Raw genomic sequence first — 288,358 nt, 5'->3', positions numbered from 1 at the left:
TAAGAATTCTATTGCTTCATTATACAATTTACAAAGGGACTAAGTTTTACCTGCAACTTACTATCTGCTTTCAAAGTAAAACTCCCAAACTTGGCTGCCCTTTTATTAGACACCAGTGGGATCACCTGACTATAGCTGGGAGGGGTGGGAGCTACAACATGGAGCTGGTCACTGCTCCCTTGTTCTGGCCTACTGCCTGCCTACAAAAAGGGACTGACGATGGGGCAAACTCTCAACTCTCTCCCAGTCCTGGTATGGAAGGAACAAGAATTACAGCCCCTCATATGGTGACACCTTTAGTAAAATCACTTTGGAATCTGTTTGTTATTCCTGCCATGGAGCTTTCTTCTCAGAGTCTGATACTCAGTGAGTTCCACTAACGAAACAACTCCGACCCATCAGCTTAACAAGCAGAGCGCCACAATCTGACTGATAAGAAAAATCCATTATTAAAAGTGAAGAAAAACCTACGAAATGGGGATTTTTTGCTAACATGGCACGTATGAAGTTATTTCAGTGGAGTGGAGTGAGTCTTGCACGGCAATGAATATTTCACATAAAAATAATGTCGATGTGTAGGGAGAGGTCATTAAAATAATATTAATTAATTATGGGTTTCCAACAGGCTTTTAAGCTTCAGATGTGATATATCACTGGGAAATATCACTGACATTGCAAAGAGAATCTCCTATATCCATGCCATGTAATAAATCCTCTCCCTCTCCTGGTGATTAGTGTCTGGCCTTGTGAGCCTGAACTTCCCTTCAGATCCAGCCCAGGATATATTGAATCTGGGTATGAAAACACTGAAATATTATCTGACTCTTCCATTTCCTCAGCTGCTCCATTTGGCAGCACTAAACCCTAGTGTTCTGGTTCGTCACGATGCTCTGCTTGAACCTATAGAAGGGTCATTTACTTTACTGCAAGTGCAAAATGCCATTTTGGACAAAAGTTATGTTTTTTGAACCAGAATGCAGTATTTGGTTGCACAATTGTCACACTATTTAATCTGTTCATTTTGTGACGTCCCCAAGCAGGCGATATACCGAAGGTGGGTGATATCATTTTTAAAACAATCATTGGCCCTAGGGCCAAACAATCGGATTACAATGGTGGGAATATGAGCCATCGAAACAAGGACTGCATCAACTAGCTGATCCAATGCCAGAATCAAATCTGCCCATTGGCCAATTTTTGGGTGGGTGGTCCCAAAATCTGCCCAAAGCTGCAGAATAAATCTACCTTTGTATAGCCACCTTAAAAACATTTGCAGACTTCATTTTGGAACCAGCAACAGGCACCTTTGGACACAAGTACCTTTAATGAATGGGTCAATACATGCAACAACTGCGCCCAAGTCTGCCCCACCGCAACCGCAGTTTTGGTCATAAATGAGCCCTTCCAACTTGTGTTCCTGGTGTGTTTAGCTCTCATATTCTGGGGGTCATGCAATGTCTCTCAGGAAATTCTTGTGTCTTCTGCCCCCCCCCAGAAGTTAATTTACTCCACCCATCTCATTCCTTTATGCACCATGCAGGGGAATTGATACTGTATCCATCCATGAAACAAAACCAAAAAGAACTCATGTGAGCTCAGCGGGAGATTTAGCCTATTTACTGGAATGCAGGCAGAGGAATATTGTGTTTCTTGATGGCCTGTAGCCTCTCTCCATCAGGCATGAAGCTCCACCTCAATTGCACCCATCTGCTTCCCAGTAAACCCCCCATGCTATGCAGCTTGAGTCTTTTGGGTTCTCTATAAAGAATAGTCTAGCATGGTTCCGTACCTGACAAAGGACATACTGGAGTCTCATTGTGCTGCAGTCCAGCCCAACCAGAATCTTTATAGTACTGACTAGCAGTGGAATGAGTTAATGTGATTATTAAGTGTCTGCCGAAGTCAAGGGTGTCGACCCCCATCTCTTCTCTAGAGGGTGTTGAGATTCCCCATTCCACCAACATTACTCAGGTATCAGGGGCATTGCTTAATACCCAGGGGTTACTTTTTGAGGGTAAGAAGTAGTCTGGTAAGATGGTCTGAGTAGGGACTTTGACTAGAAGAGACATTAGTACAAAAGCTTTGTTTTTACCTAAATTAGCATTCTCCATTAACACAGTAAATCACTACTTAAAATGACACCAATAGGAACATTTCAGCAGAAAACTATCTAAGAAGTATTAAATCTGTGCTTAGCTGTGTCTCAGTTTATCAAGGGGATTAAGCCAAGTGAATTGTTGCCCCTGAGTCATAATTAAATAATACCTACACTAGGAAAGATGAACCCACAGAGTTCCCCTTGGCGGTTCTTGCCAATTACCAGGCAGGCCGTGGCATTCTCGGGTCATGGTACAGGGGCATGAAATGGTATCATCCAGTATGTGAGCATGGGGTTGGCTGGAGTCTGGAGCAGCACTAAAGGGATTTATCAGCATTTAAACTCCAGATGGTCAGAGGGAAAGTCTATTAAGCAACATTAGTTCCATTCTGATCTCCCCTTCTCTTTGTCTTCCCACTTATAGATTAGTTTGTAATTAACAGGGACTTGACATTTTCCTAATAGGGAAAAACTCCGCCGAGAATTGGGAAAGATGGAGGCGTAAAGGGAAGGAGGGGGGGCTAGGGTCAAAGGATGACATGAAGTGGACTGATTATAGAGAGAGAATATAGCTCCCGGTCCCGGTGGGACCCAACATATAAACGCTTGTGGAAGAATCGGCGCAGTAGCACGGACATTCATTTACACTGTACAAATTTCTCAGTGACCACTTGTCAATACCCATTAGTTCAACTCAATGGAGCCTTAACAGCATCCAGCCCATGTCCTTATCTACATCCCAGGGGGCTCGTGCCTCCAAGGGGTCTAATAACCTCCATTGATAGAGAGAAGGCAATTGCTTCCTACTTCTCCTGGGCTGGGGCTCAGCTAATAGAGACATAAATATTTAATCTGCTGAGCGATGGAATCTTCAAGACTGGTAATTTGGGGAGTCCAGTGATTATTGAGCAGAGGGAATAAACGTATCACATGTGACAGCGGGGAACCCCAGATAGTGCCAGATAGGAATGCAGAACACTAACCACAGTAGCGTAACTAGAGGGGGGCAGGCCTTGGTGCGTGACGCGCAGCCGGGCCCCCGCCCCCTCCATACGGCCCACATTTTCAGTGGCGCACGGGCTGCCGGGGGGCCCCTCAGGGCCCTGGCCCGCTTGCACCCCCTGCTCCCCCGGTTGTTCCGCCACTGACTAACCAAAGTTTGTTGGCACAGAGTTAGAGGTCTGGTACTTAAGGTGGCCATACAGATAAAGCTGCTGATATCGGTCCTTTATACCAATTCGGCAATTTATCTATCCATGTATGGGGCTTCCAATGGGTCTTCCTGATCGATATCTTGCCATTGACCCATCTGAGCCCATTGCTCCTCATTGTAATCAGGCAGATCCCTAGGGCCGAATGTTTGGATTACCCCAATATAGTGGTGCCGTTGGTGGGCATATCGGGGAAAGATCTGCTCGTTTGGCGATGTCGCCAGACAAGCGGATCTCTTCATGCATGGTCAGCTTTACTAGAGGGGAAGTCATTATTACTGTAATTGGAAGAATTTGAAATCCTTACTGTGCAGCAATGTAACACGTGGGGAAACAGTAACAATCAAGGTGCCAGTGCCCTGCTGTTTCCTTCCATGGTTGGTTGTGCTCACACTATTCATAGTGGATTGGGCTGCTGGCCACTAAAGAGGAATTGTATTCAGCACTAATATATAAAATGCACAGAATTGTGGGTCACCTGAGGAGCAAGTTAATATACAATTGCTACTAGCCGGGGTCAGACATCGATTTCTGCGGGTCTCATAGTTGCAGTAACATACACGTCCATATAGTTGCCTCCTTGTTCTAAATCGAGCCAGAGGAACCCTGGAGCTACAGCCACCTCTTGACTGCCTTCCTTGAAAAAATAGGGTGCACGTGTCATTTGCACCCCTGAAAATGATTATATTGAGGGGTCCATCATTCTGACACATCTGGGGTTGTTCAAATTTGAGTTGACTTTTAGTATGATGTAGAGCAGGGATCCCCAACCTTTTGAACCCGTGAGCAACATTCAGAAGAAAAAGGAGTTGGGGAGCAACATAAGCATGAAAAATGTTCTTGGGCTGCCAAATAAGGGCTGTGGTTGGCTTTTTGCTAGCCAAATGTGGATTGTCAGCCTACATCGAGACTCTGTTTGGCAGTGCACCTGGTTTTTATACAACCAAAACTTGCCCGGAATTTAAAAAATAATCATCTGCTTTGAGGCCACTGGGAGCAACATCCAAGGGATTGGAGAGCAACATCAGGGGCGTAACTATAGAGGAAGCAGACCCTGCGGCTGCAGGGGGGCCCAGGAGGTATAGGGGCCCCATGAGGCCCTAATTCATATACAATTTCAATAAATATTGGAGAAACAAGTCAACCTCTAAACATTTTGGGGGCCTGAAAAATAATTTGCTGTGGGGCCCAGTAATATCTAGTTACGCCACTGAGCAACATGTTGCTCACGAGCTACTGGTTGGGGATTACTGATGTAGAGAGTGATATTCTGAGACAATCTGAAGCTCTCTAGTCTAAAGGAGCCTAGCAACCATGCACTGATTTGAATAAGAGACTGGAATATGAGCAGGAGAGGACCTGAATAGAAAAATGAGTAATAAAAAGTAGTAATAACAATAAATGTGTAGCCTTACAGAGCTTTTGTTTTTATATTGGGCCAGTGACCCCCGATTTGAAAGATGGAAAGGACAGAAAAAGAAGGCAAAAAAAAATGAAGACCAATTGAAAAGTTGCTTAGAATTGGCCAGTCTAAAGCATACTAAACAACCTAAACGTGAACCACCCCTTTAATTGTATCTTGTGTCAGCTGCAACTCCCCCTTAACACTACAACGAAGATGGAATTTTGGGGGGGAAAATGCTGCATTATGGGAAAAAAACGCAGTGATTGCACTGGAAATTGTAGTTTGCTCACTGCACTTGCACAAGTAAATGAGCCCTTATACTGTATGTGCAAGGACTGTGTATTATGTAATAGAATTATGTAATGCTCAGCCAAAACAGCACAAATTAACTGACACAGACGTTCAGTGTTTTGTACAACTTGCCTTGCAGCCCTGGTGTGATGAGTTTGATTCCAGACAGGGCTCGATCTGCAAGGAGTTTGTATGTTCTCCCCTTGTCTGCATGGGTTTTCTCTTGGTACCCCAAATTAATATCTGTAATGCAAAGGTTCACCTCCATGATCTGCACTATAAGACTGGATTGTTTGATATGCGCTCAGAAGTGTGACTTTTGTAAGTGCAATAAGTTTTAAAACCTTTTAAAAAATAAAGGCAAATTGCACTATGGGCGCAGTCCCTGCTTTTTAATGTGTTTACAGAAAAAGGAATATCCTGGAGTTGATATTGATATGCTGTTTTGAAATCTTTTAAGTTGCCAATCCCACCAGAGAGTGGAGAAGCCAAATGCTGATTTTTACTGATTGAAGAAAACACCATTGTACCTTATTTTAATTAATTTTACCTTTTGAAGCAAGCACTAAACGCACATGGTTTGACTTAATTATAATTTTATTTTGGAGATAGAACCTTGTAGAAATCACTATAGCACTTTAAAACACAGACAAAAAATCTGTGCATAGACTTTCTATGGTTCAAGATACACACAGATTAGTGTTGCAACACTTTGGTGATTGATTCAGTTAATGCCTTTAAGAATGACTTAGATAATATTTTGGACAGCCATAATATCAAAGGCTATTGTGATACTAAACTCTATAGTTAATATAGGTATGGGTATATAGAATTTATGTGAAAGTAGAGAGGGGTGTGTGTATGGATGCTGGGTTATCATTTGGAGGGGTTGAACTTGATGGACTTTGTCTTTTTTCAACCCGATTTAACTATGCAACTATGTAACTATGTAATTGCACTGAATATTAACAATATTGCACTAGGTTCTGTTATTTGTTTTATTCCATAGCCTGTGGCGCTAATTTTTATTGTAACTTGATTCGATGATCCATTGAAGGAACTATGAAAAAGATCGGCAAAGGAAAAAAGAGGATTTACTTTTCTTTTAAAACGTGCAAATATTTGTTTTGTTTTTTTGCAATTTTAACTCTGTGATACGCCCTAGTAAGTGTGATAGGGACATTAGCAGGTGCGCTCCGCCAATGAGGCGAGCTGAGGCGCTCGCCTCAGGCGGCAGCGCCAGATAAGTTTCCAGGGGCGGCAAAAAGCCGCTCCTGTCACTTTAAAGAGCCGAATTTCCGGTTTTGAAACCGGAAATTCGGCTTTACTAGTGCGAGAGAGCGCAGTTGCGCTCTCCGCACTAGTGTTTCTGCGAGGGGAGGGGCAGCATTTAAGGAGCCGCCTCAGGCGGCGTCTTCATTAGAATCGGCGCTGGACATTAGATTGTAAGCTCCACTGACCACAAGGTTTATGTAAATCATGAACTGTCTCTTTAAAGCATTATGTAATATGTCGGTGCTCTTTAGATGTATACAGGATAATATTAATTTTATCCATTGAACATTCGTATATAGTTGGGGGCCGCGCCATGGAAAGCTTTTACTGTTTACTACGGGGAACAGGATAACAATAACTTCACTGTGGCACCTTCTGCCACTCATTTTTACAGTATTTACAATACTGCCTGAACTCTGACTGGCTAAACTTAGAGAGTGTGCCAAAAGAAACTATCCTCCTCATAGGATGTTTGGTCTATGCTAACAACACCCATAAATATGCCTCTCCCCCCCTCAGTATCTTGATCAAAGGCCCAAAATATGTCATATACAATTGTGCAAAGTCTAATTTTGGACGCAAGTCGCCATGTTTTTTATAGGGATGCACCGACACCAGGATTCAGTTCGGGATTTGGACAGGATTCTGCCTTTTTCAGCAGGATTCAGATTCGGCTGAAACCTTCTGCCCGGGCCAACCGAACCCTAATTTGCATATGCAAATTAGGGGCGGGAAATCACGTGACTTTTTGGCACAAAACAAGAACGTACATTTTTTCCCCTTCCCACCCCTAATTTGAATATGCAAATTAGGATTCAGATTCGGTTCGGTATCATCCCGAATTCGGGTTTTCGAATGAATCCAAAATAGTGGATTCAGTGCATCGCTAGTTTTTTACCCACAATGCAGAGGTTTTTTACTGCAATTTAATGTTTACTGTGCGCAATTGTGCTTGCACTTTGACGTGCATTGAACGTAATTGAGCTGAATATTGTTGCGCTGGATATTCATACGATGCCTGTGAGAGGTTCTTTATGTGCATCTATTGACGTTCGCTCCTGCACGGCGCCATCAATCCAACACGAATGTGCCAAACCTAAGGGTTAATTTATTCCCAACAGGAGAGAGAAAAGAGTCTGGGTTTCAAGGCACGGAGATTACTAAGCAAATCCTGCCTGGCGACTCTATTACCGTATTATTAACCGCCATCGTACAGTCAGGGCAGAGGGAATTAAATTGCCTGGGATGGTTCCTTATGTCTCTCCTCTGGATTTGCATTTAGACTGGCACCCACCTGCTCATACAGAGCCCCGGGCATGTATCTGAGTGACATTTATATCAGGTTATAACAACGGGTTCATACTCCGGGGCCAGAGGGTTCAGCTCCTAGGGAAATCAGTTACTGCTCAGTAAGGGGCCGTCTGTCAGATCTGCTCAGTCCATTGGCCCCTTCCAATTGGCCCCACACTGATACACAGACAGAACCAAAACACTGAGTTATATATTTACTGAGGGATGTGCAAGCCATATGAACTGGTAAATTAGATAAAACTAAATTACAAGCAATTAAAGGAGATCTAAACAGTGGCTCAACCACACTTTACTCAATTGCTGGACTACAAATCCCAGCATGCTTTAACATATTATTAAAGGGATTCTCTGTCTTGATTTTTATGATGTCGTTTTTATTTCTAAATTACACTGCAAATAATTCACTCTACCATATAAAATTTCATTCCTGAACCAGCAAGTGTATTTTTTAGTTGTAATATTGGTGTGTAGGTGCATCTCAGGTCATTTTGCCTGGTCATGTGTTTTCAGGAAGAGCCAGCACTTTAGGATGGAACTGCTTTCTGGCAGGCTGTTGTTTCTCCTACTCAATGTAACTGAATGTGTTGCAATGGGACCTGGATTTTATTATTGAGTGCTGTTCTAGATCTACCAGGCAGATGTTATCTGGTTACCTTCCCATTGTTCTGTTGTTAGACTACTGGGGGGGGGGAAAGGGAGGGCCAACTTGCAGTACAACAGTAAAGCTCCCCACAGACGTGATGATTCTTCTTGCCGAACGACCGATTTTTGGGAAGTCCGACCAATCCTTTGAAATTATAGTGCGGTTAGTGGGATTCGAACGATCGTACATGTTACGATTTTTCGGCCGACATCTGTCAGGAAATTGATCGGCCAGGTCAAAAAATCTTTGTCGGTCCCAGTGCAATCTATCTATGTTTGCAGGGCCAAGCAGGCAGCTCCCCTTTGTTTTCCTGGCAAATTGGTCTTTTTAGTTGATGGTTAATTCGTATGATCGTACGATTGTTCTGAGAAGATTGTGGTCTCACGATCAGGATCTGATCTTTTAAAAATCTCAACATCTATGGCCAGCTTTAGGGTGAGGGCACACAAGCAGATTCAGGGAGATTAGTCACAAGGCGAAAAATATCCTCTTCTTTGGGGTGACTAAACCCCCCCCGAACTGCCTCCCCCGCCGGCTAAAATGTAAGGAGCGCGAAGTTGCCTGACGGGAAACTTCGGGCAACTAATCCCCCTGAATCTGCCTGAAGTTTATCAGAGCACAAGTCACATGACTGGGGGCAGCTAGGAAACTGACAATGTATCTAGCCCCATGTCAGATTTCAAAATTAAATATAAAAATATCTGTTTGCTCTTTTGAGAAATGGATTTCAGTGCAGAATTCTGCTGGGGCAGCACTATTAAATATTGCATTTCGAAAAAAAAAAAATTCCCCATGACAGTATCCCTTTGAGGTTTACAACATGCTGGGAGCTGTAGTCCAACCATACATGGGTTACAATGTTTAAAGCAAAATCAGCATTAACATAATGCTAGAGCACAAAGGGGGCTAAAGTCATACCTCCGACATATCATGTACTCAGAGACCCAAACAGAGCCCCAATTAAATAGTAATTGTCTATGGCATCTTACAGCAGCCCCTGTGCTATTTGCCAGAATCTACAGATTGCCAGTCCGGCCTGTCCCTTCATTAGGCACTTGTGCCCAGGGAACACCCGCTGGTTAAAGGAATATCCGTTCCATCCAGAAATAGGAATTTATTAAGGAGAGTGAATGGCGTCGAGAAGGTCACCTCACTAGAAATGGATTCTGAATTTGCTTGTGTTCATCTAAGTGCCGCCGCCGCTGCTCTCCGGAGATGTGACGATCTAATTAATAGCATAATGGCATCATCATAATTGTTGCATCATTGGTCAGAAATATTCCCTTTAAGTGCCACTTAGCGAGGTATATTGGCAATGCAATAAAACGCGGGCAGTCACCCATTCAGCTCCGCCGTCTTCTTTTATAGCCAATGATCGTTTAGTAGACTTTACTGCCCGATACATGGTAAGTGCAAGTAGCAGGGATTTCCAAGCGGGAAGCCTGCGGGGAGTAGAAGCTGATCTATAAGGGAGGCTTAACCATTTGCCAATGAATGGAAGGGCAGGGACCAGTAATAAAGGGGTAGGGTGCAAGGGTTAATTTCAACTACCCCCTTAGTTTAGACATGTCCTGCGGCAGTACCAGATCATGTCACACCAATGATAGGAACAAGGGGCAACAACGAAAAGGAAGGTGCAAGGCTTTTAGCTACATTTATTGTAGAAAAGGGAAAGTGGTACCATATCTTGTACCTCATGGGACCTGGACAGCAATTTTGCACCGGGTCCTCCATTCACATGAATTTTTCTTCATTGCAGCTGAGTCTATGGGGCAGATTGATCAAGGGTCGAATTTGTTTCTATGGTCAAAACTGTCAAATTCGACTAGGGGTTTATTCAAATTTGATTCGAGTTTTTTTAAAAAAAGTATGAATTCGAGATTTATCATACTCTGGCCCTTTAAGAATTCGAATTCGACTATTCGCCAGGCTAAAACTTGCCGAATTGCTGTATACTGTAAGTCAACGGGACAGGTCCAGGAATCTATTTGGAGACGTTTGAAGACTTCCTGATATTCAAGTTTTTTTCAGAGAAAAAAACTTGAATCGAGTTTGATCCAATTAGAATTTTCGGGTCGTTTCAATTCGTCCGAGTTTTCAAAATGTGATTTTAATAATAAATTTCAATTGGTCGAATTTCGAATTTATGGGAGTATAGGGGAGTTTTAAACTCACATGAATTCGAAGTGTGTGTGAGTGGTAAATTGGCACCCCCTGTCCTCATGGTAGTTATACCAGTGCCTATTAGGAGGAACAAACTCCATACTGGCTCATAAAAATGTATTTATGAAATCATGGGTGTTGCAGTTCAAGTTCAGTGTTATCATTAAGTAGCACAAGTTCATCCTCTTTACCTTTTTTCAAAACCATTGTGACATCACTCATGTACCATAAAGAATAACATGCCCATAACTAAGGACACTGGATCCTGGTCTAGAGCCTACAGTCCTCCAACTAATGCAGTAGTACAAATTTAGTACATTTAGGAGGCTTTCAATTCAGTCAAGTCACCATTGTGACATCGATCATGCATTGAGGAACAATACACTGCAAATATTCCAACTACAAAGGTGACTAAACTTCAAGTCCCATCATCATCAGCCCCAATGTACAATATATATATTAATTTAAGGTTGGGATGTCCAGCCTGTAGTCATTCAGCTGCTGTTGATTACAGTTGAGGTTGGGTTATTTATCTAGTGTAGAGAAATGCAGAAATCTAAGGATCGGGGAGATTGCGTAGCTAGAGCAGACTCCACAGCTGCAGGGGGTCTAAAGGAACAGGGGGTCCAGTAAGGTTCTGCAATTCCCCCACTCCCTCCCATCTGTATCTGTAGGTCTGACCCAGTATTATGCCCCTGCTCCATGTTCAGTATGAGTCCAATAAAGAGGAACCCATATGTCCAGTTCTGCAGGGGACTTTACTATTGGTCTCTTTAGACTGCAGGGACTTTCATTAACCCACACCAGACTGAATTCTGCAGCACTGGCCAATAAGTCTTATTTACAAAGGGAGAGGTATAAGTACTGGTGGGCTATGGTGGTGCTTATACCTATCCCTGTGAATGTCCAAAGTGAAGCATATTCCTTGCACTGGTCGGCCCAACCCTCTTTATTATCCTGGGTTACTACTCATTATCAGCCGGGCGAGTGCTCAGTCCCAGGATTACACAAAAACACTTCACTCAGTTGAACGGACCCAACCTTTGACTGACAATATGTGGATTATGGCAAATGCCAGAGGGGCTGTTGTAAAATGCCATATACAATCAGACCTGCCCAAACCCCAATCCCAGGAGCCAAGCTGCAATCCAATCCAGAGCTGCTATTCAGTATCATCTTCAGACTCGTTGTGCCCCGATGCCAACCCCCCCCCCACGTGCTCATTTATTTATTGATTTGTGCTTGGTTGACGCCACTGCCCCAAGCGACATACAGCGACACAGTTTCTTGCAGGCACGGCCGCCTCTCCTTATTTTAACATTCTGTAACCGTTTCAGGCAAGATAAAAAGATGTGAAAAGAGGGAAATGGAGTGTAACCAGCAATGGCATGTCCAGCCCATTCACCTACTGGACTCATTCCAGGCTCCTTGTTTCAATCTCATACCAAATCTGTACCGTACAGGCCACTCCTGCCTACCTAAATACTACACATTCAGTGGAACCCAAGGGTGACAATTAGGGGTAAAAGCCCCTATTATGGACAATTCAGCAGGAACATCCCTCCTAAGTTTGCTCATAGCCTGTACAGAGAGATCCCATAAAATTATGTCAGCATAGGTATTCCCCTGTACTAAGCACAATTCAGCAGGAACAGTCTCCTAAATTTACTCATAGCCTATACAGAGAGATATCATAAAACTATGCTAGTGCAGGTATCCTCCTCTGCTATGCAGGAAACATTGAGCATCTTGACTCCTTACAGCAATATTCCAAAGCTTGTTCTAATTGTCAAGTTTTAAAATACACCTGAAAGGGTTAAAGTGCCTGTGAGAGCTGTAGCCAGGGGTGGGGGTGGGGGCACTATGGCACACAGACACACAGTAGGCACCAGCTCTGGAATATAATTGAACAGTAATTGAAAGAGCTCAGGAGGTTCCCATGAGTTTATTCTCCAATTTTAATTCTCCTGACCCCGTGTGACCCGGGGCCCCCAGCGGCCTGGAAACCAGTAAGAGCTTGTGGAACAACGTCAGGGAGGCAGCGGATCTTATACAATGAGAATTAACTTGTCAGTCACAGCTGAACTTAAATAATCACATGGGTGGGGGGAAGGTTCTTAATTATTCTAAATAAATTTCTGCAATGACGGGAGAATTCTCATTTTGTGAAACCAAAATAACATTTGAATGATTTTAAGACGTTCTTATTGAGCTGCAGAGTGAGACAAGAATCCTAAAGCTTATCCAGAGGCTGCCTCTGCATGAAGAATTGGGGTTCCTGCAACTCCTTTCAATCCATGGCATCATTTCTACTCATCCAGGCCCAGACTTGCAATCTGTGGGTTCTGGCAAATGCCAGAGGGGCTGCTTTAAGGTGCCATAGAAATTATTATTTATTGGGCTGTTTACAGTGGTGTAACTATAGAGGAAGCAGACCCCACAGTACAGGGGGGCCTGGAATGTAGAGTCTGCTTTCTCTATAGCTAATAAAATAAAACCCTCCTCCCCAGCCGCTCTCTTGCCTGGGCTGCAAGTTGGGTAGAAGTGGGTGGAGTCAGGGCAGGGAGTGGGTGGAGTCAGTGCAGGGAGTGGGTGGAGTCAGGGCAGGGAGTGGGTGGGGTAGAGGCGGCATAGGAACTGGGTGGGAGGATGGGGATAGGAGTGCGCCGGGCCCTTCTGAAGATTTTTTTGCAGGGTGGCCCTGTGCATTCTGTGTACTTGAAATACCAGGTCCTATTTTGACTTCCAGTCCCGATCTGTAGTCATCCCTGTAACTGTTAATCAAAGTGAATCAACAGCCAATCGATTTCTACTTTTAAGGGAAACAAAAGCCAAAAAAATGTTTTGCCTGATGAAAAAAAATCTAATTCGATGGGTTCTTACACACAGTCGTTTTTTTTCCTGTGCTCCCCTGCGTTTGCGCTTACTTCCGTTCAGTCGTAGGGGAGCGCAGGAGTAGACACACTCAATTGTTGTGAAGGGGGCTGTACTCACACAGACACATGTATGCGCCGAACGCAGGTGAAATGTAACATGCTGCGTCCCACCTCCGTTTGGCGCTTCCCAATAATTCAGTGCGTCTACTCCTGCGATCCCCTGCGGCTGAATGGAAAAAAGCATAACGGAGGGGAGAGCAAGAAAACTGCCCGTGTATAAGAGCCCTTAGCAACTTCCCAATATCTGTTCATTTCTCATTCTGCCACTGTTTTTGCTCCTGCCCCCACCCCAGAACTTGCTGATTCCGTCACCTCCTCTGCTCCTGAAGGTGAGAACATTTCCCAATTTCTTCAAAGTGACTCTGCAAACAAAGCAAAGGAACATGGATTCCTGCAACTGCTAATCAGGGAAAGGCTGATTAACAAATTACTGCAATCAAGTGTCCAGAATACATTAAATATTTATTGAATCTTTTCCCCAGCTTTTCCCTTTCCTCCTGATACACAATGTGCAGTCACACAGCTCTCACCCCCCTCATTGCACAAAGACTAGAGAAACCCAAGGCAACGTAACGCTAAGAATGAACTTGCAGATTGAATGTCTTATACATGTGTTTGAATTAATTGTCTTTCTGTTCTTTTTGGATATGCAGGTATTGGATCCATTATACAGAAACCCGTTATCCAGAATGCTCCAAATCATGGGAAGGCCGCCTGGCATAGGGGCAGATTCACTAAGCACTGAATTTGCGCTAGTGTCCACTTCGCTCACATCACAACATTTCGCCAGGAGTAAATTCGCCAGGACAACGCTAATTCACTAAAATCCAAAGTTGCGTCCAGGGCGCTGAACGCTGGCAAAGTAGCGCTAGTGTTACTGCCGCAAGCAAAGCGAAGTTGCGCTAGCGTTGGCTAATTTGCATACAGCGGGAAATTAAAGTTGAATGGACGTATATGTTGCAGCAAATACATTACATTACACAAGCCCAGGGAACCTTAATAAAATAAAATAGAGTTGCTATATTGGGCTACACATGAGCCCAGTGTATAGTTTATGTGCCATATGTTAGCAAATGTAGGGGGGAAGCTGGGTACCTCAAAAAAAAATTACGATCTTTTGCAGCCTATCACCCTGAAAAATGAAAAGTCGCCAACGTTTTTTAGGACTTGTGTAGGAAATGTTCAACTATTTATTGAGGAACTCCTATCTACTCTATTGCACTTCGCCTGGTCTGAGGTGGCGAAGGCAAGTCTGGCGCAAGAGGTAACGTTTAGTAATATCTGCATCTTAGTGAATTTGCGTAGTTACGTCCATTCCTCAGAGCGCAACTTTGCCAGGCGTAAAGGACTGAATTACTGCTAGAGTCTATCACCTTTGCAAGCGAAGTTACGCCTGCGCACGTTAGTAAATCGGCGAAGTAACGAAATGACGTCACGCTGGCGAGTTTTCGCTACCGTTAGTCTCTTTGCCCTTTAGTAAATCTGCCCCATAGACTCCATTTTATCCAAATAATTCTGATTTAAAAAAAAAAAAGATTTTCTCTATAATATTAAAACAGTCCCTTGTATTTGATCCCAACTAAAATATGATAAATACTTATTGGAGGCAAACCAAGCCTTCGGGGTATTAAATGTTTTTTAGTTGATTAAAGATATAAAGATCCAAATTGCAGAAAGATCTGTTATGCAAAAACCCCAAGTCCTGAGCATTCTGGATAACTGATCCCGTGCCTGTATATAGTATTGAAAATCGAATCATTTACATTGTCAGCATTGTCAACAGTTTAACATTCTCTATCTCAAATTGTTTTCAACATCCTTATGTGTCAACTGTTCTCTCATCCTTTAGATTGGGGGCTTTTGTGAACAGGGCCCGTTCTTATTTTTATTCTGTAGACCCCTGTTTGTTATAGATTAAGCACTCTTGTAACTTGCTGGCGACATATAAATATATAAACATGATGATCCAGGTGCGGGACCTATTATCCAGAATGCTCGTGGGGTTTCCTAGATAAGGAGTGTACATATTTGTGGGCAATATCTTGGCTGCTACTGGCACAGGTACAGGGGGCAATATGACTGGTAAGGTGGGAAATGGTAATGCAGGACCGGGTGGGGGGCACTGATTGAAGCCCTTGCCTAGGGTGCCAAAATACCTTGACCCGGCCCTGTGTAGACACAACATACTTACAGAACTGAGAGTTAGAAATATTAGAAAATAGAAGAAAGATTATGAAAAGGTGCAAAACTATAGATCCAGACATATAGGGGGGGACAATAGTAGCGCAAAATGTGTCGATTGGGGTACACCTGACATGGGGTAACTTAATCTTATAATGGACCCCTAAATGTAGAAAGCATCAAATATTTTAAATATGGAGACAGCCCCGCCCAGCTGAGACCCAAGTGAAGGCAAATGGCAAATTCATTTAAATCGATTTAAAGGGGTGATTCACCTTTAAGTTGACTTTTAGTATGTAATAGAATGGCTAATTCCAAGCAACTTTTCAACTGACCTTCATTTTTTCTTTTTTTTATAGTTTTTATAGACTCACTGACCCCATCTAAGAAACAAATGCTCTGTAAGGCTACAAATGTATTGTTATTGCTTCTTTCTATTACTCATCTTTCTACTCAGACTATCTCCTATTCATATTCCAGTCTCTCATTCAAATCAGTGCATGGTTGCTAGGCTAATTTGGACCCTAGCAACCGAATTGCTGAACTGTCCAACTATAGAACCGCTGAATAAAAAGCGAAATAATCCCAAAAACAAAAATAATAAAACAAGAAAACCAATTGTAAACGATCTCAGAATATCACTCTCTAAAAGTTAATTTAAAGGTGAACAGCCCCATAATCGCACTTAATATAACCTGTTAATGGGCAATTGGGGATTTTATTCAGTTAACCTGGATTTCTTCAATGGACTGATACAATACAAGGGATGTGACTATTGGCAGGGAAACTATCCAAAGCAGATTCCCATTTTGACTTTAAATGAAGTTTTGATTTGGGCAGGTGCAAATAACCCAAGCAAATTTCTATTGTGTGGGTTTTTTTGATTCGTGTTTTTATTCTGGCGGCCGGATACAGACTCTCTCTTCTATTCATCCTTTATTCTGACAGTCAAACAGATTCCTGCTTCCTTGCGGACTAATAGCAGTTGTGAGAAGCAGAAAAATAGGCTGCAAATGCCTTTGAATATTATTGTGACTCTGAAAGTTCATTGTAAGGTTTAGACGAAGAATTTCAACTGTATATTCTGTTATAGCCTTATTAAAAAAGTTATGTAGGTAATCCTGAGGTCTGTCTGGAAAATATATATTTTTGTATAGTGATGGGAAAAAATTCACAGGAAATTCGCGATACGGCTAAAAAATCGCTAAAAATCGGTGAAACTCTAAAATTAATGCCGGCGTCAATTTTGACGCCGGCATTAAAGTCAATGGGCTTTCAAATAGTGTTTGCGCACTGTGATTTTGACGTGAGCGACTTTTCGGACGTGCGTCCAAAATTTTTCAATTTTCGCTGACGTTTCGTTAATTTATTCAGAATTTGCACCAGGCGAATTTATTCGCCCATCACTGTTTTTGTACATTAATACACTCCATACCCTGCGAGGGAAGGCTGGCTAAACCTAGACCAATAACCATCGACGGGGCAAAGTTGGCAACTCTTTTAAAGGCAATATTAGAGAAGATTCCATAGTGTTACTGAGAGGTACAGCCTGACACAGTGTTACCATTGCATCCCTAAAGATGCACAAAAATCACATGTCTGCCTCACAGCAAATGATTGACATCTCTTTCTTTTTCCCTTTTTAATTTTTAACTTGGCAAAACAATCACAGTCAATGACGTCAACATTCTGCCGCAGAGAATACCCCGTGGGCACCACTTACACCTATACAATTCCTTCTTTACAATTCATTGTGTAGAATTTTGAGTATCGAGTAGAAAACTGGTGGAAAATCTACCAGAAATAACCCTCGATAGGTCCAAGTGAAAGTGGCTCCTTCTATTCCCTCCTGAGTAGAACAGAATAACATAAAGAAGGAAAAAAAATAATGGGAGAGCAGAAGATACAGAAAGGGAAAGGAGGAAAGAAAAGGTGTGTGTTTGTTCTCACCAAGACTGTTTTGGTTTCCTTCTACACCCCAAATAAATATAGGTAGCTTTATTGGCTCCTGATAAAACTGGCCCTGAATGTGTGCAAGTTTGATAGGGATCTTAAATTGTAAGCTCACTGGAACAGAACAGGGACTGATGTGAATGTGATAGGGTCCTTAGATTGTAAGCTCACTGGGTCAAGGACTGATAGGAATGTGATAGGGACATTAGACTGTAATCTCACTGGGACAGGGACTGATGGAAATGTCATAAGAATATTAATTGTAAACTCACTGAGACAGGGACTGATAGGAGTTTGATAGGGACCTTAGATTGTAAGCTCCATTGGGGCAGGAACTGATGGGAATGTGATAGAGGCATTAGAATGTAAACTCACTGTGGCAATGACTGTAGGGAGTGTGATAGGGACCTTAGATTGTAAACTCACTGGGGTAGAGACTGATAGGAATGTGATAGGGACATTAGATTGTAAGCACACAGGGGCAGGGGATGATGAGAATGTCACAGTGACCTTAGATTGTAAGCTCACTGGGCATGAACTGATGGGAATGATGTATAAGTCATGTAAATGTACTGGACAATAGGCAAGGCAATACCTCAAATAGTAACCTGAGAAATAACAGAAAGTAGATGGGTCAGTACAAGCTGTGGAATTAAGGTGTGCTTTGGCAGTGAGTTTTAGGGGTTAAAATACAACTTTGATGACATTAAGTGGCTATTTCATTCCCACATGTACATAATATCATGGCATTGGCTTCAGGAGGATCAGTGTATATGGCAGGAACATGGGCCGGTTCTGCTCCTCCTGACAGTGAGACTTTATAAACACGGTGACCTTTTATATTTCTTCAATAATTTCCATTCCGGCTCTTCCCCTGGTGCTAATCAAGGCATTTAGCAAGTGTGGGGCAGAACAGCAGGGCTGAGTGACGGGGGAGAAAAACTCCTCACAATCCTTCATCTACTCGGAAGAGAAAAAATGGAAATGAAGGATTAATGCATTTAAATTTATGGACAAGTCAATAATTTTACATTGAGCGCTTATTTAGGCATTTCATTAGTGCCCCGGCTTATCAACAGCTGTCCCGGCCTGTACCAAGCTTCTTAGTGGGGTGAACAAGTGTTATTAATCAATGGAAAGTGCAATTCAAACAGGTGATAAGGTCAGTAGCTCCTAGGGCTGATTCCGGCCATGTATCTTGTCCCAAAGCTGTCACTTTCCTTCCCCAGAGCCGCTCACCCCAATTATTCCTGACAGTGAAACATGAAACTGGACTGAAACACAGATCTGGAATGGGTCACAGTAAATTTGGTTCTCTCTAAAGGCTTGTGTATGTGCTGAACGTTGCCTGCAAGATCTGACTGCCGTTATGAGAAGGAGTAAGTTACACCATCCTAGCTTTGTTCTAAAGGTTGTTCCTCTGCAATAGGTTATGCCCTGTCCAACTGCAATGGCCTACTATTAACAGTTCCTCAGTGCAACGTGGAGCCTAGTACTATCGGCTACAGAAGGATCCTGGGATAGAAGAAACAGCAGTTTAGAATGAAGTTCTAAATAAATGGGCAAATTCATATTTATGTGTGGAGTATGGCTACAATTCAGCTCTACAGATTCACTTCAAGTTGGGCAGACCAATGAATTTCATGTGCCACATACCACCCTATAGAATCTATTACTTACCCTGTGCTTTCCTATCCTCTCGTTATTAGGGGTTCTGATGCAACCCTACTTTCTTCATCTAAAGCAAAAATGTTTGATCCTTAAAATGATATGTACTGTATTGGAGTATAAACTCTTTTCAAGTTGGTAATACCCGTTGTGATGTCACCTAATGGGGAGGACCACCCCTGGGAGTCATTGGTACTTTGTTCAACCCAGTTTGGATTGGAGGCTCTGACATGAATGTATTTCAATTTTATTTCCAATAATGACTGGATAACAACCTGTCAAATAACCCTGATGCCTCACACTGGCAGTCAAATCATGGATGCACACCTTAAAGGAGTAGGAAAGTTACAGAGGCAGTTTATTAGCAGTAGATTAGCCACAAAAGTGCAAGCTAGAAGGCCATATTTATACTGTAGAATGCTTTATCAATGCATATCTGAGTAAACAGTTCTAGAAGCTCTCTCTGTTTGTTTTGGATAGCAGCTGCCATATTAGCTTGGTGTGACATCACTTCCTGCCAGAGTCTCTCCCTGCTCAGTCATAGCTCTGGGCTCAGATTACAACAGGGAGGGAAGGAGATGAGAGGAGCAAACAGAGCATGCTCAAGCCCTAACCCTGGAGGTTTATTCTGAAAACAGAAAGTCTGATATAGAAGCCCATGTGTACACAAAAGGAAATAAATATGGTGTTTCTTTTGACAGAGAACTCAGAGCAGCATTCATTTGAGGGTTTATTGGTGTGTTTATGTAGACCTTTCTGATAAAGCTTTTAACCTTTCATTCTCCTTTAAGCTTGAAAACACTGTAGAGAAACCCAATGAAGCCATGGCTGATTTCTGATTGGATAAATTCTGTTGAAGTTATGGGCAAAAAGAGACAGAAGAATTCTCCACAGTTGGAAAACGTGGACCTCATGATGACGATTTCTTTCATATTAATATAACTTTTGATGCAACTGTCCATATACTTGAAGTATGTGTCTGTATCCACCGCCAACTTGTAATTGAAGGCCATGAAAGCGGATCCTGTTTTACAAGACCTTGTTATTCCATAGAAATAATGGTAGGGGGACCTAACTGTGGGATCATTCCTATAAAAGAAACTTTGGTTGGGATGGATACCCTTTCCTTTAGACAAGTAGTTGTTAGATTCTAACTTGGATGACTACTTTGAAGTTGGGTATCTAGTAAAGCAAATAGACATTCTCCTCAAATCTCTCCCTAACATGGGGATTAGGCTGAGTCCCCTCCCAACTGCCACTGTTCCAGCCTCACAGTTTGGGAACCACTGCTATAGATGATGCAGGACAAGGTAGACAATGACATATAGCCTAGATCAGTGCTGTCCAACTTCTGTGGAAACGAGGGATGGAATTTTTCTGGCCTACATGGTGGAGGGCAGCTAGTGAAAGCCTGTGTTGACCACTTCATTTTTTAAACCACACCCACTTTAAACCACATCCAAGTTACAAAAAGACCATGTCCAAACCCAGGGAGCCTAGGGCAAGAAGAGTATGGCACACAAAGGGAGCATGGGGCAGGCAGAGTATGGCACACACAGGGAGCATAGGGCAGGCAGAGTAGGGCACACACAGAGCACGTGGGGCAGGTTGAGTATGGCACACACAGGCATATTAGGACAGGCAAAGTATGGCACACACAGGAAGCATAGGGCAGGCAGAGTATGACACACCCAGGGAGCATAGGGTTGGCAGAGTATGGCACACACAGGGAGCATCGGGCAGGCAGAGTATGGCACACACAGGGAGCATAGGGCATGCAGAGTATGGCACACACAGGGAGCATAGGGCAGGCAGAGTATGGCGCACACACAGTGAGCATAGGGCAGGCAGAGTATGGCACACACAGGGAGCATAGTGCATGCAGAGTATGGCACACACAGGGAGCATAGGGCAGGCAGAGTATGGCGCACACAGGGAGCATAGGGCAGGCAGAGTATGGTACACAGGGAGCAAAGGGCCCAGCAGGCAGAAAATGGCACACATGGAGCATAGGACAGGCAGAAGAGAGAAGGAGACAGGGCATAGGCTGCCAGCACTGGTCTAGGTATAGACTAGAATGGGCTGATAAGTACGGATACTATTGGCGTTGTAGGTAACTAATATATGTAAATCCTTATTGTTCAATAGCATTACAGCTATGGGATCTGGAAACCCATTATTTGGAAACTCGTTACCAAGAAAGCTCTGAATTTACAGACTCCATTTTATCTAAATATTCCAATTTTTTTAAAATTATTTCCTTTTTCTCTGTAATAATAAAACAGCACCTTGTGCGTGTTCCAAACTAATATATAATTAATCTTTATTGGAATAAAAATCAGCCGATTGGATTTATTTAATGTTTAAATGATTGAAGATCAAAATTATGGAAAAATCCAGAAAACCCCAGGTTCTGAGTATTCTGGATAACAGGTCCCATACCTGCACTATATTATGATACAGTTTTGTGAATAAACTACTATTGAAAATTACCACTTTTGTTGGTGTCTGCTTGGAGGAGGTAAGTTTATTACTACCTCCTCTGAATTACCCATTGGGTTTTTAAGTGCTTTTAGCTATTTTTATCCTTTTGGCGCCTCTGTTTTGTTTTACTACCATATCGAGTCCACCCCGAGTGGAGGGGTATCATCCCCACTTTCTTCTTTTACAGAGAGCGACTTCTTATTCCTGAGTGGGGTCAGGATAATTTCCCCATCTGCCTATACAGTGGTTGCCTAGCGGTAACCCTGGTTTGTGAGTATTAACTTGTTTACTCTACCATTACTCCTTGTTAAAACATATTACACTATTGGGGCTCTTGGTGTTCCTTTTTGTCTCCTATATTATGATCAAATTTCTTCTATTTCTCCATTACCTGATTTTTAATCCTTATCCAGTGGCATTATGGGAAATATGGCATCCCATCAAGACACTTTGCATTCCCCCTATCACTGAATTGCAGACAAATGATTGACAGGCCATCAGACACATCAATCATTCCCTCCTGCCGAGCCAATCAAAGCTCGCTTCACGTCAATATGTATATATTTCACTTTATATTAAGTCTCTTGATCTCCGAGGTCCCTCGCACTGGGACTGAGCAGCGTGAGATCTTTTCCAGACTGGGCTCGGATCTGGGATATTATTAGCCGCCAGAATGGTTCTTGTTCCATTTCTTGGTGAGTCACATAATCTGAATGTAACAAAATCAATATTATATTTCTGGAATTAAAATCTAATGTATATTTACAGCGTTTCTTGCAGCAGGCGTGCGGCTTCACTCGAGTTTAACTGAGCTCTTCAGCAAAGTGTAAATAATGTCACAGCAGAAGCCACATTAATATATTTTCCTTTATCAGTGAGTAATGATATTGCGGTTTCAAGTCTGCTCTGAATTCTTCTTGGTTTGATTTCTCCTTATGTTCCTGCTGAATCGAGGCATATGCAGAGAAATGCCGATGGTACCGTGATTAAACGTAACTCTCTCTGTCCAGGCAATGAGCAAATTTAAGAGCCACTCTTGCTAAATTGAGCTTAGTACTTGGGAATAGCTACGCAGTCTTTGTACTCCTTTTGGGCACATACAAACCTATTAGTTTATTGGTGAACCCCAAGTTAAATTGCAAATTCATCAGTACATCAGTGCATCAAATATATATTGCATAGCCCACCGTGGCATATCAGTACAAGTACATTGGATAGGACATATCATAACATACCCAAGCATGCCTTGCACACAGGCCTGGATGTGTTAGAAGGTCTGGGCCTATGGTGGCAGAATTTTAGGAGTGGCATGTTGCCCAGCTGCCTCACAATGGGTTCAGAAGCACTGGAGACGTTGGAGATTTCTTTAAAAGTCTACACCAATCCGCATGCTCCTGACCCAGCGAGATAAGACTTGCGTAATTGTGCATGCACAAATGAAGGGGGAAAGAGGGCGACGAGCGGTTCCGGCCCAGAACCAAATCCGCCCCTGCTTGCACAGTCTAGAGATTGTCATCAGTGGTCCAACAGCTGTGGCTCCCAAACTGTGGGGCTGGCCCCAATAGGGGGGCAGAGATCTTTGGCTGGGGGAGCCCAGTATGAAGGATAATTAAGGAAAATTCATCCTAGATACTCCTGGAAGCCCAGTTTGATGGTCAGTAGAGCAATATTTGGAACTGTAGACACATTTGAATTTCTATTCCTGCGGACTCCACTGAGACAGGAGCTATCCAATCTCTGTTTCAGGCTCAGTTCCCCTTTAATCCTGAGTTACAAAGAGGGCCGAGTACTCACAGATAACAGATGAAGCGTATCATCAGATCCATTTCATTTTCATCCCTAAATAAACACTCATGGGATATCAAACGGGCCACGGGGCTGTAATTATGAGAATCTGACTGTTCCGCAGTGTGACCCGCTGTTCATTCCCAGACGTTGTGTCTTTTATTGGAACTAGATCTGACTCAACATCTCTCTCCCGCCAACATCTGCTTGGAATGTGCAGCCCGGGTGGTATCAAAGGTCCAGCTGCGCACGGCTCTTTCATGCCCATAGTCCCTGCTGACTCTAGTGAGCTCCTGGCACGGGGGGAGCACCAATGGATAACGGGGAAACAGATATTAAATAGGATAAATAGAGAAAAGTCTATTATTGATATAGAAGTGCACATAGATGGGCCTCAGATACAGTTGGAACTTTGTGCTGAATTGACGCAGTTGGCGTGGTACAGCCCTGGCACATACTGGCCCAACGTGGCCCGGGAGGTTTGATGATGGTGGAACATTTCAGCCAATCGTCTAGATAACTTTTCTCTATCTCAACCTCCTAGTCTCTGTTCACTTAACCCTTTATTAACTGCCTGGAGTATGCTTGCTGCCTGGAGTATGCTCCTATAATGATTGTTTTTTTTATGTGCCCAACATGTACATTATAAACATCTGTTTAAAGAATACACCTGCAGACTTCCACCCCCCCTCCAGACTGAGTTGGCCCAATCCAAAGGCCTGTCCATATCTGGCTGAAAGTTGGACAGGTTTGAGAGTCCTTAGTTAGGCGAGGATTGACCCAGTCTTTCATGACTGTCCTACATAGGGGGCCAAACAAGCAGATCAGTGCAATTTGGGTCTACACATGGGTGGCAAATATCTGCTTGTTGGCAATCTATTTATCTATAGCCAGCTTTAGTCTTCCTTTTGCTACCTCTTTTCTGCCTACCTTCCATACAGTAAAAGTGACCATATATTGGCTGATAAAAGCTGTCGAACCAATCCCTTCAGATCCTCCCGATAGCCGGGCCAATCAATATCTGTCTGAAAACAAACCGTGTTGATACAATCAGACAAGCAGCTCATTGGTGCGTTGATGCTTTCCTCATCCAACAGACCCCAGTGCATGATCCAACTGTTGGCCAGCAATATAGAGTTTTGGAACTTTCATAGGTCTAATCCTGGTCCAGCCTGAGATTCAAAACAGGTCCTGCCATTTGAAATGCACAAAGACCAAAATATTTCCCCACGGACAATAGTGACTGTCTATGCTCCTCTGGCATTTACCAGAACGTTCAGATGTCTTCTAAACCACAAAACAACCAGAGGATTAGAATATTCACCATTCAGTATATTGAACCAACCCTCCCTTCAACTTGCTCTGGTTAATACCCTTGGATTTTGATTTGCCCCAGCTTGCCTCGGAGCTCAGCAATGGAGAAACCACATTGATACTGAGATACTGGTTTGGATACAACCAACTCTAGCTTTGCACACTTCCCAGTAACAACTAATACAACACATCTAGTCACTAATAAGACTGAGTCCCTGTGACTGTTTAGAGCAGTGTTTGTGTTCCCAATACTGTAGAAAATGCTGATAATAATAATAATAATTGTCATTCTGACATCATAGCCGGGACATTTGCCCTTTTGTGACTTGAGAGTGGGTATCTGATGATGGAGAGGTTTCTGCAGTCTGTACCATGTCGGCTGCCAAACACTCAGCGAGATGAATCTGTTTGTCCAATAAATGTTATTTTCATTTATAAAGAAGTGTGTTGGCTCTGGCCCAGCTGCCTCTCTCTACTCCAACCCATTTACAGGGGGGTGTATAGGTACAACGTGCTCACTGTGCTGCTCATTGTGCTACTTGGGACCAACCCCAGCCACTTTGCATTATACTTTCATTATTCTTAATCTACCAATGTCATAATCAGCTTCTCTCCCACCGGTTCAGACCATAAAGGTTCTCTAATCCCCAGAGAGACGGCCCAGTTCTTTGTATAATGTACCATTTCCAATCAATCGCACTGTAGCCTCTTACAGTGTAACATATAAAATCAAGTGTTACTGTTACCATGTTGAACTACTATCCCCCAACCCAACTCTACCACCAATTGCTCTACAAGACCCCACCATGTGCAGGGGCCCAGGCAGTCACCCTTTTGAACTTTCTAAAGACAACTCTGTAACTGCCATTACCTTTCCTAAAAGTACTGCCTGGACCCTGTTATTAATGAAAATTCAGTATATTGTTTTAAGCAAGAGGGAAATAATTCTGTGCCCCTATCTTAAAGGGGGTGTTTACCTTTCAACACTTTTTTCAGTTCAGTTAGTTTGAGATTGTTCATCAGAAAGAAAGACTTTTTCCAATGACTTTCTATTTTCTATGTGTGAGTGATTTTCTAATATTCAATCGTAAAGTATCATTTTTCACCTTCTAAAGCAGCTCCGGGAGAGGGGTGGCCGACCCTGTAAACTGTTCTAAATTGATACATTTAGTTGGTACATTTCTTATCTTTGCCCCTGCTGAGCAGAATCCCTTTATTTCATTACAGCCAGTTGTTAGAATTGATACAACAATTGCTGATACTCCAGAGATGCTGCTGCTGGCTGATGTATCAACTAAGGGGCAGATTTATCAAAGGATGAAGTGAAAATTCAAATTTAAAAAATTCGAATTTCGAGCTAATTTTTGTGTGCTTCGACTAGGGAATAGTCCAAATTTGAAATAAAATTCAAAAATGTGAATTTGAAATGTATCATGTACTTCGACCAACCAGCCAAATTGCTGTTTAAGTCTATGGGGGACCTCCTAGAACCTATTTGGAGTCATTTGGTGGACTTTGGAAAATCTAAATTTTTTGGGGCAAATCCTCCGGGCCGGATTTACATAGCTGGCGCCCCTAGGCCCACTGACGTTCGTCGCCCTTGTCCCCCCCTTTATTCGTGCAAATTTTCATCATCAATGGGGATTGACACATGGGAAATTTAAAAAATGATCGTATCTCCAGCGCATTCCCAGTGTTTATGAACCAATGTGGGTGTGGCCTGGGCCTAGGTGGTCTTTCCACAAATCCGGGCTTGCAAATCCTTCGATTCGAATTCGATCTAATACGTTAAGACTTCGATTCGAACGATTCTAATACAGCCTATTCACAGGAAGTTAAAAACTTAGGTTTTTTTTAAAAATACATTTAGATTGGTCTTTGTTTATTCGTATTTCGAAGCTATGGGAGTTCAAAAAAACTCCTATTACTTCGAAACTCAACCCTTGATAAATCTGCCCCTTAGTTGATACATTTCTTATTTTTGTCCTTGCAGAATCCCTGATTTTCATTAAAGGTGTTAGAATTGATACAATAGTTGCTAATAGTGATGGGCGAATTTGTCCCATTTTGCTTTGCCGCGAATTGGCGAATTTGGCGAAAAATTAGAGAAACAGCAATTTTGACGCCTGCTACAACTCGCAGGGTGCTGGCACCAAAGTCAATGGGCGTCCGTTTATCGTCGTCGGCGTCAAAAATTTTTTGGCACCGGCAAATTTTCACCATCGAATTTTTGCAGCAAATTCGCAAATTTATTAGCCAGTGGCGGAACGGCCAAATTCACTGCGAATTCGCGCCTGCCGCCTACCCATCACTGCTGCTTTGAAATGTATCAACTAAATTTTGCAAAATTTTAGACACGAACATTAAATTAAATTTCGATTTTGGGAAAATGGTAAAAAAATTCCAAATGGAAAGTAATTGGAAAAAATCTTGACTTCTGGTGAACAATCTGAAACCAACTGAAATGAAAAAAAAACAGATTTGGAAGGTGAACAAGCCCTTTAAAGTGGATGTTCACCTTTGGGTTAACTCGTTGACAATTTTCAATTGGTTTTCATTTTTTATTTGTGGTTTTTGAGTGATTTTGATTTTTATTCAGCGGCTTTCCAGTTTCAGCCATCTGGTTGCTAGGGTCCAAATGATCAATTTGGAATATGAATATGAGGGCTTGGATAGAACAATGAGTAATAAAAGGTAGCAATAACAATATATCTGTTGCCTTAGAAAGGATTTGTTTTTTTAGATGGGGTCGGTGACGTCCGTTTGAAAGCTGGAAAAAAGAAATAATGAAGACCAATTGAAAAATTGCTTAGAATTGGCCTTTTCTATAACATATTAAAAGTTCATTGAAAAGTGAATCACCTCTGTAATATGAAGGTGTTGTGGCCCTTGAACAAAGCCATCGAAAAGCCTCAGTGCTGGGGTACTTACTTTACAAAGGAACGGGTTAAAGTCTGACATTTAGAAGCTAAAACTGCGTCTCTGTGTATTTGGCCGAGGGCCATAGGGGATGAGTTGGTGGCTGAGGGTTATAATGACGATACACTGAGCTCTTTTCTCTTAACACTGTTTGCAAGTGTCAGTTTGGCTATTGAAGGGGACGGGCTCCTGGGGAACAGTGTGCCAGCCGTACAGGACGGGATTGGTCCTCGACACTGTGTTTAATGTTCCACAGACGTTTCTTTCACTGGGATTTGTTACTATGTATCATAGGGACAATGAAATGATTGATCTCCCCTGCAAGGTCTATGAGAAACCCAAAGGGGCCTCCGACCATCGAAATCACTGCCATTCCAACAGTCTGGCACGGTAACACAGAAAGGCTGGAAAAGGGAAACAATGACAAGAGCTTCACCCCCTCAATTTTATATATTGATTTTTTTCTATTAATTAAATAAATGCTTTTGATTTTTTTCTTTACTGAATAAAAACAATGTGACCAGCAGAGGGCGCTATGGATAATGGCACCTCATCCGAGCAACTAATGCCGTCCCCAGGCAATAAAGATAAAATTTCCCATTGCAATTTACATTGACGGGTTCTATAAATGCACGATTGCCTTATTCATCCCCCCAGGATCGCGCATAGCGTGATCAGTTCCGGAAGGGTCAGTAGCTCCCTTTAGTATAATGTAGAGAGTGGTATTCTGAGACAGTTTGCAACTGGTTTTCAATTTTTATTATTTGTGATTTTTGAGCTTTTTATTTAGCAGCTCTTCAGTTTGCAATTTCAGCAATATGGTTGCTAGGATCTAAATTACCCTAGCAACCATGCACTCATTTGAAAAACAATAATATGAATAGTATGAATAGGAGAGGGCCTGAATAGAAAGACGAGGAATAGAAAGTAGAAATAACAATAAACTTGTAGCCTTACAGAGCATTTGTTTTTCAGATGGGGTCAGCGACCCCCTCCCATTTAAAAGCTGGAAAGAGTCAGAAGAAAAAGGCAAATAATTGAAAAGCTATAAAAAAAATAAATAATGAATACTAATTGAAAAGTTACTTAGAATGGGCAATTCTATAACATATTAAAAGTTAATATAAAATCCTTTAACAATTAATTCATTTAATTTTCCTTCTCTTGTGTTTTTTCAGTAGCCCTGTATGTGACTTCCTTAAATAATGATGGGCGAATTTATTCGCTAGGCGCGAATTTGCAGCGAATTTATGCGTTTCACCCCGGCGAATAAATTCGCAAAATTCCAGTGGAAGTTGTTTGACGCTGGCGACAATTCCGACGCCAGGGTCTGAAACGTTGCCAGCATCAAGTTTGTACGAATTTTTTGCTCGTTTCTCTAATTTAGTGGCGAAGCAAAACGGGACAAATTCACCCATCACTATTCCTGAACTGTAACAGTTTGACACATTTCCATCCCTACTGAGTATTCTCCCTGAGCTTAACTAACAGCTCAGAGCAACTGCTACAATTGATACATTAGTTGCTGGGATTTCTCTGATAATGCAGAGAAATGTAGCAATGTATGTATCAAATGCAGTGATGGGCGAATTTCTCCCGCAAAATTAGTGAAACGCCGAAAAATCGTCCGAATAATGGTGACGCGCAGCGATTTTGACGTGAATGACTTTTCAGACGTGTGTCCAAAATTTTTGGACACAGGCAAATTTTCGTCAATAAATTTACGCGGGAGATTTGAAAATTTATTCGCTTCCGGAAATTCGCAGTGAATTTGTGACAGTCGAATTTTTTGCTGATCACTAATCAAATGTGAATGAAAGCCTTTGCTTTGTGCTGTATTTTTAGTAAGAGGCATTTCACCTGGGGTTGTCGCCTTTGAGTTAACTTTTAGCATGAGAAAATTTGCAATTGGTTTTAATTGTTTTATCACTTGTGTGAGTTATTTAGCGTTTTATTCTAATTTGGTTGCTAGGTTCCTAATTACCATAGCAACCATGCATTAATTTGGATTAGAGCAGCGGTCCCCAACCTTTTTTGACCCAGGAACCGGTGTAAAGGAAAGGACCGGGGGAAGAGGTCGGGGGTTGGGAGGGTCGGGATGAGCTCAGGAGGGGGTCGGAAGGGGTCGGGGGGTCAGCGGCAACTGCACCTCCAATTCAGGTGTGCCAGTGTTAATTGCGTGCTAGGCTCTGCGGCCCAGTTCAGGACTGTCCGGTGGTTGGGGACCCCTGGATTAGAGAATGGAATATGAATAGGAGAGGCCTGAATAGAAAGATGAGCAATAAAAAGTAGCAATAACAATACATTTGTAGTCTCACAGAGCATTTGATTAGATGGGGACAGCGACCCTATTTGAAAGTCGAAAAGAGTCAGAAAAAGAAGGTAAAAAATTGTAAAAATAATTAAAAAACTATTGAAAAAAATGAAGACCAATTGAACAGTCATTTAAAATTGGTCAATCTATAACATACTAAAAGTTAACAAAAAGGTGAAGCACCCCTTTAACAAACTTGTTCGTGACGGAATGACCCATTTTAGTTTCCTTGCGGGAGGATCCAATGACGTTAAGAGCAATAGAATCACCACTTTAACCTGGACAGCCGGGTCTTTTGGCATCAAATCAGGCATTTTTGGGGTGCAGATGTCTGTCCCTTAACACTTGATATCTGATATTTGTCACATTTCAGTGAATACTCACACTGGCACTGAGCCAACTGCCCTATATTTGACATGTTTCTGGAACAGGGTATTATTAGGACTATTTGGTGCTAATGTCCCAGCTTTTAGGTTGCAGTCGCTAGAGTTCTGCATCGGGTCGGGTACCCGCGCGTTATACGCAAAAAGCTGCAGTACCCTGTTACGGGTAGAAGTTCCAGGTGCGGGTATAGACGCAGGTCCGCTGTTCTGCGTGCTTGCGAGTCACAGGTCGGGCCGCGGGTCTTCTCAATAGCAATATTTACTCTTTTTTTTACTCTTTTTTCTGATCACGTCTACTTCCGAAAATGTTCCTTCCAGTTTACAATGACAGCACTTCATGATTCTTGATGGGTTGCAGGTCCGGGTTGCAGATAAGGTACTTGCGGGTCGGGTAGCGGGTCCAAGCGGGTAAGAATGCGGGTCCGGGTTGCTGATTGCAGGTTGCAGGTACGGGTCAGGTATGGGTCCCAAAAAATGGATCCGCGCAGGACTCTAGCAGTCGCCCCTTTCCTTTTACCCAGAGGCTGAAATGATTTCAAACCATCCCAGTTAGAGGCATTGGCAGGCGGTTGGTTCCTATTGATCTCTAACACTTGACTTTATTTGTACGGCTAAATTATTCATGCTCCCAAATAAAATCAGCTCAGCTCTGCTCGTTAGATCTCCTGCCCGTCCCCTCAATCCCTGTTTAACTTAAAGGTAGCCGTTATGTAATTTCATCTTTCTTTTCAATTATTCATGCTATTTTTTTGCATAAAATATTTACAGATTTTCTCGGGGGTCCCCGAGCGAATGTCTCTGCGCCGGAATCATTATTGTGAAGCTGGTTATCCGCGAATCTTCTGGCTGCACCGAGGCGCGATGACAGACAGGCGCAACAATATCCCACTTTAATTGGCTTGAAATAACAGATTTTTTTTTTTTAAAGGTTCTCTCAGTCGGAAAGTCTCGAAAAAATAATCTTATTATTCTTGTTTTGAGATTCTCAGCGCTGCGAGGCTCGGCGACTTATTTCTCACGCGGGAGCAGACAAGTCAGTTTGGGATTACATAACCCATCAGGGAAGATGTGGCTTATTTATTGGAGACGAAACATAACTGTGGGCTAAACCATCCAACTCCCCTTTATAGAAAACACAAGGAACATGAAGAGTTTGGATCTCTTTAAAGGGACTTTAGTCTGGCCAATTAGAGATTCTTAAAGAATAACAAAGTAGACTAGAAATGTACCCACAATATAAACTATAAATACAATATACTGTACCAGTCACAATATACAGTATATACACAATATAACAGTCACAATATAACGCCTTATTGGTAATGAATCCAAATTCACATTACATGGCAGCATACTGTAAAATTCAGTGCAGTTTACACCAGAATTGATTCATAATCAGCCCTGTAGCATCAACTTCTATGACAAACCTCACTTTCTGCTTGATGATTTCCCCCGACCCCTAAGCTTAGCTTCTCCCCAGAAGCCCAGAGCTCACTGAGCATGTGCAGTGTCACTGACACAAACAAGATGCCTAATAAGATCCAACATGGATCTTTCATTTGAAAGCCTGATCCTTTTGCTGTTATACGGCTGCAGAGCTTCTGGGCTGGTACTGTAATTACAGTATATAAAATACAGAATTTCCAGATTATTTTTTATGCTTTCGTTTTTCATTAAATTAACACATATTTTGTGCGTCTATATACATTGAGTTTAATAAGGATTAGGGTACCACCCTATTGGAAAGATACAGGTTTTTAATTTTTTTACATAGGTAAATCAAAATCCAACTAATTCCAAGCACATCCGGGGCATCGTTGGCCCGTTTCATTCTATAGACGGTGGAGCTTTTTACCTTGGAAGAGCCAGAAAGGTATTGAAAGCATTAAAGGCACAGATGCAAATAATATATCAACAGGGAGGCCACTGATATAACAATGTACTAATAATGTGAGCCTGCTTTCCTCAAATGAACAAGGATAGAGGGAATGTCAACCCAAAAAATTGTTTTTTTGCCTAATACAGCAATATACATTCATTACAGTTTCTCTCTATTAATTAAGCTATATGTATTGTTGTTTAAAAAGTAACAACCAGAAGTACTGCTTTCAATGCAAATGATTTTAAATTGTTTTAAAAGCACTGAATTGTTTTAATACATGTATAATGGAAAGTTGCTTAGAATGGTGTTTTCTTTTATTAGACAAATATTAGGGTTGAATTGCCCTTTAATCACCACTACACATGGAGCAAGAGAAGCTGGACAAAGTAACCCTTTAATTGCACCTATAAAATTACTTTGAAAGCTAAACTGAGGGACTGGAATAGGAATAGGAGAGACCTGAATAGAAAGATGAGTAATAAAAAGTAGCCATAACAATACATTTGTAGCCTTGCAGAGCATCTGTTTTTTAGATGGGGTCAGTGACCCCTAATTTGAAAGCTAGAAAGAATCAGAAAAACAAGGCAAATAATTAAAAAACTATATATAAAAAATGAAGGCCTGATGAAAAGTTGCTTAGAATTAGCAATTCTATAACATACTAAAAGTTAACATAAAGGTTAACCACAAACTTGTACTGCCTGTAACAAGAATTAATTCAGGGAAAAATAGGGACTGCCATACCTATAATAGAATGGGTGCACCATATTTTTGAAGCAATCATTGACATTTTCCCTTAGGGCACACAGACGCATGTATGCAGCGAACGTAGGTGAAATGCAACATGCAGCGTCCCATCTGTGTCTGGCGCTTACATGCGTCTGTGTATAGCCCCCTTCACAATAACTGAGTGCGTCTACTCCTGAGCTCCCCTCCGGCTGAACGGAAGAAAGCGCAACACAGGGGAGCGCAGGAAAAAACGCCCGTGTGTAAGAGCCCTAAATCAGAACTGCCATCAGTAATCATGGGGTCCCATCCTACTAAGTTGGCATGGCCTCACAATTATTGGACTATTGGTCACATGGCTCCCCTGGACTGTGGAAAAAAAATCCATTATCTTCCCAGGTTTCCCTTAATTATGTTAAAACTAGGTGGCCATACACGGGCATATAAAGCTGCCGATATCAGACGTTTGGACCAATTTGACAGCTTATCTGCCCGTGTATGGGTGCTATCTGGCCACGATATAGATCGGGAAGGTTTGATTTTTAACCGACTGACCCGTCGGAGCCCCTTGGTGTATCGTAATTCGATCGTTCAAATTACCCCCGATATAGCCATGCAGTTAGTGGCATATCGGGGAAAGGTCCGCTCGTTTGGCGATGTCGCCAAACGAGCGAATCTTTGAGTCTATGGCCAGCTTAAGCTGCCAGCATCCCTTTAGTATCTCAGGAAGGGAAGAGACAGGCTGATTTACATAATGATGTTCTGTAGATGAGACCTGAAGCTTCTTGCACAGCTTGGGGGGCCCCGATTCTGTTACACTGGTCCTGTTTGATAGACTCTTTACTTATAAATAAAATAATAACTGGTGCTTTGTAAGAAAATGCTAAGAAACAGAAAAGAGCAGATTTGTTCATCCTGAGCAATAAATCTTAATAAAAGTGCAGGGAAAGAGCATTTTACTGGGAGGCCTGTGTGTGAGTCCGTGTGTCGCTGGCTCAGCTTCCCAGGCACCTGCATTGGAACAGATTTTTCTGCAAAAAAGCAATAATTAAGAATAAAACTTTGTGAACAAAATGAATAAACCCACATTCTTAAACTTCTTACGAGTCAGTGGCAAAGGGAAGGGGAATCTGGTTGGTATTTATTGGCATCAGATCTATCTGTGTATGGTTCCCAAGCCAATCAGAACAGAACCAGTTGTTCAATATTGTTGGACTCAGGCTGGGATAGAGCTCACACTTAGGGGCAGATATATTAAGGGTCGAATATCGAGGGTTAATTAACCCTTGATATTCGACTGGCGAATTAAAATACTTTGAATATCGAAGTCGAAGGATTTTGCGCAATTCGTTCGATCGAACGATCAAAGGAATAATCGTTCAATCGAACAATTAAATCCTTCGAATGGAACGATTCGAAGGATTTTAATCCATCGATCGAAGGATTATCCTTCGATCAGAAAAAACTTGCAAAGCCTATGGGGACCTTCCCCATAGGCTAACATGGACTTCGGTAGCTTTTAGGTGGCAAACTAGGGGGTCGAAGTTTTTTCTTAAAGAGACAGTACTTCGACTATCGAATGGTCGAATAGTTGAACGATTTTTAGTTCGAATCGTTCGATTCGAAGTCGAAGTCATAGTCGAAGGTCAAAGTAGCCCATTCCATGGTCGTAGTAGCCAAAAAAACACTTCGAAATTCAATGTTTTTTTCCCTCTATTCCTTCATTTGAACTTAGTGAATGGGCCCCTTATGTGCTGAGTGATCTGACCCATGCTGGGAGTCCCAGTTCTGCACCAACAAAACAGGCTGAGGGCAGAACCACCATCACAGTAGCAGAGGGGGCCCCAAGAGACATAAAGGTGCAATTCGTGGATTGCAAAGGGTGTGGGGTTTGCAGGGAAATGAGTAGGGTTTTGGAGGATCGTGGGCTGGGTTTTAACATAATTGGCGACGCCAGGGCAGACCATTGCGTTTTTTCCTTTGGGGCCCCATTCTATTTGTTGGCAGGGTCCACTGCCCTGGGGGCCATGTGACCAGTAGTCTATTAATTGGGGCCCCTGGAGAAGGCCATGACAACTTAGTAGGATGAGACCCCATGATTACTGATGGTAGTCCTGATTACATGATTACATTAAAACATGGCGCACTCTTGGCACCCATTCTGTTATAGGTATGGCAGCCCTTATTGTTCCCTGAATGAATTTGTCTTACAGGCAGTTGTTTTATATTCAGGCCCTCTCCTATTCCTACTCCAATCTCTCATTGAAAACCATGCATGGTTGCTAGGGTAATTTGGATCCTAGCAACCAGATTGCTGAAATTGCAAACTGGAGAGCTGCTGAATAAAAAGCTAAATAACTCAAAAACCACAAATACTAAAAAAATGAAAACCAATTGCAAATTGTCTCAGAATATCAATCTCTACATCATACTAAAAGGTTAATTTAAAGGTGAACAACCCCTTAAAGGCAATGACAATAAGAAAATCCCAGCAAAGGGAAGTGACTGTGACTTTAACTGGAATCACAAGTACAATTTTATAATCATTTCATAGGCACCCGGAGACTTTCCCTGTGCCAACTCCCTAACAATAAAGCCTCTCCGTTGTTCTGTGCAATTCACTTGAATTAATGCGCCTGTTGCATTTCCCTTTGATATGGTCTTGTGTCTATTTTAGGGAATGCTAAGCACATTGGCAACACCATATAAATTAAAATAATGCACCAGTGTACGTGAGATAAATCTCATATTGTGTGCCGCGCGTCTATCACTGACTGGATGACTGGCACAAGCAAATGACTCTTTGCTCCTCACTCCCACCTTCATTTATATAATGAAATCATCTTCCCTTCCCGACTGTCATCCCAAATATCTGCCCCTGAGAATTTATGTGCGAGATCAGCCTGTGGTTTGGGACTCTGTACCTGTTATCACTTACAGTTCTTTATTTATTGTACTTAAAATGGCAGCATCCCAGGCAGTAAATCCTCTCAGGCTCCTTGTAATGATTTCTAAATGGGTTAGTAAGAGAGGGGCCAGGGACCCGCCTGATCTTGTTTTGGCAGCGGTTTGGTGAAACTTAGGAATGGCTAATGATCTCATGGCTAAGCCTTGATAGTCTGTAAGTAAAGAAGATTTAATAGACTGGGGATTCCCTACCAAGAGAGGGGAATGAGTGATTCAGTTTTGGGGAGTAAAGGAGATTACATCATCAGCATAGGAAGGGTTTCTTTACTGTAAGGACAATCAGGTTATGGGATTCCCTCCTAAGAGAGGGGGAATGAGTGATTTATTAATGGGGATGAAAGGCGATCTCACATAAGCATAGGAAGGGTTTCTTTACTGTAAGGACAGTCAGGTTTTGGGATTTCCTACCAAGAGGGGGAATAAGTGATTATTGGTTGGGAGGAAAGGGGATTTAACTTTCAGCATAGGAAGGGTTCCTTTACTGTAAGGGTAGTCAGGTTATAGGATTCCCTCCAAAGAGAGGGGGAATGAGTGATTCATTGGTGGGGAGGAAAAAGATCTCACATCAGCATAGGAAGGGTTTCTTTACTGTAAGGACAGTCAGGTTTTGGGATTGCCTACCAAGAGAGGGGGAATGAGTGATTCATTGTTGGGAAGGAAAGGAGATAACATGTCAGCATAGGAAGGGTTTCTTTATTCTAAGGGCAGTCAGGTTATTGGATTCCCTCCCAAGAGCAGGAATGAGTGATTCATTGGTGGGGACGAAAAGGGATCTCACATCAGCATAGGAAGGTTTTCTTTACTGTAAGGACAGTCAGGTTTTGGGATTTCCTACAAAGTGGAAATGCTTGATTCATTGGTGGGGAGGAAAGGAGATTTCACTATCAGCATGGGAAGGGGTTCTTTATTGTAAGGGTAGTCAGGTTATGGGATTCCCTCCCAAGAGAAGGGGAATGAGTGATTCATTGGTGGGAAGGAAAGGTGATCTTACCATCAGCATAAGAAGGGTTTATTTACTGTAAGGGCAGTCAGGTTATGGGATTCCCTACCAAGAGGGGGTGAGTGATTCATTGGTGGGGAGGAAAGGAGATTTAACCTTGAACATATGAAGTCATTGTTTAATGTAAGGACCCCATAAATCGGATGGATGCTTTGCTAGCGAGATAATACATGTATAGTTATATGTAAAAAAAAATCATTAACAATTGATTCAAATTTAGGGAGAGAAAGCAGTTTCCCCTTAGTGGGGCTATAGCTTAAGTATCCGGTTTAGGAGGCGTTTGCCTTTCTCTTTGGTACAAGTATTTGATTGAGTTTAACCTGATGGAGGTTCTGTTCTTTTAACCAGTTTTACTATATTATATTAAGTAATTAGTGTTAATGACTAGCACAAAGCTCTCTGTGCTCAGAGGAATAATGATGATTATTGCTTGGGATGATGAAACTCCTGAGACTAAATACACTATTGGAAATGTTGAATTCAAGTGAAAAATCAAATTTTGCTGACTTTACCTTTTTTGAAAATAAAAATAACTTCCATAATTCATAATGACATTAGCGATAAATTACCTCCCCCCCCCAAGTGTGTGAGAGGAGCCATAAATATACATATTCTTTGTATTAACCATTACCCACTCTAATCACCACAAACCATCATGCCTATTCTCTTGATAGCTGGTCTGATAATCATCACATTGGCATCCAAATTGACCAGAGCCCTGGCAAGACCTTTCTCACTACAATATAAACTTTTCCCACCCAAAGACACACTGACCACACATCCTGCCTCCATCTTGTCATACTGTCTCCATCTTGTCATACTGTCTCCATCTTGTCCTACTGTCCCCATCTTGTCTTACTGTCTCCATCTTGCTCAACTGTCTCCATTTTGCCCTACTCTCTCAATCTTGTCCCACTGTCTTTATCTTGTCCTAATGTCTCCATCTTGTCCTACTGTCTTTATCTTGTCCTACTGTCTCCATCTTGCCCTACTGTCTGCATCTTGCTCAACTGTCTCTATTTGCCCTACAGTCTCCATTTTGCTCTACAGTCTCCATCTTGTCCTACTGTCTCCATCTTGCCCTACTGTCTACGTCTTGTCTGTCTCCATCTTGTCCCACTATCTCCATTTTGTCCTACTGTCGTCTTTATGTGCTGTCTTAATTTTTTTCCCTATGATACTTACTCTCACCGACCTCTTCTACTTACATTTGCAGCTGTATGGGGCCTTTGGCATCTTGCCCTATTTGGATCCCCTAAATTCATCTCTGTTATTTTGTGTGTACAACAGAGAATGTATATGAACATGTTAGATGGAGGCAGATGAAATGGAATAAATATTCAGGATTTGGCTGTGAAACACTGAACCCTTTAGTCCCTCATGGGCTCATTAAAGTTAACTGACTGTGACATTAAACCAAGGAGAGAAATCAAAAGAAGTCTTGGCATTTGAAGAATAACCTTTGTCTCTTTCCTTTTAACCCTTGTTTCAACCATTCTGTACCCCCTTAATATCTGCCTTTTATGAGTTTAACACTGGGGCTTCTACTTGACCAAAATTGTGCCTAAGTGTACTTTTTGAGCTAAGCTAATGCCTTTCTGCCCTGACAAGCAATAACAGATTCTTTGAGTAGATGCAATGGAGGACCAACCCAGCCTTACATTCTACTTTGTTCTATTTTTTATATAATCTTATAATATAATTGTATGATGGAGTCAATCTTTTATTATTACTAATTATGATTATTTCTACTAACTTTATGTCTAAAAAGTCAAACTAAGTGAATGACCAAATCTACTTCCACGTTCCTTGTTGGCTCTGAGCTGAAATCATGTCCATGCATGGAAAGCACCATCCACAGCCTACAGTAAGATCATTATAAGCCCCAGCAAAGCAACTTTTCTTGTCTCCACAAAACCTTCTTCTAGACATTCTTCTCTTCATAATGACACCTTGAGAAAAAGCACAGTCTACCCTACCCTCCTTTGTAACTGCCCCTGTACTCAGTTGACTATTCATATGGAACATAAATATTTGAAGACAAAATCAAGGCTAGACCTAAGCAACTTATGGATGTTATAGGGGACTTAAATATAAAAACAACATTTGACATGGTCACTAAAACTGTACTGTTTGTTTGTTCTTGGTGCCAGGTGGTTGATTAGGTGGACAAATTATTGGGTGGGTCTGATGGTGCCCCAGTTGGTGTTTATTGGCAAAAATTGATAACTAGTGCTCTAGAAGTTGAAGGAGCTAAAAAAAAAAGGTCTTCCAAGTTTAAGAGCTTATGAGCAAATAAAGTGTCGGTGTAGGAAAGAAGGGCACCTGGAGTACTGGCTTGGGGTACTATCTCCAGGATGGACTACAATTCAGTGGAATCTGCTGGTCTAGGGGAATAGATGGCAATGAGGCTTGAGGAGTATTCAAACTACAAGTTGTATATAATAGATTGGAGGATGAGTTAGCGTAATATGGGCCTGCAAATGTGGATATGGACATGGAAAAGGGAGGGCATCATCTGAACTTTTAGTAAACAGAGGCCAAAAAAGTGATCAGGCAAAAAAAAAATTTAAATAGAAAAGGAAAAAAGAGAAAAATATGACATAGCTGAATTTTTTAATTTTAATTAACCAGTTAATGTGGTCTCCTTCATATTTTATGTCCAGCAGCCATTTTCTGACTGACACATCAAATGCAAACAGCACACGTGCTCTTAAAAGTTCACGTAATCAATAAAGCAGGCTTACACAGGTACAACTAACTTTGATAAATGGATTAAGCAGTGTAATGGTTAAGCTGAGCTCCTTGGGGAAGAAAAATGTTTTTCTCCAGCAGAGTGCACAGTTATAGCAGAGTTTCTATGGAAACCAGCAATGCCATCTCTCCATTGGCTGATAAACTGGAGGGCTTGTTTAGTAACCTGAGTTGAGAAGAACTGAGCATGCTCAGTAGCCAACAGCCACAGTAAATTCCTGAGGAAGGAGGCTAAGTGGGTTAGAGGAGAAGAAGGAATCCTGAGTGATTAGTGGATAGAATCCTGAGTTCCTGAGTGGATAGTGCAGCCTTTGTAGTAACCTTTGAATAACCAGAGTAGTAGCTATTTCAATATTTCAAAGAGGCTGTTTTAAGGGGGGGGGAATGTCCTAAGAAGGACAAATTCCGAAAACAAAATTGTTCATCTCTATTCATATAAGGACCTTCATTTATTTCCAGGCTTCCTATTGGCACCCAACTAAATGTCCCCCCACTTTTTCCTCTCTTTCTGCCTCCTTTGCACAAATGACAGATATTTCCGATGATTATCACAAAAAAAAGTGGTTTAATTAACTCTCAGGAACTGCAGCCACCGGCGCTCGCTCCATTTGGTCACATCCCAGTACCGTGCCGAGGAGCACACTGTGGCAACAAGCATGCACCAGCAATAACAATCGTATTAATTAATGGCAATTAATTATTAATACTAGAAAAACCTAATTATCTTTTATCTGCAGGTGTTGGCTCTCCCCACCGCAGGCGAGGCGTTAAATACGACTGCGAGAGACTCCCCGTAGCATTATTGTTTTGCTTAGTTGCTGCTACATATCTAATTAGTCCTCTCTCACCCATATGGCGCTCGCTCTGCTAGAATATCTGAGCGGCGAGAGTCAGCAATGACATTCATATTAATGAGAAGTCTGAGAGCCTTATTCAGCCACAAACTGTCTCCCGTTGGCTCTTCCTCTTCACTGATCAGAGACACAGAAGCAGCCGAGAGTTTTTAGAGTCACCGACTTCAAATCCACTGATGTCAGTGACGTGTCGGAGTCAATTACATGACAGAAGGAAGATCTGATCTTCCATATTTAAATCTGTCCTTAACCGGAGTCATTAGCCGTACAAATCTCTGTTTGCCTTCCTAAGGAGAGAGATGTCACGGTGGAAATATGAGTTGCCTGCTGGTTGTAAAGACGTTCTAGAAACTTGAGAAGAGACACCTACACAGTTACCTTAATACCCCCACCCAAATATTCAATTGTTGAAGAGTAATTTTATTGGATGGATAAACAATATCAGTGATCTCCAACCAGTGCCTTCTGAGTAACATGTTGCTCACCAACCCCTTAGATGTTTCCCAGGGCCTCAAACAGGTGCTTATTTTTAAATTCCAGGCTTGAAGGCAAGTTTTGGTTGCAAAATTATCAGGTGTACAGGATCTCTTGTGGGCTGCCAGTTCACATAGGGGCTACCAGCACTTATCTGACACCCCCAAGAACATTTTTCATGCTTGTGTTGCTCCCTGAATCCTTTTAGATCTGAATGTTGTTCATGGGTAAAAAAAGTTGGAGACTCCTGCACTATATTGTACACAGTCACTCATACAGTATCTCCTATGTGTTGTACATGGATTAATATAGTAATAGGAAAAGCTAGGGACTGGTAACAACTGATAGACTGATAGGGATTTGGTACCCTTTATGTGCAAGGTGTTGCCATTCCCCAATATCCTTCACTAAACCCCTTTTTTCATAATTTCTTAATTATCCTCAGTTATCATGTTATCTTCTCTCCTCTTTTTTATTTCACATATGTCCAAAGCCTTTGGTCCTTACTGTCCACCATCCCAAATGTTCTGCCCCTTTCTATATTTCTTATCTCTTTTACATTTGTGTCTTTCCTTTTCTTCTTCTTCTCCTCTTCCTTTTCTGCATAAATCATCCCTGGGGCTCAAAAGAAGGAATTTTTAGAAATGCATAGTAAGTCATGGAGCCCCTTAATGTACTGATTGTGCAGATCCCTAGATCCCTGATTAGAAATTCTGGTCGACCTGGTTCTCTTCTAACATCTGGAGCCCATTTGGTATAGCAGTGAGTAAAGGGGTTGCCCCACTGTGTGTTGAGGATAGAGTAGATACGGGACACTAGTCATTTTTGGTCTGGTGTCCTTAGCACTACCGAGATATTAGGAGAGTGGAAAGCTGACTATTGGCTGCATGCCCGAGCTGAAGATACCTGCACTACATAGTCCTGTGGAGGTTGTATTTTACTGTCAAGATTGTAAAGGAAGACCTTCATTTTCAAATCATTGGCTGACATACTTTGACTTTGAATTTCAGGAGGTGACTCAGTTGGGGGTTACACCATATAGATGTATAGACAGCATTCTGTAATGTTTTGTCATACCCTATGGCCTTTGCCCACAGCAAGGGTAGCATTTTTAAAGCAGAAAGAGGGCAAACCCTTTGGGTGACCCTGTGAATGAGAGTGAATGAGAGTGTCCGTAAACCCTTCAACCGACCCTGCCGATTACACTAAGATGGGAAGGGTGCCATTTTCCGCTGCAGAGAACATAAGGCCACATAGACTTGCTGGGCCTCTACGTCTGGTTCTCTTCTAAAATCCTCTACGCCTATTCAGCTCTACCCATAAGCTCAACTAGACACATGAGGGAGATATAATGGCAGATATAAAGGAGGGAAAGATAAGAGAGACAGAGAGGAGTGATATATAATAATGATGAAATGTCAGAGAGAGAAGACTGGGACCAATTGGATAGATGGAGAAAGGGATTTAACAGAAAGGGGAGACATTAAATTGAATATGGTGAATGTAGTAGGTGAGGAAGGGAAGAGATTGTAAAACAGATGGAAAAGGGAACAAGATAGGAAGGGAAGAGATTGGAAGATTGATAGAAAAGGGGATAGGAGAAGTAGAAAATTGATGGAAACAAAGGTAGACAAGTAATAAGAGAAGGAGGGGGAGAGACTGGAGATTGTATGTGTAAAGCCAAGGAAATAGATATATTTTATGTATTTCAAATCTTGAATCATAATGGGTCCCATATGGAGCAGGGCCCAAATCCATTGTCTCTATTGTCTGAGCTATTATACCTTGTCTTAAGCAATTTGTCTGTTCATACACATTAGTACAGCTGGACACTGGAGGGCACAACCTTAAAGGAAAAGTAGCTATTATTGGTGGAAAGGGGCATGAAAACAAGGAAAGTATAGAAGCCATCCTGCTCAACTGTTAAGGTGGCCATACACGGGCAGATAAAGCTGCCGATATCGGTCGTTTGGACCGATTTGACAGCTTATCTGCCAGTGTATGGGGGCTTCCGACGGGTCTTCCCGATCGATATCTGGCCACGATATCGATCGGGAAGGTTGGATTTTTACCTGACCGACCCGTCGGAGCCGCTTAGCGCATCGTAATTCGATCGTTCGGCCGTATGGCCGAACGTTCGAATTACCCCCGATATAGCCATGCAGTTTAGTGGCATATCGGGGAAAGATCCGCTCGTTTGGCGATGTCGCCAAACGAGCGGATCTTGGAGTCTATGGCCACCTTTATACACGTCATACAGGAAATTTTTTACAAGCTTAGATTCTGATAGCAAGGTGGTCAGTTTTTTAGGGTTTCTAAGCAAATGGACCAGGCTTTGTGTAGCACCCCAATATTGCTTTAGCCACTGATTAGGAAAAAGGGAATTACAAGCAGGCTGGGGTCTGTTACACCTTATGGTTAAGGATTGGTGTTAGGTGAAATGGCAGGCAGGTGGATATTCACCATTGTTACATGAGAATTTATACACTATGCAGAGTCTTTGTCTCTATGCAGATATACAGATAGATTTAGTTGATAAATTAGACTTCTTCCTACAGCCCCACCGATTTATTCTGAGTTTCCCAGAACTCATGTATGAATGGCCAAGGTAGCGCCAGTTCAGCTCTTTTGTCCATTTCCCTTCTCGGTTTGCCCGTCCTGAGAACATAAATAGCTTCCCGGTGATTGAACTGTCACTGCCACGCTGTGTACCCTGCGGTTATCAGGCACTTCACAGAGGACAAGCACTAAACCTGAGCGCCCGTTGTTTATTATCAAATAAATCACAGGGAATCATTTCTCTCCTTACTCTTTCTTGATGCCTTTATGAAGTTGCCTTTGTATGAGGGACTATCATCATCTCAAGCCCAGCGGGAGATCGGGGCCCCTCTATGGAGAGTCTCAGAGGTCTTTGTGCTTCTCTTTGCAGAGAACTCAGGTGATAGGAAAGCAAGTTCCCCCCTTTTAATATATAGATATTATAGCTGTGATTTTTACAGAGTCAAGGGCACATTTAGAGCGGATGCTGGGAGTTATAGTAAAAGAGCATCTGGTGTGCCCTAGTCTGAACATCTCTATGCTCTTGTTTATGGGTGCAGCACTAGGTGCAAAGATTTACAGTTATGCAAAGCATAGAGGCATCAGCAATTTGGAACAATCACATTGGTGCAGGACATTTACAGATTTTTTTGCATTGAGCCCCAGGTGTGCAATATACTTTACTGAGGGTACAGTATTTTCTAGCTAAGTGGCCCCTTGGAAATGTAAATGCCCTCTCTGCACCCATACAACCCCAGAGAGAGAGAGAGAGAGAGAGAGAGAGAGAGACTGCTTGATAGTTCTCGGTACTCATCCAAGGAGCAGGATTTCAGGGGTTAATCTGGGAAACTGTGAATCCCATCTCTCCGCTTTCATCTCCAGCAGAACTAGCTGCACCTATAGATCCAGAACAAATCTCCCCGGCAGCCTCCTCTCTCCACAGGCAGAAACATGAAACAGAATGAGTGCCGGCTGCCCAGGGGGCCCTCCTGTCACATGGACCTTTCCACTTTGAGGGCAGCACAAGAGCATCTTTATCCGCCGCCACCTGCTTCTCAGAGGCCACAACACACAATTTTCCTTTTGTTGCTCAATTAAAATCCTGCCCTGGGTTCCTCTCCTCGTGGCTCAGTCCCAGAACGGCTCCTTTTCACTTGAATTTAACAAGAAAAAGCTGAAAATCTCTACAGTTTTATTTATTTATTTCCCAGAGGAGCTGAATTTACTCAGCACTTTGACTTGCCGCCAATTTGTATGGATGTTAAGTGTCTGCCATGCGCATGGTATGCATTATTGAGGGGCCCCTGCTGCACTTTGCTTAGTGGCCCCTGCTACAAATTGATGAGTGGCCCCTGAATACTAGAAAAGACCCAGGTTGCATTGCTGGACAGAACCCTGCTACATTTTGCTTAAAGGGTTCCCCTGGTACACATTAATAGAAGGGTCTCTGCTAAACATAGAAGGGCGTATTTACTAACACATGTGCTATTTGCAAAGCACTAAATGGGCATACAATTCGTTGAAAGTCTTAGAAACTTGCAGCAGGAGCCCCTCAGCTTGCTATGATGCATTACATGCAATTGCCCTGAACAGTATAGCCTATACCTGGTGGTAATTCCAGGGCCCACATGTCAGCTTGTGTCTATATCAACTTCTTCCAAGAGCAGCTTTCCTCTATTTACTGTGAATATTCTCAATCTCTGATTGGCTACAGATTGGTCTAGCCCTGCAGATATTCTAATGTTTTGATTGGCAACAGGTTGGTGTAGCCCTGCAGATATTGTAATGTTTTGATTGGCTACAGGTTGGTCAAGCCTTGCAGATATTGTAATGTTTTGATTGGTTACAGGTTGGTCAAGCCTTGCAGATATTCTAATGTTTGTAAATGATCCCCCGAGTCAACACCTGTTTAAGGGCACTTTATTAGCTTTACAGGCCACTGCCTGACCCTGCCTAGAGTTGCGCAGTCTGTTATCCATATATATATATATATATATATATATATATATATATAGCGCTAAAAAAAGATTTTAGCATTTATATATTTATGAAACATAAATTAAAATAGATGCAGAAAAGCTCATTAATATTAATGGTCCAATTTAGCCTTTCAATCACTAACATGTAATTAATGCATTATTAATAAGAGCTATTAATAATTCATACATTACAACAGAACTATTATTTAAAAAGATAAGAAAGTTGAAATGAATTATTTTATTCTAACAAATTGCAACTTCCAAAGGCTGTACACGTGACTTTAATAATTTATCTGCAGAGCCAAACCATAGAATTCACATTGATTAGATTTGTTTGATGTCTGTTATCTTAATGTTTCCTGAATATCTGTATGGAGTGTTTACAAAATATCTTCATACCCCATAGCGAGGAGGGGAGAAGAAAGGTGAAAAGCTGCAAATTTGAATAGATAGTCATGGGCAGCAATGGAAATGAGGGAGAGGATTTTCCCCAAAAATAAGATCTGTAATTGTGGGAATGTGTGTGTTTGTGTGTGTGTATCATCAACACATATTTACTTCTTCAGTTCCAATATTGTACCCTGTAGTTATTCACCCTGCACCCAATGGGATTCCAACAGATCATTTTACTTAGTTATACCAAGTGAGAACTAGTAGAACTAGAGTTATACCTAGTGAGAACATTTATTGTTAGTATTAAGGATAATAGTAACTGCCAAAACCGTGTATCCCTCATCACAGACCATAAAGTAGATGAGGGACAGAGAATGAGGAGAAGTTAAAGTTCATTTGCTGTCTAGGGCAGAAACTCCAACTGCTCCCTACTGTTCTGCTCTTTCAAATTTTCCATCTTACATTGAAGCTGAAAACTAAAATGGATGAGCAGGACATGGGGACACAAGGGCAGAGAAAAGGTGAACATCAAAAAGAAAAATCCAGCCGTGTAGGAAATAGAAAAGGAAAATAGAATGAAAGTAAATAAAACAGGAAAGGTGTGTGTGTGGGGGGGGATAAAAAGGAGGTTAAGAGACGAAAATGGCAATTAATGAAAGAGAAAAGAAGAGGAAAGGAGGGAAAAACTAAAAAAAATGATATGGCAAGAAGAAAGGTAAAGACAGAGAAGTCAGAAATGAGAATATTGAACAGAGAAAATCATGGATGGGATAAGGAAAGAACATATATGGTTAGAAGGGAGTTGAAATGAGAAGAAGGAATAAAAAAGGAAGACAAATAAAGGAGAAGGAGCAGAAGCTGAAGGAAGTGAAAGACAAAGAGACAGGAGGGAAGAAAAAGAAGCAATGAGAGGGAAAGAGGAGAAGGGATGGTAGAGAAGAGAAAATGAGGTATGAAGCAGAAGGGTAAGTGATTGAGAGGACTTGGAGAGAATATGGGGCACAGAGGAGAGAAAATAAGAGAAAGTGGTATACAAGAAGAAAGATTACTATAAAGAATTAAATAGGGACAAGACAAGGTGAGATGGAAGAGAAACTCCAATGAGACTCTGTTTCCTATTTCATCCCTTTTATCCGTGTTTTGGCCACAAACTCATCCAATAATGGAACTTTGCGTCTGTGCAACTAAATCCCTTCATCAACTTCAACTGCCAACCTGTGGCCACTTTAGGCAGCTGGGAGTTTTCATTCACCCACAATTCACATATTTGACATGCAATATCACACAAAAACATTATTCTAAGGGGAAAAAAAAATCTTCCCATCTCAGTTGCCTCAGTAGCTGCAGTGGCTCCTCTACAAAGTTCATCCATAAGTGGTTAACGTGCCGCTCCACTCTCCCTCCTGCCTGGCCCTATTAATGTATCGTCTGAGCAATAAGCAATTAATAGACAGAGATTGTAATTATTAATCAGCTATTTCTGTTGCAGACAGCTTTGTACCGGGAATAATGAGTCTCAATGTCACGAGCGGCTGAAGGACAAGTTACCCATGTGGAGTTATAAGTGTCAGTGCCATTCTGTGCCACAATCTCTCATGCCATCTTCCTACATGGTGGAGCTGCTGTGTGTCCAAAGCCCATAGTTAGGCACCTCAGCTTAGTTTTCAGGGACCCTTTAATTGTAATGCTGCTTCAGCCAATTAAAACTAAAGCTCTGTTGTTCCCGGGGGATTTTATTTTAAATTGGGATTTGTTATGAGTAAGCCGGTTATCCAGAAACCTCTGTATTACCGAAAGGCTGTCTTCCATAGACTCCATTTATTCAAATAATCCACATTTTTAAAAATGATTTATTTTTTTCTCTGTAATAATAAAACAGTAGCTTGTACTTGATCCCAACTAAGATATAATTAATCCTTATTGGAAACAAAACCAGCCTATTGGGTCTATTTAATGTTTACATGATTTTCTAGTAGGCTTAAAGGGGTTGTTTACCTTTAAATCAACTTTTAGTATGATGTAGAGAGTGATATTCTGAGACAATTTGCAATTGTTTTTCATTTTTTACTATGAGAGGTTTTTGAGTTATTTAGCTTTTTATTCAACAGCTCTCTAGTTTGCTATTTCAGCAATCTGGTTGCTAGTGTCCACATTACCCTAGCAACCTTGTACTGATTTGAATATGAGACTGGAATATGAATAGGAGAGGGCGTGAATATAAAGATGAGTAATAAAAAGTAGCAATAACAATAAATGTGTAGCCTTACACAGTGACGTAAGTAGAGTGCGCCAGGTAAATCTTGCCTGGCGCATTCCACTCCCCATCCTCCAGCCGACTTCCTGTCCTGCCCTGCCATGTCCCGCCTCCACCTACGTCCCGCTCCGACTCCACCCACTCCTGCCCAACTTACTACCCCCTTCCTTGCCAGTAAGAGGGAGAAAGTTTTTTTTATTAACTATAGGGGAAGCCAACCTCACAGTCCAGGCCCCCCTGTAACCTGGGCCCCCCTGCAACTGCATGGTCTGCGTCCTCTATAGTTACACCACTGTCCTTACAGAGTATTTGTTTTCTTACATGGGGTCAGTGACCCCCATTTAAAAGCTGGAAAGAGTCTAACGAAAAAGGCAAATAATTAAAAAAATAAAAAATAAACAATCAGGATGAATTGAAAAGTTGATTAGTATTGGCCATTCTATAACATACTAAAAGTTAACTGAAAGTTGAACCACCCCTTTAAGGTATGAAGAACTAAATTACGGAAAGATCCGTTATCCGGAAAAACCCAGGACCCGAGCATTCTGTATAGGGATGCACCGAATCCACTATTTTGGATTCGGCTGAACCCCCGAATCCTTTGCGAAAGATACCGAACCGAATACGAATCCTAAATCATGCGATTTCCCTCCAGCCCCTAATTTGCATATGCAAATTAGGATTTGGATTTGGTTCGGCCAAGCAGAAGGATTCGGCGGAATCCTGCTGAAAAAGGCTGAATACTGCCCGAATCTCAAACCGAATCCTGGATTCGGTGCATCCCTAATTCTGGATAACAGGTCCCATACCTGTAAATAGTTGCATTATTACTTCTCACCAGTATCAGCCTAGGAGCCATGCTTCCCATAGGGCTGTAGCAGAACAGAGCCACCATCTCATTTTCTCTGCAATTTAAACACCTTTTTACTTTCCTGCACCACTAAACCAATGGATTTGGCTGAAACCTCTGGCCAAAACTCAGTTTGCAGAATGACTTACAGACTTTCTCGCTGTTCACAGATCTAGAGAAGAGCTGAGCACTGCTGCATTGCTTCAATGTTACATGTAGTCAGGACCAGCAGTACAGAGCCAGACAGAGCCTGCTTTCTTACAAATAACTTAAATAAATCATTGAAATGTGTAATTTAAATACATTGGGGAAAACCTCATTTTAAAAAGAGATAAACCTGCTCTATTTGGGATCATAAAGACCTGCCCTAAACAGCACAAGGACCCAGTTCTTGGGTTAAGAATCACTGATTTAGGCCATTTCTATTTTTACCAAGGACATTTGTTACCCCCCTCGGAGGCCAGAGGCCCAGGGAAAAATCATGGTTTAATGAAGAGAAATCAGAATAAGTTACTCTGTCCCATCATGTTAAGCAGTCGAGTTGGGCTGATTACATTATGTCTCAGCATTATACAGATTATTGCTGAATTATAAATATGGAAACTGTTGTATTCTCACTGATTAGTGATTAGTAACCTGACCGGGGAAGGTCATTAATATGCTTCTAATTTCTAACCCCTTTGCAGGAATATTTCCCCTTTGTTACAGGTTGAGTTTCCCATGGGCTCTCTTAGTTTGAGGTAAGTGCCTAGGGTTCAAGTGCCCCCCACTGCCGTGCCGTAGGTATGTGCCTCTTCTCCCTAAATCTAGTTCTGGCCCTGAGTTCAGGGGCCACTGCAGTCAGGGGATCTGTTCCAGAAGGCGGCCCTGAGATGGAGAAACACGATTTATGGGTCATGAAAGGGGTGGGACTTGTGGGGAAAGAAAGGGGTTATTGAAAGGGGTATTTTTTTTATTGAGGCTTCATTTTACCCGTTGGCAGGGTCCACCGCCCAGGGAGGCCAGGGTCCAGTGAATTAATAATTGGAGCCCCTTAGGGGCTACTAACTTAATAGTATGAGGCCTTGTCATTGTACTTAGTGCCTGCTTCTATTGCCCCCTTCTATAAAGTGTAATGTCAAGAGGGCCAAGAAGAATTTGCACCCCAGGCAACCTCATGTACCCCCACAACTGCCAAAACAGACCACTACCCCAACCCTCCTACTTGACCCCAACCCTCCACCACTTGCTCAGCAGAACAAGGTTGTTTCCCCAATAGCAGGTAATCCCTGTAAATAACCTGAAGACTAAACTCCAAGATTATATTATACATTTACTTTCTGATTCTGTGAATCCAATTTTACCCAGAACCCTTCCTGCCAAGTAAAAGCTGAATTTGGGCTTTATGATGCCTGTGTAATTAGAGTCTATTGAAAGCTGGGAGTGTGTATGGCAGCGCCACTCTATGCCTCGCAAGGATCCTGACAGCATATTAAGCAGCGCAGGACACATACAAGTTTCCATTAAGGCCGGGGGGAGTGGAGCAGTGATCTGTGAGAGATAAGGTGACGCTCGCTGGTATTTCATATAAGGGATATGGAAAATGATATTCCTTACTCTCCGGATCATTTTCCACTGCAAAGGAACAAATTGACTCCAGCCCCCTCCAATACTGCAGCGACGGAATAGAAAGAATTCGATTTTTACATTTTGTTTTGGAAATAGAGAAATTACAAATCAGACAATTTCTCACTTTAAATGCAAAGCAGGGCCGGCAGAATTGTTAGGGTTTTTCCCTATTATTCCAGAGACAGTTCTTTGTACAGCACCAAATATAAATTAAAAATGCCTTTATTGATAATTACATGGCAAAACAACCTGATCCTGGTCTGCAACGTTTCAGGCCCCTTACAGCCTTTTATCAAGCTCAAGAAAAGCACCCCCTATGCCCTTTGTTTTTTACTTATTCTTGGTTTGGGCAATTTCTCTCCCTTAAAAGCCCCAAATGCTACCGGCAGGGGAGGCTTTAGCCTTTTTATTTGAAACCTACACCCGTGAGACACTCATTATATCTGTTGCACTAGGTAACACTTCTGCACTAATTCACATACACTACACCTATTACACTCCTCATTCAGCTTTTCCTTTTTTATATTCTCTTTACATCTATACCCACACCTGTACTTATACCTATACTCACACACATACACACACACGTGTGCACCTATACAAGTTTACTTTGCCTTTATTATAGTCTCTTCACAATCAAATTTTTAAAAAAAATGGGCGTTGGTTTGGGCAGTCTCTCTTACAAAAGCCACATATGCAGGTGGGGGGGGGATCTAGTCCACAGATTGAAGCTTCAGGAGATTGTTACTCCAAGTAATACTGTTAAGCAGAGAGGTATATGACCTTTTATATTTTGATCACAGGTAAACAAGTTAGGGACCGCCGTATGGGGTTTACCTTGACGTGGTATGGCGGCTTTTCAACTTTATGATCATAACTTTGTAACAAAAAACCCTTTTTTTTAAATACATGCACTTGCATATTCATTGAATCATTTAAACAGGGGATTATTGTACTTAAATATGTTTTTATATGGCCCTAGGAGTGCAGCCACAACCCTCCTTTTTTGTACCAAAAGGTTGTGGCCCTCGTGAGCCTTATTACATAAGTCCTACTTCTTGCTCAGGCAGTGGCAGCAGCAGAAGGAGTTTTGCAGTAAGGTGGTGTCCTGGGATGAGCCTTTGACACAGGCAAAAGTGTCTAATCAGGATAGAGATTTCATTGCTCCATGCACTTTACCTTTTTATCGGGAGTTGTAGTCCAACAACAGTTTGGCTGAGAAGCCGTATGTAGCTCCTCTTTAATATCCCATCATGCAGAGTAAATTGGCCTCTCCATGTAACTATGGGAAAACCGAGCATTCCCCCACACACAAAATGTTTTTTGTGGAGTTTCTGCTTTAGGAATTCATAGTTTAAGTAAAAAAAAAGTCCCTTTTCATTAAAGGAGACTTGTTGTGTAAAAAATAAGAATGTACCAGTGCATTATACTCATTTAGATATAGAAGAATTGTGCTTAAAAAAGTAGTGTTTCAGGCTGATTTATTGAATATTTCTGCAAAAACCCTAATAATCCCTCCCTTCTCTTCCACTTCCTGCTCCCTGAATTCCCAGGCTGTGCAGGGGAGCCGGCAGCTCTCATTTCAGCTCACTGCACTGTAGGACAGGAACCAATCAGCAGCTAGCAGGACCTGATGGGGAACTGAAGCCTGTCTGTGCTTGTGTGACTGCAGGGCTGTGATTGGCTGTCCCCTCCTACTGTGCTTCTAGCAGGGACTGTTAGGACACGCCCACCGCTCATTTGAAACAGGGACAGGGACCAGAGAACATCAATAGGGAGCTCCAATAAAGGGGCTTATTTTAAAGCTAATATTAATTTTTAGTACCATGTAAAAGCAACACAAATCTCCTCTTCTTTTAAAAAATACTGCCAATGTTTTGCACTCTAGGGACACACGGTTAGATTCGGGAAATTAGTCGCTTCTCTTCTTCGGGGGTAACTAATCTCCCCGAACTGCTTCCCCTGCCTTCCCACCGGCTAGAATGTAAATTGCCAGCGGGATGTCATTCGGAGCCGTTTGTTTTCTGAAGTCGCCCGAAGTTGCCTCACAAGGAAACTTCAGGTGACTTCAGAAAATGAAGTGCAGACGGGAAGGCAGGGGAAGGAAGTTCGGCGAGATTAGTTACCCCCGAAGAAGAGAAGCGACTAATTTCCCTGAATCTGACCGTGTGTCCCCAGATTGCAAAACATTGGCAGTATTTTTTACTATTATTGGACAGTTTTCCCCCAGATCTCTAGCAAACAAATTTTGGTGTTGGCTGTTGCTACAGGTACCCAGGTGACATGATTTCCAACGCACCATGTAAGACAATTGTTGCAGAACCACCCGCTGTAACTGCAATTCTGGACTTTGTTCTACACTTATTCTTGTATTTTTATTAGCGGTTTCATGTGACATCATTGCTATTTATACGACTGAACATTCCTTTGGCCTAACTGGTACCAAGGTCCGCCTGTCACTGTGCCCATAGGGTGCATCTCATTCACTAGTATTAAGAGCGATGACAAGGAGGGAGAGGGAAAGCAATTAGTTTTGGAAGGTCTGTCTGTCCCTTTTAATATGAACAATCACTGCTGAATCAGTCAGTGCTATTTAAAAAAAGAAGATCAAAAGGTTTTATAGAAATAACTAAGATTAGGGTTCAGTTTTAGCCCAAATCATAGTGCCATTGATGCTCAAATACTCCCTCAGTATTAGGCTCGTTTCCTCAGCCCCCTGGGATATTGGGTAACACCAGGTACATACATGACCCCCAGCGGAACAAGCCACACATCACATTAGCGCTAGATAATTTAATCACTGCAGTAATAATTAATAGCATGTTTTACACAGAGCCAGCCCAATGCTCACATGAGACGCTCGCTCCATACGGAATCAGTTAGACCTCATCGGGAGATAATTATCTGATGTCAAGTTTGAAATAATTAACAATTAACACAACATCATCCAGACATCTCTGCCTCGTCAGCTGATTCCTGCGTGATGGCGCTCCCCATAGCTCCGTGTGTCTTTCTGCAGCCTCATTCATACACCCAAATCCTGCCGAATTCCATGCCCTCGCCCGTATTAACCATTTCACTCAGGGGACAACAGTTCCAAATGATGTTGCTTTTGTCCTTTATTGTTCAAAGGAAAACTAAAACCTTAAAAAGAATCTACTTATAAATGCTGTATTTTATATACTGTACTTTCTGTACCAGCCCAAAATTTCAGCAGCCCTATAACAGTAATGATTCAGGCTTTTAAATTTGTCCCCAGCAGCTCATTTGCCCCCATCTTAGAACTTATTAGGCATCTTTTGTGTGTCAGTGGCACTGCACATGCTCAGTGGGCTCTGGGCCGCTGGGGAGGAGCCAAACTTTGGGGTCAAGGGAAATCATCAAGCAGAAAGCGAGATTCATCTGTCATAGAAGCTGATGCTACAGGGCTGATTATGAATCAATTCTGAATCAGACTGTTCTACAGTCTATGCTGCCATGTAATGTGAATCTGAATTCAATTAATTAATTAAGTAATGAATTAATTAATCAGCCTTGTACTGTGACTGTTTTATTGTATATTTATATATACTGTATATTGTTAATTAATTAATCAGCCTTGTACTGTGACTGTTTTATTGTCTATTTATATATACTGTATATGGTGTTATATGGTTGATATACTGTATATTGTGTGTGGGTCCCTAAGCTCAGGTAAGTGACAGTAACACAGAGAGAGTATGTGCATGGAATCAGCAGAAAAAAAAGATGGGTCTAATCTTTTAATGAATTATGAGTTAAGAGAGAAGAGAAGATTTTCTTGGAGCAGTTGGACCACTGGCCCTGGAGGACATTTTTTAAAAATCCATCATCTATGGTTGATGCACTACAGCTCCCATCATGCTTTATGCCTTAATATTATACCGGTGTTGTCCAGCAATATTTAGGAGGGAGAAATGCTGCTTCATAAGGTTGTTTCCCCTTTAATTATTTTACCTTTTGTTTTTCAGTCTGAATGTCAGAATGAAGGATCAATGGGGAAAAGGAAGAAGAAAAAGATAAATGATAAAAAAAATACTATATTGAATAATATAATCTGAATATTCATCTGATGTCAGTGTAGGAGGGAGACAGAACAGAACAGCAAATAAATTAGAATTTGATCACATAATGTAAAAGTTATAGACCAATCACAAACTTGCTTAGATTAATTCCATCTTCATGCTATTTATCAAAGTAAGAAACATCTTTTTTAATCTTCCTTTTCATAACTTTCCTCCTGTTTCCATATCCTATACTCTGATTATTCACCGTGTACCCATAGCAACCAGTCAGGTCTATGTCATCATTTTATAACTTGTAGTAGTAGTAATTTTAATCATATGATACTAAATAACCTCCCTGTGCTTAAGCAGTCTTGAAAACATGTGAGAATCTTCCCACAGAAATCACACATTATACCAGCTTACATGTATTTTAAGGGATAATATACCCCCATTATAAAGTTTAAGGATATTAGAAGTCACTGAGAGATCTCTGACATATAAAGGTACAAGGCTGAGTAATACAGGGAACTCTGAGTATCATTCATGTATTATAAGGGATAATGTACCCCCCACTGTAAATGATAAGGATATTAGAAGTCATTGAGGGGTTATATGACCATATAAAGGCACAAGGCTGCAGGCTGAGTTATACAGGGACTCTGAGTATCGCTCATGTATTATAAGGGATAATGTACCCCCTACTGTAAATGATAAGGATATTAGAAGTGACTGAGGGGTTCTGTGACCATATAAAGGCACAAGGCTGCAGGCTGAGTTATACAGGGAACTCTGAGTATCACTCTTGTATTATAAGGGATAATGTACCCCCCTACTGTAAATGATAAGGATATTAGAAGTCATTGAGGGGTTATGTGACCATATAAAGGCACAAGGCTGCAGGGTGAGTTATACAGGTAACTCTGAGTATCACTCATGTATTATAAGGGATAATGTACCCCTACTGTAAATTATAAGGATATTAGAAGTCATTGGGGGTTATGTGACCATATAAAGGCACAAGGCTGCAGGCTGAGGTATACAGGGAACTCTGAGTATCACTCATGTATTATAAGGGATAATGTACCCCCTGTTATTTCTCATAATAAAGTATAGAACTTTCAATGAGTCACGTGACAAGTGACGTCCCTAGGTGCTGTATAGAAATATATTATACAGCTTAATCATAGTTATTGTGCATTATATACACAGTACATGTAGATACAAGTGAAATATTTTTGATGTGGCCTTTGCTGGAGGCTGATGACTAGAGCAATATACGTCATCACTGTCATCAAAAAAAAAAAACAATTTCAGCCACATTATTAGGGGCAGCAATGTGTAAATGTAGAGGCACAAACAGCTTTATAATAATCACATATTTTCTGCACATATTTTTCTCAGACACATTGCTTATTCCAGTTTAATAACCATATGCAGAGTAGCTAATTTCTCCTCGTTACTTCTCGTTGACAAACCATCCATCATATTCCCCGGCTAAGCATTCCAAGGGGATCCGGACACTGTATCCCTTCCTGCAACTGGAACAGCAAAATACATTGGCAGGAACCAGGCATGGGGTAATGGGTTTAGATAGAAAGGCAAAAGGGGCAAGAGAGGAGAAGGATCTGATGCTTTACTCTGAGAAAAGGAGGATTAATATGGAAGGATAGACGAGAGATAAAAGAATGACAGAAAGAGAGAAGAAAAATAGTCGAGAAACAGGAATAGTTCACAGGAATAGCAGTAATAGCGCCTTTATAGCAAAAGGGAACTTTCTGCACCAGGAATAACCCAAAAGTCCCATTAGACTTACACCATAGATTTCACTTATTTTGGACCTGATGGTGGGAATACCAAACAGCAGTACCAAGTCAGTGGAAAAATAAATAATTATTATTTTCTCTCCTGTTTAACTGTATACCATAAGCAGCGACCAAGCTCTCCCTCCCAATCCACTGCCTCTTTTCCAGGTAGGTCTGGCTTGGATAGAACAATATTTTTAACAATAACCTGGCTCTATGGTAAAACTTTTGTTACCAGGCACGTCTCTCCTTGAACTGAAGGGGTTACTAGCATGTATATGGTTCCTTAAGATAGGGTCCAAAACTCTAATTATTGGGGTTTTCTGTGCCTGCTTCTGCTTGCCCCAAGGTAAAGTATGACTGCCATGTAAGGGGGCAAACGAACAGGACATGGGTGTTAATAATAAAGAAGAGTGAGTGCCTATAGGTGCACCATGCAGTGGAAACCATGTATTTAATGGCTCCTCATTTCGACTCCCTTGCTCTATGTGCAGCACCATTTGCCTGAAGCTCTAGTAGGGGAGTGCCCATAATTTACTAATGTAAGGTCTTCTTTTAGTGATATTGTCCCATTATGAACATCCATAAAATCATTTTTAGCATTCTGTTTCATGGAAAATATTACTTAAATATCATATTGATTTATGGGAAAATGTATATGGCTATATTTAACAAACGACTATTTCTTACATAACGTTAACATAAATATCTGAATGAAAAGCATGAAATAGGAGGTTAATTTAGACAAGCTGTTTGCAAAGCCAGATTTAGTGGGCGGGCGCCCTGAGGCCATTCGGTCCTAGTGCCCACCAGTATACCCAGAGCACTGGGGAGCTGCTGGGGAGCTGGGCTACATGCCGCCGCATTGCCGCCCCTAATATTTTGCTGCCCTAGGCCCGGGCCTTTGTGGCCTTGCCACAAATCCGGGCCTGGCTGTTTGATGACAGTCTCTTGAGATCTACTGTTCACCAGATAAAGGTCTACTGGTAAATCCCAATCTACATTTTTGGTTCCCATATTTTGGGGCTAGTCCCCCAGTAGGGTCCATTGTAGCGGCCCATTGCAGTAGCTGAGGGCCCTGCCTCTAGAACAGTGTATGGGAAATTTCTATTTGGGTACTCATTTGGAAGTTCAACATATACCAAAACACATTTTCTGTGCATTCAACTCCTCCAGCTACTTCCATACAAGAATTCGCATACGGAGGAAGCACACCAGACACTTGGCTTTGCCTTTTAGAACATTTTATTCCAGCAGAGTTCTGCTGGAATAACATTTTCTAAAAGGCAAAGCCAAGTGTCTGGTGTGCTTCCTCCCTATGGGAATTCTTGTACTCAAGGAAGTTCACATTAAAGGTCAGTTAATGGTGAGATTTAGGGTCAACACCTATTTGCTGACTATGGCCATGACCTTGTTCTAAGCTGAAGGGCCAACAGTGTCGGACTGGCAAACCAGGATACCAGGAAAACTTCCTTCCGGTGGGCCCAGGTGTCAGTGGGACCTCATGTTTCTAGACATTTGGCAAATTTCATGGTCATTCCCTATTTCTTTATGGTGAAAAATGCTTAATAATGGGAGAATATTGTAAGTATTTATAAAAGACTAGGATAGTAAAGAGGTTACATAGTTACATAGTTAAATTGGGTTGAAAAAAGACAAAGTCCATCAAGTTCACCCCTCCCCACTTTTAATTAAAATTCTATATACCCATACCTATACTAACTATAGAGTTTAGTATCACAATAGCCTTTGATATTATGTCTGTCCAAAAAATCATCCAAGCCATTCTTAAAGGCATTAACTGAATCAGCCATCACAACATCACCCGGCAGTGCATTCCACAACCTCACTGTCCTGACTGTGACGAACCCCCTACGTTGCTTCAAATGAAAGTTCTTTTCTTCTAGTCTAAAGGGGAGGCCTCTGGTACGGTGATCCACTTTATGGGTAAAAAGGTCCCCTGCTATTTGTCTATAATGTCCTCTAATGTACTTGTAAAGTGTAATCATGTCCCCTCGCAAGCGCCTTTTTTCCAGAGAAAACAACCCCAACCTTGACAGTCTACCCTCATAATTTAAGTCTTCCGTCCCTCTAACCAATTTAGTTGCACGTCTCTGCATTCTCTCCAGCTCATTTATATCCCTCTTAAGGACTGGAGTCCAAAACTTCACTGCATACTCCAGATGAGGCCTCACCAGGGACCTATAAAGAGGCATAATTATGTTTTCATCCCTTGAGTTAATGCCCTTTTTTATGCAAGACAGAACTTTATTTGCTTTAGTAGCCACAGAATGACACTGCCCAGAATTAGACAACGTGTTATCTACAAAGACCCCTAGATCCTTTTCATTTAAGGAAACTCCCAACACATTGCCATTTAGTGTATAACTTGCATTTATATTATTTTTGCCAAAGTGCATAACCTGCATTTATCAACATTGAACCTTATTTTCCAGTTTGCTGCCCAGTTTTCCAGTTTAGACAAATCACTCTGCAAAGTGGCAGCATCCTGCATGGAACCTATAGTTCTGCACAATTTAGTATCATCTGCAAAAATAGAAACAGTACTTTCAATGCCCACCTCCAGGTCATTAATAAACAAGTTGAAAAGCAAGGGACCTAGTACAGAGCCCTGCGGTACTCCACTAACAACACTGGTCCAATTAGAAAATGTTCCATTTACCACCGCTCTTTGTAGTCTATCTTTTAGCCAGTTCTCTATCCAGGTACAAATACCATGTTCCAGGCCAACATTCCTTAATTTAACCAGTAACCTTTTGTGTAGCACTGTATCAAATGCTTTAGCAAAGTCTAAGTAAATCACATCCACTGCCATCCCAGAATCGAGGTCTCTACTTACATTCTCGTAAAAAGAAATTAAGTTAGTCTGGCAAGATCTATTACGCATAAAACCATGCTGGCACAAACTCATAGTATTATGATTTGCTATGAAGTCCAGTATCTTATCCTTTATTAACCCTTCGAAAAGCTTTCCTACTACTGACGTCAGTCTAACTGGCCTATAGTTTTGAGGCTGAGAACGGGATCCTTTTTTGAATAGAGGCACCACATTAGCAATTCGCCAGTCTCTCGGCACTATGCCAGATCTCAATGAATCCTGAAAAATTAAGTAAAGAGGTTTGGCAATCACAGAGCTAAGCTCGATAATTACCCTGGGATGAATACCATCTGGCCCTGGACCTTTGTTAATCTTAACATGTTCAAGTCTCTTTTGAATTTCTTCATGTGTGAACGATGCATCATTAGTTGTATTACTAGAATTGGGACTGTTAAGAAGGAAACCTTCACTTAATGGTTCCTCATTTGTGTAGACAGAGGAAAAATATGAGTTCAGAATCTGCACTAAGTGAGTAGTTGAGTGAGTAGAGGAGGAATAATAGTTTGGAAAGGTCCACTGTCTAAGGTTTTCTTGTGGGCTCACAGTTTTAGGTTTTCTGGTGGGCCCAAGGTCTAATGGTGGCCATAGACGGAAAGATCCGCTCGTTTGGCGACATCGCCAAACGAGACGATCTTTCCCCGATATGCCACTAATGGGCATGGCTATATCGAGGTAATCTGAACGTTGGGTCCTATGGCCCTATGGCCGAACGATCAGATTACCATGAGAGCGCAATGGGCTCTAAACCTGTCAAACCTGTCCGTTCGACCAAATGACCGATCTCCGCCGGACGAAAAATGTCGGGACTCTCCACACACGGTCCGAAAATCGTACGAATCCTCGATTCGTACGATAGGATCTTTGCGTCTATGGCCACCTTAAGGCTTTTTGGTGGGCCCCTGGCATCCCAGTCCAACACTAAGGGCCAACAGCAAAAAACAAGGGGCATCCAGGCACTCAAAAACCCCACATGTGCAGCAAAAATAGTATAAAAGTATATTTTATTACATTAAAAAAGCATGATCTCCAATGACCCTATGCGTTTCTTGCCTCCGACGGTACTTAGTCCATGACTAAGCCCTGTCTTGCTTTATGCCAACAGTTCTCGGGATCAGTGCAATAGTCTCAGGAGACACAGGGCAGAATTCATTACTCTGTACCTGGCAGGCTCCTGTACAGTTGCAGCACTGCTGGCTGGAGGGGCCTGTGATTGATTTAACAAGGAGAGCAATACATGTGATGTCTCTGTACCTCCTATCTGTCAGTTAATCGGAGGAGAGATAGACAGTTGCTCTGGGTGGATGATTCATGCCAGGGAGGAACTGAGACATAACAAGGGCAGATCACACACCATTAGCTCTATGTTTTTCTACCCCGCTGGGTTTCGCTGCTCCGTGCATTCAATGAGCAGATTTACTCTTGAATTACCCACGAATGAGAGCAAATTTGTGTGGCGAAGGAAACGGCGTCTTGTTCCTGGTAGCCAGGTGCCATGCGTCAGAGAGCTCTCGGGATTACAGAACACTCGAGAGGGTTTAAATGGAAGCGATCATCACATTAGTGTTCATGAGCCGGTAATCCTATTAGTGCCTTGTTGCCTTCTGATCCTCAGCAATTCCGCTTGCCATGAAATTAGGCGTTCTGAAGTGGCGCTGCCTTGTTTGCGTTACATTCACTCCCTTTCCTTGATCTGCAGCTCAGCTGAGGCCTCTCCTCACACCCGTGCTGCACACACGTCCCAACTGAACTACAACACTTAGGGGCAGATTTATCAAAGGTCGAGGTGAATTTTCGATTGAAAAAAAAAAATCGAATTTCGAGCTGTTTTTTGTGTACTTCGACTAGGGAATAGTCCAAATTCGATTCGAATTTGAAAAAAGCTTATTGAAATTTATCATGTACTGTCTCTTTAAAAATTCGACTTCGACCATTCGCCATCTAAAACCTGCCGAATTGCTATATTTTAGCCTATAGGGAACTTTGAAAAATCTAAGTTTTTTTTGGGAAAAACTTTGAATCGAATTCAATCGAAAGCAATATTCCTTCGAATAGCGCTTCGGCTGAATACGGACCTATTTGATTGAAAATGGATATATTTCTCCAAAAAAAACTTTGACTTAATTTCGGTTGGTCTTTTTGAATTCGAATTTCAAGATTTTGTGAAATGAAACAAATCCGAACCAATTTGGATCTCTGCTTTTGTTTTCAAACTGTCAAAATCGAATTGCTGATTGGTTTCTCTGGGGAACATCACCGGTAATGCTTCACTTCACTTTTTACATAGTATGATAAATAGGCCTCTAATTAATGGAATAAAAGTTCTTAAAGGGGTTGTTCACCTTTGAATTATGGGAAATAGCCTTCCTGTAGTTTGGAGCTTTCTGGATAATGGGTTTCTGGATAACGGATCTTAATTTAATGAGCACTGTCCGAAAATGCACCATCACCCTAGATATTCAGTCTAGTAAAATGTATGGTCCCTGAAAGGGGATATCAACTTTTTAAAGGGGTTGTTCACCTTTGAGTTAACTTTTAGTATGATGTAGAGAGTGATATTCTGAGACAATTTGCAACTGGTTTTAATTTTTTATTATTTGTGGATTTTGAGTTATTTAGCTTTTTATTCATCAGGTCTCCCGTTTGCAATTTCAGCGATTTGGTTGCTAATATCCAAATTAGCCTAGCAACCATGCACTGATTTGAATAAGAGACTGGAATATGAATAGGAGAGAGTCTGAATAGAAAGATGTAGTAAAAAGTAGCAATAACAATACGTTTGAAGCCTTACAGAGATTTTGGTTTTTAGATGGGGTCAGTGACCCCGGTTTAAAAGCTAGAAAGGGTCAGAAAAAGGAGGAAAATAACTCAAAAACTATAAAAAATGAAACCAATTGAAAAGTTAACATACAAAAAGTTAATTTAAAAGTGAAGCGCCCCTTTAAGTTTGCTACTTGTCTAGTATCTCATAGCAGCCAATCAGGAGGTCGAATTTACAGGTCAGCTGTTTTGATTGGTTGCTGTGGGTTATTAGATATGGTCATATACCCGACCGGCCAAGCTCCTCTTCTGTGCTCCCCTTGGGGAGAACGGTACCATACTTTGGGAAGCATATTCTTAGACTAGAGGTTTTCAGTATTTTTGATGGTGTTAAAGCCCCTTTAAAGGGGTTGTTCATCTTTAAATTAACTGTATTACTGTATGTAGAGAGAGTGATATTCTGAGATAATATTCAATAGGTCGTCCTTTTTTATTATTTGTAGTTTTTTTTAAATTATTTAGCTCTTTGTTCAGCAGCTCTTGAGTTTAGAATTTCAGCAGCTATCCAGTTGCTAGAGTCCAAATTACCCTAGCAACCAGGCAGTGGTTTGAATGCGAGACTGGAAGATGAATATTAGAGGCCTGAATAGAAAGAAGTTATAAACGGTAACAAGAACAATACAATGTGACCTCACAGAGTAATAGTTTATGGGCTGCCCATTTTAAAGCTAAAAAATCAGAAGAAAGTAAATAATTTCAAAAACAATAAAAAACTAAGACCAATCGAAAAGTTGCTAGAATTAGCTAAGAATTAGCAACTCTATAACATGCTTGCAGTGAACTAACCCTTTTGGGGTCCATTTGGTGTGGCCCTCTTAGTTGACAAATCTATTGAAAAATAATTTTATCATTCAGTTATGGCTCTAAGAATATTAAGGAGAATAAATATGTGTCTACCTATATGTCAACTTTCAAGCTGGGAATATAGGGGAGCAATTTGGCATTCACAGAATAACTTAAGAGCAGTCTATTCCCCCCACCTGATGTTTGATTCCATTGCCACATTTCGGCATCGATATGGCACAATATTCTCTCTGAGCTCATTGGTGAACTCTTTTGCATCTGGTCATCTACTAGAACTATTAGTGCTTCACTGAGGGCTTATATCCCCTTTAATCTCCTTGCCATGTAATGAATTGCTCTCGATGCGCCCAGGATCAGTTAAAGAAGTGCATGCTGGGAAAAACCGCTAATTAACATCTTTATAAATGATTGGATTATTTTCTCCTGATGGTAATAAGAAAAGGGCAACTAATATGAGTTCTTTAATGCACTATAAATAGTAAATAGCTCTCAGAATTCCCATTTAAAGGTCAATTCAACCTTCTTTTATTTTCTTTTGTATTAGTAAATGTAAAGAAGAGAATATGTAATGGGTTTTTATGCATAATTGTTTCCCTCCTGATCTTTTGTCATCTTTTATGTTTGCAAGTTCAGCCTTATACAAGACTCCATTCTTCTTTCTGACTTACCCCTTATCTATCCTTGCAGTTTTGAGTGCCTATGTAGAAGAGATGCACAAATCCACTGTTTTGGATTCGGCCGAACCCCTGAATCCTTGCGAATTCGGGCGAATACGGAACCGAATCCGAATTTGCATATGCAAATGAATATGCAAATTAGGGGTGGGAAGGTGTAACATTTTTTTCTTCTTTGTTTTGTGACAAAAAGTTACGCAATTTCCCTCCCGTCCCTAATTGCATATGCCAATTAGGATTCAGATTCGATTCATCCGGACAGAAGAATTCGGCCGAATCCTGCTGAAAAAGGCTGAATCCTGGCTGAATCCCGAACCAAATCCGGGATTATTCCCCAAATGATTCTCAGTTCCTCAGACTTCAGTCATTTCCCTCATTACCCTTCCCTTTATTTTGTCTCTCTTCACATTTTTTTCCCTTTTTCCACTTTATTTACTCTCCAACCAATGGATCAGTGAATTCACACAGCACAGACAGACACACACACACGGTGGGACAACGAGTAGCATTACTGCCAATGCCTTTCCACACTAGTATGATGATAAGTATGTTTGCAGACAGGGCTCTATATGTAAGGGATGTGGATGTTCTCCCTGTGTGGAGAGGAATCTCCTCTGGATTCTCTGGTTTCCTCTCTCTCTATATATATAGGGTTAATTATAAACATTTTTGGATGGGGAATTTATGGGTGGCTTCATTTTGGGACAGTCCCTTCTAAATAAAAAATGTTATGAACAAATAAATATCTGTCTCTTTTAATGCCCCAATACCCAGAGAAACAATGTCAGACAGACCCATATACCCTCTTAGGAACTCATTCTTCACCCTCCACTATACATATCCAATACTGCCCATACCCAACACTGCTCATACCCAACACTGCCCATACCCAACAATGCTCATACCCTACACTGCCCATACCAACACTGCCCATACCCAATACTACCCATACTCAATACTGCCCATACCCAACACTGCTCATACCCAACACTGCCCATACCTAATACAGCCCATACCCAATACTGCTCATACCCAACACTGCTCATACCCAATACTGCTCATACCAAACACTGCCCATACCCAATACTGCTCATACCCAACACTGTCCATACCCAATACTGCTCATACCCAACACTGCTCATACCCAACACTGCTCATACCCAACACTGCTCATACCCAATACAGCCCATACCCAATACTGCTCATACCCAATACTGCTCATACCCAATACTGCTCATACCCAACACTGCTCATACCCAACACTGCTCATACCCAACACTGCTCATACCCAATACTGCTCATACCCAATACTGCTCATACCCAACACTGCTCATACCCAATACTGCTCATACCCAACACTGCTCATACCCAACACTGCTCATACCCAACACTGCTCATACCCAACACTGCTCATACCCAACACTGCTCATACCCAATACTGCTCATACCCAACACTGCTCATACCCAACACTGCTCATACCCAACACTGCTCATACCCAATACTGCTCATACCCAACACTGCCCATACCCAACACTGCCCATACCCAATACTGCTCATACCCAACACTGCTCATACCCAATACAGCCCATACCAAACACTGCTCATACCCAATACTGCTCATACCCAACACTGTCCATACCCAATACTGCCCAGACCCTACACAATTTATACCCTGATGTTACACCTGAGAAAGATTGTACCAGGCACATAGATAAATGTGCAGCCTGATGTTCCACTAGGAGCCGTAAAGGCAAAGGAAGAATCATCACGTTCTCTGTCCCACTGGATTTGTTGCAATGTTGCAGCCGGGTCTGTTGGGGGGGCATTAACTGCTACAGCTCAGACTCACACACCATACTGACATGAACACATTCACATAGTCTGGAACAGACACACACAATCACACAGTGACAGACACACATGTAACCTGTGTCACATACAAGTTCGTTGCCTTATAGTATTATAGACACACAGAATCATAATCACAAAAAAGTCAACAATCTTCTTAACCACACACACACACACACAATATACTGTACATGGTTACAGACAAAAAAAACTCACAGTGCAGACAACACAGCCAGCCAGACATATGCACTCACCCACCCAAACAGATACACACCCAAATATAAAAACAGTCATACACACTCCTATACTGATACACACATAGGTTTATACAAAATCTGCCCCCCCCCACACACACACAGATATAGATTCACACACTTACCCCCACACAGATATTCAGACAAATAAATAAATACACACATACACAGAAACAGATGGAACCAGACACATCGCTAATACAGTATATGTAGACACCACCTCTCTCTCTTATTCTCCCTCTAACACTCACACAGACACATACAGACACACACAGACACACTCACACAGACACACACATACTGACACACACACAGACAGGCATTTTCAGTAGCAGTATGCACAAATGTCTCAATGTCTTAAAAATATTGATAATGGGTTGAGTGCAGAGGACTCTTGTATTTGTCTCACACACAGACTGACACACACACAGACACACACATACTGAGACTCACACACAAACACACACATACTGACACTCACACAAACACACACATACTGACACTCACACAGACACACACATACTGACACTCACATACAGACACACACATACTGACACTCACATACAGACACACACATACTGACACTCAGACACACACACTCTGACACAGACACAGACAAACACATAGTGGAACAGACACACATTCACCTACACAGACACACACATTCTATGTATATAAAAATATACAAATGTACACACACATTACACACAACACAGTTATAGGCAGGCTGAGCACATAAGACACACAAACATTTACACATAAAACTCCCACAGCACAACTGCACATACAAAAAGAACTTACCCACACACTCAGCTGCCCACCTCTTCCCCGACACACACACAGCATTATCCTCCCTTAGCCATCACCCACCTTGCCTGGACAACAATTGCATCAAGGACTGGGAAATTTAGGAATAATGAGTGTCAGCACATGGGCACTTAAGCAAAGTGAGTGGTCGCTTTTCCACTAGGGTCTCTCCCCTGATCATCCAGTATGAGACAAATTCCATCCTCTCCCCGGGTGACTCTGCACTTCTCTACCCTCTGCCATCAGACACATCAGAGGTGCCAAACGCCTCCCCCCATTGGGTGACTGTCCCTGGTGCTGCCAGCAGTCAAGCGGTGCCACCCATCCCTCTATCCGACCTTGCGCCCAGTGTCCTGAGGATGGATGTATCTGTGACTGTCACATCTCCCCGCAGCTGTCACATAATAAGGGGAAGGGAGATGCAAAGCATGGGAAAGGGGAGGAGAGAAGGCAAAGAGCCGCTTCTCTTCCAATGCCAGTCTTGGAATCTTTCTAATTGGTCCTGGGGGAGGCAGGGGATTTGGGCAGGAGGCTGGGTCCTCCCTCAGCTGAGATCATTTAATTGGTTCTCTGCATTTTCATATAAACTGGAGGGGAATGAAACGGGAGAGGGAGAGCAGGGAGAAGGGAAGGAGACTGCACAAGTTACTGAGCCTCTGGAGCGCAGCGAAGGCAATAGCTCTTGTTACTCCACTTTGTTACCCACTTTGTTACCCCAGCCCAGAAAGGAGGAGACAACAGGTGGCAGAGCATTAGGAAGGCTGAGAAAACTGCCACCCGAAAGCATCTGTTAAGAAGAAGAAAATGAGAGATAACTCTTGCTACCCGACCCCTGAGCGTCTGAAGGGAAGGGAATAACACGTGCTGCCCCCCAGCTCCCCAAAAACAAGGAAATTGGACGTGCCCCCACCGAGACATCCATAAAGAAGGAAAGGGGGTTCATCCTGTTAGCCAAGTGCACCCCAACTCCTGAGCATCGTAACTCCTGCCGCCCCCGACCCCTCTGCATCGCTGGGAGGAGAATTTATCTCTGGCTGCCAAGGGACTCTGCACAATCGGCTCTTCAACCGGGAATTTGGAGAAAAGGGCACAACTGAGCCACTGCGGGACCCGTAGAGATCGTGCGATCAGATTGGAAGAGTCGCCCCCGACTGCACAACTTGTTCAGCGGAACATCTGGAGTAGAGTGTGGGCTCAGGGGGCGGGAGTCGCCTCGTTTAACCCTTTCAGCTCTCGCTACTTGGAGTTGAGCGAAGTCTCCAGTCGGGAGGGACATTTAGTGCATTGGGGCTGGGAAGGGTCCCTGGGAGTTGTTACTGCAGTCGGGAGGAACCATTAAGGATTATTTGGGGGGTCTGGATTGTAATGAAGCTTCTCCCCATGTCTGGAAGTGTCGTGCTGCTGTAGAGGAGTGAAGAGTTGGGAGGGAGGGAGGGAATCAGCAGCCCCCACCCATTCCCCCCACACACTCAGGCTGCAGCCCCCCGGCTCATTAGACGCGAGGAGAGAACAAGTTGCCGTCACTTCGGCCGATCGCTGTGTCTGAGTCAGCGCTGGGAGCAGAGGAGCAGAGTGAGGGGACAGGAGAAGCTTTATAGTGGGCGAGATCAAGTGCAACCGCTGCCAAGGGGGAGACCGATCCTGGTACCCCTTTCCCTGAATTTAGCGGACGGATCAACATCAGCGCAACCCCGTCTCGGAGATAAATTCGGCGCTTCCCCTTCTCTGGAGCTAAACTCAGGGGGACCCGCCGCCGCGCACCCTTTTTAGTGGAACTGATTTCTGGGGGAGGGAAGACGCGCCCATTCCTTGGAGCTGGTTTGGGTGGGGGGGAACCGGCGCACCCCATTTCTCCGGTGAAGCTGAGGAAGGAGCTGCGGGTCTAATAAGCCTCTAACACCCCGGGCTTTGGGGCTGGATCCAGGCCGGACTGGGGATGCAGGAGCGGAGCTGAAGGATGGAGATTTTGTGGCTTTTCCTCCTCTCTCTGATCCCAAGGAGCAGCCGGGGACAAGGAGTGTATGGTAAGAGCACGGGTCCTGGGTCTGGGGGGCTGAATGAACTGAGGGTCCAAATAATTAAAGATGTCACATGAGATCCCTCATTACCTCCCTCTGAATTCCAATCCCCATAGACTCTCCATTTACTTCTGTGCACCCCAGAATATGCCATATGCCCAAACCATAGGGACATAACCTCAATTTCATGGATCAATTGGAAGACCCCAAATGAATGAGAACCCCTATAACGGATCCCACAATATAATTGATCACATCCCATTCCTTATCAGCTATAATGTTATAAAGACCCGCTAATAAGACTCCCTCTCCAGAGACCCTCGACATATATCCCATGTTAGAGGAAATAGATGGGAATTTACATCGCTGCATTTGTACATAGAACTTTACAGACACAGTGGCCACAGCAAAGAAAGGTGGCAGTTAAACAGTTAACCCACTGTTCTCACTCTTTCTCTTTATATATATATATATATAGATATATAGATATATAGAGATATATATATATATATATATATATATATATATATATATATAAAGAGAGAGAAATTGATAATTAGTTAAGACATTTTTTCTAAGAAGGAACATCCCTGGCCCTAAGAGCTTACAATCTAATTCAATTAAACCCCCTCCACACTTGTTTCATTATAATCTTGATAGGTAATTCATACATTCCGCAATGGGTGATCATATGCAATCCAGTCTGCAGCCGTACAGTTTCGAATGAAGCACAACTTCCAGCAAAACCCAATACAGCTGAGATGCTGGGAGTTTTATTATAATAAAAGTTGGACGTGGCATGTTGCTACTGATATCCATATTTCCAGATCTGCAGCACCCCATCAATCCACGCGGTGCAAGAGCGTTGACATTCTTTATAGACAGGTCAAGCTTCCTTCTAAGGGGTTGGCTCCAGGCAAGGGAGGGGTTAATGTACTAACCCCGCAGTTACTAAACTGTTTTCCTTGCTAGTTCAGCTACTACCCATGTGTTTCAGTACATCTGGGAGTACAGGGGGGTATTAGGCTGGATTCAGCGACTCAGGCAATAAAGAGTTAACCCCACAGGTGGAGAAAAGTAACGTTGGAGTAAGGAAGGTTAATAGAATAACCTTTTTTTTTTTAAAAAAAATAATTTTCACAGGGTCACTGCAGTTTCTTGAATGTGGCATTTTTGCTCTCTTTGTAATTCCATTGTCGTTCCGCAGGCACCTTGTGTGATTTGCCGTATTGTTTGGAAATCACCCCAATCTGACACTGGGGCAAGTGGATTGGTAAATGAAGGGTAACTGGAGTATCGGTGTTAAGTGAAGATATTTGGTGTAGGTTATGGTTACTCCAGTGCAGCTCTAGTTTGAGGCTAACAAAACTTTTATGGTCCGTCCCTGTTGCCTGTGTTATGGACCTTCTTGTGTCTGGCAGAGGGTCCCAGTAGGTACCTTGAGGGAACCTCATTCCATAAAACACACTCATAAACAATCTATATGCAACTAAATATGTGCTACATCCAAGCTGCAGGCCAAGGGTGTTAAAGTTCAGGGCCCTGCTGTTGTTATTCAAACCTGCAGCTTCTTTCAATTCCTTTAGGGGGCTGCTGGGAAGTGTAGTTTAAAATAAATAGCTGGGATGTCCCTTCTGCAGACAGTTTGGCAGGGGAGAATATACTATGCTGGGTTCACAATGTCCCCCTCAGACTAATCTATTTATAAACCTCCCTTTTCCTACAAGCGCCATATGTTGAATGCAGCGGCAGTGAAATGGTTAAATCGCCCCTCAGGAGTCACTTTGTCCGCTGTACAGGGGCAATTACTCATTACTGGGAAATATACGTTCCCCTCGGCGCAGAACATAGAAAGAAACTCTTTTTATTTATTTAAATTCCAAATATAAAACCCAAAAATATTGTAATCATCTTAAGCTGTGCGGGGGCGGATCTGTGCAACCTACGGAATTCTGCTTATTATATATAAATATATGAATCTAATGGATAAATGAAAAGCTGAATTGCTGCTGAAAGCTGCATGTGTCTTTGATCAGTGAATAACCTGTTCCCTTTCTCGCTGCTCAGTCCGTGAAGCACAACGCAGCTACATGTATAATAACTGACACTTTGTGCTGCTCTCAGACACAGCACATGGCTCATATCTCATATGTAATATACTGTATAGCCTGAAGTGCAATGTGCAGCATCCTATGAGAGGATAATGGGAATTGTAGTTCAGTTACTCCTGACATTAATATGTTTGTCTATAACTTGTGGGAAGGCATTGTAAGTATTGTATCAGTGACAATCAATTCCACCCACAATGTGGCATCCTTGCAGGGCAATCTGGGCAGCTAAGTGGCAGATGATATTCATTGTTGATGCACAGAATCCCGAGCTGTTTCCCAATAGTAATTTGAATATGCAAGCACCAAAAACAACTGTGTGTGTGGGGAAAAATGCCAGTCAGAAGCACCAGGTTTTGAGCTGTATTAAAAGGGGCATAGATTCACGGCAGGAGAGGGCCATTCTTCCCCACCTTACTAATATCCCATCTAGAATAAGCCGTGCACTTTTGGGCTCCAGTGCTCAAATGGGATATTAATGATACAGAGAAAGTACAGAGAAGAGCCACTAAGGGGGATGAATGGGGATATGGGCAGTAATGAAATAAAGTACAGAGAAGAGTGACTAAGTTGGTAAAGGGAATGGAAGGGATCAGTTATGGGGAAAGACTGGCCGAGTCGGGATTGGTTACACTGGAGAAGAGACAGTTAAGGGGGATATGATGAATATATATAAATAAATAAGGGGCAGTATTGAAATAGAGAAAGTACAGAGAAGAGCGACTTAGTTGATAAAGGGGATGGAAGGGCTTGGTTATGGGGAAAGACCAGCCAAGTTGGGATTGGTTACACTGGAGTAGAGGCAGTTAAGGGGGATATGATCACTATTTATAAATATATAAGGGACAGTAATGAAATAGAGAAAGTACAGAGAAGAGCAACGAAGCTGATAAAGGGAATGGAAGGGCTCAGTTATGGGGAAAGACTGGCTAAGATGGGATTGGTTACACTGGAGAACAGACAGTTAAGGGGGATATGATGAATATATATGAATAAATAAATATATATAAGGGACAGTAATGATATAGAGAAAGTACAGAGAAGAGCAACTAAACTGATAAAGGGAATGGAAGGGATCAGTTATGGGGAAAGGCTGGCCAAGTTGGGATTGGGTACACGTGAGAAGTTAAGGGGGATATGATCACTATATAAAGGCTTTACATGGGATTTTTCAGCCAGGGATGGTGCCCCGCACAGGGCAGTGGGCTCTTCCACCTGGAAAGAGCAGAGCAGCTTCCCTCCAGCATCTAAGACCCTACAACCTCCCCCCCCCCCCACAATATTTTGCATTGGGCCATATAGACAGTCAGACGGTTAGCGCAGCTGCAGATCCCATTTCTTGAATTTTTCAGGGGAAGCAAAACTGCACAGATTTGCCCATCCCTAATCAGGGCCCCTTAGTTATAAATAAAAACTAAATTAAAAAAAAAATTGCTAGAAAAATTGCTAGAACTGCCAAAGCAATTTTTGCAATTCTCTATAAGGCTTTTAGGCAGGGCCCACCAACCACTTGCTCTGGGTCCCCCATTAGGGCCAAACCAACAGATTATAAAACACTGCTCTAGACACACCAGCCTTTTACCTTGGACCATTGGCAGCCCCCGTGTCCCCAGATAAATGGAAGAGATAAGGGACCTCTTATTTTCACCTTTAACAGTTTCTGTGCTGCTGAGGAGAAAAGAAAGGGGTATGAGGCACCATCTAAGCACCCACTGAGCACAAGTATCCTTTTACAATATAATCAAGAATCGGTGCATTCTGGGAGTTGTAGTTTCTCTGCATCTGGGGACCCAAGATTAAGAAGACCGGGTAAGGACTGTCACACTATGGGGATTCGATATTCCCATGGAGCAGACAGGTACATTTTTAAAGTAAGGGGAGAGAATTTGTAAAGGGTCCCCAACATCACTGGCACGTGGGGTAGAAAGGAGATTTTGTATTTTTTTAACAGTTGGTAGATAATTTCCGTACATACCTCAGACTGCATTGATTGTAATGCTTTAAGCTGTCGTTTAGCAACTGGAGTGTTGGCAGTGGTATTTGCTTGTGCTGATGGTAGTTGGTATCAGTGAGGGCGCAAAGGAGAAGAAGCCACATGGGTGGTCTATGGAGTTCAGGGGTTGTTACCAGGACGTGTTCTTTAGAAATCTCTATTTTGGCAGAGAGGGCACTGAACTGAATGGAAACAAAGCTGAGTGGGATACAAGCTTTGCCCTCGCCTGTCCGGAAACTCGCAGCTAAGCCCCCCGGGATTCTCCCTTTATCCTACAGACACTGGGCACAAAGGCACCATTTGTATTAGGGGTCAAAGGGAAAATATCCCCCCTTTCTTAATTGGAGTGGCCTTGAACTTCTTGCACAGTAAATAGAGAAAAACATAAGAACATTCCTGCTCTGTGTGTCTGTATTTACATACGGTCCCTTGCCCCCCCACCTTCGGTGTTCCCCCCTCCATCTTCCAGGCCCTCTTAATAGTGTTTTGCCCCAGACAAAACATTGATTTTCATTTGCCTACAGATTACTTACTGTAAGGAGGTGCAGCCTGAACTGGGGTACATCATTAATCCAGAACTACCCCCCCGCCTCCTGCAAAATTGCAAGGCGTAGGTAAATTCAGTTGGTTGTAGTTACCTGTGGCAGTGAGCGGGTTAAAGTGAATCTAATGAAAATGCAATTCTGAGCAACTTCCCAATATACATTGATTCCATTTATTCCTAGTTATTATTTTTGCACTTCTGGCTATGACTTTGTTAACAAAGTACAAAAAAAAGCTACTTCATGATCAGAGAAAAGAACATTATATCAAGAGTCAGACCCAGACGGCAGAAAGAAACAGACAAAATAACAATAATAGAGAACTATAAACCCAGTGAGAATGAGGAATAAATAGTATTGGAAACCCGACATATTCTTACCTGCCAAAGATCAGCCTATAGAGAAATGGCCTACTGAGTGTAGCTAATGCAACATCTATTTTATTATGCGCTCCATGTCCATCCCTCCAGCCTACAAGAACTGGCCTATTGAGTGTAGCTAATGCAACATCTATTTTATTTAGGGATGCACCGAATCCAGGATTCGGTTCGGGATTCGTCAGGATTTGGCCTTTTTCAGCAGGATTCTGATTCAGCCGAATCTATCTGCCCGCCCGAACCGAATCCGAATCCTAATTTGCATATACAAATTAGGGATGGGGAGAGAAATCACGTGAATTTTTGTCACAAAACAAGGAAGTAAAAAATGTTTCCCCTTCCCATCCTTAATTTGCATATACAAATTTGGATTTGGATTCGGTTCCGTATTCGGCCGAATCTTTCTCGAAGGATTCAGAGGTTTGGCCGAATCCAAAATAGTGGATTCGGTGCATCCCTAATTTCATTATGCATTCCATGTACATCCCTTCAGCCTACAAGAACTGGCCTATTGAGTGTAGCTGCTGGCTATTACAGCTGATGTGGAATATTGACTATTTTACCAGCTTTTTTACTCCCATGGTTGGGGCAATTTCAGCCCCCCCCCTCCAACCAACCACTGCTGATATTCCAGTTGCTCTGCGCATATCATTATATTTCATTGTTGATGTAAAAAAGCCAATTTTCCTCCAGTCGTATAAATCCTTTCTTTATTGGCAGCAGCTCAATTCCAGGCAGTAAGATAAGAAGAGATTCCAAGTGCTGAGTCTGACACTGCTGATTCTGACTAACGCTGCCCTACCCCAAAAATGTTTTAATTTTACTTTATGGTTAATAGAGAGAAAGACCATTTTTCCATTGGCAGCGTCAGCAGCGAGTGTCCAACCCCATCTCAAAATCACTGTCATTTCTGACTTCTAACCAACACCCATATAGTGAAATAGCAGCTGTGGCTGAAATAAGACTCATGTCCTACAAGTAAATTCTAACTTCTCCTCCATCCAAAGGAATTAGAAACCCCTCTACATGAAGCCGCCTCAGGAGAAGAAAAAATCCCAAATGATATTGTAGGCATATGAGCCCTAATATATGTCCTTACATTCCATTTACATACACAGTCATTCATTTACAAGATTACCCCTGCATGCATTTCTCAGGCTGTACCTCTAGAGGGAGCTAGTATTAACGGACATGCATAAACGATGGACTGATTTTCAAGCTGAAGTCACATAATAGAAGGGTCAATATCAGCTCATTCCTCCTGCACCAGTGATCAATAGCCCTTGTAAGAGACCCAGTGATGTAAACGTTTTTCCCAAGGCAGACCACAAAGCATTTAAATACTTAACAGGGATCATTTTTATGAGAAATGGAAATAATTTCAGTGGAATATTCAAATAGATATAATTTAAGTGTATGGCACTGGCACTATTGTCTTTTTTTTATTCAGGCACTTTAGCTCTAGTGCTACCAATCCCTATTTCTGTAGGGCAGGAGGGCCCATACTTTACTAATAGGAGGTCTACTTTTAGTCATGTTGTTGTCCCATTATGATCTACATCCATAAAAGCATTGTTAGCATTCTGTTTCATGGAAAATATTACTTAAATATTGATTTATGATAAAATGTGTATTGCTTTATTTAAAGGGACATGGGGCTAGACATATTGTCAATTTCCCAGCTGCCCCAAGTCATGTGACTTGTGCTCTGATAAACTTCAATCACTCTTTACTGCTGTACTGCAAGTTGGAGTGATATCACCCCCTCCCTTTCCCCCCAGCAGCCAAACAACAGAACAATGGGAAGGTAACCAGATAGCAGCTCCCTAACACAAGATAACAGCTGCCTGGTAGATCTAAGAACAACACTCAATAGTAAAAACCCATGTCCGACTGAGACACATTCAGTTACATTGAGAAGGAAAAACAGCAGCCTGCCAGAAAGCATTTGTCTCCTAAAGTGCAGGCACAAGTCGCATGACCAGGGGCAGCTGGGAAATTGACAAAATGTCTAGCCCCATGTCAGATTTCAAAATTGAATATAAAAAAATCTGTTTGCTCTTTTGAGAAATGGATTTCAGTGCAGAATTCTGCTGGAGTAGCACTATTAACTGATGCGTTTTGAAAAAAACATGTTTTCTGATGACAGGATCCCTTTAACAACACTATTAACATAATAAATATCTGAATGAAAAACATGAAACAGGAGGGTGATTGATCACCAGCTAAAGGTCTACTGGTAGATCCTGATGTACCTTTTGGGCACCGCTGATGTAGGGAAATGAGAGCAGAGAAGACAGTAACCCTTCCAAACCTTCCACTTTTCTGCGTCTTTATATATTAGGTATCTATCTAATGCTACCAATCCCTATTTCTGTAGGGAAATGAGAGCAGAGCAGGCAGTAACCCTTCCAACACTTTCCCCTTGTTTCTGTCCCTATATATTTGGCCAGTGGATTGGGGGGGAGGGTTTGGTTCTGTATGAGTGTAATGTTATTGTAATGTTAGTCTAAATTACGTTCATATCTTGTTGTAAAGTTTTTAAAGGAGACAAATAGGATAAATGAAAAAAACCCTAATTTTGTAGGCAATTATAAGTAATATATGGTGTTGCTTTGAGACGGTGCTAAAAATTAATATTATCTTTAAAAATAGCCCCTTTATTAGAGCTCCCTATAGATGTTCTCTGGTCCCTGTTTCAAATGAGGGGTGGGCGTGTCCTAACGGTTCCTGCCAGAGACACAGTAGGAGGACGACAGCCAATCACAGCCATGCAGGCACAAATGCAAAGGCAGGCTTCAGTTCCCTATCAGGTCCTGCTAGCTGCTGATTGGTTCCTGTCCTACAGTGCAGTGAGCTGAGTGCCGCCGGCTCCCCTGCACAGCCTGGGAATTCAGGGAGCAGGAAGTGGAAGAGAAGGGAGGGAGTATTAGGGTTTTTGCAGAAATATTTAATAAATCAGCCTGAAACATGACTTTTTTAAGCACAATTCTTCTATATCTAAATGAGTATAATGCACTGTTACATTCTTATTTTTTACACAAAATGTCTCCTTTAATAAAAAAACATAAATACCCTATATATTAGACACGTATCTAGTATCTAGCAGAGCAGACAGTAACCCTTCCAACACTTTCCCTTATCTAATGCTTCCAATGCAATGAATTTCTGTAGCAGTACATTTATGGGGATGGGTGGGCCAACCATAAATCACCTGCATTTGTAGAATTGTGACACTTGCAAACCATTTTGCTTGCTGTACTCATGATTATTATGGTGGTGTCACATTGCAGCTTCGGTACAGTCTGCAGCAGGCTTTTGTATGATCATTGCCTTCAGCATATCAGGGTGGGTTCCCATTTGCTCTGCGTGCGTTATGCTGATAGTAAATCACGCGCATTGAGACACCATATGGGATATATGATGTTGATGTTGTTTACGGCTCGGGAGGAATTATGTGCAACTCATTTCAATGTGATTTACTGCCGCCCAGATTTCAGCTCATTTAATAATATGCTTTGGGCTGAGTTCATCATCATTACATGGAAAAACAACAAATGGTAGAGATGAGATTTACAGAAACATTGACATTTGTTTGGTACCAGCACTCTCCAAACCAGTCCTGTTCCCTTCTTGTACCCACACCGCAGTGATAACAGGCTTAAAGGAAAACTTAACCCTAAAAATGAACATGACTAGAAATGCCATATTTTATATACTGAACATATTAAACCAACCTAAAGGTACAGCATCTCTATAGTAGTAATTATTCAGTACATTAAAATTAGGAGTTTAAAATCAGAGTTTCTCATATTGGATTTTGCATACCTCCCAACTGTCCCGTTTTTAGAGTTACAGTCCCTCTTTTGACAGCTCAACCCACAGCCCGCGTTTGTACTGGAAAGTCCCTGAACAGGCAGAAAAAGAAACAATGTTACTAACTTAATTGGCTTTTGGCAGAGAGCCCAGAACAGCCACAGCAGCAGACAAGATACTCTTGTAACAATTTTGAGATGAGCAAATAAGTAATTGTAACAATATAAGATAACAGGTCCCTTGGGAAAAGTTAGACTCACAGCTTAAAGGGCAATTCACCTTCATTAGCAAAACTGTAATAACTAAAAAAAACACAAATATGTTCAAACTTTCATAACCTGCCAAATTTTGTAAACTGAACATGGTAATTAGGGGGTGTGGTCACAAAAATAGCCCCACCCCTGATGTAACATCCCTTCCCCTCCATGTCTGGGCCCCGTCCCTTATGCATTACAGCCTGCCCCTCCATGTCACAGCCCTGCCCCCTGCCCGGTGGAGACCGGGCTAAAAGTGGCATCCCTATATGATATATATTCAGTATCTTCCCTAAGCTCAGTAAGTGACAGCAGCACAGAGTATGTACAGTGATTCAGTTGGAAAGAAGATGGGGAGCTACTGGGGCATCTTTGGGGACAGAGATCTTTACTGGTAAAGGGCTGTGGTTGCCTTGGGCTGGTACAGAAACCCAAAACATAATGTACAACATTTCTAGCCTATTGCCTTAATTCTCCTTTTATTAAGGACTTAGGTCATTATCTTTAGCACCACACCAAATCTCTGCTTGGGTAAGCAAAGCCAAAGTCTCCTCCAGTACTTACAGTGAACAGAGCTCTGATTTTCTGTACTTTCTGATCCCAGGCTGCTCTCTGTCCCATGTGAAACAACACCGCCCCCCCAGAATTAGGTATCCCAGTCTCCTCCCAGAAGTAGAACTGGCCTATTGAGTGTAGATTCTCTTTACTCCCCCCTAGTAAAGTGAATAAGTTTATCCAGTCTCCCCAGTACTTACCTAGAAACAGAGCTCTTATTCTCTGTACTTCTTGCTCCTGGGCTGCTCTCCTTCCCATGGTCAAACAGGATCCCCCAGAATTAGCGAATCCAATTTCTGTCCAGGAACAGAGATCTGATTCTCTGTACGTCCTCCTGCTCCTGGGCTGCTTCTCTTCCTCATGTCAAACAGGACCCCCCCCAGAATTATTGGATCCAATCACCTCCCAGAAGTAGAATTCTGAATCTTCACTTATCTAGGAACAGAGTGCTGATTCTCTGTAGTTCCTGTTCCTGGGTTGCTCTCTTTCCCATGGCTGGAAAGGATATGTGAATCCAATCCACCCTGTTACAGAGCTCTAATACTCTGTTCTTCCAGATTGTGAGCTGCTCTCTTTCCCACAGTAGGAAAAGGTTGAGTGAATCCAGTCACCTTGAGTACTTATCAATAGTGATGAGCGAATCTGTCCCAAAAAATTTGTGAAACGCATTGAAGTCAATGGGTGTCAACATTTTTGGCATGCAACAATTTTTCTGGCTCCAAATGCATTAAAGTCAATGGGCGTTTTTTCTTATGGTGACTTTTTTGTGCCAATGCATTAAAGTCAATTGGCCTTTTTTTCTTATGGCCGTTTTTTCTGATGGCGACTTTACATCCTCCTGGGCTGCTCTCTTTCCCATGGCCAGGAAGGGATAGGGAAATTGGCCAATACCATTGTAAAGGGTGTTTATTCATATTTCCTAACCCTTTTACCTGCTCTCATAAACCCCTTCCATATTAGAGGAATTAGAGGAAATCTACTATCTCTTATTGTTATGTTTCTAATGTTTCTTCCTCTTGTTGTTCATAAGGTTCTTCTTGCAAAAAAAGAGGGTTGTGGGAGCATTTCAAGGCTAAGTGAAAATATATTTAAATACAATGGAAGTGCTACTGATCTGGCCACATTAACTACAAACATACAGAAAAAAGGGGGGATTGATCAATGCACATTCCCTGGTCCCCTGTCTCATAAGTAATATAATAATTACAGCTCTTTGGCATTAGATGTGAATAAAAGTACAAAGAAATATATGTGTGTATACACTTGATATATGTGGATGTGTGTATACATGACTGTGTACATTGCACTGATGGTTCTGGCACATGAACTGCAGGACATCAAACCACAACAGATTGTGAATAAACAAGGCTGGTGTATTACAGGACCTTTATTCTCTTTCATTACCTTTTGGCTGATAGAATTGCCTGGGAGAATATAAATAGCTGAGGAGCAGCCGCAGATACAGATCATATTTCTCTCTCTTAGCTGGGTCTCGTCTCTGTTTCTTGCTTTGCAGCAATGCTGTTAAGTACATTCCAGAGTGTTCAAGCAGTAGCGTCACTAGAGGGGGGCGGGCCCTGGTGCGTGACGCGCAGCCGGGCCCCGCCCCCTCTGTTCGGCCGCATTTGTCAGTGGTGCGTGAGCTGCCGGGGGGCCCTGAGGGGGTGCGGGCCCTGGCCAGCTCGCACCCCCTGCTCCCCCAGTAGTTCCGCCACTGTGTTCAAGTTAGAAGGGAGCGGAGGAGAAGCTCTGAAAGGCACACTAGCATTCTTGCCCAATGAATGAGGAGATAGATGGGTTGAGGTCGCAATGCTAGCGATGCCCCTGAACATCGGAGTACTAAAGAAGGCCTGTGTTTACAATGTATTTTAATTTAAAAAATTACACATTTGCCCTATTGTCTGCCCTTATAAAGCACTAATGGAAAAAATGGAAAAAGGGACATTTGTTTAAAGTGGACCTGTCATCCAGACACACAAATCTGTATAATAAAAGTCCTTTTTGAATTAAACATGAAATCCAATTTCTTTTTTTTTTATTAAAGCCTTCATAGCTGTTGTAAACGCCCATTACTTTCACTTTCCATTCAGCAATTACTGTCTTACTAGATGTCACTGCTCTCCCCACATTCCCCAGTTCTCATAACCATTTAATTGTGTAGCCAGGGCATGGGGATGGACATCAGGTCCCCCATTCTGATGCACAAACAAGATTCTGAGATGATACAAGGCTTGTCTTAATTACAGTGTCCACAAAATGGCTGTTGCCTGCTTGTTATAATTATGAATTCCCAGACTGAAGGAAACAAGATTCAAATAATTGATATAGTGTAATTAAAGTTAATTTTGCTTGACTTATGTGATAAAATAGAATTTTGAATATTTTTTTGGGGTGACGGGTCCCCTTTAATGAGCTCTGTATAAACAAAGCCCTTCCCTACGGTGCAGCCATTGGGATCAGGAGCAGCGCATTATACAGAGGGCTTATTCTTGGACTGACAATTTCTTTATTTATTGATTTATCAGAAACAGGCAGCAAAGTGAAGCCAGGGGCGCTCCGCCAATGAGGTGAGTTGAGAAACTTGCCCTACGTAAAGTACGATTAGTAAATAATTCAGATTCACATTACATGGCAGCATAGAAACCAGTGCACATCAGAATTGATTCATAATCAGCCCTGTAGCATCAGCTTCTATAGCTGAATCTCACTTTCTGCTTGATGATTTCCCCCTGAGCCCTAAGCTTAGCTTCTCCCCAGCAGCCCAGAGCTCACTGAGCATGTGCAGTGTCACTGACACACAAAGGATGCCTAACAAGATCCAAGATGTTGCAGGCCTGCAGCATTACTGTTATTACATTAGAGCTGCGAAACCTCTGGGCTGGGAGTACATTAAAAAGAGTTTTTCTTACTGTTTTGTTCCCCTTTAATTTGAATCTTTTATTCAGAGAATTTTGATGCAACATAAAATCTCAATCATGTCCCATGTAATTGTATATAAATAAACAGCAGTGCATTGACCGGTGCCAGGAAACACTGATGTCGGGCAATTAGCCTCCTCCTCTTCACTACTTGCTCCGTTGGTTTCATGGGAAACAGCCTCCTCCATCTAAAACCCCTAAAACCTGCTCCCCCCTGAAATGATTAAGCACAGTCCATTTAGCAGACACCTCAGGAAGGTTGTTGGGTGCCTCCTGCGCTCAATAGATCAGCACAGATGTCACCGTTACTTCTCTTTCTCTCCATGACGGGAGTAATTCAGCTCCGATGGCAACAAGACTTTTCTTGGAAAATCTATTTTAGGGAGCGAGTTTGGCTCTATGGCTCTTGATGTGCTGTGTGTCAGCCTGACCTCCCTGTGCTTCATAAACCCTGTCCCATCTGAAGATACAAGAGATCCCCACAGGGTTTGTGTGGGACCCCCCAGCTTTCCCATTCTAGTCCTGAAGCTCCAACCCTATCTTCCCAGTCTCTATTCAGCGTAGGCCCTTTATTTGTGGCCTGACGTGGAAATATTTAGAATGATCTACTGATCAGCGGCTGATGGAAAGTACAGTGCAGAGCAGATGGTGCGACGGAGGGAACAGAATCGTCCGTAGAATAAATATTCTGATAGCAAATCATCTGTTTATCCCTAATGAGTTCTGTATCACACAGGAGTGCGTGCCGCTGTGCATCGGTGCTGGCGTCCATATGTCTGTTTATGTGTTTGTCTGAGGAAGATGAGTTGGGCGCCCCCTGGTTTAAATCAAATTAGTGACCAGTTATTGTCCATTTTACAAAATTTGGCAGGTTCTGGAAAGTCTGAATACATTTCTGAGGTTTTAGGGCCATGTTTTATTTGTTATACATAAAGGTGAACTGCAAATGAAAAAAGAGAATGCTGCTCAGTCTTAGAAATAAAAGAGAACTGATTACGATGAGCCCGGGTGTATAAACCCCAAACTGTCACTTTGGGAAAAGAAACACTCACTGGAGTATGTTGATGGTCCGGGTGCATCACCCCAAACTCGTAGCTTGGGGTGAGAGGTGACCTCTATCCAAAAATATATGCCAGCACACCACCAAACCACCTTAGTTTTTTAAGATGTAAAATTAAAGACCTGCTTTTAAACTTCAGCTGAGGTGGTTCTCGCCTATGTTTTTGGATAGAAATAAAAGTGAATTGCCCTTTAAACTGTAAGTCTCTGTTCTCCCGAGAGACTTGCTTATCTTAAATAGTTACAATTGTATCTTTGTATCTTTAGGGCTAGTCCACACGGGGAGATAGCGACGCGTTTGCGGTCGCGGCGACAAAGCGCCGCGACAGTCGCCGCGACCGGCGCAGGCGACAGTTTTGTATGGGCGCCTATGTAAAAACGCCTGTGCAAACCACACGAGGCGATGCGCTTTTCAACAGTCGCCTGAAAAAGCCTGGCGAGGCATTTTCAGGCGACTGTTGAAAAGCGCATCGCCTCGTGTGGTTAGCACAGGCGTTTTTACATAGGCGCCCATACAAAACTGTCGCCTGCGCCGGTCGCGGCGACTGTCGCGGCGCTTTGTCGCCGCGACCGCAAACGCGTCGCTATCTCCCCGTGTGGAATAGCCCTTAGCTTGTGTTTGTATCTTATCTTATTAGTTACACATGTATATAAATGCAGGTGCTAAATATTCTGTCCTTTCTGCCAAAATGCCTCTTGTTTCAGAAACTTTGTATCTTTTTTTCTGGCCTCAGTGCAGGAGATCAAACAGAAACTCAGGTCAAAATCGAGGCTGTCCAGCGAAAAATGGGAAAATTGGGAGGTAGGTCTCCTGCAGTTACACCACATGGGCTTGAATGGAATCATAAATCCATCAAGTTCAACTGTGGCTTCTGGTGGTTCCCAAACTGTCAGGCTGACCCCTCTATGGGGATTAAATAGTGTGTTCGGGGTCTAAGTTTGGGGTGAGTGCTTATTTGTGCCCTGGGTACCCCTGGAACTATAGCAGGGTGACTGTTACCCCATTGTTTCTATATATCTGTAACCTTGTTATGAGCTAAGGGGGCCCAGCCTGAAGGCCAGTTAGGGGGAGATTTGGGGTGAGTGCTTATTTGTGCCCTGGGTACCCCTGGAACTATAGCAGGATGACTGTTACCCCAATGTTTCTATATCTCTGTAACCTTGTTATGAGCTAAGGGGGCCCAGAGTGAAGGCCAGTTAGGGTGAGATTTGGGGTGAGTACTTATTTGTACCCTGGGTACCCCTGGAAATATAGCATGGTGACTGTTACCCCAATGTTTCTATATATCTGTAACCTTGTTATTAGCTAAGTGGGCCCAGCCTGAAGGCCAGTAAGGGGTAGATTTGGGGTGAGTGCTTATTTGTGCCCTGGGTACCCCTGGAACTATAGCAGGGTGACTGTTACCCCAATGTTTCTATATCTCTGTAACCTTGTTATGAGCTAATGGGGCCCAGCCTGATAACCAATTAGATTAGTGAGATTTGGGGTGAGCTAAACAGCGCTATAAAGTAATTTTAAAACCCAAAAAATGTGAAACCCACTGTTCCACATCATTCAGAAAAAGGCTTGAGCCACCTGTGCCCTAGTGAAAATAAAACAAGGCCATTAAATGAAGAGTGATATGATGACAGGTATAATAGCTCGCAGGGAAAAGATAAAAGTATATTCCCTGTGACTCTCACGTGTGCAGGAGAAGGAACAGACTCACGCGGGCACGTTACATTGCACATCACTAATGCTCAGTAATGTGCCGTTGATAAACAACATATGGTACTGTGGGAGTGGGAGATAAAATTATATTAACTGCTGAGAAACTGGGAGAAAATGATTCAAAATCGGCAGTGTTAGAACCTGGAATCCTTTAGCTGATATAGAACAACAATCCCCAGTAGCTTTCAGTTGGGAGGGTATGCTGGGAGTTGTAGTACTGCAGCAGATACTGAGACTGTTTGGATAGGTGGAACCTGTAGTTTAAACTAAACTAAAACTAAAGGGGCAGGGGCTATGAGCTTCTTTGTACTCTCTATATCTCCAGTTCATAGATTGTAAACTCTTCAGAAAACCTATGTTATGAATTATGTTATGTGCATTTAAATCCATTGCATTTGTGGAGCTCCCTTTGCTTGGTGTGACCTCTACCTGCAGCACTGTAACTTATAAATGTGCCAAAAACTGCATCTGTCTGTCCCTTTCTGTCCTGGTTCTGACTTTTAAAACAATGTAGTCCATTCTCCTTTAGGTTTGTGAATCTGCTACATAGTTACAGGAGTCACAACCAGAGAATATTAACAGTCAGCTTGGAATGTTGCTTAGAACTACAATTTATTTCATTATTCAAACAACAGTGACGTTCTGCTTAAAGGCACATAAAAAACATCATTCTTAGATTATCATTAAAAACCCATGTCATGTGACAAAAGCAGCTGCAATTTGGAAAATACTCTGCAGATGTTTCTAGAGACAAATCAGGTGGTGCACAAAGATCTCTTCCTTGGCCCAAACACTGCTCCTGCTCAAATCAATTTATATTTATCACAAAGTCACAGCTGCTTCTTCCCTTTAGTAAATCTAGGGACAATTTCTCCTTTTAACTTGTGCGATGGCGGAAGACGTAAGAAGGATCGGGCAGAACTCGGAGCGGCTCCCAATGATTCAACCTGTTACGCTGTATCATTTCATTTCTAATTCATCTTGTTTCCAGGCTTCCACCTTTTCCATGAAATATTCCTCTATTGGTTCTGCTTCTTCCCCATTAATAACGTTCCCATCAAATTTCAGCTGGACAAGTAATATACCGTGTGAATGTGAGCCAATACGGAGGGTCCCTGCGTTTCTTGGGTTCATGGAAATCTATTCTGTAGACCAGGGATCCCCAACCTTTTTCACCCGTGAGCAACATTTAGATGTTAAAAGACTTGGGGAGCAACACAACCATGTAAAATGCTCCTGGATGGAGCCAAATTAGGGCTGTGATTGGCTATTGGTAGCCCCTATATAAACTGGCAGCCTACATGAGGCTCTGTTTAGTGGTACATCTGTTTTTCACGCAATCAAAATTTGCCTGGAATTAAAAAATAAGCACCTTCTTGGAGGCCACTGGGAGCAACATCCAAGGGTTTGGGGAGCAACATGTTGCTCACGAGCTTCTGGTTGGGGATCACTGCTGTAGACTGTTCTGTATCCCCAGGAAGTAAGATAATATCAAGATTAATGTGAAATTACTGCCTTTTTTTTTATATGACTGAGGAAGCGATCACCTGTTGCAGCTAATCCCAATCCGTTGGGAAAGGACCCCTGATGCTGTGGTTGCTATGGTCCCACTTACCCTAGTAACCAGTTAGCAAGAGGATTAACAGACTGGGAGATAAATAGAAAGAGAATCCATTAATGATAACAATCATCTAACCTCAGGATAAATCTCCATTCTCAGGTCAGGGGACTGAGCACCAGGTTGGATTCTGTTCATATTATCGCAATATTTAAAAAATATATACTTTGTTTTTTTGATCTCAGGCCCTTGCACCACCCACCCCCACATTGTGCTTTGCAGGCCTGGTTCTTGAATGATCTGAATTCAGTGAGTCACATTATCGAGCTGAGCATCTGAACAAATATCATGATCACTGAGGGATTCCAGCTACAAATGGCAATCCTCTGTCTTGTAGGATTGTGCCATTATCAAGCACGAGGCAGAGCCGGAGAATGGTGATGGGGGGTAACAGGCTGGGAGTTAGTAACCTGCTCCCCTCTATTGCCACATCCTAGGTACATCCTAGGGCCCCTTGTTAAGGGCTTATTGTATTTTAGAATGATTGTGATATATGGATCAGTAATGCTGGAGGACCTCACAGTAAAACTCAAGGCAGGGTGAAAAGTGCAGAAAGTGTCATGTTTTCCCACCCTGCCCTGTGGTTTGTGCCCAAAGGTGCTCCCAGAAAAGAACTTAAGGATCCGCACCTTCCTATGAATAAACAGTGTGCCTTAGTGCTGTATAGCATCCCCTACAATTCTCATCATTCAGATATGCAGGGGTACCAGCAAGATGCAGGGGTTATGTACAGGGTCACCTTGTACCAACAGCACTGCCTTCTGCACCTTAGAGCCCAAAGAGCAACCTGTACCAAAATCTCATGGGTGCAAGTGCTTCAGGTATAGGTCCTATATTGGGGGTCTTTTTTCTTTATTCTAATGCTCTGTCCCTGTGCACTTACTCATACACAAAGCGATAAAACCCTTTGACATAAGGGTTCACACCCTACAAAACCCCTTAAACTGCCAACCTATTATCCTGAATGGTACACAATAAATCAGTATGAGTATGAGAGAGGGCTGTATAGTTTTTCTCACAAGTAATGATATACTGGGGAGTGCCGATACCTCTGTCCAAGCAGGAGTATGAGTATGTACCCCAGGGCCGCCATCAGGGGGGCACTTGGGGTACATGTGTATGGGGCCTGGGACTGAAGGGGGGCCTGGCAGTGCTGAACTTTTTAAAAGAGTCGGGCCCCCCTTGACAGTGCCAAAGCCGTGCCGCCTCCGTCCAAAGTCCCGAACAGCAGAAATATGGAAGTGCTAAAAAAGCCGAACAGCCGAATGCCTGAAACTTCGAAAAGACCCAAAGCCACAAGAGGAGGCGAAGTTGAAGATTATTTTTTTTTAATCCCCTGGCCACCAATGTATTATTTTAATATTCTATAGGCCCCTGCCACCAATGTTTTTTTTAATTATATTCTCTGGGGCCCCAATTTTTTTTTTAACTTGTAAGGTGGGCCTTGGTCACCAATTATTTTTTTTAACTTATAGGGGGGCCCTGACCACCAAGTTTTTTTTTAAAAAAAAACTTTTATGGGGGGCCCTGGCACAACAGTTTTTTTTCCAGGGGTCCCTGATTAACAATAGCTTTTTATAACTTGTGTGTGTGTGTGGGGGGGGGTTACTTTGATTTGCGCTGATGTCTGTGTGGTCTTTTTACTGTGGTGTGGAGTGGGTGGGATCTGGAGTGGGGCCCCAAAAATTGTTGTATGGGGCCCCGTGATTTATAATGGCGGCCCTGTGTATCCCCCATCCATACTGATAGGCTGCTCTCATTGGCCCGTGTAGCGCAATCATTACTGCACTGTTATACAAGGGGCCACATATTCATTTAGATGAGAGGGAAAGAACATTCCTGTGGGAAGGAAATGTGTTTCACACTCCGACATTGATTTAATCTGAAGGGGAGACTGACTAGTACAGAGAGGACAGAGATGGGGGACACATGTAGGAAACTCTGTGCCAGCAGCTGCCTATGAAATCCGGGCCTGGTGTCATCTCCCTCAGAGCAGGACTGGCAATCTGTGGGTTCTGGCAAATACCAGAGGGGGCTGCTTTAAGATGCCATAAAAAAATCCCTATTTAGTGGGCTGGTGGAAAGCTGTTTGGGCCTCTGTGTGCTTTGAATGCCAGGGCCTATTTGTTATATCTCAGTAATGCAGACAGGCTGTTATCAGTTCACCATCTTTATTTCACACACACAGAGAGACTAGCTTTCCAATCTCCTTCCACTATTCCCAAGGCTGCAGCCTTCTAACATCCTTCAAAGGTAATTAACTTTATAAAACTTGACACAGCTTATGCAACTACACAACACTATTATGACTCCCAGTTAGGGTTGCCACCATTTATAAAAAAAACCCCACTTACCGGCCAGTGGGGGGCGGTGACAAAAAGAGGGCGTGGCAGTGTCATAACAGGTTGTGGTTATGATGTAGAGCGGGCACGGCACGGCACGCAATGGCCTGAGGATGGGTTATGGAGCGATCCTTGAAGAAAAAAGATAAGTGTCCAGGGCCAGATTTACATAGCAGGCCAGGGTCAGAAAAAACCCGGTGGGCCCCTGGCTCTAGTGGGCCCCGCCAGCCCAGATCCGCAACCTGGATTTATTCTGTCTCAGGACCCCACCTCCGAAACCCTTAAGGGGTTCTGCCTCAGGGCCTCCCTTCCATCAACCTCCCGTTGCTCGTGTGCGCAAGTGCAATAGCGCACATAGTTTTTTTGCCGAATCCGTGCGTGCGCACACGGAGAGGAAGGGGAGGAGAGGAATGTTACCGAAATTGGAGGCCCTGAGGCAGCAGCCCTCAGGGTTTCGGAGGTGGGGCCCCCCAGTCCGACACTGTAGCAGGCGCCCCTAGGACCGCTGTCGTTCATCGCCCAGTCCCCTCCCTCAAATTTTCATCATTGGGACCAGAGCAATGGGTATCGGCGTACAGGAAATTTTAAAAACTGTTGTATCTCCCGTGGCCCCCTCCAGGTTTTCTGAGGGGGCAGATGTTTTACCGGCTGGGCCTGTAAAATACTGGCCAGGTGGCAACTTTACTCCCAGTCCAGGCCTGATCTCCCCATAGTGTCAGATTTGTGAGCAGGCCAGAAAGGGTCCGGTCTAGGGAGGCAAGAGTCTGAGGGTTTCATGTTGCCCACTGGCTGCAGCTGCACTGGGGACTGGGCTGAAGATTTGGATGGACATTTAGATCTCCCACCTGCCCAGTCCCCAGTGAAGAAGATCGTGTAGGAGCAGGTGTGGTTGGAGGGTGGTGCGAGAAGTGGTGGTAAGTGAGGGCTGGTGGGGGTGCAAACAGCTGTGCAGAGTTGAGGCCGCAATTTTTAAATCAGCCCCTGGATGTTACTTTGTGGCTTTTAGGAAGCAATTTGTATATTTCTATATGAATTTCCCCTTTATTTTGTTATAATTCTAATACTCTGGGCAGCGCTAGGTGGGAGGGCAGATTTCCATTAAATTCTTGGCAAAAAAATCGCGGACGCTCATGGATTTCACAGTAATTATTTATGAGCGAGTTGGCCGGCGTGATGGCGAGTCTGGGCTTGTGCCTCTCACAAAATTCATTCCTTCCCACTCGGGCATTCTGGGCTCGTGTGATTTGTACAGAAAAAGAAGAAGAATAAAAGTCAGCGCACGGTTTCTGCCAGTAAAAAAGAATTGTTACAAAAATGAGGTGTTATTCTTTTTTCTTGCTTTTTATCATTTCTAGCAGCTGGACAATTCCAGAATGTAGGTTAGACTGAGTGCTGGCGGAATTTCTTACTGTGTTTCGTGTACAAATAGTAGCCTAAGATGCCCGTGACCCTCAGTACGATATAAGGGCACAATTAGGAACATAGGGAAACTTTACAAAATGATAAACTCAGCCACAAATCAGCATGTTTTTACCCCCAATGAGTTCCAATGTGATAGCGAGCACCCACTAGGTAGAATATGCTAACCTAAAGGCTGACAATCAATTTCCATTCATGTCCATGGGGGATGCTGGGAGCCCGGGTACCATTGCCCCAAGATTCTGGGACAATGTGGCATTTAATTAATTCAGCCTGGTCACGTTTACCCTTTATCCATCTGTACGACACACACACGCAGAGGAGCTGCTGCTTTTCTTCCCTGTCCAATTCCGGTGAGAGCCATAAGATTTCCAGCTTGAAAGCAGAGCCGGATTTTATGAGGGTTTAGCGCAGTCAAGCGGAGGTCCCCGCAGGAGTCGGTGGGAGGCGATTGTTTTGTAAAGACTAATATTGGTTTTGCTGCCTTGTATTTAACAGTGCGGGGACTGGGAATTAAAGGGCCACAGCATATTAACTCAAGCAAAGGCAGCCAGCGTCTCCTTAGAAGTGTGGCCCCAGAGGAACCCCAGCAATCTGTATTCCTGACAGTGAAAGCAATGTTCATGAATTACACTAGCTAAAGAGTGTGTCTGTATGTGTTTGTGTTAGCATATGTGACTGTGAATGTGTGCTTGTGTGTTAAATTGGGCATACAATGTAAGATCAGCTCTTTTGGCAACCAATACACTGGACCTAATTGGGATGCTCCAATTATTTTGCGCCTGGACCAATGTTTGAGCCATAATGAAGGCCTAGGACCTGTCAAAAGAACAACTTTGCCCCTGACAACCGGGTTCTCTGGGTTCCACACCCCTAATACATACAGACTGGTTAAATGACTCCTGAAGTAATTAGCCCTAGATGCCAGGGACAGGAACTAGGGGTAGGCAGGGTAGGCGACCGCCTAGGGCGCAATCATGTGGGGGGCGCACATTTTAAGGGTATTTTTTTTTAAACACTGGTTTGTGTGGCCTTTAATAGTTTTCAATTTTATAAACTGCTTGTTTCAACCCCCACCTCCCCCTTGGCAGCTTCTAGCAGAGGTAAACAGATAATTAGTGGCAATATGATGGATTTTTGGCTGCTGCTGCTGCTAGCACAGGTACATATTTGGGGGAAATAAGATGGATTTTTGGCTGCTGCTGGCACAGGTACAAAGGGGGGCACTATGATAGGTGCTGGCACAGGTACATGGGGCAACATGATGGCTGCTGGCAGGTACAGGGTACAATATGAATGGTAATGCAGGACCACCGGGTGGGGGGCACTAATTCAAGCTCTTGCCTAGGGTGCCAAAATACCTTGGCCCGGCCCTGCTAGATGCAAATGTGAAAGGGACCTTAGATGGTAAGCTCACTAGGGCAGGGGCAGATGCAAATGTGATAGGGACCATAGATGGTAAAGGTGGCCATAGACACAAAGATCTGCTCATTTGGTGACATCGGCAAATGAGCAGATCTTTCCCCGATATGCCATTAACGAGCATGGCTATATCGGGGGTAATCTGAACGTTCCGATCCGATTACGATGCGCATTGGGCTACAGCGGGGTATCGGTCGGGTCAAAATCAAACCTGTCTGATCGACCAAACGGCTGATCTCCGCCAGACGAAAGATGTCGGCACTCGCCACACACGATCCGAAAATCTTACGAATCGAGGATTCGTACGATAGGATCTGTGCGTCTATGGCCACCTTAAACTCACTGGGGCAGGGGCAGATGCAAATGTGATAGGGACCTAAGATTGTAAATTCACTGGGACAGGGGCAGATAGGAATGTGATAGGGACCTTAGATTGTAAGTTTAACGGGTGAAGGAATTGATGGGAATAGGATATGGACCTTAGATTGTAAGCTCCACTTGGCAGGGACTGATGGGAAATTAAAATGTACCTTAGTTTGTAAGCTCCATTGTGGCAGGGACTGATGGGAATGTGACAGGGACATAGGATTATAAGCTCCACTGGGGCAGGGACTGATGGGAATGTGATAGGGCTCTTATAGTGTAAGCTCCTCTAAGGCAAGGACTGATGGGAATTTAAAATGTACCTTAGTTTTTAAGCTCCATTGTGGCAGGGACTGCTGGGAATGTGACAGGGACATTGTATTGCAAGCTCCACTGGGGTAGGGACAGATGGGATTGATGTAAGATCTCTGTACAGTGCTGGGGAATATGTTGGTGCTATATAAATACAGGATAATAATACCAACAAACCTTGGTTCCCATGGAATGATAAAGGCAGGATGTATCCAACTCAGGGAAAGATGACAAGTTTGAGTTAAAATAAAACAGAAAACTCTCGGCAGAGATATTCCCACGTGAGCCAAGCTGACACTTTACAGTCATCACTGCTGGCAGGTAATAAAATTATGCTGTTTGTGTGTAGTAGGTCGCCTGAATAATGTAATCTGCTCGCCGAAAAAACAATGCATCACAGGTGCCCTCAGGGGCCGGAGATATTGACTTACTGTTAGTCAGACGAGAAATGGACATTGAACAGCAAGGAATAATATTCACCAGGCGTCCCCCAGAGAGACGGGTGCATAAATTCCAAGCGAGGAGAAAATACGCCATTATGCACCCTTTCTGCTCCCTAACCCAGGCTAATTATGGCCTCTGTGGTTTCTCGGGGGCTACAGGAATAGCAAATTATTTGGGAAGGGGAGAAAAATGCCACGTGTTCCTGCCACTATAGTATTGTGTCTGATGCACCAAATCCACAGCACCTACTATTGTGATTTAAGTGTAAAGCGCATAGGTCTACCCAACACTGCACCCATTGAATGAGTGACTCCCCCATGGCTTTTTTTGCCAACTGGACGTGGTCAGAGGGTAAACAACAACCCACTTGATGCCCATATTATCAAATGGGGCACTTTATCAGCCACATTTTGAAACAGTGCTTAGTAAACAGACTCAATTCAATTAAAACAGACCCTGCAATGCCCCATGTGGAAACCTACTCCAAAATGTGGAGATTGACCCATCCTTCATAAATCCATGCTAAATCTTTCTTCCTAATGTCATTCTCGAGAATATAATACTGAATGTGATATTTTATCAAAGTATGAATAACCTCCCCACATTGTCAGACTTACAGGCCTATAATAGCCTGACCTCAGGAGACTGAAACAATTAGAAATAGCAGCCTGGCTAAAGATGAACTAAGCTTCCCAAGTAATCGAGTATGTATTTAATTATGCCATTGAGCTATAGTCACTTTTACCTGAAATTTTTATATTTGACAATTTTTTTAAACAAAGCCTTCTGTACTATTACAGTATGAGCCCTGCAACGCTGGCATTAATGGTGCTAATACAGAGGCAAATAATTAAAGTAAACACTGACACTCGACCTCACTTTAATACAATGTGCAAGAGAATCCTTCAATGGGAATCTTTGGTGTTAAATTATTGTTTAAAGAACATCCTTACTCCATACATATATTTTGTATACTTTGTTGTGAAACCATCTTTAGGTGCAGCACTGTTATGAATGTGGAATTGATGATATAAACAATAAAATTCTTAAAGCTGGAGTTAAAAAAAAACAATTTAGGGTAGGGTGGTATAAAAAATGGTAATTTGCAATGCCCCAAATCCATCAACTTCACAAAAATACATTTACACACCCCTTTGCACAATACCGAACTTAATACAAATGCTATGTTACATATTTGAATCGAAATGGGTAGATCACCTTTAAAATAGCTGTTAAATGGTTATGCTGCAGATAATGATATGCTGAGACACTTTGCAGTTGGTCTTCATTTATGGTGTTCTTTTGTTTAATCATTTCGCTTTTTGTTCAGCAGCTCTCCAGTTTGGGATTTCGGCAGGTGTCTAGTTGCTAGGGGAAAATTTACACGTGGAGCAATAGTTTTTGGTTGCAGAGATCAGTGACCCCCCTTGCAAGGCTGGAAAGAGGAAAAAAAGAAGACAAACTATAAAAAGGAAGACCAATTGCAAAGTTTGTAGGAATAGGCCATTCTGTAACATGATAACTGCCAAGTCTTTGCACAAGAATTAGTCCCCTGTAGATGCCCAGGGCTTTATGGTCACATGGAGAGAAATTTGACTATGGCCCGAGCTCTAAAACTTATCTTGAAACGATCGTTTAAATGTACGATTTGTCCATCAACTAAAAAGATAGATTTCACTGTGACCGATCAATTTTCTCACCGATGTCGGACGAAAAATCGTAAGCTGTATGGACGTTCGATTCCCACTAACTTCACGATAATGTGACGGATTGGTTGGATTGCACTAAAATCAGTCGCTCACCAAAGAAAAATCTATGGGGACATTAACTATACGATTTTCTTTAAACCTTGGAAACAATGTTGCGATTTGGTGCATCTCATTGATCACCGTTGTTGTTTTGTATTCAGTGACTAAATCTGTTCTCCCATGAGGTGATACGGGGAAAAGCGATGGTCTCTGTGGCCCTGTAGCAGGAAGAAATACAGATGGGGAATGAGCAGAAAGAAATAAATTCCCCCCTGTACAGCCCAAATTACACATTTACTAGAGTTACACCAAATCCACTATTTTAGGTTTCGATCACATCCCGAATCCTTTGTGAATACTGAACTGAACCCAAACCCGTATTTGCATATGACGGCGAAAGAGAAATGCGTACACAGCACGCGGTTAAAAAAAATTTACTTCCCTGTTTGTGTGATGAAAAGTCATGTATTTTATTTTGATTCAGAATCAGTTTGGCCAGGCACTTGGATTTGGCCGAATACAAATCCTGCTGAAAAAGGACGAATCTTGCCCAAATCCCGAGCCGAATCCTAGATCCGGTGCATCCCTAACATTTACTAAACTAACAGAAATCAATCGTTTCCAACATTATGGGGCCGATTCACTAACTTCGAGTGAAGGATTCGAAGTTAAAAAACTACGAATTTCGAAGTTTTTTTTGGGCTACTTCGACCATCGAATGGGCTACTTCGACCTTCGACTACGACTTCGAATCGAAGGATTCAAAGTAAAAATCGTTCGACCATTCGATAGTCGAAGTACTGTCTCTTTAAAAAAAACTTCGACCCCCCTAGCCATCTAAAAGCTACCAAAGTCAATGTTAGCCTATGGGGAAGGTCCGCATAGGCTTGGCTAACTTTTTTTGATCGAAGGATATTCCTTCGATCGTTGGATTTAAATCCTTCGAATCGTTCAATTCGAAGGATTTAATCGTTCGATCGAAGGAATTATCCTTCGATCGTTCGATCAAACTATCTGCGCTATTTTAATTCCTAGTCGAATATCGAGGGTTAATTAACCCTCGATATTCGACCCTTAGTGAATCGGCCCCTATGTTAAACTTATATTTTATTTTCTATTGAAACGAGTTTGGGGTTTATTTCAATATCTTTAATTTATTTCCCGACTTTGCACAAAAAATCACTGGCAATTGCTTTTTGTTCCCATTCTTATTATAATGAGGCGCTGTTGGCGGCAGCAATGTGCTGGGGAGGGTGCAGGTGGAAACAAAGGTTAAATTATCATATTGTTCCATCGCAGACCTGGGAACTGATCCCACCTCTGCTGCCGCTACAGGAAAGGACTCAAATCATCAGTGAAATCACACAGAGAAATGTCACTGAGAAGGGAATGCATTTGGGAGGACAGAGAACACGGACCAAATATAATAAGGAATAGAAATGAATCTCCCCCCAACCAGGCAGGAATCATATAACCCTGTAACTGCAGTCAGAAACGTATGACAGAACCAAGAGGTAAAACACCTGGTAATTTTAGGGTTTACTTGCATCTATGCATGTAAAGTTGGCCATAGACGTAGAGATCTGCTCGTTTCGCCAATCGAGCGGATCTCTCCCCGATATGCCCACAATGAAGTGGGCGATATCTGGCCGACAATCGGATCAAAATGCATCCAATACGGGCGGTTGGATCGCACAGATGCGGCCGTGATCCAATGGGGGGGGGGATGGCCCCACACACACTTGGTCTGTCGGCAGCTTTTATCGGCCCGTGTATGGGGGCCTTTACTCATCAGAAAAGGTTGAGCTGTCAACCAAAAACAAGTACAGTTACCAATGATGTAATTTTGGGGACCTGCTCTCCCCACAAACTTTTTTCCAGACTCCTACCCCATGGCCACATTATGGGTCACCCGCACTGCTAAAATATTGTAGTTAACCCACGGCACAATGGCACATGCAGCTTCTAGTGACTTTGTATGGAAGGAGCACACCTATGGCCAATGCTTTTTCAAAAGAAAGCAAGTACAATGGCACACAAGGCTGTTGTTGCAGGTAACCCCATGCAATATTTTTTAATGCGGAGCTTTTACGCATTAAAAAATATTGCATGAGGTTACCTGCAACAACAGCCTTGTGTGCCAGTGTACTTGCTTTCTACAGATTACCGGAGGCTGCCGTTGCCTCTATCACTGAGCACCAAGCTACTTGTTAATTAATTACCCAGCACGGGTGTGCTAGAGCTCTTCCTTCTACAATGCCTTTTCAATCCATTTATTGCATCAGAAAAAACAGCACAAGCTTTCGGGGGATACCCCCTACCTCAGGTGAAAGGGGGTATCCCCCAAAGTTTGTGCTGTTTTTTCTGCTGCAATAAATGGATTGAAAAGGAATTGGCCATAGGTGTGCTCCTTCCATACAAGTCACTGGATACTATTTGGTTTCTGAAGCAGCCAGGAAGTGTATATACCCTTGAAAATCAAGTAAGTGGTGGGCTGAGGAATTTTGTCTGCAACATTCAGCTTCTACCCAATGAAGCAGACCCAGGTCCCGTCCATGGCTATGGGGTCTGCTTCTTCTGTAGTTAGCTTTCAGTAGCCGCATCAGTGGGTGTCTATGTGCAACTGCACTGGTGCTATTTTACACCTATATTAGTATATTAGCCCAATTATAGGGGGATTAAGATACATAAGGCTAATGGGCGTGTGTCTATGTAGTACAGTAAAATGCATCTGATTTTAGTTAGTTTCCCCCTCTTCCCAGCATTCTCTTTAGCTGAGCCCCCCAGGGAACCATGTGATAGGTGAGCGGATTGGGTGCTGCTGCCTGGGGCTGATGATGTGCTGATACAAAGCACCTAATGACTGAAGAGCTGTGGCAAGTCGATAGTGGGGGGCTGCCCTGCGCCAGGCGGAGAGCCCGCACTTTGTCAATGTTTATCTAATTAAGTCTCAGAGTGAGATATAACGATGCGGGCAGGTTGGACACAATCAATAGGCTTCTCAGAAAGGATTTCCACTAACAACCAGCAAAGCAAAGGGGCGGTTTATTCCTTCTCACTGGGCGCAAGTAACACTTTGCTTTCCGGAACCACCGGGGAGGCATGATCTATGAATAGAGTGTGTGCTGGCTCAAAGGTGCCCCCCTTAATTCAAATGAGCTGCCCATCACCTTCCGCCACCACTTACCCCTTTTTACTATAACAAACCTGCCTTCCTGTTATATCCCAGCTGCTATTGTTGAACTACAATCTCCTGCAGAGATTTGGCATTCAGCAGCTGGAAGAACTGAAAATGGATCTGAGCTTTTTTTCTCAAGATGCCCCCCAGTTTTGCTGTCCTTTCTGGGGTCTCCTCCTCTCTATAGCTGTTCCCCACTCTTGATCAGATGACTTTTCTGTGCTGGTATCTGTATAGGGGTAATGATTTATTGCTGTTAGTATATAGCGGAGCCTGGAGAGCCCATTACTGCTTGCACAATGACAGCCCATTAGGGGGCAAGGGAGGCAAATAAATAGATTGTTTTATAATTAAATATTCCTCTGCATTTTCACATTGGGGGAAGTAATGCTGATCCAGTGCTAGTGCTGTACTGACCCACCACCCTGTGCTGCCATTGTTACTTAGGATGAAAAAAGAAACTTTATTTAATGTGAAGACAAGAGATCATCTGTATTACAATATAAGATGGTCAGTTGCATCGCAGTCACCCTTGGTCTCTCCAATCCAGTCCGACTCTAACTTGAACCTGCTATTTTTCCCCCTGTGAGGGGGGGGGAGTGCGGCCTGATTCAGTCACCCCCTCCCCATGTCCCCTAGAGCTGATTATATTTCAGGTTATTTGTACACTTGGAATCATGCTTTGCATTATCTTATTATTTCCCTGAACTATTCTACCCCCATGTTTTCCCTTCACAGGAAGAGGCGGTACTGTACTAGTGGCCCTAGAAAGAGTAAAGGAGCATTGGTCCTACAGGAGATATTGCACTGATGCTGTAACCTGTATTAACCAATGAGACTTCAATCCCTTAAATGAATTAAAATTTCTGATTGGTTGCCAACACTTTATCTTAGTCAACAATCTGTTTCTTGATTGCACCAGGTTGGCTCTAGAGGTACAATTTGGCTCTGTTCAGACTTTTCCTTTCCCTTTTAAATTTTCCCTTTTTGCTATTATTCAAACTAATGGTGTACATGTTGAAATTTGGGTGACAATTGCAGGTTTTGGTTTGTTGCAGCACAAACAACACTTCTCCTCTTCTCCTGGAGATTCCCTTTCTAGGAACGAACCGCTTACATAAATGTACGGAGCAGGAAGACGCAGGTACAGGTTGGGTCTGGGTTCAAACACTTTGCAGGTTGGGGTAGGCTATAGTTTTGTTGTTTTGAGATTTAGAATAGGGGTGCAGATTATGGTTGTGTGGAAGAGGATCGGGTGCAGAATATGGTTTTACGGTTTAGGATCGGGTGCAGGTTCTGGTTTTGTGGGTTAGGACTGGGTTTAAATTATGGTTCTACGGATTAGGATTGGGGTTCTGGTATTTCAGGTTAGGACAGGTGCAGGTTCTGGTTTTGCAGATTACAATCGGGTGCATGTAATGGTTTTGCAGGTTAGGACAGGTGCAAGTTATGGTCCTATGGATTAGGATTGGGTGCAGGTTATGGTTTTGCAGGTTAGGATTGGGTGCAGGTTATGGTTTTGCAGGTTAGGATTGGGTGCAGGTTATGGTTTTGCAGATTACAATCGGGTGCATGTAATGGTTTTGCAGGTTAGGACAGGTGCAAATTATGGTCCTACGGATTAGGATTGGGTGCAGGTTATGGTTTTGCAGGTTAGGATTGGGTGCAGGTTATGGTTTTGCAGGTTACGATTGGGTGCAGGTTATGGTTTTGCAGGTTAGGATTGGGTTCAAGCTACGGTTTTGCAGGTTAGGATTGGGTGCAGGTTATGGTTTTGCAGGTTAGGATTGGGTGCAGGTTATGGTTTTGCAGGTTAGGATTGGGTGCAGGTTATGGTTTTGCAGATTACATTCGGGTGTAGGTTATGGAGTTTGCAGGTTAGGATTGGGAGCAGGCTTGAGTTTTTCCTGTCCCGCACATAACTCAATTATGCCCTTGCAATGGAAGGGCATATTTATATACAATTATTTCCCCTACCAGTGATAAAAGCCATCATATCCAGAGAGGGCTACTATGAGGGGACTACAGGGGGTGCTGCAAGCTAAGTGACTAAGAGGGGTTCCCAAGAAGGAATGGTGTGATTTGGGGCATGCCTTGCCATGAAAGGGGCAGGATTTGCATTGATCATGGGCAGAACCAGGGCATTGCCCAGGCAGATTAGGGGTGTGATTGTGTGTGCATTGAGCTCTGATTACTTATTAGCATAATGCCCCTTGATTACAGATTGCAGAACTATAACCAGGTGTGGTAGAGCTGTTTAGCTGACCTGGGCCTTTGCTATTAATGGAATGTAACCACAGAAACCATTAAGTACTGCCGCATCTCTATTAAAGGCTCCAACTGAATAAACAGTACCACCGGGCCAGATCACAATCAGAGACTCCACCTCCCGCCCATTAGCCGCCATGATGGATTATGTATCTCTGCTGTGGGGAATAATTAGTTTGCAATTGGTTAGATGAGACTGCGTTTTTTTTATATCTAATTATAGAACTTCCCCTACGTTATCCTCTTTATTTAATACAGAATTGACAATATTCCTCGTAGTATTTGCTCAGAATGAAAGAACAAGTAAAAAAAAAATGCTGAATTAGAGGGGAAAAAGGGGCTTTGGGTGGGAGACACCAGAACCTGTTTGAGCGGTGGATTGTGGGTAAGCAGCTGATGCAGGACTCATTAAAGCATGAGATACATGGCTAATCCAGTTTCCCTGCGGAGTGCTGACAGCACAAACAAGTCTAAGTGATGGTTGGATCCATTACATACAGCAACAGATGATTATACACAATGCTGCTCTCCTCCCGTGCACTGTGCTGCTCTCATCAGCTTTGCACGTCTCTTTAATGCAACTGTTTCTCTCTTTGCTTTGTTTAACCTGAGCTGGGGGGTGACTAGTGCATGGAATATTTTGTCATATTCCCATATACACATGATATATTTTTTAATAATAGTTATTATTCAGTGGTATTATGCAGCACTGGGGTCCTAGTTTCAGCTACAGCCAGGAGACAATCTGTAAGAGTGTGTATGTTCTCTGTCAGGTACCCCCGGTGTTATCCTACACCCAGAGAATAGACAGGCAAGTTAATTGGCTCCTGATACAATTGGACTTGAGAATGTTAGCTCAGCTGGAGCAGGAACTGAATGGGAATGTGATAGGGACATTAGATTGTAAGCCTACTGGGACAGGGGCTGATGGGAATGTGATAGGGACCTTAAATTGTAAGCTCACTGGGGCAGAGACTGATGGGAATGTGATAGGGGCATTCGATTGCAAGCTCACTGGGGCAGGGACTGATGGGAATGTGATATGGAACTGAGATTTTAAGCTCCCCTGGAGCAGGGACTGATGGGAATGTGATAGAAATATTAGACTGTAAGCTCACTGGGGCAGGGACTGATGGGAATTTGATAGAAATATTAGACTGTAAGCTCACTGGGACAGGCACTGATGGGAATGTGATAGAAATATTAGACTGTAAGCTCACTGGGGCATGGACTGATGGGAATGTGATAGAAATATTAGACTGTAAGCTCGCTGGGGCAAGGAATGATGGGAAAGTGAGAGGGGCCTTAGATTGTAAGCTTACGGTGGCAGGGACTGATTGGAATGTGTATTGTTCTGTTCTATATAATATATATAGTATATAGTATATTCTGTACTCTGCACTATATATAAATAAAGTGTAATCATAGATATATATATATGTCCCTACAGTGGCTCATATGCTGTTACCATTCTTGGGGTTATATTCGCCTCTCTTTCTGTAACAACTTCATGTGCTCATCCGACCAGCAGGGGGCAGAGCAGTTGTCAACCGTCAGATTTCTGTTTAGAGAACATTTTCCAGCTACTGGTGTGAGAACTGGACAGTACAATACACAGCTCCATCTATTGTTAGGCACGTGGCATTGCAGGTCACAACCCTCCCCGGAGAGACAGAAATAACAGGATAATCGTATTCATAGAAAAACCTATTTCTATTCATATATTAATAAATATATAATCACCACCCACTTTACTTTTCCTTTATAGATGTGTTGGGTCCCTGCTGAGTGTATCTATTTAACCCCTTGGGCCTGGGAGGATTAATAAGGAGCAATAATTATTATATAATATTCAACCACTGCACATATCAATAATATCGATGTCCATTCTAATCAGGGCTCAAACAAAATCAACACAATCGGTGACAGGTTCATATTTAAGTGAGGTTGCTATTGATCCCAGGGAGTAAAATTACCCATAATTAATGTTTCTGGTAATAAAAAGATCTTTAACTTCTGCTTAATGTTATTAATGCGCCGGGCGAGTGGCTGCTAATCACTTTATTATACAGGCTCCAGTTTGGCTCAGACCCTTCTGTTACAGGAATTCTGTCATCCTATAATTATCCCTTTAATAATTACATTGTTATTTTTATATACAGCCTTAAATAGGGCTGTGCCATTGTGTGTCACATATAAGTAGGGATGCACCGAATCCACTATTTTGGATTCAGCCGAACCCCCGAATCCTTTGTGAAAGATTCGGCTGAATACTGAACCGAATCCGAACCCTAATTTGCATATGCAAATTAAGGGTGGGAAGGGGAAAAAATGTTACTTCCTTGTTTTGTGACAAAAAGTCACGCGATTTCCCTCCCCACCCTTAATTTGCATATGCAAATTAGGGTTCGGATTTGGTTCGGCCGGTCAGAAGGATTCGGCCGAATCCGAATCTTGCTGAAAAAGGCCGAATCCTGGCCGAATCCTGAACCGAATCCTGGATTCGGTGCAACCCTACATATAAGGCTCATATCAATCTATGTACCTGTCTTAACGTTTCTTTTGACCCTATAATGTACCCTAAGGCACCTGTGCTGCCATTTTATTATTTGTGTTTTTTTGTTATTTAGCTTTTTATTCAGCAACTCCCAAGTTTTCAATTTCAGCAATCTAGTTGCCAGGGTCCAAATTACCCTAGCAACTGTGCACTGATTTGAATAGGAGACTAGAATATAAATAGAAGAGGCCCTGACTAGAAAGATAATAAAAAGATAATAAAAAGTAGCAATAACAATAAATATGTAGCCTTACAGAGCAGTTGTTTTTTTAGATGGGGTCATGGACGCCCATTTAAAAAGCTGTGAAGAGTCCGAAGAAGAAGAAGGCAAATAATTAGAAAACGATACAAATAAATACATGAAGACTAATTTAACAGTTGCTTAGAATAAGTAATTCTATAACATACTAAAATTTATCTTAAAGGTGAACCATCCCTTTGTGATGTGAAATGACCCTTTAAGAAATGTGAATATCAGTGCACAATTAAAGCTACAAAGTTATTTCACTGTGATTCTGCTGTCGGTGTAAATGTATAAGTATAAGTGTATGCGGGGGAAACAAACAGGCAGGTAAGGGTTACTGGACCCCTCTGATTTTTTTTTTGCTGGGGGACCCTGGTGCTGTGAATTTATGCCACTGATTTTTCCCAGCTAAGGCTTCTCTTATATAAGCAAATTCAAGAGATCCTCTGCACTGAACACATTATCAATATATTTAGGACAATGAGACATTTTGTGCCTTAAGCTGCTAATAAAAATGCCTTACCCTTTAAACAAAACAGATTGTTTGTCCAGATATTGCAATATATTAAAGCTGGCCAACTATGCTGGGAAGACTGTGACGTAGTTGGCCAGCTTAAATATATTGCAATATGTGGACAAACAATCCCTGTTTTGTTTAAGGGCTATTCCACACGGGGAGATAGCGACGCGTTTGCGGTCGCGGCGACAAAGCGCCGCGACCGGCGCAGGCGACAGTTTTGTATGGGCGCCTATGTAAAAACGCCTGTGCTAACCACACGAGGCGATGCGCTTTTCAACAGTCGCCTGAAAATGCCTCGCCAGGCTTTTTCAGGCGACTGTTGAAAAGCGCATCGCCTCGTGTGGTTAGCACAGGCGTTTTTACATAGGCGCCCATACAAAACTGTCGCCTGCGCCGGTCGCGGCGACTGTCGCGGCGACTGTCGCGGCGCTTTGTCGCCGCGACCGCAAACGCGTCGCTATCTCCCCGTGTGGACTAGCCCTAAAGGGTAAGCATTTTTATTAGCAGCTTAAGGCACAAAATGTCTTATTGTCCTAAATATATTGATAATGGGTTGAGTGCAGAGGAGTCTTGTATTTGTCTATATGTATTTTGTGGTCACAGCCTCATTGCACCCCCGCCTAATGGTTTTAAAAATTAGTGGTGAGCACTTTTCCTTTTTTGTTCTCTTATCTAAGAACATAGCTAATTTCTCAGATCTTTCCTTTTCAAGTTGGATCTAATCCTTCATTCTTTTCATTAAATGCCTGTAGTAAACAATAGAAGTTTGCCAAATACACACCCCCTTACTAAACTTGGAGCCTGACCTAAAACAGATCTATCCCCTCTTTGCATTAAGTACATATAAAAGTCACTGCTGATCACATAAAATAAAAGTGGAGTGCTTTTATAAAAGTTATGGAACTCCAACATTACTTCTAATATCCTCATATTTTACAATAGGATATAAAGGATTTAAATGACTGTATTTTTCAAAGGCGTGCATTGTAAGAAATAATGCACTCTCTACTTATTACACAATACCTTGGAGTTCCATGCCCTGTATGACTCATCCTGCAGCCTTGTGCCTTTATATGGTCACATAACCCCTCAATGACTTGTAATATCCTTATAATTTACAGTAGGGGGTACATTATCCCTTATAATACATGAGTGATACTCAGAGTTCCCTGTATAACTCAGCCTGCAGCCTTGTGCCTTTATATGGTCACAGAACCCCTCAGTGACTTCAAATATCCTTATAATTTACAGTAGGGGGTACATTATTCCTTATAATACATGAGTGATACTCAGAGTTCCCTGTATAACTCAGCCTGCAGCCTTGTGCCTTTATATAGTCGCAGAACCCCTCAGTGACTTCTAATATCCTTACAATTTACAGTAGGGGGTATATTATCCCTTATAATACACAAGTGATACTCAAAGTTCCCTGTATAACTCAGCCTGCAGTCTTGTGCCTTTATATGGTCACAGAACCCCTCAGTGACTTCTAATATCCTTATCATTTACAGTAGGGGGTACATTATCCCTTATAATACATGAGTGATACTCAGAGTTCCCTGTATAAATCAGCCTGCAGCCTTGTGCCTTTATATGGTCACACAACCCCTCAGTGACTTCTAATATTCTTATCATTTACAGTAGGGGGTACATTATCCCTTATAATACATGAGTGATACTCAGAGTTATCTGTATAACTCAGCCTGCAGCCTTGTGCCTTTATATGGTCACACAACCCCTCAGTGACTTCTAATATCCTTATAATTTACAGTAGGGGGTACATTATTCCTTATAATACATGAGTGATACTCAGAGTTCCCTGTATAACTCAGCCTGCAGCCTTGTGCCTTTATATGGTCGCAGAACCCCTCAGTGACTTCTAATATCCTTATAATTTACAGTAGGGGGTATATTATCCCTTATAATACACAAGAGATACTCAAAGTTCCCTGTATAACTCAGCCTGCAGTCTTGTGCCTTTATATGGTCACAGAACCCCTCAGTGACTTCTAATTTCCTTATCATTTACAGTAGGGGGTATATTATCCCTTATAATACACGAGTGATACTCAGAGTTCACTGTATAACTCAGCCTGCAGCCTTGTGCCTTTATATGGTCACAGAACCCCTCAGTGACTTCTAATATCCTTATAATTTACAGTAGGGGGTACATTATTCCTTATAATACATGAGTGATACCAGTGAACCAGTGAGCCAGTGATGTGGCTCATCATTTCTCCCATTCACCGGAGCAGCTTAATATCAATGACTTGCCTGTAAATTGAGCTGTAAGCGTTGCTTTCTGTCCTAGGGACTCTCCATAGATTCAGGAAGCAGTCTGTCACTTCAGCACTCTCTAAGTCTGTGACTTGATGACACTTGATGGTGGGTCAGGCCTCCGTGTCATTGTTCGGTATTGATGATAACAGGAGCCGTGTGTTTATGGGATAATGGAGAGTAAATAACTGCTACTGGAGATGTGTTGCTGCAAGTGCAACTGGAGAAACAATCCCGTTCCTCAGACAATTCAGAGAAATGACCAATTGCTGAAAATGACTCTCTTTTATGATCTTTATTGGAATTGCTGGTACGTGTATCAGCACTTAATGTGGGCTTAATGGAGATCTTGCTATTTCTTATGGTATGCAGGGAACATATAAAACTTAGTTGGAGCTTCATGGACAACCCACCTTCTTTGTATAGTCATTAACAAGATTCTTGTCCTCTTTTTCCATCACCTCTTTCTACAGACAACCTTGTAATGTAACATCATGGACAGCCTAGTTTTCCACTTTTCTGTTCTCCTCTCTAGATACATTGTATCATCCTGGAAAACCTGGTTCATCATTTTTTTCTTCATCTTCTTATGGGAAGCCATGAATTGAAGAGTCATGGACAAAATACCTTGCCATTTTTCCCTATTAAATACTTTTTAGTGTAGCATTATGTACAGTCTCCTACTTCCAGTTTCTCTTTACCTTTTTATGGACAACCTTGTTTTGGCACATCATTGGAGAGCCTACTTTTGCAATTTTATCTTCATCCTCCATGAGCAACGGTGAAATTGTAGCATCATGCACAACCTGCTTGCCCAGATGTTCAATTTATCCCTCTGGGCAAACCTTTGTATTGTACCATCATGGAAACCCTACTTTCCCAAGGACCAGCTTGTATTGAAAAACTGACTGACTTTATCCGTATATAATGTGTTTGGTGCTCTTTTAAAGTCATGTTGCAACATTGCACTTGTGTTTCCATCTTTGGTGTGCCCCTGGTGTTTTTGCAGTGTTACACTGTTATCTGGAACCGCTTCTGGCCAAAAGCTCAGAATTCTGCTCTTGTAGAGTTACTGGTTCAAGAGAAAGCTTGGGATAGGCAGGTCAGATGGGCCAAGGACCACAGATACAGAAAGCCTGGGATGGACACAATGCTCCACTGAGAATAAGAATAAATATAAGTAGTCCGAATTTTGGGTATTAAGGAAATGGGCAGCTGAGATAGTTACATAGTTAAATTGGGTTGAAAAAAGGCATCAAGTTCAACCCCTCCAAATGAAAACCCAGCATCCATACACACACCCCTTCCTACTCTAACATAAATTCTATAAACCCATACCTATACTAACTATAGAGCTTAGTATCACAATAGCCTTTGATATTATGTCTGTCCAAAAAATCATCCAAGCCATTCTTAAAGGCATTAACTGAATCAGCCATCACAGATAGGATGATAACCATAGAAATATGGAACCCAGTAGGGAGGAAGTCAGGAATAGATACACGACTTCCCTGAGCATGAAGTAAGATAGGCCTTGCCAGACTAATCCCAGAAAGTTGGATAATGGGCAGCTGAGATGAGTCAGTTCCTAATTACATTCATACTCTTATGTTTTCATGTGTTTTCGGACTTTGTGTTCAGAACTTAGTCTACAACTTCAAAGATCCCTGCTTGCAAAATAGCACATGCTGTACCAGAGAATAAAACAAAGGCAATACAAAGTTAAGCAGGGAGTCCAATTACTGCCTATAAAGGCTAATTCGGAGCCATGGGAAACCAGCCTTACACTGGTAGTTGAGGTCTTGCGTGTGGAGCGATTGAAATTTAGCCATAAGAACAGTCGGTACTTATTATATTTTGTCCTGTTCTTTTCTTAGCAAGTTCATTCCATCTTTCCCAATCGACTGATAAAGGATCCTTATAAATAGGGCTCCGACATCTGAGTCATCTAAATCTAAGTAGAAATATCTCCTACTGAAAGTCTTTGTACAAGCACTTTGTTGGTTATGAAGTTAAATGAGCAAAATTTGCCCCAGTGTAAACCTTTTGTCACCTGAAGAAATAAAATTCTAGCTTTCAAAATTCTGCCTCCATTAGTCAAGGAAATTTTGTTTCATTTGATACTAATGGTTAGTAGAGACCAGAGTATATATACAGTATGGGGCATATAAACCCAAAGATGTTATCTTATTCATTATATAGTTAGACCAATAGGTAGTGATGGGCAAATAAATTCACCAGACACGAGTTTGTGGTGAATTTCTGCATTTCATTTGCGAAACTGTGACAATTCATCTGCGAAAAATCCGGAGTATCTAAAAAAATTGTTGTGCGTCAAAATTATTCGAACGCCCATTGACTTTAATGCATTTGGACCAAATAGTCACACTTAAAAAATAAAAATTGTCACGCATGTCAAAATGATTTTGATGCCCATTGACTTCAATGCGTTTGGCAAATTTTTCGTTGTTTCGCAAATTTCGTGGTAAGCGGCACCAATTTGCCCATCATTACCAATAGGTTCCAAACCATAACATGGCTGCTATAAGGGGCAGAAGACCATTAAGGGTAAAACGTCGGAAAATGTCTGTCTGCTCTACTAGATGCTCTTGAAAACCCAACTTAAAGGCCAGTTCTTTGACCGCATATCTGTTACAACAATGTTTTCATGTGTATATATGCATCGCCTCATCAGCTAAAGACCAAATGTTGGGTTTTATAGAGACGTTTTAACGGAATAAGCCAGAAAACTATTAAAGCCTATATGTTCTTATGGGACGAACTGTGAACTAAGGGGGCTAGAATTTCATTTTGAGATATTTGGTATCATGATTCCTATAATTAAGGAATACATGTACTTGATTTGTTAAAATCAGTCAGCCACTTTGATTTTATCCTAATACTAAAGACCATTGTTAATTTCTGTTGCATTCACTGGAGTTGGGTTGAGATTGCACTGAAATGAATCAGGGGGGGTTTCATATACTGTTTTAGCCCTACACCCAATCCTAGAAATTTAAAACTCTCCTCCACAATAGGGTGCAGCTTCATCAACAGTGTGACCAACTGAAAATAAGCTACTGTGCTTAGTTTGCCCTGAACACCCAGATCCTCCTCTTATTATAAGCAGCAGAAACAGAATAAACAGGATTAATGTCACCCATATCCAATCTATGTCCAGTGATTGTTCCTTGAACACCTTCCTTTCCTCTGTAGACAAATTACCCACAACCTAAGTCGCCTTGATAGAAGCTAATGATATTCATATATATGCAGCACCAAGCTGAGCACCCGGAATACCTTACAGAAGGCATTTCTTAAAGCAAAAGGGAAAAAAATGTACAAATAGAAAGAAATATGGAATACATCAACATAATATTGTGGAAATATGTTGAAATAACCAGAGGAGTAATATCCGCAGGGAATGTAATGGAAAGCACTGTCACATTAATGCAGAAACAATGCACTTTGATGCTCTCTTTATTCTGCAAAGTGATTGTTTTGGGTATGGCAATATGGATCTCCAGCAACGAGAACCTTATTTTATATTTAAATGGAATTTCCAGTCACCACAGAACAAAGATATGCAGCGAGTCCTTTCTTTTCTTCGTGTTACTCTGCTGGGAACTTCTCCCTACACTTTATATTGTATATTGATTGGCATGGAAGATAGGCAAACTGGTCATCAGTTTCAGCATGGTCTGAATACATATACAGAACATTGTGTCTAGACTGAATACTGAAGCCTATTGTATAGTTGAAAACTGAAAGTTGATTCTTGAACACATGTGGATGGGGTGAATATTTCAATGAAAGTTGCAACATTTGGTTCACCAGAACCACTGTCTTTACAACTGAGAATTGTAAAAATATAATGGCACTCCACAATGTCTGAATAACTATGATATCATATAGGTAATTCATCTTTCAGGGCTGACAATTCTATGTCACATAAAGATAATATGATTTTATTTCCATGTATTACTCTTTAAATATGTAAGTAGTAAAATAAATTAAGCAAGAAGGGATGGGACCCTTATTATCAGAGTAAGGTCAATTGATTGATGAGAGCAGGGAAAAAGCAGAGATTCTGAATAGTGATGGGCGAATTTATTCGCCAGGCGCGAATTCGCGGCGAATTTGCGCGATTCGCCGCCAGCGAATAAATTCGAATTTTTTTTTTCGAAAAAACGGACGCCGGCGTCAAAAACGGACGCCGGCGTCAAAAACGAGACGCCACGGCGTTTCGCGAATTTTTCGCCGTTTCGCGGATTTTTCGCCGTTTCGCGAATTTTTCAGCGAGGTGAAACGGCGCAAATTCGCCCATCACTAATTCTGAACTGTTATTTTTCATCAGTCTAGAAAAACGAGGCACAAGCTTATCCCAGGATACTAAACAAGTTCAGCACCATGATTGGCAATCCTCTTTACATAATTGTTCAGGAATCCTTGAGGTCTGACATGGTGCCAAACCATTGCAAATGGATAATGTGGAGCCAACTTTTTTTAAAAAAAAGATCCAGTTCTCAGCCTGTCAGTGATAGGGAAGTTTTTGGAAGGTGTAATAAGGAATAAGGTACTTCAATACATTGAAAATCTCAATACTGTGACTTTTTGCCAGTGTGGTTTTATGCATCTTGCCAAACAAATTTGAATGTCTTATATGAGGAGGTGAGCAGGAACCTAGACCCTGGGATGACAGTGGATGTGATCTATTAAAGAGGTGGTTAACTTTTAGTATGTTCTGGGATGACCAATTCTAAGCTACTTTTCATTTGGTCTTCATTATTTATTTTGTATAGTTTTTTAAATTATTTGCCTTCTTCTTCTTCTGACTCTTTCTAACTTTTCAAATGGGGGTCACTGACCCCATCTAAAAAACAAATGCTCTGTAAAGCTACACATTTATTATTACTGCTTCTTTTGATTACTCATTTTTCTATTTGGGCCTCTCCTATACATATTTCAGTCGCTTATTCAAATCAGTGCAAGGTTGCTAGGGTAATTTGGACCCTAGCAACCAGATTGCTAAAATTCCAAACTCAAGAGCTGCTGAATAAAAAGCTAAATAACTCAAAATACCACAAATATTAGAAAATGAAAACTAGTTGCAAATTGTCTCAGAATGTCACTCTCTATGTCATACTAAGTTAATTTAAAGGGGGAACAACCCCTTTAAGACTTTTCTAAAGCATTTGATAGAGTACGATACCGAAGGTTACTGGTTATATTAAGGAATATTGGCCTGAAACATAGAATTTGTACTTGGTTAGAGAACTGGCTGAAAGATAAATTACAAAGAGTTGTGGTAAATCGAGCATTTTCTAACCAAACCAGTGGTGTTGTTATTGGAGTACCACAGGGGAATTTCCTTGCATCTCTCCTTTACAATTAGCAAATTATCTGAATTTTGTTTCCTCAATCTTTTGGAATCTATTCAAAGTCTAAAAATAATTACTTTAGTTCTTTGGAATTATATCTGGTAATTCATCTCAATTTAGTCACTTTGAATATTCAGAATTATTTTAAAGTCTAGAAATTAATCTGAATTTGGTTTACCTTCCCTCTTTTGCTCAACATATCCAGCTCTGACTTTACACCAGTTAAACTCTAGTCCCACTTTTATACAATACACAATACTCACTTGTCAAATTCACTCCCACTGCCATAAGGCCTTTACCATCATGAACTCAAATCATACAGGCAAATTATATTGAAGCAGAGGTTACTGGTTATGTCATTCAGAGATCTGAATAATCTTAAAAGATTTGTTCAATGTAGGGTCTGATTATTCAGTGCTTTGGAAGTAAACCCGCATTTTATATTAGCAAGTGCTCCTATATTGCAGATACAATAACAGGGGATGGGGATGGCTACACTGTAAAAGAGTCTGAAGGACAATGCAATCTCCCTATGAAATGATGAGATAAATTAATCATTCCGCCCCATGTCTCTTATCATAATGGTTCAGCATATATTTATTTATTTGTATCCTATAATTGCATCTATATGTTGTATACATAATGTTTCAATTCATCTGATATCATCTAGGTTTTAGCTGTTGTCAGTAAGTCTTTGAAAATTGGATGACTGAATAGAGAAAAAGATGGATAAACAGGAAAATATAAGGAGAAAGGCAGAAGAAGGCAAGGTGGGATATTAGGAGGATACATAGAGCTAACAATGCATAGCTAAATAGACATTATAAATACAGATAGAAATTGAGGTAAACACATTGATGATAATAAGATGATAGATAGTTAGATAGACGATAGATAGACAGATAGATAGATAGATAGATAGATAGTTAGATAGATAGATAGATAGATAGATAGATAGATAGATGATAGTATTATAGTAAATAGATGCACACTGGGCATTTAAGATAAAGTGGAAAACATCTAAATGTATTTATTATTGATTATTATTTATTATAAGGAGAAAGGCAGAAGAAGGCAAGGTGGGATATTAGGAGGATAAATAGAGCTAACAATGCATAGCTAAATAGACATTATAAATACAGATAGAAATTGAGGTAAACACATTGATGATAATAAGATGATAGATAGATAGATAGATAGATAGATAGATAGATGATAGTATTATAGTAAATAGATGCACACTGAGCCTTTAAGATAAAGTGGAAAACATCTAAATGTATTTATTATTAACAAATACAGTACATTTTGATGTTTTCACTTTTTTCAGATAGATAGATGATAGAGTTAGATAGATAGATAGATAGATAGATAGATGAAGTTAGTGATAGAGTGAGTAGATAGATAGACAGACAGATATCATTATAGAAAATAGATGCCCACTGGGACTTTAAGATAAAGTAAAGTCATAATTGGAGACAAATGGAAATCAGAATCCAAGATCCCAGTTGATCCCGGTCAATAAAACAGCACCATGACCATCACAGTTTTGCCTGAATAGTAAGGATTTGTCTCAAGAATAATCTTTCATGTACTGCTCCAATAATAAAGATAAATCAGTAGGCAATTTTGTGTGTGCACATGACCCTCTATAATTGCTGCTCATACAGCAGGCTGGCACATTATACTTTCTCACCTAGAATAGAAGGAATGCAAGGCAATATTGTTGAGGTTACAGCCTTGTGATGCAGCAACAAGTCCAGACATCGCTCCTTTGGAGCAGCGAAGCTTATTAATAATATATATGGCACGGCTGCATGAAAATCATTGTTGGAGAAAGTATTTCTATATACACGGCAACAGCAGATATGATGTGAGAGTAATACAAATCCCTATGCATTAGGAATATTATATGAAAGCCATTGCTATTGTACCAATCCAAGGATGAACTAATGAGTCTGAGAATTTCAATGGTACCGAAAGTAGTCAGACTAGGACCACAGTCACGTTGAGAAACTGTGTGCTTTAATTCTCAGTGAGGCTTGATGTACTCAAAACAGTTCCATGAATCCACTGCAATAAACGCCTGTATAAGTCTTCCTTCTGAATGGACTATTTATATTGCTTGGGTATAGTGAATACCCTTTTCATACCGGCACCTGTGCAAAGGTATGTACAGATAATAGTATATGAATTCATTAGGGCTATGGCACCCACCTCCTTTTGATGAACGTCCCATGGGTTTATCCCCCCTAAATTAAGCAATAAGCCACCGCTCACTTTTTGTTGGTGATCACATAGGGTGATCCATATAACACTGGGGGTGCATAGCTGTCAGTCATAGGAAGGGGGGGAAAAGTATTGTCATCAAAAGATATAAGCCCCTATATAGTTGGATATGGAAAGTGTATATCAGTAAAGGTGGCCATAGGCATCCAGATAATATCCTACGAAACAAATTTTCATACGATATTCAGTGCGTGTATGTTGGGAAAAGAGCCGACCGATATCGGTAGAAGACTTGGATATCGGTTGGCTCTTCGGCCGAACTTCGCCCATTGTTAGTGCTGAATCGTCAGATACAGGTCAAATTCTATTGTTTCTACCTGTATATCTGACTATTCAGCTCTACACGTGTGTATTGAAACAAACGATCTTTCTTGGAAAGATCTTTTCCATGAAAGATCGTAATTGTTACGTCTATGGCCACCTTAATTTGCCGGCAAAGGATGACCTTCCCATCCCATGGGCTACCATTTAAGGGGGCTGCTCAACTTAAAAATAGGGTCTCTGCATGTCTCCGTATGGGGGTGCGGTGTGCTTGCAATGTTTCCCCTGTTCTATCACATATTGTACAAGTCAAGTATCAGTCAGAACAGCTGGTGCACAAGGAGTGCATGAAGGTCTTTCTCAAGGCATCACCTTCTGAGCTGATTCCAGATATGAATAATATCAACTGTTTTCTCCTGCTTCAACTGCATGCTGGTCTCCAACCTCTACTGTTTTTTAGTCATGTCATCTTCCATCTGATATGTGATCCATCCTTGGGCTGTAAGAGGCAGACATGCAGGTCAAGGGAGAGGTGTGAGGCAGTGATAAGACCTATTCAGCACACAATCAATCACAGCGTCCCCACAGAGGAAAAAAGCTAAACATCACTATCTCTATCAATTTCATCTAAATTCAAATGGACCTACAAACCTGGCTTAATAGCTCACAATGCATTGGTATTCCGCGCATCAATATGGCTTTATTCCCTCTGTGTCTGCCTGTTCAAGCAGCTCCTTGTTACATTGTGGCCTTTGAATATTAGAGGGGCAATTACCTTTGCTTAAAATATTATTGTAATTGAACAGTGTTCCTTGAGAAAAAGAAAATAGTGCCATATTCTTTTATGTCTCAGGCTAATAAGTGCTATTGTGTTTATCATTTTTAGGGACTGCGCTATATGCTTTACGGTAGAGTTGGCATTATGATTTTTACCTGTTACAGTACTACAACCAGTTTTGGCCAATGGAAATTGCCCAATAGAACAGAGCTACATTTTTAGAACCCCTTTTGCCTGATTACTTGCAGGCACAACATTTTTAAAGGAATGTCAGCCATTGAGCCACTTTATCGGCTCTATCAAGGGCTCCACTATGTCCCCCATCCCATGAAGCTGTACATTTATGTCATTTAAGAGGTTTTATTGGCCACAAGAGAGACCCAGCCCAGGTTCTGATCTCTGATTGGTGTACTTATTTCTCCTGGTAACTAAAGTTGTTGAGGAAATGTTTGGCATGGAGATGTGCCATTCTGGAACCTGTTATTTTTTTCAGTTGCATTTTTATACAACTGTGACAATCACACCATGAAATGATATGCAGAACCTGAGTTGTTAATTGGCCGTGTCTAGCGTTTCAAGCTGATGAGGGCGTTAACCACCATTAGATGCAAAAATGTGTTAACAAGCAGGTGGTTTGGATGGAAAAGGAACTTAACCCATGTGGTGCTGAGCAAATCCTCTAGTCTAGTCTTGAGATCATTCTGTGCTATGATTGGCATCAGATACATGTATGGGATCTGTTATACAGAATGCTCGGGACCTGGGTCTTTCTGTAATTTGGAGCTTCATACCTTAAGTCTACTAGAGAATCTTATAAACATTAAATAAACTCAATAGACTGGTTTTGCTTCCAACAAGAATTAATTATATCTTAAGTTGGATCAAGTACAAGGTACTGTTTTATTATTACAGGGAAAAAAGAAATCGTTTATAAAAATTTGGATTATTTGGATAAAATGGAGTCTATGGGAGACAGGTAGTGATGGGCTAATTGGTCCCGTTTCGCTTCACCACGAATTTCTGGTGAAAAATTAGCAAAGCGTAGATTTGGACTCCGACAATTTGATGGGCGTCCGTTAATCGCTGGTATCAAAACATTTTTATACGCCGGGAATTTTCGTGGCAGATTCACTAATGTATTCACCGGCAGCGAAACGTGCAAATTTGCCATGCATTCACGCCTGGCGAATAAATTCGCCCACCACTAGCTTTCCGTAGTTCAGATCTTTCTGGATAAGGGGTTTCCAGATAACAGATCCCATACCTGTACATGGAAATGTATTTACGATGAGCACCCGCACCATAATGAGTGTGTCTAAGAACTAACCTGCCATTCAGGTGATCGGTTATCTCTATTATGGTTTATATTATAGTTTAAATGGTATTAGAGTTCAGTTGTTTGGGTCAAGCCTCCCCTTTCAGTCAAGTCATTTACTTGGTTAGGAAAATGGTTAAATTGCTTGATTTTTATGTCTGTGCCTTTATTATGATTGCTAAATAACTTATCAAACATCCCTGCCTTTACTTGATGCCCATAAAACTCTTGTGCAAGAATAAGAGTTAAATAATAGCTGAGATAAAACCAAAGCCCCCGTGCGTTTTGTTTAGCCTTTTTATTTTTACTCTTCGGGTCACTGCTTTGCTTTGGGGGTTTAGCAGTGTGTACAGGGAAAAGCACAAACACAGACACAGATTTGCCCCGGCTCAGTAACCTATAGCAACCAGCAGTTAGCTTTTGCCGGTCTACTGCAGTTAGAATACTGAAACAGGCATGTGGTTGGTTGCTACGGGTTACAAAACCTTTCCTATGCTTGTATATAACCCTGATAATATCTTGCTTTGTGATGTTTGTGACTGGTGTAGAGTATGACTGCTAGTTTTGGAAAAGGATGGCAACCCTTATACCATCTAAAGTTGCTCATTCTAAAGGCCATCAACAGTCTAACGTGTGCACTCTATTAAAGGAACAGAAACACCAAAAAATTAAAGTGTTTTAAAGTAATGAAAATATCATATAGTGTTGCCCTGCACTGGTAAAACTGATCTATCTGCTTTAGAAACTTTACTATAGTTCATATAAACAAGCTGCTGTGGGGGAAATTGAAAAAAGATTATATGTCACAGGATAAATAGTGAATAACAGATAACAACATTCATTCTTCTTTGAATGGCTGCCCCCATTGCTACACAGCAGCTTATTAATATAAACAATAGTAGTGTTTCTGAAGCAAACAGCAGTTTTACCAGTGCAGGGCAACAGTACATTATATTTTATTACTTTAAAACTATTTCATTTTTTGATGTCATTGTTCCTTTAAATAAGGTTACATGCCTGGGTGCAGGAGTCTGGATATTATACAACATCATATTACACCACATTCACAGGTCTTTAGTGATGGAAAAAAAAAAAATATTGAACCGAAGTCTCACTTATAGATGTAAATAGAAGTGATGTCATAATTCTAAGTTACACAAGTGATGTCACAAGTGAGACGTGGCTTGGTGGGATGCACCGAATCCAGGATTCGGCCATTTTCAGCAGGATTCGTATTCGGCCGAATCCTTCTGCCCGGCCGAACCGAATCCTAATTTGCAAAGTAGGAGTGGAGAGGGAAATCGCGTGACTTTTTATCACAAAACAAGGAAGTAAAACATTTTTCACCTTCCCACCCCTAATTTGCATATGGAAATTAAGGTTCGGATTCGGTTCGGTATTCGGCCGAATCTTTCACAAAGAATTCGGGGGTTCGGCCGAATCCAAAATAGTGGATTCGGTGCATCCCTAATATTTACAAAATATAAATTGCAGTTGGGTATCTGAGGTTAGGATTAGGGATGCACAAAATCCACTATTTTGGATTCGGCCGAACCCCTGAATCTTTTGCAAAAGATTTGGCCGAATACCGAAACCGAATCTGAATTCTAATCTGCATATGCAAAATAGGGGTGGGAACGGGGAAACATTTTATACTTCTTGTTTTGTGACAAAAAGTCATTCGCTTTCCCTCCGATTCGGTTCGGCCAGGCATAATGATTCAGCCGAACCTGCTGAAAAAGGCCGAATCCTGAACCGAATCCTGGATTTGGTGCATCCCTAGGAAATATACACATATCCATAACGTGCTCTCCTTCAAGAAAATGAGGCAGCTGCTCCCATGCCTCTGTATACAGTGCTAATACTTTATATTCAGTAGTACAGAGTCGGTAGCTGCAGATTTGATAGCGTCAGGCATGTGCAGTGGATAATTTTCACCTTTCTAGTCTTATCTCCAAAAGTTTTGCAGGGATACACTTCCCCTTGTATTAGTGACTGACAGGCGGTAAGCGGCCAACCTCACAATCATTGCTGGTGGCTGGGAAAATAGATTTTTTTTTTAAACACTTTAGAAAAACAGTTGAACGGGTTTGGTATTTTTTAAGAGGGAATATTGATGTTTTGGCACCGGCTTAGTAAATAAACTAGAGAAGATAAAGATTTTAAACAAAGCAAATAATGAAAGAGAAGAAGGAAGAGAGAAATGAGCGGTGGGAGACAGGGAAGGTCAGAGTGTGCATGTGAGTGATAGAAGAGGGGAGGCCTGTTAGTTGGTAATGGATCGGGTCTATTCGCGCTAATCAGACTCTTATCAGCCGAGCGGAGAGAGGCAGCTGTTCTGCACTTATGAAATATTCAGTGATTTCTGATCCTCCCGCATAAATAATCCCCCCCGCCTCCCTCTCCAGTCGCGCCATTCTTTGCCTCAAGTTGTTTCAACAAAGTTTGCTGGGCGGCATGCTCGCTAAATAAGGCTCAGCTTTTTGGCCTGCTTTTTAACTTCCGTGAAAAATCTGTGTAAGTTTTGATATTGAAACATTTCAGGAGATTTTAGTGAGTGCGGGGGCAAGATAATGATCGAGTACAGTATAATGTTAATTTGCTAACGCTGGGCGCACAGACATCACTAATAGGCAGAAAACTGCACCCATGTGCCTTTTGCGTGTGCAGTGCAAGGACCAACATACCGGCACCAGGGAGCCCTGTACTTACCCTAAGTAATGAGTATAGCGCCTGCATTTCTTATATGACCAGCAAGGAAGGAATGAGCAATGGGGGCCACTGTTGTGCCTATGGTATACTCACCTGTATGCAAACAGAAGCACAGAGAAATTCACTAGTGATGTGCAAATCTGTCCCGTTTCGCTTTGCCAAAAAATTTGTGAAACTGAGAAAAAATTTGTGAAACATCGACATTTTGTGAAACGCATTGAAGTCAATGGCCATTTTTACACGTGTTAAATTTTTACTCATTAAATGCATTAAAGTCAATGGGCATTATATATTATTTTGTTCTAATGTATTAAAGTTAATGGGTGTTTAGTCCTTTAAAGTTAATTAGTCGCCCAGCGACAAATCTCCTCTTCTTTGGGGCGACTAATCTCCCCAAACTGCCCCCCACCGGCGAGAATATAAATCGCCGGCAGGAGGCAGTTTGCGCGACTTCGGAAAACGAAGCGCTCCGTGTGCTATCCTGCCAGTGATTTACATTCTCGCCGGCAGGAGGCAGTTCGAGGAGATTAGTTGCCCCAAAGAAGAGGCAATTTATTGCCAGGTGACTAAATCTCCCCCAGTAGCTTTGTGTGCCCCTGCCCTTAAAGTCAATGGGATTTTTTTCTTATGGCAACTCTTTTGTCCTAATGCATTAAAGTCAACGGGCGTTTTTTCTTATGGCGACTTTTTGTCCTAATGTTTTAAAGTCAATGGGCGTTTTTCCTTATGGGCGTTTTTTCGCGGCAACATTTTCCACAACCAATTTTCACCACAGATGTCGAAATTCAGAATTTCCCCGCAAATCCATGGCTGTAGAATAAATTCGCTCATCATCACTATCTTTCATTTCTAATAATGAGTGTATAATGGTAATAACATAGAGGGACATATGCTATAAACAGTGGCCTCCTAGGTGCTTGTTGGCGTTCAGCAGAGCAGCAAATAATTTTTCAGCCTTCAGCAATGAACGCTGAGTTATATTGTGTTGGTTAGTGATACTAGGTGGCCTTTGGAGGTGGGTGTATAGTGTGGGCACTGTCTATTGCTGGGGCCTTGCAGAATTAAGTGTCATCTTTACAAGGCAGGAGAGACACTTATAGCATATGAGAAGACATTCCCAGTTTTTGCCCCATTCATGGTCCTGTCCCTACACCTCAGAAGATGGATCTATCTCTGAATACAGCTTGGAACTGGGCACTTGGAGAGGTGCTGCGTCTGTCAGCTTTTCTGCTGATAAATGCTTTTGTTTTGGCTGCTTGCATGAATATTTAACAGGTTAATGTCTTCCCTTCCAGTAGAAGGTGACTTTATTACTTGCATGAGGGTTGGCATTGCTCCTGAATCATTTACTTACCCACAATGAAGTCACTATGACCACAGTCCTTGGTCTTCTAATGCCTTTAAAGACTGGTCCATTGATTTCTGAATGTGCCGGGCATCCTGACTGATCTCACATACGTAGGGCAGGAGGATCGTTCATTATAGAAGTATTTAGATACAGGCACTGGGTTGCACAAAAATATCTTTTAAATATATTTTTTTATCTGGATTTTGGCCTCCAATTTGTGATGCTCAAGGCCTCCAATCAGATAATCCATATGGAACATCATACATAACTGTGACTTAATTGCTTCTCTTTAGTTGCCCTTAAAGCCACCCCTCAAAATATCTATTTATCTGATATTGATTTTTAGTGATCTGTACTTTTTTAATCACTTGATTGACAGATTTCCACTTGGAACTCATTGAGACCCTACTAAGTGATGGCCTGGCATATCAGACTAAATTATTCATCAGTTGTAATGACTTCCTTCCCTGACCGTAGCAATCAGAAGCAGAAATGGACGACAGACTGCCCAAATCCTGTGGGTGATTCCACTGACCAAATAATGACAGGGGAAGGCTTATTAAAGCACACATTGAGTCACCCTTATTAGTGGTATGGCCTGAGACTGCTTTTCCTTGAGAAATGACAAGAGCTTGTCTCCCCTCTAATGACGCAGGATGAGATGCCTGTCTCCCCCTTATTATGGAACAGTATGAGCTCTTGATGTCACCCCAATTAAGACAAAAAACATAAGATGGACCAGAGGTTCCCAGTAATGACACAACCCTGACTGACTCATTCTACTATTTAAGGGACAAAGAAGGTAAAATTGTTCATTGAAACTCAAGCAGCGGTGATATAAATAGCAGTTTAATGTTATTGGCTTTATTTATAAATTATTTTAGACCATAAGAACTTGCAATTTAAAGTGAAATGACGTGCTGAGTGTGATCAATAAGTTACAGCACCAGCTGTGGCAGGACAGTATTGTCCTCATCAAGGTATTAAACATCTAGGGACACTAAAGACCTGCTTTCAACTGTGACGTATATGATGTGCTTAAGGGGATTGCCATTACTTCTTCTGTATTTAAACGTCACATATGATTGGGGAAATATAAGCAAATTTAAGGCCATTAATTACAATTCTCCTCTATATGTCTATTTAATTGACTTTTACAACATTGTAGAGGAGGTGTTTATTGTCCAGTCCCTGTGCACAAATGGCACTTTTTGGTGATTTAGAGCTCAGGGGTCAATAGCAAATATGGCTGTTACCGTTTTGTGGTATGAAGGATTCTGGGAGACCCTACACCTATGGTCCACAACACCTGTTTCTTACCATCTTCTAAGCCAATGGTCCCCAACCAGTGGCTCATGAGCAACATTGCCTCAAAGCAGGTGCTTAATTTTGAATTCAATGCTTGGAGGCAAATTTTGGTTACATAAAACCAGATGTACTGCCAAACAGAATCTCATGTAAACTGCCAGTCCACAAAGAGGCAACCAAATAGCCAATTGCAGCCCAGCCCCTATTAGGTACCCTCAGGAACAATGTTCATGCTTGTGTTGCTCCACGACTCTTTTTACATTTGAAAGTGGCTCATGGGTAAAAAAGGTTTGGGACCCCCATTCTATGAGACAAATATCTAGGGGAGGTTCAGTTATTTCTAGAGCTCTGAGACTGGTTCAAATGTGGCACCTTATTTTTTACCCATGTTCCTTCCAGGGGTATAGCTTTGGAATTTCTCATTGGTATTGGATGATGTAGAGGCACTGATCCACCAAGGGACATCTTTTACTTGCACCTTCATTTATGACAGAGAAGTAATGGAGAAAAGGAAACGTAAATGAGAGGAAAACAGCAGTAGAAGAGACAGGGAAGAGAGCGGAGAAGCGGGTAGGGGAGATACAGTCTCTAGAGGAAGAAAGGAGGTTACTGGGCTGGTGGTGTAAAGTTTCCTGGTGGGCTACTGACACCCCCAAACAACACTATATAAAAGTGGATAGAAAACATGAAGGTTCCTGTCTATCTTCAATATTATCTATGCCCACCATGGGTCTATATAAATCTTGAACCATTTGGCATTACAGGTATGGGATCTGTTATACAGAATGCTTTGGACCCAGGGTTTTCTGGATAATGGATCTAAAGTAGATAAAGTCTACTTGAAAATCATGTAAACATTAAATAAGGCTGATTTTTACTTCCAATAAGGATTAATTATATCTGGGGTATTATATTTGGGATCAAGTTGAAGGTACTGTTTTTTATCACAGAGAAAAGGGAAATAGTTTTCAAAAATCTGGTTTATTTGATCATAATGGAGTCTATGGGAGACTGTTTTCTCATAATTCGGAGTTTTCTTGATAATGGGTATCTGAATAACGGATCTTTATCTAAATACTGCGAGAGTGGGTCTATGGTATCAGGTTCTATGGTAGGCTCTAGGAGATTGTACAGTGCTACGCAATATGTTGGCGCTATATAAATACATGTTAATAATAAAAATTGTTGGTTACACAATAACCCTGGTGATGTGGGTAAATGTATGATGTGAATCTTGCCCTGGCAACGTGAGTGTGGGTTGGTGAGTATTAAACCAAGAAACAAACAACGATTTCCATTATTTCTCAGAGATGGATTATTTATATACTGTATATCTGTTTATCAGCTGCTGCGGGTGCTGTTAAAATTGCCCACCGTTCTGACTATCCACATCAGTCCGGCTCCTGCTCAAATGAGGTGAAAATTGCTGCCCTGTGCGTCTAATTGCATTTCTGAAGTGAGCTTTGTCTTGTATAATGAACTGTGTGCGAGTACATCATTATTTGGATGTTGTAAATCAATGCGCTGTTTAACTGGCAGCTCCCACTGGAAATTACCTCCTCCAATGGCAGGTGAATATCTGATTGTTCCTTGATTTGCTCTAAAGAAATGTTTGTGGTTATTAAGCTCCTTTTAGTTCCTGGAAATGGACGGCACATTTTGTTTTTACTTGGCAGAAAAACACGACAAATGTGCCTTTGTTTTTGTCTTTGCGTCGCCATCAAATTGCTGGGGATACAGCGGATAGAAATAAGGTAACAGGGTATATAGGCAGTGCTGCTTTTCAAGCCTTAATATGAAAATCACGTCCTGCTCAGATGCTTTAGCTATTCATTTATAAGCTTGCTGCTGACTGCATCGGTTACTGTGAAGCCTTGCATATTGGATTTAAATTATTAGCTAGACATTGACTATTCCATAGCAGGTTGTGTCATTTGACCTGCTCAAATGCAGGAAAATGTGCATTGGACGCAATGTAACTTACATGGAATTATACTAGAATTTGGGGACACAATACTGCATTATAGGTAAAAACATGATCATTTGCATCTGAAAATTGCTCTTTGACCATAGTACTGCATTCATAAATGAACCCTGTAGAATAATTTGGACTTTAAAGAGAAATGTGAGTGTGAGGAGGTTTATAGCAGCCCAGTTGCTCCATCTGGCAGGTTGGTAGCCCAGTTACACATCCCCAGGCCCAGTCTCTGTGCTCATGACAAGTTTGCAGCTGATGGATTTCTATAGATGTTGGTAATTATTACACAGGAGCAGTGGCTTTATGGTTCCCTGATGTCCTAATTGGCATATCCTTCACTCAATGCTTGAGGGCAGAATGAAGGGCCAGTGGGCTCCTACAGATGGGGCTGTGCTCTAATGTGCCTGCCTTGTTCATCTGATTTATTGCTCGGATTTGTGTTAGGCTGCAGAGGTCGGCCGTTTAACTGAGCGTCACCTGGAGAGTCGACTGATCTTCATGTAGAATGGTTTGGGCCCCGGCTGGTGTATTCATGGCCCAGCAGGTAAGAAGGACCCTTGCTTGCAATATTATTAATAGGAAAGGTAACTTATATACAAGGGTTGGGATTGTTTTTCCAAAAAAGGGGCAGCACTAGATGTAGGTATCTTAGATCCTGGGTTTTCAGGCCTCTGGAAGTTGTAGTATAAAACCTAGAAGAGGCAAGAGTTGCCTCTAAATATTATTATCCCATCACTCCTCTGGGCAGTATTAGCAATATCACTTATGAGCCCAGGTCTGGACTGATATTCAAAATAGGCCCTGGCATTTAACAGCCCACCAGAAACCCACTACATAATTACTGTCTATGGCATCATACAGAAGCCTCTCTGGCATTTGCCAGAACCCACAGATTGCCAGTCCGAGCATGCGATGAGCTTGCTTGGTGGCACAGAGGGACTTGGTGGCATAGAGGAAGGACAGGGCTGGGATTCAAAATAGGCCCTGTTATTTCAAATATACAAAGGCCCAAACAGCCCCCACCAGCCCAATAAATAGTGACTGTCTAAGGCATTTTACAGCAGCCCTCTGGTATTTGGCTATAATATCCACAGATTACCAGTCTGGGACTGCACAGAGGGACTTGGTGGCACAGAGGAGCATTTGCCCGGTTCACTGCTCAGTATCTCTGGTCTGCACCATATCCACAAGTACCATGTTTATCCTCTGTGTCTTTAAAACACCAGCTGGGTGGCACCCCTGGTTCTGTCCCTTACTGGGCAGCTTTGCTGCTTTCTACAATTTTCCTGCTTTATAAAAGTGTAACAACAAAAAAAAGGCATATATCATTTTTAATCAGAAGCAAATCAGCCTTCTCTGCGTTCCCCTGGCTGCTGACTCGGCCCATTCCAGCCCGTATATGATTTCCATAATAACATCCTTATTAATCTTCCCAGCAATTTACTCTCATATCTCCATCTACACAAGTTCAGATCCATTTCAGCGAGAACATTTCAAGATTTCCCAATTACTCGGGAAAGTTCCGCGCTTGAGGTTGGGTGGGTCTGCGCCCTTCTGTTTAACATAAATCCCTTTTAGTCACAGATTTCTGTATCATTTATCATCGTTGGCTCCTGCAGTTGGCAAGGAGTCTCTGGGTTTTTGTGGTGTTGTACAGGCTGAATAGGAAAGCAGGTGATTGCGCTGTGTTCTACATAAGGAAAGAGTTTGCTTTAGCTGTAGGTAGTCGGCCGGTAGCAGGTAAGTGAAACAGGACCTGTGGCCAGGGCAAAGCTTAGTGTTTAGTCATTAGCCATCAGGAAGGTTAACTCCTACAGCATTGGTAGCACTATCTAGGAGCCCAACATTTAATCTCAAAAATACAATTTTGTGATAAGGAAAAGGCCTTATTGTGACACTTTTAGGGTTTATATTTATTAAGGCTGTCTGCAGGCTCAAGGGTGATGCCAGGCCTAAGTTCCAAGAGTCTAGGAAACCCAAAGGTAAACAGAGAGAGCTCAGCGGGTGCCAGCACAATAATTGGGCAGGGGGAAACCAACAGTATATACAAGGTAGTCAGCACAGCCTCCTGGCTTTTTCTTTCTTGTGGTGCAAGTTATCCAGTGGCCACTTTTCCATGGGTATACACTTAGTAGTACAAGACGAAACAGCACCACCTTCTTTTTAGAAATTAAAACGCCTTTATTGGAACCCTTTAGGGCATTACAGCAACGTTTCGGGTCACACCTGACCCTTTGTCAAGCTTAACTGACATTTTACAACACACCAATTTATACCCCCACCTCTCCACCTAGTGGTTGATACATAACATGTGATAGGTAACATATTACTTTACTATTAGGGGGAAACCAACAGACTCAGGAATTTGATAGGATAGGTCAGTAAATGAAGAGGGGACGTATAGGAGCCCAGAGAAAAGTGAGTCCAGCAGGAGATCTGAGAGGTCAGGCTCAGTTCTGGATTAGTGATTGGAGAATCTGACCCATTTCTCTTTGCCGTAAATTTGCGAAACACCAAAAATTCGCAGAAATGCATTGAAGAATATGGGCGACCAATAAATTGCGCAAAAAAAAATTGATACCCAACACATTTTTGACACTACAATTTTTTTCACCCATTAGAGTCTATAGCCGTCATTTTTGCGGCAAAAAAAAATTGTGTCTCATCACTATTCTGCATATCTCCCTCTGGACCTTCTGTGTATTCCATTTTTACATGAACAAAGCAAATCTCCTTCCACCCGAGGGACTGATAGTGACCCAGTGATCCAGTACAGTACTTGCTAGTAACCCAATGTATTAGATGCTCAGGATAATGGTGGAATAAATGGCTTATAAACATAAGGACTTGCTGAATATCTAAATGTAAGAGGTGCTCATACACTACCCATGTAGCCTCCACTGCGCACTCACTTACTAGGCGCCTTTTATTCTATACATCTACAATGGACCCACATATATTATTATGAAATAGTTTCTGTAATAAATGCAGCTATACACAATATACTCTGTCCTTTGTACTGATATCCCCATGTCCCCCATGTTTGTATCCAAATGAATTGCTGAGCAACCCCGCAGCATGGGGATTTTATTTATTTAGTTTAGGATAATTGAGATCTCTATTGTTCCCAGTCACACATGGAAGGGGAGTCAATAATAATGTTAATTCTATGATTATGTAGGTTTCATTTTCCTTAGTAATTCAGTTTATAATTTAGATAGCCAAGGAGGATAAAGGTGAAATAATGTGGGCAGTTTCCCCCTCCCGGGACACATTCTAATGATTGTGCTGCCAATAGTTGTACAAAGCGGATCAATAACCCGGCCGGCAAGCTCAGCGTGTCAGAGGGCTCAGCTCTTTACAAGGCAAATGATAGTGACCAGAGGATTCCGAGTGTTTGTCCAGGATCTGACTTGTCATTCCTCAACCCTTCCCTTTCCCGCTGCCTTTACTATTTTATTAGCTCTTATCTGTCTGTTGGCAGAGGAACCGGCGCGGCCTGAATATTTCATGAGCTCAATCCAGAAAAAAAAAATAATAAAAAAATGTGCAACTTTATGTCCGTTGCGGAATTTTATGGCCGAGAATAAGTCTTCTTTCTTCTGCTTTTATTGGGTACATTTGGGCTGAAAACCAGACAGAATAAAGCAAGTGAGAGGTTTAAGAGATCTATTAGCCAATGCCGACTCTCCGATAGGACAAATCCCCAACTTCAAACATCTTTCATGGATACAAATCTTCCTTAAATCCCCCAGTGCCTTTATCCAAAGGATTCATGCCTACTGCATTGGCCCTGCTCCTTCCTAGGATGGTTAAAGAGATACTGTCATTTCATACATACTTCTTATTGTTTTAAATACTTTCTAATTAATATTAAATTTTTTGCTATTATATTTATATATGTTTCCTTTACTTTCTCAATGGATTTCACTATCTGCGCCACTGGGACAGAATGCTCTGTTATACAGATAGCTAGAATCTCAGCCATAAAGCAGGGCAGGACTGCTGCTTACAATGGGGATCAGATAGGATCTGTGCAGCCACTGGGACAGAATGCTCTGTTATACAGATAGCTAGAATCTCAGCCATAAAGCAGGGCAGGACTGCTGCTTACAATGGGTATTAGGATCTGTGCAACCACTGGGACAGAATGTTCTGTTATACAGATAGCTAGAATCTCAGCCATAAAGCAGGAGAGCATACCTCCCAACATTTTGGAAGTAAAAAGAGGGACAAAAATTTTTTTCCTGCACGTAGCGCTGCTATTTTTGACCACACCCCTTTCTTAGGCCACACCCCCTAATTACCATGTTTGTTTTACAAAATTTGTCAGGTTATAAAAGTTTGAAAATATTTCTCCTTATCTAAACTGTGTTTTTATGTCTCAAAATTGTTACAAAGTATCTTATTTGCACTTGTTAGCTGTTCTGGGCTCTCTGCTAAAAGCCAATTGAGTGAGAAACTTTGTTTCTTTTTCTGGCTGTTCAGTGCAGAGAAAAGAGGGACTTTCCAGTACAAATGACGGACTGCGGGTTGAGCTGTCAAAAGAGGGACTGTCCCTCCGAAAAAGGGACAGTTGGGAGGTATGGGACAGGACTGCTGCTTACAAATGGGATCAGATAAGATCTGTGCAGCCACTGGGACAGAATGCTCTGTTATACAGATAGCTAGAATCTCAGCCATAAAGCAGGGCAGGACTGCTGCTTACAATGGGTATTAGGATCTGTGCAACCACTGGGACAGAATGTTCTGTTATACAGATAGCTAGAATCTCAGCCATAAAGCAAGGCAGGACTGCTGCTTACAATGGGGATCAGATAGGATCTGTGCAGCCACTGGGACCGAATGCTCTGTTATACAGATAGCGAGAATCTCAGCCATAAAGCAGGACAGGACAATGGGGATCAGGATCTGTGCCACTGGGACAGAATATTCAGATATAAAGATGGTAAAAATGTAAAATAAAAGCGTGAGAATGCACAATGGGGAATGTATAACATGTAGGGGTAATTAATAATAAGAAATGGCCCAAGGCAGCTCAGGCCCTTTTCTGTCAGTGGGTTTAATATGGAATTGTTAGTAGGAACAGTAGTTACTAATGTCACCCCCACAAAGGTATCACTGGTTTAATTAACCCCTATCCATCAGCACAGGGGGCCGTGTGTAATGGGGGCGCAAATCATCTGTTATTAAATTAAAGTCTCAATGACTCCCCCTCTATTCTCACAGTGGGCTCAGCTGGTGAAAGGGGCGTTAACCCTTTGTGTCCCCGCTGCAAAATAGATATATATTTATTACTATCACACATAGGCACATGGGACCAGTAATATGGAAGCTCACATGATCTAAATTGAATTATTCTTCAGTGTTACCTGATTTCTCTCAGCAATAATCAGAGCTTATATGATGGGATCTAATTAAGCATAAATGGGGGAATGTTTTATTGCCATGTGTTTTATTGCCAAATTCTATATTTACATAGGATTTATATATCTTTCGCGACAGGAAGGGTTTAGATATGTTGATATTGTACCTGGAATTTCACATTCCCCCCATGAAGCGGCAGCTCTTTCTCACCTCATCCACAAGCAGCTGCTAATTTGTGAATCCCAACTTGCTAATTGTCTGCTCTGTGGCTCAGTTAATGAGACGGGTGCCAAAATCTGCACCTCATATATAAATATGTACATATATATATATAAAGTTCAAAAGGACCCACACTCCAGAGTCAGTGAATCATCATTCTTTATTGTTCAAACTTGTGCACAAAGCATGCACCCGCATTAACACAAGACTGCCTCCGAGAGCTACGGTTATATATATAAATATATATATATATATATCATGGTAGTGTTATAGATGACCTCTTGGCACTCGGAGGATGGAAAAAGATCACTGAACTACAGACTACAACTCCCATCATCTTGACTTGCACAATGTGGATGGGTTTACTTTAGTGTTTTGTCTTTGAAAGAAGTATTGTTGTGTTCTCTGGTTCTGACTCCTGAAATAATGTAGCAGAAGTCAGCTCTCCTCCAGGCCAGGTAATTCCCTCTTTAATGATACATCTGTCTATTCTGAGATAGGCGCTGAGTTCCCATCCTCTCAACCCCCCACGAATTGGGAATGTCTGTCTGTACTGGTGGTTATACTAATGATTACAGTTGTCCTGCCACAGTGTAAGTTGGCACTGTATTAGCTATGGAACAAAGGGGCATATTCACTAAAGGGTTAAGTGGCTAATGCTATAGAATATTCACCAAAAATCTCATTGGCAGGGACATCGACAATTCACTAACAGACGAAGACGACAATTCGATAGTGAACAAGACCATCGCTAGTAGCGAGGAGCGTATCTGTCCCGTTTTGCCTAGTCGGAAAATTCGCAAAACGGTGAAACAATCACGAAACGGCGGAAATTTCACTAAACGCATTGAAGTCAATGGGCGTCTTACGCGCGTGACAATTTTTCTCGCTCCAAATGCATTGAAGTCAATGGGCATTTTATCTTATGGCAGATTTTTGTCATAATGCAAGTCAATGGGCGTTTTTTCCTATGGCCATTTTTTTCTCTGCAAATTTTTCCGCTGTGAATTTTCGCCACAGTTTCACAAAAGAATTCAAATGTGGCAAAATTCTGAATTTCAATGGAGAGAAACAAAAGGAGAAACCGGCACACAGGAGCATATGCAAACGGGGTTAACTCCGTACGTGTTTATTAACGTCAAACGATGCACAACGTTTCGGGGGCAGGCGCCTTCGTCAGGTGCCGTCTCCCTAGAGGACTGTGCACCAGTCAATCTATCAGAGGAGGGCTAGTGAGTGCGTTCACACTGTTTCTACGAAAATTCAGAATTTCGCCCCAAATTCATGGCTGGCGAAAAAATTCGCTCATCACTAGACGCTAGCTTATGTTCGCACCCTATCGCCAGTCGACTTTTCGATCTGGCGAACGGCCGTTACTCCGCAAGTTCGCTAAAGTGCAAATTTTATAGAATGTTAGTTTTTTCGCCAGAGTTTCCATCGCCTCCTTAGACCTGGTGAACTGATAAGATGAAGTTACATCCTCCTCATTCTTATGTCAGTGCCATCATATACTGTATGCTGGAAATTCATAAAAGTTATAAAAAAAAACCTCTGGTGCCTTCTAAAGTCTTAAATATTATAGATTTTTGTGTTAACATTTTTTTCCAGACATTTGAGGGGCATGCCACATTTGTTTTAGGGTGGGCTCATGTCTAGGGCATTAGATGATCTTTTATATCTTTATTATGTAATTAATAAGTGGCCACTTCAAGCATTTGCACCAACATCACTAATGAAGACGTCCATACGAATTTTATGTACCCCCCTATTCAAATTGCCCTAAGTGTAAGCGTACTAACGTCTAGGCAGAAATGAATACTAGCGAAACTTCGCTATGAAATGCTTGCACTGCTGAAGTAACACTAGCAGGAAATCTGCCAGCGTTCGGGTGCTGAGACGCATTTTAGTGAGTTAGCGTATTGGTAGCGCAAAGTGTGCAAAGTGGTCGTTGGTGAAAATTCACCCTTTAGTAAATTTGCCCCAAAAAAGGCAAGACATCCCTGCTGTTTACAGAGAAAAGGGGGATTTGCTTTCAGTTAAGATGGGCCCTTGTGCCAAGACAATGATACAGGGGCCTCTTTTACCCATGCACCCCTGCGAGTCGTCCCATTGTACATGGTGGGGCAACTTAATAATGGATTCATTGTGTGTGTTGAGTGTTACACAGCAGAGTATTGTCACAGAGGCCAAGCTGGAGATCACCTCAGACCCCTCTGTATTCCGGCAGAAGCCCCTCTCTCAACCTCCTATGGAACAGGGCAGCGTGAGGGGCAGGGGAGGGAGGGAAAAGAGCACAGATTAAGGGGGGAAAGTGGAAGAGAGGAGATATTCAGAGAAAGAGAGAGGGATAAATCTGAGGAGAGAAAGAGAAGAAATCAAGGCACAATGTGACAATTATGTGCAGTTCAGGGGCGAATGTCTGGGGATGAGCTGCTAATTTAGGAATGTGAGTGTAGTTACAATTTATGTATGTATATATATATATATATATATATATATATATATATATATATATATATATATACTGACGTGGAAATTTTTCATATTTCGCCATATGGCCGCCACTGATGCGGGATAAGCGTCTTTACGACCGACCTTTGCACAGTCGCCCGATCATTCCGATTCCCATCCGATTTGTGTTCATCAGGCATGACTGCAGCATGCCGGGTGTGGTGCCGGTTGGGAATGAGGAATACGGGCCACTGAACAAAGGTGTACTTTTACAAGATCAGTACAAGCATTGCTAAGATCACTGTGTCTGTGTATATGTATATTACATGCCTTTAGTCCTGGTGTCTTTTGTTTGCCTAGGGAAGTCTACCTTTCCCCCCCTCTTCTATGGACATGTGTCTGTGTGCTGGTTCCACCAATTGATTCATAGCATAACATGCTCATTGATTGGATATATTGTAAGACCACCTTTTGTCTTAGTGTATAATAAACCACTGGCCATTGTAGAGAGAGGCAGAATACTGGACCCCAGCTGAGAACGACTGCTGTGACGTTATTTCCGGGGGATTGCGCAACATCACCACACGATACATCAAGGTTTCCGGATCGATTGTCCATTAAGACGAAAGATCATTTTTATACGATATCAATACTAAACAAGGTAGCCCCAGCACTCTCAATATATAACCCCCTGAAAAAATATTCTTGCACAACTGAACTGTAACTTTCTTAAAAAAGACACATTTAGTTACAAAGTCAGCCTGCAGCCTTGTGCCTTTATATGGTCACAGAACCTCTCAATGACTTCTAATATCCTTATTGTTTACAGTAGGGGGTACATTAACCCTTATAATACATGAGTGATACTTTGAGTTCTCTGTATAACTCAGCCTGCAGCCTTGTGCCTTTATATGGTCACAGAACAACCCCTCAGTGACTTCTAATATCCTTATCATTTACAGTAGGGGGTACATTATCCCTTATAATACATGAGTGATACTCAGAGTTCCCTGTATAACTCAGCCTGCAGCCTTGTGCCTTTTTATGGTCACAGAACCCCTCAGTGACTTATAATATCCTTATTATTTACAGTAGGGGGTACATTATCCCTTATAATATATGAGTGAGACTCAGAGTTCCCTGTATAACTCAGCCTGCAGCCTTGTGCCTTTATATGGTCACAGAACCCCTCAGTGACTTCTAATATCCTTATACTGTAAAAGTAGGAATAAATAATAATCTGTAGAATATTTTCCTCACAAGCTGATGGGGCCACAGACATTATTGTATCTGGTGTAAGTGGATTTATAATGAGTGCTGAAACCCATGTTTATATCCCTTACATTGAAACTTGGATTTATCGTCCATGATTAAATGATCACTTATTTTATCTCCAACTTTCCTTCCAAATTAGGGGCCGGATTTATCATCCGTGATAAAATGATCACTTTTTCATCTCCAAATTTCCCCGCGGATCCCGATGTGGATTCATATCTCTCCGCTAAATGTGTCACAATGTTTTCATCTTAAACTTCCCCATGGACATTGGCGGGATTTTATTATGTGCGCTTAATGTGTCGCTTGTTTCTTCCCTGGATCCTCCCCCCGGGCTCCTCTCTTGGCTTTATTATCCCAGCTCAATGTATCATTTGTTTTTATTTCCAAATTTCCTTATAGATTATGAGCTGAGTTTTATAATCTGTGATAAATGTGTCTGTGGCTTTATAATAAAGTCTCCTCGTTAGTCGCAGGACGGAATTTGTGCAGTCAACTCCGGTGAAGCTTTTTTCCTTGGGCAGACGATTAGCAAGTAGTGTTGTAAGTATTTTATACGCCAGGCCAGTAAAAGTGATGCTTGATGCCAGTGTTATTAAAGGGGAAAAATAAAAATATTAGGCCAAGAATATTTTTCTAGAAAAGGTGGCAACCCTGTTTGAAAGTAAGGGGCAGAGGAAGAAATTCTGTATACCACATAAGTAGTATTTCATTTGTTTTTCGCCATTTGTTTTAGTTCTTAGCCTCTTAATTGAACAACAATATGTTCTGTATATTGAAGGCAAACTGTATGTCTGTACAGGCTATGAGCACATTTAGGGGGCTGTTCCTGCTGAATTGTGTTTAGTACAGGGGAATACTTAGTCTGGCATAGTTTTATGGGCTCTTTCTCTTTGAAAAAATAATGGGGGCCGTTCCTGCTGAATTGTAGATATAAATAAATACGTTTCCACTCTAGATCATTACATGGCAGGGATATTTCTCTGCAGTCATCGAGCCTTTAAAGGGTCTCATTAGGAATTCTGCCATATTGTTGTTCCCCCTTTAGGGAATGGTCACTGCCAACTGTATTAGAAGCAATTTGCATACTAATATTTGGAAAGTTCCCAAGCGCTTTGCTCCAAGATACACAGTTATTGTGTCCCAGAGCAGAACATGCTCATTCATCCCCAGTGGCCCCCCACATTTAACCCACTGCATACTGAAACAGTGAAAACCACGCCCCTTTCCCTTTCCCAACTAATTTTATTATTTATCCATAGAGCTGCTTATTACTTGCAGCAATTCAGTGTGATATGTTTAGTAATAGTAACCAAGAAGCAGGCAGAATAAAGGGGAAGTTCACCCTAAAATAAACTTGGCATCTTGTAGTTTGGGTTTTTGCATTGCAAATCATGGTGCTTTTTGATTTCCCTGAATCAGTATAGTATATGCCATAGACTTGAGGTTATTGCAGGTGCCAATCAGTGTAAGCCCATTGGCACAGCAGCTGAGCCCTCCAGGAGCCCCCAAAGCTTACTGCTGTGTATTAGATGGGACGTGTGTGTATAGCACGATGGAGACAATAGGGCAATATGGTAATAGTAGGGCACAATGGAGACAGTAGGGCAAGATGGAAACAGTAGAGCAATATAGTAATAGTGGGCAAGATGGTAACAATAGGGCAATATGGTAATAGAAGGGCACAATGGAGAAAGTAGGGCAAGATGAAAACCGTAGGGCAATGTGGTAATAGTAGGGCACAATGGAGACAGAAGGGCAAGATGGAAACAGTAGGGCAATATAGTAATAGTGGGCAAGATGGTAACAATAGGGCAATATGGTAATAGTAGGGCACAATGGAGAAAGTAGGGCAAGATGAAAACCGTAGGGCAATGTGGTAATAGTAGGGCACAATGGAGACAGTAGGGCAAGATGGAAACAGTAGGGCAATATGGTAATAGTAGGGCAAGATGGAAACAGTAGGACAAGATGGAAACGGTAGGGCAATATGGTAGTAGTAGGGAACAATGGAGACAGTAGGACAAGATGGAAACATTAGGTAATAGTGGGGCAAGATGGTAACAGTAGGACAAGATGGAAACAATAGGGCAATATGGTTATAGTGGGGGCACAATGGAGAAAGTAGGACAAGATGGAAACAGTAAGGCAATATGGTAAAAGTATGGCAAAATGGAGACAGTAGGGCAATATGGTAATAGAAGGACACAATGGAGACAGAAGGGCAAGATGGAAACAGTAAGGCAATATGGTAAAAGTAGGGCAAAATGGAGACAGTAGGGCAATATGGTAATAGTAGGGCACAAAGGAGACAGTAGGGCAAGATGGAAACAGCAGGGCAATATGGTAATAGTAGGGCACAATGGAGACAATAGGGCTAGATGGTAATAACATGAAGGTGGAAACAGTAGGGCAAGATGGAGACAGTAGGGCAAGATGTTAATAATAGGGTGAGATGGAAACTGTGGGGAAAGAAAATATCAGGGCAATATGATAATAGCAGGGCAAGATGACAGCAATAAGATTTCATATCAATGTAACCCTACCTGCAGCCTTTTAGCTGATAATGAAGGACAAAGTTGAAGGAACATTCATAGATTGCACAGTTGTACTGTTAATGGGTCCTGACAGAACCAGTTTGCTCTGGGCCCTCATGTTCTAAAGAAGAAGAGTAAGTGGCAGCCGGTTATTCCAAGGCTCTGCCGCTCCCCCATAGACACCTTAACCCACCATGCGCCTGCGATTAGGATCTTGTGTTCTCATTACTAATCTGAGCTGTGAGTGGAGTTTGGCTGCACTTACAGAACCCTCCCTTCCCCTCTTCCTCCATGTGCATTAAAAGATCACGTCCAGAGGCCCAGTCTCCCATTGCTTCCAGCCTGTGAGCTGTATGATTGATGCATTGCCTGAGCCATGAATAATTCACTCATATTCCTGACTGTACTCTGGATCCCTCACCCGTCCTGTGTGATACTCGCTCCTTAAAACATACACTTGTTTTACGTAAAGCAATAGAGAAGGGGGGAGACTGGCACTTGGGTGTTTCAATGTGGGGCTACTAACGGAATATTTGATATTTCCCCCCCCCCCAGGTATCCACACTAAATCCCACTACCAGCCTTATCGATCCATACAACCATACCTGGCAGCACTTAACCCCATCAGACTAGAGAGGTCTTGTGCCTGTTTAACAGCCAATAGCAAAACCAAACAGAGATCAAATAAGAAATGAGTATGTTGGGCAGGCAGACATTGGGTATGTGCCCCTCTGTAGCACCCCAGACACATGCTTCTTCTGCCTACCCCTAGTTCCGGCCCTCTGATGAAGCCCATGAGCTATGCTCTTTAAAGGATAAGTAAAGCCTAAAAAGAATTTGACTAAAAATCGTGTATTTAATGTACTGTACTTACTGTACCAACCCAGTGGTTCAGCAGCCTTATAACAGTAATGATCTAGAGCATGTTGCTCCCCAACCCCTTGGATGTTGCTCCCAGAGGCCTCAAAGCAGGTGCTTATTTTTGAATTCCAGGCTTGGAGGCAAGTTTTGGTTGTATAAAAACCAGATGTACTGCCAAACAGAGCCTCATGTAGGCTCCAAGTGTATATAGGGACTACTAATAGCCAATCACAGCCCTTATTCAGCACCTCCCACGAACATTTTTCATGCTTGTGTTGCTCCTAAACTCTTTTTACATCTGAATGTTGCTCACAGATGAAAAAGGTTGGGGACTACTGATCTAGAGCTTCACATTTGCCCCCTGCAGCTCCTCATCTTGGATCTTGTTAGGCATCATTTGTGTGTCAGTGGCACTGCACATGCTCAGTGAGCTCTTAGCAAAAGCTAAGCTTAGGGGTCGGGAAAAACCATCAAGCAGAAAGTGAGGTTCTTCTGATTTAGACATTGATGCTGCAGGGCTGATCATGAATCAATTCTGCAGACTGCACTCATTTCTATACTGCTGTATAATGTGACTTCATAACAATCCAATCTTGTATTGTGACATTAATATTGTGTAAATACTGTATATTGTAAGAGACTCCCTAAGCTCTGGTAAGTGACAACCACCAAGAATGATCCTGCTGCTGACTCTTCCTATTGGCAAATGAAATGTTCCAGAAACAGAATATTGCTGCTGGTCATGTAAACCATAGCAGCCGATAGCAGATGGCCTTTAGTAATCGCCTGTTTGAAACATTTGATTGGTTTCTATTGGTTGTAGATTTAGCTATTAGCGACATCCCCTGTAACTTTCAGCAGAGCACTTGTTACATGCAGGTCTCTCGCTCATGTGGCCCTTACTTACTTACATTCATTGTTATTCACACACTCACTTGCTTTTCTCAATAACTTGTTCCCTAGTGGTTCCTAAAAGCACCGCTATCTGCTTTATTGGTGAAGCTTGATATCACAACAGGTCACCCAGTCCTTGGGGTATAGTTAGTAGCATCTCAGATGTTCCTGACATTGGCTGAGTGATAGTTACAGACAATATTAGTACCCAGGACCAGAACACAAGAGCCATGTCGTGGTGCTCCTCTTGAGACCTAACCTCACTAACCCTAATCCCATCTACTGAGTACCTATGTTGACAGGTGGCAATAACCCTTCAACTCTCTTGGGTAAAGTTGTACCTTCTACCTCAGCATCCTCTCTTCTTCCACTGAAGTCTCTTCTGCCGTAGGCTTTAGCATCACCCACCCTACTGAGTCTAGTCCAAAGAGGTCTTAACCTGGCAACTTTTCTATTAAATGGCCTGCGGAAGCTGCCTGATGTCCCTGGGCCGTAAGCAATTCTCAATAGGGTGTGATTAATGTGGATAGGGAAGTCCTCTTCCCACCCATACCTCTACAGACCCAGCCAAACAGCAAGGACCCTACCTGACATAGAGCTGGGAAATAACTAACTTCATACCCCCTTACATATGAGCACATATATATATATATATATCCACAAGGAGTGAGAACATAACATAATGCTGAGGTTGCAAGGAGCATCATCTATCATCTACTGCATTTTCCCCCTCCCATGTGAAGTGTGAAGTTCTGTTTAGTAAATACATGTTTGGCCCCTGTGACTCCTCAGTTCCAATATCTCTCTCTCTTTCTCTCTCTCTTTATCTTCTTGACTAATAAAGTGAGCAGCCATCATTACATCTGCCCATCTGCCCTTATCCACAATAACCCCCCCCCCAGACTTGGGAACCCTCAGAATTTATTGTCTGTATTGGCTTGGTTTGAAATGACATTTCTGGCACTTGTAGTCGGGTAATTGGGCTTCTCATCTAGGTCACAAATGAGCCGCTCCCAGAGTTCTGTGTCAGGATTCCTGGAAATTCTGAATAAAATGATCTTGCTGCTGAATGGGGTTTTTGTGCCAGAGACAGATAAATTAGTGGCAGTGTCTCCCAGGCTCTGATGAATGGGGGGAAGACTTGCTGGCAATCGCCATGGTTTGTATCTCAGGGACAGAAAAATGTTTTTCATCATCAGTTTGGTTCATTTGTTTTCATGAAATCATTTACTATAGATTTTATGTGCAAACTATTGGGCTCCTGAAGTCCTCCTCCCCAGCTAATGCCATTGGGATCCTGAAGTCCTCCTTCCCAGCTAATGTTATTGGGTTTCATATTCCTTCTTTCCAGCTAATGCCATTGGGCTCCTGAAGTCCTCCTTCCCAGCTAATGTTATTGGGTTTCATATTCCTTCTTTCCAGCTAATGCCATTGGGTGTCTGAATTCCTTCTTTCCGGGTAATGTTATTGGGCTCCTGGATTCCTCCTCTCCAAAAAGTGCCATTGGGTTTCTATAATCCTCTTCCTCAGCTAATGTCATTGAGTTCCTGGAGTCCTCCTCCCTAAATAATGTCATTGTTTTCCTGGATTCCTCCTCCCCAAATAATGTCATTGGGCTCATGAATTCGATCTCCACATCTAATGTCACTGGGTTCCTGGGTCATATGTTCCTGAATTCTGAGACAATTTGCAATTGGTTTTATTATTTGTGGTTTTTGAGTTTTTTTTTAGCTTTTTTCGGCAGCTCTTTAGTTTGCAATTTTAGTATGGTTGCTAGGCTCCAAATCACCCTAGCAACCATGCATTGATTTAAATAAGAGGCTGGAATATGACTAGGAAAGGCCTGAATAGAAAGATGAGTAATAAGTACCAATAACAATACATTTGTAGCCTTACAGAGCATTTGTTTCAATATATTTCTGTATAAAGGAATTAATTCAACCCCATTTTAATCCCTACAGCCCCAGCTCAGGCACAAATCATTCACGCGGGGCAGGCGTGCGTGGTGAAAGAAGATAACATCAGCGAGCGAGTTTATACCATACGGGAGGGGGACATCTTGGTTCTGCAGTGTCTGGTGACGGGCCACCCGCGACCTCAGGTAAGTTCTCCTGCCATATGCCAGAACCGGTTGCTACTGCAATTATTGAATGTCATACAGGTATGTAACCTGTTATCCAGAATGCTCGAGACCTGGAAGTTTCTGGATAAGAGATCTTTCTGTAATTTGGATCTTCATACCTTGTTTATTAGAAAATCAGGTAAACATGAAATAAACGCAATGAGTTGTTTTTGGAATCAGGATTAATTATATCTTAGTTTGGATAAATTTCAAGGTACTGTTTTTATTATTACAGAGGAAAAAGGAAATCATTAAAAAAAATTGTATTATTTGATTATAAATGAGTCTATGGGAGACAGCCTTTCCGTAATTCAGAGGATAATTGGTTTCAGGATAACTGATCCCATACCTGAATAATATGTAGTTCACCTTCAACCATTCTAATTGCTTGTACATTTTTCTTCTAATTTTTTGGAATTAAAAATTTATTTTGACTCTTTCCAATCGTTTCCCAGTTGCTACACAGTAAGGTTACTGTCTCCTTAAACTGTCACAATTTGATACATTACTTGCTGGTATTTAAAATTTCTGGTTTTAGAGAAACAAAAGCACACACACAGTCAATTGCAAGGTATTCAAAATAAATCTGCACGCACTCCCGCAACCATGGCCGTGGAGGTTAAAAATGTAACTTTATTCCATGTAGTTAAAAGATATGCGTCCTAACGCGTTTCGTATCAGCAGATACGTAATCATAGGCACTAGTGCCTATGATTACGTATCTGCTGATACGAAACGCGTTAGGACGCATATCTTTTAACTACATGGAATAAAGTTACATTTTTAACCTCCACGGCCATGGTTGCAGGAGTGCGTGCAGATTTATTTTGAAGACAGAGTTTGCCTAAGCTACGGGTTCGGGGCACGGCACCCGGACCATTCGGCTAACTTGGTGAGTGTAAAGCTCTTTGGCTGTTTTCTATCATTTAACGATTGAGTGAAGGGCCTGGGTCTGGACACCCAGGCCAGATTTTTCTGCTTGGTAAGGATTGCCTAGCGGTCTACATCAACGTAGAAATTTGAGCAACTTGAGCATTACATGCATATATATATATATACACAAAAATAAGGGATTTGACCCGCAAAGTTTATAAGTGATTTGCTCTATTGATATATTATAATTAGTCCAAAGGAGATTGGAGCCGGCATCTTCTCTTTTTTAATTGCAAGGTATTACCTGAAGTCACAATCAGTGCCCTGCAGTTATTGGCATACTACTACAACTCCCAGGATGCCCAGTAAGCATGCTATCTTGAGCAGTGGCTGCAGAAGTTAACTGGCCTGCTAAAAGAAGTTAACTGCTGCAGTATAATGCAAAGCTCTTTCCCCTACTTTCTGTCTTCTAAATAAGGTTTAATCTGCACAGTGGGGGGGAAGTGAATTTTTTTTTTTCATTTTATCTGTAATTCTCATCATGGGGAGAAGGTAATGTACTTTAAAATACAGGGTATGGCTGGTACTTTTGTAGTACAGAGGCAGGAGAGTGTATTTAGCAGATAGCGTAGTGAGCTGTCACTGCTAGTCATCCAGCAATACAGGAGCGGGTATAATGAGAACAACCACAGTGGGTGTGAGTCTTTGTATCTGCTTATATACATACACAAATATATATACACCCACTCACTCACTGGCTGCTACTTTGTATTATATTAATATATTGTACTATACACCATGTACCTGCCTAATTGTGCTTAGCATCTGAGATTATGCATGATAGATTAGTGTACAGTATCTCAATGTACAGCAAATTTAGGGGGCTGTTCCTGCTGAATTGTGCTTAGTACAGGAGAATACCAATGCTGCCATAGTTTTATGGTATCTCTCTGTACAGACTATGAGCAAACTAAGGGGACTGTTCCTGCTGAATTGTGCTTAGTACAGGAGAATACCAATACTGCTATAGTTTTATGGTATCTCTCTGTACAGACTATGAGCAATCTTAGGGGCTGTTCCTGCTGAATTGTGCTGAATTGTGCTTAATACAGGGAATACCTATGCTGCTATAGTTTTATGGTATCTCTCTGTACAGACTATGAGCAAACTAAGGGGACTGTTCCTGCTGAATTGTGCTTAGTACAGGGGAATACCTATGCTGCCATAGTTTTATGGTATCTCTCTGTACAGACTATGAGCAAACTTAGGGACTGTTCTTGCTGAATTGTGCTTAGTACAGGGGAATACCTATCTGCCAAAGTTATATGGTATCTCTCTGTACAGACTATGAGCAAACTAAGGGGCTGTTCCTGCTGAATTGTGCTTAGTACAAGGGAATACCTATGCTGCCATAGTTTTATGGTATCTATCTGTACAGGCTATGAGCAAACTTAAGGACTGTTCCTGCTGAATTGTGCTTAGTACAGGGGAATAACTATGCTGCCATTGTTTTATAGTATCCCGCTGTACAAGCTATAATCATACCTAAAGATAAAAACATCCTTTGCTGCTAAATATTAGTGCGACTTTCAGATAAAATGTAAATGATCTTTCCTTTTTCTTGTGAGACTACTGTTCTGAATGATTATCTAAAATACTTGCCATAAAGCAAGACTGATGTGCTTTGCAAGAAAGACAGTAATAGAGACAGTATCATAAGTACCAGCAGAATTTTCCCCTATGAAAAATCAAAAGGGGTCTAGGGGACTAGTTTAATTCACTATTACTATTCCATCCTATGAGAGCGAATCAGGGCCGGAACTAGGGGTAGGCAGAGCAGGCAGGTGCCTAGGGCGCAAAGCTGGGAGGGCGCCAGGCACGTACCTCCTCTGTCGCCTTCCCTTCTCCGCCCGACTCTCTGCGTTTCTTCTTACTTTTTGCGCACTATATCGCAAATTTGCGCATGCGCATGCGCATGCTAAACAGGCGCCGCGACTGCCCGGCCTGCCTAGGGCGCCTGCCCAGCATGGCCCGGCACTGGAGTGAATATATACATTTATATTCTAAGGGGTCTCTGTTTCCCATATCCTTACAGGTACGATGGACAAAAACTGCTGGCAGTGCCTCAGAGAAATTCCAGGAGACCTCCATCTACAACGAAACACTGCGCATCGAGAAGGTCCAGAGGATGCAGGGGGGTCGATACTATTGTAAAGCCGAGAATGGGGTTGGGGTCCCGGCCATCAAGTCCATTCGAGTAGATGTGCAGTGTAAGTCATTTAGAGGCAGCCAATAACAACCCACAGTTCTACTGTGCACGTGACTGGTCCTTTCAGCCATCTGGAACAACATGGACTGTGGAGCAAAGAGATCAATTGGCAAAATAAATCTTGTGTATCATATTGGATCTGTGCAGCCACTGGGGGGGGTGCTCTGTTATACAGATAGCTAGAATCTTAGCGATAAAGCAGGGCAGGACTGCTGCTTACAATGGGGATCAGATAGGATCTGTGCAGCCACTGGGACAGAATGCTCTGTAATACAGATAGCTAGAATCTTAGCCATAAAGCAGGACAGGACTGCTGCTTACAATGGGGATCAAGTAGGATCTGTGCAGCCACTGGGAGAGAATGCTCTGTTATACAGATAGCTAGAATCTCAGCCATAAAGCAGGGCAGGACTGCTGCTTACAATGGGGATCAAGTAGGATCTGTGCAGCCACTGGGAGAGAATGCTCTGTTATACAGATAGCTAGAATCTCAGCCATAAAGCAGGACAGGACTGCTGCTTACAATGGGGATCAGACAGGGTCTGTGCAGCCACTGGGACAGAATCTTTTGTTATACAGATAGCTAGAATCTCAGCCATAAAGCAGAGCAGGACTGCTGCTTACAATGGGGATAAGATAGGATCTGTGCAGCCACTGGGACAGAATGCTCTGTTATACAGATAGCTAGAATCTCAGCCATAAAGCAGGGCAGGACTGCTGCTTACAATGGGGATCAGATAAACAAACATGCCCGCTCTCTAGAGATACAGTTTGCAAACACAGAGGGAGCTCTTCCAAGCAGATTATCTGGTTTCTTCACTTTGCTCACAGATCCAAGTCTGTTGTTTCTGATGTGCATTTCCTGAATCCCTGATGATGAGCCAGAGGAAGGCTTTTGTGCTTTGATGTGTCACATTTAGAACTTTGGGGTCAATGAAGTGGCCTGTGGCCTTGTCATACTAACATCTACTCTTCACATGGACTTGGTAACATGGAGCTCCTATGGTAGAGCTCAGCGTGTCTTGTACTAAAGGCTGATCTCTCTGAGCCAACGGTGGGGGGCACTGTGAGAGAAAGTGCGGCTGAATGAAAGATTAACCCAGGAGTTTTCCCTGTTCCTTTAGTGTGGTTGTTTGGTTATGAGTGCACTGGTCTGCTCATTGGTTTAATATAAACATCCCCTTCAGATAACACTCTAACACTCTCTGCATTGACCCTGCTCCCCCTATAATACACCACTACCCTCTCTGTGCTACTCATGCCGTCTCTGTAATAAACACCCTATTTTCTGTGAAGCACTCTACTCTCTCTGATGTTCTTCCCAAGATTAACCCAATGGTCATTGTGATATGTCATGTCCACTATGTAATATATCTCACCCTTAATTGATACACCCCACTGTGATAAACCACACCCTCTAGGTAATAAAGCCCACCCTCTTGGTTATAAATCCCGCCCTCTCTATTATACACTCTATATTCACACTACTTTCTCTGGGTGATTTTGTAAGCCTAATTCTTGCATTGGTGTGGAACCATAATATACTGTAGCTGGATATAGCATATGCCGTATATATATATTAGGGATGCACCAAATCCAGGATTCGGTTCGGGATTCGGCCAGGATTCTGCCTTTTTCAGCAGGATTCGGCCGAATCCTTCTGCCAGACCGAACCGAATCCCAATTTGCATATAAAAATTAGGGGCGCGGGGAGGGAAATTTTGTGACTTTTTGTCACAAAACAAGGAAGTAAAAAATGTTCCGACCCTTAATTTGCATATGCTAATAAGGATTCGGTTCAGTGTTTGGCCTAATCTTTCGTGAAGGATTCGGGGGTTCGGCCAAATACAAGATAGTGGATTTCGTGCATCCCTAATATATATATATATATATATATATATATATATATATATATATATATATATATATACTGGAATAATGCTGTTGGGGGTCACCTACTCACAGATATAATCAGCACAAGGATTTCAGACGAAAAAATATTTGACACTTTCTGTGTTTTTTTTCCTTAGAAACATATACGTTTAAAGCCTCCTGAGCTTTTCCACAGAAAGCAGCCTTCATGCTGGGTAGGAGGGGGTAATACAAGGATCTGGTCTCCATTATCTCCATTATCTCCATCGGATCCTTGGATTGCCCCGCAGAGCGAATGTTTTACCCATCCCCAGGTACCAATGAGTTGGGGGGGAGGACAAAGAGGCAAGATGTTATTTTCAGAATGAGGTCAGGCTTTAAATGTGATACAGTGATACTTTCTTATAAGAATAACTCATTACTTCTGAATGGATACATAGATCTTAACAAATCCTTATGCACACACAGTATCATGGGCACAAGCTCTGGTGGCAACAGATATTTAAAAAAATATACAAAAATGTAAAAAAATGCTGTTGCACCCAGGGACTTAAAAGAAGAAAAATTCTTTATTTAATGATCATGTGTGCAATAGCATTTTTTTTACTATATATATATATATATGTATATATATATATATTAGAATATATATGTTAGTATATATCATATGAAATAGGTTTGATGCTTCAGTCAGAAGTTTAAAGGTCAATTAATATAAATAAATTATTTAGATTCATCCCTTAAGTGTAAATTTTATTTCTAATATCCTTATAATTTCAGTCGTGGGTACATTATGCCTGTATAACTCAGCCTGCAGCCTTGTGCCTTTATATGGTCACAGAACCCCTCATAATATCCTTATCATTTACAGTAGGGGGTACATTATCCCTTATAATACATGAGTGATACTCAGAGTTCCCTTTAAAACTCAGCCTGCAGCCTTGTGCCTTTATATGGTCACAGGACCCCTCAGTGACTTCTAATATCCTTATCATTTACAGTAGGGGGGTGCATTATCCCTTATAATACACAAGTGATACTCCGAGTTCCCTGTATAACTCAGCCTGCAGCCTTGTGCCTTTATATGGTCACATAACCCCTCAGTGACTTCTAATATCCTTATCATTTACAGTAGGGGCTACATTATCCCTTATAATACATGAGTGTGCCTTGGTATGGTCACAAAACACATATATTCTTAGAGCAAAGCATTCATCAATGCTGAGTGAAGGTTTAGGAAAAGGTGCTCATTCAATGACCATGATTTACAGATCTCTGTGTCTCACAAGAGGTTTAGATACACAAAAGGGAATGGGATAAAAGACAGGGGACACAGGGGTGAGGCTGCAGCCAGAATCCATTGCACAAGTGCTGAAATTACACAGAATCCCCCCTGTGCCAGAAATGAGTCTCCCCTCCCTTTGCCAACTCTGCTCTCAGTAATATAATCTTGTGTTTCCTCCCTGCTGTCCGACTGGGAGATCTCGGGCACCTACAGACACTCTCACTCCACACTCACCAGTCTCATCAACAAATTGATTCGATTAATATCCGCACGTCTCTCCAGGAAGCCAATACTTTTTATTTCCATTTCATTTCTCTGCAAAGCAAAAATCAACTTTTTATTTCTCCTAATTTGCATCTCCAACTGTTTTTTTCCTCCTGTTCTTTTGCCATGTTCCCCCGGGGGTCACCTGTAATATTGATGGGATTTGTCAGCTGGAATGAGATGTAAATAAGAATTCTGTCATTTTCATTGCATGCACTCGGTGGGATGGCGAGAGGTGTCTGTCATTTCAGGCGCTTCTATTCATATTTCAGTCTCTTATTCAAACCAATGCATGGTTTCTAGGGTAATTTGGACCCTAGCAACCACATAGCTAAAATGGTAAAGTAGAATAACAAGTTAAATGACTCAAAAACCAGAAATAATAAAAAATGGAAACCAATTTCAAATTGTCTCGTAACAGCATTTTCTGCCTCATTCTAGATATTAACTCAAAAACACGTGCAAACTGTGGCACCAACTTAGATAACGACCAACCAGTAGCCAATTAGAGCAATTAGGGGCCTATTTGTCATGCAGTGTCAATTGATTAAAGGGGTGGTTCAACTTTCAGTTAACTTTTAGGGCTCTTACTCATGAGCGTTTTTACCTGCGCTCCCCTGCGTTCCGTTTTTCGGCGTTCAGCCGCAGGGGAGCGCAGGAATAGACGCATTTGATTATTTCAAATGGGGCTGTACTCACACAGGCGCGTGTAGGCGGCGAACGCAGGAAAAATGCAGCATGTTGCGTCTCAACCTGCGTTCGGCGCCTACATGCGCCTGTGTGAGTACAGCCCCATTTGAAATAATGAAATTCGTCTATTCCTGCGCTCCCCTGCGGCTGAACGCCGAAAAACGGAACGCAGGGGAGCGCAGGTAAAAACGCTCATGAGTAAGAGCCCTTAGTATGTTATAGAATTGTTATAGAATTGCCAATTATAAGTAACGTTTCAATTGGTCTTTGTTTTTTATTTTTTATAGTGTTTTAGTTATTTGCCTTTTGATTCTTTCCAGCTTTCAAATGCGGGTCACTGATCCCATCTGATAAACAAATGCTCCGTAAAGCTACATATGTTATTGCTACTTTTTTATTAATCATCTTTCTATTCAGGCCTCTCCTATTCATATTCCAGTCTCTTATTCAAATCAGTGCATGGTTGCTAGGGGAATTTGGACCTTAGCAACCAGATTGCAGATACTTTCATTAAAGTCAAGGGGAAAATTTAAGTGGCAGCTAAATCGCTCTATAAAAAAAACGTGAAAAAAATGAATGATGTATTTGGACATATTTAAGAGGCTGCTTCTGTTTCCACGGCATCTTTACAAAATCACTGCACAGCTTGATAAATAATAAGCTCCATAATGTTCGCCATGTAAACCAGTTTGTAGCCCCTTAATGACATTAGAGTGTTCAAAGGCTTAGAAGCAAAGTGTTGTCATTCAGACTCTATGAAGGAATGTATTTATGGAAGGCCCTTGATGTGCCACATTCTGAGGGATGTTTAGGGCCCCCACCGTGTGCCAGGCTGTGTATTATTTGTATTCTTTCCAATGCGCTCAGCAGACATTTGATTTTCCAGCTCCGGATACATGTAACGCCAGATGTTCTCCTGTTATTCACAAAGGGAGAAAGGTCTCAGCTGGGAAGAAATTGACCTCCGGGTCCAACATCTCCATTGGGAGAGCCCATCGAAGGGACAGTAATAAGGAGACTATGAGACTATGTACAGAACAATAAGGCAATTACACGCCGTCAGCTTGGTTATGTGACAGCTGGGTCAGGTCATACTAATCGAATCCATCCCTGGGAAGTAGTAATAGACTGGTGCATGAGGGGAATGCAGGAGATTTAGCTAAGGAATTCCATTCTCATCTCCCTGCTGTATTATATAGATGTGACTGCAGAATAGGAAGGGTCAGTTCTTGTGCAGAAACAGCAAGTAACTGCAACGGCTGTAACTACCAAATGTGTAAGATACAGAAATATGGAAATAGATGACAGCAAATAAGCACTCAGCCCAAATCTCACCCTAAGTGGTCTTCAGACTGGGCCCCCTTAGCTCTTAACAAGGTTACAGATATATAGAAACATTGGGGTAACAGTCACCCAGTTATAGTTCCAGGGGTACCCAGGGCACAAATAAACATTCACCCCAAATCTCCCCCTAACCGGTCTTCAGGCTGGGCCTCCTTAGCTCATAACAAGGTTACAGATATATAGAAACATTAGGGTAACAGTCACCCAGTTATAGTTCCAGGGGTACCCAGGGTACAAATAAGCACTCACCCCAAATCTCCCCCTAACCGGCCTTCAGGCTGGGTCCCCTTAGCTCATAACAAGGTTACAGATATATAGAAACATTGGGGTAACAGTCACCCTGCTATAGTTCCAGGGGTACCCAGGGCACAAATAAGCACTCTACCCAAATCTCCCCCTAACTGACCTTCAGGCTGGTCCCCCTTAGCTCATAACAAGGTTACAGATATATAGAAACATTGGGGTAACAGTCACCCTGCTATAGTTCCAGGGGTACCCAGGGCCAGTGTCAGACTGGGACACCAGGGGCCCACCCAAAAACCTTAGACCAGGGGCCCACTCTCAGTACTATTATTCTTCCTCTCCTCACTCAACCTCTATTCTCCTAGTCTCTTTTAGTTATACATACTATAACCTATTATTTCATTTATTTAGTCTCTTTGTTCTCATAGAAATCAGTAATGACCATGAAAAAGGCCAAATTTTAAGCAGCACAAGGGCCCACTGACACCTGGGCCCACCGGGAGTTTTCCTGGTATCCCGGTGGGCCAGTCCAACACTCAATAAACACTCACCCCAAATCTCCCCTAACTGGCCTTCAGGCTGGATCCCCTTAGCTCATAACAAGGTTACAGATATAGAGAAACATTGGGGAACCAGCTGTTTAGCTATAGTTCAAACAATATACAGAACAGCAAATAAGTACTCAGTCCCAAAATCTCACTTATTTTAAATGTATGTTGAACTTCTAAGAGTGTCTACTAGAGCAAATAGTCCTTCTCCCAAGACCCTAAAGACTTCAGGCTGATTCCCCTAACTGCTGCTCCATCCACCCCCCCCCATCTCCACAGTTTGGAAATCACTACCCTAAAGATAGAGATAATATAAATGCTATATTCTGTAACCAAGAATTACCATATGCACTTACTTACTTATTTAATACATATATTTGCTGACTTTTAGTGTATTTTACAATGTATGTAAAGGAGGAGATAATTGTTTTCATTTATTTGGAAATATTAGAAGAAAAGGCCCTATTTCTTCCAAAATGAAATTAGCACTTTTGTAATGATGCCTTATAGATACAGTAACCATAGATAGATAAGTGTGTGTAAAGTTATGATAACAGATAATGGTGTTTGTATGTTCTTTTGGGGATAAATAGCAGAATAAATGTGCTGCCGTTTTATTCATTTGTAGCCAAACAAAACATGTTCTCTTTATTGCAATTATTGTGTCTTATTATTTTACAGCCAGGCAGTAAAGTTTAGTTGGATAAGTACACTTCCCTGGGTTTATTATAGACAGTATAATATGTAAATACACATATTTCTGCTTCACTGTGGGAATATTTGTGTATTCAGCTAATGCACGGCGGTGGGAAATTTAGTACAAACGTCTTTATTTGCCTTAATGTAACGAAGCCGCTGCCTATAAAAGAGATTCCTAATGTCTCCCCACAGAGGGGCGCTAACTATCCACCCGGGTGCCAACGCCGTGCTCCTTTCACTGTCCCTTAGGTGATACATATCAGTGAAAACTAAACCACTGGGATCTGAGTAAGGCAAATTGTACCCAAAATTATGCAGCTAATTATTCTTGCCGATAAAATTAAAATGTAATAGAGTTCATGCCAGCCATTGTGTTGCGATAGACCCCTGGAAATATGTTCTATATATCTATATATATATATATATATATATATATATATATATTTATATATATATATATATATATATATATATATATATATATATATATAATAGTCTGGAAGCCGGCACTGCACGTTAAAAGGGTCAAAGTTGCCTGGGTGCAAAAAAGCCCAAGAATAAAATAGAAAAATAGAGAAGCTCGCACTCACAGGACTTAAAAGGTCAAAAAGGTGTTTATTTAGATCAAAAATCGACTAACGTTTCGGCTTGCACTCAAGCCTTTCTCAAAGTGAATATACAAACACTCACCAAACATTTAAACCCAAAAATGGCGGGGGAAACAGTGTGGTGTGACGTCACAGTGACGTCACACCACACTGTTTCCCCCGCCATTTTTGGGTTTAAATGTTTGGTGAGTGTTTGTATATTCACTTTGAGAAAGGCTTGAGTGCAAGCCGAAACGTTAGTCGATTTTTGATCTAAATAAACACCTTTTTGACCTTTTAAGTCCTGTGAGTGCGAGCTTCTCTATTTTTCTATATATATATATATATATATATAATTTATAAATGCTATTAAGAAAATAAGCATTTCACTTTTAATTGTTCTTTATTGTGCAGCAAAAGTGACTACTATAACAACTACGAGTGTTATTAAAGGGATACTGTCATGGGGAAAAAAAAAAAATTCAAAATGAATCAGTCAATAGTGCTGCTCCAGCAGAATTCTGCACTGAAATCCATTTCTCAAAAGAGCAAACAGATTTTTTTATATTCAATTTTTAAATCTGACATGGGGCTAGACATATTGTCAATTTCCCAGCTGCCCCAAGTCACTGAAATCCATTTCTCAAAAGAGCAAACAGATTTTTTATATTCAATTTTGAAATCTGACATGGGGCTAGACATTTTGTCAATTTCCCAGCTGCCCCTGGTCATGTGACTTGTGCCTGCACTTTAGGAGAGAAATGCTTTCTGGCAGGCTGCTGTTCTTCCTACTCAATGTAACTGAATGTGTCTAAGTGAGACATGGGTTTTTACTATTGAGTGTTGTTCTTAGATCTACCAGGCAGCTTTTATCTTGTGTTAGGGAGCTGTTATCTGGTTTCCTTCCTATTGTTCTTTTATTTGGCGCTGGGGGGGGGGGAAAGGGAGGGGGGTGATATCACTCCAACTTGCAGTACAGCAGAAAAGAGTGATTGAAGTTTATCAGAGCACAAGTCACATGACTTGGGGCAGCTGGGAAATTGACAATATGTCTAGCCCCATGTCAGATTTCAAAATTGAATATAAAAAAATCTGTTTGCTCTTTTGAGAAATGGATTTCAGTGCAGAATTCTGCTGGAGCAGCACTATTAACTGATTCATTTTGAATTTTTTTTTCCAAATGACAGTATCCCTTTAAGGTTTACTTATCCTTTAATTACTTACCTATAACTTTCTAAAGTACTTGACTGCAGTTCCACCTGACCTTGGTGATGGGGAAATGAAATCTCAGTGCTCTGTGAAAACCCAAGTGGAAACGCAAGTGGAAATCCATATTCTTAACACATTCTCATATGCCATTAGAAATTAAAGGGGAAATCCATCTAAAATCAGTTTTTTGCACAATGAAAGAAAATGTAATTCTAAGCAACTGTTCAATATACATTCATTAATACATGTTTAATGGTTCTGAAATTCTGCTTAAACGTAATTGCTATTGAAAGGAGTGATTGTCTGCCCTTTTCTGTTGTTATGTTTCATCTATTTCTACAATGTAACAGAAGTCGGTTCTCCTCTTGGCCTTTTAATCAGCTCTACCTGCTACATTCTTTCTGCTTCATTTCTCAGACAGACACTGCTTTCAATAGCAATTACATTTACACATAACTGTAAAACCATTAAATATCTTTAAAGGGGTTATTGACCTTTAAATTAACTTTTAGCATGGCATAGAGATTGATATTCTGAGACAATTTGCAATTGTTTTTCCTTTTTTTTTGGTTTTTCAGTTATTTAGCTTATTGTTCAGCAGATCTCCACTTTTGAATTTAAGCAGCTTTATAATTGATAGGGTCTTGTTTACCTTAGCAACCAGCCAGTGGTTGGGATGAGAGGCTGGAATATGAATAGGCAAATAACTGAATAGAAAGATATGCAATATAAAAATAACTACAGTAGAGCCCCCCTTTTACATCCCCTGATTTTAAGTTTTCCCTTATTTTACATTGTTGTTTTTGCTGCCAGGGTCAGTGACCCCCATTATAAAGCTGGAAATTTGTAGAAGAGCAAAGTAAATGATTATAATCTCTAAAAAAATAAATAATGAAGATGAATTGCAGAGTCGCTTGGAATAGGACATTCTATAACATACTAAAAGGTATGATCCACCCCTATACATTTTGTGTAAAAAATGTGAATGTACTAATGCATTATACTCATTTAGATATAGAAGAATTGTGCTTAAAAAAGTAGTGTTTCAGGCTGATTTATTGAATATTTCTGCAAAAACCCTAATAATCCCTTCCACTTCCTGCTCCCCGAATTCCCAGGCTGTGCAGGGGAGCCGGCGGCTCTCAGCTCACTGTACTGTAGGACAGTAACCAATCAGCAGCTAGCAGGACCTGATAGGGAACTGAAGCCTGTATTTGCTTGTCTGATTGCAGGGCTGTGATTGGCTGTCCCCCTCCTACTATGCCTCTGGCAGGGACCGTTAGGACACACCCACCCCTCATTTTAAACACAGACAGTGACCAGAGAACATCTATAGGGAGCTCCAAATCATTTTCAGCACAATGTAAAAGCAACACCATATATTACTTATAATTTCCTACAAAATTAGGGGGTTTTCATTTATACAATGTGTCTCCTTTAATGAATGGATATTGGAAAGTTGCTTTGAATTTTATTTCCTTTCATTAATCCTTAAAACTGTTTTTGTTTGGTGTTTCAGTTGAACCTATTCCTTTTACAGTTTGGAGTGACCAGTTCTAAGCAACTTTTCAATTGGTGTTTTTTTTTATAGTTTTATTAATTATTTGCCTTCTTTCTAAAAAACAAATGCTCTCCAAAACTACATATGTATGGTTAGTGCTTTTGTTATTATTCATCTTTTACTCAGGTCCTCACCTTATCTTATTCAATTCAGCGCATGGTTACTAGGGTCATTTGGATCCCAGCAACGAGATTACAAAAAAGGCAAACTGGAGAGCTGCTGAATGAAAAGCAAAATAATTCAAAAACTACAAATGATAAAAAACGAGAACCTATTGTAAATTGTCTCAGAATATCACTATCTACATCATAATAAAAGTTAACTCAAAGGTGAGCCAAAACTGCACATTTAATCATTTGCTCCCTGTATAAGTGTTATCAGCGGATATGAATGTCCCAATTCATCTAAGTCAAAGGTGAACATCACCAATTCCTCACAATATATAAACTCATTACTGCTTTTACCCAACAGAAACAACTACATACTGATCTAACCTCATAAACATTATAATATAATGCTCTGATTGGCTACAGGTTGGTTTCACCCCATGTATATTTTAATGCCCTAATTGACAATACATATTGGTCTGGCCCCATGAATATTCTAATGCAATGATTCTAATGTTGCTCACTTCCAAGTAGCTTGCACACAGACCACAAGATGATCAGAAGCAGTTGATATTGATCAATGTGATGTGGGAAGTGTTCCCATTAGCCAAACAATCTGCTCTGTGGGTTCATCTTCTCTCCAGCCGGAGTTGCTCATGAGGGATCAGCCTCGTACTCGGGGAAATGTTTTTTTATTTCATATCAGGCTGAAAGGGGTCAGGCCAGAGATCCAGAGGCAGGGGAGAAGTAAGAGCAATGACTTCATAAGAAAGGATTATTTATTTTGTGATGAGATGAAGAAAGGTCCTTTGGGAGCCCAGGCTCATTTTACTAGATGACTGTGCCATTGATCAGTTTGCTCCATTTGATTAATCAGTTTCTCTCCCTATGTGAGGGCTCACTCTTTTGCACATCTGGGGGCACATTAACTTAGCTCGAGTGAAGGATTAGAATGAAAAAAAAAGTATTTTTTTTACTACTCGACCATCGAATTGGCTACTTCGACCTTCGACTTCGAACTAAAAATCGTTCGACTATTCGACCATTCGACCATTCAATAGTCGAAGTACTGTCTCTTTAAAAAAAACTTCGACCAACTACTTCGCCACCTAAAACCTACCGAGCACCAATGTTAGCCTATGGGGAAGGTCCCCATAGGTTTTCCTAGCAATTTCTGATCAAAGGAAAATCGTTTGATCAATGGATTAAAATCCTTCGAATCGTTCGATCGAACCAATTGCGGTAAATCCTTCGACTTCGATATTGGAAGTCAAAGGATTTAACTTCGATGGTCGAATATCGACTGTTAATTAACCCTCGATATTCGACCCATAGTAAATGTGCCCCCAGGTGTTCAGCACTTTCTATTATTTTCTATTTAAAGGAGAAGCAAACCCAAAAGTTAGAAAACCCCTACCCCCTACCTTACGTAGACCCAACTCCCTCCTCCCCCCAGCCTGTGTTACCTGTGTTAAGTGTCACCCCCAGCAAATGCCCCTTAATTTTTACTTACCCCTCGGTGCAGATTCAGGCATCGGACTTCACGGGCATCATCTTCAGCAGCTTCGGTAATCTTCGGAATGAGAACGGCGCTTGGGCAATTTTCGTGAGTTTCGGCGCATGGTCTAACTGTGCATGCTCTGATCCTCCGGTTTCGTTCCGAAGATTTACGAAGAGAAGATAATGTCGCCTGTGAACGCTACTGGACAGAATCTGCACAGAGGGGTAAGTAAAGACTATGGGGCATTTGCCCAGGGTAACACTTAGGCGGGGGAGGAGGGAGGGGGGTCTATGTAGGGTAGGGGGGTAGGGCTTTTTTAACCTTTGGGTTTGCTTCTCCTTTAACTCCTTCTCCTGGGCACAGGGATCTGAGAGCCTTATCATCCCTGATCATGTTTTAGTAAGACCAACCTAAGGAGTGGGTCCCCTACGACATACAATACAATATTTGTGAAAAGGATGTCCAAATTGCAGCTCTCCAGCTGTTTTTGAACTGTAAATCTCAGAACAACTGAAATAAATAAAATCAGTTGATATCACTGCCCCGAAAAGAAGACAAAACGGTTTGGCATTAGTTTTCTTAAGTTTTTGCTTAGATAAATACCCCTCCCAAGAGTGTATATTTTTGTCCAGATATACATTAATTGGGTTATATGTCCCTGTCTTCTCAGCTAAACATTCATCACTAATTCTAAATTTCTTTCTCTATAGTTTAAATGTGTGTTTCTTAATATAATTTCTCTGTTATTTATATTCCTTAAGCCTAACTCAGTGACATGCACCCCAATATTTACATACCCAGTCATATAACAACCACTGCGGACCTACCTTCCAGATCTAGATGAGCCCATTCTAACCATTCATCAGACCATCAGTGATGTCCGAGGGAGCTTCTACCAAGAAAAGACTGTTTTCCTGCGCTGCACTGTCAGCTCCAACCCACCGGCACGCTTCATCTGGAAACGAGGTTCAGAGATTCTCTCCCACAATCAGGACAATGGAGTTGATATTTATGAGCCACTGTATACACAGGTATGTCTTCATTGCCATATTTTCAGTGATGCAGCTTTATTGATGATGTTTTTGTCCCACACAGTCAGTACTAACCAATATTCTAGTAGTTGGTTGGCTATACCATGTACCCAAGCAAATAAAAATATAAAGTCATACAATGAAGTCTTTGGGCCCTCTAGCCACTCCTAGAGGCCATAAAATGCCTTGGGAATTTCTGTCCTATGGGTCTACACTTGGAAATCAGTAAGGCCTTATACACATGTTTGTAGGCTATTTCTCCAAAGTGTATAGACTACTAAGGCCAGACTATGGGATGTCACATACACTGCATCTTACAAATCATCATAATTTATTTATATAATAAGTTATAGCAAACAGGGAATAAATGGTGGATAACAGACAAGGATTACAGAGTACAATAGGGTTAGAAGGACCTAGAGATTACAAATGCCATCCTAGATCAGTGAAGTTGTACTAATTGAGGGAATTCACTCAAATGTTAGCCTTAGCAATAACTTCTTAAAGTAGAAAGGCAGCAACACCCAGGTAACTTTAAACAGAAACCCCTTTGTTTATTAATACCAGTGTTTTCAAGACAGAAGTAACTTGTAACAAAAGTAACAGTTACTTAGAAATGTTGTTCATTAGCCAGAAAAGCCTGTTCCACTGTCTGCACAGGTCTTATCTTTACAGCAAAGTCCTAGCCCCACTTAGGGTAATTAATCCATATATCCATTTGGTTTTCTCAAGAGTTTTTCCACGCACAACTCCTCACTCCTGAATGCACCCAGGCTCTATTAGCCTCCTCATATATCCTCCTCATAGAGGATTCTGGGAGATATGTACCTTACCTCTAGAATTTTCCCAGACACTTTGCCACATTATACACTGTACATTTGGATCCTACTTTACTGAAGCATCTGGATCAGCGCATAAGCCTCTTTTCTCTTTTCCCTGAATTCATTAGAGGGCAGTGACTGTATATATAAGATTAAATAATAATATCTTTGATCTAAACCCCCTTGGGCCATGTCCACAAAGTTGAGAAACCATTACAATTGTTACTTGAAATCTATAGAGTCACTCAGGACAAGACCATGAATTATTGGTCCATTAAGGAAATGCTCAGACAGTAACATTTTGTATCAATTAGGAAAGTATTAAAGAATATTTAGTTGCACTGGAAACATGCACATGTAACAAGGGTAAGGCTTGCACTTGAAGTCTTGGATGAAAGAAGGACACGATCTATAAATGTGCGTGTGAATTTCTCTTGAGCATCCATTAGGAACAGTCTTAGATCCACAGCGGCCCCACTGGGGTGGGGGGTAGGTTTGTGTTGTTTCTACTCAGTGAAGAAAGGGTTGAATTTGATAACTTACTAAGTTACCATGTCACAAATTCCTGCTTGTACAATCTTCAGCCTCCCCATGGGGATGTTAATATAATGATTTGATTGAGTCTGTTTGATCCATTAAATTCATGCATAAAGAAACTGGGATCCATGCATGCCGAAAGAGTCTTGAATCAGCTGAGGTCATGCCCATAGAGACTTGAATCAGCTGAAGTTGTACACACAGAGACTTGAATCAGCTGAGGTCATGCACATAAGGAATCAAATAAATTGATACTGACATTGCATATTCAGTCATCTAAGTATGACATCCCAAGGGGCCCCTGTGTTTTTGAGCATGGAAATTCAGCCCTGATTTTCACATAACGCCAGGAGTTCAATTGCTGCTCATTATTCTCTCCATGAAGAATCAGGGCTAAATGTTCAGTCTGCTGTAGCTACAAAGATACAGCATTTTCAACAAAACAAACGGACATTCCCAGAACATCAGATCCAGAGGAGGATACCTTTGCCTTAATAAAAATAAAAAGAGTTTGAAACACATAGACTACACAGTCCACTATGTCATGGTATGGGTAGCAATAGAAACATGTTTACACCTTTAGCAACCCATCAGTGGGGAAAAATTGTCGTCGCCAGGTTGAAGACTAACATTGAATTGATTGCTATGGGTTGGAAGTCTATCGCTGCCAATTTTATAACTTATAGGGGCCGATTCATGAAGCTCGAGTGAAGGATTCGAATGAAAAAAACTTTGAATTTCGAAGTATTTTTTGGGTACTTCGACCATCGAATTGGTTAAATTCGATCGAATTCGATCGAATTCGAACGATTCGAACGATCCGAAGTAAAAATCGTTCGACTATTCGACCATTCGATAATCGAAGTACTGTCTCTTTAAAAAATACTTCGACCACCTACTTCGGTAGATAAAACCTACCGAAGTCTCTTTAAAAAATACTTCGACCACCTACTTCGGTAGATAAAACCTACCGAAGGTCCCCATAGGCTTGCCTGTGATTTTTTGATCGAAGGATTTTCCTTCGATCGTTGGATTAAAATCCTTCGAATCGTTCGATTCGAAGGATTTAATCGTTCGATCGAACGAAAAATCCTTCGATCGATCGATCGCAGGATTTGCGCAAAATCGTTCGACTTCGATATTCGAAGTCGAACGATTTTAGTTCCCAGTCGAATATCTAGGGTTAATTAACCCTCGATATTCGACTATTGATGAATCGGCCCCATAATGTATTGAATTGGGTCATGAATGTAAAGTAGGGATGAGCGAATTTTTGAGTCAACTTGTAGTTGCATAGACTCAAGTACAGAAGAAGCTATCTGCTCTCGCTATTGGATCTGCAAAGATTAATAAGGCTTGTTGGATTTGCTGGATTTGGACAATTTGTTTTGAAATAATGATTGAGTGTTTAGTTAAATCCACAAAATAGAGATTAGTAGTATCCTGAAACGTGGAGTTACTAAACTATTAATTGTCTAACAGCAGGGGGTGAGGCTTATTTCTAGAGGCATTACTGTGCCAAGAGAAATGGGCATGACGATACCAAGCTTCTTACTTCTGCCATCCCCAGACTCCTCTAGATAAAACATTGAATGACAGGGGAAGGCAACCTTCAAATTCAATTTGATTATTACTACTATTATTATTATGATTAATAATAATAATAATACCGTAATAATAATGCACCCAATAAAATATCCAGCATAATCTTTTGCAGATGGAAATAGTCTAAACACCTTCACATTTGGGTTTTAGTTTTTGGGGTTTATTAGATGGTTTGACTTTCTATTTTGGCTCATTTCAGAGCAGGGATAAGTCTAGGTATAGTCCAAACATAGTCATAGTGGGAGCACTTACCGGCCATAAGGGGTTCTTTGTGCTACACATACACTCCAATCCCACAAAGTTGCTTTGATCCATGGCATATACTTCAAACATGGAGCACCAAGGAAGCCATTGTTGTTTAAAAATCACGATTTATTCTCCAAAATTAAAAACTTCAGCATTCAGGATCGGACTGTAATATAGGTCATCTGCTTTACGCAAGGTGCCACGTAACACGTAAATGAGACAGCCTGTATTATGGTCCAATCCTGTATGCTGACATGTTTTTAATCTTGGAGAATAAATAGTGTTTTTTTTTTAAAAAAAAATATGGCTTCCTTGGTGCTCCGTGTTCGAAGTATAATTCTAGGTATAGTAGAACCCAGTGGAAAACAGACTCTTGTTGGCCACATTCTATTAGTAGGACAATCCAACATATCAACCTGTAGGTCAGTCAACACAATAGAAAGGGACAGTTATCTTGCACAAATGTCTTCATATTGCTTTATTATCTTGCTCTACTGTTTTGTTTTTGCCTTAATATCACCTTATCATATCATCACCTTGTCTTACTGTCCCCACCTTGTCCTACTGTCTCTATATTGCCATACTGTCAACATATTCTCCACTGTCTACATACGTTCAATATCTTGCTCTACTGTTTCCATCTTGTCCAACTGTCTCCATCACGCCTTTCTGTCTCCATCTTGTCTTACTATCTCCATCTTGTCCTATTGTCTCCACCTTGTCCTACTATCTCCAGCTCACCTTTCTGTCTCCATTTTGTCCTACTGTCTCCATCTTGTCCTATTGTCTCCACCTTGTCCTACTATCTCCAGCTCACCTTTCTGTCTCCATTTTGTCCTACTGTCTCCATCTTGTCCTATTGTCTCCACCTTGTCCTACTATCTCCAGCTCACCTTTCTGTCTCCATTTTGTCCTACTGTCTCCATCTTGTCCTATTGTCTCCACCTTGTCCTACTATCTCCAGCTCACCTTTCTGTCTCCATTTTGTCCTACTGTCTCCATCTTGTCCTATTGTCTCCACCTTGTCCTACTATCTCCAGCTCACCTTTCTGTCTCCATTTTGTCCTACTGTCTCCATCTTGTCCTATTGTCTCCACCTTGTCCTATTATCTCCAGCTCACCTTTCTGTCTCCATTTTGTCCTACTGTCTCCATCTTGTCCTATTGTCTCCACCTTGTCCTACTATCTCCAGCTCACCTTTCTGTCTCCATTTTGTCCTACTGTCTCCATCTTGTCCTATTGTCTCCACCTTGTCCTACTATCTCCAGCTCACCTTTCTGTCTCCATTTTGTCCTACTGTCTCCATCTTGCCCTTATGTCCCCATCTTATCCTACTATATCCATTTTATTGTTAACACTTGCTCCTACTAGGAATAATTTACAATGCAGGTACAAAGTGCAAAAGAAGGCAGTAATCAACACTGCACTCTGCATTGTGTAAGTAGCCAGAGGTCTGTGCACTCATCATGGCCTGTCAGACCTAGCACTGCCTGCATGAGACATTAGGGGTACAAACTTGCGCCCCTTAGGGCTCTAGTATTTGTACTACAGGAAAAAGAAATAGCCCCTACTGTGAGTCATATAAGAAAACTAAGCTAAGGTAGAGAAAGCTAAGGACATTTTTAATAAGGAGGGAGTTATCGGATGTTTCATTAACTGGGATTTTGCAAATAGTGGACTCACATTTCCCCAGACCAGACCCCACAAGGCACATTGATCTGAACCCTCCTAAAAGCATTCAGACTGAGCACCCAGACTACTTACCACGCCTCTGTGATCTCCAGTCTCGCTGCCTTTCTAATAAACAGAAATAAATAAATGGGTGTTGTCTGGAGGGTAATGGGCCCCTAACCGCAGGCGAAGAGAAACATTGTTCTTCTAGTGACAGATACAGGCACACAAGGCATTTATGTCTCCAGCCGAGCATCCCGGCGCATTCCACAGCCTGTGTACAAAGCATGATCGTCATTACAATACACACAAAGAGAACTGTCAGCTGTGTAACGATTCATGAAAAATCACTTCCACTGGCCCACGATTCCTAGTTAGTGCAAGTGTCACTTCAGAGATGGAAGGAAATTGAGACAAATGGTTGGAGATTTTTTATTTTATTCCTTTGGAGTTAAACATGGATTAAATGCTACACCCACGTCTCTTGCAGCAACAGGGACATACTTTGTATTCAGCAAACAGAGTTTCATACACCAGTGTCATATCTAAAGGATGTCTGGGTTTCCCATTTATTTTCCTGAATAGAAAGAACATAGTAATGGTATTGTGTATTATATAAACAGGACATCATTCCTTGTCTGTATATATGGAGCTTCCATATAGTTTACCTTAGGCAATAGATTATGAGGGTATAGCCATTGTGTGCCCAGAGCATTCCTTCTCTGTATATTTCTTTTTATACATATGGGTAGGGGAAGCCATATTGTTTCCCTTAGTCAGTAAAGTTCCTTCTGTGTACATTTTTAGTTTTATATATTTGTGAAAGGTGCCATATTGATTCCCTTAGACAGTGGACAAAGAAAACACTCGCACTCAAAGCAGAAGAAGGCAGTGTTACCCCTTGCTGTTTATTTCGTGCGAACGTGCAACGTTTCGGGGCAAGCCCCTTTATCAAGCATACAAAAAAAACGTTGTGCAGACAATATAAAGAGTGACCAATTGTAACAATTTGCATACAAAATTGGCCCTCCAACTTGCTAGCCCAGTGAGTAATCCAATAAGAAAAATAGTACAAAAAATGTAGTCCAATCCAAAGGCCCATCCCTGAAAAAATTCAGTTGCCTGTTATCTCTAAAAAAGTTAAAAAGTAACAAAGAACTACTTGCAAGGGTAAGGCCTTTGGGGAGATTTAGTTACCTGGCGACTATTCGCCTCATCTTTGCGGCGACCAATCTCCCCAAACGCCTTCCCTCACTCTGCGCCGGCTAAAATGAAAAATCGCTGTGCTAATCACACGCGCCGATTCGTTTTCTGAAGTCGCACGAATTTTCCGAAAAACAAATCACCGCATGTGATTAGCGCCGGCAATTTTTCATTTTAGCCAGCGCAGAGTGAGGGAAGGTGTTTGGGGAGATTGGTCGCCGCAAAGACGAGGTGATTGGTCACCAGGCGACTAAATCTCCCCAAAACGCCCAGTGTGGCCTTACCCTATAACATCCACATAACCCTATTAAAGGTAATGTAAATTACCTGTCCCTGGGGTATAATATCAAAGAGGTTTTCTTATCTGTAGAGAAACAGGAAAGAAATATTTTTTTAAAAAAAACATTTTTCCATAATCTAAATTCAAAGAGTATTTATACAAAGCAAGACAAGTTGTATTCCTCGTTAAGACCTTTCGGACTCCTGGATTGGAGTAACCAGATCCAGAAGCATTCTCTCTGGAGTAACAGACGTTTTTTGTTTTGGCCTTGATTAGCTATCACTTTTCCTAAGATCTGCCATCTTAGTTGTGCCACCCGATGGCCTTGTGTAAAAAAAATGTTTTGCTAATAAAGTTTCCCTTTTTGTCTTTGCCATGTCCTTGTCCTTTAGTCTATTATCTGGAGATTGTGGGATTGGCGGTTTGTAGTTGCGTATCGTGCATTTATGTTCATTAGGTTTCGTGGTTTGGCCAATATACGCAAGGCCACAAGATCATGATTTTTTTGTGAAACCGTTCAAATTTCTCGAATTTTTCGTGAAAACTTTCAAATTTCACAAATGTTTTGTGAAAACGTTCAAATTTTATGTTTTTTTCGTGAAACTTTCAGATTTCACGTTTTTTTGCAAATGTTTTGCCGTTTTGCAAATTTTGCGGGAAATTTGTGAATTTTTCGGCGAATCAGAACCGAAGAAATTCCCCCATCACTATTAGAGAGTAGGTTACCACTTTGTTGGTTACGGGTCCTTTGTTGAGATCACCGATATTAGATATAATACGTCTCATAGAAACTGGCATTTTGGCAAACCCTTAATGAGCCCAGTTTCCATTGAAGTATTGGGGGTTGCCGTACCCTCTTACATTGTGCACCAGGCGATCCAGCAGAGGGAGGGTTAAGAGTGTGTGCGGCTTTACCCGTTTCCCTTAGACAGTACAGTATTAGTCACAGGTATGGAACCTATTGTGCAGAATGCTTAGGACCTGGGGGTTTCCAGATAAGGGATCTTTTTAAATTTGGATCTCCATACCTTAAGTCTACTTAAAATCATTTGAACATTAAGTAAACCCAACAGGATTGTTTTTTCTCCACTTAGGATTAATTATAATGGATCCCATATCTGTAGAATTTGTGCCAAGAACATTCTTTCTCTGTACATTTGTATTTATTCATATGAGTGGGAGGTACCAAATTGCTTCCCTTGAGCAGTACAGAGCAAGGTTACACAGTAAATACCATAAAATAACTTATGATCAATGTATAACTTTTCTCTTAGAAAGTTTGTTTAGCCCTTGTCCATTTTTCCAGTAAATATTTGTACCCACCTATGATAGGTTCCTACAGAGTAAAGGTGGCCATACACGGAGAGATCAGCTCGTTTGGCGGATCTCTCCCCGATATGCCCTTGAGGTGGGCAATATCGGGCTGATCCGATCGTTGGGCCCTCCTAACAAATGGCAACGGGCGGTTGGTTTGCGGGACCGCATCAACAAACAGATGCGGCCGCGATCCGACCCCATCCAATTGAGATCTGGGCGACTTTCGGCCAGATCTCGATCGGGGAAGCCCGTTGGGGGGCCCCATACAGGGGCCAATAAGCTGCCGACTCTGTCTGTCGGCAGCTTTTATCGGCCCGTGTATGGCCACCTTAAATTTTCATAACAGCAACAAAATCTTAAACAAAATGGCTTTTATTTCAGCCGGCAGTAAACAGGTAAAACTTAAGACAGTTTTCTTCCAAAAAAACAGTATGAACAACAAAAATGGATTTCAGCGGCTATACGAGTTCAACAACAACTTAAAGGCAACATAATTACAGACCTCCACCAAGGTGACTGTGTGTGTACAGGCACATAGGTTCCTTTGAGTGAGAATCCCAGATCTCTTTCTGTGTCTCACTTAGTCAGAGCTCCAGAGACTGACCAGTCTGGGTTTTATGGACTACTGATTAGCCACTTGATATATATATATATATATATATATATATATATATATATATACATTGGGGAATAAGGATGTGGACTCAGCAGAGAAAATTATTAGTTATAGGTCAGGCTGAGATATGTAATTAGCTATGCAATATGAGGTCACACATTTATATCTACAGTGGGGAAACCTCATTTTGTTATTGTGGCCAAAAGAGATTTAGATTAGGATAAGGCAAAAAAGCTGCCACTATAGACACCATCTCTCCCTACTATACCTGATATACCACACTCACACTCCCTTCCCAGAGACTATTATCCCACTGTTACTATAGGCACCATCTCCCCTACTATACCTGCTATCCCACAGTCACACTCCCTTCCCAGAGACTATTATCCACTGTTACTATAGGCACCATCTCTCCCTATTATACCTGCTATCCCACAGTCACACTCCCTTCCCAGAGACTATTATCCACTGTTACTATAGGCACCATCTCTCCCTACTATACCTGCTATCCCACAGTCACACTCCCTTCCCAGAGACTATTATCCACTGTTACTATAGACACCATCTCTCCCTACTATACCTGCTATCCCACAGTCACACTCCCTTCCCAGAGACTATTATCCACTGTTACTATAGTCACCATCTCTCCCTACTATACCTGCTATCCCACAGTCACACTCCCTTCCCAGAGACTATTATCCACTGTTACTATAGGCACCATCTCTCCCTACTATACCTGCTATCCCACAGTCACACTCCCTTCCCAGAGACTATTATCCACTGTTACTATAGTCACCATCTCTCCCTACTATACCTGCTATCCCACAGTCACACTCCCTTCCCAGAGACTATTATCCACTGTTACTATAGGCACCATCTCTCCCTACTATACCTACTATCCCACAGTCACACTCCCTCCCCAGAGACTATTATCCATTGTTACTATAGGCACCATCTCTCCCTACTATACCTGCTATCCCACAGTCACACTCCCTTCCCAGAGACTATTATCCCACTGTTACTATAGTCACCATCTCTCCCTACTATACCTGCTATCCCACACTCCCTTCCCAGAGACTATTATCCACTGTTACTATAGGCACCATCTCTCCCTACTATACCTGCTATCCCACAGTCACACTCCCTTCCCAGAGACTATTATCCCACTGTTACTATAGGCACCATCTCTCCCTACTATACCTGCTATCCCACAGTCACACTCTTCCCAGAGACTATTATCCACTGTTACTATAGGCACCATCTCTCCCTACTATACCTGCTATCCCACAGTCACACTCCCTTCCCAGAGACTATTATCCACTGTTACTATAGACACCATCTCTCCCTACTATACCTGCTATCCCACAGTCACACTCCCTTCCCAGAGACTATTATCCCACTGTTACTATAGACACCATCTCTCCCTACTATACCTGCTATCCCACAGTCACACTCCCTTCCCAAAGACTATTATCCACTGTTACTATAGGCACCATCTCTCCCTACTATACCTGCTATCCCACAGTCACAATCCCTTCCCAAAGACTATTATCCACTGTTACTATAGGCACCATCTCTCCCTACTATACCTGCTATCCCACAGTCACACTCCCTTCCCAGAGACTATTATCCCACTGTTACTATAGACACCATCTCTCCCTACTATACCTGCTATCCCACAGTCACAGTCCCTTCCCAGAGACTATTATCCACTGTTACTATAGGCACCATCTCTCCCTACTATACCTGCTATCCCACAGTCACACTCCCTTCCCAGAGACTCTATGCTGTCTACTGAAAACAATAAAGAAATGATTGGTATGTCCCTCAGTTTGGATTCCCCCCCCCCCAATATCCATAACTATATATGTATTATTATCTATATAGTTACTATCACATAAATGTCAACACTTGTACAGAAGGCACAGATCAATATTGTGGATGACAGTTATAAATGCCACGCTGTGTACCAATCCTATGCAGAGCAGGGAGGGTATAAATCTTCATGTTCTCCTCAGTAGGCCATCGGGCCGTGTTGGACACCGAGGAGAAGAAATATTTCCAGCAGATGTGGCTGCATCATATATTACTAGGGATCTCATAAACCTCCCACAGATTTACTCATTGCCAGAACATGAATTTCCTCCACTGTCTGACGTGTCTGACCAGAGCAGAATTAAAACCAATGAGATTTATTAAGGGTTAGGATTGTCCTGTCTGAGGGAACATGATGGAAAGTGCCGTTCCTCTAGATATATGGATCTGGCCTGAATTAGTTAACACACAAAACAAATGTCATTTTTAATATGATTGATCCTCATATTGAGATGCGTTTTGCCTTCACTGATTCAGTTATAAAGCCCAAGCCTTAGTGGTTCAGTTCATAAACTACAAGGCACATGGCCTCTTCTTGAGCTGAGGCCTCAGGTTGCTCATCTCTGATTTATTCCATTTTATTTCTTTTTTCCTTTAGAAGCCAAAGAAATGCATTACTCACAAATGTACTGATTGGAATTTTATATAGGAGATATGTTTATTGGAGTCAATTCTCCTTTATAGATAATGCAAGTTGTAGAAAGGAAGAGAATTCTCTGAGATAATTCTGCCTTGTTACCTCCAGCATAAACCTGTCAGTTTCTTAGAAACGTGCAACGTCTTGGGCTAATAACCTGCATTGGCTCAGCCTTGATGTGTATGAGCCCAGCTGCACAGTATTCTATTTAATCTCATGTAAGGCATACTGTTGCCTCTATTTTCCTCCAAAATGATGGGAATTTTTTTTGCCAAAATATATTCCAATATTGGCCAATCAGCAGGCTCATCCTATTTAGATGCAATAGATTTCAGAAAGTATCTCTGATCACAATGGCAGATGGCTCTGTTAGGGTAGAACTACACGGGTGTTTTGACAGTAGATACTTTCCGTTCTGACGCAACGCGAGGAATCACTGGCGTCACGTTGTCATAGATGCGCCAAATCTAAGGTAATAGGAATGTTGGACGTTGTCGCATTGTGCATTTTACATGACTGTTGGATGAAAACGCAAAATGCACGTTGCATACGACAGTCGTGTCGTGTCGGATGCACGCTGCGCCAACGTCCTATCACCTTAAATTCAACGCATTTGACGTGACACCTGTGCTTCCTCGCATTGCGTCGGAACGGAAAGTATCGGATGTCAAAATGCCTGTGTAGTTCTACCCTTCTACAGATAGCTAGATTCTCAGCCATAAAGCAGGACAGGACTGCTGCTTACAATGGGGATCAGGATCTGTGCAGCCACTGGGACAGAATGTTCTGTTATACAAATAAGGTGGCCATACACGGGCAGATAAAGCTGCCGATATTGGTTGTTTGGACCAATTTGACAGTTTATCTGCCCGTATATGGCTTCCGACGGGTCTTCCCGATCGATATCTGGCCACGATATCGATCGGGAAGGTTTGATTTTTAACCGACGACCCGTCGGAGCCCCTTGGCGTATCGTAATTCGATAGTTCGGCCATACGGCGAACGTTCGAATTACCCCCGATATAGCCATGCCGTTAGGGGCATATCGGGGAAAGATCCACTCATTTGGCGATGTCGCCAACCGAGCGGATCTTTGAGTCTATGGCCAGCCTAAGCTAGAATCTCAGCCATAAAGCAGGGCAGGACTGCTGCTTACAATGGGGATCAGATAGGATCTGTGCAGCCACTGGGGCAGAATGCTCTGTTATACAGATAGCTAGAATCTCAGCCATAAAGCAGGGCAGGACTGCTGCTTACAATGGGGATCAGATAGGATCTGTGCAGCCACTGGGGCAGAATGATCTGTTATACAGATAGCTAGAATCTCAGCCATAAAGCAGGGCAGGACTGCTGCTGCTGCTTACAATGGGGATCAGATAGAATCTGTGCAGCCACTGGGGCAGAATGCTCTGTTATACAGATAGCTAGAATCTCAGCCATAAAGCAGGGCAGGACTGCTGCTTACAGATATTTTTTCATACACACACACAAACTTTATCTTTTGATGACTGAGCCACTTTACAGGAACAGCAAAGGACAGAAAATTGCATTATGAACTGATAATTATAGTAACTCCTTTTTTCCCATTAAAACTAGAATGACTCCCTAAAGACTGTAATTGACTCTCCTCCCCACCGTTTGATCTAACGATGGGTCTCCCCCACACAGCAGTAGATTTCAGACGTGCTCTGAGTTGATCAGAACCATTCTAGGCAGTGAGGCACAGGTCGCCTTATTAATTATCCCCTAATATCAGAGTCTCAGAAAGCTGCTGAATTAATCCCAGTTCTCAGCCAATGTTATTGCTCTAATGAACCTGCTGCTTCTTGCTGTTAATGAACCGAGTCTCTGCAGAATGTAAGGTCAATCATTCAATTCCTAGCACTTCCCTTGCTCCCCAGCCAGACCTTCCATTATGGCACCTGATGGAGGCTTTTCCCATGTCCCGACCCTCGTGCAGACATGTCTCAAGCTGAGTCCATTAGCGTTCATGCTCTGCAACTTCTAGTACTTTCTCTTTTCTGCTGCTGCTCGAGAAATGTCACAGGTTTCAGGGCACAGCATACATTCCGAGGAGCTGGACACTGCATTGTTGTTAATTGTTAAAGGGAAGATAAATCTCAAAATGTATTGAATTCAGAAGTTTCTATTTCAGTAGCTCATTTTGCTATAGGAGGCACTAAAGTGTTTGCGGAAAGGCTTCTAATTACCATTAGTGTTACCTTTTCTGACAACTTGTTGGAGAACTAATTTTCTTCTGTTCATTCTAAACTTTAAAGTTCTCTAAAGGGATACTGTCATTGAAATTTTTTTTTATTTTTTTCAAAATTCATCAGTTATTAGTGCTGCTCCACCAGAATTCTGCACTGAAATCTGTTTCTCAAAAGAGCAAACAGACTTTTTTTATATTTAATTTTGAAATCTGACATGGGGCTAGACATATTGTCAGTTTCCCAACTGCCCCAGTCATGTGACTTGTGCTCTGATAAACCACAGTCACTCTTTACTGCTGTACTGCAAGTTGGAGTGATGTCACCCCCCCCAGCAGCCTAACAACAGAACAATGGGAAGGTAACCAGATAGCAGCTCCCTAAAACAAGAAAACAGCTGCCTGGTAGATCTAAGAACAGCACTCAATAGTAAAATCCAGGTCCCACTGAGACACATACAGTTACAGAGTAGGCGAAACAACAGCCTGTCATAAAGCAGTTCCATCCAGGGTCGGACTGGGCCAGCAGGACACCGGGAAAAAATCCGGTGGGCCCCAGCCCCCTCTTCCGATTTCCTGGCCCTAAAAAAACTGCTTGTAGCACAGCGCCTTTTGCGCATGCGCGCGGCTCATTTTGCACATGCATGCGGCCTTTTGCGCGGCATCACAGGAGGGGGGCTCTGGACAGCGGCCCTGGAAAAGAGTCCCGGTGGGCCCCAGGCCCCCAAGTCTGACCCTGGTTCCATCCTAAAGTGACCAGGCAAAATGACCTGAGATGCACCTACACACCAATATTACAACTAAAAAATACACTTGTTGGTTCAGGAATTAGATTTTATATTATAGAGTAAATTATTTGCAGTGTAAACATTATAATTTGGAAATAAAAACATCATGACAGAATCCCTTTAAGAAAGACAGGATTAGGCAACGCCACCAAGTGACCAATTATTCTCTGCTGTGAGTAGTGTCACCTGACTGACTCTGAGAATGCTGGGAACTATTATTTAGCACCAGCCAGAGCTCTGCAGGTCATACATACCTGTTCTACACAATATTTTTTGATATAGCTGGTGATTTTTTTTTTTTTCTTGGTGCTGTAATTGCAATTCTTTTTTTACAAGGTCAGTGTATGTGGTAGTGCAGCTCTCAGCTGTGTAATTGATTTGTTATGTCTTGATTATAAAAGAGACATAGAAAGCCTTGGCTGAGGCTGAGTCAGTAATTGATTTGTTATGACTTGGTTGGAGGCTAATGCTCTGTCTATATTTAGGTATCAGTATCTCAGAGGTGAAGGTGAGTCGCAAAGGGAATACCAAGATGATGCACTATGAACAATACTGATTAGACCATATTACCTATTCCACTGTGTGCTCTAGTCCAACTAACCTCTGTAACCTCTGTAAGCTTTTGTGTACCTTAAAGGGATACTGTGATGGGAAGTTAATAGTGCTGCTCCAGCAAACTTCTGCACTGAAATCCATTTTTCAGAAGAGCAAACTGATTTTTTTTAAATTTAATTTTGAAATCTGACATGGGGCTAGATATATTGTCAGTTTTCCAGGTGTCCCCAGCCATGTGACTTGTGCTCTGATAAACTTCAGTCACTCTTTACTGCTGTACTGCAAATTTGAGTGATATGACCCCCTCCCCCCCCAGCAGCCTAACAACAGAACAATAAGAAGGTAACCAGATAGCAGCTCCCTAACACAAGATAACAGCTGTCTGGTAGATCTAAGAACAGCACTCAATAGTTTAAATCCAGGTCCCACTGTGACTCCTTACATTGAACAACAGAAAACAACATCCTGCCAGAAAGCAGTTCCATAGTGCAGCACTGGCTCTTTCTGAAAGCACATGACCAGGCTAAGTATCCCCAAGATGACTGCCTACACACCAATTATAAAACTAAAAAAAACACATTGCCTCAGGAATTAACGTTTTATACGGCAGAGTGAATTATCTGCAGTGTAAATAGTGTAATTTAGAAATAAAAACGACATAGAAACTATCATAGAAATCATGACAGAATCCCTTTAAGTGCCCAGTGGGGCTGTTATTGTATAGGAAAGTACAGAGAAGAGCGATTAAGCTGATAAAGGCAATGGACGGGTTCAGTTATGAGGAAAGGCTGGCCAAAGCGAATGGAAGGGTTCAGTTATGGAGAAAGGCTGGCCAATTTGAGATTGGTTACACTGGAGACGAGGCAGTTAAGGGGGATATGATCACTATATATAAAATATAAGGGGCAGTAATGAAATAGAGAAAGTACAGAGAAGAGTCACTAAGCTGGTAATGGGAATGGAAGAATTTTGTATGGGTAAAGACTGGCCAGGTTGGGATTGGTTACACTGGAGAAGAGGCAGTTAAGGAGGGATATGATCACGATATATAATTATATAAAGGAGGCAGTAATGGAATAAAAAAGTACAGAGAAGAGCAATTAAGGTAAAAAAAGGCAATGGAAGGGCTTGGTTATAGGGAAAGACCAGCCAAGTCGGGATTGGTTACACTGGAGAAGAGACAGTTAAGGGGGATATGATCACTATATATAAATATATAAGGGGGATCCAATAAGCTCTCTCATGCTTTATTCACCAGTAGATCATTGTAAAGAGCCTAAAGTCACCCCTTGAGATTTGAAGAAACAAGGTTTCATTTTACAGCATAAAGTGGCTTATTTATTGCTGAATGTTATGAAATCCTCTCCTTATCATTAGATATGACATACAAGGCTACACATAATAATACTCTTATCTTAGGAAATGATACTTCATTCCACATTGATTGGTCACATATCTTGTGGCTTCCCATTTAGAGATGTTACCCAGCTTGGTGAAAAGATTGTAGATCATTAATACTTTGAAGATCTGTTTATTAAATACATTTTTGAAGAAACGTCTGCATTTAAATAACAACTTAAGTCAAATGCTAAGCCCTTAACAGGCAAATCTTTTGAATTGTTGGAAGACATCTCCAAATATATTAAAAAATATTTATTCAGCCACTTGGGAAATATTCCAAACCACATTCACATGGTCTGAAATCTTGTGCTTGAAAGGCACACCAGATACATAACATATTTGGGGTTAGATGTTATAGTAGATGTTATTGCATATTATATCTCATGGCTTCCAGCATTCTGGGATGATACACCTGCGTTGTCTTCCTTAATAAAAGATCAAGCTTTGCAACTAGAACTCCGTACTGTATCCCCAGTGATTGACATTACGCTCTGACTCTCTTTACATGAGAAATAAGGTGCAATAATGCTCTGAAGGGTCCTGGCTCTAGAAAAGACTGCCTTAGGATAGCATAGTCCAATGATATTCCCAGATCAGATGACAGAATCCTCCCAAAGTAAGTTGCATTTGGATATTTACTCTTTATATGAAATATCTATTTTATATGAAATACCCCAGTAAATAGTTGAGTTTTACCCAAGCCTTACTAAAGTCAGGGCTACGGAATACTCATGAAGTAAGTGATAGGATAGCTACAGTAATAAAGCATTCTAGGAGTGTTAGATAGGGCTAGCTAGTAGTGCAGTTTTCCCCAGGTGACATCAGCATGAGTAAGGACTCAAAGGACTCAGTGAGGGCTCAGAGTATAGTTTAATCTCTTGGAGCACCATGGGATATCTGGTGGTGTAAGTATCTCCCAGTGTGAGCCATATATATAATATATTATTGCACCGCAACAATTTAAAGTACAAAGTATATATCATCTATCTATATCTATTTCTTCAGTAAATCTACTTCCACTAGCACCCGAGGTTCTGTGTAATAGTGAATGTGTTTTAGTTATTTGTATATAGAATTCAGACCAGAGATACTTCTTTCTATAAAATTGTCCCTTTGTATACTGACTTTCAAAAAATTTACTATATCATGAGCCAAATATCTGTCAGTCCCTTTGTTTCTGACTATAGCCATGGTATTAGTTCAAGCATAGCAAAACCCATGTGTTCCTTTTCCTCAGGGTGAAACCAAAGTACTGAAGCTGAAGAACTTGCGTCCCAAAGACTACGCCAATTACACATGCCAAGTATCTGTACGGGATGTTTGTGGGATCCCAGATAAATCCATCACTTTCCGTCTCACTAACAGAACAGGTAAAAGGCATTGTGTGCTTGGGTGGGATCTAGGATCTGTGTTGAGGTTGGTAGAACCTCTGTTGATATGACTTCACTGCATGGTAGATTTTTAGGGGAATAAGGTCATTGACTCTAGACTAAAGCTTTGTGTTAAGAAGGAGGCCTTTAGACTTGGCTCTCTAGATATTTCTTCATTAAATCTTGTTGAAACGTTGTCCTAAAGATGCACTGAGACAAGGCCAAAACTTTGCATTAGGAACACAGGCATTCAGACTGTATTTCTTCATTAAATTCTACTGAATTTAATAATGAATAATGGTCCAAGACCAGATGACCCATTCTTGGACCTGTTTTCATTGAAGTTGAGTAGGCTTTCAGATTGAGCTCTCTAGATACTTCTTCATTAAAACCTACTGAAGCTCAATGAAAGCAGGTTGGCCCATCCATGGTCTTGACCTGCTTTTGTTAAGCTTCAGAAGGTCTTCTATTTTCATCCAGCTTTTGTCTGAACATGGGAATGAATGTTTAGCTCCACCATATTTTTTTTATTGTTTTCATTAATGACTAGACGGGAATCATTTATAGATTAAAGATAACATTTCTCCATTCAATATGATGTTTAAATTGAACATGTGTTATGAGGGAACCATGCTACTTACTTTATTGTGCATCATCTCTTCAGACATCTCTCTGTCTCATAATAGAAACCAAGTCATCAACAGGCTTCCATTGTGATACACACAGTACCTTGTTACATTTTCCTGTCCATCAACTACAGTCTACAGCCTTTAACCATTTTCCAAGTCTGCCGCCTCCATTTACATCTCCAAACTCTATTCATGTACGTTATATGCTAAAAGAACTTTTCAAGTTCTGCATTGTAACATTGTCCATTCTACCCGATGGTCATCAGGAAAAAGTCTGTGCTTCACTTTTTAATCTGCAAAGAGGCTTTAGGCAATCCAAGCTATAATTATGTAGAGGGGTGCGATCAGAATTGATGCTTTCAGTGATATCTGAATTTTTCTCATGTATTTTTACAATTTAAATCTGCATGGACTGATGGTGGCGCCTTATACAAATACTTTTGGGTATTTGACTAGAAACAACTTGGAAATATGTGAGATAAGGGAGTAATGTGGGAGTTCCCTCGGACCATTAGTTTCTAAAAAAAAAAAAAAAAAAAGTCATTACCTCAATCCAATTTACATCACTTCCTGTTACACCCACTTCCTGTTAAATATGATGCCTGGCCCCATATTTAAGTAGCAATAGGGACATTGTAGGGAATGGTAACTTTGTGAATTGTTTACTTATGCTGAGAGTAATTATATTCTACATTTATTTAATTGCAAATCTTTCAAATGTGGGTCTAGAAGATCCCCTTGACAGATTAGTTCTATAGATGTTGAGCTGGAATCTTAAAAACTGCCCAAGTCTCTACCCCCAACACCACCAAATCCATCACCAGGCAGAGAGGAATGCAATTACTTCTCTGCTTGTCCCTTGGGTCAGTGGCAGGGGAAACGATATTTTGCATTGTCTTGGCCGATTGGGTAACAGGGACAAAGCATGGGAGCCTGATTACACCACCCAAAAGTACATAACATAGTATTAAGCAAGTGGTCCCCTCATTAGTCTAGCTGTGGAGCATGTTATCTTAAAAGCCTTTTTTGGCTGGTATGTCTGCATTTGCTTCTGCTCTAGAAGCTTTATTAGTCATTATAGGCAGAAAAAGAGACATCACAAATAGGAGTTCAGTTGATGAATTTGAAATGTCCAAATGCCCATATATTTAGGGACAGATTTACTAAGTTTCGTATGGTAAATTCGAATTTGAATTTTCAAGGTATTTTTTTGGTCAAAATTTAAATTCGAATTTGAATTAAAATCTGAGATTTAACATCCCCCTACCCTGGAAGTAACTCGAATCCGATAGGTCGCCACCTAAAACCTGCCGAGTTCATGTAGAAGTCAATGGCATAGGTCTGCTGACCTATATGAAGTAGTTGATAGCATTACAGTGACATTCACTGTTTTTTTTTTTTTCAAAGGAAAACTGGATTCGAATTAGATTAGAATTCGATTCCAATTAGATTTGAGTTTTCAAATTGGTAACATTCTTTGCATTTTAGACGTTTAAGTTTTTTTTAAATAAGGCACCATTTGAGTTGTGAGTACATTTGAGTTTATTAGAGAAAAAAAACTCACATAAACTCTAAAAATCCACTATTTTGGTTTTGGGCCAAACCCCTGAATCCTTCATAAAAGATTTGGCCAAGTACTTAACCAAACCCTAATTTGCATATGCAAATTAGGGGTGGGAAGGGGAACAATTTTTTTCTTCCTTGTTTTGTGATAAAAAGTCATACAATTTCCCACCCCACCCCTAATTTGCAAATGCAAATTAGGATTCGGGTTCGGTTCGGCCGAGCAGAAGGATTCGGGCAAATCCAAATCCTGCTGAAAAAGGACAAATCCTAGCTGAATCCCGAACTGAATCCTGGATTCTGTGCATCCCTATTTATAAATAACCCCCTTAAGGTGAATTATACATTTAATTAAAAATGAGTTACACTGATATTAATGAATATATAGCTCAATCATGGAAACCATGGAAGTTGCCTATATGTTGTAATAATTTTGTTGCTTCTGTAAAATGGAGTCTTAGCCTATCTCTCAACTTCAGGGCTTTCTCATGTTTCAACTTTGGTCAGGCTGCTGCTAGATGAAGTGCTTGAGCACAATTCATTAAGGGGAATGTAGCTTGTCTTCCATCTCCAGTTCTAGATATATACGAACATTGTTTATTTTCTGGATACAGGTATGGGACATGTTATCCAAAATGCTGGTAACCTGTGGTTTTTCTGGATAACAGACCTTTCTGTAATTTGGATCTTCATACTTTAAGTCTACTAAAACATCATGTAAAAATTAAAAAAAAAACTCAATAGACTGGTTTTGCTTCCAATAGGAATTCATTATATCTGAGTTTGGACAAAATACAAGGAACTGTTTTTATTACAGGGAAAAAAAGTAAAAAATTGGATTACTTGGATAAAATAAAACCTATGGCAGACAGTCATTCTGTAATTCGGAACTTTCTTGATAACGTGTCTCCAGATAACGGATCCCATACCTGTAATACTTTTTCAATATTGATATGAATTGTGCATTCATGCTCTCCCTCAACCAATCTAACCTGTAAGCAAGAATTCAATTAGTAATGCACACAAGTGTTCTGTTTATATCAGTACAAAGTTACAGCAGATCAATAAAAATATATGATATTTGTCTAATATAAGGCTGAATCAATTGCTTACTTATTTAAGCAGAGTAAAAGGGTATAGTTATTGTGTGCCCAGAACACCCCACCTCTGTGTATTTGTATTTATACATATGGAAGGGAGGTGCTGAATTGTTTTCCTTGGAAAGTACAGTATTGTATTTAGATATAGCATACTGGTTATACAGGTATGGGACCTGTTATCCAGAATGCTCGGGACCTGGGGTTTTTCCGGATAATGGATCTTTCCGTAATTTGGGTCTTCATGCCTTAAGTCTATAGAAATTCATTTAAACATTAAATAAACCCAATAGGCTGGTTTTGCTTCCAATAAGGATTAATTATATCTTAGTTGGGATCAAGTACAAGTTACTGTTTTATTATTACAGAGAAAAAGGAAATCATTTTTAAAAATTTGGATTATTTGGATAAAATGGAGTCTATGGGAGACAGTCATTCCGTAATTCGGAGCTTTCTGGATATCGGGTTTGCGGATAAGGGATCCTATACCTGTACCAAGAAAAACCTTTCTTTCAGAAATATCAATCACCTTGTTATTCTCAGCAGAAAAGGCCAAGTAAAACCTTTGTTTCACAATCTGTAAAAAAACAGTAGTGTCCTTTCATAAACAACACACTTTACACCACGAGATAATGTAATACATGTTCCTTTAACACTCGTAGGCTTTTATTGCTGTGCAATCAATACAGCCATCATAGGTCTGACAGTTGTACGAAGTGTGGGAGGAATTGTAAGTGATGTTGATATCAGCTCCCCAGTGATCCCATTGAATAAATCTCTTAATTACTGAACTGGGTTTCATACACTTCATGGTGCAGAGAGATGGCTGTGATGTACAGATAAAGTTCAGGCCTTCAAAAGAGCTAACAGTCTGTGCTTCTGTGTTGGAACAGTTTTTGGGCTGCAGAATAAAGAAACATTAGAAGGTATGAAGGTTGGGACATTTTCCAATGCTATGATAGACCTCAGAATAAAGGGACATTTTCTAATGGTAGGATTTAGCCCTGTGTGAAGTTTATTTTGTTGTGGTACAATAGTGTTCTGTAGGAAGGGACATTTCCTGATGTAGTATAGAACTCTGAACAATGAGCAGGGGCGTAACTACCAGGGGAGCAGGGGGTGCAAATGGGCCAGGGTCCGCACCCCTGCAGGGCCCCCCCGGAAGATCGTGCGCACTGCAGCTGGCTGGAGTCGGCTGCAGCGGCACAGAAAAATAGCGCACACGAGGGTGGGGGCGGGCTCGCACCAGGGCCCGCCCCCACCAAGTTACGTTACTGACAATGAGATGTTTTCTCATGTTATGATAGAGCTCTGCATTGAGGGAAATCTCTTAATGGTATGAAAGAGCTCTGTACGTTTGCCAATAGGATTATAGAACTCTGTAGGATAGAATGTTTATTCCAATGGACATTTGCTCATAATGTTATTAGGGATGCACCGAATCCAGGATTCGGTTCGGGATTTGGCCAGGATTCAGCCTTTTTCAGCAGGATTCAGATTCGGCTGAATCCTTCTGCCCAGCCGAACCGAATCCTAATTTGCATTTGCAAATTAGGGGCGGGAAATTGCGTGACTTTTTGTCTAAAACCAAGTAAAAAAGGTTTTCCCCTTCCCACCCCTAATTTGCATATGCAAATTAGGGTTCGGATTCGGTTCGGTATTCGGCAGAATCTTTAGCAAAGGATTTGGGGGTTCAGCCGAATCCAAAATAGTGTATTCGGTGCATCCCTAAATGTTATAGAAGTATTTGAGAAGGAGGATCATTACATCATGGTTGTAATGGAGCTCTGTTTTCTCATTAAATTATAGGAATTTCCTTATATTCTAATAGAGCTTGTATGATGGGACATTTCCTGATGTTGTTGTAGTGCTCTCTACTAAGGAACATTTTCTGATGGTATATCAGAGATCATATGATGAGACATTTCCTGATAGTAGTCTCCAGGCAAAAGCACATATCTTGATATAATATAGTGCTCTGTGCATATATTATACTTATATTCATACAGTGGCATATTTTTTCGTGGTATGACAGCTCTGTGGACATGGATATTTCCTGGTGGAATGATAAAGCTCATTGGCACAAGGGCATTTCCTGATGAAGAGAGCTATGAACAAAGAACTTGTTAGTTATCTGGGATAGCTATCTTCAAATGGCCTGTTAGATCTCCTATCAATGAGGCTTTTACTGGTTGGTCAGATCGAGGTGGATTTATTTAGTCATGGTCCCATTCATGAGGCTGCTAGTGATGGTATAATGGACTTCTTAAAAAAAAGTTGCATTCATGGTCTGATATAATGGTTTGGGAGAACCCCTTCAAAACATTTACTCTAATGGAGCAGTTACTGATATTTTAGGTTGGAATGGCTGTCATGGATATACGGGGAGTTTACTTCTCCTAAATCTCTCTCCTTGATTATGTGTTGGAGCTTTTAATGAGGAGTGGTAGTCATAGAAATGGGCTTAGACTTTAGCTATTTTCTGTCATACGATATAGTAAATGAGTTAACATTCTCATCTTGATACAAACTAATCACAACGATTGACAGTATTTTAAAATCTAGATTTATTGAAGTGCCCTTGTATATTATTATCCATATAATGTAATTCATACAGTTATAAGCTAAGGGATAAAATAAAATAGTAACAAAGGCTACTCCATCTCTATTGGATATCTACTTACAGATGGAATAAAAAGGCACAATATAGAACAACATTCATTACAATGGATGAAGGTGTGATGATCTAGCAATGATCTATAAAAAATATTGAACATGAGGCGTTATATAAAAACAAAACATCTCACTTTTCTCTGTACATAACAGATGGAGCAAAGTTACCAAAATACCCACACACAACCTTTTCCTAAAAATAAAAAATAAGTGCCAATATGACCAAATACATAATATAGTGTTCTCCATCATGTACTGTATATTATATTGGTATACAAAATGCATTCCCCATTGTTGTCATCTGCTTAACAACTGCTAACGCACTCTAATTTTCATCTAATACAGATAGAGCAGTGCTTATTTGCCAGTTGGTACACTGAGGTCTTCTCCATCTGCTCACTGTAAAGTCAACACATTAAGTGGTACCTGTGCCGGTAAAGATGTGTTTGTTAGTTTCTTATGTGGGTGACCTTACAAAATCTACCTTTATGTGCTGTCCAGACACCACAAGTAAAGAGTCAGAAACGTATCCTTGCTCTCTCTGTTCAGAGACAGCTTGGTGGGGTCAAGCAGGACTTGCCAATCAGGTGTATAGAAGCAAGAGATCCATCCAGACTCCCTTAAGGATCAATGCAGAGGCTGGTCAGTGTCCTCTGTTTCCTACTCCAACAATAATGGGCTTTGGGCAAATGTTGCGTGTGTGTGTGTGTGAGATATGTGAGTTCATTGTTATGTGCCTTTACACATTGATATGGACTCTCGTCATATTTAGATTTCATGGTTACACATATAAATGAAGATCTACAGAAGGGTTCAAAGTTGTCCATGTAGTTGGTGTAGTGCAGATATCTGTGGAATTTGGGATGTGGCCGTTGCTCACAATCAAAATATTTCTGCTTAGATTTACAGAGAAAATATTATTCCCAATAAATCTGTGGAATACTGTGACCCTATCTCCTCGTGAGGCAACTTCGGGTGACTTCGGAAAACAAATCGCTCCGAGTGCCATCCCACCAGCAAGAAGGCAGTTCGGGGAGATTAGTCGCCCCGAAGAAGACGAGATTTTTGCCGGATGACTTATCTCCCTGAATCTGCCCTTGTGTCCCTGCCCTTAGGTGGGTAATATTTGTCATGACATGATAATTGCTTATTTACTAAAAATTATTTTTAGAAAAAAAGTATAGTAATTAAAGGGATACTGTCATGAGAAATTTTTTTTTTTTCAAAATGAATCAGTTAATAGTGCTGCTCCAGCAGAATTCTGCATTGAAATCCATTTCTCAAAAGAGCAAACAGATTTTTTTATATTCAATTTTGAAATCCGACATGGGGCTAGACATTTTGTCAATTTCCCAGCTGCCCCATGTCATGTGACTCTATTGTCTGTGATATTTTTAGTTCAAAGATCTAAAACCTTGAGGCTATGTAGAGGGGCTTGGGCAGTGGCAGAAGGTTCAAACCCAGCTTGGAGATCATTTAGAGTGAAATTTGGGGTCAAAACACATTCAAAGTCTTAAATATACTGCCTTGACCAGCAGTTGAGCCTCCGAAACAGGCAGAAACTATTGCAGAGCTACATTTTGCAACAATTGTAATGCTTGTGGGGTGAGAAGGTACCACCATTGCACACTATTCAGGTGGAATTTGGGCCTCTTTCCAAAGGCAGATATGCTCCTGGTTGGTCAGATGAGACCAGATTGGAGTTGGAGATTAGGGATGTGATTGGGTTCCTACCTTTTTGTTCTTGAGCCTCCAGTGTTACCTGGCCCTGTGTTTGGAATCATTGCACTTCTCAAAGGTCAACTTTAACCCCAAGTTTCAGTGTTTAACATCCTAATACAGGTTCTCCTGGGATTTTTCACCCAACCCCTTTTCCTTTGTGTATTAAAGGGCAAGTCAACCCCAAAATAAACATTTGCCTAACTAATAAAAGAAAACATAATTCTAAGCAACTTTCCTATATACATTTATTAAAAGTTTTCAGTGCTTTTAAAGTTATTTGTAAAAACATTTGCTATTAAAAGTAGCATTTGCTTAACTCCTGGTTGTTACTTTTTAAACAATGCTGCAAAAGTCTTGGTTCCCCAGCAAAGACAGGTCTGTTAATCAGCTGCCTTGACTTACATTATATCAGCGGTCTGAACCACCAGGGCAGAGAATAGAGAGGGACAGACAGACATACTGCTTTCAATGCCATATAAATAACTTAAAAATCATAGACTATTTGTAATGACTGTATATTAGAAAGTTGCTACGAATTATGTTTTCTTTTATTAGGCAAAAATATTTTTTTGGGGTTGACATTTCAAGAAGAGAAGTAATATAGCATGAAGCTAGCACTCCATGTCAAATCATCAGAACAATGTCAGCTATTATTGCGTTTTGGTGCTTTGGAAAAAAACTCACAGAGAAGAGCATGTCAGTGTAGTAAATGTACATGTTATAGAGCACATTGTTTAAATGAAATAAGGGCTCTGCCATTGCTGATTCAGGTATGGGACCTGTTATTAAGAATGCTCAGGCCCTAGGGTTTTCCAGATAAGGGATCTTTCTGTAATTTGGATGTAAATATCTAAAGTCTTCTAAAAAAAAAACATTTAAACTTTCATTAAACCCAATAGTCTGGTTTTGCATCCAATATGGATTTATTATATCTTAGTTGGGATCAAGTACAAGGTACAGTTTTATTACTACAGAGAAATGTTAAAAAAAATATTATAATGAAGTGTATAGGAGATAACCTTTATGTAACTCGGAGCTTTCTGGATAATGGGTTTCCAGATAAAGGCTACTTATGCTAAAAATATGCAGATACAATGATTGAAATATAGATTTATCGGTAATTAATTACAGTATCATTTCTTACTACATCTACCAAAATATCCAGGCACAAAACTGATGCCCTTATAATTAGGAACAAACTCATATTATGTGTGTGACTTTCCATGTTCCTCTCCTTGTTTGCTGTATATATATATCTGTCCCTGGAGAGCGCCAAACAGTTCCCCAATTACTGCAGCACTATTGCTCCTGCTACAGAGAGAGCGCTGGGATAGGGATCCATCACTGGGCTAAATGTCTCTGTACAATTAGAATGTTACAGAATCACAAATCCTGCCTTGTTATGAGTTTGTGCCCTTTCCATTGGAGGTGAGCAAATTAGCCCCATTCAATCGGCGTCGTCACTAGAATTTGGCTAATCAAAATGATTTGTACCGACATAAAACTTTAACCAGAGCGGCTCGGTCACCTCTACTTCTCTGCCGACATAATTAAACTACAGGAAATTGAAAGAAAACAAGAAGCAACATTTATTTGCCCAATTACAGGTAGTTTTACAGCAATTTCATTCCCTGAAGAATATAGGCAGACCTTTAAATAATGCCATTGCTTGATAAAGTACAGTTGTTAATTTCTCAGGGTTTTGATTGGCCCTTTGGTCACCCAGTCAATCAAATAAGTCAAGGTCCCAGACTGGCACCCAAAGTAAACCATATACTACAAAACAAATTTACTTTGGAACTCTTTATTAGTGGCTATTAATCATGACATAGTTTTATCTCCTTACTGTACAGACTATGAGAAAACTTGGGGGGGGCTGTTCCTGCTGAATTGTGCTTAGTACAGGGGAATACCTATGCTGCCATAGTTTTATGGTATCTCTCTGTACAGTCTATGAGCAAACTTAGGAGGCTGTTCCTGCTGAATTGTGCTTAGTACAGGGGAATACCTATGTTGCCATAATTTTATGGTATCTCTCTGTACAGACTATGGGCAAATTTAGGGGCTGTTCCTGCTGAATTGTGCTTAGTACAGGGGAATACCTATGCTGCCATAGTTTTATTGTATCTCTCTGTACAGGCTATGAGCAAACTTAGGGGTTGTTCCTGCTGAATTGTGCTTAGTACAGGGGAATACCTATGGTGTCATAGTTTTGTGGTATCTCTCTGTACAGACTATGAGCAAACTTAGGGGGCTGTTACTGCTGAATTGTGCTTAGTACAGGGGAATACCTATGCTGCCATAGTTTTATGGGATCTCTCTGTACAGACTATGAGCAAACTTAGGGGTTGTTCCTACTGAATTGTGCTTAGTACAAGGGAATACCTATGCTGCCATAGTTTTATGGGATTACTCTGTACAGGCTATGAGCAAACTTAGGAGGCTGTTCCTGCTGAATTGTTCTTACTACATGGAAATACCTGTGCTGCTATAATGTTATGGTATCTCTTTGCAAAGACTGTGAGCAAACTCAGCTTTTTCTCCTGCTGGTATCCTTGGGGTTTTTCATTCCAAGGTGTTATTTTATCACCATCTGGATTGCTGTCAGTGGTTTATAACAGTAAATTATGACTTTAGGATGAGTGGCCAGACAGGTAACTACTGAGTGCATTGCAGAGCCAGTACTACTTTGATAGGTGTTTGGGTTAAGAACGGAAATGTTTGTAGATTCACATTTAATGGGGAAGAGGCTACTGAGGAGTTGGTTCCTCTGTGCTGGCCTTTAATAACAAGATGATTAACATCAGCGTGAATAAAAGACAGTGTTTCAATGATCTGTGTTTATATTCACTGATAGTTCCCTCTCCACTCCTTATATAAAGTGATACATGAGACTGAGCTCTGCCCCTTCTCTTTATCAGTTTTGTCAATAAATTAAACACCTAAAGAAATGGCTACATGTATGTTAAGTTGTATCTCTCTAGATCCTTTTATTATCTGGGAAGATTTAGGGGGTTATTTATCTAGTTGGGCTTTTTTGGGAGAAAAACTTGAATTTTTTGTGGAAAAAAAACATGATTTTGTTTTCGCGATTTATTATACCCCGATGCTGCAAAAAGACCAAATTCAAGAATTCACCATTCGGTCCTGTATAAGTCAATGGGAGAGACACCTATCTCAATTTGAAAATCTGACTTTTTGGGGGGGTTTTCAGAGAAAGACTCCAAAAATCGAGCAATTTTGGAAAAAAAGTCAGAAAAATTAGAGCGATTCCAGTTTTTGATTGATTTTATCAAGTATTAATGAGGTCTAATCGAGCATGAGAGTTTGGTTGTTTTAAATAAGATAAATTCAGATTTTAGTAAATAACCCCCTTAATGCCAAATCAAAAAGAGGTTTCCCATAAGTCCTCTCCATGCTACACGGCAACAAACAGAATCCTTGCAGAATGGACTTTATTGTCAGGATTGTGTTATAACCTCATACAGTCAAAACAAGAATATTCCTGTCTCACATCCTCTCATATCTATGATCATCCTTTACCTGCTTGCTGGGAACCAATTAGGTGTCTGGGACACAACTTGAGTCTAAAGGTGGCCATACACGGATAGATCCGCTCGTTTGGCGATGTCGCCAAACGAGCGGATCTCCCTCCGATATGCCCACCTTGAGGTGGGCAATATCGGGCTGATCCGATCGTGGGCCCTAGGGCCCAAAGATCGGATCCTAGCGTTCGCCAAACGGGCGGTCGGATCTCGGGACCGCATCAACGAACAGATGCGGCCGCGATCCGACGGGATTTTTAATCCCATCCGATCGAGATCTGGCCGACTTTCGGCCAGATCTCGATCGGGGAAGCCCGTCGGGGGCCCCCATACACGGGCCAATAAGCTGCCGACACGGTCTGTCGGCAGCTTTTATCGGCCCGTGTATGGCCACCTTAACACCCCTCATTTAAAAAAGGAGAGGTCTCTTTCCACACTTTTATCTATATTACCTGGCCTCCCAGGTCTACTACTTGCAATGGGGTTTCTCCCCCAACTCCTACAATCATAACATGATCCTCCAAGCCTCCATCCTCCACTCGATTGAGGCCCTTGGGAACTACCCCTACAGACATCCTTCTGACATGGCGACTTTACCAAGCACTCTTGCCACCCCACACAAGGATGGTCAATGGCGCTAAAACTTCTGGGCCACCCGGTACCTCATCTGTCACCCAAGCTTCCCCTGTGGGGAAACTAACTACTCCCTCATTTACATGACCTGCCTGATTTTGGGTACTGAACACGCCCAGTTCCAAATGAGCAGTTTCCCACACTCCACAAACTGGTCAACAAATCCAACTCTTTAGATACTTCCAACTCAGACACGCCTTTCAGGCACAGTTCCACACAATTGCCCCAACGATTTCTATGGTCAATATAGAGAATACTCACTATCACCCCTCCCCTGGCAAACTATTGTCTAGAATGAACCAGAACATCATGGTAATGGTCAAACCCCACTTTGATAGAGCCAACCTCCTATGGACACAGGACATTCCTAACCTTAACCAAGAGCAATGGAAAGAGGCAATAGAAACGGCCTATAGTTGCTTAATCTCAATAAGGGACAGACTGACACAGTACAAGGTACTCAACCAAGTATACATTACCCCTCTTAAACTGAAAAAAATTGGGAAAGGACAAGATGATCTGTGCCCTCGATGTTAACTTCCAGGTGCCAATTTTATCCATATGATCTGGTTCTGCCCCCCGGTGCAGTTATTCTGGACCAAGGTAATGGAGACCCTTGCCACCAAACTGGGCACACCACACCGGTGTTATGCCTACTGGGAGTGATTGATGATCTAATACCAACATGGCCAGAAATCGGTTAAGCTCCCTTATGTTAATGTTATGTTAATCCATAAAATAATATATATATATATATATATATATATATATATATATATATATATATATCTCTTATTTTATGGATTAAAATCTTTCCAAACAAAGTAATAAGCAGCCGGTCAGGTGATGTAGAGGTCCCCTGATCCCTGGATTTGTCATTTCAATTCTACGTTAAGCTCCCAAATGACTTTAAATTGCTTTTGGCCAGGGATCGACTTTCTCTCATTTTTAGCTGTGACTATTAATTGGATTATTGCTGATTTATTTGTTTCATTGTAACCTGCACCTTTGGCTCCCAACCTGTCTGAGCCGTTTCCTCTGTACAAATCCTTCCTGTTGCTTTCTGCCAAAACCTCTCGCCTTGTAATGAGCTCTGCAATTCCTCTCACGGTTCGGGAGGTAGGACGATAAGGGGGGGGGGGGGGGGACACAGCCACGTGCCAGCGAACGCATTCCGGAGAATTAAACAATATGCAGGTATTCTTTATCTGAGATTCTGTTACACACGGACACATTCTCATTTAATTCTCTCTATGGCTAAAGAGCAGATTAAAAAAAAAATCTAGTTACATTTCATTTCAAAGGCGGTGGAAATATTCCCAACGAGCCTTTAATGCCAAGTCTGGAAGGGAAGTAAAAATTGAAAGATGCAAAAGATTAAAGATGATCGGGCCAATCCATTATCCCTTGAATCTAACTACATATGCTGCTGGCATCACCACCTAATCATATCTAGCAGGCGACTAGACCGATTCATTTTAATAGGCAAGGCAGAATTCTAAGAGATGGCCAGGCTCTGGAACCAATACACGTTATGTGGGCTTTTAACTCTTTATAGTTACAGAGTTGATTTGGGTTGAAAAGAAAGACAATTGCCCATCAGGTTCAACCCTTCCTTATGATGCTTATATATAAACATACACACATAGGCGGTTATTTATCAACATTCATTTTTTTCTACAATTTAATTTTTTTTTGTGCTAAAAATCATGAAAGATATAACACACAATGGGCCAGATTCAATTCAGTGAGAAAAGGATTTTATCACGTGAAAACTCATGGGCAAGATTCAATTTGAGTTGCCATTCAATTCAGCAAAATTTATCTCACAGTTTATCACATAAAAATACAATTGAAGTCTATGGGGAAAAACTGAATTAGTATTTTCTCCATGAATTGAATCTCGTCCTTTAGTTTTCTTACTGAGTTGAATCTGACCCAAAGGGAAAAAAACTGGAACTGAATTAGGAGAAACGTTTTTTCGCCTCTAAGTGAATCTCGTCCTTTAGTTTTCACGTGATAAACCATGAGATAACTTTTTCTTTCTGAGTTGAATCTGGCCCAAAGGGATAAAACTAGAACTGAATTAGGAGAAACGTTTTTTCTCCTCTAAGTGGATCTCGTCCTTTAGTTTTCACGTGATAAACCATGAGATAACTTTTTCTTTCTGAGTTGAATCTGGCCCAAAGGGATAAAACTAGAACTGAATTAGGAGAAACGTTTTTTCTCCTCTAAGTGGATCTCGTCCTTTAGTTTTCACGTGATAAACCATGAGATAACTTTTTTTCATTGGATTGAATCTGGCCCAAAGGGATAAAAAATGGAACTGATTCAGGAGAAAAGTTTTCTCTCCTCGAATTGAATCTCGTCGTTTAGTTTTCACGTGATAAACCAGGAGATAATTTTTTCTCGCTGAATTGAATCTGGCCCAAAGGGATAAAAAATGGAACTGATTTAGGAGAAAAGTTTTTTCTCCTCTAATTGAATCTCATCCTTTAGTTTTAACGTGAGATGAACTTATTATCAATGAATTGATTCTGGCCCAAGAATGGTAAAAAACACACATTTTCAATAAAAAGAAGAAAAACCCAAATGTACATCTAAAGCTTGTGAAGTTACATTAAAGTCAGAGTTGTCTTAGCCAAAATGTATTTATTTAACTCTAGTGTTTCCAAATTTCGTTCAGCTTTTAAACTCACTAAACATGATGAGCTAAACACCCAATTCAGGGTATTGAGTTTTTTTTCATGATTTTATTCATGAGTTTTTTTCTGATGAGATTTTTTTTTAATAAAAAAGGTAGGGATGCACCGAATCTAGGATTCGGCCAGGATTCATGATTTTTCAGCAGGTTTCAGATTTGGTGAAGGGAAATTGCATGACCATTGCCTTTGAACATAGAAGAAGTGTAGTCCTGCCCTACATCGCTCAAATGACAAATCCCATAGACGGCTATGAACAATGTTATACTTCCTTGTCTGTTTAAGACCTTTATTCCTATTGATTCCATCAGAATGTTCCTGGTGGATCAGTCAGAATTACTTTTGTTTCAGATTTAAGTTAATGAAATGATAATTGGCCACTATAAATCCCCAAATTGATAGGGTGGTGACACACGCTAAGATTCTGGTGAGATTAGTCGCCAAGAGACAAATCTCCTCTTCTTTGGACGACTAATCTCCCCCCGAAAAGCCTTCCCGTCGGCTAGAATGTAAATCGCCATTGGGATAACACTCGGAGCGCTTTGTTTTCCAAAAGTCGCCCCAAGTTTTCTCATGAGGCAAGTTCAGGCGACTTCGAAAAACGAAGCGAACTGAGTACCATCCCACCGGCGATTTACATTCTAGCCGACGGGAAGGCTTTTCGGGAGATTCATTTTGATGCTGGACGACTAATCTCCCCAGAAACTTAGCATGTTTCACCACCCTTATTGTTTGCAGGTAGACAGGTTTAAGTAAACCACTTTATATGGTAGTTAATCCTGCATAGTGTCACATGATCCTCAGCTGATTATGTAAGATATACAGTATATATATATTGATTGGTATCTCTGTGACCTAGTTCTTCCTTTCTTCCCCTTTTCTGTTTAGGGAATTTGTGTATTTTTGAGTTAGCATCCAGATTGCTCGTCCCCCTTCATTCTCAGCTCTTGGTCTATAATTCCCATAGGGCCCCGTCACAGCCTTCCTTTCTAATCTACAGATGAAATGTACTCATTGCACTCATTTCAGAAACAAATTCCGAGGTAACAGTAAACCTTCTGCTGTTCCTACGCTAAACAATCTGATTTGCAATGCCATCTGTCAACTGATTTAGGTAGCAGAAAGCGAAAAGCTGGACAGAAATTTCCAAAAAAAACCCCAATAAAATAATATTTTTCGGTGTTACATCCGACCTACTTGTAGCTACAACTTTTCAGCTAAAACAATTACGTGCACGATACAAGGGTAACGTCTCCGATTAACCACATGGGCAGCAGAAGCAGCAACTGGTAGGGGGCTCGGGGTACAGAGGATATGCTAAAGTCTTGACGGATGTGTCATTTAAATATATGATTGAGAAACTGCTTATTCTCCTCAAAGCAAACTCATTCTATTTATTTATAACAGCAAGTCATAAAACTCCCCCACCTGGTAGCGATGCAATGTGCATAAACATTTGCTCTGACAATGAGTATTTCAGGTTTTTATTTAAAATACAGGAAGTTTTTAACATTCATCCATAAAACATAAGAGCAATTGCCCAAAAGAAAGATGTCTGCCCCTGGCAATGGGTACAAATTGCATGTTTTTGTGCAGACCAGTGAGTTCCTCCAGTATAAGGAACTCTGTGTTCAAATATTATACACAATGAAATTATATTTAAATGAAATTTTGTGATAAAATATTATTTTCATTTCTGCTTTAAAGAATGATGCACAAAAAATGTATTCTTCAAATATTTTGACTTTTTATTTAAAAATAAAATTGTAAATTCATCATAGAAGCCATAGATTTTTTTATAGATTTATTAACTTGAGAATTTATCTACATACATATTCAAAACTGAGCACAAACCTCACACCCAGTAATCCCCCTAAAAGTTTCTTTCCCAAACCCCCCCACTACCACCACCAATTTGTCTCATATAAATCTACACATTTCTGGGAAATAGATAGCAGTCGGTAAGTATTTAGACAAACTGACTTTGATTTTTCCTCCAAAATTGTATTCATTTTTATACAGTTAGTAATCATACGTCACATTAAATTAAAAGGGGATCTAAACCCACAAAAATAATTGATGTAAACTTACTCTGAGCACTTTTCTTGGTGGGTTCTGAGATATTTGCAGTTTAGCTAACAGCAGGCGTTTGGCTCACCTGAGATTCAGAAACCCAAGGGTTAACTGAAACCAGGAAGTGCGTAGAAAGTGCATAGACTGTTAGGGTAGGGACACACTGGGCGATTTGGGGAGATTTAGTCGCCTGGCGACTAATCGCAGCGACTTTTCTCCCCGAATGCCTCCCCTCACTCTGCGCCTGGATAAAATGAAAAATCGCCGGCGCTAATCACACACGGCGATTCGTTTTCCGAAATCGCCCGAAGTTGCCTCACGAGGAAACTTCGGGCGACTTCGGAAAACAAATCGCCGCGTGTGATTAGCGCAGGCGATTTTTCATTTTATCCAGGCGCAGAGTGAGGGGAGGCATTCGGGGAAGATTGGTCGTGGAAAGTCGCGGCGATTAGTCGCCAGGCGACTAAATCTCCCCAAATCGTCCAGTGTGTCCCTACCCTTAGGGTCGCTGACACTCTTTGTCTTCATAGTTTGATGTTCTTATATCTCAAAAACCATTAAAATAACAAAATTCATGTAAATTACGAATGTGCTCAGAGTAAGTTTACATAAATGCATTCTTTTGATTTTAGATCCTCTTTAATAGGTACATTCTCATTTAAATATAAAAAAAAGTCCACTTTAAAAGTTTAAAGATAACTGGCGAATCTTCAGTGACCTAGTCAATAGGCATCAAAATAATTTTGACGCACAACATTTTTTATGCGCACGCCAATTTTTACATGAGCAACTCTTTTGTCTAAATGTATTATAGTCAATGGGCGCCTGAATAATTTTTACAAGCGACAATTTTGATGCGTGACGATTTTTATGACGCAGCAAATTTTCCACTGTGAATTTTCGCGGCAGTTTCACAAAAACATTCGTAGTCTGTAAAGTGCGGAATTTGCCTGCAAATCTGTACCTGCCGAATAAATTTGTTTCCAAAAAGACAGATTTGATCCAATTTTTTATATTTTATCAGTGTCCCTTAAAGTTAGTACTGCTACAGATTTGTTTGGGAGGGGGGTTGTGGGTGGTGGTGGCCATAATGTGATGTTTGCCCTGGGGCCAGCCAATGCCTAGAAGTGACCCTGGATGAGAGAATTCTTCGAAGGGAGCTTTAAAAGTTACTCAGTGAAGGGGAAGGTGATTCAGACAATGCTGCTCAGCTCTATTAGATGATTCAGAACTTTAATGAAGGAAATCCAAAAATAAACTTAAATCAACAGATTCAAATTGTAATCCCATTCCACATTATTACAGAAATTGCTGCATTTTGGGTTTGCTGCAGCTTTTGTTGTAAAACACGAATGTTACCTTTTACTCACTGCAAATGATGACATTTAAATGTAAAATAACGACACACTTTTACGGCTCCCTCTCAGTGTGATACTGTACATATTTCCAGTATAATTCAGCATGTAACTGACAGCAAAATCAGATAACGATTCTGCATAAATATCACTGTAAATTCACATCCAGTCAAATGAGCTGCAGTTTAAGCTCTATATCTGCTCTTAGTTTTCTGTTCCAAAGCAGAACATGGAGAATCATTCGCACTTTAACATAAAAGCAAATTACAGATGATTGTTTTATTATGAGGTGTTCAGTAATCAACTTCCCATCCCTCAACCCCTCAAATTCACACCCCTCAACCCCTGTCCTATCCCTCAACCACTCAACTTCTTCTCCATTAACCACCTCAATTTCCTATTCCTCAACCCCCTCAACATCCTATTCCTCTAACCCCTCAACTTCCCAATCCTCAACCCCTCAACTCCGCATCCCTCAACTTCCCAACCCTCAACCCCTCAACTTCGCATTGGTTCAAACCCCATATATTCTTATTAGAGATGTCGCGAACTGTTCGCCGGCGAACTTGTTCGCGCGAACATCGGGTGTTCGCGCTCGCCGGAAGTTCGCGAACGTCGCGCGACGTTCGCCATTTTGGGTTCGCCATTGTTGGCGCTTTTTTTTGCCCTCTCACCCCAGACCAGCAGGTACATGGCAGCCAATCAGGAAGCTCTCCCCTGGACCACTCCCCTTCCCTATAAAAACCGAAGCCCTGCAGCGTTTTTTCACTCTGCCTGTGTGTGCTGAAGAGATAGTGTAGGGAGAGAGCTGCTGCCTGTTAGTGATTTCAGGGACAGTTGAAAGTTTGCTGGCTAGTAATCGTTTTGATACTGCTCTGTTATTGGAGGGACAGAAGTCTGCAGGGGTTTGAGGGACATTTAAGCTTAGGTAGCTTTGCTGGCTAGTAATCTACCTTCTACTGCAGTGCTCTGTATGTAGCTGCAGTGGGCAGCTGTCCTGCTTCTGATCTCATCTGCTGACTGCTGCAATAACAGTAGTCCTTGTAAGGACTGCTTTTATTTATTTTTTTGTTGTTTTACTACTACTACTACTACTACTACTACTACTACTACTATAAGAGCCCAGTGCTATTAGTCTAGCAGTGTTGGGGAGTGGGACTGGTGTGCTAATCTGCTGCTCCTAGTAGTTCAGCAGCACCAACTTTAATTTTTTTTTTTAATATTCATTTTTTTTTTATTTTACTTTTTTTTATTTTACTACCGCTGTAGTAGTGTATAAGTTGACCTTTTAGGCATTATTTGCCCTGTAGGCATTATTTGCACACTGTTTTCTTCAACCCGCCATCGAGCTGTGTGACCTTGTTCACATTCTGTCTAAATATCCATAATATTACCGTCTCCAGAAAAAACACCGGAGTCACTTTTTTCAAGCAGCCATAATATATTTTACGTAATCCGTATCCACCGCTGTAGTAGTGTATACGTTGGCCTTGTAGGCATTATTTGCACACTGTTTTCTTCAACCCGCCATCGAGCTGTGTGACCTTGTTCCCATTCTGTCTAAATATCCATAATATTACCGTCTCCAGAAAAAACACCGGAGTCACTTTTTTCAAGCAGCATTCATATATTTTACGTAATCCGTATCCACCGCTGTAGTAGTGTATACGTTGGCCTTGTAGGCATTATTTGCACACTGTTTTCTTCAACCCGCCATCGAGCTGTGTGACCTTGTTCCCATTCTGTCTAAATATCCATAATATTACCGTCTCCAGAAAAAACACCGGAGTCACTTTTTTCAAGCAGCATTCATATATTTTACGTAATCCGTATCCACCGCTGTAGTAGTGTATACGTTGGCCTTGTAGGCATTATTTGCACACTGTTTTCTTCAACCCGCCATCGAGCTGTGTGACCTTGTTCACATTCTGTCTAAATATCCATAATATTACCGTCTCCAGAAAAAACACCGGAGTCACTTTTTTCAAGCAGCATTCATATATTTTACGTAATCCGTATCCACCGCTGTAGTAGTGTATACGTTGGCCTTGTAGGCATTATTTGCACACTGTTTTCTTCAACCCGCCATCGAGCTGTGTGACCTTGTTCACATTCTGTCTAAATATCCATAATATTACCGTCTCCAGAAAAAACACCGGAGTCACTTTTTTCAAGCAGCATTCATATATTTTACGTAATCCGTATCCACCGCTGTAGTAGTGTATACGTTGGCCTTGTAGGCATTATTTGCACAGTGTTTTCTTCAACCCGCCATCGAGCTGTGTGAGCTTGTTCACATTTTGTCTAAATATTGATAATATTATCGTCTCTAGAAAAACCACTTGAGTTACTTTTTTTCAAGCAGCATTCATATATTTTACGTAATCCGTATCCACCGCTGTAGTAGTGTATACGTTGACCTTGTAGGCATTATTTGCACACTGTTTTCTTCAACCCGCCATCGAGCTGTGTGACCTTGTTCCCATTCTGTCTAAATATCCATAATATTACCGTCTCCAGAAAAAACACCGGAGTCACTTTTTTCAAGCAGCATTCATATATTTTACGTAATCCGTATCCACCGCTGTAGTAGTGTATACGTTGGCCTTGTAGGCATTATTTGCACACTGTTTTCTTCAACCCGCCATCGAGCTGTGTGACCTTGTTCACATTTTGTCTAAATATTGATAATATTATCGTCTCTAGAAAAACCACTTGAGTTACTTTTTTTCAAGCAGCATTCATATATTTTACGTAATCCGTATCCACCGCTGTAGTAGTGTATACGTTGACCTTGTAGGCATTATTTGCACACTGTTTTCTTCAACCCGCCATCGAGCTGTGTGACCTTGTTCCCATTCTGTCTAAATATCCATAATATTACCGTCTCCAGAAAAAACACCGGAGTCACTTTTTTCAAGCAGCATTCATATATTTTACGTAATCCGTATCCACCGCTGTAGTAGTGTATACGTTGGCCTTGTAGGCATTATTTGCACACTGTTTTCTTCAACCCGCCATCGAGCTGTGTGACCTTGTTCACATTTTGTCTAAATATTGATAATATTATCGTCTCTAGAAAAACCACTTGAGTTACTTTTTTTCAAGCAGCATTCATATATTTTACGTAATCCGTATCCACCGCTGTAGTAGTGTATACGTTGACCTTGTAGGCATTATTTGCACACTGTTTTCTTCAACCCGCCATCGAGCTGTGTGTATTATCGTTTCCAGAAAAACCAACTGAGTTTTTTTGTTGTTGTTGTTTTTTTTAAAAATAATGCCAGGCAAAGGCAGGCCGCCACGCAGAGGCCGTGCTAGGGGCCGTGCTGCTATGCAATCCTGTGGCCCTAGCAAATTGCCCAGTTTTAAAAAGCCAATGACCCTGAACTCCCAAAATGCTGAAGAGGTAGTTGACTGGCTTACACAGCACACCCCATCCTCTACCGTTTCTAACTTTACCACAACATCCTCCTCATCCTCCACTGCTATGGCCACCCCACGTAACACTTCCTCCACCACCGGTGCCCCTTCTTCACTGGGGTCAGAGGAGTTATTTTCCAATGAGTTTCTTGAACTGAGTAATGCGCAACCATTATTGCCAGAAGAAGATGAAGGAGATGAGGACCTTACACCAGATTTAATTCTGGCAGAGAACACGATAGAGATGGACATAATGAGTGATGAGGAGGAGGTCCCCGCTGCTGCTTCCTTCTGTGATGTGTCAGAAGAAATTGATGCATCTGAGGAGAATGATGATGAGGAGATTGATGTTTTGTGGGTGCCTAGTAGAAGAGAGCAAGAGGAGGGTAGTTCAGATGGAGAGACGGAGAGTCAGAGAGGCAGTAGGAGAATAAGACTTAGAAGAAGCAGGGAGGACAGCCCGCAGGGATCAGCAGGGCAACAACATGTATCGGCACCTGTGTTCAGCCGGCCAACGCACCCGCCATTGCCGCCAATACCGCCAACTCCGCCAACTTCTACTGTTACTGCCAGATCGCACACTTCCAAAAAGTCAGCAGTGTGGGATTTTTTAATGTGTGTGCCTCTGACAAAAGCATTGTAATTTGCAATGAGTGCAGTCAGAAACTGAGCCTTGGTAAGCCCAACAGCCACATAGGTACAACTTCTATGCGAAGGCACATGAGCGGCAAGCACAAAGCACTTTGGGAGCAACACCTCAAAGGCAACAGGCAAACTAAAAGCCACACTCCTTCTGGTCCAGCATCTTACTGCTCTACCTCTGCTCTCCTTGACCCGTCTGAACCACCCTCCACTCCGCCTTCCACCTTGACCACCTGTTCCCATTCCCAGTCATCTGCCACCAGCCAAGTTTCTGTGAAGGCCATGTTTGAGCGTAAGAAGCCAATGTCTGACTGTCACCCCCTTGCCCGGCGTCTGACAGCTGGCTTGTCTGCACTCTTAGCCCGCCAGCTTTTACCATACCAGCTGGTGGACTCTGAGGCCTTCCGCAAATTTGTAGCAATTGGGACACCGCAGTGGAAGGTACCCAGCCGCAATTTTTTTTCTAAAAAGGGAATACCACACCTGTACCAACATGTGCAGAGCCAAGTTACCGCATCTCTGTCACTTAGTGTTGGGCCAAAGGTCCATATGACTACTGACGCATGGTCCTCCAAGCATGGTCAGGGCAGGTATGTCACCTACACTGCCCACTGGGTGAACTTGGTAATGGCTGGGAAGCAGGGAATGGGTAGCTCAACAACAACAGTGGAGTTGGTGTCACCGCCACGGATTGCACGCGGTTCTGCCACCACCTCTACTCCTCCATCGCTCTCTACCTCGTCTTCTTCTTCTTCTTACTCTGCTGCTGGGTCCTCCTTCTCCTCCTCCACACCTGTGCACCCCCAGCTCCCCCTAGGCTATTCGACGTGCCAGGTACGCCGTTGTCACGCTGTCTTGGGGATGACGTGCCTGGAAAGCAAAAACCATACCGGATCTGTACTCCTGTCATCTCTGCAGTCACAGGCCGATCGGTGGCTGACCCCACACCAACTGCAGATCGGAAAAGTGGTGTGTGACAATGGAAGCAATCTGTTGGCAGCGTTGAGACTAGGCAATTTAACACATGTGCCCTGCATGGCACATGTGTTAAATTTAATAGTCCAACGTTTTGTCTCCAAGTACCCAGGATTCCAGGACGTTCTCACCCAGTCCAGAAAGGTGTCGGCCCATTTCAGACGTTCCTACACAGCCATGGCACGCCTTGCTGACATTCAGCAGCGCTACAACATGCCAGTCAGGCGTTTGATTTCTGACAGCCAGACTCGCTGGAATTCAACGCTCCTTATGTTGGAACGTCTGCTGCAACAACAAAGGGCCGTCAACGAGTACCTTTTTGAACTGGGTGGTAGGACTGGATCTGCACAGCTGGGGATTTTTTTCCCCCGTTACTGGGTGCTTATGCGCGATGCCTGCAGGCTCATGCGACCTTTTGAAGAGGTGACAAATATGGTCAGTCGCACCGAAGGCACCATCAGCGACCTAATACCCTTCGCTTTCTTCCTGGAGCGTGCCGTGCGACGAGTGACAGATGAGGCTGTAGACCAGCGTGACGAGGAGCTGGAAGCGCCGATTTCTGGTCGGAATCACCAGAACGAACCCAGGCACCTGCTGCAACGCAGGGAGAGGTGCCAGAAGTGGAGTCAGAGGAGGAAGGTGGCTTTGTGGAGGAGGAGGAGAGGACCAACAGGAGCAGGCTTCCAGGGGGCTAGTGGTGACCTTTTGGGGACCCCTGGTCTTGTACGTGGCTGGGGGGAGGAGACCGTGGATGATGCAGTCCTTGATAATGAGGAAGCGGAGATGGATAGCTCTGCATCCAACCTTGTGAGAATGGGGTCTTTCATGCTGTCATGCCTGTTGAAGGACCCCCGTATCAAGAGGCTTAAGGAGAAGGACCTGTACTGGGTCGCAACGCTACTAGACCCTCGGTACAAGCATAAAGTGTCAGAAATGTTACCAACATACCACAAGTCCGAAAAGATGCGGCATTTACAAACCAGCCTGCAAAACATGTTGTACAATGCTTTTAAGGGTGATGTCACTTCAGGAACTCATCAACATTCCAGGGGCAGAGGTGCCAGTAATCCTGCCACGAGCACACCTGCAAGGACAAAGCCCTTTGGCCAGTCTGTAACGTCAGACATGCAAATGTTTTTTCTGTCCAAGGCAGCGCCACAACCCTTCTGGATCCACCCTCAAAGAACGCCTCGACCGGCAGGTAGCGGACTACCTGGCATTAACTGCAGATACCGACACTCTGAGGAGCGATGAACCCCTGGACTACTGGGTGCGCAGGCTTGATCTGTGGCCAGAGCTGTCACAATTTGCCATGAACCTCTTGTCTTGCCCAGCCTCAAGTGTGCTCTCAGAAAGGACCTTCAGTGCAGCAGGAGGGATTGTAACTGAGAAGAGAACTCGCCTAGGTCACAAAAGTGTCGATTACCTGACCTTTATTAAAATGAATGAGGGGTGGATCTCGGAGGGTTACTGCACGCCGGAAGACTTGTTCTGACTTCTATGCAGCTGTCCTTCTCTTCAAGCCTCATGACTCCACACACAGCTGTCCTTTAGCGTCCTCCTCCTCCCTCCGCCACCGTTACAAACTAGGGTGCAAACCCTACTGGTTTAATTTTTTCTGGCCTCTGTGCTTCAGTGGCTGCAACCAAAAAAACTGGGCAAACAATGTCTACAAGGTCAACGTATGGCAAAAAATGACTATTTTCAGCATTTATATGGCATATTTTTTCTGGCAACTGTGCTTCAGTGGCTGCATCCAAAAAAATGCATATTTTCTGCATTTATATGGCATAATTTTTCTGGCCTCTGTGCTTCAGTGGCTGCAACCAAAAAAATGCATATTTTCTGCATTTATATGGCATAATTTTTCTGGCCTCTGTGCTTCAGTGGCTGCAACCAAAAAATTTATATTTTCAGCATTTATATGGCATAATTTTTCTGGCAACTGTGCTTCAGTGGCTGCGACCAAAAAAATGACTATTTTCAGCATTTATATGGCATATTTTTTCTGGCCTCTGTGCTTCAGTGGCTGCGGCCAAAAAAACTGGGCAAACAATGCCTACAAGGTCAACGACGTTGACCTTGTAGGCATTGTTTGCCCAGTTTTTTTGGCCGCAGCCACTGAAGCACAGAGGCCAGAAAAAATATGCCATATAAATGCTGAAAATAGTCATTTTTTGCCATACGTTGACTCAACGTATATGGCAAAAAATGACTATTTTCAGCATTTATATGGCATATTTTTTCTGGCAACTGTGCTTCAGTGGCTGCGACCAAAAAAATGCATATTTTCTGCATTTATATGGCATAATTTTTCTGGCCTCTGTGCTTCAGTGGCTGCAACCAAAAAAATTTATATTTTCAGCATTTATATGGCATAATTTTTCTGTCAACTGTGCTTCAGTGGCTGCGACCAAAAAAATGCATGTTTTCTGCATTTATATGGCATAATTTTTCTGGCCTCTGTGCTTCAGTGGCTGCAACCAAAAAAGTTTATATTTTCAGCATTTATATGGCATAATTTTTCTGTCAACTGTGCTTCAGTGGCTGCGACCAAAAAAATGCATATTTTCTGCATTTATATGGCGTAATTTTTCTGGCCTCTGTGCTTCAGTGGCTGCAACCAAAAAAATTTATATTTTCAGCATTTATATGGCATAATTTTTCTGGCAACTGTGCTTCAGTGGCTGCGTCCAAAAAAACTGGGCAAACAATGTCTACAAGGTCAACGTATGGCGAAAAATGACTATTTTCAGCATTTATATGGCATATTTTTTCTGGCAACTGTGCTTCAGTGGCTGCGTCCAAAAAAACTGGGCAAACAATGCCTACAAGGTCAACGTATGGCAGTTGTTTAAAGAGAACAGTAGATTACTAGCCAGCAAAGCTACCTAAGCTAAAATGTCCCTCAAATCCCTGCAGACTTCTGTCCCTCCAATACAGAGCAGTATCAAGCAGATTACTAGCCAGCAAACTTACTATCATCTGTCCCTGAAATCACTAACAGCTCTCCCCCTACACTATCTCTTCCAAGCACACACAGGCAGATTTTTCAGATACATTTTTGCCCTTGATCCCCCTCTGGCATGCCACTGTCCAGGTCGTTGCACCCTTTAAACAACTTTAAAATCATTTTTCTGGCCAGAAATGTCTTTTCTAGATGTTAAAGTTCGCCTTCCCATTGAAGTCTATGGGGTTCGCGAACCGTTCGCGAACCGCTCGCGTTTTTGCGCAAGTTCGCGAATATGTTCGCGAACTTTTTTTCCGACGTTCGCTACATCCCTAATTCTTATCCCTCACCTTTCTATTCCTCATCCCCTCAACTTCTCGCCCCTCAAGTAGAACATGGAGAATCATTCACACATTAACATAAAACCACTTTTCAGATAATTGTTTTATTTTGATATGTTCAGTAACCAACTTACCATCCTTCAACGCCTATATCTTCATATCCCTCAACCCCTTAACTTCCTATTCTTCTTCCCTCTCAACTCCCCATTTCTCAACCCTCAACTTCCCATCCCTCACCCCTTAACTTCCCATCCCTCAACTCTGCAAACTTCAACTTACTCAACCCTCAACCCCATATCTTCTTATCCCTCAACTTCCCAACCCTTCCCAACCCTCAACCCCTCAACTGGCTCAAGCCCCATGTATTCTTATTCCTCAACTTCCTATTCCTCATCCCCCTCAACTTCCCATCCGTTAAATAGAACATGGAGAATCATTCACAATTTAACATAAAACTAAATTTCAGATAATTGTTTTATTTTGATGTGTTCAGTAACCAACTTCCCATCCTTCAAACCCTATATTTTTCTATTCCTCAACCCCACGACTTCCTATTCCTCAACACCCTAAACTTCCCATTCCTCATAGTTCAACTTCCCGACAATCAACCTCTCAAATTCCCATTTCTCAACCCCATATCTTCCTATCGCTCAACCCCTCACTTTCCCATTCCTCATCCCCTCAACTTCCTATTCTTCAATACCTCAACTTCCCATACCATAATCCCATAACTTCTTCTCCCTCAGCTTTCTAATCCTCAACGAACTCTCCATCAACCCCACAATATCTCTTAGCCCTTCAACTTTTCCTGTTTTTATTCTCAGCATATTTTTGCTGCAAATATTAGCATAAGTATTTAGTGAATGGCACTTCAAATGCACAATTCTCTCCCCTTTAGCACTGCAACACTTGCATCTACTACTATGTAAATTAGCCTAGAACTAATCTATGTTTGTTTGACCCTGAGTCTGTTACTGACCATACTTCCAGTATACAGTAGTTCAGTGTAGCAATGCCTGGGTTTACCTGAAACCTATGGGACTCATGGGTTGGACTGATACAGGGATGGGTTGTTTATTGGTTACACTCCTAACAAAGGCCCCATCCCACTGTTGACAACCCTTTAATTTATGTTGTTATGTATGTCATAGACTTTCCTGTTCTTCACAAATTTTAAAATGGTCTTAATTTTTTATAGTTTTTTTTTTTAAAATTTCTTTTCAGTTGTGCCTCTTTCCAGCTTCTAGCCATGTATCTGATGGGGGTCACTGACCCTGAAACCAAGGCTGAGGCTATTATTATTATTATTGCTTACTTTTCTGTTCAAGCACTCTACTCTACTCTGAGGGGTTGCTAGGGTAAACCGGACAACAGCAACCAAAAATCAGAAACCAAAAATGTTCAATAATGTAAGTATAATTCACTGCAGACTAAATGAAATACTAGTATATTACTGCAGCTCCCATTTATTTTCCTTTTAGATACAGTGGCTCCCGTTTACAGAGCCCAAATGACTTGCAGATAATTGTTCTATATCAGACAATGCAGAAGGCCCCGCAGCCCTGGGGAATCTCATTTAAGTCTCAATTAAAGAAGAAAAGTTTGGTTTAATTCACTGTTCGTGAGCACATGACACGGCAGATTGAAAGCAATCTATCTCGCCGGCGCATTAGCTGCAAATAGGAGGGACATTAAATCCCGGCAGAAATCTCTGCAATATATTGTGTTTGTATGCAAAATGTCCCAAAAACCAGAGCCGCATCCTACTTTCCCTGACGCTGGTTTGATTGCTGTATTAAGTGTCTGTTTTGAATTACCAGATTGGGCCGTGCTTTATCAGGCCTGGAGCCTTTTCCGCTGTCTGTCAAAACCCTCGGGTATCATTACACCACATTCTCTTAATAAAAAATACACATTTAAAAGCCAAGAAATAAGAGATTGTCAGGAGAGACTTCCCCACTGACCGAGCCCGGCTGTTCCGACAAATGAATGCCTCGAACAAAACAGGTGTTTGTGCAGGAACAACAAGCGGGTAATGAATGTGGTTTGGTCCCTTGCTATTTATTTACATCCCTTCCCATAACCCAAAGCTGCCACCAGAATAGCTTCATTTAGCCTGATAGTTTGCTCAGATCTATAAAATTCCTGGAAATCAGCAAAAACAAAATATCTTTTTTTTGTCTACAAGAAACCCTGCAATAAATCTATGAACCTACTATACACTTGGACTCCAAACTGGTTTGGCTGGTTTTTCTAGGGGGCCTAAACTATTTATAGGAGGCCTAGCCTGAGTCCAATTAGTGAAAATATAATACAACATCTCTACTATTACTTTACAACAGTGCTGCCCAAAAGTATCCATACCTCGAGCTATATCTTCACTATTTCACATGTTTGGGAGCCTAACTATTACAGGTATGGGGTCCGTTATCCGGAAACCCGTTATTCAAAAATCTCCGAAATAAGGAAAGGCAGTCTCCCATAGACTCCATTTTATCCAAACAATCCAAATTTTTGCTTGTACTTGATCCCAACTAAGATCTAATTAATCCTTACTGGAAGTAAAACCATCCTATTGGGTTTATTTAATGTTTACATAATTTTCTAGTAGACTTAAGGTATGAAGATCTAAATTATGGAAAGATATGTTATCCAGAAAGCCCCAGGTCCCAAGCATTCTGGATAACAGGTCCCGTACTTGTATAAAACAATAATGTCATACAAAGAATTCTATGGAGAAGGAGCTTTGCATAAGACTCATGGGTCTCTAGCTGCACTGCCTTGCTTTAAAGGAGAAGGAAACCCCCTGGGCGCAAAACCCCTCCCCCCTCCCCTGTGTTTCCCCCCCTCCCTCCTCCCCCTGGCCTACCTGTCCCCCTGGGCAAATGCCCCTAACTTGTTACTCACCCCTCTGCGCAGGTCCTGTCCACGGAGTTCACAGTCGCCGTCTTCTCCCACGCACGTCTTCTCTCTGCTTTGACCGGCGTCTTCTGGCGCATGCGCAGTAGGAACATTTACCGGTACGGCTCTAATGTGCATGCGCCGAATGTCACAAAGTGAAATCGGAAAACTTCGTGACATTCGACGCATGCGCATTAGAGCCGTACCGGTAAATGTTCCTACTGCGCATGCGCCAGAAGACGCCGGTCTAAGCAGAGAGAAGACGCGCGTGGGAGAAGACGGCGACTGTGAACTCCGTGGACAGGACCTGCGCAGAGGGGTGAGTAACAAGTTAGGGGCATTTGCCCAGGGGGACAGGTAGGCCAGGGGGGAGGAGGGAGGGGGGGCAACACAGGGGAGGGGTTTTGCGCCCAGGGGGTTTCCTTCTTTTTAAATGAATGAGTTGGTTGCACCTGTATGTGTTTTAGCAGTAATAGTAATGCACTAACATTCTGGTGGTATTAAAATCTGCTCCTTTATAAATGTTCCTGTGTGTGTAATTCATTATGTTTATGATTTTTACACCGGGATTCTTTACCTATTGGTTAGGACTAAAAATGGGTCAGTGTGCTGCTTAAAATGAAACATTATATTTGTAACATTTTTATGAGCTAAGGGGGTCCAGCCTGAAGGCCAGTTAGGGGGAGATTTGGGGTGAGTGTTTATTTGTGCCCTGGGTACCCCTGGAACTATAGCAGGGTGATTGTTACCCAATGTTTCTATATATCTGTAACTTTATTATGAGCTAAGGGGCTGAGCATGAAGGCCAGTTAGGGTGAAATTTGGGGTGAGTGCTTATTTGTGTGCTGGGTACCCCTGGAACTGTAGCAGGGTGACTGTTACCCCAATGTTTCTATATATCTATAACCCTATTAGGAGCTAAGGGGGCCCAGCCTGAAGGCCAGTTAGGGTGAGATTTGGGGTGAGTGCTTATTTGTACCCTGGGTACCCCTGGAACTATAACTGGGTGACTGTTACCCCAATGTTTTTTTATATCTGTAACCTTGTTATGAGCAAAGGGGGCCCAGCCTGAAGGCCAGTTAGGGTGAGATTTGGGGTGAGTGTTTATTTGTGCCCTGAATACCCCTGGGACTGTAACAGGATAACTGTTACCCCAATTTCTACATATATCTATAATCATGTTGTGCACTAAGGGGGCTCTGATCCAAAGTTGGATCAAAACTAAATTGGAAAAGTCTAACAGCTACTGGATTAAATATTAATTTATAGCAAACTTGCCCTTTAAGCAATGTATTATAATACGTTCACATTGCCAGATCTGCCATATGTATCAGGTACAGTACAGAATCATCTGCCTTCTGTAGCCCGGTTGCCCCAAGTAGCTGTTCTGTGGCACCTGCACCGTGTCCAATCTCCTGTGCTTGTTGCAGCAGCTCCCTGGGAATTGATCGCTCCGCTGTAGATGCCAATATATATGCTGTCAGCCTAATAGTGCTGTCAGGTAACGAGGCTTGTTTTCCCTCTGCTGCTCAGCTCTGCGGCAAAGTACAGCTGACAGTTTAATAGGGACTGGTTAATAAGATACTTCATTATTCTCCATGGGTTTTTCCAGATATTTTAGTTTGCGAGCTAAGCAGAGAAAGGTGATGTTGGGGAAGGAGAGGCGGGGGGAGAGTCTAGTGAATTGATTGAAGCCAAATGCTGAGTTCTGTTGTCTTTTTAACTGTCTTGAGCAAAATAAGGAGGCAAAGAAAGAGTCATCTCCTGGGATTCTGGATTCTGAGGTGGGGAACATTACAGCTTTCTCACTCCCAGACTGAAGTTCTGAGGGAGATGGCGCCCTCTTGCCTTTACAACCAACACACATTTATAGGGGTCTGTGACTGACAGCGACACTCAGTAGGAGCATGGTTTTATAGCCGTCTGCTCATAAATGTCTCTATAACCAGCAGATTAGATTGTATAAGGTCAGGCAGCTCAGCCAAATGACAAGGCAGTAAGCGGGCACACCATCCAGTGAATTTACAGCAGGTGCCTGGAAGGAGAGCTGAGCAGTCTCACCGAGATTTTATCTGCTGTCTCTTGGATGCTTATAAAATATGGAGCCTGATGGCTTCTGTGAGATTTGTAGCCTTGCGTAATGGAGAGAGATCAAGCTATTAATTCCCACCTTACTTCATGCTCAAGGGAACCCTGTGTCGATGCCCATCTGGTTGCCCATTGCTCAATTTCTTTAGACCAAACTATGGGCCAGATTCAATTCAGGGAGAAAAGGGTTTATCACATTAAAAGTCATGAACGAGATTCAATTTGAGGTGCAATTCAATTCAGAAAAACGTATGTCATGGTTTATCATGTGAAAACTCTATTAACTCTAACTGCAACTGAATTCGGAGAAAAGTTTCTCCTCTAATTGAATCTCGTCCATAACTTTTCACGTGACAAACCAAGAGATAATTTTTTCTCACTGAATTGAATCTGGCCCATGTCTTATCTTACCTTCTGCCTATGGAGGGCCCTGTGTCTTTCCCTAGAATTCTTCCTCTATTGGGTTCTGTGTTTCTAGAAATACCAACCCATCAGGACTGCCCATTCCCTAAATGCCTATGATCTGACTATTTTTGTCCCATCTTAGTTTATGCTAAGGGGAGCTCTAGTCTTCTATTGGGATATATATTTCAGCAGGTAATGGCCTATCTGTTCTTCCCTTTAAATCTGACCATTAAAGGGAACCCGTCACCCAAAAACATAATTCCAAATCCTATTTTATCAGTTAGTCAAGCAAAATGAACTTTAATTACACTGTAAACATTATTTGAATCTTGTTTCCATCAGTCTGGGAATTCATAATTATAGCAAGCAGGCAGGAGCCATTTTGTGGACACTGTTATTAAGACAAGCCTTGTATTATCTCAGAATGTTGTTTGTGCACCAGAATGGGGGACCTGATGCCCATCCCCAGGCTACACAGTTAAACAGTGAAGAGAACAGGAGGACTGTGGGGAGAGCAGTGACATCTAGGAAGTGCTGAATGGAAAGTGAAAGTAATTGCTTGCCCCGCCTCAGGCATAGAGGAGGGGCAGGCAATATTTGATTGACAGCTGAGATTTTAAAATGCATTTACAACCGCTATGAATGCTTAAATACAAAAAAATATTTGGGTTTCATGTTTAATTTGAAAAGGACTTTTATTGTACAGCTTTTATGTCTGTATGACAGGTCCACTTTAATGTCCCATCTTACTTTATGCTCAGGGCAACTTTGTGTCTACCGCCAGTTTGGGGTTCTATGGGGTATATTTATCAAAGAGTGAAGTTAATAGTGAAGTTCCGCCACTAGAGTGAAATTCCGCCACTCTCCATTCACTTCTATGGGATTTTTATAAGCGTATTTATCAAAGGGGGAACTTTCACTTTCACCCATTGATAAATACGCCTTTCAAAATCCCATAGAAATGAATTGAGAGCTGCGGAATTTCACTCTAGTGGCCGAACTTCACTCTTTGATAAATTTACCCCTAAGTTTTAATAGTTCAGGCCCATCTGTGCTGCCCATTCCCTAACTGCCTGAGAGGAGAGAATAATTATTATACTACTTCATGCCTTTATAAGTGCCAGCCTTGCTTCACTCAGACGGTTCTGTTACCATTTAACCTATCAGCAGAAGAAAAGAGCTTTAATTTACTTTCAGTTCCATATGGATCCCAGCCTTTTCCTGTACTTGGTTCCCATTGTCCAAGTTCAGGCTTTTTACCCTACTGGGCTCTGGTTTACTAATAATCTGGGTTGGTCCATTTGCATTTATCATCATGTGTATCCCAAGATTTCTTCAAATTCTATTAATTTACCCAAATGATTGGATAGACCACCCCCCCCAATAAATATACCGGAGTCTGCCTCTTAAAAGAGAATTCAACCCCCCCAACTAGTAAAAACTATTAAAAACCTCTACATAGTTAGCGATGGTGGCTAATTTTCTCGTTTCACCATTGAAATTAAACGGACTCCCGTTGACTTTAATGGCACCAATTGTCGCCAGTATAAATTGACACACGCACATTTTTGCCCCATTTCACGAATTTCGTAGCGAAACGGGACAAATTGGCCCATCACTATAATAGTCCCTACTCCCCCCTGCACAGGTGTTAACACCTGTAAGTTCCCCTAACCCTGTAATTACCCCTTGTTGCAGAGTCAGCGCAGCGGGGCTCGCGGGCGCTGTCTTCCGGCGCTTCGGTAATCTTTGGGTCTTCTTCCTTCCCTTCGGCAATTTTTATCACTTTCGGTGCATGCACAGGCGCAATTATCATGAACCGGAAGACTGCACCAACTGTGCATGCGCCGATACGACAATTACTTTCCGAAGAATAGCAAAGAATAAAAGATGGCGCCCATGAGCTCTGCTGCGCTTACTGTGTAATGAGGGGTGATTACAGGATTAGGGCATTTACACCTGTGTGGGGGAGGGGGGCAGGGAGGGGGGACTATGTAAGGTAGGGGTTTTTATTAGTTGGGGGGTTGAATTCTCCTTTCTACTGTTTCATCTTTTGGACAATATTGATAAGAAAAGGCTTCTCTCATAATTAATTTCCAGCTTTTTCCATCAAGCCAGATGCAATTCAATGCAAAAAAAATGTATCTCACACATGAAAACTCTGTTGAAGTCTATGAGAAAAACTGGAACTGATTTAGGATAAAAGTTTTTTTCTTCTCAACTTGAATCTCGTCCATAAAATTTCTTGTAATAAACCATGAAATAACATAAATTCATTGGTATGATTTGGCCCTATGAGAAAAAAAAATACCAAATAAAATACAAAGGTTTATATAAAAAGCTGTTTCCAATTTCAGTATCTGCTGAACTCATTGTCAGATAATTCTGATTTGCCATAAAAAAAAAGAACATTCGATTTGAATTATTTTGTATTTAGACAGTTAATAAATAGGGTTCTGGATATCGATATAAAACGGAGCAGGAACACATCCATACCAACTGAAAAGGCTTACAAAGAAAATTCCATAAATGTACCCCATATATAACGAAGCCCAGAGTGGCTCTTAGTAAGCAAAGCAAATGGCTTTAAATGAATGTTACAATGAACAGGGAGGCCAGACACCTCTGAAAAGGGCAAATAATGTATGTGGAAGTCTCTCAAGAGCATAATGGAGGCAGGAGGCTTGAGAACGTTTTTATCGATCTCCTGAGATGAATTTCAGAGCGATGGAAGCACCATATAGAAAACACAAGGAGATAAAACACCAGAGAGCCCTGTGTACCTAATACTGTATCCTATTGAAGTCATTACTTTCTCATTTATTTGGTGCCTTTGCATTGCTTGAATGCATAAAGGTGAAAAGAGCAAAGCAGAGCGAGGCTTAATGAGAGATTTATATGTATTCACTACAAAGGCCTCTTTCATTAAGGGACCAGTCACAACTCAGAATGAAAGTCCTTGGTTTGAATTGACATATGTAAATGTGTCCTATTGTTTCCCACACTGTACACAATCCAATATCAAGACGTATCTTTAATGTTTCTTGTAATAAACAAACATCCACTGGTTCAGTGTCCGCTACTTTGTTTTCTAAGGAGCATTACAGATTAGATATTATAGATGCATTGAAAGCCTCGATCCCCCAATTCCTGAGTGCTGACTCTAACCAAATATTAATGTGTCGGACAATATCAAATGACGTTAGATCCCTAATAAAATATTAAATAATTAGGCCATAGTGATGGGTGAATAAATTTGGCAGGCGCAAATTCGCTGCAAATTTCTGCATTTTGCCATCAGCGAATAAATTTGTGAAACTGCGGGAAAAATTCGCCGGCGAAAAATCCCCCGCGTCAAACAAATTTGGGCACGCTTCAGAATAGTCACATATATAAAACTGACGTGTGTCAAATTTATTCAGACGCCCATTGACTTTAATGCATTTCGACAAAGTAGGCGCCCGTATAAAAATTGACGCGGGCGTCAAAATTGACGGGCATCATAACTGACGCTCGTCAAAATAATTTTGACACCCATTGACTACAATGCGTTTCACAGATTTTCAGCCGCTTTGTGAATTTCGCAATAAATTCGCGAATATTATTAGTGAAACGGGACAAATTCGTCCATCGCTATTAGGCTATAATTAGACCTAATAGGTTAAAGGGAAAGATATGGTTGCATAAAATTATAACTGATTCTATAAATGATACAAAAATGCATAATTCTCCTTAATTCCATATAGGTATTTTTATGTTACTGCCTATTTAAAGGAGAACTAAACCCTAAAAAATGAATATGGCTAAAAATGCCATATTTTATATACTGAACTTATTGCACCAGTCTAAAGTTTCAGCTTGTCAATAGCAGCAACGATCCAGGACTTCAAACTTGTCACAGGGGGTCACCATCTTGGAAAGTGTCTGTGACACTCACATGCTCAGTGGGCTCTGAGCAGCTGTTGAGAAGCTAAGCTTAGGGCTCGTCACTAATTATCCAGCAGAAAATGAGGTTTGTCTGTAATATAAGCTGATGCTACAGGGCTGATTATTAAATTCTGATGCTAATTGCACTGGTTTCTGTGCTGCCATGTAGTAATTATCTGTATTAATTACTAATCAGCCTTATATTGTGACATTTCTATTTTATGTGTACAGTATATTGTGAGTGGGTCCCTAAGCTCAGTAAGTGACAGCAGCACAGAGCATGTGCAGTGAATCAGCAGAAAAGAAGATGGGGAGATACTGGGGCATCTTTGGAGACACAGATCTTTACTGCTAAAGGGCTATGGTTGCATTGGGCTGGTAAAGAAGCACAAAACATCATGTACAACATTTCTAGCTACTTCTTTAGCTTTTCTTGTCCTTTAATGGTCGTTTTCTAATTATTTGCCTTTAAAGGAGAAGGAAAGCTACCGAGGCAGTTTATTGCCAATAGTGCAAGCTAGAACACTGTATTTATTCGGTAGAATGTTTTACAATACCTAGAGCTCTAGACACTGTCTCTGTTTGTTTAGGATAGCAGCTGCCATATTAGCTTGGTGTGACATCACTTCCAACCTGAGCCTCTCCCTGCTCACTCATAGCTGTGGGCTCAGATTACAGCAGGGAGGGTAGGAGGGAGGAAGGAGAAGGGAGGAGGCGAGGGAGAGAGGAACAAACTGAGCATGCTCAAGCCCAAGTCCTGGAGGTTTAAGCTGAAAACAGTAAGTCTGATACAGAAGCCCATGAGTACACAATAGAAGGAAAGAAATGATGTGTTTCTTTTGACAGAGGACTCAGCAGCATTACTTCTTTTCTTCTCCTTTAAAGTTGTAATTATTGGATATAAGGTACAGGAATATATATTTTTTATAAGGCAAAAAAAGTATTCATATTTTATCTTTTATTAATATATTAAAGTGATGAATTCAATATTGAAATTAATTATAATAATAATAATTGTATTAATTAAACAATGAATTAGTATATACATTTGTAATATTAATTGTAGCAGTCTCAGATACATGAAATTAGGACTGCCCAGTTTATATTCCCTACTGTTTGCTGATGTGATCAGATAGTTCTCTCTTTAGAACCTGCCGCCAGCCCCTTTTCTCTTCGCTAAAATCCCATTTATGAGCCTGCCGTCTCAATCAGTTTGTTAGAAAAAAAAAAAGTTGTGTTCTTTAGAAAAAAACCAATTAGAAACTGAAATGAAATCCCTAATGAGAACAAATTTTCAAATTTTGTAATTGCGTTCACAGCCGGAGAAGGTGTTATCATTAATGGCAGTGTTTGTAAATATAATTGTAAATTCCCGTTTCAGATGACTTGAAATGTGAAGGTGAAATCTTTCATTAACTGTAGATTAAAATCATAATTAGAATATACTTTTCCATAAGGTGAAAGCGAGCTATCAAGTTCCTTCAAAAACCTTCTCCAAGTCTGACATTATATCCTTTGGCAGTCATGGCTAATTGGCTGTACTGCTTTGCATGGCAGGCTTGAATTAAAAAAAAACAGAAATACTTCAGATAATAAATTATTTGAACCTTTGACGCAAGAAATACCGATAATTAAAAAAAATGCTGTGTAACCTGTCAAAAGTCCTCTAAACTTTCTACCAGCTGAACCTTCATTTAACTTGAAAGCAACTTGAAGGTATCATAACAAATGATTTTAGTTTGTCCAGAACTAAAAAGCATTGTTGTAGAACAAAAAAAGAAAATATGTGAAAACAATTATAAGGTGCAAGTTTTCGAATGAAAAAAATTTGATTTTCGAATGTAAAAAAAAAACGATTTTTGAGCTATTTTTTGTGTATTTCGACTAGGGAATAGTCCAAATTCGAATTTGAAAAAATTAGAAATTTATCATGTACTGTCTCTTTAAAAATTCGACTTTGACCATTCGCCATCTAAAACTTACCGAATTGCTGTTTTAGCCTATGGGGGACCTCCTACAACCTATTTGGAGTCAATTGGTGGACTTTGAAAAATCAGAGTTTTTTTTGGTAAAAACTTTGAATCGAATTCGATTGAATGAGCTATTCCTTAGATTCGTACTATTTGAATTCAGCCGAATACGGACCTATTCGATCAAAAACAGACCTATTCATCCCAAAAAACTTTTGTCTTAATTTCAGTTTGAATTTGAATTTTGAAGTTTTTTCAATTCGAAATTCAACTCTTGAAGTACAGTATGCCTCTAAAAGTTTAAATGAAAACTGAACTGGATTTCAACATTTGTTTAGTTTTTCCATAAAAAGTGGAATAATTAACAATAATGAACAATATTGAAATGGATGGAAATTGTATAAAGTTAGTGAACACTTCATACTTTCTAAGAATATTCAAGACAAGCTTGAAGAGTTCCGTGACATCTGCTTTTAGCCAAAAGTTTACAAAATAAACCACATTTTAAGTCCCTGCTATGAAGTCATGGGTTTAAAATTTTCATTAAGGGGGTTATTTATCAAAGTCTGAATTAATTTCAATATTTTCTGCTACAAACTCCAATCAAATCCGCTTGGGTTTTTTACACTTATTTATTTATGCATTTATTTATTATTATTCATTTTCCCAAAAATTGGCTTTGCGGGTAAAAATCAGATTTTCACGTTTTTTTCAGATTTTTCATCCGATTTTCAAATTTTTTTTCGGATTTTCACCCAAAAACTCAGGGTTCTTGTTTTTTTTTTGCTCGATAACTTTGGGTTATTGCACGAAACCCAGCGCACATCAAAAAATCATTGGAACTTCTCAAATTGACTTATATGCAACTTCGACAGGTCTGAGATGCCGGATTTTCTGATTCAGACTTTTCCATCCTCGGGGTTTAATAAATTTACGAAAAAAAATGTAAAAGTCTGATTTTATAAAAAAAAAAAATCACAAATTTGGCGTGATTTTTGCATTCGGATTTTAGTAAATAACCTAAATGTCTACCCAAATTCTTTTACATTGATTGGAAAAATTCTAATTAATTGAAATGCATCAAAAATGAAGTCTCTTTGGTTGATCGGTATTGTTTTAAAGCACGAAAACTTCCATGAGATTTTCCCTTTGCTGTTAACAAAATATAAAAAATATTTCCAGCCCCTCCCCCCGTATGAAATAATGGGTTTAACTGAATCAGGTGTAAAAGTCTGTTTAAATTCTTGACCGGAATAATTCAAAGTGATTGAAATGCAGCAAAAATTATTATTATATAAAATAATTTCTGGTTGAATGGCATTTCTAATAATAGTCCGTATAGGTAAACGGAAATATTTAGCCAAAAATTGTGATTTTCATATTTTAATAAATAGCCCACTGTCTCTGATATAATGAAACATCTCCTGGAAAGTAACATATGCACTTGCAGAACAAAATAAAATAGTACAATTAAGGGGCAAATTTAAATTTCGAATTTCCAGGTGATGGGAATATTTCTAAACTCCCATCAACTCGAAATTCGAATAAAAAATGTATTATAACCGAAATGTATTAAAAAAAATTAAAATTTTTAACTTTGGGTAAATAGGCTGTATTTGATAGTTCGATTCGAATTCGGAACGTATTTGATCGAATTTGAATCAAAGTATTTTTCAAAGTCCACCAAATGACTCCAAATAGGTTCTAGGAGGTACCCCATAGGCTAAAAACAGCAAATTCAGCAGGTTTTAGATGGCAAACAGTCAAAGTCAAATTTTTAAAGAGACAGTACATGATACATTTTGATATTCTAATTTTCGGATTTTATTCAAAATTTAATTTGGACTATTCTCTAATCAAAGTACACTAAAATTACCTTGAAATTCAAATTTAAAAATTAGAATTTTCACTTCGACCCTTGATTAATCTGTCCCTTAAATTATCTTAAAATTCGAATTTGAAAATTAGATTTTTCAATTCGACCATGATAAATCTGCCCCTAAATGTATAAAATAAAGCAATACTACAAAATAAAATTCTGTAGGCCCAAACTGCTTTTTTATTTGAAATCTGAGGTCAATTAACTGTTATTGACTCTTGAGGGGATCTGTAATCTGTCATGGTCGGGGCAGGCAGGGTAAAAGTGGAGTCAGACAGACAAGGTTCAACCCAGGAAATCAATCAGGAGGGATTCGGATACAGAAGAGTAGGTTACCAGGCAGGGTCAGGATTTTTGAAGTCAGGATAATCAGTAGCAGGCATGGGTCCAAAATCAGATCACAGAATACAGAAGCTTAGAAAGCACTGTATCCAGGAACACACAATGAGGAAACCTATAACTGGCAGTGATAAATTGTGTATTGGCACTTTAAATACTTTAAACTTTCGCGCCAACACGCCAGCACGCATGCGCCTATAAAAACAGAAGAGGCGTGACGTGCGCCCTAGTTCGTCGTCCCCGCTGCACCACTGGACCACCAGGGAGGTAAGTTGTTACAGAAAGTTTGCCTTTACTGTTGATAGACTAGATCTGGCCAGGGACCACATTTGTTTGGTTTTGAGTTTATCCAGTTCTTACTGGGATTTGAGAGAATTTTTTTTTTAAATTTTCTCTTATTGAGGACTGCAGCCCTCTTTCCCATAAATCTCATCCAAATGACCTGTCTTCATATTTTTCAAGATCAAACGAACGAAAGCTCCTCTGGGTTATGGCCTTTTATGTATTAAAAGAAATACCAGCTGTGAATCAATAGGATCGTTCTTTCATTTGGTGCTTATTCATTTATTCATCCAATAGGATTGTTTCTTTCATCTGTTGCTTATTCATTCATCCATCCATTTCCCCAACATTGTTTATCATGGTTTGATGAACATGCCCTTAAATTTTCATACTCACATTGATACTCCTCTCCTTTTTGTTAGACTGAAATCCCAGACCTGAACATCTAAATTATCAAGAGACCAATCACTATTGTTGCTTTACAGGCTGGAATAACAAAACAGAACAAAATTAGCCAATTTTGTGCTCCATATTCCAACACCTACATAAATCAATACAATCAAATTTATATTTCAAATTGCTGGGGGATGACACATGGAATGTCTTGGAAAATTTAATGAGAATGACACACGATGTATGAAACTGTGATCATACCTAAAAGGTCAGGAGATTTTCTATCTAGGAAGAGGTGGATCTGGCTCAATAATGGACAACTAAGCCTAAACTTGATCACACAGTTTTTAAATGGAACTGTTTTGCTAAAAATTAGCTGGAATACATTGAAGTCTATGGGTGACATTTTTTTTTGACGTGCAACAAATTTATTTTTTGATGTGCAATAATTTTTTTCACCCATTGGTGTCTATGGGCATCATTTTCACTGCAAAACTTGGCGAAAAATTTTGCTAATGACTAGCAGCTACATTTTAAAAAGTTCACATTTTTTAATTCCAAAGAACTTTTATGATTTGTTCACCAATGATGGGCTGAAGTTAATAATCAATATAACCTTGAGTCTATGGCACTGTATATACATCAATGCAACAATAATATGAATGGCTACTGTAGCAGAGTGACGAATGGATCATGTTTTAATTTGTAATTTCACTGATACATTGATACAGATCTAACAAAGGCCTTTCTATATGCTTCTTTCTCCAGCGCCACCTGCACTGAAGTTGTCGGTCAATGAGACGTTGGTAGTGAACCCTGGAGATAATGTAACCATGCAGTGCTCACTCACGGGAGGAGATCCACCTCCTAAGGTCATCTGGTCGCACAGCCAAAATGTAGTGCCATCCAAGGGGGGAAACCTCACCATATGGAACATTCGTCCTGAAGATTCCGGATACTATAATTGTACTGCCACCAACAATGTGGGGAATCCTGCGAAGAAGACAGTCAACCTCTTAGTGAGATGTATGTCCTTTATCAGGCCAGTAAACCTTAGAGGATCTTGTTGTTTTCCTCTGTATTTTGTGTCCTGCCAAATGCTGCGATTGACTGAAATTAACTAATAAAGCATTCAACAAGCAGGTGAAGGGATAAGTACAAAACTCCAAAACTCCACTTACTGTAATTGCTATTCTTCAACAGTCACACCCTACCTATAATTTTGTAATAATGGGGGTATCTACTTCTGGTCTTCAGCTAGAGCACTGTGACTTGTAATTAATTCTCAGGCTCCCTCATATCATACTTCCCCCTCCTCAAGTTGAGGCTAAAGAGACAGAATTATTGGATCCCCTTGCTTATAAATTAAACAATGCCCATGACACCCCTGAGCCAATCAGGTTGCATCCCTCCAACAGGGCATAGGATACTCTCAACAGGATATCTCACAGTAGGGGAGGTTAACACTAGTGATGGGCGAATTTATTCACCAGGTGCGAATTGGCTTCAAATCTCCATGTTTCGCGGCCAGCGAATACATTTGCAAAATTGCAGAGAATTTTCACTGCAATTTTGCAAATTGTTAAAATTGTTTTGCCGCTGGTGACAATTCTGAGACTGGCGACAATTACGATGACGACAATTAATAGGTACCCAATGACTTTAATGCGTGTCAGAATTGTCGCCAGCGTCAGAATTTTCCAAAGTTTGGTGAATTTCTGCAAATCGATATGGGAGAAATTCGCCAATCACTGTTTAACACCTTACACTCCCTACAACTAGTCTATTAATATGTGTAATATAAGAATCTTTAGGGGAGGTATAAACCCACTCTAAGCAGTTTTCACTAAAAACAGCACTAGTTGGCATCATCTTCATGATATTCCTTGTTGCTATCTTGTTTGCCTCCTTGAGAAGCTTTTTTGAAGCCAGGGGTTCCTAATGCAGAGTTCTCAGAAGATTTCTATGTATTTATATATGTTCATAAATGACGTCCTTCAGGCATGGTTCCATTTTATCATTACTGTCAGCTTCACAGTTGTAAAAACTGTGACCTAAGGTGATATGATATGACTAATAAACTACTAATTCAGACCTATTTTTAGAGCAATGATGTATTTCATCAGTGAAGGTCCAGGAAGAGTCAGAAAAGTACCACTGAAATCAATTTATTCTTTGCTTTGAAACAGCCATGAAAAATGCCACATTTCAGATCACTCCTGATGTCAACAAGGAAAGTGAGAACATCCAGTTGGGTCGGGATCTGAAGCTCTCGTGCCACGTTGATGCCGTTCCACAGGAGAAAGTTGTGTATTCTTGGTTTAAAAACCAACGGATTGTGGTGCCCTCTAGACGGCGACTGGAGATCAGTAGGAATGACCCAGATCTCCCACCGGACACAAGTAGCTTGGATTTCTTTGACTTGCGGTTCAGTGACTATGGCACCTATATGTGTGTGGCCTCATTTCCAGGAACATTTACACCCGAACTAAGCATTGAGGTCAATATATCTGCTGAAACAGGTAAAGGAAGCTATTATAGCTAACATTAAGGGGTGTAGTAAGGATACTAGTCTGTGTGGGACCCCACAGGGCAGCTGCTGGATGCAGAAGGAGATTGTAGGATCTCCACTACATATCATAAATGTATCTCCTGACCCAGTGGTAGTGAAAATAGCCTCTAGAGACATCTTTAACATATGAGCATCCACTTAGAGTTCAACACTACTGGAGATGCTGTGAGTTTTGGTTGAACAGCAGCTAATGGATCGTACTGGCTCAGGATCCATGACCACTAGAAATATCAGAATTACTGTATGTACCTGTCAACATTATCATGTGAAAAATTAGATGTGTCCAAGCCATGCACGGTACTTGTCCAGAGCAGCTCTTCCCCCACGTTCCAGAATGGCACTTATATGTAGTGATGGGCGAATTTGCGCCGTTTCGCTTCGGCGAAAAATTCGCGAAACGGTGCCGGCGTCTTGTTTTTGACGCCGGTGCCCGTTTTTGACGCCGGCGCCTGTTTTTTTGACGCCGACGCAGCGAATTTTCGCGGGCGTTTTGCGAATTTATTCGCTGGCGGCAAATCGCGCAAATTCGCCGCAAATTCGCGCCTGGTGAATAAATTCGCCCATCACTACTTATATGTACACTATAAGCCAAACTTTAGGAGTATTCTAGAAGTAGACAAGATGTTCCAAGAACTGCAATTCAGAAAAGTGTCTTGGGGCCCCTAAAACACATTGCCAATATTTGCTGCATATTGCAGACCATCACTCATTAAAATCAATTCAAAGCTGGGTACAGTAATAATTATGAGTGAAATGCTTTAATTAAAACTGCAGATTCTTTTAATGGTTAACCTGGGAAAATGCATCAAACTTACGTGATGAGCTTTTTTTTTTATTTTTTTTAATAGTGTTTATGCACTGGTGTACTGAAAGCATGTCATTTTAGCCATTTCCCCCCATTAGCAATTAAGATATTTTTACCAAAAGGTGTCATTATTGTTTAATTTCAATCGGCGCCACTCTTTGTTAGCAGTGGGTTACAGTTGGCTTGCATGGTAGGCTAAAAGCACAAAAGCTGTCTTGTCATAGCACTGTAAAAAAAAAGTCAGAGCTCTTCCTGTGCCCATAAAATGCCCAATTAATTTTCATCCAAGCAATTAACACTGAGTAGGTATAAATTATAGTTCATAAAACAAAAGGCAATGTCTCTATGTGTTATGTACAAACAAAAGAATGATTTCAACTTGCCAAATATATTCAGTGGTGTATGCAGAAGTTCCCTGAGCCCACCAAAAATGTTAATAGGGGCTCCCAACTACTAACTACCAAAGAAAATCTATTTTGGCTACATGGGTGCAACAATTAGAAACTTCCCCTTTACTTTGGGCCTCTATACCCCTAGGCCCACTGATTATGCACCAAGAACATCAAGGATAATGATGAAAGATGAAAGACTGGTTCTCTGTGGGGTGATTTGTGCAAGGGGGGGGGGTTAATTTGTAATACTTGCTTGTGATGAGGAGAAAAGAATATATTTTGTTTGGATAAATTAATAAAAGGCTGTCCATTGGAGAACTTATTATATTTGGGGAGTCTTATGCCAAAGATCTCAAAAGATTGTAATCTACTGACTGGAAACGGAAAGTCCAATGCTTGATCCATAGTCCTAGCTGTAAAATACTGACTACTCCTCTATTCTAATCAGATAACCACCATTGTTTTACACCATCACATCAGTATGGTCATCTTTCAGCACAGCCAAGCACATTCCACACTACTCTACTGTTTATCTTTGTATGCTTCCCTCCACCCAATTACATTTAGTAAAGAGTGTCTTCCTATTCATTGGCATTTGGAAAGACATCTTCTTCCTATTAGTTTTGGACAAGGACATTTATCCTATTACTAGTCAGTAAGAGAGATGTTTCAGTAAGATTCAAGCTATATTATGTTTTAACTTACTTGTAACGCTGACCTTACTCCTAACCCTAAACTTACTTGTAACCCTAGTTCTACTCCTACCCTAAATTTACTCATAAACCTAACCCTACCCCTAACCCTAAACTTACTTGTAACCCTATCCATACTCCTAACTCTCAACTTACTGGTAACCCTACACCTACCCTAAATTTACTCATAAATCCAACTCTACTCCTAACCCTAATATTACTGGTAACCCTAACTTTAATGCTACCCTAAACTAACGCATAACCCTAAACCTACTCCTAACCCTAAACTTATTTGTAACCCTAACCCTACACCTAACCCTAAACTTACTTGTAACCCTTACCCTACTCCTAACCCTAAACTTACTGGTAACACTACACCTACCCTAAATTTACTCATAAACCCAACTCTACCACTAACCCTAATCTTACTGGTAACCCTAACTTTACTGCTTCATTAAATTAACTCATAACCCTAACCCTACTCCTAACCCTAAACTTATTTGTAACCCTAACCCTACGCCTAACCTTAAACTTACTAACCCAACGGCTTAATGGAAATGAAATAATCTCTAAACACATGCTCAGAATGAGTGTTTTTTTTTTCTTTTGCAGTGCCCCCCACACTGACTGTTCCCAGGGGACAATCCATCATCACAGTTCGAGAAGGATCTAGAGCAGAGCTACAGTGTGATGTACGAGGCAAGCCCAAGCCACCTATTCTCTGGACACGGCTGGACAAAGAGGGACCTTTGCCCACTGGAGAAGTGATAGCTGAGACCTACGATGGAAAATTAAGGCTGGAGAATGTGACCCGGGAAATGAGTGGAACATACAAGTGTCAGACGGCAAGATACAATGGATTTAACATCCGACCCCGAGAAGCCACGGTACAGCTGAATGTTCAGTGTGAGTAAACGTAGTCTATTGGTTATTTGTACAGTATATGGTGTTCTGGGGTATGTTGTGGATACATTGAGAAAAGACAGTTCAGTTATGGTAAAATTATAAATATTGTCATTACATGGTGATATTTTGTGAAACAGTATAAGTATATATCAGATTTAGGTCTATGGTTGCTTGTATTACACATAGTATATACGTGTGTGTGTTCATGGTTCTTATATGGTACATGATATTACTGTGTGTACTTAGCATTAATATGGTGTAATTATTATGTGCGATATGTATGCTTTTGTGCTCGGTTCTTATAAAGCACTTTATTACATGTGCATTTTTGTTGATAGAGCAAATGGTATTTAGATTTGTCCATGCAAGGGCAGGAGGAACGAGGCGGCTTGGAATATGTACCTAAGAAACCAGCGAGTGCTGGGAAAATAATAACTATGTCTCAGTGCCTCTCCATCAGCCCCCTCTCCCCAGCGTGGCACTGTTCGCCTTGCATTACCCTGTGTGTTCTTTGCTTTAAATTAAAATAAAATTCAATCTGTTCCACAAAATAATCTCCCTATGAAGGGAAGGACGTCTCCCACGGAGAGGAACATTCAGGCCAAGCATAAAATCTTATTTGCCTTGAAAAAAAACCCACACTGGGGCCCAAATGAGACCTGGCAGAGTATTCATTTTCCAGCGTCTCCTGCCTTCCCCCCCACCTTGTCCTTGACCCCAGAAGAAGACCCGAGGAACCTGTCTTTAGATGAACCCATTAAGCTGACGCTGCTTTAACCAGACACCTGTTGCTTTTCTGTGTGAACAGCTCAGGATGCACTTGTGTCTATTAATGGAAACGTCTCTCTGAAGCTCAGACACTTCATTAGTCCTCGGCTGGTGCTGCTGGAGGAACAAGAAGCGTGCGCTTTGTGAAGATCTGTTGATGAGTGTTTTATTTTCCCATCCTGGGCACCTTCTATCCGCTTGTTTTCTTGTGTGTGTGCGCTTGTGGGAGAGACGTGTGTGCGAGACTCCTCTCTCCTTTCTCTAAGTGCCTCTCTCTCCAGGAGACTAACCTGCACAAGATCAGCTGCTTGTTTTTGCTGATTTGTTTCAGAGCTGGAAGTTATGGAAGATCAATAGTGCGGCTGCCATGAGGTGTCACAACTTATCTCTTTCTGGCTTTTCTCTCTTTACCTCTTCTCTAGTCTGTTGTTTAATGGTATCAACTTTACCTGCAACCTCCCTGTTCCCCTTTTTCTCTGATGTGGATTTATTTAAGCCCAGGGCTGTCTGTACTGGTGAATGGCTGCAGGTGAAACAATACTGACATGAAAGGGCTGTTTTGCCAGTGGTATAAACACAAGTTCTGAAGCACTAAGAGCTGCAAAACTGTGACCCTTATGGCCCAAACATGGAGAACCTACACCTGTACTATGACTTGCATCGTCAGCACTACGGATAGGTATATTCATTGGGGTGCCTACAGGTCCGGACTGAGAATTAAAATAGGTCCTGGCATTTCAGGTTCACAGAGGCCCAATCAGCCCACAAAGAGGCCCAAACAGCCCCCACCAGCCCACTAAATACTGACTTTCTATGGCACCTTATAGCAGCCCCTCTGGCATTTTCCAGAACCCACAGATTGCCAGTCCGGGCCTGGGTGCCTATATGCTCCCCACCTACATCCCAAGCAGTGAGGCATAAATAAGGCACACATACTCAATATGTGACTCTTCAGATGCTGCTGAACTATAAAGATAGAGTTGCAGTTCAGAAAAAGATGGACATCGACAGACAAGATATCACTGTACTATATGTGGTAATGTGGTGTTACTGGTCCTTTAAGGGGTTGCATTTGACTTTGGGAGAAAAATACCTACTCTCTTTCTTTTTATATCTCTTCCTATATTTCTCCCCTTTTCTCTCTCTCTTCCTGTTTTCTCTCGCGCCTTCTCTGTCTCTTCCTATCTCCCTTCCTCCATCTCTCTCTCTTTCTCTCTTCTTCTCTGTCTCTTCCTTATCTCTCTCTCTCCTCTTCTTTGTTGCTTCCTTGCCTTTCTCTCCCCCTTCTCTCTCCATCTCCTTCTCTAGCTCTCTCTCTTTTCATTTACTCTCTCTCTCTGACTCTTTCTCTCCTCTTTTCTGTCTCTCCCTATTTCTTACTCTGCCCCTCACTTGTCTGGTTCCCCTTCCCCTCTCTCCCCTGCTGAGCTCCTCACACGCTGGCGGAGGTTTATGGCTGCTGTAATTCAGTGGTACAGGTTGGCTGCTGTCGACACGGCCTCAATTCTCCTGCAATCAGCACAGACTGGCACTCGGGGATCTGCTCTGATCTATAAAATCTCTGCAACAAACATTTCTTCCAGAGCAAGAATGTTATTTGGGGGGGAGGAGAAATTCGGCCTTTACTGTTCTCAGTCAAAGTGAGTTTTTGAAGCTGCCATGTTAGCACATGAAATTACAAACATATGAGAGGTTTAAAGGGGAAGTTTAGCTTCAAATTTTAGTGAAGATTACATTATGGCTAAATTTGCTCAGGCAGATGATCGTTACTCCTCAAATTCACTAAATTCATGAATTTTATAGAACATTACCTCATTCGCTACAGTTTCCTTCGCCAGCTTAGACCTGGCAAACTGATAAAATGAAGCTTCATCCTCCTCAATCTTATGTCAGACATATCTTGTATGCCGAAAAGTCATAAAAACATTGAAAAACTATTTTAGTTTTTGTGTTAACATTTTTTTTTCAACCATTTGAGGGAGATGCCACATTCGTTTTAGTGTGGGCTCATGTCTAGGGCATTTGAGGATCTCTTTTGTCTTTAATTTGCTTCCTTGGACGTGTGTAATAATAAGTGGCCACTTCAAGCATTTGCACCAACATCTCCAATAAATACTAAACAACCTATATGTACCCGCCCTATTCAAATTGACCTAAGTATAAGAGTACTAACAAAGTTAGCTAGCCAGAAATTAGTTAGCAAATGTTTTACTATGAAATGCTTGCGCTGACAAATTAACGGTAGAGAAGCTTCGCCTGCAGAGACGCAACTTTGCATTTTAGTGAATTACCGTAGTGGTAGCGAATGTGCACCTGTCAAAATGGTGAAGTGTGACGTAGCCTTTGCCGGCCAAAATTTGCCCTTTAGTAAATTTGCCCCATGGAGTTAATCTTTGTGCAAATTACCTTGGCAGTTGGCACAATACCACAGCGCAATGCAACTCGTTTTATTTATATTAAGCCCAGGCTTTGTGTATATGACTCACAGACAGGCCAGTGATACAATAACTGAATTGGGCTTTTTTTTTTTATATCAACCCCATCTGTGTTAAAAGACAGTGTCAATTCTCTTACATAAATCTGGATATATACAAACTTCGCAATGTTAAATATTAAAACAAAAATGGCTGGCTTTCAAATTCCCGATTCATATTTTCTGTTCTAATGCTGAACTCGCCAGTTATGCCGGGGGGCAGAAAGGGTTGGGGTGAGGGCAGATCTACTAGAGCAGCCTACAAGCAAGGTTACTGTTTGTCATTGCCTGGAGTCAAATGCTCAGCCAGTGTGTGAAAGGTTTGGTGGTGTTTTGTAATGTGCGTTTCCCCAAACCTGGCACTTTAAAAGAGGGGGAGGAGGTACCTGGGGGTGCAGGAGGCAAAGTTCAACTGTTCAACGTATATTAATACATACACCATTATCTTACAGAACAATAGCCACCCTCCAGGTATCCAGAGCTCCATGTTAGTGCAGTTTCCATTGCATGTGGCCCTTGGCTTTGTTAACCTTTATGTTGTGATATTTCTAAAGTCCTGGTTGGCTACAGGCTGGGTTGAATGTTGATATAAAGGTCTCCTAGCAAGGTCTTCCTCAGCCAAATGCAATAATTACTTACTAAAAGGGCCCCCAGCTGCAAGGTTACGGCTTAGTATCACTTTTTATTTTTGTAATTCATGGAATCCCTGCATTGTCCCATGGGCCCCCTCTGCTATAACTGTTACCTTGCGCAGAAAATTCCCAATACGCTTTATATTTACTGCCACACTATTAAAATTTTACTTTAAAAACCAGTGCCGTTTCAGTGCAATCATCTAAATTCTCTTTGAGATGGGAGTATCGATTGTTTGAGGGGCTGCGCCGCGCGGCCGCCTATCCCTGGTGAGATCCGTGTGCAGTAAGTGCTGAAAGCTCAGCTGCAGCCAGAAAGTGTGAAAAGAAAATAAGAAGAAAGCTCCAAGCCACAGACATTTCATATGCCCCTGTGGCCGAGCGCCAGCGCACGTTAAATAAAAATGGCAGTTCTGCTGATATTACGCTTTCGCTACCAACCGTCATAATAAGAGAAAACACGTTTTATTGGCCTAATAATGGGCTGGAAAGTGCAGCCAGCTGGTAGCAGGATATCACATAATGGATGAGTTTAATAGTGAAGCCTCCAGCAAGGTTTATCTGGTAGCCGAGCGCTCTGCGGGGACATGAGTAATGGAGGAACCGCTGCGTTCGGCCTCAGAGTCCTGTCTCTGCTGGGAAGCTGGGAAGATGAAATGCATTGGGAATCAGAGGGAGCAGGCACTTTACTGCAGTCTGGATCTTTTCCCAAGGGCTCAGGGCCTGGTGTGTCCTTATTGGCATACAGCATCAGTACAACTGCAGGTTTCTTATTCATGAAGGGCTGACCTGTGGCCCTTAACTTGTCCTTTAATTTCTTCTCCCTGTGTCCAACCATTGCTTGCAGTTTAACAGCCACTGCAGAGCCCTAGGTGGAAGCCCCACGCTTTTATTGCAGCAAATGTGACCTATTCACTGAAATATTATGTTAATAAAATATTAAAATGTTTCTCTTTCTGAGCCTTTTCACCTTTTCCTTTTGCCTTTGTTTAACTAATTCTCTTTTGTGTTTGTACATTTCTTCTTGTGTTCTATCTTCCACTTCTGGTTTCACATCCCATTTCTCTTTATTTTCATATTGATTATCCTGCTGTTCTCCTGCCGTTTTTTTGCTTTCTCTTTATGTAATCCATGTATTTAGGTTGCCATTTCTTTAGGATGTTTCTATTTTCCTTCTCTTTTCCACCCTCCCTTGTGCCTGCTTTCTGTTCCGCTGTTCCGCTGTTCTCTCTGTCCTGTTGCCCATATTTCCAGTCTTATAACCATATTTATCCCTTCCATTCTCTTGGAATCATGTCCTGCATTGTGAGTGGGTTATGTTTTTATAAGGAGGCGTTTTACTTTATAAAGATGTAAAAAATTACAAAAAGTGGTATAAAGGTGATCATATTAAGCTTTCAGAACATTATCATTCCTTTTTCAAACTAAGTATATAAAAAAAGTAACTAAAACGTTCTGAAAGCTTCCTATGATTAGTTAGACAATAAAGGAATCACCTCCATACCACTTTTTGTTATTTTCTTGCCCTGTGACTGGCTAACACAGTTAGTGTTCAGGACTCAAACTTCATAACCAAAAATGTTCCTATTTGCTATAAAGAACAGCCACACTCTTTACTCACGCACCACAATTCAGTATAATATGATGGTGCAGGCTGCAAGTATATGCAATTCTATACCAATTGCATGTGGTGATTCCCCCGGCTGGTTCTGCACATTATCCTTTGCTCGCTCGGCTGCGCAGGCTGCGTGACAGCTGATGGAGGCTCCTCAGGGAGCTGAGGCTGGTGGAGGCCAAAGAGGAGCTCTTGTCACTGACATCATGCAAGTTTAATGTTATAGCGTGTTTATCCATATGGCACGGAGACTAATGGATATCAGTCACTCCCCAGGCAGCAGGTGCAGTGAAGTCTGCATGGATCACAGGTTATGAGACTGAGCTCAGGCTGAATATGGTTCCACTAGGAAGGATCATGGGTACAGGGCATAGGGTTCTGTTAATGTGCATGTCATTCACTCCTCAGCAGCAGCAAAACATAAAACAAGCCAGTGTTGAATTCCAAGCAATGATATACCATTGGCCCAATAGAACCAGGCCTAGGTCCCAGGGGAACTGGTGATGCAACTGCTTCCTACGGCCTACAGTGGATTTAGAAAATATGAAAATGTAATATCAGTGACTGAAAATCACTTCTTATTCCCTGTGTAGTGAACTTTGAAGCTGCCTTGGGTAAAAACTGTAGCCGAGGCCACTTCAAGAAAATGGGATTTCAACAATTTTCAATGGTTAAACATTTCCGAGGCTAGGCCAACCTGTACCAATCAGAATATTAGAACATTCCTGAGACTAAGTCAACCTGTAATCAATCAGAGCATTAGAACATTCTTGAGGCTAAGGCTACCCCTAGTCATAGTACTCATAGTAAGTTAGGTTGAAAAAAGACACACGTCCATCAAGTTCAACCTTTGGACTCTATTTTAACCTGCCTAACTGTCAGTTGATCCAGAGGAAGGCAAAAAACCCTATCTGAAGCCTCTCCAATTTGCCTCAGAGGGTGAAAAAATTCTTCCTGACTCCAAAATGGCAATCGGACTAAACCCTACAACCAATCAGAGCATTAGATTCTTGAGGCTAGACCAACCTGTAACCATAAACACATATTAGACTATTCACAGGGCAAGACTAACTTTTAGCCAATTAGAGCATGAGAATGTTTTCAGTAAAACATATTTCTGTATGACACTACCGTATATATGAGGGACGTACCAAATCCATCATTTTTGAAATTGTCAAAATCCTGAATCCTATGGAGGTTCAGAATATTTACATTTGAGAAAATACAAAAATAGCATCAGTTGCAACCATGAAATGGTTACACACAGTTTTCTACAGATGGATAATAACCAGGTGTCTGGGTGGGGATCTCCAAAGGCTGACTCAATGGGCAGTTCTTCCTGGGACCTTGAATATCACTAATGCACTGCCTGCCCAGGTCACAACTCATTGAATCTCAAGTCTGATGCTGCAGCAGAGCAGGATAATTGGATGGAGTTAGATGGAAGGGGAGCTGCAGATTGTGAGGTGTCTGCACATCACACAGGGTTATCGTGCCAGACTCTTCCGAATGAGGCTTCTCATTTGGCGCAGCCAACGCTGACAGATGCACAGAGATGTCTGCCGCTTCCTTGTCATTGATCATCTGCGCTGAGCTGGGACTGGGGATGTTAAAGGTTGACAGCAGCAAACGTTGGCGTGTTATTATATAGTGCGGAAGGGAAATGAAGATAGAAACGTCAGACTAATGAATCCCCAAACTCCCATTTGGCCAAACTTTACTGTGCAACAGTCATTACGAGCAAGGAAGCTCAGTACTTTCCATCTGAAGCCGAATATTCATCTTTGTCTGTTCCCAGAACGGTTCAGTCAGCGGTTCTGCATGTGGAAAAGCTTTATAGGCCTCGGGGATAAATTCATTAGAGGGAAACGAGAGGAGAGTGTTTGGTTTATTTAGTCTGACAGGAGTTCAAATTCACCTGGTGCGCAACTACAATTCCCACAATGCAACAGGTGACAAAGTTAATTTGTGTATCTTGTAGAGACATGTATCTAAGCAACAGAATACTTTATGATGGGGGTTCAAATAGGAGCAGCTGCTGTAGGACCATCACATAGAGGCACACAGCAATGGTTAACAGAAAGAGGAAAGCAGGTACAGTAAGGCAAGATGGAAATGGTTGGGAAGATGGGGACAGCTGAGCAAAATGGAGACAGAAAGACAAGATGGCAACATTAGAGCAAGAGACAAGAGGACAAGACTGACAGTTTAGCAAGATGGCAAGACACGTAGAACAAAATGAGACAGTACGGAAAGATGGAGCCAGTAGGGTGAGATGGCAATGGTATGATAAGATAGAAACATGGCAACAATAGAGCACAATGGAGCTAGCAGGATAAGGTGGCAACTGAAGGACAAGATGGAAATAGGATGTGGTGGCAACAGTAGGATGTAGATAAGATGGAACAGCAACAAAGTAAGGACAGTACTTGCTCTATTGTTGAGATATTATCCTACTGTCTTCACCTTGTCCTACTGTCTTCACCTTGTCCTACTACTGCCATCTCATCCTAGTGGCTACATTTTTCTCTGAAAGTCTTGTCCTGTTGTAACAACAGGACAAGACTTTCAGAGAAAAATGTAGCCACTAGGATGAGATGGCAGTAGTAGGACAAGGTGAAGACAGTAGGATAATATCTCAACAATAGAGCAAGATGTGACAGTAGAGTCAGACTCTAGCAACAGGGCAAGATGGAGCCAGAAGAGTTAGGTGACAGAAGTAGGACAAGATGGAGACAGCAGGTCAAGATGAAGATAGTTGGGTAAGATGGAGAAAGTATGACAAGATGCAGACAGTAGGACAAGATGGCAGTAGTAAGGTAAACTGTGACAGTTGGACAAGATGGAGACTGGAGGACAAAATAGCAACAATGTAGCAGGATGTGCCAGTAGAGCCAGTCTCAGGCAGCTGGGTCAGATGGAGCCAAAAGCAGTAGAAGGACTGGCAGTAGTAGGACAAGACAGAGACAGTTCGTTGCAGAAGAAGATGGAGACAACGAGGCAAAATTGAGAAATTAGGGTAAGCTAGAAACAGTAGGACAATATAGCAAAGTATTGCAAGATGGAGACAGTGAGGCTCATTTATCAACACTGGGCAAATTTGCCCATGGGCAGTTACCTATAGCAACCAATCAGTGATTAGCTTTTTGAAACCAGCTGCAAGTAGAACAATGAATGCAGCAATCTGATTGATTGCCACGGGTTACTGCCCATGGGCAAATTTGCCCATTGTTGATAAATGACCCCGAGTATGGCAAGATGGCTAAAACACATAAAGATGTAAAAGTAGGGGTGAGGTGGCATCAGTAGGACAAGATGGAGCTAGCTGAGCAAGATGGAGATAGTTGGGACATTGGAAACAGTAGGTTGAGATGGCAACAGTAAAGTAAATGGCAGTTACAGTTTATAACACTGATGTTCGGTCCAAACTGCGCCTGCCCCTTTTTTCTTTACAGCTGCTTGCACCAGGGTAGCACTTTACTCAGCTTCAACTGCTGGGAGTTATATTTTAGCTGAGCTGAAAGGTTGGAATGTATTTATCCTTGGGGCCCTGCACCACTAAATATAGGCCTGAAAAAATGTTGCAGCTGATTTTTTTCTTTGTTAAATTTAAATAATGTGTTTTTCTGCTCCATCTGTTTATGGACAACAGTTCCAGCCCTCTGTTATACCTCTATGGCTATGATATTCCAACTGGTTGCTTGGTAACTCCAAAATCATTAAGATCAGAGACCAACTGCAGATTCACTAACATTTCCACTCTGTACGTCAAGATAAAATGCAAATGGGAAATGGGGATAGCTGAGAATTCTGGGAGTTGCAGTTCAGCAGATATGAAGAGATGATCATTTCATTGCTACTTTCACATTTCGGCCTCTCCTGGTTGCCGGAGTTGAAGTGCTACAGCCGAGTGCAATAAATAGTTTATTGCCATTCCTGCGCTGGTGCTTTTGGGACCATGTTCCAAGAATTGGATTGTGCTTTGCATCCCCCCAGTAGCACAGCACAGCCTGTTCTTTTAGCACTTTGTCCTCTGCATTGGGAATAGTGAATGTACTTATACATTCCACTCCAGGGTCCAATATATTGAAGAAAATCCGATGATCACCTGCTGGCTTTTTGGCAAAACAATGAGCTTAAAGCTGATGTTGGCAGAAATTGGGATAAATTAAGAGATTTCTGCAAGATTTATAGAATTTTCAGATGTTACAATCTATTTTAATTATCTGTAGAATAAACAGAAGGGAACACACGTTCTTTTTCCTTGATCCAAACATGGAATCTAAACAATTCTTACTGAACAAAGGAAATAGATATGAGGTTTTAACTTTGGATAAGGAGTACGGACTTTCCCATTTTGTCTTTCCTTCCACTGTATTCATATTTTGCCATAGTTGTATGGTTGGTATCTCTCAGTACAGCCTTGTATCAACCTTAGGAGGCTGTTCCTGCTGAATTGTGCTTAGTACAGGGGAATATCTATGCTGCCATAGTTTTATGTTATCTCTCAGTACAGCCTTGGATCAACCTTTGGAGGCTGTTCCTGCTGAATTATGCTTATTACAGGGTAATATCTATTCTGCCATAGTTTTATGTTATCTCTCAGTACAGCCTTGGATCAACCTTTGGAGGCTGTTCCTGCTGAATTATGCTTAGTACAGGGGAATACCTATGCTGCCATAGTTTTATGGTATCTCTCAGTACAGCCTTGGATGAACCTTTGGAGGCTGTTCCTGCTGAATTATGCTTAGTACAGGGGAATACCTATGCTGACATAGTTTTATGGTATTTCTCTGTACAGACTATGAGAAAACTTAGGGGGGCTGATCCTGCTGAATTGTGCTTAGTACAGGGGAATATCTATGCTGCCATAGTTTTATGGTATCTCTCAGTAAAGCCTTGTATTAAACTTAGGAGGTTGTTCCTGCTGAATTGTGCTTAGTACATGGGAATATTTATGTTGCCATAGTTTTATGGTATCTCTCTGTACAGCCTTGGATCAACCTTCGGTGGCTGTTCCTGCTGAATTATGCTTAGTACAGGGGAATACCTATGCTGCCATAGTTTTATGGTATTTCACTGTACAGACTATGAGAAAACTTAAGGGGGGCTGTTCCTGCTGAATTGTACTTAGTACAGGGGAATATCTATGCTGCCATTATTATTGTATTTCACTATACAGGTAATGAGGGAACTAGGGATGCACAGAATCCAGGATTCGGTTCAGGATTTGGTTCAGGATTCGGCTATTTTCAGCAGGATTCGGATTCGGCCGAATCCTTGTGCTTGGCCACACCCAATCCGAATCCTAATTTGCATATGTAAATTAGGTGTGGGAAGGGACATCATGTGACCTTTTGTCACAAAACATGGAAGTAAAAAACATTTTTCCCACCTTTTCCTTTCCCTCCCCTAATTTGCAATTGCAAATTAGGATTCGGTTCAGTATTCTGCTGAATCCCAAAAAGTGGATTCGGTGCATCCCTAGAGGAAACAAAGTCTGTCCCTGCTAAAATAATATTCTCTCATTAACAACAAGACAAGACACCTTTGCACGACCCATTTCAAGCAATTATGACATTACAGGAAAACAAGGAAGTTTGCGTCCAGCATGGAACAATGGCATCTTATGTAAGGACGAAACTTCAAGCTAAACCTGTAGTCCCGTAATAATAACCAGGGAAAACAAGAATAAGGTAATAACAGCCATACTTCCATTAGACAAACATTAAAAAAAAGTGAAGCTATGGGGACCCTTTAACCGCCAGCAGGATTTTTGCCATTTCCATCAGTTCTGTGAGTCTGGATTAGTGGCTTTTGTGCCAGTTGCAATGTAACAATTTCAGAAAGGTTTTTCCAGCTCACAACTTCTATTATCTCCGTGGGTTCCCAGCTGTACGGACCTTTCATATATTTTATTGCTTTCAGAATGAGGGATTATGGTAAAACTAACAAAGAATCATTATTCCCATTAATGGCTGAACTTTGAAGCCCCCCAATCCATTTTCTTCACCCCCCGTTCTTGGGAATTATTTCTCAAATCCCAGAGCGGTCAATGTCTGCAGCGATGTAGGGCCAGAAATCATTTACTTGCGGTCTAATTGCCCGTGTCAGAAGATTTACTCAGCCTCAAGGAGAAGGTGAAACCAAGTCGATTTAGGGGCAGCTGAAGCGTTCTTATTCTAATTGGACGGAGAGGGGGAGTATCTTGCAGGCACTGAAATGTCTTCTTTTATTTTGGTTCTTAATAATGAAACACACTAAATACTTAAACTCTGCTCCTACCTACAGTTGCACCTGTGGTGGAACCCAAGTTGCAGGAGATCCGCCAGGCCATGCACACCGGCTTCACAATGAGGTGCAACCTGCTGAAGGGAAGTCCACTCAAACTAGCCACTGCTGTGTGGAGATACAACACGAACCTGCTCAATGTGGACCCCACGGAGCAGCAGGAATATTCAGAACTGAGGATAAACAGCCTGACCCAGAAGACCAGTGGTACATATGAATGCACCGTTTCTAATGACGTCGGCTCTGATTCGTGTGTCTTTCAGGTGACCGGTGAGTTTTATCCGAGCTTAAAGCAGTGGTTGGGGGTCTTACCCAGAAGGTCTACATTCTACAGTGGTTCCAAGATTGTAGGGCTCCATGGGCGGTGCCCAAAGCAGTGGTTGGGGATCACAGCAAGAAGACCAGTTGATTTATGGACCCTACATTCAATAGAACAGTGGTTCCCAACCCGTGAGGCTTCCTAGGTGATGCTCAAAGTAGTGGTTTGGGGTCTTAGACAGAAGGTCAAGTTAATGCATGTTGGTTACACAGAGGGAAATGGTTAAACACGGTTCTGCAGTTAGTATAAGGACTTTGAAGAGGAGCTCGATAGCAGCCATGTTTAATGCATAAATTGCGTTGTATAATTTATGTCCTTCAGCTTCAGAGGATCTTGGCTCCCCAGGCACAGAGACGGGTATATCTTAAAATAACAATGTGCTTTTATGTATTGCGATATTTTTCATTGCACGTTCTGGGGGGGGGGTATGTTTTCTCTTCTAGGCACCTTTCATAAGACAAATCTGTACTAACTGTTCTTTCTCTTGCAGGGAAGGCCCTCAGCCCAGAGTTCTACTATGATACCCCAAGCCCGATTAAGGTCTTCAAACAGTTTAGAAACTACTCATATTTGCTTCAGTGGACCCAGAAGGAGCCTGGAGATGTGGATCCAATTACGAGCTACAGGCTGGAATATCGACAGGTAGGGATAGGCCTGATGTTGGGTTACTGTCTGTGGAATAATATCTTCAGACAAGTCTACACCCTGAGGTATTTGCTGACAAGGAACGATAGGAGCTTTTCTTCCCTTTGATCATGAATAAATTTGAAAAAAGTTGGGCTCAAGATAGTGGATAAAGGAATCCCAGCCAAAAGGCCACTGGGACAGAATGCTCTGTTATACAGATAGCTAGAATCTCAGCCATAAAGCAGGGCAGGACTGCTGCTTACAATGGGGATCAGATAGGATCTGTGCAGCCACTGGGACAGAATGCTCTGTTATACAGATAGCTAGAATCTCAGCCATAATGTTGTGTAAAATATTTGCATGTATAAAACTAAGGCAACTGTAAGTAGTGATTGCTGAGGCTTTGGGCATGGAAGGGGTTAATAGAATAAAAGGAATCTGCTTTTTCCCCTTGGATAGGGCCAGTGCATAAAAGGTATAGAAGAGTCTTCTGAGCTTTGTTTAGTTATTGATCCCTCTGGATATTGCTCGAGGGCCGGAGTATGAGAAGTACTGGGCCCTGTTACATGCTTTCTCTGTCAAGAATCTGCACAGGATCCATTATCCTCTTAAAACTGCAGTTTAGAATGGACTCGGCGGCACTCCATGTCCCCGGCAGGAAGGCTGCATTATCTGGAAGGGGATAAGTGGCATTAATGTTCTTATTCCTGCAGTCTCCTTATAGCAGAGCAAAGCGCTCACACAAGCAGCAGCCAGCAGTCATGGAAACAATAAGAGATGCTGCTTATGGGATTGGCCAAGGGACTGACATGGGCCAAAAACATACAAAAGCTCATGCGATGAAAGGGAAATGGTTTCTCTTAAACTGTCGAATGAGGAAGTATTCCCTTTATTTCCGAATAAAAAGCATGTATATGTCATGTACGTAGTAGTTGTGCAATATACAAGTAATATGTATCCCTTATGTATATGTGCACATTTTTTGCAGTGGGCTTTTTGATGCTGGAATTCGGGGTAAAATGCTGCATTTGTTCTACCTGTTCTTGCACCGTGTCAACTTTAAGTAACTGAGGCTCCTTTATTACTGAATATATACTGTACTGAAATATAAATGAATGCTTTGTCCCATTTGCCCAATGGCACATGAGCCGACTCATCTAATGGGCGCAGCCATCGGACTTGGTACCTGATAAGATCCCATAACGGGGTAATTTAGGAAGACTTGGCAGGTGCTCATTAGATGTGCTGGGCTCATTACAGGAACCTTAGCCAAATGCTTATTACTCGCTAATTAGACTTGCTGACCCATAACGGGGCCTCACTAATGACACTTCAGAAGCATGACTTTGTTGGACTGTAGATCTTGCTGCATTACTTAACTAATTAGCAATTAAAGAGATACTGGCCCTCTCCTGATATTTCATAGGAAAAAGCCCACTCATGGTGGGAGAAGGACTAGGATAGATATTGGAGGTCTGCACCGAGCCTTCTACTGCCCAGTGGAGCACTGCTCTGCTCCATCATTCCTGTCACATGATCAAGCATCAACAAATAAGCTTCCTCTGTGTCAAACCACCTATAATATGACCAGCTGGGGGAATGGACATACTACCCTAACTTTTTTATGGCCTGGGGGGCACACATGTAACAGAGGGTGGTCATCACTTGCCCCCTCCCCTCTTCCTCCCAGCAATGTGCATTAGTCAAAAAACCAACCCCTTAAAAAAATCTGATCTTAAAATGCAGAGCAGCGGAGCTCCAGGGCACCATCTTCCTCCACTTCTTATTCTTTCAGGGCTCAATGCCAACACAAAGCCTGTGGGAGCATGTGCAGCTGGGCAATGTCAGGAATCGGTTTCAACTGCACATGCTCAAATCAGCGAAATGCCCTGAAAGAATACGAAGAGGCGAAAGATGGTGCCCTGGAGCTCCGCTGCGCTGCGCTACATTTTAATGTGAGATTTGTTTGTTAGGGTTGTTTTTTTTACTAATGCACAGTGCTGGGAGGGAGAGAGGGGGCAATGTTAGGCAGTTTAGGGGGAGTTTTGGTACAGGGTGGTTTAGTTCTCCTTTAAGTTAACTTTAAGTATGTTATAGAATGGCTAATTCTTCTTCTGACTCTTTCCAGCATCACTGGATCACTGGGGTCACTGACCCCATCTAAAAAAAAACAAATGCTCTGCATACGTGTAAGACAGCAGGGAAACACACTGCCACTGTCAAGTACACTTCAAGGCCACCAGCCAACCTACTTTAGAATAGGCATTTATTGCTATAGATCCCAAAAAACACATTGTAGGATTGTAATAACCATTATAGAATACAGAATAAGGTAAAATACATGAAACTTCAGTAAATAAATAATCTCCTTGCAGTGTGGTAAGAGAATCCTTATCAGGTAACAGGGTGCTGCCCACCTGCACAATTCATCAATGTAGTGATGGGCGAATTTGCGCCGTCTCTGTTCACCGGCAAATTAGTGAATTTCGCGCGAAATCTCGTTTTTGACGTCAGCGTCCGTTTTTATGACGCTGGCATTCATTTTTTTTGGCGAAAATGCGCTGGCGTCCATATATTTTTTTACGCCAGCGAATTTTTGCAGCCGTTTCGTGAATTTATTTGGCGGCATCGAATCGCGCAAATTCGCTGCGAATTCGCGCCTGGCGAATAAATTCGTCCATCACTAATGATGTTGAAAGTTGCAGTTTAATCAGTGGAGTAACTAAAGACAGTCAGCCCCTGGGTAGCACCCTTGCAATAGACCCCCCTCCCCAACATGTTCTAAAATTACAACTGCTGCATTGGATTCTGGACTCAGGAGTTGCCTCCGACGCAGTCACAACTCCTGCACACCTAGTAGTTACACCTGGAGTTGCTCATCCCTGCTGCATATACCTAAAATATTATTAGGCTATGTAATATGTTGTTTGTGCTTTTATCAGTATTACCCCCAACAGGGCACAGGTAAATCCACTTTCTATCAATCCTGCCCCTCCTGTTGGTTTATTTAAAATCTTTTTATTAGCTCACCCAGAGCCATGCAAGTATATGGAACATAATACTTGTATCCTAATATAACAGGGTGGGGTAATATTCCCATTAACAGTGGGATATTTATTAAATATACATGATTAGGGGTTTCGTGTCTTTTAGCACAGCCCAGTGAACTGTTGGCATGTAGGCAGGCATGGCACTGGCATAAGCATTTTTCGTGCTATGCTAAATCTCAGCTGCCTCCATTTGGCTGCCAGGCGGGTCAGAGACCCCCAGTTTGTGGCTGTATAAAGACTGAGTGTAATGGTAAATGAAGCAGAAAGACATAGGATCATGCAAAGCCAAAGGGGTGGGTGTTAACCTGACACAACATGGCATGTTCCCAATTGGCTTTGGCTGGTTAACCCAACTGAGAGATCCTCATTAACACAGAGCTTTAATTGAAAATTTGCAAAGCTGTCTGGTCTCATTAGGCCTCTATTTACAGACACAGCCATCTGCACAAATGTGAGGACTCTCAGCCGCTTAATGTCTGATTGGAGACAATTTAATCAGACACAAAGATATTAGATTACCCCGCGGCCTTACACCCATCACCAGTGAAACAGCCCAGAAAGCATGAAACTGATCGCACCCAATTAAGCCTGTGGATTCCAGTCTCCTTGTGTGGCCTAAATCCTGCGTCTTCCACTCCAGATTAATGCCTACGAGTTTGGCCAAAGGGTACCAATAATGGAACGTGTTATAAGCGATGTCTCTTGGTCACAGCCAACAGATTTAGGGGGGTGGGGTTTCTTTCCTTTGTTATATCAATAAATGTCAAGATGGATCAAACGTTCAGCTCCTGCAGTAATGGATCAGACCATCTATACAAGCAGTGACAGATTAAATCTTCATTTCATGCAGTGATGGATCAGAACTTTATTATACTCAGTTATCGATTAAACCTTCCTTTCCTGCTGTGATGGATCACATTGATTACATGTATAATTATATATAGCGATAGACTGAACCTTCATTGCACGCAGTGATGGATCCAACCAACATTGTGTGAAAGATCAAACCTTCCTTTTATGCAGAGATGGATCAAACAATCTTGACATGATGTGTTTTATCAGATTTTCATTGCCCTCAGTGAAGGATCAGACCCTCATCACTTGCAGAAAATACTAGGTAATACTTAATCATTACATGCAATGTCGTACCAAATAGTGATTGATGATACCTTCTAGAATAAGCAGAGATGGATCAAACCTTCATTGCATGCAGTGATTGATCCTGCCTACGTAGATTCCTCAAATGTTTTGATGGATCATATCTGCAATCCCTAGCAGCCTAGTATAATCTACTTGTATAATCCATGATGGATCAGACTAGATGACATGTAGTGAAAGTCCATTACAGCAGTGATGGATCCAACTTTTATGGCACTAAACTAGACTAAACTTTTATTACATATAGTGACGGCTCACACCTTATTGCCATGCAGTGTTGTGTCAGACTCTGATCCACCACCTCTATGGTGAATCAGACCTTCATGACTTTCAGTGATAGATCGACTCTTGCTCTTGTCTTCTGTAATGGACCACAGCTTTATACTTCATACCCTAGTGCAGGGCCACCATCAGAAATCACGGGGCCAGTACAACAGCATTTTCTGGGACCCCTGGTCCCCGCCCACCCCAGCCCAATGCCCAAGCCCCACCCTAGATCCTGCCCACACCACAATAAAAAGACCACACAGATAGCAATAAAAACGGTAAACCCCACACAAATTAATAAAAATCATTGGTGGTCAGGGCCTCCCTATAAAAAAAAACAACACTGACTCCAGGGCCCCCATAAAAATGTTTAAAAAGCATTGCTGGTCAGGGCCACCATTGCTCATGGTCCCAACCCCTTACAAGTTGAAAAGAAACATTGGTGGTCAGGGGCAGCCTCATAGAATATTTTTTAAAATTATTGGTGGTCAGGGGCCCATATAGTATTAAAATAATACATTGGTGGGCAGGGGTTTAATAAAATTAGGAAAAAAAACATTAGTGATCAGTGGAACTTACCTTAGGCTCCTTTTGTGGCTTTGGGTCTTTTCGCAGCTTCAGGACTTCAACTCAGGTGTTTTCGTGGCTTCAGGACTTTTTGCGGCTTTGGCACTATTTGGGCCTTCTGCGCTTCGGATATTATTGTGGCTTCAGCTCCAATGGCGGCTTCGGGTCTTCAGTGCTTCGGGACTTTGGATCTTCAGCTCTGCTGGACTTTAACAGTTCTGTGATGTCAAGGGGGGTCCGGCTAATTCAAAGTGCTGCACAGCCAGGCCCCTCTTTAGGCCCCAGCCCGGTACAAATGTGCCCCCTGATGGCGGCCCTGCCCTAGTGCCTTAGTATGGTCTGCCCTAAGCACTCTGTAGTTTCCACCTATATCAGGGGATGTCCCCATGGGAGAAATGTTAATTAGACGTTATCAGGTGGACTTTCTATATATTTGTCCTAATCCCTTCCCTTTACTAAGAAGAACCTCAATTTGTCCAGCTGTTCAAAGATACATTCCTCCCATCCTTCCACCTCTTTTCTTGTCTTTTGTTTTTTTTGTGACAACTGTCTATTCTCCCATCCCATCCATGTATGAAAAAAGTGTCTATATGCTTCCCTAATCAATCCTCCTGGCATCTTGGAGATTCCCAAAGCTATGCTGAGCAGCAAAGCAGATGAACAGAAGCAAATAAAGATCAAAAAGTTGCAGAACGTTCTGAAAAATAACTGGGCTTAAAAGAAAACCCTAGTGGTCAGACAAGCAAGACAGGACCATAACCAACTTCTCCAAATGATCAGTAAGGGCTGACCTTTTTGCCACCTTTTTGTTCTTGGAACCTTCTTTTCAGTTAAAATGAGAAAAATCTTAATGACTTAATGAAAAGAACAGTCTATCACTGCTCAGAGTGAGACCATATTGCATAAACTTTGAACTGCACTCACAAGTTCTGGGTACAAATATACTATGTTCCTTCTGTTCAGAATGTTTGCTTCTACCACCATTTTCTGGTCACTATGATTAGTACTTTGTTACAACTTTCCATAAGGAACCAAGATAAAATGTTGCTGTGGACCTGTAGGTGGGACAGTGTATTGTTGCTCTTCAGTTTTAGCGACAGGTTTGACATCCCTTTGAGGTTCTGCTCGTTTGTTGTGATTTAGTTCTCAGCCACAAGTCATGTGTTGTGTGAAATATAGGACGGCTGGTGATTCACAGTGAATATTGCAATCTTATATCAATTATTTTCAGTGGTGTCAAAAGTAAGAAATGTGTTTTGACCTTGTCTTCGTGCAATATATCTATAAATATCATATCAGCAGCAAGTCTCATGTCTTGTGTGAGATATCGCATATAGATATATATATATATTAATGTATATTATATATGCATACAGATGGTCTGAACTGCCCAGTGCACTTACCTACAGGGCTACTATATAATGTTATCTCCATACTCTATCTCTAGTATAATAGTCTCTGGGAAGGGAGTGTGACTGTGGGATAGCAGGTATAGTAGGGAGAGATGGTGCCTATAATAACTGTGGATAATAGTCTCTGGGAAGGGAGTGTGACTGTGGGATAGCAGGTATAGTAGGGAAAGATGGTGCCTATAGTAACAGTGGGATAATAGTCTCTGGGAAGGGACTGTGGGATAGCAGGTATAGTAGGGAGAGATGGTGCCTATAGTAACAGTGGATAATAGTCTCTGGGAAGGGAGTGTGACTGTGGGATAGCAGGTATAGTAGGGAGAGATGGTGCCTATAGTAACAGTGGATAATAGTCTCTGGGAAGGGAGTGTGACTGTGGGATAGCAGGTATAGTAGGGAGAGATGGTGTCTATAGTAACAGTGGATAATAGTCTCTGGAAGGGAGTGTGACTGTGGGATAGCAGGTATAGTAGGGAGAGATGGTGCCTATAGTAACAGTGGATAATAGTCTCTGGGAAGGGAGTGTGACTGTGGGATAGCAGGTATAGTAGGGAGAGATGGTGCCTATAGTAACAGTGGGATAATAGTCTCTGAGAAGGGAGTGTGACTGTGGGATAGCAGGTATAGTAGGGGAGATGGTGCCTATAGTAACAGTGGGATAATAGTCTCTGGGAAGGGAGTGTGACTGTGGGATAGCAGGTATAGTAGGGAGAGATGGTGCCTATAGTAACAGTGGATAATAGTCTCTGGGAAGGGAGTGTGACTGTGGGATAGCAGGTATAGTAGAGAGAGATGGTGCCTATAGTAACAGTGGGATAATAGTCTCTGAGAAGGGAGTGTGACTGTGGGATAGCAGGTATAGTAGGGGAGATGGTGCCTATAGTAACAGTGGGATAATAGTCTCTGGGAAGGGAGTGTGACTGTGGGATAGCAGGTATAGTAGGGAGAGATGGTGCCTATAGTAACAGTGGGATAATAGTCTCTGGGAAGGGAGTGTGGCTGTGGGATAGCAGGTATAGTAGGGAGAGATGGTGCCTATAGTAACAGTGGATAATAGTCTCTGGGAAGGGAGTGTGACTGTGGGATAGCAGGTATAGTAGGGAGAGATGGTGCCTATAGTAACAGTGGGATAATAGTCTCTGGGAAGGGAGTGTGGCTGTGGGATAGCAGGTATAGTAGGGAAAGATGGTGCCTATAGTAACAGTGGGATAATAGTCTCTGGGAAGGGAGTGTGGCTGTGGGATAGCAGGTATAATAGGGAGATATGGTGCCTATAGTAACAGTGGATAATAGTCTCTGGGAAGGGAGTGTGACTGTGGGATAGCAGGTATAGTAGGGAGAGATGGTGCCTATAGTAACAGTGGATAATAGTCTCTGGGAAGGGAGTGTGGCTGTGGGATAGCAGGTATAGTAGGGAGATATGGTGCCTATAGTAACAGTGGATAATAGTCTCTGGGAAGGGAGTGTGACTGTGGGATATCAGGTATAGTAGGGAGATATGGTGCCTATAGTAACAGTGGATAATAGTCTCTGGGAAGGGAGTGTGACTGTGGGATATCAGGTATAGTAGGGAGATATGGTGCCTATAGTAACAGTGGATAATAGTCTCTGGGAAGGGAGTGTGACTGTGGGATAGCAGGTATAGTAGGGAGAGATGTGCCTATAGTAACAGTGGGATAATAGTCTCTGGGAAGGGAGTGTGACTGTGGGATAGCAGATATAGTAGGGAGACATTGTTTCTATAGTAGCAGTGTGGATAAGTCTTGCTTTTCTAGGCTCCTGACTGATATTTTCCTTTGGGTTACAGACAAACCTGAGAAATATAATGATCAAGGACATCCCGGTTCGGGGGATCCAGAAGGGGCAACTCCAGCAGTACCTGCTGACTGATTTGAAAGCGAACCAGAGCTACGAGGTGCAGCTGACACCATACACCAGTTTTGGAACAGGAGACTCTGCCTCCAGGATCATCCAATACACAGAACGTAGGTATTACAGAGAACCAGACCTCTGCAACTGGGACAGTATTGGGGGAGATTGGATTCACTTGTCCTTTCTGACCATGGGAAAGAGAACAGTCCAGGAGAAGTTGCAGCTTGTGACATAACCAGTGGCGTAACTAGATGTTACTGGGCCCCACAGCAAATTGAATTTAGGGCCCCAAACATATCCAGAGGTTGTCCTGTTTTACCAATATATGTTGAAATTGCTTTTAATTATGGCCTCATAGGGACGCTTTACGCCTCATGGGTCCCCTTGCAGCCGCAGGGTCTGCTTCCTCTGTAGTTACACCCCTGGACATAACCCAACCCAGCAATATCTACTTTGTGATTCTCACTATATTTTAATGACCACAACAGACCAGTAAAAGAATCAGAACCACAGCCCTGACCCAGCAGAGATTTGAGGCTGTTTCTGCATTAGTTTTGGCATTTTCGAGAGATTCCAGCTGAATGAGCAGCCCCCACTGGGAACCCTCCCATCACCGCTCTCAGGCACATTTTCCGATCCGTTTCTTAAGCTCTGTCCCTGGTGATGGGACCCGGCTGCCCGGGCAGCTTCAGCTGAGTGACGCATGATCCCTGTTGGAGGGAAAGGGTTGTCTGTGTGTGTGGCTTTTCCTTGCCGCTGCTCCCTAGCACCCCCCCACTATTCACTATAATCCTACATGAGGCAGTGTAACCTCTAAAGTGCCAGGTAGGTAAGAAGCATAGTGAATCAGCAGTAAGGGAGAATAGACACAACCCCTCTGATTCTGTAGTTTTGATGGTATTATACACTCAGCATAAGTGCTGACATTGCAAGTAGACTATTAAATAGTGATGGGCGAATTTATTCGCCAGGCGCGAATCTGCGTTGAATTCCCGCGATTCACCGTGGCGGATAAATTTGCAAAACTGTGGCGAAAATTGGGCGGCATCAAAAATGGACGGCGGCGTTTCGCAATTTTTTCACCCAAATTCACCCATCACTCCACTATTAACCCCTGCAATGCTGCATAAAGGAGCTCAGGGACGCAGCAATTTGAAGGGTGTTTCATGCATAATAAATAGATGCAGCAGGAGCCCAGAGACTTTTATATAAGTGAGTGCTCCCTATTTATTTAAATAAAATAAATTATTTTTAAAATAAATTTGAGTGCTCACTTATTGATAGGTTACCCTTTTGTTTATGTATTAACCCTTTCTCTACATGCTTTGGATAAAAGAAGACCCCATTTCTTCCGTGTGCCATGAACGACCCCAGAGAAAAGGCATAGCAGTGTAGGCCCAACGCTGGCAGAGGGCCGAGCCGGATTTATTGCTGCCATTACATTCCCAAGGAGATTAGTAAATCCCTCTCCCAAGGCCTCTTGGTGTTGATCTGTATCTCTGCCCTATAAAGACAATTTACAGTCCCTCCTAATTACCTGAGCTTTCGTGACCTTATCCATTAACCCCTCCCAGCAACACAACTGGTAAAAGAATAGGGTTGCTACCTGGCCGGTAAAAATGATGGCTGATCCCAATGTTATTATTAGGTAAAAAAGATAAATAAATAGGAAGTAGGGATGCACCGAATCCAGGATTCGGTTCGGGATTCGGCCAGGATTCGGCCTTTTTCAGCAGGATTCGGATTCGGCCGAATCCTTCTGCCCAGCCGAACCGAATCCTAATTTGCATATGCAAATGAGGGGTGGGGAGGGAAATTGGAGTGACTTTTTGTCAGAAAACAAGGAAGTAAAAAATGTTTTCCCCTTCCCACCCCTAATTTGCATATGCAAATTAGGGTTCGGATTCGGTTCGGTATTCGGCCGAATCCTTCGTGAAGGATTCGGGGGTTCGGCCGAATCCAAAAAAGTGGATTCGGTGCATCCCTAATAGGAAGGCCGGTATTTTTTCCCAGAAAAGGTGGCAACCCTAGAAAAGAGTTAACTAATATGTAGAAATCAACTGGTTGCTCTTCTACTGAACATTCCATGGTTAACCCCTGTCCATTAATTTCTTCTTATTTACAGAAGCCAATGTTTGGCAATTCTCTTGCCTCCTATACAGTGTGTGTTATATTGCCCACCCCCGTCCAGTTTTATAAGTGCACCTTCTGGAAATGCTAAGGCAGGGCAGCCATCAGGAATCACAGGGCCCTATACCATTAAGGTACCCCCTCCCAACTGTCCAGTTTTCTGAGGGACAGTCCCCATTTTGAAAGCTCAGCCCGCAGTCCCTGTTTCTAACTGAAATGTCCGACTCTCTCTTTGATCTCCTGCACTGACTCGAGAAAAAGATACAACGTTTTTGAAACTTCATTAAAAAAAGAGGCTTTTTGGCAGGGAGCCCAGAACAGCCACAAGCTGCACTTGGATAATTTTGTAACAATTTTAGATAAACAAAGAAACAATTGTAACTAATTAAGATTCTCTAGGGAGAATTGAGACTAGCAGATTAAAGGAGAACTAAACCATAAAAATGAATGTGCCTAAAAATGCCATATTTTCTGTACTGAATTTATGGAACCAGTCTAAAGTTTCAGCTTGTCAATAGCAGCAATGATCCAGGACTTCAAACTTGTCACAGGGGGTCACCATCTTGGAAAGTGTCTGTGACACTCACATGCTCAGTGGGCTCTGAGCAGCTGTTGAGAAGCTAAGCTTAGGGGTCGTCACTAATTATCCAGCAGAAAATGAGGTTTGTCTGTAATATAAGCTGATGCTACAGGTTTGCTGATTATTAAATTCTGATGCTAATTGCACTGGTTTCTGTGCTGCCATGTAGTAATTATCTGTATTAATTACTAATCAGCCTTATATTGTGACATTTCTATTCTATATGTACTGTATATTGTGAGTGGGTCCCTAAGCTCAGTAAGTGAAAGCAGCACAGAGCATGTGCAGTGAATCAGCAGAAAAGATGGGGAGCTACTGGGGCATCTTTGGAGACACAGATTTTTTTACTGCTAAAGGGCTGTGGTTGCCCTGGGCTGGTACAGAAGCCCAAAACATCATCTACATCATTTCTAGCTACTTCTTTAGTTAGGCTTTACTTCTCCATAAAGGGCAATTCACTTTCATTAGCAAAACTTTTATAATATTGCACTAAAACTCCCAGAAATGTGTTCAAACTTCCATAACCTGCCAAATTTTGTAAAATGATCATGGTAATTAGGGGGTGTGGCTATAAAATGGGCGTGACTGAACAATGTCCACCACAACTTTTTGTCCCTATTTTTATATGCTCATGGGGACCCAATTATTAATCCATTGGTCAACTAGGCCCTGACCACAAGTGGGATGTGGCTCCAATTAAAACAAAAAGGCCAGAACATACACAACGACTGTCCTGATCCACCCCAGTCCTGTCCCTTTATGATGAAACCCTGCCCACAAGCTATTCAGACTCCTCACACACCTCCCCATGTCCACCCCTTTGCAACTTGCGAGTCACTCTTTTAAGTCTCTTGGGGCCCCCCTCTACTCCTGGGCATCTAACTGCAGTACCCCCTTAACACCCCCTTTCCTTAGCAAAGCGCCTCCTCTTGGGCATAGTCAGACTGGCATTTCTGGGTTCTCAAAGGACTTGAGACATAAGCCTCGATCTTGAAGGGGTTTATTTATGAAATGCAGGAGCCTTTGCATCTTTTGGGGTGTCAGTAGGCCCATATATACCCTAGTTGTGACCCCTCATATAATAGAATTTTTCCCCAAATCAAGGTCTTCATTACTCCAGTGAAAGCAGGCAATAAGGCACGTACAATGAGGGCAGGAGGCACAGGATGATAAAGTAACTCGCAGGCAGCGACCGACTCTCTGATAATTAACTGGGCAGTCGATTCCTTTCCTTTATTCCCACGGGTAACAATTAAAGTTTCTAAGAAGTTACATTACTCTTTTTCCCACTAAATCCCTAAGCAAGAGATTAAGCAGGTCATTTGTTATATATGCCAGAAGAACTACGGGCAGCCCACGCCTCTCTCACAAGCAGGGATTAGAATGTCAGCCCTATGTTTTTACAATAGCTGTTATTAAAGGGCAACTCCGACCATAAAATGTTTTCTTTCTAAAATGAAAAATGCAATTTATTCTTTCAAAGTATTTTAAATGTTATTGAAATTGGTAGCCTGGCTGAATTTTACTTAGGGGCCCATTTACTTAGCTCGAGTGAAGGAATAGAGGAAAAAAAACGTTGAATTTTGAATGTTTTTTTCGGCTACTTCGACCATCGAATGGGCTACTTTGACCTTCGACTACGACTTCCAATCGAACGATTTGAACTAAAAATCGTTCGACTATTCGACCATTCGATAGTCAAAGTACTGTCTTTAAAAGAAAACTTCGACCCCCTAGTTCGCCACCTAAAACCTACCGAAGTCAATGTTAGCCTATGGGGAAGGTCCCCATAGGCTTTGCTATCTTTTTTTGGTCGAAGAAAAATCGTTCGATCAATGGATTAAAATCCTTCTAATCGAACGATTCAAAGGATTTAATTTTTCGTTCAATAGATTGAACGAATTGCGGTAAATCCTTCGACTTCGATATTCAAAGTCGAAGGATTTCAATTCGGCAGTCGAATATCGAAGGTTAATTAACCCTCGATATTCGATCTTAAGTAAATTTGCCCCTTTGTGTTCACTGTTTTTGACTTTTTAAAATGTAAAAGTAATTTCTCCTTCTGGTTAGTTAAGCAGCTGCCTTCTGCTACATTGCTTGAGGAGTTAGAACCAGCAGTGCAAAGAATATAAACAGACAGACAGATACTGCTTTCAGTATAAATTATATTTACACATATTAACTATAAATGCAGTGGGAATGAGGAATAAATAGATATTGGGAAGTTGCTAAGAATTATATTTTTTCATTAGGCAAAAATGTGTTTTAGGGTAGAGTTCCCCTTTAATACTGCCATTGTCAAAGAGTCTCTACCTCAACCTGAGCAGAAAGTCTTCTTCATAGTGTGAAGGCCAACAAGAAGGAGCAATGGTATAAAAAGTTTAAACCAATGAATAATTGTTGCATGAGTACTATTGAATCAGGGATTACAGTAAATGCAGAACAAGCAGAAATTCCTGACACATAAAACAGAAAACGAGTGAAATTTAGATTTTTTTCTTTAAATACATTTTTCATAGGACAAATCGATTTGGGCCGGAGCAATGAGTGCCGGGGAGAGGAGTCATTCCCCTCACGTACATATTTATATAAAGCCCAGTGGGCTTGAGCTGCTGGTGACCCCCAAGCTGTTAAACATACACAGTCACATTCCCTCTGATCATCAAAGTTCATTGGAAATTACAGTTTTATGGACCTTGGGTTGAAACGAATCTGAGCAACTTTCCAACTGATTTTCTTTTGGGGGGCTTCAGAATAGTTGCTTCTTTCCAACCCTGAAGTTAAAGAGTTAAAGGAGTTGTTCACCTTTAAATGAAATTTTAATATGATGTAGAGAGTAATATTCTGAGACAATATTTAGTTGGCATTCACTTTTTTATTATGTGTGATTTTTTTAGTTATTTAGCTTTTTATTCATCAGCTCTCCAGTTCGCAATTTCAGCGAACCAGTTGCTAGGGTCCAAATGACCCTAGCAACCATACATTGATTTGACTTAGAGACTGGAAGAATAATAGGAGAGGCCTGAATAGAAAGATGAGTGATAAAAAAGTAACAATACATGTGTAGCCTTACAGAGCATTTGTATTGGATGGGGTCAGTGAATCCCATTTGAAAGCTGGAATGAGTCAGAAGAAGAAGGCAAATAATTCCAAAGCTATGAAAAAGGAAAAATGAAAGCCAGTTGAAAAGTTGCTTAGAATTAGTCCTTCTATAACATACCAAAAGGTGATCCACCCTTTAAAGGAGATGTATAGGATGAATGAAAAAATATAAGTAATATAAGGTGTTGCTTTTACATGCTGCTAAAAATTAATATTATCTTTATAAATATCCCCTTTATTAGAGCTCCCTATAGATGTTCTCTGATCCCTGTCTGTGTTTCAAATGAGGGGTGGGCGTGTCCTAACGGTCCCTGCCAGAAGCACAGTAGGAGGGGGACAGCCAATCACAGCCCTGCAGTCACACAAGCACAGACAGGCTTCAGTTCCCTATTAGGTCCTGCTAGCTGCTGATTGGTTCCTGTCCTACAGTGCAGTGAGCTGAGAGCCACCGGCTCCCCTGCACAGCCTGGGAATTCAGGGAGCAGTGGAAGTGGAAGAGAAGGGAGGGATTATTAGGGTTTTTGCAGAAATATTCAATAAATCAGCCTGAAACACTACTTTTTTAAGCACAATTCTTCTATATCTAAATGAGTATAACACAAAAAGTCTACTTTAAAGTGGCTGTAAACAACCTTTATCCAAACTTTGCTGGACATAATGTCACAGGTTAAATCATACTGAGAGCTGTAGTCCAGCAACATCAGGGTTGCATACCTCCGAACATTTTGGAAATAAAAAGGACCAAAAAGTGGCTGTGTGTAGCGCGTCAAATTTTTTGACCACACCCATTTTTGTGGTCACACCCCCTAATTACCATTTTCATTTTATAAAATGTGGCACGTTATGAAAGTTTGAACATATTTCTGTGTTTTTTTTTCGTTTGTTACAGTTTTGCTAATGAAAGGGAATTGCCCTTTAAGCTGTGAGTCTAACTTCTCCCAAGGGACCTGTTATCTTATATTGTAACAATTTCTTATTTGCTTATCTCCAAATTGTTACAAAAGTATCTTATCTGTAGCTGTGGCTGTTCTGGGCTCTCTGCCAAAAGCTAATTAAGTTAGAAACTTTGTTTCTTTTTCTGGCTGTTCAGTACAGAGAAAAACAGGACTTTCCAGTACAAACGAGGGACTGTCCCTCTGAAAACGGGACAGTTGGGAGGTATGGGGTTGGATTCTTATATTGAGAGGTGGGAGGCTTGTGGAACCCCTCTCAGCACCCACTAGGACACCACCACAAGCAGCAATGAACAAAACACATTCAAATAAACCCACTAAATAAGAATGTAACAAAGAGGGAATTGATGGAATCTATTTAAATCTCGGTCTCGTGGGGTTTGTGTTTCCAATTACTTTATGGCAGGTGAATATAGAAAATGTATCCAGAGATTCTGTTTTACTGGAAACTAAACCTTCTCTCTTCTTTTCCTTTCTTTCTGCAGCCAATTCTCCCAACCCTTCAGGTAAGTGCTACTGTCTATCTCCCATACAATGAATGGCTGGAATCCCTTATAGCCAATGTAATAAGTTATACTAGTGCATACATATATTGTATATATTGTCTTATTCCTCTAAGTAAGCAGACACAGCATTTTGTGTGTGTGTGTATATATACAGGTATGGGACCTGTTATGCAGAATGCTTGGAACTGACCTGAGGTTTAGATTGTTCGGTAATCTGGCTCTTTTTACCTAAAAGGAGAACAAAACCCCCCATATAATAAAACCCTGCTCCCGCCTGCACATATGATAACTCCATTAATTGCCCCATATCCTGTAATTACACCTCGTTGCAGAGTAAGTGCAGCGGAGCTCACGGGCGCCATCTTCTTTTCTTCGGTAATCTTCGCAAAGTAATCAGCATATCGGCGCATGCGAAGTTGAAGCAATCCTCCGGTTTCGGATAACTGCGCATGCGACGAAAGTGACGGAAAATGTCGAAGATCCCGAAGATTAGCAAAGAGAGGAAGATGGCGCCTGTGAGCTCCGCTGCGATTACTCTGCTACGAGGGGATATGGGGCAATTAATGCAGTTATCACCTGTGTGGGCGGGAGCAGGGGCGGGGCTATGTAGGGTAGGGGTAGTGGTTTTTATCATATTGGGGGTTTAGTTCCCCTTTAAGTCTACTAGAAACTCAAGTAAACATTAAATAAACCCAATAGACTGGTTTTGCTTCCAATAAGGATTAATTATATATTAGTTGGGATTAAGTGCAAGCTACTGTTTTATTATTATTACACAGAAAAAGGAAATCATTTTAAAAAACTGGATTATTTGGATAATATGGAGTCTACGGGAGATGGCCTTTTCCAGAAATTTCTGGATAAAGGGTTTCTGGGTAACATATTCCATATCTTTATGTATATATACAGTGTGTGTGTATATATATATATATATATATATATATATATATATATATATATATATATATATATATATATATATATATATATATAAAACAGCAGGTACAGGAATCAATTTCAATAATTTGTGATTTTCTGCCCCTGTTCCCCTCCCCGCACAGCCGGGATTAGCATTAGTAAAGCTATCTCAGACTCAATGATAGAACCTGAAAGTACAGAATATTTAATTAAACAGAGCTTGAATTAAAATGTATACCCAAAAATTGTCAGGGGAAATAACCTATCTATAGAACTGCCAAAATGAAATTTATTCTGCAGTGTCGTGTGAAGTTATTAAGCCCGAGCCAGGTTTTTGTTTTTTTTTATTTTCACTCAGCCGCTATCCGGTCAGCAATCAAATTAAATGTGGTTTCACTTTGTGAATCTATAAAATCGCCATCGTTGCTTGTTAAGAGGATGTGTAGAAAATCAATGGGCTCTAACACCGCCATGTAAAGGTTCTTGCGTGGATCGTTCCTAATGTAAGGCTTTGTGAGGAAATTGTGCGGCTCCGGTCCCAGAGTAATTCGTCTGCATGGAAAGCCTTCCCAGAAATAAATGAATTATCTCTGCTTTATTGATCCGGCGTGTTTTTAATTTATTTATTTTTTTGTTTCACATTTTGCCCTGCGTGGCAGCAAATCCCATCCTTATTGAGGATTTTAGAAACCTCAGTGGGAAACGGGGTTTACTTTGCCCGCTACAATGTGCACGTGTGATGTGACGAACCTCTGCTCTGTGCAGAATTAAGTGCAGGGCAACCGCTGTAATCAAAAAGGAATTAGTCTCTGTGTCGCTTTATGTCAAATGGGCCACTGCTATGGGCACAACATGTGTAAGAATGATAACACTGCACGGCTAGACAGCGACGAAGCAAAATGCTGAGTTTTGTTGGATTTTATTCATTTACAAAGAACCTAATTAAGTAACTACAGTATATCAATTAAAGGGGAACTAACCCAGAAACCATGGTTACCTTTTAAGGGGCAGTTCACCTTTAGTGTGTTATAGAATGGCTAATTCTGAGCCACTTTTTAATTGGCCTTCATTATTTATTTTTTTATATATTTTTTTTCAATTATTTGCCTTTTTCTTCTGACTTTTTCCAGCTTTCAAATGGGGGCCAGTGTCCCCCATCTGAAAACAAATGTTCTTTTAGGCTACAAATGTATTGTTATTGCTACTTTACTCATCTTCTAGTCAGGCCTCTTCTATTCCTATTCCTAGTTTCTTATTCAAATTAGGGTTGCCACCTTTTCTGGAAAAAATACCGGCCTTCCTATATATTTATCTTTTTTCCCTATTAATAACATTGGGATCAACCATCATTTTTACCAGCCAGGTAATTCAATTCAATGCATGGTTGCTAGGGTAATTTGGACCCTAGCAATTAGATTGCTGAAACTGCAAACTGGAGAGCTGCTGAATAAGAAGCTAAATAACTCAATAAACACAAATAATAAAATATGAAAACCAATGGCACGTTTTCTCAGAATATCATTCTCTTCATCATACTAAAAGTAAACCCAAACAGTTTTCATTTTTTATAACTTGTGGTTTTTTAGTTATTTAGCTCTTTTTTCAGCACCTCTCCGGTTTGGAATTTGGCCTGAATAGAAAGATGAGTAATAAAAAGTAGTGATAACACTAAAATTGGAGCTTTGCAGAGCATTTGTTTTTAGATGGGGTCAGTGACCCCCCCCCCCCATTTAAGATGGAAAGAATCAGAAGAAAAAGGTAAATAATAAAAAAAAACTATAAAAAAAATAAATAATGAAGACCAAATGAAAAGGTGCTTAGAATTGGCCATTCTGTGACATACTAACAGTTAATTTAAAGGTGAACCGTCCCTTTAATAGGTATATCCAGCCCAACCTTTGCAATGGGAGGCTCCCTTTCATGCCAGTTTTTCTTAATGCCCAACTGTCATCACGTAAGAGAAACATCGCTGAATCACAGCCCTTAAAAGGGATGTAATTTACTGGAAAGCGAGTGGAATTTTAAAGGAAATATCATTCTAAGCAACTTTCCCCTGTACTTTGATTAAACTGTTTCACTGGTTTTATCGTTATGTGTAAATGTCATTGTTATTGAAAGCAGCGTCTGTCCATCCTTTCTGCACCGCTGCTTCTGTCTCTTGAAACCAAATAGGAAAAATCAGCCTCGCGCGCTACTTACAGGTCAGTTGGCTTCTGCTGCATTGTCTCAAAAGTCAGAACCTCCAGGGCAGAGGAGAGAATGGGATGAAGAAACACTGCTTTCAGTAGCAAATATATATATTTTAGTATATACCATGTGTAACCAGGCAATGTTCCCTTCCTTCTCACAGATATCACCTGCAGGTTTGATGATGAGAAGATGTGTGGGTTTGTGCAGGACAGAAGGGACAACTTTGATTGGACGCGGCAGAGCATGCTGACGGAGAATCCCAAGAGAACGCCCAACACAGGGCCTGTTATGGACCGCAGTAACACCCCAGAAGGTAACCCCTCTATTGAACATGCTAAAATTGGATATTCTAGTACAAAGAATGTTCCCTCATAAAAAGTAAAGAAAATAAATAATAAATTAATTACTACAGACCATAAAGACCTGAGGAGACCAACCCAAGGTTTCCTAACTGAAAGATCTTGCTCCCCCACAATTTTGTATCCTGGGTTAGTCAGTACACAAAATAATCTCTCAAAAGTCCCCCCACCTAAGGAAATTTCCTTAATTATTCTAGTCCTGTGTTTATATAGCGCCGACTAGTGATGGGCAAATCTGACCTGTTTCACTTCGCCAAAAATTCTCGAAATGGCCAAAATTCGCCAAAATGCATTGACGTCTATGGGCGACAACATTTTTTCACCCATTAGAGTCTATGGGGCAGATTCACTAAAATTCGCCAGCAATGGCTTCGCAGCCATGCAACACTTCGCCAGGCGAAAATTTGCTCAGACAACGCTAATTTGCATATGGCGGGAAATGATAAAGTTGAATACACGTATATGTTGCAGTAAATACATTACATAATTTCAGGGAACCTTAGAGGGATACTGTCATGGGAAAAAAAAATGTTTTCAAAATGAATCAGTTAATAGTGCTACTCCAGCAGAATTCTGCACTGAAATCCATTTCTCAAAAGAGCAAACAGATTTTTTTATATTCAATTTTGATATCTGACATGGGGCTAGACATTTTGTAAATTTCCCAGCTGCCCCATGTCATGTGACTTGTGCTCTGATAAACTTCAATCACTCTTTACTGCTGTACTGCAAGTTGGAGTGATATCACCCCCCTCCCTTTCCCCCCCAGCAGCCAAACAAAAGAACAATGGGAAGGTAACCAGATAACAGCTCCCTAACACAAGATAACAGCTGCCTGGTAGATCTAAGAACAACACTCAATAGTAAAACCCATGTCTCACTGAGACACATTCAGTTACATTGAGAAGGAAAAACAGCATTTTCCTCCTAAAGTGCAGGCACAAGTCACATGACTGGGGGCAGCTCGGAAATTGACAAAATGTCTAGCCCCATGTCAGATTTCAAAATTGAATATAAAAAAAATCCGTTTGCTCTTTTGAGAAATGGATTTCAGTGCAGAATTCTGCTGGAGCAGCGCTATTAACTGATTCATTTTGAAAAAAATTTTTTTCCCATGACAGTATCCCTTTAATAAAAAAAATAGAGTTGTTATAATGCCCTACACATGAGCCCACTGTATAAAATTTTTTAAGGATTTTTACAGGCTGTCACTGAAAAATGGAAAAGACACCTGCGTTTTTTGGGACTTTTTTGCAAATCTGCCCCTATGGGTTTCATTTTCACAGTGAAACTTGGTCGAAACATTTTACTCATCACTAGCACCAACATATTCCATAGCATAATCTTCTTTCTTATTTCCACCATAATGTCCAGGTCACACAACACTTTCTACATCTATTGTTGGGAATGCTTTGAAGCCAAACCCTATACAGGTACAGGACCTGTTATCTGAAATGCTCGGGACCTGGGGTTTTCCAGATAAGGGGTCTTTCTGTAATTTGTATCTCCATACCTTAAGTCTACTTAAAAAATCATTTAAACTTTAAATAAACCCAATAAGATTATTTTGCCTCCAATAAGAATTAATAATATCGTTGCTGCGATCAAGTACAAGCTACTGTTTAATTATTACAGAGAAAAGGGCAATCATTTTTAAAAATTTGGATTGTTTGGATAAACTGGAGTCTATGGTAGACGGTCTTTCTAGAATACGGTAATACGGTTTTTGGACACCGAATCCAATACCTGTGTATATATATACACAGTGGTATAACTAGATGTTACTGGCCCCAGCAGCAAATTTCAATATTTATTGAAATTGTATATGAATTAGGACCTAAATGAATGGGGCCCCTATACCTCCTGGCGCTCCCCTGCAGCCACAGGGTCTGCTTCCTCTGTAATTACACCCCTGTGTATATATTATCCTGTTGCTAATGGCCCCAGAATTTATGGGATGTGTTTATGCGGCTGGAGCTGTCACTGAGTCGATGGCGGGTGCTGTAGGAGATGGTATGATCTGTGTCCAGGGAAGGGAGGTGGGATGAAATGACATCTCCTCCACATCACAGAATCATTGACTTTAAGGGCTCAGTGTCTGAGAAGCTCTGCAGGGAGCTGGGATTAAAGTCTTCATTTGATTTGAGTCAATAACTGGCACATAAGCACAGAGCTTGGCATCCGACGGGCAGAATGGTGTGAATATAACCCGTCATTAACTCACAGACTAATCCCAGGGAACCTTGATAATCCCAGGATGATACGTGCAACCCCTCAGCCATATGGGTATACTGGTGTCGGGCATCTGAACTGCCTGGCATGGAGGTGGCAGTACATTCAGTCTGCCAATGCAGGGTCAGGGAAAATATTAATGGAGATTTGTTTTTTTTAATTTCTTTAAGTTGAATGTGTGAACCACTCCAACTTTATTATGGATTTAGTATGGACAACTGCATTGCCAGCCTCCCCCCCCCCCACAGTAATAACATCATCTCCCTCAAAATAAGCACCTTCTCTCCAAATAATCCAAATTTTTAAAAATGATTTCCCTTTTCTCTGTAATAATAAAACAATACCTTGCACTTGATCCCAACTAAGATATAATGAATCCTTATTGGAAGCAAAACAGCCTATTGGGTTTATTTAATGTTTACACAATGTTCTAGTAGACTTGAGGTATGAAGATCCAAATTATGGAAAGATCGGTCCCATTTTGGATAACAGGTCCATTACCTGTAGTGCTTGCCCATTGGGCACCTCAGACTTCTGGTGTAACATATGAGGTAAAGGCGCTTTTACATGACATCTCAATACAACAAAGTGCACCAATCAGCTTCTAATGTTATTTTTATTCCCTCCAACAGGCTACTACATGTTTATAGAAGCCTCTCCACCCCGTGTGCCAGGAGAGAAAGCTCGGCTGATCAGCCCCATGTACAACGTGAGCACCAAGCCTCCGTACCACAGGACCCCCTTCTGCGTCTCGTTCTACTATCACATGTACGGGAGACACATAGGTGGGTGGTCATGGACCTTCTTACTATCCTATATTATCCCATGTAGATTTTCTGAGCCAACCAAATATCATTGATTAATATTTATTGCCATATTCCCACTGCTATACCTTAAAGTCATGCACTGGCAGTTATTGACCACTGGTTTAGCCTTTGACCTTAAAGGGATACTGTCATGGTAAAAAAAAACAAAAATTCAAAACGCATCAAATAAAAGTGCTGCCCCAGCAGAATTCTGCACTTAAATCCATTTCTCAAAAGAGCAAACAGATTTTTTCATATTTAATTTTGACATGGGGCTAGACATATTGTCAGTTTCCTAGCTGTCGCCAGTCATGTGACTTGTGCTCTGAAAAACTGCAGTCACTCTTTACTGCTGTACTGCAAGTTGGAGTGATATCACACCCTCCCTTTCCTCCCCAGCAGTCTAACAACAGAACAATGGGAAGGTAACCAGATAGCAGCTCCCTAACACAAGATAACAGCTGCCTGGTAGATCTAAGAACAGCACTCAGTAGTATAAATCCAGGTCCCACTGAGACACATTCAGTTACGGTGAGTAGGAGAAACCACAGCCTGCCAGAAAGCAGTTCCATCCTAAAGTGCTGGCTCTTTCTGAAAGCACATGACCAAAATGACTTGATATGGCTGCCTACACACTAATATTACAACTAAAAAGAATACAGTTGCTGGTTCAGGAATGAAATGTTATATTGTAGAGTGAATTATTTATAGTGTAAACAATGTAATTTAGAAATAAAAACAACATTGTAAAAATCATGACAATCTCTTTAACTAAACTGGCAGTAATGGCCTTGTATATATTCCATCAGGTTTACTGCCACTTGCAGGATTAATTAGTTGTTCTGTTGTAAGCATGCTGCAATGGGTAGGAACTGCGTTATGTGCTCTGCCTCAGGGCATTTACATATCCCATTGCATCCCTGTGTATTGTGTTAAATATCTGTCGTGGAGGCCCAGTCTGTAATAAACATGCATGGATTGATGTGTCAGATGGTGCCATGTTTCCATGCAGTTACCAGCTCTGTGTACCTGGGGAGGGAGTTAGGAGTAGCGACGGGCGAATGTATTCACCAGGCGCGATTCGCTGTGAATTCCCACGATTCACCGCCGGCAAATTCCCACGATTTGCCGCCGAATAAATTCCGCAATGAAAATTCGCCGGCGTCCAAAAAAACGGACGCCGGCGCCGTTTCACAAATTTTTTGCCGTTTTTCAAATTTCGCTGGAAATCCGCAAATTTTTTGGCGAAGCCCAAACCCAAATTCGCCCATCACTAGTTAAGAGTGGCCAAGCTTTAGGTATCACTGAGCCTCATTCATTATATTCTCTTTTCCATGTCTCTTTCTGGGGATAAACATGCACAACAAAGCGCTTTCATGGCTGATTAGCCGCATTAGCATTGAATCATTGGGGCAGCTGTTACACGCTTGGCACGCTTAGCAGTTATTTAACTAATGATTTCATTGTAATAAGAAGTGTGAGCGGCTCAGTGTGACGCACGTAGGCACAAAGGGGGTGACACTTGCCCCTCGTTTCTGTTACCCACCATGCACTGAGCTCCTTTTCTCACTCACATCGGTTCTACTTTCCCCTGAGCCATCGGATCACTCCTGCAGAGCTGCATTTTTATCATGGAGGTTTTCTGTCGTGTCCTCGAAATGAAAGGGGTCCCTTTTGGTTGGGTCATGGGCAGGATTGTGTGTAAACATTGTGGATTGGGGGCATGGTGAGCTCTATAGTCAGGCATTTTTTCTAAATGAGGTCCCATTCTGCTGAGTTGGGAGGGCCTCCCTTGCCATTATATAGAAACTATACATCGTATATACAGACCTGCTACCCATCCAGTTTAACCCTCTCCATTCCTGTAAGCCACTGCCGTACTATGAGGTTCCCTCTTCCTGTTGAACTGAGCATATTGGGCCAATTAATCACTCCCCCCCCCATCAGAATTAACCCCTGCAGTCATTTACGCTCGCTCGCTTGATCACATTTCATTAGCAAGCCTCTTAAATAAGGAGTAAAAATGCAGCAAATTCCATATCTCGCGGGCATTGGGGAAACATGATGGATTGCGCTCGCTGCCCGTGTGTGGCTCCGGGGGATATTATATCTTTCATTTTATTTTTTAATTTAATTCTTTCTTGTTTATGACATGCCTGTACAATATGACTCTATTCATCTGCAGGCTGCTTGCAGCCCATACCTATTCATATTCCAGTCTTTTATTTAAATCAATGCGTGGTTGCTAGTTTGGACCGTAGCTAAAAGATTACTGAAATTGCAAACTGGAGAGCTGCTGAATAAAAAGCTAAATAACCACAAATAATAAAAAGTGAATACCAACTACCAATTGTCTCAGAATATCACTCTCTACATCAGCGGTGCCCAAAAGGTACATCGGGATCTACCAGTAGACCTTTAGCTGGTGATCAGTAGATCTCAAGACACTGGCAACAAACAGCTTGTCTCAATCACCCTCCTGTTTCATGTTTTTCATTCAGATATTTATTATGTTAAGGTTACATAATAAATAATTGTTTGTTAAAGGAGACATATAGGTTAAATGAAAAAAAAAATTTTTGTAGGTAATTATGAGTAATATGTGGTGTTACATGGTGCTAAAAATTAACATCATCTTTAAAAATAGCCCCTTTATTGAAGCTCCTTTTAGATGTTCTCTGGTCCCTGTCTGTGTTTCAAATGAGGGGTGGGCGTGTCCTAACTGTACCTGCCAGAAGCACAGTAGGAGGGGGACAGCCAATCACAGCCCTGCAGTCACACAAGCACAGACAGGCTTCAGTTCCCTATCAGGTCCTGCTAGCTGCTGATTGGTTCCTGTCCTACAGTGCAGTGATCTGAGAACTGCCAGGGAATTCAAGGAGCAGGAAGTGGAAGGGAAGGGAGGGATTATAAGGGTTTTTGCAGAAATATTCAGCCTGAAACGCTACTTTTTTAAGCACAATTCTTCTATATCTAAATGAGTATAACGCACTGGTACATTCTTATTTTATACACAGAATGACTCCTTTAAATATAGCAATATCATTTTCCCATAAATCAATATTTAAATAATATTTCCCATGGAACAGAATGCTGACAATACTATTATGGATGTAGATCATAATAAGACAACATCACTAAAAGTAGACCTTGCATTAGTAAAGTATGGGCCCTCCTGCTCTTCATGATACTAAAAGTTAATTTAAAGTTGAACAACTCTTTCACTGCAGGGTTGGAAAGAAGCAACTATCCCTAAAAGAAAACAAGTTGGAAAGTTGCTCAGATTCATTTCATCCCCAAGCCCATAAAACTGTAATTTTGAATGAACTTTGATGACCAGAGGGAATATTTAGCAGCCTGGGGGGTCACCAGCAACTCAAGCCCACTGGGATTTATATAAATATGTACATGGGGGGAATTACTTCTCTCTCCTATTCTCAGAATATCATTCTCTACATGATACCGAAAGGTAATTTAAAGGAGAACAACCCCTTTAAAGGTTATTGTGGTTCCCAGATTGATGTTACATGCAGTACTATGCCTCTCCTTTAGGTGGCTGCAAATTTGTTAAACAGCAGTAGGGCAGCACCACCAGAGACACTGCAGTAAAACATTGGTCCTTCAATGCAGTGACAGTGATCTGAATCATCTCACAAACATATTTGCCCCCTCATTTGGATCAGCAAGATAGAGACCTGCAACATATCACACTTACTTGTCCCCCCAAACTGCTTTCACCCTTCGATAGTCTCGCACTGTAGGTTATAGTCAGGGCTGGAGTAGAAATGGTGCCCAAGGCTAATTGTACAGGTATGGGACCTATTATCCAGAATGCTCGGGACCTGGGGCTTTCCGGATAACGGCTCTTTCCGTAATTTGGATCTTCACACTTTAAGTCTACTAGAAAATCATGTAAACATCAAATAAAACCAATAGGCTGGTTTTGCTTCCAATAAGGATTAATTATATCTTAGTTTGGATCAAGTACAAAGTACTCTTTTATTATAACAGAGAAAAAGGGATTTTTAAAAAAAAAATTAATTATTTGATTATAATGGAGTCTATGGGAGACGGTCTTTCCATAATTTGGAACTTTCTAGATAACGGGTTTCCAGATAACGGGTCCCATACCTGTACCAGGTTGGATAGGTTGGGGTTTTATCCACTTTTGGACCCTCTAAGTGTTACGTTGCAATGTCCAGCAATAGCCGACAATGGCAATAGGACTTCAGCTGTAGGGTCAAGTCTGGACCCCCCTGATCATACAGTGCCGTGCTGTTGTCTCACAGGTCATATGGGCAATGTGATTGCCTCTCCCCACAGACAGGGTTCTACAGACTCCAACAGGTGCTTTTTTGACCCACCGATTGACACAGATCTTGCCCAGTACTACACAGGCCCCGGCAGTAGCAGCTGGGATAACTGCACCAAAATCGGATTAAATATTTATCTTTCCTATTAAGTGTCTTGGCTGCAGTGGATCCAGCGCTCAGGGAGTGTCGGGGCTTAACTCTAATCCTGCCAGAGAACAAGCGACATCTATTGATTGTATCCAAGTGCAGCAGGGGCTCAGTGTGTGTGTCTGTCTTTATGTGTGTGTGTCTTTGTATCTATAGGTGTCTGCCTTTGCAGTATCTGTGCATTTATGTGTGTATGTGGGTATATGTGTGTATATACAGTATACTGGTGACTAGTGTGAGGCACCCCAGGCAGTTGTTAGGGTATAAATATTTAACATTTTGGTAACTGGAAGAGAACAAGGTGCCCCAGAATGAATTGTAAATGACTCACGAGTAGTAAATGTGGTCCGGGTGCACCAGCCCCAGACCCCCAGCTTTAGGGAGCGGTACGGCAGAGAAGAAGAGAAGTAGGGCCGACTGGCACTCAAACGGATCCACGGGACCAGAGAAATTAGATTAAAAGAATATTTAATTTATACAAAGTTTAAAAATATAAATCTGCATCTCCATCCACCCTACGGGTTTCGCACCCATTCAGGGCGCTTAGTCATGAATGGGTCATGACTAAGTGCCCTGAATGGGTCCGAAACACGTAAGGTGGACAGAGATGCAGATTCATATTTTTAAACTTTGTATAAATTAAATATTCTTTTAATCTAATTTCTCTGGTCCCGTGGATCCGTTTGAGTGCCGGTTGGCCCTACTTCTCTCCTTCTCTACAAATATTTAACATCAGGTTGGGGCAAGGAAACTGGTCAAGGGGGTTCTTGTTAACCCTTTGCTTCTCTCTTGGACAGGAAATCTGAACCTGCTGATGCGGACGAGGAGTAAAGGTACAATGGACACCCAGGTGTGGAGCTTGAGAGGTGACAGAGGGAACAGATGGCAGCATGCGATGGTCCCTATGAGCCCCATGGGGCCATTCCAGGTACACACTCAATTTTTTAAATGAACTTTTTGTAGTGAAGGTCTCCAGTTTCTCTCTCTTGTCTTGTCTTACAACGCTTCCCTATTGCTAGCAACAGTCACCCTAGCAACGAGAAGTCAGATGCCAGAACTATTGATATTCTTGCACCTGTCTGTGAATTGCACTATCATACTTAAAGCAGGTCAATTAGACTCTAGCAACCAGCTTGGGGTCTACATGGTGTGCATCGCTGATGTATAAACTTCATATATCAATAAAAATATAGTTTTCTCCAAGGACCTTAGTGATGTCAGGGGCCCAGGGTAATCCCCCTCTCTGTCCTGCACATAGGCACAAAACTCCATTGTTTCCACCCAAATACAAACATATAAATAAAGACAAATTGGCACAGAGCGGAAAGCAGAGAGTGGTATAAAATATGCAGAATCTTTGTGTTTGTTTGTGATTGCTACAGCTCATAAACCCTCTGTGTATCTGTGTGAATGAATGGCGGCACTTTTGCCAATCTCCACCCTGGCACATCGGGCATTTTAAATATTCAGACAATAAAAGCAGAACAGCCCTAGGCACTGAACGTGCAATGCTTTCCCCTGGATTTATAGTGTCTCTAAATATGACATATATCCCTGTAATATCTTTATCTCAGACACTATGGGATTTTTGGCATTTCTGAGCAACATTCACGGCTTGTATTTGGCACATGGGACACCTTGGAGAAAATAGAAAGATGGGGACATCATGCTCCAGTGTTGCAAATCCCAGTCACTGGGGTGGCCCCAAATCCTACCCATGCCCTTACATATGTTACTGGATTTTTTCTTTAATTGCTACCGGGAGCATGCCTTGTACGACATTAGCCTCACAATATCTCCTGATAGTTGTACCCGTTAGTCAGCGTGTGGGAGAAAAGCAATAAATAAGCCACTGCTTGAATGTGAGCCTCTCAATGAATCCCCAGGGCGTCCAGTAGCAGCTTTGCATATCCTCACAACAGGATTATAGAAATATATTTTCCGGCAGAAGAGGAATCAATAATATTAATATCCTGCTGAGGTTAGTTACAGTTCAATGACCTTTTATAAATCCATTTTAATCTAATGTTGGCATTAACTTTCCTCAACATAATCTCACGTAATCTATTTATCATCAACCCTTCCTCTGCCACAGAGCTCCGCCACCCAGTGTCTTGCAGTTAGGAAATGGGTTCCAGTTCTTGGTAGAACTACGCCATCATAGAATTTCAGCAAGTTTGCTCATAGCCTGTACAGAGAGATCCCATAAAACTATGTCAGCATAGGTATTCCCCTGTACTAAGCACAATTCAGCAGGAACAGCCCCTAAATTGCCCATAGCCTGTACAGAGAGTTACCATAAAACTATGGCAGCATAGGTATTCCTTTGTACTTATCACAATTCAGCAGGAACAGTCCCCTAAGTTTGTTTATAGTCTGTACAGAGATACCATAAAACTATGTCAGCATAGGTATTCCCCTGTACTAAGCACAATTCAGCAGGAACAGTTCCCTGGGTTTGGTCATAGTCTGTACAGAGAGATACCATAAAACTATGTCAGCATAGGTATTCCTCTGTACTAAGCACAATTCAGCAGGACCAGACCCCTAAGTTTGCTCATAGTCTGTACAGAGAGATACCATAAAACTATGTCAGCATAGGTATTCCTCTGTACTAAGCACAATTCAGCAGGACCAGACCCCTAAGTTTGCTCATAGTCTGTACAGAGAGATAACATAAAACTATGGCAGCATAGGTATTCCTCTGTACTAAGCACAATTCAACAGGAACATCCCTCATAGTTTATTCATAGCCTGTACAGATTGATGCCTACAACTGTTACAACCAGAGGCAGATAGCTAAGGGTAGTGTTCTTAATTGTGTTTCCTAATTAAGATGATCTCCCTCCTACTGGTCAAATCCTGAAACTCCAACCAGGAAAGTGACCAATTGAAATAGTGATTTCATTACTCTTTTACTCATCACTAAGTGAGCCCGCACAGACTGGTGCAGCAGTTAATATGCTCAGAGCATTTTCTCTGCACAGGAAAGAAAGTCCAAGAATATTTGAAAGCAATAAATAGGAATATGTAAATAGGAAACAGCAACTGGGTACAGCATATATAAATATGATCATTCTGTTCGACTCAGAAAAGAGAAACATAGGATTCCCACAGTTATGATTTCCTGTAAATATCAACAATTCAAAATTGTTCATAAATATATATATTTTTAAAGGCACCAAGAAGGGAATATTGTGTGCATCAGGAATTAAAACTATGTATATAAAGCCCATCCAAACTATAGCCCTTGAGTTTTTGGTGAGATGCACCTCAAAGCTGAAGAAGTTGAGGTAGTAGATGAATTCTCCTTTGACTGATTAAATGTTACTATTATCTTGCCCTACAGTCTCCTATGTTTTACTTGCCCAGCTTTCTTATTCTTGTTCTACTGTCTCCATCTTGCCCTACTGTCTCCATCTTGCCCTACTGTCTCCGTCTTGTCTTACTGTCACTATGTTGCCCTACTTTCATTATCTTGTCCTACTGTCACAACTGTCATTGCCTCTCCCAGCTGTCTCCATATTCTACTATAGACATCTTGCCCTACTGCCACCATATTCTGTCTTCATTTTGCCCTACTATCCTCATCTTGCCCAACTGTCTCCCAATGTGTCCTACTCTCTAATTATTGTCCCAATTTCACATCGCACTCAACTGACTTCATTTGTTGTTTTCATCTTGTCTTACTGTCTCCATCTTGACTTCTCCATATTGCTTTACTGTTTCCATTTTGCCCAATGCACTGCCATTGCCATTGCTGTTTGGACCCTCTGAGATAAAGAAATGTATAATATAGCAGTAATAAAAGTCTGGCAAAAGAAATGTATGCAGTGTGATTGTGTGTGTGTTGTGCTGTTCTATTCACATAGCCCCAGCACTACATTTATTTCTTTCCCTTCATCCCATTACCAGGTTGTGTTTGAAGGTGTGAGAGGCTCAGGAATAGAAGGGGACATTGCCATTGACGATGTTACTGTGAGAAAAGGAGACTGTCCATGGAAGCAGCTACCACCAACTAAAGGTCAGTGTAAAATACAAGGTGTACCCAAGTCTGCATTAGCTTATATGAGAGGTGTTTTGCCCTAGCTGTAGTAGTTTATATGAGGTGCTTCTCATATCTAGGTGTGTTTCCCTTGATTATTTCATTTGTGTCCTTGTTACTTACAAATTACAGTTTGTGGGTGAAGTTCTCCTTTAATTTTCTACTCCATGGAGGAGCTAGTGTTGTTATTGTATGAATGATACAGAAAGGAACTAATACTGTTACATTGTTGCCATTGCCCATATCTTTATTTTATTTCTCTTCCCCCCATCCAGATGTGATTCCTCCTGGAAGTCCAGCCTGTAAGGTCTTCGCTCCAACTCTTAACTGGGCACTCGCCTTCTTTCTCTTTGTGCTGCTGAGATGATACTGAGCCAATGACGCTGCTGTATTCCAACTAAGGCTCCTCAACCTTGCATCCTTTCCTCCTCCTGTTCTCCTCCGTTGCAGACACACCAAAGTGTCCACAGTTACCAAAGACCAACAAGCATGACCGCTTGAAGGACCCTCCAAAAAGCATAATGAGACTGGGAGGCTCCCTTGGAGAAGGTCATCATGTCTCAACAATGAGTGGAAAGGAATATAAAAGGACAGAATCTAGGGGAATAAGTGATAGGATGAAGGACTTTTCTTTAAGAAATGACTTTGTATCACATTGACTTGTAGTTACAAAAAAACAAGCAACAAACAAACTTTGATGAAAATATAAGCACAAATTTCTATCTGGACTATTCTGGGATGGGGGGAAACAATGGCTATTAATCCGCTCAAGGTTAGCGGAGGTAACGTGGAAGAAATTCCAGCTGCTGCATTCTAATTTTCGAAGTAGATTTCTTTTCTCGTGCTGCTGCTGCGTCCCATCTGCGTTCATGTAGTCTCACGCCAGTTGCATGTGCTTCCGTGTCCATATCTGCATATAGCCTCACCTCATATATGCTGACGCTCATGATCTTTGCTGTAGTAGACATGTTTGTTGGAGAAAGGGAACTTTTACTCTGCTGGCCTTTGGAAAAACGATCCCTTCCTCATCAAATGTGTATAGACTTGGCGGAAGGGGAAGCTAGGGAAATTCCCCCTCTATTCCGGTAGCTTTGGATCAATATTCACCTCTCCTTAGTCTTCCCTCTTGTCATGCTACTGTTAACATACATCTCATTTTATCTAGAGAGCCCTGTGCTGGTCAGGAAGACCAAAAAAAAATGACGGTGAAACAAAATGGGTTCGTTGCTTTATCAGAGATACAATTAGGGAGGGTACGTCGTTCCGTAGCATTTTTTGAGCTGCCAATGTCCTCTTCTCTTCTGTCGGAGACATGGGCATTAATATATTGACAGGGAAAGTGCCCGGTAATCACCACAAATCCAGGGTTGTCATCAATTTTTTATTTAGGTGGATGGGGCAACATCGACACCCAACGGCTCCTAGAATTAGACAGCTGTTGAAGTTCCACCTCTTGGACCAATCAGATGTCTTAATCAAATTTTAAGGTCCTAATTCAAGTTCAGAAAGCTCAAAGTATCCATGGGAACGTGGTGACGATAGACTTGAGAATCTGGTGTATGTTGAACTGAGGCCACTTCAGATAATTGCGCCAATGTCCTCTTCGCTTCTGTCGGAGACATGGGCATTAATATATTGACAGGGAAAGTGCCCGGTAATCACCACAAACACAGGGATGTCATCAGATTTTTATTTAGGTAGATGGGGCAACATCGACACCCAACGGCTCCTAGAATTAGACAGCTGCTGACGTTCCACCTCTTGGACCAATCAGATGTCTTAACCAAATTTTAAGGTCCTAATTCAAGTTCAGAAAGCTCAAAGTATCCATGGGAACGAGGTGACGATAGACTTGAGAATCTGGTGTATGTTGAACTGAAGCCACCTCAGATAATTGCGCAAACATGTAAGGGAAAATGTTTTTTTTTTCTTTTTTTTTTAAAAAAAAATCTATATATGGAAAAGTTCTAAATGTATTCTGCACAGATATTTATCTTACCGGCTAATCGGCTGGCTTTTTTTGTGATGTAGCGAAGACAACCTCAGATCACATAGAACGTGGGAAGGTTGAGACTGCACTGAAGGGGCCCTGGGAGGGACAATCTGCGAGTGAGTGTGTTGCAACGAGTCAGTGGCCGTATGTCAGTAACGAGGGATTTATTTGTACACAACATTTACCAATCAATAATATTCCACAGGTGCCTATGGGGAAAAAAAATGTTCCTTAATAAATGTCTAGAATTTTTTTTTCCGGTTTCTTCGATTTTAATAATGAAAGAATTTAATAAAACGCACAACGTATTTTGTGTCAGACTACTAAACATGATGTGTGCATGGAAGAAATGGAGACAACAAATGAATACATTCAGGTAGGTTTTACGGTCTCTTCCAACCAACTGGAAAACCCATGAATTGAAATAAATGAGTCTTCTCGGCAAGTGGATCTTGTCACCATTAGTTATGGGCGAATTTGTCCAGCGAAAAATTTGCGAAATGCCGGCAACAATTTGACGCACGCTTATTTTATCCATTTGCATTAAAGTCAATGGGCGCGCAATACACTGTCGCCGGCATCGGAATTGTCGACGGTGTGAAAATAACTTTGATGGAGGTGAATTTTCGCATCAATTTTGAGACTGGCGAATAAATTCGCCCATCACTAGTCGCCACCCATAGTGATGGACAATTAACGTACAGGAAAGGGTGTTGTTAGAGTGTATTCTGGTGATTATGTCCCATAAATGATATATAATTACTGATTTGGTGAAATCATTTTGAAAAAATCTTATTTCCAACACATTTTTTAAATTCTATTCTGACCACATTTAATAATTTCCTCCGATTTATAAAGAACTTCAGTATCCCTTTTCCAAGAAGAAGAATCCAAGAGATTTTTTTCTCTGCCTGAAACTAGTCAGAATCCTATATTTTCTATAGGAGGGTGAAAGATTTGTCTTTGTTTGTCAAAATTAATACAAATGTTTCTTTTTAGAAATAATTTTATGTCATTGACATGTCAAACTTTTTCCAATATTGCTTAATTTTCTATTACTTGAGATTCTATTTTATACCACGGGGCAGATTTATCAAGGGTCGAATATGGTCCCCCATAGGCTAAAACAGCAATTCGGCAGGTTTTAGACACCAAATGGTCGACGTTGGATTTTTAAAGAGACAGTACATGATATTCGATATTCTAATTTTTTTCAAATTCGAATTGAATTTGGACTATTCCCTAATCGAAGTACACAAAAAATAGCACAAAATTCAAATTTTCTGAATTCGAAAATTTACCCCGACTTTTGATAGATCTGCCCCTTAGTATGATGTATAGAGTGATATTCTGAGACAATTTGCAATTGGTTTTCATTTTTTATTATTTGTGGTTTTTGAATTATTTAGCTTTTTATTCAGCAGCTCTTCAATTTGCATCTTAAGCAATCTGGTAACTAGGGTCCAAATTACCCTAGCAACCATGCATTGATTTGAATAAAATACTGGAATAAGAATAGGAGAGGCCTGAATAGAAGGACCAGTCATAAAAAGTCACAATAACAATACATGTGTAGCCTTACAGAGCATTTGTTTTTTTTAAGGGAGTCAGCGATGCCCATTTGATAACTGCAAAGGGTCAGAAGAAAAAGGCAAATAACTATAAAACTATAAAAAAAAATAATAATAATGAAGACCAATTGAAAAGTTGCTTGGCCGTTCTATAACATATTAAAAGTTACCTTAAAGGTGAACCGCCCCTTTAAGGAATTCCAATTCATTCCAGCCAAGTCAATGGAAATTTGATTCATTTGTATTTCTTTGTCAAAAATAAAAAGTTTGGCGACCTCCCAAGTGAATTAATGGATTTCGGGGATTAAGGGGGAGAATAAATTTCATTTAAATTCTTGGAAAACGGATATTGAAGCTCTTTATAAAAGAAGGAAAGGAAGAAAAATTGTCTGGATAAGAAAAATCTCTAATGGTTCAAAGCAGCAGGAAGAAAGGAAAGAACATCCCACTGTTTATAATCACTTACCTGAAATCCTGGAAACATTTCCCATTGAGTTCTGTGACAGGTTTGATATTATCAGGAATATTAAAGTTATTCTGTAGAAAGAAGGAGCGAACTTAAAACCAAGCAAGGAGGTGCCAACCTAATAAACATACAGTATAACAGTAATGATCCAGGCCTTTGATATTACTCCCAGCAGTTCCCCATCTTGGATCTTGTTAGGCATCTTTTGTGTGTCAGTGACACTGCACATGCTCAGTGAGCTCTGGGCTACTGGGGAGAAGCTAAGCTTAGGGGTTTGAGGAAATCATCAAGCAGAAAGTGAGGTTCATCTGTCATAGAAGCTGATGCTACAGGGCTGATGAAATTGTGATGCACTGATTTATATGCTGCCATGTAATGTGAATCTGAATTCACTACTAATCAGCTTTGTATTGTGACATATTGTGATATATACTGTAAGTTGTTCCCTAAGCTCAGGTAAGTGACAGCAGCCAACAGCATGTGCTGGGAATTAGCAGATAGAAGGTGGGGAGCTACTGGGAGCATATTTGCGGACACAGATCTTCCCTGCTAAAGGGGCCATGGGCTGGTCCAGAAGTCCAAAACATAAGGCGTAGCATTTATATCATAATTCCTTCTTGAGTTTAGTCTCTGTCTATTCTTTTACTTTGAATTGTTGTTGTTTTTCCACTGTTGTTGTAAAGATCTAATGGATCAATACCCTGTCCCCCTGGATTGAACAGAGATAGTCCAGATATGGCGAGCCACCCCTCCTTTTGAATATTGGGGCGCTACAGTTTTCGGGATCTAATAAAGTGGTGGTACGTTGGGAGGGCTGTCAGGGTCTCGGGCCAGCGGAGCACTAATCTAGCCTGACTGGCAGCTCAGTAAGTTTGCTGTTTGCATGAGCTGCAGGTTGAATGTTTGTTCCCAGACTACAGATCATTTGGTCTCTCATAAAATATAAATCAAAGGGGCCGGCTGTCAGGAGGTGAGACCTGGGTGATTAATTGCCTTATTAGAGATAAATTATACAGGTGCCCTTGTTTGTGCCTGACAGCTGCCTGACAGCAGGACTCTGCCAGTGGGAGATCTTAAAGACATTACACGGAGAATAGAGGAGACAGGCTGGGATACAGCAGCCCCACAAATTCACGGGGAGACGGCGTGCCGCTAAACATCTGTTCCACCGCCACGGCTCCAAACTTCAAATCAGATCAACAGTTCCTACAGAAAGACTACAGAATCAGGTCCTGTCAAGGGTGCAGGGCTCCAGATGTTCTGCAGGCTCTGCTCCTTCTCTGAAATGTGCTGCAGATCCTGCTACTGAAATGTTCTCTGTATTATTGTATTGTGTATTTCCTAGATTAGCTTACTGCTCTTGGGTTTCAGCTCCCTCTGCACCTTCTACTCAACACTGGACTTGTTCCCATGGAAGCTACTGGATTGGGAAGCTCAGCTGGTCCATTTATGTTCTGTTGCTCTGCTGTATGGCGATGCTGGGATCAGTCCAATGTGACAGGTGGCAAACACTCATGAATGTCCAAGAAAAGTGGCTTGCTATACTTTTATACAGTAATTGCAATTCCTGCTACTTTATTTTCTTTCTAGCCAAAAACAAAACAATAGAATGACACACAACTGAAAAGGCCCATTTACGGCACTGCTGCCTGGATTTGCACATGCCTGGATTACTAAGGATACTGAATACAATATGGAGCTTAGATGAGGCAAACTCATCACAAGTCTCAAATTCATAGATGTGTCTAATTCATCTAATCTGGTCCAACGAAACAGCACAGCACTATTTAGGCTTGTGTACTTGTGTAACTAGTGTTACGTATATACAATGGCAATTGTGCCATGAGCAGAAAAATAGTTAGTGGCCATACACCCGTCCCTTTCATTGAAATATTCATGTTTTGCAGATAAAGTGACGAAGCCATCATAGTCCTGAAACACTGGAACACCTCTACAGCATTTGGCTGTTGTCCATGGTGCTGAATGAAGTCTAACTTAGACATATGGTAGGAGGGTAGGTATCTTTTCCAGGTACCCTTTGGGATCTGAGAGAAGTAAGAAGAACTGACAAATAAATCTGTGAATGTTGTGTCTTGTATGGTTTGTAAAAAAGCTGAAGAGTAGGTGTGTGAGGCCCCTGATGTGGCAGCCATGTTGGCCCGGACTCCCTTAGTCGAAGCTAGTTAAGCTAGACATTGTTTGACTGAGACATCATTTAGCTTTGCGTATGGGCAGTGGCCAAAGGGGAGATTTGTAGCCTGCAATTATTTATCCAGGCCTGTGGGCAACAAATATCCCGGAAATGCGTCTGCATTGGAAATAACTGAAATCAGCAGCAGTAAAACCAACATATCGGCCGAAGTTGCCTCTGGAGGAAACTTTGGGCAACTAAGAGATATGTTGGTTTTACCGCCGTCGATTTCACTTATTTCCTAAGGAGACTTGTCACCTGCAGGCCTGGATAAATAGTTGCAAATCTCCTTGTTGGTCACTGCCCTTAAAGCTTCGTTGGTTGTGTAGCTATCACATATGATTGACAGTTTTTCATTAATACATAAGGACAGACAAGCCAACAGATTTTAGACACTGGTGCTGTGCAGTTTATACCTTTCAAACTGAAAAATTAGGAAAGTACAGCTCCATAAAGTGATTAATGACGAGACGGTGCCGTTTGGTGAATTCAGAGCGAGACATTTGTCATCCGTGGCTGATTCCCCAGTCCCAGAGCAGTGCATTATGGGTCTGGCTGTGTGCCTCTCCCTCAGGTGAAAACATTTGTTTATCACCACCATGAAATGAGAATTCGGTAGCAGGGGGTGGAATATGATGCTGATGGACCAACAGAATCTGCTCAGCCCATATGTGAGCTCTTAATTATCAAGCAGCACGTCAGTATTGTGCCAGTATTTGTGAATTGATTGTGTTGGTATCAATTTCCGTCTGTTAATTGATCTCCAAAATACTGGCATAAATAAATGGTGGCGGCTGATAATGACCATCTGTCTGCCGGCAGCAGAACAATATATTCTTCGCCCATTGTGTTTTCTTCCAAATTCAACAGCTTAAGGAAGAATTTGCCAGGTATTAATCATGTCAGTGCTGGCACCTACTGAGCCTCAAAGGGTTAAGCACTCAGTCCTGGACTGCGCAGCCTCTGGTTTTCTGCAATACAACCCGGATTCAACCAAACTGGGGATTTTCCATTCAGAGTCCATTGTATACAGTGGGTGAAGAACACTTGACCTTACTGATTTAAGCTTTAGTCCTATGCAATACAATAGCTCCCCCATTTACACCCACCCTGCCAGCCCTTTATAATTAATGGTCTGCACTAACTCTCTCCTCACTCCTCCCATGTGCTTTTGTTTATGATTTGGCTTCTCCCAGGAGACTTCAACATAGTAAACCCCTCAGAGGTAAGAGCATTCCACGGGTATCTACCATTGTTCCATTTTTGGATTACTGTTGAATGAAAACACAAGCAGAACCTGGAAAAGTTGATAGTTAATTCTCTCTGTTCCAGAAAAAGACCACCAGGGGGGTTGCAGTTGGGGCGGGGGCCTGGGGATGTGGGGCCCCAAGTCTGATGTTGCATTTAGATGCACACATTAGGGAGCAGTGGTCAACAAAGGCCATAGAGCAAGCTGACGCTGCACCCAATTTTTTATCCGCCATGATGTGCAAACACAACCAGATCCCGTGCACAAGAGCTCTCAACTTGAGGACTAAGAGGCAACCGATACAATCTTTTAAATAAGAAACTTTTGTATTCCCTGTGAATAAGGTTTTATATGTTTTTTAAATATTTATATAGTAATTTATAACCATTTATAACCATTTCATAAGATTTTCTTAAAGTCACAAAGGGTTCATACTAGATGCCTACAAGGCAAACCCTACCCAACTAAGGACTTTTCTTGAGGGATAAGTTACTTTGGGGCTCCAAATAATTAATAATAACCTTTTGGGGGCAGGAAAGAACCCGTCCAGTGCTGATTATAAATAAAATGAGAATAGTTGGAGCCAACATTTCTTCTATATATAATGCATGGCTGCATAGAGAGAGGTGAATGTCTCTGTAGATTGCATGGCTTTGTTGGTTGACATGGAATTGCCCCCGGCTGACTGTGAAACAAGTATCACCCTCCTCTTTATTCAAGTGGAGGCAAGTTTGAACCCCTCTCCCCTGATCTCTGAGCCATTGTAATCAGACAGAGCTTCTCTGATGGCATTTACCATCCCAGGAAGATTAAAAGATATGGTTAACATATGAAAAGAGTTGAATTCTGGTTTAACGGATTCCCTTTGAATATCATTTGAGCCCAGACAAAGCACAGTTCCAGTTTTTATAGTCTCTAAACTCCCCCGTGACCCATACTTACACCTCGAAAATGTCAAACCCCCCCCCCCAGTGTGAATGAATAAAATATTCTTTTTGAAACTAAAGCCATATTATTTCCTTTCCTGTACGAATTATGGATATTTCTCCATTTGGACAAAGTAGATCTTTTTTAACTCCTTCACACAATGCGTCCCGGACTGTTAATATTATGAGAAAGGCCAAACTCAGTGACCCCCTTTGCAGAGACCGGTGCCAAGTGCTATAAAACAAAAAATAATTAGGTGCTGAAATGTGAGAATTGGGAAGGTTCAATATCATTCCTGGAAGACTATAAATTCAATTTCCCCTCATCGAAAGTTAGGCTCAGGGGACTCGTGTACAGTAGCTATAGGAGGAGAGACCATTTGGCTTGCTAAACAAGAGCTCTTCGAGGGAGGAAGAAGAGGGTGAGATGTCAGGCATTTCCAGACATTTGAGATCCTTCCCAGAAGCCTCATCACAAAAAAAGTGGCATTAGAAAGCATATGTTTCGAGGAAGGCTTTGGTTCTGGATCATAAAATCTGCCATAAAAACAGAAATGATCATCTAGGACTCTAACTAGTTGGTAACTGGAAGATGGCTCCATCCCAACAAGAACTGAATAGAGGGAGAATAGAGTTCAAGTCTAAAATCACTTGCAGAGTCCTTCATACATAAAGAACAACCAAAGACCAGTGATACTGGATTATATTAGTGGCACAAAGGATCATTCATTAGTCTATATAGAAGTCCTTCAAGAAGATCTCAGACCTTAGGCTACAGTCTGGTACCTCTGGAACATCTGCCAGTTTGGTCACGGGGCCAAAAATCTAAAGTCATATTATATAGCAGGAATGTCAAGGTGGAGGTCCACTAGGGTGGAGGTGGTCCTCAAAGAATGTCATTGTTCTTTGGATTTCATTAACATTTTATAATAAGATTGCCCATATTGAAGCAATTTAATGGCTGCTGATAGAAGTGACCTCTGACTCTCCCTATAAGGGCATTTAATTTCAGAGATCTATAAGGTATAAGGGATTTTCTAAGGGGAATTCCATGATACATTGATAGTAGGGTGGTGCGTTCAGGGAAGGAGCATTAGGACCAATAGGGTAGCAGACAAGGAAGAGGGCAAATAAGGATAAAGTGAGATTGAGAGGATGAAGAAGCAGGACAACTGATTCGGAAAAGAGTGGTCAAAGAAGCAGAACAGACTGAGCAGGATGGAAACTAGACCAAGACAGTCCAAGACATAACAAGGAAAGAGCTAAGAGGAGCAAGAGCTAGGCACAAGCTTCAATGCTCAAGTAACAATGCTCAAGTCAGGAAGTGATATTGGAGATGGGTTTAAATAGGGCACAATCAGTTCTGATTGGCTGTCCCTAAATATCCATTATGGCTGCTAGGATGTATCAGGCACAATGGCAAAGGCAGGTAAATTGGCCATAATTAACTTGGCCTAACATTGTGGAAGTTACCCAGTGGCTGGTTCAAATCCCAGAAGAGCCAAAGAGGACAGGCTGTTAAGTTGACCCTTACAAGCATTTCTAGTTTTTTACTTCTTGCTGCCATCAGAGACTCTGACAACCAGAACCCAGCAAGGACCTGCATGTACACCATAGCCTTCCTTATGCTCAGTGCTGGAGGGATCGGCACTCTTCCAACTACCAACTAAAATGAACATACACCAGAACAGCAGGGCAAATGAGTAAAGAGACCCACTTGCTGCGCCAATGTATGTTCTTTCATTCGGAAACCAAAAAGCAGACGAGGCTTTGGAATCAAGAAAAAGTGAATTCCTTGAAAACCAAGTGAAATAAATGAAGAACAAATGCAAATGAACATCATACTAAAATTTAATGTTGAGATAATCCCCCATATAAAGATGTTGTTCAGTCCTGATGATAATTGTTGCCATTCTCTTTAGCATTTCGCTTGTTGTCCATACATCTCATGTGCCAGTCAGCTTTCCTTGCACCCCCCTGATCTCCCTTGTTGTAAATCATATTCTTTGCACAGCCAGACATTCTGCGCCGCTGTGTTGGCAACAATGCACAATTAACAAACTCAGAGATATTTTCTTCTTGCGACATTTCAGCCAATTTAAGAAAATTCTGGGGAGGAGGCAGGGAGATAGCGAAGTAATTAAGAGAGAAAAGAAGTGATGAAGGATTAAATGTTCTGCTCATTTTGCAGACACACTAATTAGTCAGTCTAAGACCGGCTGAGAAATGAAAGCCAACCTGAATCCCATAGAAATGAATTATTTCACTCCTGCTGTACCAGTATTATCTGTGGAAATCCAACTCATTCTGAGAGCAGGGGGAGTTTTTGGTTTGATGTCATTAGAAGTTTAAAGTGATACTGACACTTTTAAATGAATGGTGCCTTGACATAAAAATACCCATAAGTTGTGCAGTTAGTTTTTCTTTTAATAAAGCGTTTATGCCCCTGGCAGTTCGGACTCTTCTCCATGCAGAGTGTGCTTTCTGCTTTGTAGGGTGGTGTGGGGTTAGCGCTTTCTTTATCTCTTGGGCAGATTGGAAAATACACCTGCCAGTCACAGCTGAGCATAGATCATATCCTGTGCAACAGAGGAAGTACCGCCCTCCTGGCACACTACAGAGCAGAGAGCACACTCTGCATGAAGAAAGTGATTTTTAACCAACAGCTCAGTTTAGGGGTAACATAATGTGAAGAATTCAGTGTTTCCATTAGTTTAAAAAAATGCAATGTCTCTTTAAAGGCAAACTAAAGCCTAACTAAAGAAGTAGGTTGAAATGTTGTACATGTTTTGTGCTTCATACCTCCCAACTGTCCCGTTTCGAGCGGTACAGTCCCGCTTTTGACAGCTCAACCCGATTTGTACTGATAAGTCCCGGGTTTCTCTTTGATCTGCTGTGCTGAACAGCCAGAAACAGATACAAAGTTTCTGTCTTGGAAGACAGCCCAGAACAGATACTTGACATTCTTTGGTGACAGTTTGAGAAGATAAGAAGTTGAGACTCACAGCTTTAAAGGGCAACTCACCTTCATTTGCAAAACTGTAATAACATATAAAAACCACAGAAATGTGTTCAAACTTTCATAACCTGCCAAATGATGTAAAATGAACATGGTAATTAGGGGGTGTGGCCACAAAAATGGGCGTGCACATCTTTTTGTCCCTCTTTCTGTTTCCTAAATGTTGGCAGGTATGCTTCTGTACCAGCCCAAGGCAACCACAGCCCTTTGGCAGTAAAGATCTGTGTCTCCAAAGATGCCCCAGTAGCTCCCCATCTTCTTTTCTGCTGATTCACTGCACATGCTCTGTGCTGCTGTCACTTACTGAGCTTAGGGACCCACTCATAATATACAGTACACATAGAATAGAAATGTCACAATATAAGGCTGTAGCATCAGCTTATATTACAGACAAACCTCATTTTCTTCTTGATAATTAGTGACGAGCCCTAAGCTTAGCTTCTCAACAGCTGCTCAGAGCCCACTGAGCATGTGAGTGTCGCAGACACTTTCCAAGATGGTGACCCCCTATGACAAGTTTGAAGTCCTGGATCATTGCTGCTATTGACAAGCTGAAACGTTAGCCTCGTGCAATAAGTTCACTATATAAAATATGCCATTTTTAGCCATTTTCAATTAGAGGGTTTAGTTTTCCTTTAAGCCTTTGTGTTTCCATTCCTTACCTACTGAACATCTAGGGCAGGTTGCGAAGTCTAAAACACAGGCACAAACCACTAAGTGGAAAACTAAGTTTTCTGCATGAATACTGCACAGGCTACCTTCAGCTGTATTTATAAGAGAAGCCATCTCTCCTGCCCCCACACATCCCCCTTAAAGGGGACCCGTCACCCTAAAAAATAATTCCAAATCCTTTGTCTTTTTAAGTCTTGGAATTCACAATCACGTGAAACAGGCAGCAGCCATTTGTGGACCCTGTTATTAAGGCAAGCTTTAGATCATACCAAAATCTTGTTTGTGCATCAAAATAGGGCACCTGATGCACTTGCTAAAAAAATTAAATGTTTGAGAAGGAGGGGGAATGAAAGGAATGACATCTAGAAATTGCAGAATGGAAAGTGAAAGTAGTTGCTTGCTCTGCCTCAATACCTAAAAAGGCGTAGAGCCAGAACAGGGAATATATGATTGACAGCTGAGAGTTTTATATGAGTTTATAACCAGTATGGTTGTTTTAATAAAAAAATAAAAAATTTGGGCTTCATGATTCATTTTAAAAGGACTTTTATATGAATTTTTTTTTTCCTGGGGAAGAATTTCTTGTTGAAAGAGCAATACAGGGCATCCGCTTTCATCCTTCAGTGATCTGCACTTATGTAGATAACCCCTTATACTGTATATATTTATTCAAGATATGTATATATTTATCAGATATGCCAATGGAATATCTGCAATATATATCAGACACTTGTTTAATACAAAAACCAGTAAAGAAAGCCGTTGCATTCCTCTCGCAGACAGTAATCCCACAGCCAGCGCTACGTGGCCATCTGCCTAAAACATCACATCCAGCAATCAGACGGAATCACGGCCTGCACCGTTAACAGCTGTTCGGCCCTACTCCCACTTTAATATCAGTAAGCAATTTTTATTTGTGATCTTCTCTGAAAAAATAGAAAACAAGAAGATTAAAACATGATTAAAATAGAAAACTGCGGCTCCACTTTGAGATGAGAGTGGGCGAAAGTTCTACGCCGGTAACTAATAGAGTCCCGTACTTCGGATTTGACGCGATTTGCGATGATTAGAGAGGATTTTCACAGAACAAGATGAAGATTTGCAGCCTATTTGTTTGCAGGACATAATCCCAAATATTCCCCTAATGCCAGATAAAGATTACTACCTGGGGATTAAAGGAGAACTAAATCTTTAAAATTAATGTGGCTAAAAATGCCATATTTTATATACTGAACTTATTGCATCAGCCTAAAGTTTCAGCTTGTCAATAGCAGCAATGATCCAGGACTTCAAACTTGTCACAGGGGGTCATCATCTTGGAAAGTGTCTGTGACACTCACATGCTCAGTGGGCTCTGAGCGGCTGTTGAGAAGCTAAGTTTAGGGCTCGTCACCAATTATCCATCAGAAAATGAGTTTGTCAAGCTGATGCTACAGGAATGATTATTCTATTCTGATGCTAATTGCACTGGTTTCTGTGTTGCCATGTAGTAATTATTTGTATAAATTACTAATCAGCCTTATATTGTGACATTTCTATTCTATGTGTACTGTATATTGTGAGTGGGCCCCTAATCTCAGTAAGTGACAGCAGCACAGAGCATGTGCAGTGAATCAGCAGAAAAGAAGATGGGGAGCTACTGGGGCATCTTTGTAGACACAGATCTTTACTGCTAAAGGGCTGTGCTTGCATTTGGCTGGTACAGAAGCCCAAAACATAATGTACAATATTTCTAGCCTACTTCTTAGTTAAGCTTTAGTTCTCCTTTAAACTGGCAAAGGGTGAAGTCTTTAATGTCCGCCCCTTTTAGAGGAGAAGGGTGTGTAGCTGCTATTTCAGCCCATTAATCACTCCCTGCAGCATGTTACTCACAGGATTTTATGCTGGGCAAGTCTATATTTAAATATATAAGAAAAATAATATTACACCTCCTACCCATATGTATAAATACAAATATACAGATGAGGAATATTGTGGACACACAATAAGATATACCCTCATAAGGCACCTCCTGTCCATATGTATAAATACAAATATACAGAAAAGGAATGTTCTGACAATAAGTATCAGTACTTAGTTGATACTCTAGTTACCAGTCTCCCGTGCTCAGCACTTTTATAAGTTAAAAACGGTGGTGAGCACTTTCTGCGGCTGGCACTTTGCATGGATCGGTGCCAGTGTGTTGGATACATTTATCAATTGGAATTGTTTGTGTGATTCCATGCTGTGCCGTCTGCGTTTATTTTTTTGTATATAATTTCCTCTGAGCAGAGCAGGAGATGACTGTGCTAAGTTATTTGGTAGTGTGGCTGGCTGGCACCCAAGGGAGGCTCACTAATTGACACACAGGGTTGGGCTATAAGCTAATAACCGCCTTTAAGGGACTTAGCTAGAGGGAAGAGTGTTTCCCTGGTGTAGGAGATAGGAGGACGGTTTACGGGTGCCCCACTGTGTGATTTTAGATCCTGGGAGTCTAAGGGACATATTTATTATGCTGTGTAAAATTAAATTTGCCGAAAAAACGGTTTAGAATTTGCCAATGTTATTTTACATTGCTTCCGGCAGAAGTCACAGTATAAAAAATATGCCCCTAGGTGTCTCTATGGGATTGGCAGGATCATGTGACTCCTCTAATAGAGGTATCTAGAGGTGGGGGTCTTTTTGTACCTTGTGGAATAAGTGTGTCTGTCAGTCTTGAGTAGGAATTCCAACTTGACCTTTGGTTCTGATGCTTTATAACCAGGTCTCAGCACTGTGATAGCAGCTTTGTCAGTTGTAAGCTCTGTGGTTCACTTTCCCTGTACCAACTGTAATACTAAAGCACCCAAATCCCAGTGGAAACCTACTGAATTTTGGCAGCAGCCTGTATGAGAACGAGAGAATATTCGTGGCGGATCAGACTCCAGTAGATTAATGAGAAAAGATAAACTCGTTAATCCACTTATATACTACTGATTAGCGCTTCTCTCTTTCTGCAGTCGGATTAATCAATGGGATTCCGGGCTCTAGACTTTAGGATTTCATTACTACATTGAAGGACGACTTAATCAGTTCTCTTTAAGGCAGGTAATTAGTCACCTGCAGCTCTGTGGGAGATGGTTAACTGCAACTCTGTGGGTCCCAAGCATGGGGGTAGGGGAACTAATGTAATTTAGAATTTACAGAACTGGTGTAAGTACCTGTATCCACCTACCAGCTAATCTCAATCAATTGCAAACAGGAAGATTAAGGAACAATCTAAATTCTGGTTGGCCATGTCAGTACCATAAGGAAGCACTAGAGGGCACAACACTCAGTATACAAAGTATGCATGTTTATAAATGGGGTTAGGGACTGGACAAAAATCAACCCAGTTTGTCTACTGGGTTGAATTCTGGGTACTTCTGGGTTCTGGGACAAGATGTGGATAATAAAGCAAGTAGGATAAGATGTGGTCAGTAGAGCAAGATGATGATTGTAGAACCAAGATGGACACAGTAGAAAATAATGGTAACAAAAGGTAAATACAGTGACAGTAGGATAAGCTGAGGACTGTAGAGCAAGCTGGTGACAGTAGGAAAAAGTGGTCCTACCATTAGAGCAAGAAGAAATCAAACAAGATGAAAGTAGGGCAAGACGGAGAAGTAGGACAAGATGATGGCATGAGCAGAAGATGAAGGAAGCAGTACAGCAATATGGTGACAGTGGGCCATGATGGATTCAATGGGACAAGATTATAGACAATAGAGAACGATGATAATGGAAGGCAAGATGTGGACAGTAGGAGAAGTAGGACAAGATGTGGACTGTAGAGCAAGAAGATGACAGCTGGGCAAGATGATGACAGTTGGTTGATAGGATGAGAGCAATGGATTACAGTATGTCAATGCTCAAACAGCAGTTGGTTTTTCAGAAGATCAACAAAAGCTAAAAGGAACTTCTTCTTAATTTGTTTTTCTCCAAGTCTCATCACCATTGGAATTGGCCGTCTTCTTATGTTACTGGTTGGGCTGTTTGAAATCCCCCTGATGAGAATTAGTATCATGATACTAAAAGTTTATTATAAGAAAACCTTTTCTTTCAACCCCCACCTCCGACATTTTGTAAACCTGGAAGTTGCTAGAAAACAAACTGCCCCGTGCAATAATCCCTCTGTTACACAACCTCATTGCTTCTTGCTGTGTGTAGGGGGTTTTTGCCTCCTTCTTTTTTTGCTCCAAGGAACGTGCATAATTACTTTGGCATTTCCAAGCTTCTCTCTTTTTTAATTAAAAAACTAATTACTTTCTGCCTAATTAAAATGGCAGCACATTGGATGGTGGCGCATTGTATATAAAACACAACTGTTTAAACATCCTTAACTTTCCAAGTGCCGCGTTTGTAACAGCACCGTTGCCATGGATACTGGACAGTCTTAGTCTGCGATCAATGTCTGTGAGAGTGAGAAATATCCAGTCTGCTGAGCTCGGAAGCAGTTGTATGGAAGGGGCACCCCATACTAGGGTAGAAAAGGCATATAGCTTAGAGCTTTTCCAAAGCTCTACCTGTATAGCTGTTTATGTTCTCTCCCCTGCTGGTCTTGACTTCTGAAATAATGTAACTGAAGCTGCTGATCAACAAACCTGGAGGAGAATGAGTTTTTGCTACATTTTTGCAAGAGTCAGAAACAGCAGTGGATCAGTCAGACACCGATTACAATAGGAATTACATTTTAACATCTGAAGCAGTAAGACTGAGGAATCAATGGATATTAGGAAGTTGCTTGAATTTATAATTTTTTATTATGCAAATAAAAACAGCTTGGACTGCAGTTCTCCTTTAAATACAGGAACTGACCCAGACCTATTCCCCACAGATTTGAGTCGAAAAAAACATCTTTTTTGTTGATGGAGACTGGCTGAGTTTTGTGCGACGCCAGCAGCATTGAGCTGGAATAAAACTTGTATTGACAGATGTTAATGGTGTCCTGCGGAGAGCACCTCAACCAGCGCTGAAGTCATTATTATACACCACAGAAATGATAGCTGCCTGGTATCGATCTCAGGACTCAGGATGAAGAGGGGGAATTCATTGGTTCCACTCCCAGACTGTTTCACTGGAGCTTTATCAATCAGCCACAGTCACATTTCTTGCTATAAATCCAATTAGCTGTGAAGTCTGGGGGATGCTGGGAGGAAGAAGGGAATCCTGGGTTGTTTGCGAATAAAGTACAGAGAACGTGCTGCAGCAAATTTAGTGTATGGCTGGATCTAATAATATCCTGTATTTTCATGTATTGTTTACTTGGGGAGTGATGAATGAGGAAAAATAAAGTCTCTTGTTAATCCTTGTTGTGATCTTCTGTTGACCCATGTCAAGATTGTTTGTGTTTTCAGGTGGCTTGTGCGTGTGCTTTCTGGGGTCTTTCTGTCTCTATCTTGCCCTATGATTTCCCTCTTCTTATACTGTCTCCATCTTGCCCTATAGTTTCCATCTTCTTATACTGTCTCTATCTTGCCTTATGGTTTCCCTCTTCTTATACTGTCTCCATCTTGCCCTCCAGTTTGTATTTTCTTATACTGTATCCATCTTGCCCTACAGTTTCCATCTTATACTGCCCTCATCTTCTAATGTTATCTCCATCTTGCTCTACAGTTTCTATTTTCTTATACTGTATCCATCTTAACCTACAGTTTCCATCTTCGTATACTGTCTCCATCTTCCCCTACAGTTTTCATCTTATATTTGTCAGGGAGCCGGGAGCTCCCTCCAGGGAGGTTGTCAGGATCAAGGAGGAAGCCCTCTTGAGGGAACAAGGTCGCGGTGTCCAAAGGGTTAAACGAAGAATAGTCAGGATCAGGCAAGAGTTCACAGGCAGGCAGAATACAAACAAAGTCCAAAGTCCAGGCAAAGGGTCAAGAAACAGATTCAGGAACAAGATATGGCAATAGGCACACAGGAAACCCAGGATACACTTTAGGGAAAGTATTCCTATTCTTGGGCGCCATTCTGGCGTCTAGTGGCGCTTTTATTTTCATAATTTGGCGCCCATTCTGACGTCATTGACGCTCTTGCGCTGACGTCATCGCGCCGGCGCCGCTACCAGCAGTGGCGGCCATGGGCGCCGCCATTTTGGGAGCGACGCCGGCAAGGAGGGACGCGCCGCCCGGAGCTCCGGGCGGCGATCGTGACAGTACCCCCCCCCCTCACGGGGGGCCTCCGGACCACCAGGACTTGGCTTCTGGGGAAATTTGGAGTGGAACTCCCTCACCAGACGAGGAGCGTGAACATCACGGGTGTCCTTTCCCAGGAGCATTCTTCAGGACCCAAAGCCCTCCACTGAATGAGGTACTGAAGGGACCCTCTGGAGATCCTGGAGTCTAGGATTTTTCTCCCACCTCGTACTCGAGTTGACCCTCCACAGAAGATGGCAGGAGGAGGAGATTGACCGCCAGAGAAGCCGGTTGGTGATGGCGGGTTTTCACCAGAGACACGTGGAACACGTTGGGGATTCTCATCTCTGGTGGAAGCTGGAGTCTGACAGCCACAGGGTTGATTATCTCCAAGATGGGAAATGGACCCACGAATTTTGGACCCAACTTGGGAGATGGTATCTTCAACCGGATATTTCTGGAAGAGAGCCAGACATTATCACCCCACCTTGTAGGGAGGAGAGGATCTTCGACGACGATCCGCGAAAGTCTTATGAACAAGAGCGCTCTTCTCTAGGTTCAACTTGGTAGCAGCCCAAATAGCAGACATATGGGGCTGCAGAATCGTCAGCAGCCGGGACGTCAGATAGCACAAAGTCTTGGGGAAAGCTTGAGGATGCTGACCATACACCCGACATGAACGGAGACCTCCCTGTAGAGGAATGACAAGCATTATTATGAGCGAATTCCGCCCATGGGAGGAGATCAGACCAGTCATCCTGGCAGAGGGATACGTGGTTCCTCAGGAACTGTTCCAGGGCTTGGTTCACCACGTTCAGCTGCCCCATTCGTCTGCGGGTGGTAGGCAGACGAAAATTGAAGTGTTATTCCCAAGTCTTTACATAGGGAACGCCAGAACTTGGCGGTAAACTGGTGCCTCTGTCGGAGACGATCTCCACCGGGAAAACCATGCAGGCGGAAGATGTACTTAATAAAGAGTTGGGATAATTCCACCGCAGAGGGTAACTTCTTCAAAGGGATGAAATGGGCCATTTTGCTGAAGCGGTCTATGACAACCCAGATCACAGTATTCCCACCGAGGGAGGAAGTTCGACAATAAAGTCCATAGAGAGGTGCGTCCACGGACGAGAGGGAACCGGCAAAGGCTGTAACAACCCGCTGGGGCGGGAATGGCTAGGCTTAGAAGTGGCACAGACATTACAAGCAGCCACAAAGTCCTTTACATCCTTGCGGATATCAGGCCACCAGACTAGGCGCCTCAAGAGTTCAAGGGTCTTGGCCGGACCAGGATGTCCAGCTTGCCTGGAGCAGTGGGTCTGTTGCAGGATGGCCAGGCGAAGTTCTGGAGGGACGAAGGCCATGCCAATCGGAGTATCTTGAGGAGCCGAGGACTGCCCAGCCAAGATCTGGTCGGCAAATTGGGGATACAGAGAGGCAATGATCTTGACTGGTGGAATGATTGGTTCCTGCCTCTCAGGGTCATGGTCCACCGGAGTGAAGCTACGAGACAAGGCGTCGGCCTTCAGATTCTTGGAACCTGGGCGATAAGTCAAAACAAAGTTAAATCGAGAAAAGAAAGGGCCCACCTGGCTTGTCTGGGATTTAGCCTCTTGAGGGACTGTATAAACTCCAGATTCTTGTGATCTGTGTAAATCTGGACAGGAATTTCAGAGCCCTCCAGGAGGTGACGCCATTCTTCAAGGGCAAGCTTGACTGCCAAGAGTTCTCGATTTCCGACATCATAGTTCTGCTCTGCGGATGAGAACTTCTTGGAGAAATACGCACAGGGGTGCAATTTTCCATCAGTGGAGTGTCTCTGAGAAAGGATAGCTCCGGCTCCGACTTCTGAAGCATCAACCTCGATGCAGAAGGGTAGTGTGGGATTGGGATGTCGGAGAACAGGAGCGGACGTGAAGGCCTCTTTCAAGGACTGAAAGGCTTCTAAGGCAGATGGAGGCCAACAGGCTTGGTTTACCCCCTTTCCGGATGAGGGCCAGGATAGGTGCAATGCGGGAAGAGAACCCACCGGATGAACTGTCGATAATAAATTAGCAAATCCGATAATCTCTGGATTGCCTTGGTACTCAGTGGGGAGAGGCCACTCCTGGATGGCCCGACACTTTCACGGGGTCCATCTCAAATCCCTCTGGAGAGATAATGTACCCTAGGAAGGGGATCTTGGATACCTCGAAGACACACTTCTCCAACTTGGCGAAGAGAGAGTTCTTCCTCAGACGAGAGAGTACCTCCTTCACCTGGGAGCGATGACTTTCAGGTCCTTGGAGAAGATCAGGATGTCGTCCAAGTATACGATCTACGAACCTTCCTAGGAGATCTCGGAACCACATCATTAACAAACTCCTGGAAGACGGCAGGAGCATTGCATAGGCCGAAGGGCATGACAAGATATTCATAGTGCCCATCCCGAGTGTTGAATGCCGTCTTCCATTCGTCACCCTCCCGGATGCGAATGAGGTTGTAGGCCCCCCGGAGATCCAACTTGGAGAAAATCTTTGCTCCTTTCAGCTGGTCAAAGAGCTCGGCAATCAGGGGCAGGGGTACCTGTTTTTCACGGTGATCTTATTTCAGGCCCCGATAGTCATATACAAGGCCGAAGGCCCTCCGTCCTTCTTCTCCACGAAGAAGAACCCAGCCCCTGCAGGAGAGGTAGAAGGGCGGATAAACCCTCGCTGGAGATTTTCTTGGATGTACTCCTTCATAGCGGTAGTCTCAGCAGGAGAGAGAGGGTAAGTGCGCCCTCTGGGGGCATGGCTCCTGGCAGGAGTTCAACCGGACAGTCATGAGGAGCGATGTGGGGGAAGGAACTCTGCAGACTTTTTACAAAACACATCGGAAAATCCCTTGTAAGTGGAGGGCAAAGTCTTTAGTTCCGCAGTGGAGACATTCACCTTCTCGAGGGGTTTGGCGGAAGGCAATGTGCAGGCAAAATAAACTCCAACGAGAGATCTGCCCAGTGTGGACCCAGTCTATGGTGGGTTATGCAGACGTAACCATGGAAGACCCAATATTACTGGAGTAGAAGGACAGGGAATGATGAAGAATGAAAGTTTTTTCTTGATGCAGCGCCCCAACTTGTACAGATAGTTCCGCCGTGAACATTGTGACGAATTCAAACTCCATGGGGTTGTCATCTATGGCGGTAATTCGCAGGGGTGAAGACAATGGAAGCAGGGGAATCTTCATGCGTTCGGCAAAGAAGGCGTCCATGAAATTGCCATCCGCACCGGAATCGAGGAAGGCCCTTTCGAAGATAGACTTACTTGCCAGATGATCTGCAAAGGAAGGAGAAGTCTGCGTGAATTTACTTGATACTTCTCCTGAGGACCTCGAGTGATGCCCCCTACATGAGAAACCTGAGACATCACCTCGGGGTACAAAACTCTTGGCTTTGGCAGGACAGGCGTTGGCAAAATGGGAATGCCCACCACAGTACAAACAGAGCCCTGCCATACGTCTTCGAGTCTTTCCTGCTCGGAGAGGCGAGCTTTTCCTACTTGCATAGGTTCCTCCAGGGGAGACGTGGACACATGAGTCACAGGGACAGCGGGTGCTGCAGAATCGGCCTTTGAAAGCGAGGGGCCAACATGGGAGAAAATCGTCTGCTGCGCTCTCTCTCCACCTGGTGTTCTCTGAGGCGGGTGTCCACCTTAATAGATTAGAGCGATCAGTCCTTCCAGGGTGTCAGGAGTCTCTCTGGAGACGAGATCATCTTTGATGCGGATGGATAGGCCTTGGTAGTATACGGGCCTTGTAAGCGTCATCACACCAGGAAGTCTCCGCCATCAGTGTTCGGAAGTCTTATAGCGTACTCATTGACACTGCAGGCTCCCTGCCGGAGCTGCAAGAGACGGGCAGGGGCGTTCGTGACCCGACCTGGAGCATCAAAGACTATGCGAAAAGCTTGGAGAAAGTCTTTAACATCATAAGTCACCGGGGAATTCTTCTCCCAAGAGACGTTGCCCACTCCAGTGGCTTGCCTTCCAATCGAGACATCACATACCCCACCTTGGAACGTTCACTTGGAAACTGTGTGGGTTGGAACTCAAATTGAATTTGGCACTGTGTGGCAAATCCCCTGCAGGCTTGTGGATCCCCACTAAAGCGAAGGGAGGTGGAATGCGAGGCTCACCTGTCGGGTAGCTTGCGTTCATAGAGGCTGCCGCCATGGGGGGATCTGAAGTAGGTGGAGCAGCGGAGGGTGCAGAAGGCACTCGAGCAAGCAGGACATCGAGTGCTTGCCCCAATGCGAATCTGCTGGTTTTCGTAGTTCCTCCATGCGGGATGCCAGTCCGCGGAGTGCTCGTCCGACATCAGGTGTGGCTTCCTCAGAAGGATCCATGGCCAAGAATAATGTCAGGGAGCCGGGAGCTCCCTCCAGGGAGGTTGTCAGGATCAAGGAGGAAGCCCTCTTGAGGGAACAAGTCGCGGTGTCCAAAGGGTTAAACGAAGAATAGTCAGGATCAGGCAAGAGTTCACAGGCAGGCAGAATACAAACAAAGTCCAAAGTCCAGGCAAAGGTCAAGAAACAGATCAGGAACAAGATATGGCAATAAGGCACACAGGAAAACCAGGATACACTTTAGGGAAAGTATTCCTATTCTTGGGCGCCATTCTGGCGTCTAGTTGGCGCTTTATTTTCAAATTTGGCACCATTCTGACGTCATTGACGCTCTTGCGCCGACGTCGACGCTGACGTCATCGCGCCGGCGCCGCTACCCACGTGGCGCCATGGGCGCCGCCATTTGGAGCGACGCCGCAAGGAGGGACGCGCCGCCCGGAGCTCCGGGCGGCGATCGTGACAATTTGTAGACACAGATCTTTACTGCTAAAGGGCTGTGCTTGCATTTGGCTGGTACAGAAGCCCAAAACATAATGTACAATATTTCTAGCCTACTTCTTAGTTAAGCTTTAGTTCTCCTTTAAACTGGCAAAGGGTGAAGTCTTTAATGTCCGCCCCTTTTAGAGGAGAAGGGTGTGTAGCTGCTATTTCAGCCCATTAATCACTCCCTGCAGCATGTTACTCACAGGATTTTATGCTGGGCAAGTCTATATTTAAATATATAAGAAAAATAATATTACACCTCCTACCCATATGTATAAATACAAATATACAGATGAGGAATATTGTGGACACACAATAAGATATACCCTCATAAGGCACCTCCTGTCCATATGTATAAATACAAATATACAGAAAAGGAATGTTCTGACAATAAGTATCAGTACTTAGTTGATACTCTAGTTACCAGTCTCCCGTGCTCAGCACTTTTATAAGTTAAAAACGGTGGTGAGCACTTTCTGCGGCTGGCACTTTGCATGGATCGGTGCCAGTGTGTTGGATACATTTATCAATTGGAATTGTTTGTGTGATTCCATGCTGTGCCGTCTGCGTTTATTTTTTTGTATATAATTTCCTCTGAGCAGAGCAGGAGATGACTGTGCTAAGTTATTTGGTAGTGTGGCTGCTGGCACCCAAGGGAGGCTCACTATTGACACACAGGGTGGGCTATAAGCTAATAACCGCCTTTAAGGGACTTAGCTAGAGGGAAGAGTGTTTCCCTGGTGTAGGAGATAGGAGGACGGTTTACGGTGCCCCACTGTGTGATTTTAGATCCTGGGAGTCTAAGGGACATATTTATTATGCTGTGTAAAATTAAATTTGCCGAAAAAACGGTTTAGAATTTGCCAATGTTATTTTACATTGCTTCCGGCAGAAGTCACAGTATAAAAAATATGCCCCTAGGTGTCTCTATGGGATTGGCAGGATCATGTGACTCCTCTAATAGAGGTATCTAGAGGTGGGGGTCTTTTTGTACCTTGTGGAATAAGTGTGTCTGTCAGTCTTGAGTAGGAATTCCAACTTGACCTTTGGTTCTGATGCTTTATACCAGGTCTCAGCACTGTGATAGCAGCTTTGTCAGTTGTAAGCTCTGTGGTTCACTTTCCCTGTACCAACTGTAATACTAAAGCACCCAAATCCCAGTGGAAACCTACTGAATTTTGGCAGCAGCCTGTATGAGAACGAGAGAATATTCGTGGCGGATCAGACTCCAGTAGATTAATGAGAAAAAGATAAACTCGTTAATCCACTTATATACTACTGATTAGCGCTTCTCTCTTTCTGCAGTCGGATTAATCAATGGGATTCCGGGCTCTAGGACTTTAGGATTTCATTACTACATTGAAGGACGACTTAATCAGTTCTCTTTAAGGCAGGTAATTAGTCACCTGCAGCTCTGTGGGAGATGGTTAACTGCAACTCTGTGGGTCCCAAGCATGGGGGTAGGGGAACTAATGTAATTTAGAATTTACAGAACTGGTGTAAGTACCTGTATCCACCTACCAGCTAATCTCAATCAATTGCAAACAGGAAGATTAAGGAACAATCTAAATTCTGGTTGGCCATGTCAGTACCATAAGGAAGCACTAGAGGGCACAACACTCAGTATACAAAGTATGCATGTTTATAAATGGGGTTAGGGACTGGACAAAAATCAACCCAGTTTGTCTACTGGGTTGAATTCTGGGTACTTCTGGGTTCTGGGACAAGATGTGGATAATAAAGCAAGTAGGATAAGATGTGGTCAGTAGAGCAAGATGATGATTGTAGAACCAAGATGGACACAGTAGAAAATAATGGTAACAAAAGGTAAATACAGTGACAGTAGGATAAGCTGAGGACTGTAGAGCAAGCTGGTGACAGTAGGAAAAAGTGGTCCTACCATTAGAGCAAGAAGAAATCAAACAAGATGAAAGTAGGGCAAGACGGAGAAGTAGGACAAGATGATGGCATGAGCAGAAGATGAAGGAAGCAGTACAGCAATATGGTGACAGTGGGCCATGATGGATTCAATGGGACAAGATATAGACAATAGAGAACGATGATAATGGAAGGCAAGATGTGGACAGTAGGAGAAAGTAGGACAAGATGTGGACTGTAGAGCAAGAAGATGACAGCTGGGCAAGATGATGACAGTTGGTTGATAGGATGAGAGCAATGGATTACAGTATGTCAATGCTCAAACAGCAGTTGGTTTTTCAGAAGATCAACAAAAGCTAAAAGGAACTTCTTCTTAATTTGTTTTTCTCCAAGTCTCATCACCATTGGAATTGGCCGTCTTCTTATGTTACTGGTTGGGCTGTTTGAAATCCCCCTGATGAGAATTAGTATCATGATACTAAAAGTTTATTATAAGAAAACCTTTTCTTTCAACCCCCCACCTCCGACATTTTGTAAACCTGGGAAGTTGCTAGAAAACAAACTGCCCCGTGCAATAATCCCTCTGTTACACAACCTCATTGCTTCTTGCTGTGTGTAGGGGGTTTTTGCCTCCTTCTTTTTTTGCTCCAAGGAACGTGCATAATTACTTGGCATTTCCAAGCTTCTCTCTTTTTTAATTAAAAACTAATTACTTTCTGCCTAATTAAAATGGCAGCACATTGGATGGTGGCGCATTGTATATAAAACACAACTGTTTAAACATCCTTAACTTTCCAAGTGCCGCGTTTGTAACAGCACCGTTGCCATGGATACTGGACAGTCTTAGTCTGCGATCAATGTCTGTGAGAGTGAGAAATATCCAGTCTGCTGAGCTCGGAAGCAGTTGTATGGAAGGGGCACCCATACTAGGGTAGAAAAGGCATATAGCTTAGAGCTTTCCAAAGCTCTACCTGTATAGCTGTTTATGTTCTCTCCCCTGCTGGTCTTGACTTCTGAAATAATGTAACTGAAGCTGCTGATCAACAAACCTGGAGGAGAAATGAGTTTTGCTACATTTTTGCAAGAGTCAGAAACAGCAGTGGATCAGTCAGACACCGATTACAATAGGAATTACATTTTAACATCTGAAGCAGTAAGACTGAGGAATCAATGGATATTAGGAAGTTGCTTGAATTTATAATTTTTTATTATGCAAATAAAAACAGCTTGGACTGCAGTTCTCCTTTAAATACAGGAACTGACCCAGACCTATTCCCCACAGATTTGAGTCGGAAAAAAAAACATTCTTTTTTGTTGATGGAGACTGGCGGGTTTTGTGCGACGCCAGCAGCATTGAGCTGGAATAAAACTTGTATTGCAGATGTTAATTGGTTGTCCTGCGGAGAGCACCTCAACCAGCGCTTGAAGTCATTATTATACACCACAGAAATGATAGCTGCCTGGTATCGATCTCAGGACTCAGGATGAAGAGGGGGGAATTCATTGTTCCACTCCAGACTGTTTCACTGGAGCTTATCAATCAGCCACAGTCACATTTCTTGCTATAAAATCCAATTAGCTGTGAAGTCTGGGGGATGCTGGGAGGAGAAGGGAATCCTGGGTGTTTGCGAATAAAGTACAGAGAACGTGCTGCAGCAAATTTAGTGTATGGCTGGATCTAATAATATCCTGTATTTTCAGTATGTTTACTTGGGGAGTGATGAATGAGGAAAAATAAAGTCTCTTGTTAATCCTTGGTTGTGATCTTCTGTTGACCCATTGTCAGATTGTTTGTGTTTTCAGTGGCTTGTGCGTGTGCTTTCTGGGGTCTTTCTGTCTCTATCTTGCCCTATGATTTCCCTCTTCTTTATACTGTCTCCATCTGCCTATAGTTTCCATTCTTCTATACTGTCTCTATCTTGCCTTATGGTTTCCCCTCTCTTATATACTGTCTCCATCTTGCCCTCCAGTTTGTATTTTCTTATACTGTATCCATCTTGCCCTACAGTTTCCATCTTATACTGCCTCATCTTCTTAATGTTATCTCCATCTTGCTTCTACAGTTTCTATTTTCTTATACTGTATCCATCTTAACCTACAGTTTCCATCTTCGTATACTGTCTCCATCTTCCCCTACATGTCATCTTATATTGTCAGGGAGCCGGGAGCTCCCTCCAGGGAGGTTGTGCAGGATCAAGGAGGAAGCCCTCTTGAGGGAACAAGGTCGCGGTGTCCAAAAGGTAAACGAAGAATAGTCAGGATCAGGCGAAGAGTTCACAGGCAGCAGATACAAACAAAGTCCAAAGTCCAGGCAAAGGGGTCAAGAAACAGATCAGGAACAAGATATGGCAATAAGGCACACAGGAAACCCAGGATACACTTTAGGGAAGTATTCCTATTCTTGGGCGCCATTCTGGCGTCTAGTTGGCGCTTTTATTTTCAAATTTGGCGCCATTTGACGTCATTGACGCTCTTGCGCTGACGTCATCGCGCCGGCGCGCTACCCACGTGCGGCCATTGGGCGCCGCCATTTTGGGAGCGACGCCGGCAAGGAGGGACGCGCCGCCCGGAGCTCCGGGCGGCGATCGTGACAGTACCCCCCCCCTTCACGGGGGCCTCCGGACCACCAGGACTTGGCTTCTGGGGAAATTTGGAGTGGAACTCCCTCACCAGACGAGGAGCGTGAACATCACGGTTGTCCTTCCCAGGAGCATTCTTCAGGACCAAAGCCCCTCCACTGAATGAGGTACTGAAAGGGACCCTCTGGAGATCCTGGAGTCTAGGATTTTCTCCACCTCGTACTCGAGTTGACCCTCCACAGAGATGCAGGAGGAGGAGATTGACCGCCAGAGAACCGTTGGTGATGGCGGGTTTCACCAGAGACACGTGGAACACGTTGGGGATTCTCATCTCTGGTGGAAGCTGGAGTCTGACAGCCACAGGGTTGATTATCTCCAAGATGGGAAATGGACCCACGAATTTTGGACCCAACTTGGGAGATGGTATCTTCAACCGGATATTTCGGAAGAGAGCCAGACATTATCACCCACCTTGTAGGAGGAGGAGGATCTTCGACGACGATCCGCGAAAGTCTTATGAACAAGAGCGCTCTTCTCTAGGTTCAACTTGTTAGCAGCCCAAATAGCAGACATATGGGCTGCAGAATCGTCAGCAGCCGGGACGTCAGATAGCACAAAGTCTTGGGGAAAAGCTTGAGGATGCTGACCATACACCGACATGAACGGAGACCTCCCTGTAGAGGAATGACAAGCATTATTATGAGCGAATTCCGCCCATGGGAG

The 288,358-nt window shown here is 41.8% G+C and overlaps 1 protein-coding gene across 1 annotated transcript; it reads left to right on the top strand.

The window, feature by feature from the left end:
* The first annotated feature begins 67,146 nt into the window (after positions 1-67,146).
* On the top strand, positions 67,147-262,362 carry LOC108716517 (MAM domain-containing glycosylphosphatidylinositol anchor protein 1). Its single transcript, XM_018262706.2, has 17 exons — positions 67,147-68,568; positions 137,540-137,679; positions 140,669-140,843; positions 153,587-153,783; positions 170,782-170,914; positions 212,190-212,447; positions 213,611-213,943; positions 216,495-216,788; positions 228,568-228,837; positions 229,377-229,528; positions 237,772-237,949; positions 245,087-245,107; positions 248,376-248,528; positions 251,439-251,591; positions 256,870-257,000; positions 259,988-260,096; positions 260,393-262,362. Exons 1-17 carry the CDS (start codon positions 68,502-68,504, stop codon positions 260,482-260,484), a joined length of 2,856 nt encoding a protein of 951 aa, XP_018118195.1. The 5' UTR covers positions 67,147-68,501; the 3' UTR covers positions 260,485-262,362.
* Positions 262,363-288,358: the final 25,996 nt, after the last annotated feature.

Source organism: Xenopus laevis, chromosome 5L (genome assembly GCF_017654675.1).
Source record: "Xenopus laevis strain J_2021 chromosome 5L, Xenopus_laevis_v10.1, whole genome shotgun sequence".
Classification (NCBI taxonomy): domain Eukaryota; kingdom Metazoa; phylum Chordata; class Amphibia; order Anura; family Pipidae; genus Xenopus; species Xenopus laevis.
The sequence above is the reverse complement of the archived record's forward strand: the minus strand, read 5'-3'. Positions and strand labels throughout refer to the sequence as shown.

Excerpts from the sequence above, each read along its gene's own strand:
- LOC108716517 (XM_018262706.2), top strand. The coding sequence starts at position 68,502 with ATGGAGATTTTGTGGCTTTTCCTCCTCTCTCTGATCCCAAGGAGCAGC. Across the intron at positions 153,784-170,781 it reads ATGAGCCACTGTATACACAG|GGTGAAACCAAAGTACTGAA; the intron begins GTATGTCTTCAT and ends CCTTTTCCTCAG. Across the intron at positions 237,950-245,086 it reads GATCATCCAATACACAGAAC|CCAATTCTCCCAACCCTTCA; the intron begins GTAGGTATTACA and ends TTCTTTCTGCAG.